A 288,358-nucleotide genomic window follows, 5' to 3' on the forward strand; every position below is an offset into this window, starting at 1 on the left:
TGCTGGAACAGGGGAAATAAAAAAAAATTTCTTGTTATAGCTTAAAGACTTGATGGTGAAATTTTGGGAACGAAAACCTCAAATGGAGGAAAGTATGTTAAAGTGATAATACTTATCCTTAATGTAATCCTATTATACAAAATTACACGACTGTTTTCAAAATGCTGATGACAGCTGATGTGGGTAGCTTTTATTAAATAATCTGTGCACAGACTTCTGCTGTGATAAAGTAAATGTATCTGATTTCTGTTCAGGTGACTTGCTGCTGTGATAAAGTAAATGTATCTGATTTCTGTTCAGGTGACTTGCAAGGTCACTTTTTTGCTTCCATTTAGTATGTACAATTCAATGGAAATACTGAAATTATAATGTAGCTTTGAAGATTGCATATGTTTCATTAACTGAATCTTCTCTTTTCTTGCATTATCATTTCAGTATTTGGGTTTATTTCTATATTTGGGGGTTTTACCATATTTAACTTTTTTACTGTGTCCCTATAATCTCTTTTCTTGGATGATTCTTGGATAATTTCAGTAATTGCAGTAGGAGGTCACCAATCACAGAACTATTGCTTGGAAGGGACCTCTGGGAGTTATCAACTCCAGGCCCCTGCTTGAGGCAGTACTATTAGAACTTGGTCCAGCCAGCCCTGGCCTTGTTTTGCTGAGTCCTGAATACCTCCAAGGCATTCTCACTGAGCAACCTGTCCCTGTGTGGCATTACCTTCCTTGAGAGAAGTTTTTTTCTGATGTCTATGTGACTCTCCTTCAACTTGTTTTTTGATTATTACTTTCATATTAAACTGGAGCTTTTGGAGGGGAAAAAAGTCTCTTGTTGCTTACATTTCAGTTCTGTTGCTGTTACCAAAAAGCTGAAAAAATTCCATTGCGGTGTTTTTTTTTTTTTCTTTCAGCGAATCTTGCAGTATAATCAGGGAAAAAAAAAATTAGTTACTTCTAAGAATTCTGTTCTTTTATACAGACTGCAAACTTTTTTAGGGGTAAACAGCAGAAAAAGGAAAATCAACAGATTTTCAGGCTCCTTTCTAAATGGAAAAAAAGCTTTTCTTTCCTTACATGCAAGGGACATTTATAGTCAAAACTTATATTCTGTGCTTTCAAGTAATAGATGCAATAACTAAATAGTTGCCAAAAATAACTTACAAATTGGTCTGAATAGCTATTTATCACTTTATAGTAAGATAGTTGAAAACGCTAATAGAGGAATCCCAGTGTAGTGGATAATCTAGTGCCAATTAGCTCTTTGAAATCTTTTTACATCTTCAAAGTGCAGTACATTAACAAATCCTAACTGCATCTCATGTGTGCAGTATTCTTACGGGAACTAATTACTGGTGGCCTAAGGACACCTCCTCACAGCATGTGTTCTTTCCCAAGAAGTACTTATGTACTTCAACAAAGGAGTGTATCTGGCTGACTTATTTCATGACAATGAATGCAAGTCTATTAAGGCATATGAATGACTTCAGAAACCCACTCCTCACCTGTCTTCACAACAAGGTAATCTCAATGACATTTATGGCTTTGAAAGGTACTCTGGGTTTAAAAAAAATGTCATTTGTTAGAATCCTGACAATCCAAACATGTAGTTTAAAAGAGTTTTTTTTCACAATTTCTCAATCATTCTATATCCATAAAAACAAATTAGGAGAAACTTCCAGTCAAGAACAAAATGGGCTTCACTAAGTGGTGGCAAACCACTTGGGTGCTTGTTTTGCAGTTCAGTTATAGAGTCTGTGTCCAGAAGTTCCTGTCTGGTTTACATCTTTTGTTGAAGCTGAGACCCGCTATGATCTGAGATCTCCTATGATCTTCCCACAAAGAGAACACAGTGGTTGTTAATCTGTAACTAATGTCAACTCTGTGTCCTCCAGGAAACACTGTACACAGTTGATTTCAGTATGTGAAAGCTGTAAAATCCTAATAACTGTTTACATGGTTGAATGACATATATTAAAACAAATCAGCTCCCCATCGAATAATAAGTGTTACTTCATTTTACTTCATTGTGAATACTCTAGTCAACTTTTGAGACATTAAGATATTCATGCAAGTAGCTTGGAAACTTGCAACCAAAGAGAATTTTGAGAACAGGTACATTGCAAGCTGTCTGCATGTATCGTATTTTCTGTATTTTCAGAGAGTTCTTATTTATCATAACAAATAAATTCTATTTGATTGTTGAAACAGAATGAGAAGTACAGGCCTGGATAATACATTGATCTAGTCTGTCAAGCTGAGGGCTGATTTGAGGGTCGGTCATGTGTCTTTTTTCCATGTATCTAGAAAATGATGACTATAATGATATGTGTGTAATCTAATTTAGGAAGTACAAAAAGGGTTTTCAGATTTCTGATTATAATCCTATTTGAGGTTTTAAAATAAATGTGGGGGTTTTTAATTGAAACAAAGTTTTATACATTAGCAACCTTGTACCTTTAGTCATTACAGCCAGCCCCATTTTTGCCTTAAGTGTAAATGCTGACAGAATCAGAGCAGAGCATGCTGTCCTGTACGAACTTTTTCCTGATTTGCTGAGATTACAAGGGTAGTGGAATGTCAGGTTGATGCTTTTCCTCTCTCCTCAGAGAGGAGAATAGGCCAAGACACTCAAGAGATGTAGCTCCAGTGCCAGTACTGGGATTAGCCATCGGTAACAGTCATTGGTCAGAGAATCTAAAAAGGCAGGTACATATAAGCATACATAGAAAAAACAGATTAGTTTAGCAGGGAGCAGTTTAGCAGAGTAGATTTGATTTCTGTAGTCCCAGCTTGGGCTCAAAACAGCAAATATGAATACTTGGGAATATATTTCTGGAAAAGGGGTGTGGAGGGGAGGGCGGGGAAGAGAGTTGAAAAGCTCTCACAGAGACAGCTGGTTCCAAAGCTGGCCATATAAAAAAAGTTAGGAAAGGGGTCTGTTAGTATTGGACACACAGACTGTAAGAGCTTAGTTACCATACGAGGACATTGATATATCATCTACTGGACAATGCTGCTTATTCACAAAATCACTATTTGTGGTTGTCGTATCCAGGACTAGTCTCTCTTGCTGGTTGGAAACTAGTTGTGATTTGATTCAGATGATGGATTGAGGCATTCTGAGTTTGGATAGCATCACTCTTGTTACTCTCAACTCTGTATCTGCCATCATCTCCATGTACAGATATGTGACTGCTATGCCAGTGAGAAATGAGTAATTTCTTCTAGCCTACCCACTGCTTATGCATGTTCTCATGAAGTTCACTTTGAGCATCTTATTAACTCCCCTGTGGCTAATGAGGAAGGAGAGTCAGCCATACAGAAAAGAAAGGAGTGCATACAGGCATCTATCCTTAATGAAGATGTTTCTTATCCTGCAGATATTTTTACTCTTAAATGTATTTCAGAGAAAATGAAAATGACAAGTGTTTCTAAAACACACCTGCATCCGATCTGATCTCAGCAGGTCCTTAGATTCCTCACGCCCATCTGCTGCTGCATGGTGACAAACCACTTTGCTTCCAAAAGAGCATTAACCTTATTCTTTATGCATAGACCCCATGAATTCATCATATACGAGAGCTAAGGAGCAAACCTAAGATGCCAATAAATGTTGATTCTTTAGTGAAGTGAGTAATATTCAGTCAAATTAACATACTTCCTTGAGTGTGTGTTTTTAAACTTAGTAAGCTTAGTGCTGTAAAAGGCAAAACTATCCTCTCCCATTCATACTCTTAGGCCTCAGTAGTTATATTTCTTCTATTACTAAAGGTTGGAAGCCAAGGACTGGTAATAAAAGAGGACTGTAATGTCAAAAGCAGCACCAGAAATGTTGAGCATAATAAGCACTGGGGACATTTTTAACGTACAGACTTTGTAATGCTGTATGGGATTAGTCTAGTCTAGGATCCTGAGTCCTCAATGATCAGCACAAGTTGATTCAGAGAATAAAGTCAGCAGCTGGTACTTATATGAGGCAGTATCTTCAAGAAAAGTTTTCCTTTTTAGGCACAGTAGCTAGAGATTGTAGAGGTGCTTCAAATGGCCTTGCGTTTAAAGGCTCTGTTGCATCTTTCCAAGAACTGAGTATCTTGAACATCTGCTAGATATTCAAAAGTGACTCAGATGTGATCTCTAAAGAGGAAAAGTAGCAAGATTTTGTAAATATGATCAGCTCCTACAATAATAACTGAACGTCAGTGCCAGCATTAAGGAGAAAACCAGAAGGTGTTAAAATGAGCTAGAAAGCTTTTAGGCCTATTAGTCTCTCTGCCAAATGAACAGCTTTAATACGCAAGCTTTTAGGATGCTCATGCAGTTAACCCAGTATGTTTTCTAATGCTTGTCTTGTCAGTGAAAGATAAGGATTTCATTGTAATAGAACCACTTTTAGTGAAAGTATCTGCTATTTCCTGATTGCTTAACCATTCTGATTTCTTCTGATTTTCAATCCCATAACAAGAATTACAAGTGAAGGAGGATTCCTATGCAGCTGCTTCAGAAATTGTTTGTCTGCAATGGCACATTTGTTTTCCATCTGAGTGTTTGCTTAAATTGCATTTCATCCCTCATTTATATTTCTCATCTACATGATAACATCGTGCACGCTGATGCAGTTTCTCTTGCTATCATCCACATAACTCTTTCTGATTTCATTTGACACTGTATTAAGGTAGACCACATTCTTGTTAACAGTAATAAGCACCAAGGTGGTTGAGTGCTACTTTGAATGAAGACAAATGAATGGAGGTAAATGTAATGACTGTACACACCGTGAAGAAAAAGGCTGTTTTAATGGACTGAAATCAGCTTCTGAGGATAAAATGACTTCACTAACATACAGTTGAGATGGACTTGACTGATTCAGCCAACAGCTTGCTTAAGGTACCATATTATTACCATATCACTAAGATCTACATTGTAAACGGTTCCCCAAGTCTGATAGCACTCATGCCTGTAAAACCTAATTTTACTCCTGGGTAGGTACTTAGTCTAATTTATTTCACTAACATATGCTTATTGCAGAGAATATATCTGGGCATAACATTTGTTTCTTAAGTACTTTGAAATAAAAAAACAAACAAACAAACAAAAAACAAAGCTACCAGAATGTCCTGTGAGAACAGATGTCACAAAGAAAGTGGCCAGTTCAGGGAATTGTTTTCAATGAAACTGGCTGTGAAATCACAGTAAGATTTTCTCTAGTGTAATCTTTATGCATTGCATAACTTAAACTGTCAGCTGCTAGATGGCACAATATACTTCCAGTTGCAACAAGCATTCATACAAACACTATATTATGCACAAAGAAAAAAATCATGATAATGATTTTTCATGGTTAATGGAGCAGTAGAGTTCAACATGGTGGTACAGCATGTCTGCAGGAAGGTTTTTGTTTTTTTAAACTTGCTAAGACAGTTAATTTGGAAGGAATACTAGTAGGAAATAAAGTTCAATACTTGAGAGATGGTTGAAATAAAAGTACTTTCAGTTCAAGGCAGCATTAAAAAAACAGTTGGGAGTCCTCTGATCTTTATTTTGTGCTTCTAATGCTAACGTACAAAACCATCACTGACTTTATATTTCCAGAGATTTCTTCTTATTGTAACATTACTTTTTGGGTCTTCTAGCAAGTGACATCACTGGGAGTAGATCTATTTATGTATATGGACAATTTTTTCCAATGTTTTTTCTCAAAAGTCTTGATAAGGTGAAGCATAAAAGAAGCAAGGATGTCTATTCCGTATGCCAAGAACTTTCTTTCTTATGGTTGGGACACCCATTTTCCAAGAACTCTGTGGAGAGACAGGACTTTGTCGTGACTTTCATTTTTGACAGGGAATTGTATGTGTTGGGCAAGCATTGATTCAACCAAGGAGCAGACTTGAAGAGAAGCCTGATCTTTTAGCAAGCATAAGAGATACTGAAAATTACTCCTTTGTGTATCTTTGAGGATGGGCAAATAATTCAAGGCAACAAGTCTATAGGAAATACTCTGGACCACTTTCTGTGGCACATTGACAGTACTTGCTATTCATTTTGAATGGCTTCTTGTATTATGTATAAAGTGCAAATATTAGAAGTGGTAAGACCCTTGTAACCATGACTGGAACTTTCCTTCAGTTTGGCAATGAACATGGAACATTATTCAGATCCTGAGAATGTCAATCATTCTAAACAAATGGCATTAAAGGTGTAACATGAACTCCTTTTTCATCCAGTCACAGATGGTACCTTCTAGGACGGATGCGGTAGTGAAGCTCAATGAAGTGGATACACACTGCCAGAATTCCTGGTACCTGTGACTAGCAGTAATGAGACCCTATTGGTTGAAGCAGCTTGTGTGTGCTATGTTTTATGCAAAGATAAAGCACATTAGTAAGAGAAGTACAATAACGGATCAACAGTACCGAACAAGGAACTCTTGCCTGGTCTGAAAATAAAGACATTGTATAAAAAGTAGAAGCACACTTGAGAAGGAGCAGAGATGAATGGCATTCACATGTGGCAACAGACCCTGGAAATATTAAGTCACAAGGTTAATTGCAACTGATTAGAACTTGAGGACAATGAGGTGGGATTTTTAGTAACTCCATTCAAAAGGAAAGAGGAGAACAGAAAATATAAATCTGATGCTGAATGTATAAAGAGAGGAATAGCAGCTAGCACAGAGTAGTCTCAAGCATTCAATGTATTTTTATATCATTCTTCATAAACGTTAATTATGAGGGGTTGATTTTTCATTTTATTTAACAAGAGAAAAGCAGACCAGAAGTGCAAAGAACCCTTTTGTCTGTTGGTTTGGTTTTGATACATAATCAGCATGCAGAAGATAATAACATTGTAAGGAACAGGCAACGCTGGCTTTACACGACTCTTGACAAGTCTAGCCAATCTTTTACTTCAGTGGTGCAGCTACCTCAGTGGATAGCCAAAGCAATGGCTGTTACCTCTTGACTGTGCTGAGGCTTTTAATACCATCCACTACGACTTTCTCATATGCAAACCATGGACCCTTGAACTCCAGGAAAATTCTGTAAGTGGGTGCACAGGGCCTGAAGGGTCCTACTTGAAACAGCTTTCAGTGGTTCATTCTCCAAGGGGCACAGTGAGGTACTGAGGTGAAGGCTAGCTGGGCCTTAGATTTTCTAGGCAAATTCCTAGTGCCATCTCCTACATTGTTAAATACTGCTTAGAGCCAGATTTATTGTGTGTGTGGGCACTGAGTCAGGAGAAGTAAGAAGACAGAAAGCTGGAGTTCAAAATCAGTCACAGAGGGGTGGATTTGGTCTGAAGTCTGTAAGAAAGAACTCAGCAATAAGTGCAAAAGTCCTACTTGTGGAAGAAGAAATTAAATGTGCATTGCAGGTGGTCTCACCATCCATGCATCAGCAATGCAGAAAAAGATTGGAGCTTATAATGAGGCATAGACTGAATATGGAGTTAGAATGCGAGACTTGCAAGAAAGAGACTATCATATTTAAAGCCTAGGAAGTAATTTTTCCTCTGCATTCAGTACAGGTGAGGTCTCAGCTAGCTAATTCTGGTACCACGTTATTTTTAAAGAGAGATGTGGAGTAATTAAAGAGAATCCAGAAGAGAACAATGAGAACTGTTACAAGATTAGAAACACTTCCTATGAGGAAATGCTGAGGTGATTTCAATTGGATTCAAATTGGTTTAGGAAAATGAAATCTCTGGATATTGCATAAGATAATACCGAGTTTAACACTTGCTGTGGTTGGATAGCATTTACTGAGACTGAAATATCCTCTTTGACATTAGTGGACATTCAAACCTCAGAGGAAAGAGAGCATCACTAGCTAATAGACACAAGTGTTTCTGAAAATGGAGAATTGCTGCAAGTTATAATAATGCCAATATGTAACAAGCATTAAAGAGAAAACCTGAACATGCATGTACAAGACACACACAGAGGGATTAAAAATTCTAGCCCTGCAAACGCCTTTTAATTGCTCTGTTCTTACTGTCAAAGTTTATACAGCAACATTCTCCATCTACAAAGGACAAATATGGTCTAAGCAAAGCTTTAAAAAAAAGATTTACTTGAAAAATGAAAATATGATGTTAGCTTCCATTGCAGAGAGAAAAATATATATGCAGCCTTAATCCTAGTAGAAAGCAGCTGGATCTGACATGTTGACAGAACAATGACCACAGATACAGCCTGTACTAACAAGTGAACACTCTGGTCACACTGCGAATAACAAATAAGCATAACAAGCTCTAAGCCACCAAGTGACTGTCACTGCGCTGCACAACATGGACAACAAACTCACAGAGGCAGCAGGAAAAGTGCTCATGTCCCCACCCCCACAAGGCTTTCACTGCTGTGGCACATGCTGCATTGGCACCCATGCTGGCAGTGTGTCAGCCCCTGCCCAAGGATGAGAAGGAAAATCTCTGGTTAAAGGCAGAGATGCAGGCAAGCAGGCCCTCTCAGCAAAGGCCCACAATACAATGACATAAATTCCTACCCTGCAAATTGCTATTAAGAAGGTATTTAAAGAACCTCTCTCTTCCCTCTCCACTATATCCTCAATAACACCCTTTGCTTACACCCTCACTACCAGAGAGGAGAACACACTAAATGTGTGGAGAAGAGAAGAAGGTCCCCTGCCTGCCAAAACGGACCTACTAAAGGACACAGGAATGTCTACAAAAGCAGCACTGCTATGTCCCAAAGTCAAGTCCCAGCAGCCTCTTCAGACCTGAGATTTTGGACTTCATCCATCTTTTTTTCTGACCTTCTGTACAGTTAATTTCGTCAGATTTTTGTCCCCATGTATTTTGAAGTATTGCCTAGTCCCCTTTCCAAGCTCTTTATGGAAATGAGAAAAGTAAGCTTGCATAGATGACATTTCCTTAGAATAATAAAAACGTGCATTCTTTTGGCTGTAAAATCAATCACAATGCTAATCAGAAAATCAGAATCTCTGGAAACGTTTACAAGTTTAATTCTCTGACAGATGGTAACTCATACAGACTAATTTATTGTAGCAACAATTATTGAAAAATATGTTCACCATTTCTATAGAGTTGTGTTCTAATTTTTATTGACCCTTAATTACATAAGTCTAGTAGAAAAGTTTCAGCCACCAATGAGGAAATTTTCATATGAAAATCTTGTTGTTTTTAATCAGAAGTAATAAACTGCTATATTTCATGGCTAACACCTTATATACTGCAACTTATTGATAAACCGATGCAAAAGAAAATCAATAGTAGCTAGATAGAGACATACAAGTTAATGAAGGGTTTGCATACATGCCAATAAATGGAAGACTTACATTCAGATTGGTTTTCTCACTGATGTAGATCTGAGATTAGGAAATCTCATTTGCACAATCAGTACTGGTTTGTGTCAGTAAAAATAAGAGTGAGCTTTGAAAAAAAGAAATTTCAAGTCTATTTTGATATTTTTGTTCTGTTTATTCATCACATACTGCTGAAAACGCATTAAAAAATGGCCCATGTAAGATATTACATCCAGAGTCTTATCGATAAAGTCATTGCCACTCTACTTCAACCTTTGCTAAATATTCCCCCGTTCCTGCTACTGATTCCAAGCAAGCATGCTGTTTTACTCAGAGAATAAATATCAGAGACCATAACTATGAATGCTGCTTTGCTGTTTATGATTTGGAACCATTTTTTTCCCTACAACCACAGTATTTGAGAATTATTCTTCTTAGTCTACTTCCAAATCCCTAAATAACACAGGCGAAGTGAGGAGCTGCCAGCTGATTCTCCTGTGGTGCATAGTATTCCTTCATGTGCTGAACACATCTGAAATGCTGACCTACTATTTTGAAATTTACTTTTTTTCAGCAGACTTCCTTCTCCAAAATCTTGGGCCAATAATGAGCAATCAATGGAGTAAATAAGTAGGTACTTGACTAGCCAGAAAGTACAGCTACTGGCCTGTTTGCTAGGGATGATTTTACATTTCCCAGCATGTGTCCATTCTGAAAGTTATTGAGGGGGATTTGGACTTCCAGGTCACTGCAGAATGATCACTGAGCAGTCATTTGCTCGAGACAATCACTATTATTATGGCCCTGACTCCACATCCTTTCAGGCATTGAAGGATTGGTATTGATCTTTGAGTAGCGTTTGTAAAGGGCCTGTGCACCTGACAGCAGCTGGACCATATCATTAGACTATCTAAGGGATTCTTCATCAAATATGTTTCTAAAGGTAACACTAATAGAAGAACTCTTAACCTCTGAATCAGAAGATGTATGTGTAAGAGGGTTAATATTTTAAAGGAAAGAACTTCAAGAAAACAGCTGCCAAAAGGCTGTTTGAAGTTATGGATCACAAGCTAATCATTGATTTATGAAGGCAGCACAGTAACAGTTTTCTAATTAATTGATCTGATTGTTCTCAAGGGTGTTGGATTCTTAATATTCACAGGAGTCAGTGAAGAGCAGAAACCTATTTCTTGGCTCCAAAACAAAGTGGAGTCTCAGAAAAAAGGATGTAACAGCTGCTTGGCCACACTCATTGCACCCGTGGCAGCTGATAATGCAGCATGTCAGGTCCCATGCTCATGGACTGACTCACCCAACCTTCTCCTCTGACATGGTCCTTCTTCTGTTGTGTCTGCATTTTAAAGCTCTGAAGCTCCCTGGCTCTGATAACATGGAGAACTCAGGGCCACAGGCAGAGTGAGGTACCCACTCCACAAGCAATGCTGCAGCTGGGGCTGTGTGTGTGACCCTTTCCCATCATGTAGTGTGAGAAACACTGTTTTGCATTAGGCTTTAGGTGAACACATCTGAACGTACTGCAGAACAACTTCTGGGATTTTGTAATAGGATTTTAGAATCAGCTAACTGAGATTTAGGTGAGATTACAGTAAATTTCACCTCTAGTTAGTTGAGCACTGATAGCAACTCAGCCAGAGAGTCTGACACTATTTTGCTAGCAAGAACAGATTTCCACCCCCAAGCTACAAATAAAATTTTAAAATGTTAACTTGGAAACAGTGGTATCTATATCTGCCAAGCAAAGACTAAAATGTATTTACTGCAATGAGCTAGAATTGAAAAAATCAAATTGACTTTCTAAATTTCTTGTTTTAAAAAATCAAATACAGAACTTGTTTTGTCTTTGCCTTTGTTTAATTTTAATCTCAGGTACTCATGCAACCTAAGTTACTGTTACAATAAATAGAATCTAAACAAGAATCCTAGTGTTTTGGAAAAAACCCCAAACATATTCCCAGGGTTCTACACTCAGAATCAAGTGAAAATATGAAAATAGTCTTCCGTTTTAGGACTTTCCTTTCTTACTACAGTCTGGTAGTTATCTTGACCACCATTTTAGCTATTAAATTTACCCAAATACCAGTCAGGTATTACTGTAATTATTACTGACTAAATGCTTATTCATAAATTCTCCAAAATTACAAAATTTATTAGCAAGTGAGAAATATGAACTTGAGAAAGCCAACAAATTTTTAGCTTTATGAGTCTGGAAATGTGCTTCTGAAGGACACAGAGCTTTCCCAGAAGTTTGGCTTTAAGAGTCAAAAAGCTTTTGAAAATATTTACTTAAAACACAAAACTTTGCTTGTGTTTTCCGTGTAAATAAAGGATAATGTAGTGCAGAAGCAGCTTATTTAAACTATGCATACAAATATGCATGAATGCCAATTGGATTCAATTTATCCTGACTTAATTTGAATTAACTTGATGGGTCTTTTGACACGAGCTGTACTGACTAATTGTTGCTTATTTGGGTGCACTATATCAGTGAGCATGGCAATCAAAAGCTCAGCCAGATGTTCATATTTTCTTTGATTGCCCACAGTCTTAGGTTTGAAGAAAAGTCAATCAGCAAAATTATTCTTCTTAGCATCTGTCAAGGTACTGATCACATTACTGTAACAGCAGTCAGAAAAGCAGAATGGCTCTGATTCCCCTTTCCCTTACCTTGGAATCAGCCTTCAGTAGCTCTCTGCAGTCTTGGTTTGATACCATCACAAAACATGGAAATGATGTGAAATGAGACCAAAAGTCTTTATAAGTAGTTGATATTACCACAGTGAAGAGTGAATGTATTTTTATCTTTGTAAGAACTTATATTTATGTGAGTCACTTCTTTAAAATACCTTTTGTATGTTTTATACTGGCACATGTTTATGATGAGTTATTGACTGAAGGGATATTTTTTCCAAACATCATCTAAAAGCTTTTAAGAAGCTGAAAAATGAAATGTATTGCACCCATGTGCAGGACTACTGAAACAGTTTCTTTGGATTTAGTTTAAAACTTTTGGAGACCTCTAAGATACATCAAGCTTTATATTTACTGCACAAGAAATGTTTTTCAATTCAATAGTGTTTTCAGGAAAGCATACAGAGAAAATTAAAGCTTTTTCTTTTTTTTTCTTTTTGTATATTTGTTTCAGATGTTCTGAAAGCATCTAATAGAGAATTTGCATTTATTTTCAGGAGGGATGCAGCTCAAAATGTCTTAACCTTTCTCTCCTTTCATCCCTAGGTGTTTGAAATGTGTCCTTGCATCTCCTGCATAACTGGATCCTAGCTCATTAAGGATAAGACTTTTTTTTTGCAAACCAGATAGGAACAGTGGTAACAAGGGAGAATGGACAGTTTACAACTGTGTTAATTTAAGAACTACCATGGTCTGGAGTTTGCTCCTGCTCAGGAGTGTTTTAACTTACAATCCCCACCTGCCTGTCTGGCAGCTGAATACTTTGAGCAAGAATTATCATTCGTTTCCCTAGGATACCCTCAGCCTAAGATAATTCATAGCTAAGGAGAACTGGGGGAAGAGAGCCCAGGCTAGACCACAACTGTTAATTTGCTGCTTGTCTATGTGTAGGACTGGTGCAGGTCTCTTACTTTGTTGTACATGTTCCATAGAAACATCTTAAAACTGTGAATGTAGAACAATCCTTGGCATGGTCCTTAAAGCTGATGGACTGTGGACAAGAGGATTCCTTATTTTCAACTGTATATCTTCAAAGTTGTGGTGAAATGTGCTTAGTATTTCATCAAGTGCAAAAGCAGACCTGTGGACAGTAACAGCACTGTGTGCTGCTTTCTCCCCTTTGAGTAATGAAGCTTGTACTTCTCTTTTACACTGTTTAATGTGTGTCATGTCAAAAAGATGAATTTAACCTGACAGATGAAGATAATAGGGGAAAGATTCTGGAAATATTATTATGGGTGATGAGCTCCAGCAGCAATTAATTCAGGAATGAGTTACTGAAGGAAGCTCCAAGGCTCAACCACAAAACCCTGCATGTGACTTAGTTTTCAATCAAAGCTTTCAGAGGAAGAGATTACATGAAAGACGAGCTACCACATCCACCACAAAGCTACTTAATATGACTCATGTCTCAATGGAACAGTTTTCAGTGTGAAAACTCTTTAAACAGTGTTTCAAAACTAATGCCATGTATCCTTAGTTTATCGAGTTGTTTAAATATTTTTAGTGTTTGCATACCCGCTGTCACAAGTCCCACACCTTACTCAGGTTTTGCAGAACTGTGCAGCCCTTCTACCACAGAAACACCTAGGTAAAGAAAATAAATAAACTTTTCCTTCCTTTACTCCTTAAAAAGGTTTCTCACCTTAGGTTGCATACATCCAGCTCTTCAGAGAATAATCCTCAGATCGGTGCTAACTGATGGGAAACGCTTGCATGGCACGGCAGGAGAAAACTCAGGTAGTGGGAGGTGGCACTGTCCTCTGTACACTACGGACATGCAATGCGTTCGTGTGTCTGAAGGACCTTACTCATGGCTCTGCAGAGGCAATAACTAAACTTGAATCCACCTCTTCCACATACAGAGACATAAAAATCTGTGGCTCTGTGACTGGTACATTTTTAGTGGGATGTTTTTAGGAGAAATGAGGGGAGAAAAAAACCAACAAAAAATGGCGGGATTTTTTGGCTAGAGAGAAGTGGAGGTCCATCTTTTACACACGTGCGCGGACTCTGAAGTTACCTTACAAGCGTTAATGCAGTCGCCCCTGAGCTGAGCTCAGCCCCCTGCCCCGAAGCGGCGGGAAAGGCGGCGGGCCCAGAGGCCTCACGGTCGCGCAGGCCGCGCCCGGCCGTAACGCTCCCGACGCTCGGTGACGGCTGCCGGGCCGCTGCCGGGGGGCGCTGCGGGGGCGCCCTGTGCAGGCGCTGCCCTGGCCCGCCCGCGGGGGCCGGGCGGCCGGCGGTGTCTGCGCGGGGTGTTCACCCACAGCGGGCGTGTCTCCGCGCTTGCTGCGCGCTGAGCGGGCTCTGCGCGCCCCCGAGCACCGCCTCATCGCGGGGCACAGCGCCTTGCGGGCGGCCTCGGCCCTGCCTCTCCCAGCCTGTCGGGCCCGCGCCAGGGCAGCGGCTGGTTGCCCCTCAACGAGCGCTTTCTGCCAGCTTCAACGCAAACTTCCTCCTTGGCAGAGGTTGAAAGTTTTGCTCGGAAAAACCACCCAGGTACTGTTAAAAGAGGGCTTAGGCTAAATATTTCCTCAGCTGTACTTGGTCAGCTTTCTCTTCCTTTGTAAATACGCTCTTGTCATGTTTTAGTGTTTGCAGGCCCGGGGCTTTACCCTTTTCTGCTTTTTGCCTTGTTACAGCCCTGTCTTCCGTGTGTGGGAGTTAGCCCACATTTATTTACAGAGATTTGAAAGCCTGCATCAAGATCTATATTCTTTCACTGTGTTCAAACATCAAATGTAAACTGCTATCTGGCTGTTGCTACTTATGTCATGAAAATACTCCAGTGTTGCAAGAGCAAGAGTGCCCTAAAGTATTTTGGTGCTTTTGCTTCCTCTGATTTAGGCGTCTCATTAGAGTTAAATGTGTCATTTCATACACCATCACAGCTGAGTTCCACTTGGGTAACGTGCATCCAAATTTTCTGTATATCTATATGAAGTATTTATTGTTGTGCATATTAAGAGGGTATTAACTAAGTGTGCTTGCATATGTTTCAGCCCTTAGTTGGCTTTTAAATTTGTGATTTCGCTTTCATCTTAGTTTTATAGTAGATAATTCTAACCTACTCATTAAATTTAATGAGTAATCACACTGGCTAGCTGCTGTTTCTACATGGTACACTTGCATATACAGTCATCAGAAAGATTATGCAAAACATGAGAAATGAATGCACACATGCAAAACTGCATAATGTCTTGAAATAGTCAAGAATCATTTAATCAGGAAATTTTTCAGGTATCATCAGTTCACGAGTACTGTCCCTTTTTTAGGTTTTTTTATTGCTTTCTCCAGGAAAATTGTCACGGAAAGATGTGACACTAGCTTAAATGTAGTTCTTCAAGATACTATGCCTTTATTTTGAGGTTAATGTGTTTAGAAAATGAAATAGACCAACTTTAATGTGCAGAGGGAGGTTTCTCGAGGTCATCAACATGAACTGATTTCCCTGTTGTTTTCATTTGACTTTTGTTGCAGAGACAGTCCTCGGGAGGACTGTAGTGCTGCCTGACCCATATGCTTCTCTGTGGTAGAAAAAGGACACAGAAACTGAGCAGCCCTTGTCATTGCCTGTTCCTAATCTGGGTGTCTGGATGGCCCAGACAGGCGTTATGTGAGTCTAGCAGCATGTTAGTGTGGCTGATTTGTGTATTGGTTTCCCAGCCTGCTCACCCTCCCGCATCGTCCTTTCTCTCGCCTTCAAGTACCTGACTTTAAAAGTTAAGCTTCTCACCCCCCTTTCAGAGGTCCTGTACTTTTCAGTGCCCCAATAAAATGTGGCTGAACCGTGAGACTAGAGCTCCTGAAGAGGATACAACTTCAGGAATGTCTGTTTAAGACTGAGGTACTCTTGGGAAGAGAGGGGAGGGAGAGTAAGGGACAGCTAAGCGGCTGCAGCCAGTATTAGTAGCGCCATGTTTCCCACAGGGGCCTGTGGTCTTTGCTACTCCATTTAGGTTTGATTTTTATAAACCAGTTTTGCTGCTGCCTCCTAACTAGGGGACTGGTGCACACCTCCACTTTGCAATGACTGTGAGAAACAGCTGCTGTACACCAGCAATCACATGGGATGCTCCCAGACTGGGCCATAAAGGTTGCTCACCGGAGAGGAGAGAGGAGGGAGCCACGTTTTGCTCCCATTGTCCTTTTCCCACGCATTGCCCCTCTGCTTCCTTATTTCCTTTTTTCCCCTACAGTTTTCTCCTTTCTGTTGTGTACACTGAGAAGTATTTCTGCTTGATTTTATTTTGCCTTTCTTTTATACAGATGCCTTTATTCTATTCAACTGTCAGTATTTGACTCAGCTCCTGTCCCCCAGTACACAGGGAAACAATCTCAACGTGGATACCAGTGGCCTTCCTCCTACCAGTCAAGTATTTTCAGTCAGTTTGAAGAAAACAACTTACAGTTTCAAATGGAAACATCGCAAACAGAAAAGGGGAGAGGTGGGCAGGTGAAACAGACTTTCTTCTGCTCAGAAATGGGAGTGCTGTGAAAATTTTTTACAAATTAAAATTCCATTTTTGGCCCTCTCTGACAGGAAACAGCTTTGATCTTAATATCTGCATTGAGCAAGTCTGCAGGCCTGGAGCAAAGTGGATATTTCTAAAATCCTTCTGAGGAATAACAAAGGGATAAGTCATCCTTACACATCCAAATCAGAAAGTTACTGAATTGTGAATGTTATGAAGATTATATATTTATGCATTCTCCAGAGCCAGAGCCTGAGCCTTCACATTGTGCTGTGTTATCTTGTGAGCCAATTTGGGCAACAGGACCACAAAGCAGAGCTACTTTCTCACCTGAGCTGCCATTGAGGTGATATTCTGATAAAAAAAGGCATAGGCTTGAGAGACTGTATGAATAGAATATAAAACCTTACCTTTTTCTTTTTGTTAATATTTGACAGAAATAGGCTTTTATGTCAGTAAAAATAACTTAATTCTAAATCTCGCCACTTCTCATTCACCTAACATACTTTACATGCTGTGATGAACCGTGGCTATTCTAGAAGTCATTCAGTCGGTGATAATACTCTAGCTGACTTCAGTGGGCTTTCTGTGTAAGATTCCAGGTAAACTAAGAAAGAACAAATCTCCGTTTCAGAAACACCAATTTTATTGGAATGTTGTTATTGTTATTTGTTAGTCACATCCTGAGTTCAGTTCACAATTTCAACATTTGGTTAATATTTTCCATTGAAAAACTCAGGTTTATGGCTCTGCTCTAGCTATGTTTACTTTTTACTTGTGCTAGGGAACTACAGAGCTTGCAGGCTGGGCCTCTGCAGGCCACACCACACTATGGCCTTATGTTGCTGCAGCACATGGTGTGCTGTGGCCATTTTCAAGATCTCTGGCTATGAGATGTTTCAGGGTGAGATGGCAACTGAATGAGAGGCATCTGTGTTCATTCCTGGTCATTAGGATGACCTTAGGACTCTGGGCAGCCTTGTTGTCACAGCCCTGTGGACTCAGAAAGTTCTTTAATTACCCATTACATCCTTACTATAGTGAAAACACAGCAGAAGTTCCAGTTTAGAGAACTTCTGGGGCTAGAGAAGAATTAATTTGGTTTTCTTCTTGCAGATAATTTTACTGACCACCATTTAAGGCATAAAGTGAAGGCCAGAGTGCAAAATTAGAAGATGGCTTTGCGAGCTGTTAAAGAACTCTGACAGGTACTTACATACAGTCGTCTTTAATGTACGCAGAAGAAGAAACGATAAATGTTCCATCAGCTATTCTCCTTACTGTGTTGTTTGGAAAGTGATTAATTTCCCATTTTCTTGTTATCTGTTGAGGACTTATTGATGCTGTTTGTGGCAGATGGTTTTTGTTTTAAAATCACGAAGGAGGTTGAGTGATTATCCTTGTTGAGCCTTATGTTGCTCTGAAAATACCAGCTGAGTATGAGAAAAAGCGGTAACGTTAGTCACTTGGGTGTTGAATGGCTGACAATCAGGAAATTGAAAACTACTGCTACTATTAGATTGTAACAGCTCATGAAATATATAGTAGACATTGAAAGGCAATCAAATAGTCAGCATCATCCACCAAAATGCAAATTACTAAATGATGATGAAAGGAAATCAGATAACAGGCTCAAGGTTTTTCCTGGAGAGTAAACTCTGGACTTGGAACAGAACTGGCACCATCAAGAAAAGGAAGACAGATGCATTGACTTCTTACTTGTGGATTTTATCATAAGCCACTGACTGGGCCCTTGATCATCTCCTATTTATATAAATTATATTTTAGTAGTGTATAATGTAATGGGAGCATATTGGATGGATTGAATTTTGATTTTCATCAGCATTTTAATCACTGCAAGCTGGGGTTTTTTTATACTTCAGCAAGATTTAGCTACAATGGCTTTTTGATGTTAAAAAAATAATTTCTCAGACCATATCAGGGAGCAGAGAAGACACTTAGATCCCATTCCCGCTGCTGAATTCTTAACAACTCCTGTCTGTCTTACTGAAGTTAGACGTGTTTAGACAGAGATCACTTCTCCACCCTTGTGAAACTGGAAACAAAGTCAAGGTCTGGCAAAGCTCCTGAGAGAACCTAGACAAAACATGTGCATGGTAGCATTGTAGGCTTTGACTCCATCCTCTCTCATTAGAACATAGCCTTTGTTCACATAGATGAGATAAAAAAAAGCCCAGTTTTGGCTAAAGCAGCATGTCTGAATATCTGTATGCTTGCAGCCTTCCTCACTGTAATAATCTTTGATGTCCTTATTGAAAACAAAATGAATAAATAGCTTTATAGCACTCTACCCGTTTGCAATAATCTTGGCATTGCTTTTTACTAAATTAACAATGAGCCTCTGACATGTGTCTAGAAAAGGAACACAAATAAGATGCCTTTCCAGGTAAATATAATAGACATGACATTTAATATCCTGTCTTTGTCATTTTCAAGTTATTTTTGGTGTGTGTACAATAGAGGTTCATTCACAGAAAAATGAGTGTGCTTGTAATAGAAAATCAATTGCTATTAAGGCATCTCCTACCAGTCATTAGCATGTGAAGCTTCATTTTAAAATTAACAAAGCTGTTCCCAAGGGGAAGAATCTTAAGCAAATAACTGTGCTTATTTTTTGAAACAAATGGTAGCTTTTTGTGTTACAAGGTGGCTGTTGATGTTAGTCATAATGACTGCCCACTTAGACTGACAAAAATGTCTTCATTACATTTTATGAAATTTTCCAAGAGATGTGCCAGTCGTGATGATTTGATATTGCCCTATCCTGGATTAGAAACAGGAAAGGGGAGAGGGGTGGGGGGTAGAAGAAACTACACCTATGCACAGGACAGTCTATACCTCTATGGTCATAGCTTGACATCTAGTGTACATCCATGTTATTCTGAACAAAACATTGCCTCAATGTGTAATATTTGTTGCCTTGTGTTTGCTGTGTGCCTACTTACTCCATTTCCATGCAACATGACAGCAACATCTGTATTTGCAGTGAAGAAGCCATATACCATTGCTAGTATGGCTTGTCTCTCTTTAGAGAGAGGCTCGGAGCAAACGTTCAAGAAAAACTGCACAGTCTGCTCTGAGGTAGGTAGGGTGAAACCTCAAGATCACAGAACAAACAGGTTCTGTTGTCAGTTTCTAGAAGTAAAATCCAGATGTCATACAGCAATTTTTTATTTTTTTTGTGTGTTTACAAAGGTTTTTAATTTGTGGTGTGAAGAATATTGATCTTTGTTTTCTCATGGGCTTGGTTAAGGAATTTAGCTTTCATAGTTTTGGAGTGGGTATTTTTTTTATAACGGCATATGATGAAGCTGAGGTTTTGTGTTTTTATGGCTAGTAGGATTTGACTACAGACTCTGAAGTTTATTTCATAGAAAGACTGAAGTGTGAGTTTTGATGTGGAATTTATTTCTGTTGGGAAGAGTGCTTTTTTTCAGGGAAAAATAAATAGCATAATTTTTCTTGAGGGCAAGACTATATAATAGTAATTTTTCCCCTTTAATCAGAAACTGGTAGAGAACAAGAACAGCATATTGAAACAGAGAATGGACAAAGAGGAGTTAGAATAACGAGCGGTGGTGAGATGTTTTCATGACAAGGATAAATTGTAAGGAAGGTACCTGGGTAAGGCCTTAAGAAGGGCTAAAGAATAAACCTGATGAGTCTTTGCCTGAGAGGTGTAGAAGACTCAAGTTCATTTCTTCCTTTGGGATGTTTTTAACATGAACTTTGGCAAGATACTTTGATTAATTCTGGAAAAGATCTGGGCTTCTTGCATACGTCACTGCAGTCTTAGAAACACCATTCTGCTACAGCCTAATCCTGACTCTGCCAAATCACAATCATCTTTAGTTTTTTTTACCCAAATCACCCTAAAGCACCTGACCTAAAGTGGTGGTTTTTTTTACATAGGGTTGAACAACTCAGCACCTAACTTAACCTAGCTCACTTGAGCAGCAAAAAGTAACTGCTCCTCTGCCAAACTTACTGGAGCTGCTTTCACAGCTCCCATGGACATGACCAGAGTTCATAAAGAACAGTAAGCAGCTTAAAAAAATATTTTGCTGGAGGCCCCAGGTGACACATCATGTCTCTAGCTTGGACCCATCACCAGTTTTGATTCCACTATCTAAAACAAGGTACTGGAAATTTTGTGTTCCAGTACTTTCTAGGTCTTGGTTTCTTGGTTCTTCTCGTCCATTTCCCATCAATAAATAGGGTCATTTGCCTACCTTATGGGATCCTACAAGGATAAGCATGAGATTGTGAAGCACTCAAGCGTTACAGTGTTGTAAGACAGTGGCTGGGGAAAGAATGTCAGGTTCTTATCTTGTGTTTGATAGTATCATGTGGACTGCTGCAGCTACAAATCCATATAAACGAAATGTGAAATTATCAGCGTTGCTGCATACTACCAATGGCCAGATCAGCATCTTTTCTATTAACACTTCTTTTACCCCTGCTGGTCCCAGTGCTTGCCAGGACATGTAGTAAGACGTGGGTTTTTTTGAGTCTGGATGTTATGGAAGCAGAGTGGTTACAGTAATAACAGTGGGTGACTTTTGGACATTGAAAAAAGAAAATGACCAACCCAGGTAGACAAGACTTGATTTTATTAATAAAATTTGTATTTTCCTCTTTGAGGTGACAGTTACAAACTTTGGTTCAAAAATAAAAGAAAATATGAACAGCAAGAAGTTGACTTTTGAAATCTCACTTTTACATGTATAAACGTGCATAAGAAAATACCAGTTGGAAATGAGCCAGCAGAAACTAGTACTATTTAATTTAACAATTTATAAGAAATAGAAACAAACATTTCTTTTCAAGTCTTACATATATTATGAAAAATAATTACAAAAGGATTTTTGTTGTAAAGCTAAAATGTAATTTCTACTTACAACTACCTGAATAAAATGTTCAGAGGGAAGGCCAAACCAACTTTTTTTTTGGTGAGATTTGAATAGCAAATTATAACAGTTTGGGTCAAAGACAGCTCTGTAGGAAGCAGTCCCCTCGTATGTTGCTTAGCAACTATGTAGAATCACATGACCTAGACATATTGCATCCCTGGCCTTCAGGTGAAATAACAGGAAAAAATAAATCATATTAATGGGATGGGCAAATATTGTATAGGACCATTCTGTGGAACTTTTAGTATCCAGTTCAGGAAGCAAACATCCATCATTGCTTACATAAAAATCTAAGTAAACACTGCAAAAACCCATAAATAACTGTTTAGAATCCAGTTTTAATATTTATGCAGACCAAATAAGCACAATGGAAACAAATTCAGATGATCTTAAAATAAAAAAGGAAAGCTATATGACTAATTTATTTCACACAGATTTTTAACAGATCTCTTACACAGAAGTTGTTTTTTTTTCTTACAAATTTTCCCCACCCAAAAATATAAACTTGTTTATTTTAGGTATATACAGGTATCTTATGAAATTATGGAATTAGAAAAGAAAATAAAAAGTCTGAGGTATAGCACCATGGAACACAGCACCTTTGAAGGTGCTTTCCTTATTGAAATTCAACATCAGAGAGTGATATCAGCAGAAAAGAGTTGTTTGAGTGTGCTGCTCAAGATTGTCCAGTTTTGCCACCTTAAGTTTTGCTGGCGACTTCAAATAACAAAGCTCTTCAACAACAATATATACAAAGGGATTTTATTATTAATCAGAAATGGAATTCGCTTCACTGGCAATTACAGCTTTATTTTTTCAGAATACATACACAGTATTGACAGTGTAGTTTTGTAATTATAAAATAAGAGCCAGATGCAATTCAGAGACACATGCAAGTTTTGGAAATGGACAGAGAAATAACAGTATAGTACTGTACATAGAATAATTACAGTTTATTAAACACTTTCTTAACACCTCTTTGTTGTAATGGAAGGAGCACCATGTCGTTCGTTTTTTTACAGCACCAAAGGAATCCAAAGGGGGGTGTTCCTAAAGTAAGCCCTATGTTGTCTGTCTGTGCCACAGCATCTTTGCAAAGTAAGTTTAAGTCATGTGATTCTGGCCCTACAAGGGCAACAATTACTTTCTAGATAAGACATACATACACAGCAAGACATATTTTCTATGCCATCCTTATTCAAAACTTGCATGTGGCATGAAGTGGGTTGGTAGCACCAAAGTGCAACGTTTTTGTTGATCTGATTTTGTCATAAGCTTAACCAAGGAAGCAGACAGGACCAACCTCAAATCCAAACTTCTGGTTCTGGTCACCAAAGTCATTGATCATCACATCAACTATAGGCACTTGGTCTATTTTGGGTGTGTTGATTTCAATCACTGTCTTTGCATAGCCCTTTCTTGACTGTTAAAAAAGAAGAAAAAAAAAAAAAAGCAAACATGGTTATATATCAGAGCAGTAGGCATGTGCTGTAGATCTTCATAGGTTATCTCTGAAGTGTAGAATTTGTAAATTATTGCCCCCTCATGCACCAGATATTACAAACTATGTTCTCTTAGGATTTTATTTTTAAAATGTGACATGGAATGTTTTTGATTTTAGAAAGAGATCAACCCATAGCTTTTTGACTTACTAAAATAGGCCTACAAATGAAAAATTATCTAAGACATTTAATGTTTCTTAGAGGATTCTAAGTTCACATCTATACTGTTTAATAAATAATAACAGTATTCTCATAACAGTGCACGTCTTCCCGGTGAAAAAAATCACTAATTAGTTCTGACAGATAGAAGAAAGATCCACTTCTGAGAAGAAAGACTGTAACCATCTCACAAAATATTACAGCAGCTTTTTGGACATGAAAGAAAGTAGTAGTCTGTCAGGACTGCCAACTGATGTGCTTAGAAACCAGGTTTGAAGGCACACCCTTACTTCCTAACAAAGGCTCTCTACCTCCTCTAAATATCATCCAGCCAAGTCATCCTGTTAGTTATCAGGACTGCACTTTGTTCAGATGGTTTCTTAAATCTTGCTGAGACCCCTTTCAGCTATGCCAGGGTCTTGGGCTTTAGATAAGCATCCAAATTGGTAGATCTGAGTGTTCTTAGTTTAGTGACAGAGTTACACCCTAAATCACTTCTAGCTCTCTCTCAAGCTGTGGATAACAAAAGCAAAATAAATATACAGGGCATACAGAAAGGCTGACGTGAAGCAGTTATGTATTAGACTCTCATTACTGAGGGGAGGAGACTCTGCATCTACCCGAGCTGCATCTCTGTCTCAGAGCCAGGTATGTATCCTGGCACTTTCAGGGCTCTGATTCTCTATCACTGACTTCTGAGGAACTGCCTTCAAAATGCTCCCATATCAAACCCCAAAATAATTAATGAAGCTTCAGCTGTCACTTGCTCCTTTGATGTCTTTTTTTCAAAGTGTTCAGTACAAACCATTCTGTTTCTGTAAAGAGGTAACAGTTGCTATGCCTACAAAGACCCTGCCGGAGAGGTGGTCAGAGAGCTGATGCATGTTTGTACAGCTCCAGGGATTTTAGCTGAGCTAAGAGAGGATTCTGAAAGGTACAATCCACAAACTTCACCTGGTTTTGACTACCAAAAAAATGAGAAAAGGAAATGCAAAGTCACATATCAAACTATGCAATTAATTCATTATGTTTGGGTACATCCATATGGCTTAGTTCATATATGTTTTTACTGTATTCACTAAATATTCTGTCTGCATAAGCCTTGATTCTGAGTATAAATATATTCTGCTGATGGGCTGCTTCACCTGATTATGCTTTTTCGCTTGTGTTCTTCTCTTATACTGTGCTCATACTAGCAGATAGTCTAGTTTCAGCACATTGGTGCTGACAGCCTGTATCCATTCCAGGTTTGTTCCATGTCTGTTGCTTGGCTTATGGTTTGGGGTTTTTTTGGTGTATATATGAAAATTAAATAAGGGACTAGTGTACTGTAGTTAAAAATGTACTAAATGGCAATCCATTAAAAATAAAGTGATTAGAAAGCTTTTCTCAGAAGAAAGCTGTGAAAAAAATGAATGTTTGATTTTTACTTTAATTGACAGGTTGGTTTCGTAAAGACTCTTCTGAACCTCTACTTACTGCACAGCCGTCGTGAAGAGCTTTGATGTAAGGATTGTTGTCATAAGACATTTCTTCATCATTCGATCCTAAGAACCTTAGCGCTCTGTCATAGCTGTCAGATGATGCATCATGCCAAGCTACAGACTGATGACAGTTGTAAGTGAAATTCTGTCTGGCAGAGGCACTCAGTAGTTTAAGGAATGTCATTTGGACCATATTAATGGAATTGCCTTCAACATCCAGATAGGAAAGCTGGAGAATATATGAGTTACATGAATATTTATCTATTTCCTTCATTAAAATGCAAAACAAAATTATTGACAAAAGAACCACATAACTGTCCTTAATAAAAAAAAATCAACTAACATATAACATTTTATGGAGTTTTACAGTTCAATAAAGATATGACTCAGTAAATAGATTTTCATGTTGTAGCAATATACTTAGCATGAAGAACTACATAATTTAGCTTCATTCTGATGGGGAAGACAGACAATTACTCCTACCATAAACGGCAGAATCTCCTTGGGAATCTGTTTTTAGTTAATTATAAAGTTACATCAGCTTGCAGTCTCATCTTTGCATACTCAGTATATTTCCAGTTACCTAGAATGGGGCAGGGGATCTATGCTCCACCTGCTTTACTAAGGTTCAGTGGTGATGTGTGGTCTGCCAGAAGCTAGATCCCGACCGTCAGCTGTGCAGGTGACCACTGGGATCATTGTGGGACAATACAGAGGAGGCTTCTGCTGTTCAGTGGCAAGAGGACATATAGATGCTCTGATATTTAGGGCAAAAAGGCTGGGGCTGAAAAGTCTTTTCATTATCTAAATATTTATAAATTTCCTTGGGATCTGTTGATCACTGATAACACGTACTTGATTTGTGAATAACTGTTACATTGCAGTGTCAACTTACAAGTTTGCCTCGCTTAAATTCACTAAACCAAGATCCTGGATTCTCCTTTGGCCATGATGAAATTCTAACCTGTGTGGTAAAACAACAGGGATAGAAGTATTTAAAATATATCTTAACAGATACGAAGGTTTTACATTACCTGGGACAAATTTCACATCAGATAGTAAAGAATGGTTATTCTTTCTGAGATCTCAGCCTCTTTAAAACTCTAAAATAGGGTATTTTTATTGCATAGAATGCCTTCAAATTAGTGACTTTAAATGGAATCTAAGGTGATAGCTTATAAAGAGCGCTAGTTCTATTTAAGAGAGACTGTTGTCATCTGTTAAGATTCAGGTAAACTGCTGGTATAAATTGTTCCTGTGAAGACTGTCTAAATTAGATTTTTCACTGGTGTTGATGCTGATAGATCTCTCTCATTTAGGCAAGCTTTTAGAAAGCCTTCCTCTACACCATATGCCCCACCAGAGGTAATTTATAACAATGAGTGAGGACGCTGTTAATACATAGTGTTTTACATCTACTTTGCATCAGTATAAATAAATAGATATAAATGAACCCACAAGAGAAGCACAGTAAGAGTTTAGCTTTTAGATGTCAAACGCTAGATTATGCACTTTAACTGGCTGCACAGCTATGTTGCATTCTGAAATGCAGTGAAAGGTTAGCAAGCAGGTGCGTAGGTTCCCTATCTAAGCAAAAGGGGGAAAATGCTGTTTGTTAAAAATATGTACCATTTTACCACTTCATTCAGATTTGTGCAAATTTTGATGTAATCAGAAAGACAGATATATGAAAATGTGACAATGTAATTATCCGGTTTAGTTCAACATCGCAACAGCATAATAGGATCTGTCAACAGCCAACTGAAAACACCGATTGGTACTTACTCCTTCAGATTTCTTATCTGGGTAGATGCAAGTTTCCCCACCTGCTGTAAAATTGCAGTATACTTTGAAGGAGTCTCCAGAACAGCCCTGGTTAGGATCAATCCAATATTCCCCTAAAACAAATGAGAAAATACTTGCTTTATATAGTGGAAATGGTATTTGGAAGATCTAGGTTTTACTGCTACTTAATGGCCCTCCAAACTTTGTAGCAAAGTTATTTTATCTGAATGAGGAGAAAGCAACCCTTTCTTTTCTGCCTTGTGATTTGTTGCTGTTGTTGTTTATGAAAGATAACACCAGGATCAAAGTCTATTTTTATGTTCTGGTTTCAGCTGGATAGAGTTATTTCTTCTTCTTAGTAGCTAGAACAGTGCTGTGTTTTGGATTTGGTGTGAGATTTGATATGAAAAGAGTGTTGACAATACACTGATGTTTTCAGTTGCTAAGAAAGCAAGGACTTTCCAACTCCCCATGTCCTGCCCGTGCACAGGTGTACAGGAAGTGGGAGGGAGCACGGCCAGAGCACCAGACCCAAATTGGCCAATGAACTATTCCATATCATGTAACGTCATGCTCAGTATATAGAGGACGGTTGGCCGGGAAGGGGGGACTCTCGCTTTTGGGATTGCATTTCAGGATCTTGATTTCTCTGGGATTGCTAGCTGGGAACAGGCTGGGTATCAGTCAGAGGGTGGTGAGCAACTGCATTGTGCATTACCCATTTGTACTTTCTATTAGTGTTATTATTATTTTAATTATTAAACTGTTTTTATGTCAACCTACGAGTCTCCCTACCTTTATCTCTCCAGTTCTTTCTGCCATCCCCTGGGCAGGGGAGTGTGAGTGAGTGGCTACGTGGTGTTTGGCTGCCAGCTGGGTTTAAACCATGACATTTTATCTGCATCCTTTTGTTTTTGTCTAATTTTACTTCAAACCATGACTCTATTGCAGGATACTGCTGAGGTTTTGGTGGAACTGCAGAGGCCTCAGTTTAGAGGAGGAGGGATATTATGTGTGAAGCATACATTGCAGGTCTCAACAATTTGGCCATTTCAGTATTTCAGCTACAAAGATAATTTGTACCTGTGGTAACAGCACTCTCAAAACCAGAGCAGAGGCAGCCTTAGGCAGAAATAAGTTATGGCTTATGTCAGAGAGTAAACTCTGGAGTCATTTGCATACCTACCTACATAACGAGGTGGCTGCATAGGGCTTGGTGAGGTTGTAGCTGGCACAAGTACCTAAAGCTTCCATTGAGAGATATACCTCAGGCAAAGATGGTTTCTACTACTGGGTTATGAAGCTGCAACACTAGTGAAACTTCAGGCTGCTTTAGTTGATAAAAACACCTTAACTAATGCTTGGTTAGGTGACATGGTAGGAAAGACAGTTAAAACTTGCATGAGGCTTCCCATAGTTTCAGCAGTCCTACTTGACTGGCACGATTGAGAAATTCAGGCCCTATAACGCTAGGGTGAATGAAGGCTGGGCATGAAAGAGAGCCACGGTCAAGCCAAGGTCCATTAAAAAGCAGGGCTGTTTAAAATCTACCATTCTAATTGTAATGATGATTTCTGTGATGTGGGTCCTTATCTCCAGCTAGTTTCACAGCAGGACAGCAAATGATTTTCTGACACTACTGCTCTAATCCAGTTTCAAGCAAATAGTGGAGGTTTCAAAGAGGAATGACAAACCCTTTCACCAGTTCTGTCTTCTGAACACAGAGCACAGACAAGGCATTTATGCTATTTTAAAATTCTATTGGTTCAGGCTGTATTTATTGAAAACAGTCTTTCCTACCTGTAAGTCTTGTCCCTGGAGAATTTTGTATTTTAATGAATGCATTTATTTTTACTTTAAACAAAATAAGATTACTTTTATAAGAAGAAAGCTCCAAATAATAAGCAAATACTGGTAAATGAAGAAGGTGAATGTGTTCTATAAAAAACATTCATTATTATGGAGGGTACTGAATTGTAAAATATGTACTTTTCATATAGCACATACACTGCTTAACTACTCCTCAAGGCAACCATCTGTTTTTATCTATCTAGAGTGAAGGCAATAAAATATTATTAAACTGTCAAAATTTATTTTTCCTCCTATTTAAAAACAGAAAAATATTGCTTAGAACTGGGAAAAATATCCATTGCAATCGAAAAAAATATGAAAGGATGAAAACTCTGTGAAAGCTGGCTTTCAAAAACCTTTCCAGAGGGGTAAACTCAGTTAGAAAAAAAGAAGAAAACAACACAGAATAATTACATCAAGATAGTTCTTCAGAACACAGTGTCTTGTTCATACTACTCTGCATTTTATTAAGCTAGTACTTAGTAGCATTAAACAGTATCAGATAAACTTGCATGTCTATTTGCTGAAAGATATAGAACAAGCAGTGGTCTTGCAGTAGAACAAATTATTGTTTCTAAGAGTCATAATCAATAATAAATCTCATATAATACCAATGCTATTTTATATTATTATGCTAAGCTAAAGTATACAGCTACTAAAATCGTGTTTCTTTTAAAAGAAGCTATTAGCTATCCCAGCATGTTGACATTTGTGATTTTACTTCCCACTGATCTAAATAGCATCAATCTTTCATCCCTCTCCTGTTTGGATAGTTCTGAAAAGGCAAGACCCACCTTTCAAAACAATAACTTTTTTATTTAGCACTTTAAAAAGTTTTAAATCTAAAACCAGATCAGGTTATGTATTTAAAGAATTTTGGCTTTTACCAAGAGAACATCTCCTACTTATATTTTATAAGCTTTTATACCTACGAAAATGGATTAATGAGACTATTTATTGAGCAACTATATTAACCATCTACCAACGATTAATCATTCTGCCAGAGTATCTTAACAGATCATAACTTCAGCCTTGTTTGCCTTTGTCATGCAATATTAACATACCATCTGGGAAGTCTGGGTGGCAAAGTTGCAAGTCTTTGCAAGTTCGGGCTGGGTTATTCTGAGTGCCCATTGGATACTTCATATGCTCAATGTCTTGCTTCAGTGAATTCAGTGAACCAAAGATCTCTTCCATGCCATCAGAATAATCCAGAATATTATCACCAGCATCAGATAACATGTAATCAGGAGATCTTCTTGTTTTTTTGGGTGACTGGATTGGCAGCGGCTGGATTACCTCACCCGGAGGACCCTGAGTGGAAAACAACGTATCTGGTTACCTTTTCTGTTTGTTTTTCAGCTGCATAAATACACAGATGAAGACCACAGAATGTGACTTGGAGATGATTTGATTAGGCTTTCTTCAAATTCTTTATTTCACTTATTTCCTTCACATTTATGCCTGTAAGCTTTGATTTACCTGCAGAAAAAGATGACTGTAGAAGGCCAAACCATTGTTTTGCTGTAAACTTTCAGATTGGGGAAGAGTGTGCTGCCCTCATATAAGTTAAGTGTGCAGAACTAACTTGCGATTGCCTTTTTATCCCTGGCAGTTCCCTCAAGCACAGGCATAGCCTCTGACAAATGAAAACTGTGGATGTTTCCTATGATAAAACTTTAAAATTCCACTTGGGGTCTACAAAGCAATATTTCATTTCAAGAAATTGAAACACTTCATTCAGATTTGGACTGTTTTCATTTCGGATTGTTATGATATGAAAAAGAAATAGCAGAAACTGGAAAGTATCAACAGGGGGATACCAATATCATTCAATTTTCTGTGCTTCAATATAACACATTAAATAATTATTGAGAGGGCGTTTTGTGTTTGTGGGGGGTTTTGTGGTTTTTTTTTTAAGTTTCTAATTTTTTTTCAGTGCAGACAATGTATTTCTGTGTCTGGTGGATTTGTGTTTCCTGAAAAATTAATTTTTAAACAATTGTTAATATTTTCCTTATCTGCAAATTCACCAATGCTGTTTTCTAGCCTTGTCAAAACAGGGTGGTCCTGTCAGTGTAATGTGCATGCATGTCAAATAAGAGTCTTACTTACTGGAGGACCAGGTGGACCAGGTAACCCACTGTCACCCTTTTGACCAGCAGGGCCCTATAAAGCAATGAAAGAAATGCAGTGTGGATTGTGCTACACAATGTTAAAAAAATAACACACACAAAAGTTAAGCAAAAGAACAAAAGACAGAGAGGAGAATTACTCACACTAGATCCTTTGGAACCTTTTGGACCTTGGGGACCCTGTGGGCAAGAAGATATAACTATAGTTGGAGTGTATTCCACACAACATGGGAGTGTTCTGAAGAGGAGGACTGGATAAAGTTACTTACAGGTAAACCAGGAGGACCAGGGGGTCCGAGTGGACCAGCAGGACCGGAAATTCCCTAAGAAAGAGTAAGAGAGTAAGTACAGAACTGAAGTATTTTACATACTGGACTGGATTAAAAAATGCATATCTATGAAAAAGGTAGTCCTACGAAGCATCCAACCCTGATGAGTTCTGATTTAGGCCATTTGCTAGGGTCCAAAATAGTTTGTAAGTTTAAAATATTACTGACAGTTTGAGCTGCTTGTAGTTGTTCCTACATGCAGTAATTACAGTCCCAACGGTGTTCCCCTTCAGATTGGCTTGGCAACCTCACTTTTTACATAGTGTCTTAAAACATAGCTTAATAATTCAGAGAAAGGAAGCTACTTCAGGTAGTGCAGTTGATAAAAATGATGAAATTGGTGCTCCTGGTTTTATCTCGTCCTTAACTTAGGTGTTACGTGCTTCCTTCATCTTCTGAAGCACTCTATGATCTCATTTTAAGCTGTTTAACTTCACTGTGTTTGTACAATATCTAGGAAAGTTTTAATGTCTAGCAGGAGGCTCTGGGTGTTAAATATTTATAGCAACTTTATGTCTCTCGAAAGACTGGAATATGTACCCTTTGCTTGCATGGAACTTGAATAAAAACACAAGTATGTTTTACTCACTGCATCACCCTTGGCTCCAGGAGATCCCTGTGGGCCAGGAAGACCCCTGTCACCCTTTTCACCCTGTTCTCCTGGAGGTCCAATCAGCCCAATCAAACCAGGATGTCCCTAAACAAGATAGAAGAAAATATAGTTAAAACTCAATATATATAAAAGCAAATGTGCTTTGCAAACACACAAATTAGAGCTTTCAGATGTCATCACTGTTGCTAGACAACAATTAACCCCAAACCAAATTATTCTGAAAGCGTATTCATTGTTGTTAATTGGCCTTTTAGGCTTGGGGATTATTTGCAAGTTGTGACTGCTTATTCAGTGAAAGAGATCTAAGTGCAACGTAGTCCTTACTGAAACTGATGCAGAAATAACAATACCTGTGGGTACAAATTTCATCCCAACTTTCGCATTTAGATGCTATAAGCATATTATAGTTGCACATTTGTTTCCACATGTAATATAGCTGTATAAACAGCTGATCCAAGCACGTAAACAAAAACTGAAATTCACAAGATATAATCATATTAGTATCCCTTTCTCTATACAGTTTTTCTCTGATACACAAGCAATCAATAAATTGCTGGGACTCCATTAGAAAATGCTATCCTGGATGTCTCAATCCATTACTTCAAAAGAAAGTATTATAGCTGTTAAATATTTACATTTTGTTGTCTTAAAATAAAAATATTTTTATTTCTACTTACTTTGTTTTTGTAAAACCAACAGTTCTCTTTACATCAATGTCTTTGGGATTTTCATTGCAAGGAAGAATCACATGGTCAATGGATTACCACACAGGCAGTAATCTTTTTCATTCTATATATCTCCAGGATATTAGATGTGGCTTAAAACTGCACAATTACTATAAAGGCTATGGGAAGCTGACAGACAGGGTAAGTTGTTTTGCTTTCTGATACAAAACCCCTAGTGTTTCTGCTATTTTTATACAGGCTTTTAGACTGGGTCAAACGTACAAACAATGAATAAAGTATACCTTCTCTCCTTTGGAACCTGGATCTCCTTTCAGGCCAGGCAAGCCAGGTGGACCCTAAATAAATCAAGGGAAGTAATGTTAGAATAAGTTTTAACACACTGCACAGATCATGTTTGCTTGAAATATTATTAAAGGTAGTGTCGGTCAAAGTACAGAGTCATTCAGTGGTTGATGGTTGTGATTGATGGCATGTGATTTAGGGCCCAAGATAAAGTTGAAATGTATTTTTAAAAAGGCATAATGATGCTACTGTAGCATTTAAATTACTTTATAATTAGAAATCTATAAAGGGTTGTATGATTAGAATCTAATCTAAGCAGCAGAGGGTCAACTGAATTCTTAAAAGAGCACTGAAAGCGTCCAGTGAAACAAGTGATATTTAAAAAAATATTCAAGCAATTTTTGTTGATTAACCTAATTTTGGTTGTGGTTACATTACATGTTTTCAATTATTACTTCCACTTTAATTGCTGTACCTTGTTTTAGTTGCTTATTTTAGTCCTTTCTTTCATAAGACAGTGGAAAGTATCCTCTTAATTTGTTTTCTCCCAGTTTACTACATCTCAGAAAGATTTTTGCAGAATATAAATCAGGTTGCTTATAACAGCTGCTCCTCAATATTGTTTTGTTGGAGAGCTACCTCATACTTTGTTTCAGCACTCGGAGCGTTGTCTCGGGATTATGGTTTCCTTGATTTGCCACCCGAAATCCCTGTATGACCATGAATAATGCATTTAAATCTATATTTTCTAAATATTCAAGTCTTTTCTACTTGACATTGCAGGCTTACTTAATGTGATCTAGGTGTGCTAGGTCCACTTGACATGTACAAGTTTATGGCTCTTTGTCACTTTTCTGAATGTGATTAGTTACACAAATTACTTAAGTTTTGCAATACTAGTCTGGGCAATCCTAAATGCTTTTAGGAACTGCCTTAGTCTGTTTGGGCCTCAACTGCTCGTTTGTTGGATAGGGATAATACCCCTACCTTACAGAGGTGTTAAACTGTTACCTTTATAGGTACTTACATGATTCACATCATATGAGCAGCTTACAATTTTTAGTTTTTATTTACAAGCCATCCTTTATGCAGCACAGTAAAGACACGTTACTTTATGAAAGTAAGAAATGCGCTTTATTCTAAATTTTATCTGCAGTTGTCCCTAAACATTACTCCATGTAGCTAGATTTCTGTAAACAGAAATATGCTGGGGCAGGAGACAGAGCTGCAAACAACCAACACAGGGTCAACAGAACCATTCTACCAGCCCTTCCACATTTCTGGGGTGGGTGTGGGGAGGGGACAACCCAAACCACTCATTTTTTTCAGGCGATTCCAATGTAAGCTGATGCTTAGAGAATCTATTGGAAAACTCCACTGCAGCTCTTGCTACCTGGGAAACCACCGCGAAGGATAAACACATTCACATGGATAGGTCTTACTTTCTGCACATCCCTTGCAAAAACCACTGAATAATCTTGTTCTTATAACTTGACACAAGCTTCTTTTCCCTGACAGTGCTCTTTTAATCTTTGCTGGGGTCATAAGAGCAATCCATGAAAGATACTATTTTACCAATAGTCAAAAATACAGCTGAATAGATGGCACAGAAGATTATGTATGAAACTTGTTAAAATCTCCTTGGTTTGTTTATTCTCCAGCTTTTTTTTTTTTTAATTTATTTTAATCCTTATTTATAATTTTAGAAGAATTTTGAGGGATTTGAGAAATCTTTTGAGGTTCATAAGAATGGCAATGCTGGTTTTGTGTAATTTGTGCAGAATAAGGTGAAAGATTCAGGCCATGCAGAGCGTATGCAAGCACAGAAAAGGCAGTCATTTCTCAGAGGCTATTAGTCTCATACTGAACATGTATGCATTAGGCGTAGAGCTGCTAGACTAAGTCAGTATCTCATCACTACCAGTCTCCTGCTGGCAGCGGACATCTGTGAAGTTATGATATGGATAGCAGTAATAAGTGACCTTTTCAACCTGGCACAGATTCAAAAGTGCCGTAACACTTCATGTACAAAATATTATTCAGTGCGTATCCTTTCCATCTCTACTTCAGGATATCATTAGATGCAAAAGCCTAGGCAAATACATAATTCATGAATGAAATTTTTAAGCTTCTGGAATACAGAATCAGACTTTTTCACCTGCAGTGTGTTGTGCTCTGCTGCAAATCTGCTTTCATATTCTTCTGATAGCAATCTACTATGGAGGGAGGGAGAGGAAGGAGGGAGACCTAATATCAGCAACTTCTACATACAAACTTCACTTTCTTAAAATCCAAAATAAAGTTTAAGTTGCAGCAATGCATCTAAAAAAAGTTCTGCTGAGCTGAAAAGAACCCTATGCATTTGGGAGTATATAGTTCATTAATACACTCAGCTTCAGATTTGAATTGAATATTTAAGCTCTCAAATGTTGGAAGAGAGATCTTTTGGTGATGTATTTGGAGGCTTCTGGTGACTGACATGTGGGAAAGGGATTGCTGAATAATTGACTTTTAGATTTCAGCACAGAATTGTAATTGAGGAGATCAGTTTTCCATTCTCTGATTTGTCTCCCATGCATTTTATTTGTAAATTGGGCACATAACTAAAAAACTATGGTGGTGATCCCATCATAAACTCTTTGGAGAGAAAACGTTTTTATTATGGGCTCAGCACAGGGGAGTCCTTTTCCTTGCAGCTTCTCATTCATTGTTTCCAACCTCTGACTTACAAGCAATATGTTATCCATGAGAGTTTAGACAAAATGCGAATGTTAAAATGAAGGGCAAAGAGCAATAGTGTAAGGTTTCCTCAGTACCTTATTTGCTCATTATTGTTTTCTAAGGGACAGAGAAAAATGAAATTATATGTAAGTGCCATTGTAATACCATACATAATTATATACAAGAAGTGATCAATAGATGGACCTATGCACTAGATCACTGTTCATCGGAAAAAAAACCCTTTCTAGTGTGTGGGGCATAAAAATAGATGTTCTGAAACTCTTTGCTTATAGGTTAAGTAGTTGCATGTTTGGAACATTTTTGGAAATGTAATCAGTTACCCAAACACTTTCACCCATGAAAGTGTTTCAGTCAATTAAAGAAAAGGCAATTGCTCCTGTTCACATATTCACATGAAAGAGAAAGACTGGTTTAGGGTAAACGTCTTGATTTATGCATTTCACTTTAAATTCCCCATTTTTTCCACTTTCATTTTTATATACTGGTAAAGTCTAATATGAAAATTTTATAGCTGATGTTCAGATTCTGAGTTCTCACTGGGGAGGCAGGAATGCTTTTGGAAAGATTTTGAATTCAGGTACATAGCTTAAGTGCAGAGAATAGTGACTTTCTGCTAAGAACTGACTTGTACATTCCGTTTTCTGTAAATGCACAGACATGCTAATGGTATGTTTTAAAAGGTGCTTTTTCTGTTTTGGCACTGAAAGGAAGGGTACTCACCAGAGGCCCAGGAGGGCCATCCTGACCTGGCGCTCCGGGTAGACCTTGTTCTCCCTAGAATAAAACAAAGTTTGCTTTACCAGAGGGTGTACAAGAAATGCAATATTTAAAATATTATTATAAACTTCGCTTACTTACCACAGGGCCAGGAATGCCCCGGAGACCCTCTGGGCCAGGTTTTCCTGCAGGCCCCTGTGGACCAACTGGACCTGTTTTTCCAGGAGCCCCTTCTGCACCAGGTTCACCCTAGGGAGAACATAAGCAACAGGTCAGAGAGGAAGAGCTGACTAAGCTTGGCAGTGTAAGGTTATACAAGCTGCAAAGTGAGAGCAAGATTTTCTTACTCCATTTTTTAAAAGCGATTCTAAAACAGCGTTCTGCAGAGGACAGTTTTCTGAACAAAATTTTGATAGCCTCATATAAAGATGTGGTGCCAGCAAAGCATGCTCATCTTTCTTTTCCACAGGGGTGAGCTAAGTTGGGCCTACACTGGTGAGAGTCCACCAGGTACTCCATTATGTATTGCTACTAATTCTGGGTCTTAATTTAGATTTTACAGTTTACCTATTACTACTTTGGTAAGTTTTACACTCAGTGCATGATAAGCAATTTACTTCTCACTAGTTTACATTTTCATTGTCCTAAAAAAAAAAAATCTTGAATGTATTACCTTTGCACCTTTTTCACCTTGTCTGCCTTCAGCACCAGTTGCTCCAGGAGGTCCCTGTAAGACATGGAGACTGAGCTCATAATCTCAGTTCTCTAATATATTACCAGTGGAAAGATTCTGAGAGTGCAATTTCCACTGTATTAATAAGTTGTACATGCTAACAAACGATCATTAAATTTCTTTCTTGACATTTTATTTACAGGATAAAAATCCCAATCTATCATATCATCTCTGTTTCCCTTTATAAAATTTTCTGGGTTTTTAGAATATCTGAAAGAATATGGATCACCTAACACCTCTGATATGCTGAGATTAAAAACAAAGAAATAGCCTGGAAAAAAATCAAAACACTATATAAAAGGAAAAGAACAGTACTAATTTACTTATACAATAACAGTTTTAAACTTGTTTTGCATTGGCTTCTACCTATTCACTGTAGTTTATCCACTGATTCCAAAAGGGCCTGTCATTCTACAGTGCACAGAATAGCATATACTTCTTTATTCTCCAAGTCGTGGATGGTCTCAGTAAGCCTTTTGATTACATTTGGACAGCCAGAATTTGATACATGCCTTAATATTATCCAGTAAATATGAACCGGAAAAAAAAAAATCATGACTAGAGGTTGTAAGGAATGAAACAAAGACACTGACTACAAATAGCTCTTGGTATCAGGTTTCCTGCCATTTCTCTACAAAATCTCTGTTTGACTAAGAAGATAGAACTCAGTACTGCAGGAGGATGTAGAGATGGGATAAGGTTCAGCTGAAGGCCACAAAACAGGAGTTCCAGTTGTACAGCAGCACTGTGACTACGTATTGCTGATTCCACCCATCTTTCATTTTCTTATGGTTTCAGTGAAAAATAAAAAGACATTTTTCTCCTCCCAAACATCAAGGGCTGATTTTTCAGGTCAGAGAATTAATATTCATAGCTTTAGTTATAAACAGAAGCAGTATCTAGAATCTAATGTACTCTTCTGAAAATGGTTCTCTTATATATACTTAGTTTAGAAGAGATGCACTCAAAGATAATGGACCAACTGTTTTCCTACAAGGTTAATTTTTAGCCTGGGAAATGTCTTTATTACAAGTAGCTATTTTGTGCCAACCAATGAGCAGCTTAAAGCAAAAGGAAAGAAAAGTGACCATGATCAAATACAAGGTGATTTTCTGAATCTACAAAGTTTACTTCCTGAGACTTCTCTGTTCATTAATGAAACAATCAGTTTGTTATGTAGAAAAAAAAAAGTGTTCTGAGGATCAGCAACAAGAAAAAATTATTTTATTTACTGTTTTTAACTTCATAACAACAGAAAAAAATGCAGGGCCCTAAAAGTAAAGCACTAAACCACATTCATTATTTATCCTATTCTGACTAACAGATAAGAACTGTTCTTCCAGTGAGGCATCTACCTGTATGCTTTGTGAGCTCATGGCTTTAGACCAGAGTTTGACCTAATAGCAATTTGTTATAGTAGAGCTGAATTTAGCCAAAAATTTTTATAGCCTGATGTATTTCACCACCCACTACTATTGGCACATACCTTGAGCAACTCCACCAGTTTTAATTTAATTCCTGGGAATTTATATTAATTTTATAACTATTTACATAGTATATTAAGATCATTCATTTGCTTCTGAAATTAAGCTTTCTCCAGGGTGGAACTGAACGTCTGCAGCACTGTATGAATCTTTTGGCCAACAGAGATAGCTCAGGCTTTCCATCAAAGGTAATGCAAAATGAATTGAATTACCCAACAGTGGTCTTTGGTCATTTGTTTTGGGTATCAACAGGTTGTTCTCTTTATTATTTTTAAGAGCTGTAAGTGGTAAAGGACTTAGGTTTACTTCTTCAAAATACAGAGAAGCTAAAAAGCCCTGGCTAGGGTGGTCCAACATCTGACTCTTTAAAACAGGAAGAAAAATTTAAATCACTACTGTTCCAGTAATAATCTCTGATGCTACACCCCTCTGTGTAGGTTGTAATCAGTTGGGTGGATCACAGTTTGCAGTGATAACAAGAAAAATTATCAGCAGGTATATAAGCAAACACAGGAACATATTAGGAACAGGACTTCCCCCCCCCCCCCCCCATACACGAATTAATTTACATGCCCATTGTCTTTACTGCTTGAAAATTCCTTGAACTCAAGTTCCCATATGGATTATAATCTACCCTACTTAAGAAACTGAAAAGAGTTGAGCATGGTAGTTTGTATTTGAGAAATATGGTCTCTGTATAATCTAGAAATGCAGCTGCAACATGAATTAGCAGGGGTAAAAACACTGTGATCGCTAAATTACAAATACAATGAATCATGATTGCTAAACAAAGGGGGTGCATTCATTATCAAACAATGCCAATGCTGCACCAAGCACAAAGCAGCTAAATGAACTGCTCTTTCTAACAGGCTGTGATTGCTGGCATGGCACAGATGGTGCTTCTACAGAGGAAGACTACTAATTATTATTTATCTTACCTTCCTACACTTGACTTGTTGGAGTGTCTGGTAAATTTTAACTGACAGAAAAGATCTCAATAACAATAATTTTAAATTAATGCATGGCTCTCCACCCTCACCACCCCAGCTGCCATAGTGATTTTTATGATCATTACACTTTAAGTTTGGACATATCGCCTGATACATTTTATGCAGAACTGAGAAGATAAAAGAACTCATACAGAAACAAACTTTTCCTCAGTTTTTGTTACGTGAACCTATTGGACATTTTTGTCTGCTCTTCCACATTTCATTATTTCATTCAAATAATTTAAACTGTTGTTTATTGCTGTCTGTCATCTGACTAAAAATATGATTTCCAACCCAGAAAACCATTACCACATTTCGTCAGTCTGTTCAGATAGAAACCTGGCCTGTTGTTAGGTGTTCTGTGCATTTGCAATCAAGAGAAAATCAGCTTAATTTTTAAGTGGTGTGTGCACCCTGCTGAGGCAGCATGATGCTGTAGCCAAAATGGAAAAAATCTCCTTCATAGAAAGACTTACTTTTTTTCTAGGTTATTTAAGATTGTATATAAAGGCAACTAACCAAATAAACTTCTGCTTCTCACAAATTTAGAGACTGGTTTTGCTGCAGTATTGACATCTGTTCTTTTATTGAAAGCATGCAGTATGCCTTCCAGTTGAGAACAAAAATGTATCTTAGTCTTGCACTTTAAATTCTAACATTTTTAGATTGATATACGGAGCCTTGTGTATATGTGATCTAGACGTCTAATTGACTCTAATAAAGAAAACAGCCAAACAGCAGAAAACACAGCTGAAGGGCCTAGCAGACTGAAAGCTTGAGAGGAACATAAGCAAGAAGTACTGTGTTGATTTTTGTTGACTGTATATATTGCTTTAAGAATGAATGTTTGATGTTGTCTTTTCCTTATGCTATTTTTAACATTTGTCAGATAGAAATCAATGAATTCAAACTAGAGATGTTACCCAGTACTCTACAGCAAAACAAAAAAGTCCCAAAAGTATGTGCAAAGAATTAAGTTTCAGAAAATAGTAACAACATAATTGTAGAGTGGTTCAGTCTTTGTAACAACATTTCTATATAAGCAGGCTTTGGATCAGGAGGCCTTTTGAGATGTTCCACTTCTCATTGATCACAACTCATTTATCTCCTACATTGGAAGGAGAAACTGGAAAACATTACACTTCTTCAGAAACACAGCCTTCACATAGTATGCAGTTGGTCACTGCTAACGCTATTATGAGCAACAAGAAAGCTGTATAGCTGAGAACTCTCACTGACAAGCCCATAGCAATTTGTCAACATCTTGGTTGTCTTAGATTGCTCCAACAATAATTAACTTCATAAAGCAGTTTTTGTCTTTCAGAATGTTAAAGAACACCTCAGAAACCTCATCCTTCTGTGAGGTTGGCAAATTTCATTTATCTCTTTTTTGCAGATAGAGAAATTCAGATGGCAATATTACAAATGTTTAACATGCATGGATTAGAAAAGGGGTTCCCAGTCTCAAAGCTGTACTAGACTGTTCAGCTTGGAATGTAATATACGTACATGCAATGCCTCAAGTTTTCTAGAGGATCTGGGCTGATTTCCATCAGTGGAGAACTTTTCAAGGGATTTGATGATGGAAAGCCCACAGTGAGAGGAAGATGTGCTGATGAAGAGCAGCCATTCTCAAATCAGACAGAACTGGTAAGGCTAGAGTTGGGTCCTGGATAGCTGAGAAGACAAGTCAGTGGCCTGCTGTGGACTGCCTTTACCAAAAAGCCTATTGTGTTGGATATTTTTATAAATGTAAAGTAAATATGACAGCTGATGAAGTGGTAGTCGTTGTGTCTAGTCTCTGAGGTCTTGATCTAGCAAGATGCTTAAACGGGCACTGAAATCTGCAAACTGAAACAAATGCACGTTTCCTACCAAGCTTGTATACTATGTTGAATCAGGAATACTAGGAAAGTTGATCAATTTTTCAAGTAGCTATAACAGATGTCTTTAAATAGTATAAGTTTACTTTAAAAGTTCTTTCTTTTTTGATGACTTAACAATAAATGGAATTTTTGGAAACACTCTATTTAACTGCTGGTGAGCGTTCTTCAGAAAGATGATATAAAACTGTTAGCACTGGTCGGTTAGAATGCTGACTTTAGCACTAAAATATTGTAGTTTAATTGCCCTTCTATAGTTATGAAAGAACATATGTATAAAACGTATATTATGCAGTTGTTAGCTTCATTTTCTGTTTGACTTCAATAACAGTTATGACATGCTTTTACTTCTACACTACTCATTCACATTCTGCTATCAGTATGCTGACTATGTAATCAGTAGCTGACTATTTCTGCCTAAGAAAGAGTAGCAAATGCTTCCGAGTACATTCCTTTTATTTTAGAACTATATCTTTAATGGGGGTTATCTCGTATAAGACAACTGTTTTAAATCGAGGGAAATGTGTTTTCCCTAAATACTTCCAGCATTTACTCCTATATTTTTGTTAATATCATCTCATTAAAAGTTATAAACCAAGATAGAAACCTATATTTTGTATATAGAAAATACTGAGCATAGTCTTTTACTTCATTGACAAGATACTCTTTTAAAGAATTACTATTTTTAAAATTTATTACAGGACATTTTATAATTGAATTTAAGAAAATAAGAGTTTAATCAATACTAAACTAGTTCCTGCAAGTCTGATCCAATGAATATGTATTTTTAAATTGGTGTTTTGGGCACTGATCCTCTCTTGCATTGAACTAGAGAATCTGACCTTCCATTTGTTAATGACAGAAGCACTTCAGCTCTATGTTTCCCTCGACATGTTTCATAGCTCTAATTTTCTAAACAGTATGTGCACAAATCCATGCTAGATTTGCACACACGATTACTATTGTTACTTGCACCATAACTACATAGAGGTATAAAGTGTTCTAAGCATGCCTTTATCTGATCTGGTACATGCACAGATCATTTCAGAAGTCAGGATCTGTAAAATATTAATTATAATTTAATGAAAGTTTTAAGAAAATTGTATCAGTTTGAGAGACTTTATCAATGACAATGTCAGAAGGTTTGCCCTTCATAGATTATGGTTTTTGCCTATTAATATATTTAATTTAGTCATTCATCTGACTATAGGACTTCATTCTGAAGATACACTGGTCTCTCCCTTATAAAACTGGAAGTATCTATGGTATTAGGACTTTATGAAAGGCAGTGGTGGAAATATTTTTTTGGAAGAGGAGTTGTTAAGTCTGAAAAATAATATATTAATTAGGGTACACATTTCGTGGATGCTCTAATGATCCATTTTTGTTTCATCCATAGATTTAACCTTTTGTTTTGATTTAGATGAGTCAAGTGGTCATCAGCATGCTAGTCAATTCTACCTCTTAAGAGTAGGAGTCTGGAACAGACTTATTGTTCTGACATGTACTTCCTAAGTGGTATTTCTTCAAAGAAATTCACCACAGTGCTTGTCCATGAGACCCTTGCTCAGTCTGCAAGGCTCTGGTACTTAGTGTCAAAGCCTTTAGAGCATCACAGTAGAACAGTTTTGGTATTTGCTTATCTCACCAGCTAGTAGTACTCTTACTACTGTTATCCATCAATAACTAGGAAAAATAGTTTTTTCTTGGCCTTCACTTGATAGTTGAATGTAACTGTAAGTATGTTTCTGTAGCTGAAGCCTCTTAGATACAATGGGAATTTATGTATTTATGTCCATGTCCTTCACTAGAATTTACCTCCCAGGGAAAGTTGGGGGAACCTCTTTGTAACCAGCAATACTAAACACAGATTGCTCAATCTGAAACCTGGTAATAAACACAATTTCAGAAGACCAAGCAGTGAAACTGAGTTCAGGTCAGTTCCAAAATAAAGGGACATGAAAATGAACAACAGAATAAATAAGGAGACTGTACAGTTGAGTTTGAGGGACTAGATTTAAAAGTATGAATCCTGAGCTCTGCCAGCTTGTTGTTTCAGAGACAAAAAAGAACAAAAAACAGGGTGGAATGTTGTTTGCTAGTAGTATAGCCAGAGCTGCACCTCCATAGATAGCAGTAAATTGATTCTACCATACAACTAATGGAAACTAATGAAGAGCATTTTTTGTGTTCATTCTGCCAGCAAAGTATGAAGCTTTCAATCCTTCATTGTTTCTCTCTGATATAATATCAGTACAATACAGACATTCTGGTACTCAACTAATGTAGAATCTGATTCTACAAAATGCTTTCTTCAGAATTTGTGAATGGGATTACTTGGCAATATTTAGCCACACTTTTTCCCTGAAGTGGAAACATGTCAAACCACTGGTGATGTGTTATTTGTGTTTCTAAAGTGTTTTTTGTCTAGGTACAATCAGATGCAATATATCCCATCTGTTAGGAATGAGCTACTGCCTTTCTGTATAATAAAGTCGGAAGTTCTAATTTGATGTCGAACAAACATACTAATTGCTAATATTCAGTCGAGCCATATTTCAGTTCTAGTGATAAGGTTGCTAATGCTACCATAATAATTTACAGTATTATAAGTGCTTTGCAAGTTGGTGGAGCAAATAGATTATTGGTGTAAAATGGATAAAACTAATTAGGCGTGTCAGTTCACTCAAGCCTATTAAATAGAGCAATTTAACACATTTTGTTAAATCGCTCTCAGCTTACATTCAATGATACCCCCTCCCTTGTTTTTTAAAGTGTAAAAACTGCATAAAGCAGACCTAGGGGTTGATGCATCTACTACAGTTCTGCAAGTGTAACATTATTTACTGGTTTTGATTAGCTATATTTGTAAAGCCTGTGAAGCTTCAAAGACTTCAGAAATAATGGAATGGCTTCGTAAGTTACAGAAATGTCTGCCTGTTATTTTGTATGCAGAAGGGATGACACAGGCCTGCACAAAAGCTGCATTGAAATTATTTTATTTCAGAGGCTAAAGACCCCAAAGCAGACACATTCTTCCTGCTCCCCGAGAGCAGCTATGTACCTAAGGATGATGTCTTGTATTAGTCTCATAATCACTCACTCCTATTAGCAGACTAATTCAGCAGACACTGAATTCTTACCCTAGAAGACACTGAATTCACTTGGGTGAAAAGAAAAAGCGCAGTTATAGATAAGAAATACATTCTTCCCTATGTATTTTTGTTCCCATGTTCCATGTAACCCATGTTAAAGGGTTTTCTGTGCTGTTTCTATTATTTTCATTTCTCCTATTACTTCAGAGAAACTTCAGATGTCATATATGAGTGTCACAACATGGAAAACAAGTAGCTGAAATTCTCTAGAACGTAGTGTCTCAGAAAGAGAAAATGAGAAATTACTTACTCTTTTTCCAGGTGGACCAGGTGGGCCAGCTTCACCTGAAGGACCTGGTGGACCCTGCAGTGAAAAGTAATAAGCTCAGTAGTAACAAAGGATAAAGTTATCTTTATTAAAGGCAACAAACATCTGCAATATGTGGCCCCTTTTGATGGACAGAAAGTAAGTACTGTAAATACACACAGAGAAGTATACCTGCTTATTCAACAAATACTTTCTTAGGGTGGTCTTTTGAAATTTGTAACAGCTTTTGTTACTATACAAAGTGCAATCATTCTTTTTTTCTCTTCCTGTTTGCAACAAAACATTTCTGACCAGATAGTGGCTGCACAGAAGTAACATACAGTCTTAGCCTACTGCCTAACTCCATCAAGAAGTTTCTTACTTTCTCAGGTGCTGAAATCATTACTTTTGCTAAAATTTTTCACTACCATCTGTGAGTTAGCTGCCTTCTCTTGAAAAATCTTTTGTGCACTGATAGCCATTTGGCTACTCCATCTTAGTAAACTGTGATACTCTTAAATTTTTCAGGGTTGCTGAACAGTTTGATAAGCTTTTCTTCAGGAACACAACACTAAAAGTACTTACTGTTAAATAAGACATACAGATACTAATTTCCTGAAGTTTTCAGGTAAACCCTAGTTTATAACTTACTTCCAACCATATGTTCAATGTAGTAGGAGTTTTTATTTTCAAACTGTACTGTATAGGATAATTCCGTGATAATCAGAACTTCCAGAATTCCAAAATGGAAACCCTATCTTTTTGCAATTAAAAAAAACCCCAAAACCACGTTTTAGTAAGGGAATCTACAGAAATATAAAGAACCTTGATGCTTAATATGGGTATTGCTCAGATACTTAACTAAGAAGCACCAAGATTTTGCTTCATTTCATGACATCCACTAACAAAGATTACTTGGCTGCAGCATTCCTTTCTTATGCTCAGAGTTGCTCTATTTTTAGTTCTCCTCAGCAGCTCCAGCACAAATCCTTAACACATCATTTGTTCCTACTTCTAATAGAAATTGAGCTCTTGTTTCTGATTGTTACTATAATATGGGCAGTTCTACCTCTACAAGGAAGTAAATAAGATATTTTTCAGTATAATAAAAGAAGCATCCACTTAGAAAATATTTTTAAGAGTATGAATGTATAGAAACCACTGATTCAGTAAAATATACTTTCTTAGCATAGGAGAGAACATGCAGCTGAAATAAAATGCCAGAAACAACTCACAGGTTGACCAGGATCACCATCTTCACCTTTCTCTCCACCAACACCATCCTGACCCTACAGAATTCATGGGAAAATAAGCAAAATACAGAATTCAGCTAAATTAAGTAAGTTAGTTTCATATACGAATATAAGAGCACTATTTTTCTACAAAGCAGTTTCCTAAGGATGCTAGTTTTCAAAACTCTAAAGATTTCTAAACTTTTTTTAAGTCTTAAGAAATATATGAATAGAAAAGCAAGAGATCTTACAGGCAAGACTTCACCCGTAGACAAGGAAGAGGCAGGGTTAACTAGAATTTAGTGCAAAGCAAGACTAGGACATAAAACTGTTTTTAAAGTATACTTACAGCTGGACCAGGTTCCCCAGGGGGACCAGGATCTCCAGGAAAACCAACTGGACCCTAGATAAATCAGGAAAAAACCAAGGAATGTATCATCCATTGACAAGAAGGTAGCAATTATCACAAATATTTTATGAAGCATACAATGAATTTAGTTCAAATGTAGAAAGTTATGTACAGTTCTATACGTAGCACAACTTCAGTAGTGCTTCACAGTGACTTGTGTTAAACTTATTAAGGCCACTTACTGGGTTACCCTTAGGCCCATCATCACCTGGAGGTCCTTTAGCACCTGGTGGTCCAGCTGCTCCAGGTGGACCAGCCTCACCTTTTTCTCCCCTTTCACCTTTTGGACCCTGTAGAAAACATATGAACACAAAAATTTCATCTGGAAACTGAATGGCTAAAAACTGATTACAATGGCAAAACTGTTTTTCAGACCTGGGCAATGTTACTCCTCAATAAATGCTGACATGTGAATGGGAAATTAGGACCTCAGCCTCAGACTGGGAAAACCTGTGAATCTCAGGTCAAGTGCCAACATCTGCACCCAGTTTGCATCAATGAACTGTCTTTAGAGAGAAAAACATGCATGTCAAAGTTAATACTTTCGGAAGAAAAAATAGGTACTCTTTTAGGAAGTCTTCAGCTTTGTTCTCTACCTCTTAGTACAAGATTGGGCTATAATTATACAGAAACAAATTGCATTTTAAAGGTAGAAGTTCCTCCCTGAAAATTTAAAGAAAACATACACAAGTACACAAATAACCCGATTAAATGCTTTCTAAAGTAAGCACTACCAGATACCTTAGTTCACCGTAATAAAGGTTAATAATAAGACAAAACCAAAATACTCACAGATGTTCCAGATTCTCCAGGAGGTCCAGGGTTACCAGCTTCTCCAGGTTCACCCTGTAAATGTGTGAGGATAATTTGATGAGTCATTAGGGAGATTATTTCTATGTATTTACTTCTGTTGCTACATATTCTTCTCATGCTTATTCATATGAACAGCTTACAGAACTGTCTTTTATTGGGTCTAACTAAAGGGGGTTGAGTTACATATGGTTTTGCAGAACTGGAATCTGAAAATTTAGAGAGAATATATCAAACTAAGCTTTTAGTGAGTCAGGGAGACTAATCTTCCCCTTGGGCTTTGGAAGATCTTCCCCTTTATTATCCCATATATTGCAAATTTCCTGTTTGTCATCTTTCTTTCTAGTCACAGAAAAACCAAATAAGTATATTGACTGTGTAAATTTATTTCTCTAGAAGATTCACTTTGCCTAGAAGCAAGTTTCTACAAATGAGAGAATACTAATTAGAAATGAATGTCAATGGAGTGAAGATATTATTGCTATAGCTACTGTTAGAATAAAAAATCATATGAAGAAAACAATAAGGATAAAATAATAGCATAACAGTTAGTAAAACTTTCACCACAGGCCACAAAGGTGTATTCTGTGTATTGACTCGTGATGGAAATTGTTTAGCAAAGCAGATGGCTTTGAGGATGACACCATACGAAGAAAATCTATGCAAGTCAAAGATTATACACCATTAAGTTAATGTTTAAGTTAATTCAGTCTCTTTTTGAACTCATACACAGTATTAACTCAAAGACTGTCATTGCAATTGTTCATTTTAAAGTTTAGTTATGACTGATTATTTTCTAGCTCAGTGGTCTGATAAATAAACCTTTATAGAAAACTACTCTGTTAATAGAATATTTAGCTATTAGCATCACAGACACACAAATCTGTGAAAGGATAACAGAATCTGCTTTGTGATTGTCATGGAGTGCTGAGATAAGAACTGTATATTTTTATTCCAAAGGATTTCTCGATGTAACTGCTAAAGGGTGATTTTTTTTTCCTGCCGTATATATTCTTTTTCCAAACCAAATGTACCTTGTCAATAATTATGCCTATAAACAAGAGTACTTCAGTGCTGAAAATGCATCTCACCGAATCCCCTTTACTGAACTCAAATCCAGATTTGGAATAAATTCTTGTATCCTTCATATCCTGTATGACCTGCACGCCCCTCTTCATTGTGTGCCATTTCTATTAATACAACATGCATGTCTGTCATTACCAGGTGGACAGTATAAAAGTATAAATCATAAAATGTGAATTTTAAACAAATCTTACTGTGTAGATACTGGACTTTTTTCATAGAATCTAATGGCAGCACAATGACCTCACTGGGACCAGAATTTGGCCCAATGTGATACTACATTAGATGAATGGAAGAAGATCTGAGTACCCAACTGAATTCCAGAATAGGATAGTTAACAGATAACCACAATTTTAGGAGCAATATTAAAATGTCCTTTAGAAAGGGCACTTTAAAGGGCTGAATTTGCCTTTAGAAACTGTGGTATGTTTTATTAGACGTACTTAAATTTGCAGTAATCTTAAAATTTAATGATCCTTTTTAGTACTTAACATTCATTTGCTTCTGTGATACAGCATTCATTATTTAAAAAAAAATCTAGTGGATACTTCACATCAATAAGCATTAAGGATGTTTTCTAGGAAAATTCATAATCTTCATTTCCTTATCCTTTGCATGGGGTTTACTGAATCTGCAGCATCATTAGCATTGCTTTTTCGTTCATGCCTACTGATCAATCAAATTAGAAACAGAGAATGAGGTCTGGAATTAGCAAATAAATTGATGTTATTCAAGTTAGTAGATATATTATGTCTAACAGAGTCCATAATATAGACCTTTTCAACAGGTGTTCCCATTGCAGGACTAGCTAACTGAGTGACAGAAGAGCGCTAATTATGCCAAGTCTTGCTTGACAAGCACTTGTGCCAGTATAATCCCCTTCTAAGCTTCTCTGAGAATAAGTTCTTTTTCTGCCTTTCTGCCAAATAATATTGTAATTTATGATGATTCACATTTGATTTGTAATCCACTCTTTACCCTTCTCATTGACAAACACATCTTCATTTTATGATATCATGCAACAAGAGAAAAGATGGGCTTTCTCTGACATATTGACCTATTTTGGGGGCCAACTGGGGAACACTGTGCTCCTGGGATCTCAAGAGATCCCTGCATGCATGTTGAAACTGGCAGATGCAGTCAGCCTATATGAGCTCTGTGCATAGTAACTCCCCAATAAGCAGCAGTGTGGAAGACAGCAAAATTGGAAGGGCTAGAAAATGTCAAGATGTTCCCCTTAAAGGGCATCTGTGAAAGATGAGACCAGTTAAAGTTTCATCTCACGTTAATACTTCTAAATCATTGCTCTATTAAAAAATGTGGTTCTTCCCTGTATGCAGTCCTTGTTTTTGCTGACACTGATTTTTATATTCCAAATATTAGGTACTATAAAAGGTTGTACTGGTTTTAGACAGCTGTTAAGGGAGTTAAACAATGTTTTGATAGAGATGATGATCAGAGTAGCTGATATGCATTTACAGAGTGCATTTTTATAGCTATGAGAATCTGCAATCTGTAGGTTACTGTTTGCCCTTGTCTTTCTTTGCATTTTTGGTAATGATGGTATTAATTCAGAATCTGATGCACCTTCTCTATGGGGAGTATTTCAGATTCTTCTTTCAGGAAATAGATTTTATGATCTAATGTTAAATTTTTTTCCTCTGGAATTTTTCCTCTATTCCTCTGGAATTTTTTTCATCTTTTGTTATCAAGTCAGATCTTTTAAAAGTTAGTGTGGTCTCTCTTAGGCAAAGCCCTCCTCTGACAGAATTTCAACAAGCAAAGACAGACATTCTAAACCTACAAAGTGTCTTACCATTTCATGGATATGTTTAATTCTGAAAACCTCTTTGGATTAAGCAAGCAGAATGATTTCTATCAGGCTAAGGACAGGACTTTAAAAGTCCTTTGTTTTCCTTATTATGGTCAGTTCTAGAGAACTGTTCATACTAAGCACAGCGACAGAGATAGTGGATGGAAGGCTGCCACCTTTTGGTTAAATTCTGGGATGTGGTGATTTATTTTGTAAGAATGAGAGGCAACTTTGCAGCTGTCTGGGTTGTGAAAAGGATTCAGTTACACTTTTGCTCCTTTTTGCCATCCTTACAAAACAGGAAAAAAAAGAGAAAAATTGTGACTCTAGAATCTAGACAATCCCTTTTCACATAGGTATGCATATGTGACTGTGTTATATATTGTGGCTCTATGGAGAGCTAAATTTAATCAAGAGATAAAATCTAAAGCTGTGCTATATTTTCTGGGAGGGCATGTTGGAGAGGTGGAGAAGGATGAGAAGAGGTCACAGTCAGTGAGTCATGTAAAGTTATTGAAAGTAATTTGTTAGGACATATATTCAGGTAGTGTAAACTGTCATAGACACATCTTGATTAAATACCTTAGCAATTGTCTGCACACAGGTGTGTGGAAAAATGATACACACACATAAATATGTCTGTGCAAACTTATCAAACATGTTTTTAAACTCAGGGCCAGAATACTCCATTGATTTTGTCCTCTCACTTCCATCTGCAGTATAAATCAATGACTGATTAAGCATGTAAACTATTGATTTCACTTGTTTGCTGTGTTGGACTCCTTATTAGTGTACTATTAAAAAAATTATTTTAGAAAGATATAATAGGAAGGAGTACAAACCCAGATGTGTAGTGGTTTTCTAACATCAGACTTTTTCATACAGTAAAACAGATCTAAACTCTGAGAGGCTACAGAAAGAATGCTTAGGTTCTGTGGATGTTCATTCTGCATTACTCATTGACTGCCAGTTTAACACACGCTGTGGAAGGGAGAAAGGGTAGACAGGCACAGTACTCAGTGCAGTTATCACAGATTAACCTAAATTAGAAGGCAAATTTATTTTATTAGGCTTTGTGGAAGGGAAGTGTGAGGTCAATGTTACTTCTTCTATTTCTTCTCTGCATTGTAAATTCTTATGTAGTGTAAAAACATCTAAGGCCCGGTTTTGAGAAGACCTGAGCAATTTACTGGGTATTTTGAATATCTGCATGTTAGGCCTTTGATATCAAACTAAGATAAGCATGTGTTGGTACATTTTGGTTTTCTGCTTTTTCTTAATTATAAGCACAATGAAGAGAATAAACTCTGGATGGATGCTGGATTTAAGTGGTTCTATCTGAGTGTCAAGAATTCTAGACTGCTCTGTGGAGCCTACAGACATTAATAACGCACGGCTACATGCACATTTGTACTGCTGATGTCTTTGAATGTTTAGGCCTTCGTGTGTACAGCAGAGGGAACAACAAGCTAGTTAAAAATACATGGCACTATGTGTGACAAAAATTGTTTATAATTTGCAAGAAGATAAGGGGGCTTTGAAACTCCAGTATTAATGACAAAATATCTCCTATCTAACCATTCAAATATGAAAGTGAGCAAATCTATTTCACTCCCCAACAATGACAGGGAGGATGCGGAAATGTTTTTCCACACTCTACAATCAGCACTGCATTGCATTTCCTGTAGTATGATATGTCTTTATGAAAGGGATGCAGAGGCCAAAGCATGCTGATGTAATAAGAAAAACGTTGGGGAAAAAAATATGTAGGGAGAAAAGGAGAAGAGAAAAAACATGTTTTGTTTAAAAGTGTGAACTGTCCTCCTATTGCTTAAATTCCTTCTGACAGAACAACTCTCTGTGATTTCTAAGCTTGCAGAATTCATTAAATGGAACTGAAATTAAGAAGGAAAGTATCCTAACTAGGAAAAAACCTGGCATGTAAGAAAACTTGAGGAGGAGAAAAGTAATAAACTTCCAAAATAATATACTTGGAAGCTTCTCTGTGTGAATGCAGAGAATATGGGAAATAAGCAAGAGGAAATAAAAATGACAACCAGTGATAAACAGTCTGAATTTCATGTTCTTGAATTAAATTTGGTGGGCTGATTATCACAAATAGGGATTCTAAATCACATAGAAGAGTCATAGGGAGAAACAAAGGAGCAAGGAGTTCAATACAAGTCAATGCTTTTACAAAACAATTGGAATAGAATTTGATTATGAAACAGTAAAAATCAAAGAGGTGATTGAAACCAATGACAAAATTCCTATTGACTTCAGTGGGCCACAATATTATATGAGGTGTTTTTTTTTCAAAGCAATGAATATAATGGGTGCTACCCTGGATGCAGTGTTCTCATAATAAACGTTTTTCTCGGTACCCTAGTGGTCACAGGAAGAATTTTTCTTCCCACAGTGCCCATTTTTTTTTCTGTATCCTGCTGACATACAGACTCTCTTTTTCCAATAATTTTTTTTGCCATCTCTACCAACTCTTACATTCAGACATGTGTTTGGTACTCTTCCCAGAGAGAAAAACACATCCTGCAGCTCTCTTTAAAATAGGCTGGAGGAACAATGTCACAAACTTGGGAGATTAGAGGGAATATCCTTGTTAATAATGCAGTCAAGCAGGAAGGCATCATGTTTTGTATGTCTTATACAATTTGGGGTAAAAAAGATTGAAGACACAAGAATGCCACTGCTACCAAGAGGCGAGTTGATGCTTAGAGCCACATCCTGAGAAACAGGGAATGCAATGAAGCACTGACACCTTAAACATGGCAGTGCTACCATGAAGAAAATACAGTATAAAGGTAGTATTTTCATCTGCTTGGGATCAATACCCTTTGATCTCAACAGACAAAGAAGGAAGATAAAGTAGGATATTTGTCCATCCAGCCATACGTTATATTCCATTATTCTAGTACTATCTTCACCACATCCCAGAGCACTGCTAAGTGATTTATTTGATGGGCATGTAGAAAAAAATCACGAAACATCCAAAGAGTCTATTAAAATAATAGTTTGGTCATACTGATAAGATGTTGGTGACTCCTTTTGACATGCCCTAAATAAGTGAAGGGTTATTTAAAGAAAGGCATTTTAGTGAAAAAAAACAGGCACATAACCAAAATTTTATGGTAGATGTCAACAATATTGAAGAACATCATAAGAAAGATCTTTTGTCATCACAGGGGAGCAAGAAGCTTTTGAGATACTGTAGGATGAACTGCAGATTTCCATTATTTTATTTTTTTTTTATTAGTCATACAAATGATCCTGGGAAAATAATGACAACTTCCTTATCTTGTGAAAAGAAAGAATACCTAAAAGCTTTGTGAAGCAGAATGACATGTTTTTGGGCAGTGATCAAGAAGAGGATCGTGACAAATAAGTAATTTTGATTGATCTGGTACTTGAGTCATTATTTGTGAATTCATAGTTCTGATGGATTTGTACCTAAAGGTACAATACTGGTACACTGTGTCAAAGAGAGTATGTGGATAAATGAAAGGGAGAAGAAGTTAAGATTTATCAAGTGCTGAAGTTCAGTAATGGTGTATGAGGAATTCGGGGGAAGAGGTACCTGTGCATTTAATTATCTGATGGGACAGGAAGAAAAGTGGAAAACTTGCTTCATATTCTGAAAAGTTATCAATACAGTGAGCTTTCTGAAAAACTACCACTACTGACATTCCTAGGGATGTCTTTTCTAGGATTCATTGACATCAGTGTTTCATTGGATACATATGATATTCTGTGGCAAATATTTAAATAAATCAAGAGCAATCTACAAAGTTTCTCGATGTTATTTATACAGTGGCCTGGAACATATTTATATTGTTTCCTTCACCTTATGGTCCTTTCAAAATCTTCTTCCCAAATCCAAAGTTAAAGAAAAAATTCATATTAAATCTGTAACATTACAGCAAAATGCTTTTACGCTTACACGCATGATATGTCTGAGGTCATCTAACTTGGTAAAATAAACATAAATAGGAATTTCAATAGACTCTTTTGACTTTTGTGTTTGCTCAGCATTTTATAATAGTTTACACTGGTGATTCAAATAAATCACACAAAAAAATCCATTATGTCTGTTGCATACAACACCTTTTCTTTAAGAAAAAGAAAGATATATCCAACATGTTCCTTGTGTAAGATATGAAATTAAAAAGAACCCCAAAACATCACCCCATATACTGGTAGGAAATTTTCTGAATAGAGAACTGAAAATAGCAATGAAAATAATTTCAATGAATGTCATATAGCATCAGCCTTAAGTTAGATTTTCAACTAGCACAAATCATCCTTGAACCTTTGACTTTATTGGAACTGTATCTATCTGTATGAGGAACAGATACATATTGATGCTTCAAATCTGATTCACCTCACAGATACTTTTACTACTGATGCATTAGATAACAGCTTATATTCTTAATGTTCCAGATAGATGGCTATATGATATTCTAAGTTACATCATAACCATAACCTTATTTTAATACTTCACCTGAAAACTCTCTTTTCTGCTCTGAAGCTCTTTCTTATGATTGTTAAATATTTTTGTGATGTAAAATGTGAAATAAAAAGACCAACCATGGTAAGTCAGCTATTAGAAGTATAGCTAGATCACTATTAACAACAACTAGGTCAATGAAGGATATTTGGGAACCGTAATATAACTATCCAGCTGAGAAAAATCAACATGCATATTCATATTCCTATTCTAATGTTTTCTCCTTCTAGAATGTTATTATCAACACTCACCTTTTCACCAACACCTCCAACAGAGCCGATTGAGCCTGGGGGGCCTTGAGGACCCTACAATGATAAAAGATGCTAGTTATCCCAAATATGGTGCTTGTTATTGAATTACTGAGAGGAAAAATTAGATTAATTCTTACATCAGCTCCATTAGGACCCTGGGGACCTCTTGGACCTGGAGGGCCAGGTGGACCCTGTATCAAAGAGACAATTTGATAGAGTTACAATCATAAAGAATAAGTCCAGTGGGGCTTTTTTGGACAATGAAAAGCAATATACTCAATCTGTAGAGGACTATTAATCTTCTCAGTGCTACAGAAACAGCAGGGCCAGATTGTTGCCCATTGCATGAGTTCACAAGGTGACAGGGGATCCAGGCTATGTTATACAGTACCTGAGCTGGAAGTGATCTGATGCTTAGGACTCCTGAGGATTGGTTTCCTGTATTGTATTTTCCCTGAAGGTTACCTGCACACCCATTCCACTGTGCAAAGACCCTGGAGTACCTTATATGTCTGGTAACAGCCATATGACAGTACTGCACCATGGTGCCTACAGATGGGCAATAATAAAGCATCCAGGCTTGGCATAGGGTGTTAGAGGCAAATGAATACTTTAGATAGCTTGCGTTTCAGGACCAGCCCAGAAGGCATTCTGTCAACAGTATGAACAGTTGGAAGATGCAGTCCCAAGATCACCCAGAGAAACAGACTAAACAAAGCCAAATAGTGTTTACCACCTTCTGGCCTGCAATTACCTGAAGCTAAGGTACAATGCCCTGAATTTCAGAAAAGCAACTCTAAACTCTCTGGTGCAGTGGTCTCTCCTTTTTCTCTTTCTTTCCTGAACCTGCATGCCACTGTCCTGTCTCAGCATCTGCTTTGCTACCTACTCTTCTGAGTATTTTCTTAAGTTACATAAACCTTGATATTAAAGATGAGGCGATAGATACAGGAAAGCAAAGTAAATCCCAGAGACCAGTTTATGTTACACAAAATGTTTCCTACTCAGGCACCAGATTCAGGAGTATCTTATCAAATTGTGAGCTACAGAGAAAAGACAATAATACATGTATGATATTTATGTCCTCCAGTGTGACCAATGGGGAAGAAGCCTTACCATTGGTCCCACATCACCATTTTCACCCTTTTCACCTGGTGGGCCAGGCAGACCCTAAGACACATGGAAGAGATAAGAAAACTATTAGTAGGGTACCTGGAATGATGAGTTATATATCAATAAGAAACAATATAAATCAGATCTACATGTGAAACTTGGGAACTTGGGGGGTGGGGGGGGAACAAGAAAGCAAAACCTATTTGCATTGAAACAAAGAAAAAAAGAAAAGGGTTTCTTTATATTACATCAAATGTATAGATAGCCCTATATGCCTAAACCAGGTGAGGCAGAAAATTTTTGAAAAAAAAAGGGACACAGAAATGCTAGGGTGGCTGATTTTAAAAACACTGCCATCGTTATCCAGACCACAGGTGGGCATCTGGATAATTTGATTTATGCTATACATAATATATGATTTATACATATATTTGTAAAGAAAACATAATCAGTGCAGCACAATGAAGTGGTATGCGAAGATGTCTAAGCTACCTGAGTATTGGAAGCTGTATAACTGCTTTAATAAGGTGTCCAGTGGTGGTGATAAATCCTGCTGAGAGGCATTGCATTGGGTTATACAAATGTATCCTTAGAAGCAAAGGTTTAAAGTAACACCAAGAGAAAGAAACTAGCTGATGCTAATACTGATATCTAGTAAAATGTTACCACAGCTAGAAGCACTATCAGTTTCACCTCCTGGGTTCTGCTACTTTCAAAGTATGTTATCGAACTATAGCTAACCAGATTGGAAAACACAATTTGTCATCTTTGCTACAAAGCTGTATAAAAAAGTATGAAGTATAAACTTAGCCAACACTATATCCATTCCTCAGCTGCCCTCCTATTTTGAAACAATCTGAACAATAGAAGTACTTCTCAAAATTCAGAGATGCACCTTTTCTAAAAATTATGTGTGTCTCTGTTGTCTACTACCATGAAAACTTGGCTGACCTGTCAGTGCACTGTGGTTGTTGTGAAAGCCTGTTTACTATTAGATAATCAGCACAAAAACAGCCAGCTGTGGCTCATGTGATGACACAGTGGCTTTTCTGTATAATTCTTGCTTATTTTAAAAAATACTAGACTGTGTTCTATTAAAATGAAAGTCCATAGCTGGTAATACTATCTTCAGTAGCATGTATTGATTATAGTACATGCTGAGAGTAATGCTAGGGTTATAACAACAGGTAGTTTTATTACTTTCTAACTTTCTTCATGTTTATTTTTTGTAATGTGGTAATAATTCAACAAATGAAATTTGAATTGACTTTAACTCTCCTTCACTATGAAAAGTATAATGTTTTAAATAACAATTTTGTATCTAAATGTTCTAAAGAGTGATTAGAGGAGAAACCTAGGTTTGGACTGGATGGCTAGTCTTTAGAAAGTTGATATTCAGAGAGAAGAGTCCCACCTCAAATAAACTAGATCTTCCAGTTGCCAACAGTCCACTCAGTTCTACCCCGTGAACATAAAAAGATATTTAGCTTAAAAAGTTGAATGCCTCATCCATTATGATTCATGGTCATGGTAAACCTAAACAGCTTATTCAACTGCTTGCAGAGGAGATATTTATAAAACTGTGAAGGCAATTAAACATTTACTTTATATTTCTGCCTATGAAAAGACTTTCCAAAGCCATTTGGTGCACTCCTATTTCAACACTGAAAAAATCTCATTGATTTCACTGAATCAATATTTCATGCATTATTGGACATGGTATTTTGGGAGTGCTTTCAGTTCCTTTTGGCAAGAAGTAATTGAGGTGTTTTGTCATTTAATATTTCAAAATTTAAGTAAAATTGCCATAAACTGACTATAAGATAAACTAGATAAGCCCATAGAGTTTTTCAGATTTTCTTTGCTTTCAACTCCTTTTGTTAGAAACCTCCTTATTTTTAAAAATACTATCAAAATTAAATAGCAAGGAAATTAACAATTAAAGTAATACATTTTCAAAATTACCAATGTTCACTTTTATGATCAAAAATACTTTTTACTTAATGGCCAATGTAAGAAATAATCAGTAGAATTTAACGTAAGTTAAAGTAAGTGTGATATAGGTACCACTGAATATAAGACACAGAAAGTTGTTACTCCCTAACAGTTCATAATAACCATAGAACTGCTTTACTGAATAAAAGAAACTCCTGATTTCTCAATGGTACTTCCAATACTATTAGCAAATATGGGATCTCAGTCCATGGACTAACATATTCAAATTAAAATCTTAATCAGAGAAATAAAATTCCGCATTTGAAATATTTCATTTGCATAAGTCCAATCTAATTGATTTTTATATTTATGCAGCTTAGTGCTCATTAAACTTAAAACGTTAAGGTGGACTTCACTGAAAAACATCAGTTGAAACAGTATCCTAGATCTGAGAAGAATAACAAGGATAATTTTATTTCACTCTCTTTAAAATAGTAAAAAACTTAATTCATAATAAAATTTAGGAATAATTTTTTTTGAGTTATGATTTCTGAAAATAAAGATTTTTCCATTTCAAAGGCAATATGAATCTACACAAGACATATGTGTTGGTGCAGCAAGGAACTGCTTAACTTCCGTGAAGGTTTGCAATATTTTATAAACTTTATTGTAATTTTTCTGAACTGTGTTATGTAATGGAATTTTAGAAATTATAGGTACAGGTTAAAGTTTGGCTTAGTGAGAGAGATGAGTCAGTTCATGCATGGTGGATAGAAAGGAGACATACTGTTTAATACATTCAAACACTATTATTATAATTTTCCATTTTTTAAAAGAGAGTGTATGTGATTCATATTACAGCTTAATGCATGGGTTAGAAATAGTTTCAAAGTGCTCTGTGCTCTAACGTTAATTACATGGAAAGGAATCAAAGGTCCTAAACGTCGTCTTCTTTGTTTTATTTAAGCAAAATACATTCTTGAAAAAGCAGGATTTTTTGACCGTAATCTTCTGGATGCAGCAGTGAGAAGCCTACATTTTACTGTATACTTGTTTTGGTTTTTTTTGACTCATGATATAACAATTTTAAGAGGAAGAAACATGACACTATAGGAAACTGCCAGTGATGGCAGCAGTGTATAAGCATCGTGGAGTTTTACTAATCTTTCAGAACACAAGTAGTGTCTGTGATGGTATCACCCAGAAACACACTGTGTTGCCAAAACCTATTCTGAAAATACAGTAAATGACTAGAACATTTTAAATAAGCCTCCAGGTGAATCTTTTCTTTAAAATGTGTATCTCCCATAAAAAGAAGTGCTCTTGTTGAAACAGAAGTCATTGGACTCTATAAATGACTGAATTACTGAATGAAATTCTAAAGTCTATGGTAGCCAGGAGTTCTGTTTCAGAGCATCCTACCAATCTCCTTCAGCATTAAATCTGGTATTTATGCACGACCTCTATGAATATGGGATCTTTCAGACCTTATTAACTGATGCTATCATTTATTTAATAAAGACAATACTCATGCAGTTTCTGACACAGAAATCAGGGTTCTTACAGGTGGGGGGTAAAATAGTAAAGGAACTTACCTGTAAACCAATAGGGCCTGGAGGGCCAGGGAAGCCTCGAGGACCTTCATCACCTTTTTGCCCAAACATCCCTTGCTGACCTCTTGGGCCTGGCTCCCCATCACCTCCCTATTTGGAAATAGAAAAAAGCAAAAATATCACAGGTCTGATAATAACAGAAAAAGCTCCATGTCAGTGACTGGAAAAAAACTACAAGAGGGCTCAGAATCACTCCTGATGTCTTTTGAAATGCATGTAGCCACCTTGATTGAATGAAATCTGTTACATAAATAGAATAGCGGCATATGCCCTGGTTTAATGTAGGTCAAATAATACTGCAGGTCTCAAAAATCTTCCCTGAATACCTCTTCTCTTTCACATCTGCATAAACATTCTAGCTGTTGAATATCTACATATTAGTAAATATGAGTAGCATATAGTTTTACCAATCCTCATGGTAGAAGAATTCAAAGCCTTCTAAACGAAAATACAAATCAATCCACCTGGTATAAGGTTGAACTCTTTCAAAAGGTGGTTACTCTTTTAAATGCATCTGGCACCGAGCTGATTTTACCACTGACTGTCATACGAACCATCAAACAAGTGTACTGAAAGGATGGGTCTCATTCACTATTTACACTATTTCATTTTTAATAATTCCTTCAAATTATTGCCCAGCTGTAAATATGCAATAAACTAACACCTATGCAAGCTTGTTTACAATAAACAACTGCATGTAAGAGGACAATGACAGAGCTGTCAATAGTGATTTGAAATATATTCCTGAGTAAGGAGCATGAGGTTCAAAGAAATTTTAAGTATCAGAGGAGTTATGGCAAGATTGGGGTTTGCTCTGAATAAGCTACTTACAGCTATACCAGGGGCACCAACAGGACCCTGGAGACCTGGTGGACCTGGAGGACCCTGTAACAAACAAACAAACATCCAATAGGAAAAGTTAGTGATTATGGCATCTGGATTGAGATGAAAAGCAAATATAGAGACAACCCTATTTGCATGATCAAGGTCTATTAAGCATTTCTTCATTTCTCCATAGAGAATGTAGCATTATTCACAAGTCTTTTCCATTCAGTACAATCATTTATCTCTCAAAAACTCAGATTTGAACATCTATAATAGACTTAATACCTGCATTTATTGAAAGCACATTTGTAATGTTTCAGAATATTTAGAATAGATTCCCATGCAAACATGAATCAAAATGAAAAACATTTTTTTTTCATTATTCAAAATATCAGACCTTGCCATGAGATTTGTGCAGAAAAACTCAACCTTTAAAGCATCATCTAACAATTTATCTTTAAATGGAATGCTTATTATTTGGATTAGTTTTTATGAAATTGCAAATGGTTTTTGCAACAGCACAAAGCTTATTTTGACCTCCAGCACACATGAAAAAGTCAAAGTCCTTGTTGCACACTGGGTGTCACATTCTCTTTGATACTAAGTCTCTCAGTCTCCTTACAGAATAATAACTTTCTAAATTATATTGCATGTAATTTAGAAGTCAGTTATGCAGGTGTGATGTAATGAAGATATCTAACAGAGTATGGGAATGCAAGATACAGGTTTATGATGGGGTTAAAATTATGTGGTAGGTTAAATCTGGTTTTTGCACTAGCTAGAGAGACTAGACTGATAAAGAGTGAAACTAAGAAAGCATAAAACCTTACACCTGGCAATAGCTGAATTCTAGTCTGCTATTTCAGGTGGCAGGGAAGTTGTCTGCAGTTTCTAGGCTGGAAATTCTAATTTACTGCAGAATAATGCCTGGGTTTAAAGACCTTGCTAGGGCTAAAATTAGATTATTCTTCCCTTTATAGGGAGATTACAAAAAGAAACTTCTAAAGTCTTACAGTCTATTTATTTATTTGGGTTCTATGTATATTTTAGAGTATCTTATTTGTAGGGAGTTTGAAGAGTCAAGCTATGTGTTTCTTCTCTTTTATAATTTTATTTTCCTCACATACCTGATGGTAATAGTTGAAGCAAAGCTTTTTAGCCTCTATGGTGAAATCTCTAAAAGAAGGGACTCCTAGGAATGCTCCTGTTGACTGGGGGTTACCATGAGAAAGGGAATTAGCATCCATGAATTTGAAAAAAAAATTGTAATGGAACAGATTGCTTTACAATCTGCAGGGTGCTTCTACCTGCTCCTTCATTTTGCAGGGCCCAGAACAAGATTTACACATTTTAAATCTCATTTAAATACTCATTTTGATATAAAGTAATGTTGGAAGGTACTTTGCAATTGATTAATGTGAAGTTATTTGGACACATGGCCAGATAATTTTTTCCATTGCTCTGGAGGGCAAAGGGAGAGAGACTGATCAGAATCATTGGGAGAGAATCTTCAGTTAATACAGGCAGCTGTGGTAGCCATGACGGGTTTGAGGCTCAAGAGAGGATGTACATCAACAATAAAATTGTGCTGTCCCTAGCTAGGATATGGCAACATAGTATTTTTTATTAGGCACAGAATAGTTAAACCCCCAAACATAAATCTTTGCTAGTTTCGATGGGAAATTGAAGATGTTTCCGGCTCTTCTTACACAGGAAAGAGGGATCAATTCTTCTTTGCTCAGGGCCCTTGCTGTGATTAGCCTCTAAATGCCCACTAAGGCTTCTGTGGGTGTCTAGGTATTGTGAATATCTATTCTTTATGTCCTGTGATTTCAGAAGTAGGTACTTACTTCCTCTTCAGAATCTTTCAGAGGTGACCAACAAGGCCTTCCCTCCCTGCCCCAATATACATCTGTCAGCATGTTGAAAGGAAAGCAGATTTGAAATAAACACATTCTGAAATCGTCAGGGTTGAATAACTGCAATTGAGGGCGAGTAGGATTCAATACACATGACTTCAAATGGGGTAACATTCACTTCAACTAAGCAGGCCTGAACACTGAAGGAATTTCAAGGTATTTCAAGAAAAACACAGTATATTCCCAAATGCCTTAAACCTTGAGACTGAAAGTACGGAGCACGTTCTCAAATGATTATGCTGCAGACACTTTATTTGTAAAGCAGGTCTGCTGGAACATGCCCAAATACATTAGTACTCACTATGGGAACTGTGGTCACAGTCTGATGCTCAGCATAACTAGCTATGCTAAAATGATCTGAAATAATAGAAAAGTGCAGCATGTGTTTTTTCTGAATTTCTCTGATGTAGAAGTATCTCTAATGAAGAGGCATGTCAAAGGGGAAAACAGGAAGATATGCATGTGATCACATGCAAACCCTGAAGTGGAACTGGACCATGACCTGCTTCATATTCTTCCTCTGCCCTTTCCTTTAAATACCAGATTTTTCTGTGTACGCAGCACCTGTACTGTTAAGAACCTCTTCAGGTGGACAAAGAGGAGCTGCATATATCTCTATGTATCTCACAGCTGCTTTACAACTACAACAGCAAATACATTAGGATTGATTTTCAGTCAACTGGGAACAAGTCCATAGTTTTGAAATGGACTTTTAAAAATGTTTTAATTTGATAAATCAATTTTACCAAGTTAACCAAAGCATTCCACTCAGATTATGCAGGAGTAATTTTAGTCTGAAGCAGAATTTGTTTACAACTTGGTTGCATGTATGTTTCTTGGAAAACTGGGTTTTGTAATAGAAGCCCTCTCTCATCCATATGTGTAATATTGCATTCCTTGTGTTAACAGGGCATTACAAGTTGTTTATTACAGCACCTGTGATTTGATCTAATAGTATAAGATTGTGAAAATTATGTGTTTTCTGCATTGGAAACTGCAGAAGTCTTTCTCACATAAATAAGTAAAAAGGACAAGCTTATCTTTAAAAACAAAACAAACCCTTGTCATTTTTTTGCACATTTTATCACCACATTTTTTTCTATGAAATTATCATAAAACTGTGATTTGTTCGAATTTTATGTATCCTCCTATAAAACATCATCTGATTATGTGTAAGCCATAAATTTGGAGTAATTTTTAGAAGCAATCCGCTTTTATGAAGCTCTATAAGTTGTTAATCATAATAAGCACATAGTGTTTTCAAGATAGCAAATATGCTTAGTTATGAATACTCCTGTGTTGAGTTCTGGGCTTTGCTGAATTGAATACTGATGCATGAAGTGAATATTGATGAATATAATAATATTAAAAATCTTTCTGCAATTACTTCTCCATTTTTTCTTAAGGAAAATTATTCAAATAAAATGCCAGCTTATCTTGAAATTGAACAGAAGCGAAAACAAACCTTTTGTAAATTTTTGGGAAAGAAACCAAAATCAAACAGAAAAAAAAATGCTAGTTTTATTCTTTCTAGCTTCAAATTTTACAGAAAAAGCTTATTTTTATATTTCTGACCTCAATCAAAAGAGGAAGTGCTTGATCTTTAGAAATAATTTTGAAGACAAAAACATTTCAAATTAAATCAGTAGAAGCCTGATTAGTCCTAAATTCACTAATAGGCCTAGTGATAATATTTGAAAACTCATATTCACCATTTCATCTGAGGTCTTCGCTGTTCTGAAATGCTGCTCTCAAGAATTAGATTCTTTAAAAATTTAAAATCTATATTAGTATGCTTCTCTACCAAGTCTTCATATTCTTCATCATTATGGCTAAGAAGCTAAAGCTGGGTATGTTCACACAATCCAGTCAGTGAAGTTAACTTAAACACAGCAAGAGAATGTATGTATGTTCTTGGTCTCTCCCATTTCAAATGTAGAATGGATGAATTAAAATGATAGAGGAAGGGTGCTAAGGAATGTAGTGTACCTATCTATTTTTTAAAGATTCTGTAAGCTCAAGGAATATAAGCAACACTAAATATATGCATGGCTCTATAAGTACAAACCTCTAGTGCTGCGTTAAAACTCAACATTATTTTGAAGAACCATTTTTGAAGTGTGTCTTTGTTTCTGTTCATTGATGTAGCAAGACTACCTGCATACTTCATGCATAAATACTTTTTATTTATGAAGAACGTAATGGACAAAGGATTTTGCTACTCACGTTTTCTCCCTTGTCGCCTTTACTACCTTTCTGACCTGGTTCACCAATTTCACCCTGTAATTGAAAGTTAAAAGTTAAACTTCTTGTTTAAAATGGTCTCCTTCACACTTAGCTGAAGTCAATATCACAGTATTTTTAAATGTCCCCTTTGATATTATTATTCTGTGTTTTATGCTGCTGCTTCAAGTGTGAAGGCCTGAAGGGGGCAATTCTGCATCGATCAATAGTATGTCGTATCAATCCAGATATTGATTGCTAAATTGCGAAGGGCAACAAGACCTGGCTTTGAAGTATAGAGCAACTGAGCTCTAAATAAAGGAAATTGTGTTCCTCATGTCACCTTCAATATGAACTTATAATGAAAGCACCCTGATTTACAGACTCATCTAACTGTATGTGACTGAACAACCACTTCTCACTGTAGAGTACAATATTTCAAAACTTCAAAATTATTCAAATCACCAGGAAACCGTGTCAGAAAAAAAATGTTTTCTTTATACAGTAATAAAAGACAATTAAATTAAATCACAGAAAATACTCTCTGTAGGATAAGTAATGCATCATAAAAACGAACTCCAAAGTCTTTACCTTTACCCTATGCTAACTAACAGAACAGTGCTAGATCAAGCAAACATGCAAGATGATCCTGAAGGGTGCTGTGTCCTAATTTCTGCCAGAAGTCAACAGAATATTTCTGCTGTGAACATAATATTTTGACACTCCCAGCCTACCAAGAGTGGTTCCAAATCACTATACATTACTGAGAACATTTTATCTTACTCATTCAGCAAACCAAGTTTCTAAAATAGGCAAAAATAAATTTTGACATTATCTGCCTTGATTTATTTTGCAACACTTTCATCCTTGTTTCTTTGCCACAATAAATGTTAGTCTACTAGTTCTTGAACACAAATCCCAATGCCCCGTGGCATCTGTCCCTCAGACATCTAAATATAGAAGGGTTTTTTATTTTTTTTGCAGTGGGTGGAGGGAGTTTGGGGGAAGCAAGTGTAAGAACGAAGTATGCTTCGTTGCCAAATTTGTTGTGAGGAAAGCTACAACCAGAGAAGTCTACTGACAGATCTTCTCACAGATGCACTAATACCAACTATAATGATTCACCTTGTCACCATCTTCTCCAGGAGAACCACTAGGACCAGCAGGACCAGGAAGTCCTACAGGACCCTGTACTCCATCACGTCCAGCTGGACCTTGAGGACCTTTTTCACCCTGGTTTTGAAGAAAAGGAAGTGATCCACATTATCACAGGAGACTAATGAAGATTTCAGTACAGGGAGTCACATTACCAATATAAAATTAAAAAAAACCCAAACTAACAAAATAAATCAGAAAGAAAACTATAAAGGGAAGAGAATGTATCAGAAAATTATAGTAAGTAATAGTGGAAGATGATGACAAATACACTTTTACTCTAATGCAGAGTGTCTGGGTACAAGTTTTAATGAAAGACCAATTTCACAAACTTTTTTATTATATTCACTCCCTGCTGTGATAATAACAGGTTTAACGTTTCTTGGGTGTTAGAGGGTGTGACAATAAATGTTTTACTATTTACTTAATTGTAAATGTAAAAGGAGTATGTCAGGTGTTCTGAGGATATGTTTAACAGGCAAATACTAGAGTGGGAAAAAGTAACATTCTGGAATTAAAAGTCTGTGCTGTGATAGTTTTATGTGACTGTGATTACTTACAGGAGCACCCTTCTCCCCTGCAGGGCCTGGAGGACCCTGAGGTCCAGGACGACCTGGTAGACCAATAGGGCCAGCGGTGCCTGCTGCTCCACGTTCCCCTGGTGAACCCTGGAAAGCAACAAAAAAGTATAAGAGAATTCTGATATAACCCTGATAACTGTTGGTGGTTTTCATGACCCAGGTTATTCAGTGAGGTTCCAGCTGGTAGAAGGGTACACATTCAGCATGAGTGCAAGTAAAGAAAAAGACTGAAAGAACTAACCTGAAGTTCATACTCAATAGTTCTTATTCAATACTAATGTTCACTTATTTTTAGATAAATACCCCTTCCTGTATTTGTTCATCATAATAGGAGTGTGCTTCAGCCTATTTTCAAGAACTTTTTTTCCCTCTGTGTTTCCTATATACATTAACATACTACTTTGATGAAAGAATATTCACCATATTAAAATACAGAACTAACCCACACCACAACCTAAAATTTTAGGCAAGGTTTTGCCGTACATTGCTGTGATGATCAGTATGTTTCTGCATTTCAATTCACCTGTGTAAAAATTTATTGAAGTATAATGACTAATTTGATTTGTCATTAGATGTCTTTAGATAAGCACAGAAAAAGTTAAAAATCTAATACTGCAAATTAAAGGGAAAAAGACAGTACTCTATGTGGAAAAAACACTGGAATTGTGTATGCTAGAATATATTTTTACAGAGAATAATAGCAGAGAGGAATAATTTTTACTCAATGTCAACAAGCCTCACTTTTAAATGAGTCATATCATTGTCATTACTGTATTCCTTTAATTGCCTAAATAAGTGTTTTGGTTTTTTTTCCTATCGGAAACTACCAAATCATCCATAACCGAAAATTAGTTTCTACCTTCCCCGTCAGTTCTTTCTTTTGAAGCAGTGTAGGGCTTATGGCTGTTTCATAAAAAGCCAACCTTTCTTTTAAATATGTCAATCTACCACAGAGCCAAGCTCCATAACCTTTCATAATTTGAGCTGTGCCTTTATGGTTTCTGCTGGATTGAGCTAACTAGACAAAATTGAGAGAATGGCTAGGTATGTAAAAATCTGCAGTGCTCTAAAAACAAAGAGGTACCTAAGGTGGACTAATTTTTCCTGTCTTATTTATTGCACTTTCTAAGAATACAGATGGCGTATACTTTTAAGTAGTTCTGAAGGGGAAGGAAAAGAAACAAAGTGTTCTAGTACTGAAAAACCTTCCTAAAAGGATACAAGGGAACAGATAACAGTATAGATCAGAACTTCTACTCAAATAAATGGAATTTCAGAATGAAAATGTTAAATTTTGGTCTGTCCATATTTGTTTATCATTTAGTTGAAAGCCACAATGTGGAGTACTGATTTTAAATCCTTTCTGTAAGCTGGGTTAATTTCCAAACAGTGATCTATAACGAAAATTCTCTGTAACTCATAAGCAAAGAAATGGACACTTGTTTGGAGGCACATCACAGCAAGAAAATGACAGGGAGCAAAAGACACTTACACTTGAATTCCTAATATCTCCTTGATCACACATGCAGATTCTGACCAGGTATTCTCTATTTGTGAAATGGATTAATGATAACACAGGAGAAAACTTCCTGTGTCTTGATAGAGAGGTTAACTGCCATCTAACCTGCTTCCTCCTGTCTGTCCACACAACTCAGCATGTGCAGGGAGACAGAAGCATAATGTTCTCCTGGGTACAGGCAGAGCACGGAGAATGGTGGAGCTTCTTTGTGCTTTTTTTGCACCATCACTGGCTGAGAACTCTGGCAGGAAATCCAGCTTTGCCAGACCTGATACTTCCTGAAGATTCAACATACTGTACATCATAGGGCAGCATAGGAACAAAGACAATGGAGAATTTTCTTCCACTATATTCCACATATAAGGTAGTCTTGTGCTTACAAGCCTAATGGGAAAAACTATTTCACTAATAGCAACACAGTTAACATTGAAATTTGTGGGCTCACTGAGAAGGAGAGCGAGCTGTTATCTTTCTCTAAATTCCTGTATTTTTGCACTTTTGTATCATCTTTGTTTTCTGTCTTTTAAATAATTTACAATTTTTCTATCAATAGAGCACTGTTAAAGGTTTGTTTGCTGTGCAGTAATATTTCCCCAGCTTTTCAGTTTGACACCTACAAGATTGTAATGCTTTAAAGTTATCGATAATTTCACTTTTCCAGCTGATATACTGGAAGTGGCATCATACATCATGGAATGGATAAGTAATAGGTATTATAGCATGAGGCTCTGAATAGCCAGGTTTTTTTCCATGTTTAAGCAATTTGCTGGCTCATGGAACATTGGAATTTTATGATGCTTTCACCTATGAGGGCCCAATGTTTTGCTTTTATTCATGACATAATTTTCTTGGACTGACCCCGTTAGCATAACTGGTACTAATTCCATAATAAGGTGATTTTTCCTCCAGATAAATCTGAAGAGAGTGCTGAATCGTTGCTCCAAATATTTTTGCGAATTGTCTCAGTAAGATCTAATTTGGCATGAATGTTCAAGAAAAGTATTTGTGCAGGAATCATAGATGACTTTATCCTTCCAGGTGTTGAGGGTTTTTTTAAGCCTGGGTGGATGCCTAAGTTTCAGTCCTGTTTCTGTTATTTTAGTTCCTAAGACTTCAGTGAATTCAACAAGAAAAATTCACTACCCTGCAGCCATACTACCATGGTCTCTGATCTTGTCAGCTTTCATAAGCTAAATGATTTTAGGTCATCTCATCAGTAGGATGCAAGAATAGAGAGGGGAAAAATACAAATAACGCATAGATCTTTCCTGTATCAGACAGCAGCCACTAACAGTGGCCATAATTTCTAGTATGTCTTTTTATTCAGCCAACTTTTCGTGTCTATCTTTGCATCATTTTTATTTGTTATACTTAAATTTTACATGACTTATGAACAGGAAGTACACCTTCTGTTTTCAAGGATCTTCTCATATCTCTGTGAGAATGGCCTCTGATCAAATTAGAACACATTAAATTATAGTCACAACTCAGAAAAGCATTTTAGGCAACTTAAGCCTGTTCTCACTTTCTATGTTTATTATCTTTTTTTTTTATCACTCTGTCCCACTATGAAACAATCCCCTTCTATTACTAAACTCCATGTTAACCTGTGGTCTTGCAGTGGCACTCACATCTTGGAATCTTTTTATTAATTGGGGGGGGGGGGGTGTTTAAAACTTTTCTACAGAATGAAGTTTCATGCTCTGTCTTGTATTTCTCTTATACAGACTATAAACTCATTAGTAACCTTATTGCACTTTCTGTGAAGAGATATGTAACAATAGCTATTGTATACATTATATGTAGTAGCAATACTTTTTACTGATGGTTAACAAAATGTTCAACAAGTGAAGATCCCTATGACTGAAAAATGTTATAAGATAGAGGAGGGTTACTCTAGATAGCTCAGTACTGATAACTGGGTAGCCTACAGCTGGCTTGTTCTGAGTCCAGTTTAAGCATCCTATTCCTAAATGAGCTAACGAAAAATGACTGCTTGACATTCCAAAGAGCTTTCTCTCATCAGCATTCAGCATTCCACACAGTAGTATGAGAAGGGAAGAAAACAAACAGAAGACAAAGATAGCAGATAAAAGAGAACTGTTAAAAAAAACCCCACCAAAAACCAACAAAACCCCAAAAAACCCACAACAAAAAACCCCAGGAAAAAGCCTTGCTCTGGAGTGCGTTCATGCATCTCTTTCTTTTGTCCAAATCCCTTTAAGCACAGTAATTGACATGCACATTGGTTTTGTTTGTTTGGTATGCTTGCAGATGTATGTACTAGCCACATAAAGCTTATAATTGACTATATATGCTAGTTAGAAGCAATTGGTATTGGCAGGGAACTGGAGGAAAACCATCCAGTGGCATGAATTTTCTTCCTATTGTAAATGGCAAATGAAGACTCCATTATAATTACACTTCTGTGTGTACCCTCTGTTGGCTAAAAATAGATGGGAAAATATTTTAAGACTATTTGATGCTCATGGTCTGCTATGAGCTACTGTGAAAAAAAGCAAGCTATTGTGCTTTAATTGTGCTCCTTGCAGATGCACAGAAACCCAGTATTAAGGGCATCTATGCATCTTTTTTCACTGAAAACCACTTTGAAGATAACAAGTTAGTAATTAAAGATGAAATAGAAAAAAAATCCCACTGAGGACTTCTGGAATACTCTCAGGGCAGCTTGGTGCTGTTTGTGCCTCAAGTGGCCTGCCTGCACTACAGTGAACTCAAAGTATATTTTAAAAAAAAGTTTACCCTTCAAACTCTCTTTCCACTCTGCTCATGATTCCTGCTAAAACTACATCTATTTCTCAAAGATCAGAAAAACAATACGCAAAAAATTCTGAGCTTCCTAAGTGATTCTTTCTATGACTATGTTTACCTTAGAAGGACGTGAGGCCCCAATGGGAATGGATTTATAAAGTGAAGAAGCAGTCGGTACTGTGCTACTGACACCCATACTCTGTGTATTCCTGGACACAATTATCTTTATGATAATTCTAGTCTGGCACTGAACTCCTATTAGCTGGCAGGTATTAGAAGTGCCTCTGGAATTTCTCTTCCAATTTAGTTTCATGTGAAAGGAATGCTGTTCATGAGCTCCAAGAGAGCTCCATGATTTGAACCAAAGGATGGTAAATGGGGGTGATTTCAACATTCCGCTCAAAAAGGCTCTGATGTTTTGAATTAAAGCACTAACATATACACAAAGCACTACCATATACACACAGAATTAGAAAAACATGGATCATCTGAATTTAAATTCAAACACATGTATTTCAGAATATGGACAACCATCACTAAACAAGATATGTGCTTTTGCCTCACAACCTTATGTGATGCATATTTATGAGAAACTATGATAGTAGTGTCACAGCTACTGTGTGGGCATGCTGTCTGGGAAAGTGAGGTGTGTTAAATGTCAGGTATGCTTGTGCTGTCTGATCTGTGAATGCTCAGAACAGTTCTGCTTCATTGCACCTGAACTAACGATCTGCTTGAGAGGTTAGTCCAGCCTTAGGGCCTCCTTTAACAAAAAATCAAGACATGACCTTTAGATTGAAGAGACTATTCTGGTCTGTGCTTTCTTGATTTTGATTAATCTTTTCTTCTAACAGTTCAGGTTCTTCAGATGGGGTAGGATGGTATGCCTTTTGACTCTCCATACTAGCTTCCATTCCATTCCCTGGTACCTTCTTTTGGTGCCTTTTGGGAATGTATACGGAACGCATGATGTTAAGAACTGTAAATCACAAATGCAAGTTCTCGATTTAAAGAACCAAGCTTAGAGGCATTAAGGATTCAATAATTAGGAATTCAAGTACCAAGTATTAAGAAATCAAGAAGCTTAAAAGGGTGCTACAGCAGATCTTTTCCAATAATGTAGAAATAATCCAAAACCAAGAACCTTTATAATATGTGGGATGTTCTCCCTCCTTGTTTAATGCATTCTAATCTCAATATGAATTGCAGGGACATAAGACAGCTTTATTGTTGAAATACAGAGAATTTCAGCTCCTCCATTACTTTTTTGTCTAACAGGAATAGCTGTGCTGACTTTTTTTTGTTTCAGTTGCACTGAATGAAAGAAGTAAGTTGACAAGATGACTGTCAAAATGTACACAATTCACATTTGGGAATAATTGAACCATGTTTTGAATACCAGTAGAATACTTGTAGAACCTCCTTGCATAAAAAATGACAACAGAGAATAGGTGACTTTAAGCATACCCTACTTCAAACACCTTTCAGTGGATAACTATCAGAAACTGAAATGAAAGAGGTAGGAAAGGTATAAATAGTAGATGTGCAAACACGAAACAAAAATCTAAATGTAAACAACTTCTGAGCACAGGACCATCTAGAAAAAGCCTAGTCACACTACTCAAGGGAGAATAATTTACTGCTTTTGAGGACTGAGTACTTATCACTGCTTTTCTATCATAATCATAAAGAAAAAAACAGCTACAGCAACACAAAAAGCTGGCAAATACATATTTATGCCCATGTTGAGTTTAAAATATTGAGAAGGAATATTACTGCATGACATGCTTTTACATAGCTGTTATTAGCCAAGCAAACATCATTTGTAACAGTTTCACTGATGCTGTCTATAGGCATGGACCACACAAGAAGTACAGTAAACATAAAGTCTTCAAAGCAATGGATGGGTTTGGTCATCTTATCTTCTAAAATTCTCAAGTAATTGTATAATGCATAATTTCTTTACATATTCGTAAAATGGTATTGTTAATAAGCCATTCTTATATTCTTGTATGATTTATTTTCCCATGGATTTGAATGGGAGATTGCAAGCTGCATGTTACTATTTTCCAAAATAAGATTCTGTTTTTACAGTGCTTATCATACTTCCTCAAAGTTCTTAAGCTTGCTCTGCAATTTTTCCCTTTTCCTACAGAATCTTAACTTTCATTGAAAAATATTGTTTTCAATGTAGATACTGTGGCAAAAAGTATGCCTGCTGCTGTATCACTCTCTGTATCAGTTTCAAAGCACTTCAAAACAGAGTTAAGATGTGTTCCCCTCTTTAACTATGTTGAGGTCTCCAAAATCTGAGTGAAAAAATCTCAATAGATTCTGAGATGACTGTCTTCAAATTTTTTTTTTTTTAAGATAGCAAATAAATTGTAAAATAATGGTGGAAAGAAATAGGCTATGTGACATTTCCCAACTATACAAAAATTACTGAAGATGAGTAGAATATTTATCAGTTCTATTCTTTATGTATGAAACATTCTGTTATCCCAATCTAAACAAAAAGAATCCGTTTATCAATGAGTTAAAAATTAATCAAAACTTACACATAGTCTAGTATATGGTTTAAAATATCAGATGCAGTAATAAAAATTTTTAACATTATGTGGGTCAACTGTATGAGTGAACTGCAGTTGTACAAAGGGAATAAAGCTGTATTGGATTTGAGTGGCAAGGTTTTGGTAGTGTGGGGGCTGTAGGGATGGCTTCTGTGAGAAGATGATGGAAGTTTGCCCTATCTTCAACAGAGCCAATGCCAGCCGGCTCCAACATGGACCCACCACTGGCCAAGGCTGAGCCCATCAGCATTGGTGGTAGCACCTTTGTTATAACATATTTAAGAAGGAGGAAAAAACTACTGCACAACAGTAGCTAGAGAGAGGAGTGAGAATATGTGAGAGCAACAACTCTGCAGACACCAAGGTCAGTGAAGAAGGAGGAGAGGAGGTGCTCCAGGTGCTGGAGCAGAGATTCCCTTGCAGACAGTGGTGCAGCCCATGGTGAGGCAGCTGTGCCCTGCACCCATGGAGGTTCACGGTGGAGCAGATCTCCACCTGCAGCCCAGGGAGGAGCCCACGCCAGAGCAGGTGGATGCTTGAAGGAGGCTGGGCCCCCATGGAACCATGCTGGAGCAGGCTCCTGGCAGGACCTGTGGCCCTGTGGAGAGAGAAGCCCATGCTGGAGCAGGTTCACTGGCAGGACTTGTGACCCCGTGGGGGACCCATACTGGAGCAGTCTGTTCCTGAAGGACTGCACCCCGTGGAAGGGACCCACACTGGAGCAGTTCATGAACTGCCTGTGGGAAGGACCCATGTTGGAGAAGTTCACGGAGGATTTACTCTTGTGGGTGGGACCCCATGCTGGAGCAGGAGAAGAGTGTGAGAAGAAAGGAGTGTCAGAGAGAACTGGCTGCAATCCCCATTCCCTGTTCCCCTGCGCCACTCGGGAGGAGGAGGTAGAGAATTTGTGAGTGAAGTTTAGCCCAGGAAGAATGGATGGTTGGGGGGAAGGTGTTTTAAGGTTTGTTTTTTATTTCTCATTATCCTACTCTGGTTTGATTGATAATAAATTAAATTAATTTCCCCAAGCTGAGTCTGTTTTGCCCGTAACAGTAATTGGTGAGTGATCTCTGTGTCCTTATCTCAACCCACAAGCCTTTCGTCATATTTTTTCTCCTTCTGTCCAGTTGAGGAGTGATAGAGCAGTTTGGTGGGCACCTGGCATCCAGCCAAGGTCAACACACCACCACAGCATAAGTCCACTATCCATAAATTTTCCACTATGGAAAACCTCTTTCATCTCAAGTATCGAGAAACAAGTAAATCTCATATCTACTAATAGAGAAGGCTTCAGGTATTCACAACCTTCACATTCCTTGAATGTTTATTAGTATGGAGAATTAGTAGAAAATAGTTATTGATCACTTTGAATGACATACATCTGTCTGCTCTTTTACAGACTGTGTTGATAAAAGCATCATAGCATGTAAAGAATAAAAAAGGTTACTGTGTAATACTGTTTATATTTCCATAAAATTATTATGTTTACTTACAACTGGGCCAGGTGGGCCTTGTGGGCCTTCCCCTCCTTTCAGACCAGCTGGACCCTAAAAAATAAAAAAAAAAAGCTTATCTCTTTATCTCTTACACTGGCAAGTTCAAGAGTTATTTTTGCAATACACGTGATAGGAAGAATGTAAAAATCCAAAGACAAAAAAACTCAATAAATTCCTTTTTGCTTGTATAGCCAATGATATTTAACAATGCTGGATGCTTGATATCTGCTCTCCTATTGCATTCATTTTTAAACACAGTAGAAGGCTCCATGAAATAAAAGAGTTAATCCATTGTTTTGTGTATTTAGAAACATCATGTCAATTGCAATAGTGCTTATATCATACCTGAGCACCTGGAAGGCCTCTCTCTCCAGGGAAACCACGAAGACCTGCTGGTCCATCTTTCCCAGGAATGCCCTGAGGGCCTGGGTCACCCTTGGAAACATATTACATTTTGATTAAAAAAAAAATATTTGAAATTCTTATGTTAGTCACTAAATAAGTGATGAAAATGAAATACCAGATTGTAGTTACACTAATGACAAAAAAGATTATGCTGCCACCTATTCACCCACTAGTTTTTTTAAGATTTTCAGTATAATAGTCTATCAATATGGTTAAATTTATAACAAGCTTTGACAAAATACAGTATTAGTTATAGAATATAAACAGCGAAAAACACAGCAAGCTATAAAAATATGTTTAAAGCTACAGTTGTTAAAAATTTACAATGCACATTTAAAATGGAAGATTGAATAGAATTACATAGCAACTAGATAAGCAATATTTTTCTTGTGCCCCAATGGTGGCCAAAAAGTAAGCAAAGAGTTAAATTTAGTCAGTGAAATTCTGCCTTTTATCCAGTACTACACATCCTATTTTAAATGCCAATGTACAATTTTCCACCTTGGTGTGAACATGCCATTACTATATTTCCATAGTGGATGTGTGGTATACATAAACAGTTTGGTTTTTTTTTTTTGTTACTACAAAAACACTAGTTATTGGCTCAAGAGAATTTTCATTATTTCAATGGAAGCAGACACAGCTCTAAAATTGAAATCTTCCAGTGTTCAAAATCCTTCTGGGTGAAATGTGCCAATCGTGATTTTATATTGTATGTTATGATTTTATTCTGCATGTTCTGCATGATGATTTGAAATGTGAGAGTGTCAGCAATTTATCTGTCCCTTTCAATTTGTTCCCTCAAGCCACATCATACCTTAGCACCTTCTTTTCCTGCAGCACCTGGGAGGCCTTGTTCACCTGGTGGACCAGGAGGACCTGGATGACCTCTTTCACCAATTGGGCCAGTCTCACCAGTAGGACCCTAAGCACAAAAGTAAAACTTCAGTCACCTCAAGGTATTTAATGTCTTGGGTGGTAGGGAGGAGGAGATTCTTAATACCCAGCTGTTATGAGTATTTGTTACAAAACAATATTACCATTGGTTAGCATACATTCCTCACCTTCCCCCCAGGCAAAGCTAACTTACAAAATATCTTTGTGCTATAAAATAAATCTTGCATTGCATTCTGCTTGCAGACACATCTGTACAGCTTCCAAAGTCTGAAATCCTGATCTTGCTCCTTAAGCAATGAAGTTTTAAAACACAGTATCCATGTATGGGAGGAGGTTACAAAAAGGACACAGGAGGGAAATCCATGAACTGTGCTTGTCTTGAAACACTATTTGTACTGTTGTTTTTCTGAATAATATGAATTGGAAGGTAGTAGAGTTGGAAGATACCTCTTCAGATTCACTAGCAGAAAATTTTCACTGAGGGAATTATCTAAAAAGCTCATGCAATCCAAATGCTTGATTTTGTTGCAAATAAGTAAGATTAGATCAAATTAAATATTGATAGTGAATCTCTCCACAATCTAAAAGTGATTGAAATTTGGCCTCTGTCAAGAAAGTCACCTGTTGTATTGTTCTTTCTAAACTATTTCATGGTAGAGAACTCTGCCTTCTTGACTTCTGTAAAACACCAATTTCATAATCACATGAAGAAAACACACAAAAAAGGAAGTGGAACGGCAACCTTGACATTTGCATATTTTGTGGAATCACTGATGATTACTAAGTATACCTTTCTAAAATTGTTATGTATTATTTGTTACAAAAGTTAATATAACAATCAATGTGGTCCTTTTAATACAACAAAAGCAACTGCCTTAGCCATAACATAACCATTAAACATTGGTCTTATGAAATTAACTATGAAATTAAATGATGTACCTGAGGGCCAACAACACCACCGGGACCAGGAGGACCAGTTTTTCCTTGAAAACCCTGTGAAATCATCATAGAATACTATGTAATGCAGGACAAGATATAGAAGAGCAAAATTCATATCTGTGCTGAAGAGGAGGAAGAGAAATTCCATGTCACACATTCCTTCTCTTCAGGAAATGAAAATGAGAAATTCTTTTTTCCTGTGTGTACTTAGAAGTGAAATACTGATTAATCTCTCTTATCTCTATCGGCTCCAATCTCTCTGAGGTGGTACAGTAGTAAAAATTCCAGTCAATTTTACAGATCTCTCTAGGTGAACTTGATTAGGTGAGTCTGAATGCATAAGTGATGCAGCTGAAAGCTGAAAATACATTTTTACATATATACATTATGAATCATAAAGCCAGACACACTTTTTAAAGAAAGACACAGATGGAGGATTAAGTTGGAGGGGCAGTAAAGGCGAGCTTAGACAGAAAGAAAATGGAAAGAAATAGCGATTCAGGTAAGATGAAGGTTATATGGGGATGGTAAAAAAGGCAGCATGAATGCCACACGAAGAATGAAGTTAATGAGAAATTGATATGATGACAAAAACTGGGAAGCAGAGAACAGAAAGGAAATGTTTTGGGGACAGTTTTTCAGAACACTGGCAAATTTTACAGAATTTTCATTTTCTAATCAGTGGCCCCAGACTTTCATTCAAAATTAGTCAGTAAGCTGAATGACAACCTCACTTTATAGTAGCACTGTTTAATATATCTTTGAAACGTACTAAATTATTTCTTTCAAATATTGGAAGTCTGTTGCTTCATGAAGTTAGGTGAGTGCATTCACTGCTGTATCACATCTAGGGTTCCACAGAGTATCCCCTGCCTAACAGCCTGTATCTGCCTCCTACTCTGATCACCTGTGTAGAAAAAAAAAAAAGTGTCATCTGGCCCATATTTCTTATAAATGTTGGGCCCTGCTCAGCATTCCTCTGGACACAGTCTCACTGACAGTTGCCCTGTTCCATCAGATCTGGTTTAAGCTTTTTTTTTCCTTCCTCAATCTGATTCTCTCCTTGCTAGCAGTCAGACATTATCATGGGTCAGTTTGGCCCGTAACTGTTTAGGCACTCTCTCTCAGACCTCTGAAATGATCCAGATTAAAAACAAATACAAAAGTACCCCTTTGCTCTAATGACTGAAAATCAGAACTGCTGCAGCTGGAATCATTCATGTGTCCCTTCCTTTACACAGTCTAAGCTTCTTCTGAAGCCTATTGTAAGCAAAGACAAAGTAATGTTGAATATTACCCATTTCCTGAAAGTATCTTGAGAAGACCTGTTATTCCCAGGTTTGCAGTATATTCAATGATTCTTGATGCTAATGATGGTTTTACTACTCTGCTTTTTCTCTTATATCACCAGCTTATCTATTCCTACAGATTCAGATTTGTAAAAGAATTAATAAGGAGATTTCAGCAGCAAATACTCAAGATGACCTGAACATCCCATGGGTTCATCTAAAATATTTAGTATTAAAAAATTTACACTAATGTCTCATGCATGTGTTTGTAAGTGCCTAATTAGCCTCCATTTTTTTTTATTTTCCGTGAAAGACAATTTAATAAAACTGAGTTTATTGTAGTGAGAAGAAGGCCCTTGATTAATCCTAATAAATGAAACATTCAGTATATTTCTATTTTATCCTTTCACAGGCAGGAACCCTAAATTCTTGTATAACAGCAATCTAACAATCTGCAGCTGCTGCCTCCTGTCAATCTGAGATTGGTATCACTGAAATTGATAATCACTGCTAAGGAGGATCCAGCTTAATATTGGTTTTCAGTATCTAGTTTATTCCTACAGTTATATTCCAAATTATTTATCATGATATTAGTGTTCCTATGTCAAGCATCTCAGCACAATGGCAGTTCTTCAAAGTGCATATGGCTTACTGGTGGAAAAAGCTGTAGCCTTTTCTCCACTAATACTTACCTCAGTTGCAGTCAACATATGTTTATTATTCCATAAGCAAGCTGCAGAGTGCAATCTGGGAATCTGGGTCTCTAATTTGTTAAGCTTCGGTATGTCTCTTAGCCTAATTCCCTAATTGCTATAATGCCCACATGCACCACTGAACTTTAATAAGATATACGCCTAAATAAGAAACAGAATTCTTAAGATCCTGATTTACCAGTAACTGCAATGAAAATTTTCTGATTTATACATTTTTAAAAAATTGGAAATGGAAATGTTCATCGGAAAAAAAAGTCCACTTTTTGTTTTTAAAAAAACCCTGTTTTTCTACAAAAACATATACATGAGAACCCATGGGGGAAAATATTTTTTAAATAATTCTGGCTCAAGTATACACATATGAAGGGCACAAAACAATGCTAATGAAAAGCTGCATTTACTCCTAAATTACTCAAGTTTTATATCTGTCTAACCCTGCTAAACCCAAAGGAGATACAAAATTAGAGAATCATAGTATTGATTGAACCCAGGGGGACCTGGTCCAAACGTCACACAGTAGCAGAGTCCACAGCTTCACTGTATTTTGCATCTTTCATTTCTAGTCATGAGCGAAACCAAGAAATCATAGAATCATAAAATGGTTGAGGTTGGAAGGGATCTCTGGAGGTCATTTGGTCCAACTGCCCTGCTCAAGCAGGGCCACTGAGAGTTGGTTTCCCAGGAATACGTTCAGATGGCTTTTGAATATCTCCAAGGATGGAGACTCTGCAACCTCTCTGGGTAATCCATTCCAGTGCTCGATCACCCTCACGGTGAAAAAGAGTTTACTGATGTTCAGATGGAACCTCCTGTATTTCAGTGGTGCCCATTGCCTCTTGTCCTGTCACTGGGCACCACTGAAAGGACCCTGGCTGCATCTTCTTTACACCCTCTCTTCATGTATTTATATACTTTGATAAGATTGAACCTGGGCCTTCTCTTCTCTAGGCTAAACAGTCCTAGCTCTATCAGTCTTTACTCATAGGGGAGATACTCCACCTTAATCATCTTAGTGGCCCTTTGGTGGCCCCTCTCCAGTAGCTCGCTCTCTCGTACTAAGGAGCCCAGAACTGGACACAATACTCCTGGCCTCAGAAGGGAAAGATCCACCTGCTGCAGCCCAGGATACTAGTAGCATTCTTTGAGGTAATGGCACATTACTGGCTCATGTTCAAATATATAAGAATAAAGGGAAAATAGGAACTGCTTTTTCTTATCAGACTAAAGAACAATTTTGAGCTTCCTGCATTCTAAACAATGATTAAAATTCATTCTTATGATACACAAGACTAATCTTTGCATCACTGCAAAGAAAAAGAACAAAGAAGTAGTCAATAACATTTCTCTTACACAAAAAAAAGCCACTGTCATTGAAAAGCATTACAATACTACAGTATTAGCAGAAGAAAACATAGTTTTTCAGAATGATGTGTTACTCCAAGCTCTGTGCTCCTCCTTCCAGCAGTGGAAGGGACTCAGCAGTCACTAACAGATTTCCAGGGAAGTTGGAACCCAAAACACATTCTAGATGCTGAGAAAATTTCTCTCTTAATTCATCTATGGCTTTCTCTAGCTCTGAAAAATCTGAGTAAGAATTTTATTTTATTTCAGTGGGATATGAGTAAGTTTTTGGAACTAGAGAAGCAGAGAGGGTTTTTTTAATAATTCCATTGAAACTGTTACATGTTAATTTTTTCATTTTGCTGTCAGAATTTACTCATTGCTATTCTTACAGGGATTACATAGGATATAGTTTCAAAATTTAAGTTTTTTTTCACAGGTTGAATCATGCCTGATCCTACTTTCCAAAGGTGTTGGCTTTTGAGTTTCCTAGCTGCTTACCATTAATGAGACTTTTTATTATGTTATTATTTATGTTACATGGCATTCAGTGAGGAAAGAACTATGTAGTAATTGCCTGACAAATATTTATTAAAATTGAGATCCAAGTATTAATTTCTTTTACTTCTATTGACTATTTAAGCTGATTGTGATGTTACTAACCGGGCATAGCAAAGAATAACCTTACTTTTGTAGCATGGAAACAAAATAAAGCTTTCTCATGCCTAACCCACCAACCATAAGAAAACTATGTAACCTTTTACACCCAGCCTCTTCCCCTTTTTTCTGTTGTCTCTGTTTCTTTAGTTTTGATCACACAGTCATGACCTTTGGAGGTTTACAACACTAACACAGTAGAGTACATTTACTTACAGTCTCGCCCCGCTGTCCTGGGTGCCCAGGCAAGCCATCTTTTCCAGGTGGCCCCTGAAATTGTAAAATAGATAAATCAAAACATTTCTCAGCCATTCTTAATTCTGAAAAGAAGTGTACAATTAGCTGTAAGAATCTCTGATCTCTTTGTTTTTTCTAGACTAGTCTTCAGTACAGCTTAACCGATCCTATATCAGCTATGATTTTAATAATACATTTTCTTTGTGTTCTCCCTGATGTGTGTTAGCAATTGCTTGGAGCATATCTGTTAGGTTGTCAAATGCATACATGCTCAAAATGGCTTTCTGTAAATTCAGAAATCATGGAAAGTCCCTATACTTCCCTTCCATTTTTCTTTATTTAATGACTCAGTTAACACAAAACTAAGCATTACAGGAGTATTTGATTAAATTTCAGGTTTTGGCATTGGAAATAAAATAAGAAAAGCATGCATGAAAAAAAATCACAGGTGTTTTGATGCTTTTGTACTTACTCCACATAAGCAGAAACACACAGGAAGAGCAGTATAACTAGCTCAGGCTGCAGCTCAAATGTGCTATTACTTCAATACATTTCTGCTACTAATGAATGTCTCCTTCCTCTTCATTTTTACCTCAACAAATCAATTGTTAGAAGAAAATATACACCAACAAAGTAATTTTTTGCCTAAACTTAGTCTGTCACCTAGGCATTGGCATCAACATACTAGAGGATTTGAAGTTTAGTATATTATGCTGAATGTCATATGAGCTGCACCAATTATCATTTTGAATGTGTGAGTTCTTGTCTTAGCCTTAAACTTCAATAAGCGTATTTGTACTCTATACATAAACCATCCCTTAAATAAATCTTCAAATATTTGCTTCAGAAACACTGTATGAAAAATAACATTCCTGTTGTTGCACATACTTGATTAGAAAGATACTTACTGGAGGTCCCTTTGGTCCAGGGAATCCAACAGGTCCCTGAGGCCCTTGTGGTCCCTAGTATAAAGTCAACAAACAAGTAAAGTTTTACTCTAGCTGCCATGACACTGGATTGAAAAGTTTGCTTCAATTATAAAAAATATTAACTTCAGTTATAAAATATATTAACTCTGTAGATAATGTCTGGTTATAAGTATAAAGCCTCAGCTCCACTGCCATAAATACTGGTAGCAACAATTCACATGCATAGACATTGTAGGGGATTTCCTGAAAGCAATACTGCCTGTGTAGGAATGTAGTAAGAAAAAAGAAAAACTACTTATATCTAATATGTCACCCCTGAAACTGTGCATAATAAAATAGGAATCAACTGTGAGTAAGAAACATTGTTTTCTATGTTGCATAAACCATGGGAATTAATTAAGAGTCTGGTGGTCTTTTTAACTTTCAGTCCACCATTCATCTTTGGCAGTTCCTCCACTCTGACAATATTTCAAGTACAACAGTACAAACTTCCAAATAAAATAAGCTTCCAGAGTTCCCAGGGACTAAATACAACATTCTTGCTATCACGAAAAATAGTTGAGATAGCTGAAAAAAAACCCATGATGCATGAACATTTTGTTTATATAGATTTGTATATACACATATATATGGAGAGAGAAAATTTTCATGCAGCATGGTTTTACAAAGTTACTTAAAGATGATCGTGTGAGTTAGTGCATTGTTTACGTACATGTACAAGTATATATATACACATATGTACATACATGTCCACATACATCTATACAGATAGATATTTACACAAAGTACTAGCTTACATGACTGTTTCTAAAATTGTCACCAGACAAAATGGAGGCCAGCTTTTAGAATTTATTGCTGATATGCTGAAAGGGACTATGTCAGCTTATTAAAAGAATTTTTCCTGGTTAGTTTTTAGTGTGTTAAGTTAAAGAGTAGCAACCTGAAAAACCTTATTTATTCTACATGGTCCCACAGTGGAGCCATGTACCCTGGTCAAATAGTGCAAGACTTTATCCTGTTCTACTTGGTATATGATGTGAGGTTTTTCTAAGACATCAGCTGTCAAAATATATTAGAATTGTTGATTTGATGCAAAAGGCGAAGCAGGAGGCCACATCTCCCAAATTATGCTACCCTTTTGCTCCTCTGATAAAGCGCCAAGTGTTTCTGAGTTCCATAAGGCTCATTCATTAGAGCCCAGGCTCACTTCCAGAGCATGGCTGCCTCCTGTGGTAGTTGAAGCAGTGTGCAAATGTAGCTGTGGGAGAGGATCCCTTGTGCCCAACCTGGGAGAATTTGCCCTTAAGTGAATATTATTCCAGGGTAGACCTTGATTATACTGTAATACTAAATCTGAGTCAACTAAGAAATGCTAGGCAAAGGAAGAAATCTTTGTGATCTTACTGCACTGTCCATCATTTTTTATTTTCTCTTCCAAAACAGGTGTAAAGTTGTTTCTGAAAGCTCCATAACACACGAATATGTTCCACATAAGGGTTTGGGGGTTTTTTCATTCTGCTGTCTCTGTGAACAAATGACCTTTCCTTAATTGCTTCTGGATATAACATAAAGCATAAAGTTTCAAAAAAAAAATGGGGGAGTTTTATAGAGTAAAACTATTAAAATTGACTCGGCTACTGTACAAAATATATGAAAGAAATTGGTCCCTCTTGGGAATTGGGTTATAAGAACACAGCTCAAAGTTTTACTGTTAGTTTCACCTTCTTTCTCATAAATTCCCACTGTACTTTCATCCTTACATCTTGAGACTTTTTAAGAAAAGGAGATTTGCATTTTTTTTTTTATTCACAGTACGGCTTGCAGATTTCAAGATGTTAGACTGATGGATTATGTGAGAAAAAGCACTAGAATACTAACAGCATGTTATCAAAACTACATTTTCTTTTTTGTCATTAAATTTCATTTTAACAGTAGCTACACAGTACAGATTATTTAATGTTTACATGTCTGGTACCTGAAATAGTCTCAGTGGAGTAGAAATGACAGTTTTATTTTTTGGCTGACATTCACCCCTATTGGGAAGCAAATAGATACCTCACACTTATATTACACAAGTGATATAAGATGTGGTGCTCTGCAATTCTTCATCTCTTTGCTCTAATCAATTTCTCTCCAGGGATGCCTTCATCTTGGATTGATCTGCTCATTGTTTTCAGTCCACCCACAGCTTCTCTTCCTTATAACCTCTTGGAGCTGTTAGCAAACTCCTTCGTGAGGCTCTGCTATTCACCTTCTGGTAGCCTGCCTTTGATAGTCCTCCTCAGTGTAAAACAACTTACAGTTCTTTTCTTGGACTATGCCTAGTTCTCTACATCCAACATCCTAGTTAACTCATTCCTCTCTTAAATCCCAGCTTCCTGCCCCTGTGTCTCTCTCTTACTTGCCACATCACTCCTATTTCACCCCAACTTTCCACTTACTCCTGTTGTCCATGTTCCACTTGGTACATTGTCTTTTGCTTGATATAGAGGTACTTTCAACTTCTTACTGCAGCCTCCCTTGGAGCATTGTCTTCCATATGTACTGGCTACAGTCTAGTCCTCCAGGCCTCAGCTTTCCTTGTATTCTATCCTACTTCTCCTCCTTACTGCAAGAACCACTATCCTGCTCACTAACTCTTGGACAGTTAATATTCTGCTTGTACAATAATATTCTGCTTCAGGAATGAAAGAGCTAAAATGAGTATGAAAGGTTTTTAGTAAACTAAAAATTTTGTTTCCAGTGTACTTGGTATTAATTTTTTTGGCATATGCTTTAATGGCTTTCAGTCAAAAGGAAAGGAATCCTTTCCTTAAGCAGAAAAATGTGACATTAGATCTGCAGACATTCCTTTACATGTGTATAGCAGACAGATGCTTATTAATACTCTACTTGCAACTTCTAAGGATAAACCAAACAAAATTAACCTTAATTGCTTTCTGCAGACACACAAACTTAAAATCTGAGATTTCTAGAACACACTTACACCATGCTCTTGTTTTCATTGCTTTTATGGATGTCCTTATCTCCAGTAATCAACTCAATCAAACCATGTGGTCTGATCCTATGGCCTTTTTCAGTTTGCTTAGTTATTCTAGCAAAAACAGTTTGCTGTTATTCTGCCAGTTTTGATACACCAAGTGTGCATGTATTCAGCAAGGAAATAGTGTAACAAAGTGATATTATGGGGCAGGGGAAAATGCACAAGGAGCTCCCTCCCGAGGAGTAAGATTCCTGGAGATCATTGGCACTTATGGGTGGATACCAGGAAATGATTTATAGATTCTCTACATGAAAAAGGTTAGCAGTTTAATGAAATATGACTATGAAAGAAAAGTTTCTTAAGCTTTGCAAAAATACTTTGGCAGAGAGCATGTCTACTTAAACTGAGTTGGTTTTCAAGTGCTGCTATTACAAATCTGATTTATTAATATTGTTTTTCTATATACTGCTGTGTAATGGGCTTACTGTATATTGGATTCGTGTATTGATTGGTAAGATAATAGCAAGCAGAAAATTTTATTTTAGCAAGCACAACAGGATTTCTCAAGCATGCAGAAAGTAGGTTGAAGCGAATTCTTAGCTGATCAGAACAAAAAAAATTGACTGCTTCAACAAAGAAGCTTCTGGAGGTGGCTGGAGTGATTTGCAAACCCCATAAACAAGCAGTAAGCTGCAGTAAATGGGGCATTCTTAAGAGCATAAGCTGATAGGTATAACTGTAATTTGCTTGGATATATACAAAGTGCTTGGATATAATACAAAGTGTGTATGTATTCTCTGTGTCCTATAGTACACAACTAAGCTACAGATGGAGGAAGCTTTCAGCAAACTTCAGCTACCCCATTCATAACTTCATGAAAAGCATCACTGGAACTGAGTTTTTGTTAGTTCTGGTTACTCTGGTTGAAGAAGGGCGAAGACATAAGAGGGAGAACTAAAAATAAAACAATACTCCAACCCTCAAATCACACTCCTACATAGTGGGAAAACCAACATGTACATAAATAGCTTTCACATACCCTTTCACCTGGTGGGCCAGGAGGACCATCATTGCCTGCAGTACCCTAGAAAGGAAAGACAATATGTTTAAAGATCAGACCTCTATTTTATTTGAAAGAAAGAGCCTGTAGACAATCTATACAGTATGCTTGACAATTACCTTTGGACCTGGTTTGCCAGTGGGACCTCTGGGACCTCTTGAGCCTCTTGGACCCTGTCAATTTAACACAGATGCACTTGATGATAATTATTGGCTATTACAATCAAATCAAAATAATTCTTCACAGTATGGTGGAGGAAATTCATAGAGGAAAGCCTCTAAATTGCAAAGCAAAAGTACATACTGTTGGTCCTCGCTGTCCTCTGGGGCCTGGTTTGCCATGTAGTCCCTGTACAGAAAAGTTCACAGAAATCATTTTAGCAGACACTGTATTTGTGAGATAAAGTTTTTTTACTGAAGTGGAGGCAGAGTGCAACTCCCTTAGGTTTAAATGTTATTTTATCTTTAAGTATCTACTTTTCATTTCAATTTGCAGAATCATGTTCCTTGGTAAAATTTATTATCTTCCTTAGTTCACTGGAACTTGTAGCTAAATGCACTAAATTTGACTCAAGAGTCAGATTCTGTCATATGCATTAGAACATTTTAAACTCTGTTAAAATAGTAGTGAAGATGTCACATAACAAGCAGAGTCTCTCTGCAGTAGTCTAAAGGACTTGGCATCATTTCCAATGTAATAACAGCCTTGAAGACAAAGTTCCCAGGTTCCCATGGACAGCTCCTCAGGTTAATAGGGAAAAGAAAGGGCAAGCCTCTCTTTTTCTAACTGAAATAGGTATTGTAATACCTACCAGGATTCCGCACACTTGCACAGAGACACAGAACTTGCCAGAATACTAGCCCTTAATTTTTTGCTTCAATATATCTCTTAATCATACCCAATAGATTTCTTTCTTTAGGTTCTGCATTAGTATTGCTGTGCACTCTAATGCAAAGAAGCTTAAAATTCAAGAGAGTAGTATTCTTTAGGCAGGAAAAGGAACCTCATGACCGGTACGTTCTAAGTTCTCTGAGGTAAACACAACAGCAACAGAAAATCAGCAAGGATGTTTTTGCTTTTATTGGAAACCAGTTAAATGCAGACACCTGTTTTCTTGAGGGTTTTCTTGTGGCTTTGTTTTGGGGTTTTTTAATATATTGATTTTATTTCACTTACCAAAGTAAAAACTATGTGTTGTTCTTAAAATGCTATACAGCTTATGAATTTCTCAGGGACAATGACTGTCTTTCCTAGTACCAGTATGCATGATAGCATAAAACACAATGATATCCCTTTAGGCAAGATTAATAATACCAGATTCAAATTACAAACCCAGCAGATACTGTCTTGTTGATGATTAGAATAATGCTTAAGTATACATGCAGTTTGATGGTATTATGTGGTTAGTACCCTAGCTAACCTGAAAGCTTTATGAAGGCCTGATAATGGATCAATATAATTAGATTTCCATAATTTTAATTCTGCTCTTTGATGTTACTGTTTTGCTTGTTTCTTTATTCTGATATCTTTAGTCATTTTTCTCAACAAGAATGAACTGAACATTGTTCTATTGCTTGTGTCTGTCCCTAACAACGTATCTTTATCTTAGCTAAAATAATACACAAACAATTTAACCCATACATAAGAAAAGCAAATGCAATTGGATTTCATAGATTCATCTTTAAATCATGAATTTCTGCTTGTTTTCATTCTGCAAATTAAAATGGATTCTTAAGAACACTGATATACAGTTTTACTTTGTTGCTACAATCTATGAATTCTGACTCATGCTCTTAATTTCATTGTCTTTCTAACAATATCTTCTGCTATGTTCAATCGAGCTTTAGAGACAACAGCACAGTGACCTTCTTTCTAACCGATATTTCATTTTTATAGTTTGAAGAATATGCATAACATTTTCCCTCACCTGCTTCAAGTAAAGAAAGCAGCAAAAGCTGTCATTTTACATCTATTTTTTAGTGTATGTAATAGTACATGTTCTTCATCTTGTCTGGTACATTTTGCATTTTCGAAGCTCAGCCTATAAAAAAGCTTGTGGAATATCAGAATACTTATGAAATACAAGTTGAATTTCCTTGAGGGTAAATTGCATGGTAGCAGGATAATTCATGGGATACAGGAAAATAGTCCTTGCCAACTCATTCAGCTATACCGTCAAAAAAGATACTTCAGAAAAGGTGATTTCTCTTTTTCAAATATATCCAATTATGGTAGCATACACAGTGAGAAAGTGAGTTCCTGTATATTTAGATTAATACCTTAAAGAATGAGAACTAGTGTCAGTATGGCCTGTTTTACATAACTGTAGGGGTTCATCTTAAGTGTGAAAAGCCTGTTTATATAGTTCTTTTCATAGTAGCTTGTATCCATAGATTTCAGTGACTTTCCATAGCACTGAGTTCCTAAAAGTTAATTAAGTGTCATGCAAACATGAATTATCATACCCTTGCACCTTTCTCTCCATTGGAACCTGGAAATCCTGGGAAACCAGTTGAGCCCTGTGTAAGAAATCAATAAAAATATCAGAGGATATCAATAGCAAAAGAGTAGTATAGCCAACATTCAATTTTTATGTAAAGCACACCTCCAAAGTCATGGACATTTTACACGTCAAACTTGCAAGTGTGACAGCTCTGATGAATAGCTGTAAATTAACTTACCATAATGCCTCAAGTCCAGAATGCATTAAAAAAATCAATGTAGAGAATGGACATTATTTGTCATCTTATTAGACAATAAAGTATTCATTAAATCTGCACCGTTTTTAAAAGTAGGAAAGAAATTATCAGTAACAGATGACTAGAAATAACTGTATCATAACAAAGAGGAACAAACAAGGCCTTGTTGCCTCACAGTATAATAATTCTTTTACAAAATTACTTCATTCAAAATAACTGCAAGGTGTTGCCACATCTGAACAGTGGTGTGGCCCTCTATTCACTTTACTGAGCTGTAAACTACTTGAAGTGCTTTACTCACTGTAAACTGACCACTGGCTAGTTTCATTTAACTGATTCATGCAATTTGTACATGTGCTTATATACTCATCTCATAAGCAAAATTTATGAGGAGACCATCTGACTTGAAACCACTTCCAGGCATTATTCCTGCTTCTTTTTTCTCCCCTTTCATTCTGCTAACTGCCCAGTCTAATCTGAACAGTACTATTTTCTTCTTTATTTCTGGTATACAGGTCCGGAGGGACAGCAGACTTGTTACCTGCCAAGGTGTTAATTTGTCATAAAGGACTTGGGGTAAAAGAGGTGGTAGACTTGATAAAATATACTTTTAAGTGACTGGAGATGCAAATCGAAGCAGTGTTTAGTTTGGTCAGCCACTAAAACTACTGGCCAGACTCCCTGCTGTAATAATGCATCTATATCTGTGCAGCTTGCTATTAGTATTTTAGGGGCAAATAAAATGCATATAACAAAAACTTAAAATAGAATTTCTTGGTGGTCTTCTTTGAAACATCAGTATTTTTTCCTTTTTTCTCTTTTTCTTACTTATGTTTTTCCTTTAATGAATCTTGTTTCACAAAATCATTCCAATTATCTATTAATGACTTATGGGCAGTACAACTTCACTGATGTTGATTTTAATTAAACCCTGACTGATATTCACTGGTGGGAGAAAAGTAAGAGGTTCACTTTTTCTTTTCTTTTCTTTTCTTTTCTTTTCTTTTCTTTTCTTTTCTTTTCTTTTCTTTTCTTTTCTTTTCTTTTCTTTTCTTTTCTTTTCTTTTCTTTTCTTTTCTTTTCTTTTCCTTTCCTTTCCTTTCCTTTCCTTTCCTTTCCTTTCCTTTCCTTTCCTTTCCTTTCCTTTCCTTTCCTTTCCTTTCCTTTCCTTTCCTTTCCTTTCCTTTCCTTTCCTTTCCTTTCCTTTCCTTTCCTTTCCTTTCCTCCTTAATTTTCTTTTCTTTTTTCTGTTTTTTTTTTTTTTTAAATACTTAATCAGTTATAACTTATAATGTGAATAAAACTGTGAAAATTCCGATCTGCAAAGCCCAAGAATGTTCTTTATAATTAAAAGGCCAGAGGAAAAAACAAACTCTAATGACTGGGCATTAATAGGCATGACTTGGTTGTAAATATATATGCTATTTTTTGCAATTGTGTTAATCAAGAGGGACTGGACAGGAAAAAAACCCATAGAGAAAATTACCAGATAATGGCAGTACTCTAAGAATAATTCTCCGAATAAAAATAATGAAAAGCAAGCAAGCAGCAACAAAAAGAATGGTGTGAACCTTCTTGACAATACCAGGACAAGATTTCTTATTTGCTTTACACAGCTGTTCTTCTGCTGCTGTTTTTTTTCTCTCTCCCTTATAACAATTTGAACTGGACTGTGAGTAACTTTCAAAACTAGTCTCTAGTGAGTTGATGTATTGTAGTTGTCATTACTCTTTCCTGGAAATTTGAGCAACAAATTAGAAGAGCGAACAGTGAACGCAGGTTGAGAACTATTTTCAATTTTAATGTGATAAAAATTTAAAGTAATGAAATTCTTGATCAAGTGTTTGCTGAAAGAAGAATCAATCAACTTTTATTTGAAGTGTTACATCATTTTTATTCTTAGAACTGAATAATGTAAAACCTCTTTGATCTTATACTTTTCAAAAGACGGTTCTAAAGCAGAACAAAAAGAAAGACTGAAATCTCAGATATTTGAGTTAAGAAACAGAAGCAAAAAACCATGTCTCTCAAGGTGAATAGTTTTCATTAATGTTTTCCATAGATGGTTTTGATATTTTTCACTAACACAGAATGTTCAATGAATAAGCATTCTTCAGATAGTTCATTCATCTGACTGAAGAGGGCTAAAGTATAGGCCAGAGTCAGAAAAACACTCTGCTTAGCCAGCCAGGAAGTTGTATTTCTTCCAAAAATCGTAATTTCAAATCTGAAATTAAAAATTGATCCCAAATTAGAGCAAAGTTGAGGATTTTACTGCAGGTTGATTGTTCAGTTGTGTAGAAGGGGTAAGGGATTCTTTTACTTGTGATACTTCCCATGATGAGTCATCTTCAAGACAGTCTGGAGATGCAATGTCTCTCTAATGGCCTCCTCTACACAGGGAGATGTCTGTAGAATTATGTTTTTATTCCATTTTTTCTTTCTTGCTAATATCAGAAGAGATCTTGCAATTAATTTAGCATGCCCATTTCCTAAAGCTGTGTTAGGATGACCTTTTTGAAAATATGTTTCATAAAAATGTTTTAAAAATATAAGCTTTCACTTAAAGCAGAAGCCACCCATATCGTTTTTTATTGCAATCAAAACATAAAAAATAGCTGAAGGATAGATGTGGGCACATAAATCAACTAAGGGTTGGGTTTTGTCATGTTTGTCTTAACAGAAGCAAAAGGAAAACATGATGAAAATTGTAAATTATATGTTTCAAAGAAATATGGTTTATTCTATGGAAGAAGCAGTAATGACACAAATGGAATGCTTGTACCACATGGAAAATTCTCATCACTATCAGCACCCATTTAGTGGTCAACATAGTCCTCATTCTCTTTCAAGCATATCATTTTCAAATTGTTTAATGCGCGCCTATCTGATGCTCTTACACAAATACAACTCATGAGAGGATAGCAAAGGTTTGAAGGCAGTATTGTTAAGAGGAAAGATAGGGCTCCTTAAAGAGCCTGCCTTAGGGAATCCAACATTTTTAAAGATTTCACTTCAGAATATGATTGTCAAGAAAGAAAATGTGAAAAATGGCCCTTGCTTTGATGCTCACACCATGCTTCCCCAAACGCACAAATAAAATAACTGCCATTGTGACTAATGTCAAAGCACAAGATATACAGCTCATTTACAGCTCACCTTTGGGCCTTGTCTTCCTGGATATCCTGGCAATCCGGGTACACCAAGCTTGCCCTGCAGTTAGAAGGCAGTGTTAAATTTTATTTTATTTTATCCTCCCTAGTGGTTCAGCAAACTTCTACAGAAAATATTTTTTCCACAACATAGAGTGATACTTTATGGAACATAATATTCAATTAAACCAATTTCTCATTTTTACTGTTAATCATCAGTGTGCTTAGTTCACCAAACTTAAATAAGTGCTGTGTAGTGATACGGGGCTGAGGTCATTATTAATATTCCCTAAGAAATCAGGGTGTTAATAGGTTTAATTGAGAAGAAGTCCTTTTTAATTTATAATGTGTGATGGCTGCTTTGTTTTCCACAGATTTTTCATGAATAGCCATTTGAAGAATCAGTTTGTTTCTTGAATAGTTCTAAACTCTTTGAGAATATGATAAATCATACCCCACTGACTATTTGCTGACAATAGATTTGTGAACAAATATTACCAACTTGCCATGTTCAGAAAGGGCAACAGGATGAGCAGTCTGATCAACACTGACGTTAACCTTTCTTAGAAATGAAACACAGTACCCTCCCCATTGAGTCTGTCTCTTCAGACCTCTAGAGGATGAGTGATGGTTTGTCACTTCCAAAGGCAAGGGAAAGCAGCTTCAGTCTTTGAAAGATGGCAGCTCTGGGGAAGAATTTGCCTATTTGCCTATGTTCCAAACTATCACATTTTGGAGAAGATCTCAATGGAAAAAATATGATTATACAATATAACATGGTACTCTGCAGTAAGATTAGATAATGAAAAAGAGGAAGGAGAAACCTGTATGGGAAAGCAAATTTGTCAAAATAAACATGTCTATTCATAAAAAATGCATCACATGAGTAAAGATGTTGTGTTTTATCATATTCATGTAAGTACATGTGTCTGGCCGAGACATTATTAAAGAAGAATTCTATGATTTATGAAAATATTCATAATGCTGCCAGTTATGTGCCACACTGAAACAGGCTGCATGCATGACAATGACTGAAATGTTTTGCAGCATGATGGTGCATCAAACTGTTGCCAAATTCAGTGAGTTTTGTCCCTGATTTTATGATTAAGCAAGCCCAGTTGGCTAGGTTTTGAGTATGGATATGGATTTTTTTTTATTATAAGCTCTTTTTTTATATGTTCCTCATTGTTCTGGCCCCATACTTGGCTCTTCCTTTACTAAACAAATCCAGCCCTAGACCTACTTGGAAAGAGAGTTTTCTTATCACAGGATCAGCTGAATGTAGAGAATAAGAGACTACTCTGCTATTTTCATTACTATGGCAGAATAGTACCTTTGAATTAAATAAGACATAGGAATGACAAGGAAATAGGACATTAATAACTGGTCTTTCAGGCACTTCCCTAATATTGTGGGGAGATCTAAGAGTTCATAAAGATTATTCTAGTCTTTGTGCTAGAACAGGTATCACAGGACCAACATCATCGAACTCTTCTCTGACACACTCCATTTTGGCCAAATACCCTCAGAATATCAACATAAGATGTTTGACTTTCAATGGGCAAGAAAAGGTATACATATTTGTAGAAAAGGGAAAAATTTTGGTCTAAAATTCCAAGCCCAGCTAACAGTATTATCAACACCAATAATTTTTTCAAATATGTTCTGATATTTAGGGATTCAGATTCTGGACTTGTGAGACTGTGAGAGTCCCATATATAGTGAAGAAGAAATGCTTGAAAACATGAATCTATATTCATACTGAGTAATTTGAATAAGAAGAATTAAAAATAACTGAAATTCTTATTTAAAAACTAACAACTATAAAACAAAGTTTATTTTGTCTTGGTTTGCTTTACTTTTTTTTTTTTTTTTTTTATTTAGATTATAAAGACTTGAGAAAGATGGACTGTTTTGTAGATGTCCTCAGTCAATTAATTATTCTGCAGATACCATGACAACAATACAAATTTTTGTAAGATTCCTAATATTCTTACATTTTTGTCAGGTCAGCAATACTAAAAACAACCACTGCCATGAAACATACAGTTCTCTGGAGACTACAAATATATTGTGGGTGAAGATAATATGACCCTTATTATACCGGATTGTTTTGCTGATCTAGTTAAAACTGACTATGCTGGCTTTCTGGTGTGAACTCAGCTTGCATTCATGTAGGAAAATAGTTCTGAGTTTCTTTTTTTATATTTTCTTTGATTCATGACCTAATGAATCAATTCAATGACCTAATAGCTGGTGAGATATCTTGCAAAATTGTGGAGAACATTAATCCATACATAATTCCCAATAGTTAAGTAAACCTGAGGATAAATCTTATTTGCAATGAGTGAACTGAGTTTTTGGATATATACTTTTCTAAGAGTTTATGAACAACATTATGCTCAAATTATAACCCTAACACCTTTCTGAAGTTCTACTAATGACATACTTGCAAAAAGTAGCAACTTTTGATGAAAAGAGTTTGTTCCCAAATTTGCTGAATACATTTTTTTCTTCCTGGCAAAACTCTTAGCTGTGAACCTTGTTACGTTTTTAGTAGTACCACATACCAAGATTTCAACGTATACTTTTGAAGACTGTATATAGATAAAAAGACAGAATAATTAATCATGATGTCAGATGGGATGTTTCTGGAAAATACTAACTGTTCTTATTTCAAAGACAGCGAGACTGAGAAAGAAATGTAAAATGCACTTCCTGTCTTATTCTTTTCAAGACAGAACTATCATTAAAGCCACAGTTAACCAAAAAAATTAAAGGGAAATATTTTCATCTGCATCTTCTCACTTTACTGAAATATAGTATATACATTTCTAAACCATCATTTCTGTTTTATTTTATCATTCTTTCCCAGTTATCCAAAATGCCACTGCTGAAATCATCTTTCTTTTCTGATGCCATCACCCAGTGAAATATGGTACCCACACACGCATTCCTCAGGCTCCTTTCCTCCTCTGTATCACTGAGGTCAGGATTCTACAGAGATTTGTACTTTGTGCTTGTGCTCTCCTGTATTTCATGTCACTATCCTTTTTTTCAGTCCTCTATTTTAACAGCCCCTTTTGCTTTTGCCAACCCTATTTTGGATTTTTATTCAGGATAGGTTTTCTGTTTAAAACAATCTTCACATCAGAATTTGTCATAATATGTCTGTGAAAATTAATTCACTCTCCAGCAGCACCTTTATCTTCCTTTGTGCCCAACTGTTTTCTTTGCAATGCATTTTCCTTTGTTGGCATGCTCTGTATGTAATTTGGGGTAAGAATTTAGCTGCCTCACATGCTGATAAAGTACTATAATGCCCTTTTGTATACTTACAAAATAAAGATTCCCAGTACTTGTTCAAATGTGAACTCCAGTGGTCTGCTATAGTAGTGGTGTCTCATAAAAACTATTGTTAGGTAGCTAAAGATTTTGCAGATCTGGAGGCTTGTTTTTTTAGTGATGAAGATCATCACTAAATGATGAAGATCATCACAGGCAGTGACATGTTTGTGTTGGTATCTGGCTACTGACCTTTTCCCCAGCTGGACCAGCAGCACCTGGGTCCCCAGATGGACCTGCTCGACCTTTTGGACCTTCTGGACCGTCTTCTCCTCGTGGACCTGGCTGGCCAATTTCTCCCTAAAATACACCACCTTATAAATATGAACAATTGCCTTTGTGCATATATTAGAGAGACTACCTATAATTACTTGAAAATGTTTTCAGTAAACGTAAATAGAGATTAGAATAATAGAACCATAGAATGGTTTGGGTTCAAGGGACCTTTAAAGGTCATCTAGTCTAAGACCCCTGCAACACGCAGGGACATCTTCAGCTAGATTAGGACACTGTTTATGTTCATTCTATAAATGCAAATACATATAAATTACGTGCTGAATATTACTTTCACAAGTGTAAGAGCCCAGTTGCCTTGCCTGAAGAGAGCTGCATTTGCAAACTGCGTATTCTTATTTTTCCTTCCCTAAATTCTTGTGAAGGCACTCTGACAGTCCATAGAAAGAAAAACATTTGTTTCTAGGTACTTATGTGGATACCATCTTCACAGTTATTTATTCATACAGACAACAGATACAGGCCAGAAGCCTCTTGTGAGTTTTTTTAGAACCCCCACAACACTTACTATTAAAGGAAGTAAGTGCCCATTGAACTAAATAAACAACATTTTGGCAGAGATCTGCAAGATGCTAGGTTGGAATCAAAATATCTTTATCCTGGATGGATTAATTTTCCTCAGGCAGATACTGGAGATCTTGGAATCTGGAAAAGGAGATTCCCTAGGAAGAAGCTTTGTGAAAAGGATATCTAAGACTGACATTCTCCTTCTCTTTAGAACTGTGCCATTGTTGATTCACAAGAACCTAATCTCTGGCTCAAATCTGTATATGCACAGGGAATAGAAATAATTTAAGCTACTAGGTTTTATTTTATTTTTGGTTTAAATTTATTGGTTTGCTTCAGTGATCCTTTCAAAATAATAACATTTAAACTTTTTAAGAACATATGGGCTGTGAACAAATACTTACCCGGTCACCTTTAAGGCCCATGTCACCTTTAAATCCTGGAAAACCGTCTTCACCCTAAAAAAGGCAGAAATGCATGCAACTACTTTTAATAATAGAGAGGATTTTTTTTTTTTCTGCAGACAGAATAAGAAAATACATTCACTACAGATTAAAATAATTTGCATAGATAAAGTGAGAACTTCAGACACCAGAAAATCTAACATGGTTGTTGATATTTTAGAGAAAGTATATCAGTGCACTACACAAAATGACTTTTTACTTTGAAAGTTCCTAATAACAGCTGTTTAAAGCTGTTTAAAATCTGTTTAGAGAAAATAGAATTCTACTGTTTTACTACGAATTATCTTGCAAAGTCCTTTCTGAACTCCTAAGCTTTTTTCGATTATCACTCTTTTTAATAAGGTCATCCATTCAATTAACTAAAAAATTGGTGGCAAATTATTCAGTGTTATTCTTTGTGATAGAAGAATTTCCCTTTAATTAATTTTTCTTTTAAACTAGTGTCTTAATAGTATCATGAAAGGAATCAAAACATTGGCTGGTTGTGACATCTTAACAATAAAAAAAAAGATATATACAAATGTTCATAATCTAAAAGAAAAAGTAGTCATCTCTATATAGTAGTTCGATGTCTGGCAGTACTCAGCCCTGCCTACTCTCATTGGCTGATGCAATTGAAAGAAAGTAGAAAAACCAATGGACATTAAGACTAAATCCATACACCGTGGCAAAACAGATGCACATTACTGTTATTCCTAGTGAGAACTAATTATTTACTGCCTAGAAAATTCTGGTAGAAAATTTACTCCAAGCATTTTAATAAGTCTCCATGGTGAAGTACAAGCAGACAGGACTCAGACAAGTTTCATTTACACCTGTATGAGTTCAGATACAAACAGAAATCTCCAGTTGTTCAGTGGAGTTCATGACTCGCTCTAGCACAACTGATCAGTTTCTGGTTCCCTCTTTCTTAGACTAACTCATCATATAACTACTGTTCTAATATTCAGACAACAAAGATTATTGACTGCATTTTTATCTAATGCTTATTTATATCCTGAGAGTGAAGGTCTTTGTGATGAATAAGCACATAGTAAAATGTTTTACTACGATGCTGGTTTTTTATATGCTGAAGTAATATTACTGACTTAGAAACTGAGTAATATTTGGACTGTCCATAAAGCCAGGAAAGAGTGATACTGTGCTCCATGTTACTGAAATAAAAAGAAAGGCTTTCTATTTCATCCTCACTTTGAAAAAGAAGTTTGCAATCTGAACTCCTGGGCCCGCAAAAGCTTTATCTTCTCCCAGATCAGCAACCGAGACAAACTGCAAGGCTAAAGCCATTTTGACTCTGTTCAGAAGTAGTCATACTGCATGAAACAAATAACCCTAGAAAGGGTGATAGAAATAGATTTTCTAGTGATGAACAGCTCAAAATAGGTGAGGAGACATTAAGATAAAAAAAAACCCAAGCAAATATATTTTCTTGATAGTATGTGTTCATGTAAAAAAAGATGAGGTAACCCATCGTGATTCATTGAAAATAATACCCTAAAAAACATTCTAAAAGCAGATTTCCCATTCCTTCTAGATGGTGAAACTAAGCTTTATATGGTCATCTTATATTGCATACATTAAAATTTCAATGTGGTCCTTCTTAAAATTTAGAGAAAGATGAAAAAGGTAGAGTGCAAATACATGAAAAAAGCTTTAATTGCAAAAGTTGCTCAGTTATGGACATGGGCAGTAATAATTATATGAGAACACTTTGCAACATATCACCAAGGACTGACCATGTGCCAACTAGTGACCAAATGGCTGCCAAATGAACTGAAACTCTCCTCCAGCTTTCACAGTGAGGTTCCAGCTATTGAGATCTAAAAAAGGCTGATTTTATTCCATGTAGGAGGAGAGAGCTGAATGCTCTATTTCCTCTTCTGCTGTTAACAAAAAATAAAATAGCTAAAGAGTTCTAGTCACATTTAATGGTCAGTACAGAGATGGACCTCTTCTGATATCCCTGGGACCATTCCAGATCTACAGAGGCTCTCCTGAATGATCAGTTTATTTATTTCTGTCTCTTACAGTGCTTTCCCCCATGTAATGGCATCTGAGTAATTTCAGCAAAAAAGGCCTGTGTAACAGACCTTTAAAGCACTGTGAGAACAATCTAAGAAATATCTCTGTGTGACCTTTTGAGGTATTTAGTAGAGATCAGTGTCTTACTGCAACTATGAGTTCAGTTTTTAGGACCACAGAAATATTGTAGAGATTATGCTAATCAGTATTCATTGATACACACATATATAGACACACATATATTAAGTTTATTTATATGTGAGTCCTGTATTTTGTCCTAGCTGGATATTAATCACTCAATAAGGCACAAGAAAAAGCTGGGTTTTTTAACTGTCCAGTCTCCACAGGTATTAAATACACTCTTTCTCAGCTTAGATTTAATGAGCAACTCTAAAATGAGTATGCAGACTAGACAAACTGTGGTTTAGGAAAGCTGAAGAATGTACAGCAGCTCTTGGCATCTGAGCCTGAAAGATAGATCTCTAGTGCTGAAATCAAGGCTTTTTTGGCAAGACTGAGTCTTCTGCTTTAGACATAGCTATAAATATACACACAGTAGCCACCAGAGCCACAAGGCTGAATTTGCCTGTGTGGTCAGGAGGTATGACCGATGGTGTTTGTTATCTGTCTCTCATTCCAAGTGCTGAGGAAAGTGGGAATTTAAACCAATACTGTCTGTAGTTGCAGTCACCGCAGACCATCAGAACTCAATAGAGATCGCAGTAGTTGGTGTTTGCTCTAGTAAGAGCTCTACATACAGAATTAATGGTATCAGGGGGACATAAAAGCTTTCTTCATATTCGTATATATGCATCTGACTGGAGCTGTCCATCACTTTGGCAAAAGTCCCCCAAACACCTGGGACAAAAATACCTGGAACCTAGAAAGCCATTGGAAGTTGTACATAAAAAAATACAAAATCTAGCCTACAGCTCTATCTAAACAGGTAAGATGGCACTATTGTCACCACAAATCTCTCTGATGCACAAGCTTCTCGGTATCCACTATAGAATCTATTAACAAGAGAGGGGATGTCTAATTCTCTACTTAAGAGCACCCTTAGAGAGAAGTTTCTTAAATGAGTGTGAAGAAGGTCCAAAAATATTCTAATAACTGAAGGTTTTATATTCACTTTGCACCAATGTAAATAACCATGGAGGTCAGTGTTTTGGGCTTGGTATGTCCTTAGGGTAAGGCAAAAATAAACCCACTGCTGTGTTCCTGAGCACACTGCTGTGAAGGACACAAAAGGCGTTGCAGTGAAATAAGGAACACAGAAAAAGGGAAAGAAATTAAATACCTTTTCACCTTTGGATCCCTTGAGACCACGGACACCATCAGCTCCCTAAAGAAAGAATATAAAGAATGACCCACATGCATATATTCAAAAAGGGGTGGGGGAGGAATCTAATAATTAAATCTTACCTTTACACCACGAGGACCTGGATAGCCAATTGGACCCTGAGGACCTGGAGGCCCCTAAAACATATTGGAGTAAAGAACCTTTGTTTGTACAGCACTTGGTTAGCAAGCAGTTTTCTTCTGAGTCTAATCCTTGTTCCTTCACTATAATACAGCACTCGTGTGTGAGACATCAAAATAACACTGGGCTGCCTGCCACTAAGAAAAGTCATGGCATCACAAAGCACCGTTCAATGTCACTACAAAACTATTAATAGAATTATGAACTTGGTTCTACTTGTATATTTGGGAAACGTCTATCCACAATACAAATTATCTGAAACAATGATAACTGGAAAATGTAACAAACAAACAAACAAAAACAAACAAAAAGATGCCTATTAGAAACCAGTGGTGTCTTACTGGGGAAAATTTATATGTTAATTATGATGATGACAAAAGTCAAAAGTAGATATCAAAATAATGATAATAATAAAAATCGTGGTCTTTAAAAAAAAGAGATTCCAAATCTGAAAGCTAAAAGGCTCATGGTGATATAAATACTGACTGGTGTCTGGATGCTGTTATTTACGGTTTGCTGAGCATTTTAATGATGCTTAACTTCAATACTATGCAATCCAATGGCAGTGTCTAAAGAAACTGTTCTGTAAACAGTGGAAGCAAAGAAGCCTGGAAATATACATATCTGTGTCTGAGGCTGAGCTGCTTTGTTGATTCTTCAATGTCTGAGATGGACAGATAACAAAATCTTTCCCCAAGGGGGCCACTGATAAGGTCTTTTTCCCCTTTCCAATTGTGTCTTTTCACAAAACCTTTAGACTAACATCTCTGAGAAATAAAATTTTCTATCAAATTTGGCTGAAACTGATCAGTAAATTCAAAAGACATAAGGAACAACTGACAGATGGTCACACACCTGTAATTTCAAAACATAAATGCTCTGCATAAGTTTTATTTTCTTAAGAAATCAGGACAAAATCTACAAGCCTCTAACAAATAACATTTTGGACAAACTGTAATACATTGGTAATATGTACCTTCTGCAATGTACTATTCATTCATTCATCCTATTTATCCAGAATACAGCCTTTTGGTATTGCCACTGAAATCAGTACTGCAACTGAAACTTATTTCAGGTGCAATAAAGGGTGTTATTCTGGATAAATAAGGGTCAATATTGAGCAAGCAGAATGCTTTAAAGAGCCCCAAGAAATAAAGAAATTACTTTTCACTGCCACTGACTTGAAAGTGACCTAAAAAAATACAATGTATATGCATGCATTTGTAAATCTTCAAAAATCAAAGTTGGGAAGAATCCTAGAGGGTACTCTACAATAGAACTGTAAACTCAAACTATTTGCAAGTTATTTATATGAAATGTATGCAACTTTTAATTGATTGTCAGTCAACTCCACAATCGGTTTTACTTTAAAAGAGTTATCTCTATATTATTTCAAATCTCTATAATATTTAGAATATAATAAATATGTTTGTCTGCACACAGATGCTTTGAATGTGTCATGGGTTTTCTATTATCTTCCTTGGTTCTTGGAGCAAAAAAATATGTCATAAAGCTGAAAAACTGCTAAAGGTTTTCTTGAAAGCTATGTAAATAAATGGAAATTTTTTAAAACTCACCAATGCACCTTTATCTCCGGACTGACCCTCTTTGCCAGGATGACCCTGATTTAAGAGAAATGTTTCTGAATTGGAAAATACTCGTTTTTTCAGTAGTGACATTTTATTATAAAAACACAGTTATTTAAACACTTGAATTTCAGGTCGTTAACCACCCTTCTTCTGTATTAGAACACACACACACAAAATTTTGAGGAAAGATTTTCCTCTCAATACCAATTTAGTTTATGTAACAAAAGAAAACCTGGACAATAGCTATGTTAATGTTTTCAGGAATATCCTGATCACTCCTTCTGTTTAGTTAACGTTTCAGCAGTAAGAGGTTTTTAATGCAAGACACTCTCAAATTTGATTTTGAAACAAGCAGGGTGATTAATGCTACAGCATGAAGACATTCCTAAAATTATGTAAAAGATTATGGAATTGCAGAAGCCAAGAGAAGGATGATTTAGTTTTAACGTTCTATGTCTTTGTTTCAAACTGTGACTTGCTTTTAAAACAAAATATGTTTATGTCTTAGTCTTTATTCTACATCACTGATGTTAATACTGCAGTGCTCAAAACATTTAACAATCAATTTTTTTTCTTTCTGAAAAAATGTACACTAAAATGATGCAAAATTTAAAGGCACTTTAATGAAACCAAAGGTTAATAGAATATTACTCTTTATGAGAATCAGTCAGGAATCCTTTTTCTACTTATGTTCATCAGTTTTATTAGAGGAACATAGTAAATGTCTAGTTTTGCCAAGCATGTGTTCCCACATAACATGTAGCCAGTAACTAAAACCATTCATGTTTTGGAGTCACTGACATCCCAAAATGTTTTCAGTGTGACAAACATGATATGACTTTGGTGTGGCTGTTAATCTCTTATGACAAACCTCTGGTGCTTATATTCAATTTTCTGGCCTTGGAAAACAGTCTAAAATATGTTCTTTATTAAAAGAATGATTAAAATAAAAAGTATTTGATACTTGCTTACCAGTGATAATTAATTTTCCTTTAAAGGGTTTGTCTTACTAACACTGAATATATGTTGTTTTTTAAAATGTATGTATGTCAGTTGTTTAATCCTAATCTCACAGAATATGCTTTCTTGTGCACAAAATTTTAAATCTCCATCCAGTATCAGAGGCCTCTATAACATTAAATGTCTTTAAAAATGCTGCTATTAAACAGCACATTTGTAAGCCTTTAGATTTCCATTAATTCGAGTATAATATACCGCTTTTAACAATGACTCACTTTCAAAATAGAACATTTCCTCACATAGAAGTAAAACAAAATAGCTAGCAAGAATTTTCCTGATCTCCTGAAAAAATGCTCTTGAGATTCCACTTGATCTTAACACAGATATCACAGGACCAGTTACAAAGCACATTGCAATCAGAAGGTACTGCTCATTGCCTTCAATCACTAGTGTAATTCTATGGTTGTAAATAGGTCATGTCAATTAGAATAGATTTAGTTTAACCTGCCTCTCCTGCCCTTTCTCTGAACAAAACTACTTGTGCATGAGGGAGATAATTTTGGGTAGGTGTATGGGGTCTGGCTGGGATGGAGCTAATTTTCTTCACAGCAGCCCATATGGTGCTGTGTTTTGGATTTGTGACTAAAACTGTGTTGATAACACACCAGTGTTTTGGCTGTTGCTGAGCAGTGCTTGTACAGCGTGGAGGTTTTCTCTTTGTTCCACTCTAACCCCTCAGAGAGTAGGCTAGGGGTGGGCAAGAAGCTGGGAGGCAACACAGCCAGGGTAGATGTCCCAAATTGACCAGAGGGATATTCCATGTCATATGATGTCTTACTCAGCAATAAAAGCTCAAAGAAAGGAGAAGGAAGGAGGGGACGTTCATGGTTATTGTGTTTGTTTTTCCAAGTAATCCTTATGTGTGCTGAAGCCCAAATTTCCAGCAAGTGGCTAGCCATCTGTCTGCAGATTGGAAGTAGTGAATGAATTCCTTATTTTGCTTTGCTTGTGTGTGTAGCTTTGTTCTACTTATTAAGCTGTTGTTACCTCAACCCATGAGATTTCTTGCTTTTGATCTTCTGATTCTCCCCCATTCTGCTGTGGGAGGAGTAAGCATGTGACTGGGTGGGTGCTTAGCTGCTGGCTGCAGTCAACCCACCACAGTAGGGATGTATACCAGGTACACACCTGATTATGTCTTACAGCACTTCCCCCTTGCTTTTAAGGTTTAACAATATGCAGAGTTTAAAATAATGCTTATGTTTGGAAATTAATATTGTTCCCAGCATGCAGAAAAGGATAAGGGGGAAAGTTCAAATGTTTACACAATGATTCAAGATACAGACTTCCAGCTGGACTGTCATTGCATATATAACATTCTCCATGAACATAGTACTTTGGTGGGTAAAAGAGGTGTGAGAGCTCTGGGTACAGTTCTGTATTTGTAATATAAGCATCTATGTAGTGAAACCCCTGCAGACAGTTCTGTTGTTCTTATCCTAGCAAAAGTCCTGCTGAGAGTCAGGTTTAAGACATGCAGATTTAACCTAAAAGAAAAAATGTAAGGGAAAATGGCATGGGGAGGAGAGACATGGTCTGAGAAGTCATTCTGACTGTCTAATGGCTCTTGGTGGTATAAAAAGATGATGATTTTGATGCAAGAAAACTAGTGTATATGCATGTCATTATGAACAATGATTCCATTTAAGTTTAATGTCTAAACTGCAAGCAATGCTACTCAGGTGGTTACACTGTGCTCATGTAAGTGAATGCATCCTCAGAGCTAAGATGAATTCCTTAGTGATCACAAGATTCTAAACTTTGGCTCAGGTCCATCCCAGAGTAGACAATGAAAGAAGCAGCCCAAACATGTAATATGCACCTTAGGTCAGGAAGCAGAGAAAGATCTACTCTATTCTATGTTTCCTCAGAGAACAAGTGGTGAGCATTTTTACAGATGATTTGCTTTGCCATACTGACATAGTAGGACTACAGTGAAACAGTATCTGGCCCTTTGTGTGTCAGTTAGGTTATTTACACATCCCTGCAGATGTTTCAGATGCATTTCATCATCTGGGAACACATTTTAAAGGCCCACAGACATTTTTAGCAGCTGCTTCAAAAATGTAATTCTCTTAGTTTTAACAGCTCAAATGATACAGGGGTGTTAGATGGATCTTATGTTGTTGACAGCTAGGACTACCAGTGCTTTTAATCTCTTTCTTTTTGCAACACAGGTATCCAGAAATATTTATTACTTGGTAAAAGTACTTAAACATTCAAGGGATGAAATATTTGGTTACTTACAGGAGGCCCATCAGAACCAGGAAGGCCAGGAAGGCCAGGTTTGCCTTGAGGTCCCTAAAGGCAGTAACAGAGACACATCTTAAGAACAATAGTGAACATTCTATCATTTGCTAGGATGACAGAGGATCATCGTTGTTGAGGACTGGTATGCGGTATGCCCTAAAGCAGCAAACTATCTTAAATCGTTTTAGTATTTTAAAACAACTGGTGAACCCATCGCAGGTGTAGAGTATAAGAAAAATAATAATAATAATTGAAAAAAAAAAAAAGGAAATAAAAAGGAAAAAAAACCCCACCCATATCCAATACATTTGACTCTACGAGCTAAGGATATAAATTAAATACCTAAATCCCTTGATATGGTTATCGGGGATAAACCAAAAATATAACAAAACAAAACTCAGAAAAATACTATCATACAATATATTAGCGCAAGGCCAGTTCTTACAATCTTTAATCAATACAAATCACCCATATTTTTCAGTGAGATGCTTGACTGAGAACAGGCTTCAGGAATTACTCTGTGAACGTGCACGTACCCAACACAAGATGGGGAAGAATTCTCCAGTGTACAAAATTATTATTTAGAATTTCAGGAATAAAAGGATTAACCATATGAAAGATACCAACAAGATCAAGAGGCAGAGTACAGGTTACAGAATTCCAGCGCTTATAGCTGAAAGGCATGGTACATCTTTGTGAAAGTGTCTTGAATGTGTATATTGTGGATCTAGCCCATTTTGCTAGAATAATACTTCTTAGGCACACAGGCAGGTAAAAAGCATGTATATTATTTCCTAAAATTTCCTTCAATTTCTCTTAAAGTATATACTAAATAGGGAAGAGGAGCAAAATCAAAGAAGAATCAATAGACCAGGAATTCAGCAAGAAGAGGAGAAAAGTAAAATTAGCATAAAATTCAAGTGACATTTTTAAAATTAACAGATGACATGTTTCACACCACCAGAACATGTACAAACAGATCGGAAAAAAACAAGTGACACTGCAGTATGCCAATTACACTGCAGTTATGTCAAAATATAATCCTTGAAAAAAGAGAAGAGAATAAGACTTGAGTAGGTAAAACTTTGATAAAAAAAAAGAGATTAATAAAAATAATTTTCACAGCTTGCAGTGAAATTAACTAACATACAAGTATACACTGTTTAGTATTGTAGATGTGATTCTGAAGCTAAGAAGAGAAAATTAATCCAGAATAAAGGGAGGAAACTATGCTTGTGAAAAAGTATATATGAAAGGAAAGCCAGGCCTCCATTGGTTATTCAATTTACTTGATGATTTCAGGAAGATCTGTTAATTTTTAGATCTTCGGTTACTATTCTGTAAAACACAGCAAAGCCCTTAAGCACATAAGCAAGGTTGTTGCACAGAACTGACTGTGAAATACCAGAATAATGCTGTAACTTACTTTTTCACCAGGAGGTCCAATAGGACCTTGCGGACCAGGAAGCCCCTATTAAAAAGAAACCAGTGTGAGAAACCAGGGAGAACAATATACATACATTCACCCTACTAAAGGTCCCTCATTAATCTGTTTAAACACACTGGCAAATATAAGTGGCTTTTTTTCCCCCTTACGAGTTAGATCAGGAGTTTTGTGTGAGCCTTTTGCACAAGCCACTATTCTGGCAGTAGGTCTGTAACAAGATCCTATTCAGAACCCTCCTCCAGGTGTGGCCATTCCTGCTGCATTCCAGGAACACTGAATGAGTCATTTTTCTCCTGAATGAAAAATCCCTCTGAAAGCTTACTTGAAAACTCTGCTCCCACTGCCCTCAGCACATTTGCAGCATTATTTACAAAATCCTTGAAGCTTTATCAGTTTTGCACATGAAAAGCTAACCTTTTAGTAATTTTCATTTATTAAACATTTGCTGCACATTACATCGTATTTCTTGAGAGTTATTTTACACTTACTTGTGGGCCTGGAATTCCTTGCTGACCAGGAGGTCCTGGTTCCCCTTGAGGACCCTACCATGGAAAAAAAATACCAGGGCATTAGGTTTGCATTTCTGCATTACAGATCTTCATTGTCAGGACTAAAAGGAATACAAACTCAACTTTGTTCCTCCCTCTTTAAAGTCTACCACCAGCTTTCTATCCAGTATGATATTTTTTCATGCTAATGAATATCATGGCCTTTTCTTTAATAGAGAATTTATCTCTCTTTAATAGAGAATAACAGCCCACACATAGGACCTTAGCACTGGAGTCCATGGTGCTAAAGGAGCTTGAGAGAGAAAGCATGGTTAGGCCTTTTGGCTGAAGACTAAATAATAGGAGGCTTCTCTTTTCTGTGTGAAATCATCATGAAACTGAGTATTTTGACATAAAAGTTTAATTAAATGGAAGGGATGGCATAGTGGCAGGGACAAGAGAATGTGGAAAGGATTCTTATAATCCACTCCCTTTTTAATTCCCAGCTTACTTACTCACCATGTTTCCTTTTGGGCCTGAAGGTCCATCAACACCTGCAATGCCCTACAACAAACAACATAAACATAAGCAACTTTCAGTGGACTTCCATTTTTCTTCTGGACATTGTGAATACAAAACAGTTCATACGTACTGGTTGTCCAGGCGGACCAGGTGTACCTCTGGGGCCCAGTAATCCCCGTGGACCCTGTAAGAGAACAAACACTTATTAACAACTGCATCATTTTTTCTGAACAGAGAGGCCCAGGAGCAGGACAGAGCAAGGAATGTCATAAGGAGTAGGAAGGATATGGGGAAGGCAGCATGGGAGTTGAAGGAGACAGACAGACAGACAGACAGATGGGAAGGAAGGAAGGAAGGAAGGAAGGAAGGAAGGAAGGAAGGAAGGAAGGAAGGAAGGAAGGAAGGAAGGAAGGAAGGAAGGAAGGAAGGAAGGAAGGAAGGAAGGAAGGAAGGAAGGAAGGAAGGAAGGAAGGAAGGAAGGAAGGAAGGAAGGAAGGAAGGAAGGAAGGAAGGAATACACTGATAACAGATTCTCCTGAAGGCCACCATATGTCTGAACAGGATGTCAGTGGCAGGGCAAGCTTTTATTTAGCTGCTGTATGGTCATTTCAGAGAAAAGTAGGAAATAACTATTTATATTTCCTGGTGCAGAACAGTGGCACAGCATCTTCCACTAAAGTTTCAGCTGTGTCTTGGCCTGAAGGTCTGACCTGAATAGTAGCATACATGTTTGTATTCATGCCTTTAGAAAACATGATGGTCTGTCATACTCTATACTACTATTTTAAGTGTATAACAGTGTTTTTATCTGTAGTAAAGACCCACTAAATAATTAAAAATTACTAATAATTTTATTATAATAAATGCAAGGTATTCTGTAAACCAAAATCAGATTTCTTCTTCCTACCCCTAAAAAATTTCACAAAGGACCCAGGACTATTCTCCTAATTAAGGTGAGCAAGATTTGGTCTATAACATAATCTTTTGGCTTTATACTATGTAAATGAATATTAGTTTTCATCATTTGTGTCATCACTCGTGTCATGTTGCTAAAGTAGGCAGAACTGAGTCTCCAGTCTCCTCATGTATGATATAGTCACAACTCACTAACACTGACTCTGTAGCACCTTCTTCCTACTTTGTGAGTAGGCAGCAGTATTTAGGGTAAAATTCCCCTTTTTGAGGCATGATTTCTTGCCTGCAATGCAGAACTCTGCTCTGCAGTGACAGCACCTGCAGAATTGCAACTGACAGTGGTGGAAATTCTGTATGTGAAACAATTGTAAAAATACACAATGAAGCACAGCAGTGTGAAGAAAGGGAAGAAGCCAGGCCTTATCTTCCAATAAGTAGATGTTTGGAAAACATTTTCAAAGCAACAAGGGCTTGGTTATATTGTCATGTATCAAAGACTTCAGTGACTGATTTTACACAATAGGATAAGAAATAGCCTTTGTGATTCTGAAAGTTCTGTATACTTGGCTGGATATATCCCTGACTTAATTCTAATCCTGTAAGTAGTGTTTCACCCCTAACAAAACTGTTCATTTGTTTGCTTTTCAGCCAGAATCAGTATTCTCTCTATATACACACACGCAGTAATTTTTATACCTGGAATTCAGAACAGTTCCACAGAAAGAAAAATATCTGAGAGTGACTTTTGTTTGTAACAGAAACAGAAGAATAAGAAAGCACTGCTTACAGCTTCACCTGGGAGACCTCTTGGTCCAACTTCCCCATCTTCTCCCTGTTTTTGTTCAAAGGGAATAGAAGTTTTAGAAAAAAAGAACATGTATCACAACCACATTCCCATTACATGAGGATTCACTCTAGATTTTACTGTGTAAATAGCAACTTACTCTTGATCCATCTTCACCAGGTAAGCCAGGAGGTCCCTGTGGGCCACGGTCTCCCTGTAGAATAAGGAAAGTCATTAAAGTAATACATCTGTTGTTGGAAACAACAATGGATGGGAAAGGAAATGAAACCAAATGTGTTAGCTGAAGTCTGATGTGTCAAAACATGTCTCGACACAATAACACAAATCCGTAGGTTATAGTACTCAGTAAAGTCTTTTATTACATTAGTATAAAACCAAATGAACAAGATTGAAACAATGAACTATTTGTGTTTGTAAAATTTCACTCTGCAACTACTCTTGGCCCCAGAACATACACAAAATACTGCTACAAAAGGCAGTGTTACCCACATTTTCCTTTGTCTCACTGGCACCTTCCCCCTCCCCCTACGCAATGTATTACTGCCAGTAAAATAAGGCATGTGTACATGGGTCAGAAGTTAATAAACCAATTGCTGGGCCCTGGAATATACATAGTGAAGTTCACTAACCACCTTTCAGAACCACGCTCCCTGGCACCAGTCATTGAGAGCCTTGGGACTGATTTGTCTGAGGCTTTGGAAGGCAGCCAGACTTCCACTTCCTCTCAGAGGTTAGGGCTTTTCAAGTCTATATATGCAGAGCCTCAGTAGATTCTGGACTATACTTTAAAGATTTATTTTTCTTTCCCCATTTGTAAAGAGAACTAGTGTGCTACATAGCTGAAACACCACTGACTGACCTCTTTTGGGCAGTGGATTTTTAGACTGTGACTTCCTTCTGGCATTGGACAACAACCAAGTATTCATGCTGTTTTTCTTAATTTTATCAGTGTCTCCAAGGAGCCTGACCATTGCTGTGGATCCTAGCAGAGGTATATGGAGTCACTCTTTAGCGGCTCCATTCTTCACCCTTTCAAACTTTCCTAGGGAATTTTATGTAACTTGCTGTCTTACCCCAGAGCTATCTAATATTAGGGATGTCAGGATTTTATTCTACTGCCTTTCTGTCCTCTATAAGTTGGAGTCAGCATGGGAGAGAAAATGAAATTCTATGATTTGCACTTTCATACCCATAAGATGAATTAATACAGCAGTTTCTATATTTTGCTAAGTTTTGGAACTACTCAGTGTGATTTTCTGGTAAAGCATGTGTTTTTCTACATGCTAAATGACACTCTTGAAAGTTGCCACATGAGACACATGATCTGTGCTCTGGCTTCCAATTAATATCCAGGTGAAGACTGACCTAAGCTTTCAAATATTGAAACAGTTCATCCCTTCAAGGGCTACCTTTCTTGTCTTGCAATCACATGACACTTAGAGTTAGATTAGGAGCTTGCATTCAGCGTCCTGGTATTGTCATTCAGTAAGAACAAAACTTCCCTTCATTATCAGCCTTCTCAGTTCTTCAATTCCCCAGTTCTTTCCTTCAAATGTTCTGTTAAAGATTGAATTTTTTTCCTTAGACCTTCTGTTCTAGTCTATCGTGTCTTGGTTTTATACTGGAGAAGGTTATGCATCTAGTAAATCTAAATAAGAAAAGTTCAAAGTCATAGATATTGAGGCTAAAAGGAATGTTACACCATGCAGTCTGATCTCCCCTGCACTGGAAGTCAGAGAATCTCATCCAGTAACTCCTGTCTGACAACTTGTGTTTGATAGAGGAATAACCTCAGAGAGACATCCAAATTGCAACTCATAGTTCAAATATGATTAATACTAAAAGCAGACCTAAAATTTCTGCTCTAAAGTTATGGATTTTCAACACCAATTCTCTTACAGCTGAAACATAACTACAACAGAAAAAGTGTTTCTCATGTCTTTCATTCTGTGCTCTTTATTGAAAGCCAAAGACAACTGAATATTTGCATTATATGCTGTCAGTATATATGAAGCTGAAGAGCTACAGCTATCTGTTCTGGCTTTGAAAAAAGCTGCTTTCAGAAAAATAATAGTTTGTACTTTTACAGAACATTTCCATAGAAACACGAGAATGCAGTGATTTTTAAATAGTGGGATGAAAGAAATGATGGAAAGAAGTCATTATTTTCATTACTATTTTGCAAATTTCAACGCAAATTTATTCTTCTATTTTTTTTTTGTTTGTTGAGGAATTATGAAACAAATAGAATATTTGCAAAAAAAATTAATTTCTTTATGACTTGGAAGGTCTCACAGACAGACAATTCTAGTATTCCAGGTTGGAAAACAGACAAATTCCCTGACTGAACCAATTTCTGATAAGCCTTCAGACTGAAGTAGTGGCAAGAGCTTAATGTCTATCCCCCTCTGCTGGTCACCTGCTGATCAAGCTGGATTTCAATTATGTGATGCGCTGATTGCTTTACATTCTTTAAGTTAAAGGGGATGGTGAAAGAGGATGAACACATTTCTGTATGACACTAGTTCTTTTCCCACTGCACACAGAACTCAAAAGAGTATTCTTTAGATGCTGTTACAAAGAACTACATTATGGGCCAGTAGCCAATGCAGCTGAGATTTTCTGGGAAGTGCAGCAACTGTGCTAACCTATTGAAGGGTGACAGCTATAATCATTCTTTGGTCATCAAGCTTTAGCACATATGGGAATGGTTCTGCAGACATTCCCACTCACTGTTTCTTTTATGGTGTGCTGCACTTACCAGGACAACAGTCAGGGAGGTACATTCAGTAGAGTATGTTGTTACTAACATCTACATTACAGGTATAATTTAAAGCAGAAATCCCCTGATGTGATTATTTCTACACTTTATAGGGAAAGATGCAGTCTCATCCTATAGACTGGTACGACACAAGGAGAAATTACATTAACTATTTTAAATATTACTTCAAGTTTTCCTAACTTATCTGACCCGACTCTGATCTTTCTTTAAACTTCAGTTGTTGGAATAAGCCACACTAAACAATTCACTTTGCAATTCAAATATTCAAATGCATTTTTTGAGCAAGCTTCTCAGCAGGCTAAAATTTGTCATGCTTCTGATACAGAAACTTCATGCTAATTTCCTTTTCCTATTATTGTTTCCTTTAACAATCACTTTAAATCCAACAGGCAAATTCCTTAAGTAAGAAAAATTAGAGCAAAACCTAGCTGAAGATATGATCTGAATTCTGAAATTATATTTAAATCATTGAGATATATATATATGAATCACTGTCTATTGACTGATATTACTAAATTGTTTCATGAGGAATACATTACCTGACAATATACATATTATTCTGTAGTGTGAAAAGTTGACATTCTTTTTTAACTTACTCAATAGTCCGTAGTGCTATTCTTAATGAACAGTGCATTATTTTTGTGACAGTATCAATTTGTTGTTGTATAAATATACATATTTTTCTTACCCTGTTACCTTTGTCACCAGGGAGACCAGGAAGACCATCAAATCCTCTGTCACCCTAGGAAAGAAGAAATCACAGCTTTAGTGAATGACTACTACATTCTGTATTACGCTGAATAAATTGTGCCTTCCCTCTAAAAGTTAATTTCTACCTTTGGTTATATGTACACTTTTGTTACTGAACGAAACACATGGAGGGGAGCACACAGATCAAACTCACAAGGTCTTCTTCTATGCACTAAAGCAAGAGAAGATGCCACACTAACTTTTTCACTGTGCTTTAATTATGCTATTTATAAAAAGAAGTCTACATTGAAATGGAAAGCTCAATTCTAGCTGCACTTTACAGTTGCAAAACTGACTTTACTATTACTGATACTCTGTAACTAGAAACTGATTCAGAAGGATAGGAATCAAGTCCCAAGAATCAAGTTACTTCAAGGTCAGACTACTAGCCATTACCATTAATTACCATATTTTAAATAGATGATTCATTCTCAGCTCTTGCATCTGACCAGCTATCTGAAACCTCAGTATTTTCTCTTGAGAGAAGAATTTTGGGTTAGCCTGGAAGAAACTGTGGTACCTACATAAAAACTGTCTAGCCCGTTCCAAGACTGAAATAAAGCCTCAGCTCTCATTATTATTTACCTTTGCACCAGGTTCTCCTGGCATTCCTCTAGCACCATCAGCTCCAGGACGTCCCTGCAAAAACCCAAAGGGGCAAACATTTGAAAAAGCAGTGGAATCAGTTAATATTCAAATATATTTACATAGAAACTATTTACCCAGAGCAAGGTTGATCCATACACTACCTACCCTTTTGCCAGCTTTTCCACTTGGACCAGGGGCACCTTGAACACCACGAGGACCCTGAATTTAAAGAGTGTAATTCTTAGAATCACATTCATGTCAGCAAAAAGCTAGTTAAACATCTCACCTCAAGAACAAGATAAGATTTTTTTATACACAAAGCTGCATTTTTTTTCGAGGAGATGGATTCTGGTTTCCAAATTACCATTAATTTTAACAGAATATGGGTATCCAAACTGGCCTTAGCACTACCAATTTTAACACTAGTTTTCATGAGATGGCACTATACATAGCATAATTGGGCCTTTTAACATAAAAGCTTTTTACATTCCTTTCATGGCTTTGAAGATACCAGTCCTGGTTTGAAAACTCTCTTCCTCTCATGCCAAAATTATTTTAGTCACATAGTAATTATTTCATGAAAACTAAATAGGGCTTATTTCATATCCCTAACTCATACACAGACATGAGTTATTCTGGTAAACAGCTCACATGCTGTCTTAGCTTTACATAGCACAGTTTTAACTAGAGGGACGCAAAATTACCACAGACTGAAAACCTAATTCTAATTTTCAAACATATGTTAACTTTCATTGACAACTGTGTGGGCATGTTTCTGTGTAAGCTTTCTCATTGCCCATCCAAATGCATCTTCTTCAGGTGAAAATAGCAATGGTAAGGACTAGTCATCCAAAAATACTGAATAGGAAGAGAAAAAATACTAAAACTGTAAGTAAGCAAACTGGAAGAAGGACCAGCTGTTCAGAGTGCCTTTTTGTTTAATTGCTTTCTTTTTCTTCTGCAAATATCAATGTGGAGTTTTAAGACAGGCACTTAAGAATGCAGCAAATCCACTTGAGATCTGGCAAAATCATTGTTTCAGAGACTCCTACCATGATTTCTTTAAGAACCCCCTATTACTCTTAGATTTAAGCTGAAAGATTTCAGTGTGTTCCACTGCTTTTTAACATCACTGCACAGGAGCTGATGTAATAGTAAGCTGAGAAGAAAAGTGGGCACTGATTCCTAAAGACTTATTCTCGCTATGTAACATCTTTCTTGAAAATATCCTGTTTAATAACCAACTAAATTCAGCCTCTCTCACCTTCTAAGATCTGATATGATCAGAGCCCAAGGTCATACAATTGCAGACTGAGATATGACTATTTAACAGAGAAGAGACTGAAATGACAGTGTTAAAACAGGTTTTCAAGTGATGACACTACATGTGAAAATTGCTCTTTGTTATATAAGGATTGTTACTTTCATATTTCAAAATGAACAGTCAAGCTATTGCATTTAATTAGGATAGTATTGTAAAAGTTGTTTTTCTTCAATTGCATGTGGAAAGTATATCATTCATTGATTTCTTCTATGTGGTATGAGTGCATTTTCCTAAAGATAAACAGGCTGAGACATAACAGGCAATATTATTGTACCTGGGGACCTGGCTCACCACTTTCACCCTTAGCACCTGCTGCTCCAGGTCCACCCTTGATGAAAAAAGGAAAACATTGATTAAATATACAAAAAACTCTTTAAATGAATAAGTTTCTTTCTGTTGCTATACGTTAATTACAAGGAGAAAAAACAAAAAAATCCCCTATGCATTAGGAGGTGTGACTTCACTATTTGAATCTGCAGATGTACCCTGTCATATGATTGTCTATATATGATTGTCTAGACACTGGGCCTAACTGAACCAAAAATCTTTCTATTACCAAAGAAAACTCCCATCAATATGAATGGGAACAAATGTTAACTCTTTGTTCTATATTAATATTTAAGAGCTAAATATAAGTACAGTAACAATGTAAGTAATGAAAACAGAAATGCATCTGCTGTAGGGAAGGCAACAGAAATGAAAGCCACCTCTTTTTACCTTTATCTATTTCTGTGTTGTACAGAAAATAACAGAGTCTCAGAGTTCAATCCAAAGATCACTACAATGAAAAGTACACTGGCTAATCTTGTCATGAACTTCAGTGATGTTTTAATTTTAGTGCATCTGGCCCCGAAGAAGTGGAAAATCTACATAACTGCATTTCTTTACTATCATTAAATGATGATACAGATTTTCAGAGTAAGTTTTACTCATAAACAGACCTAAATCAGATCTTCATCCAGGGTAAGATACTGTACATGGAATCTGGGGCAGAACTAGTCAAAGTAAATTTGTGTTTTCTTAATAGTGGTCTCACAGAACCAGACAAAACAAAACAAAAAATCTCCACATGCTCACACAGAATACAGGCTCAGAGAAGGAACATACTGGACTTTACTATTATGGGTAAAAGAATTTTTGCATTTCTGACCTCTGAAACAGGTCGTGACCAAATGTATGTATTTAATATGAAACTAATCTTGCAGACCTTGGAAAACTGATAATCCTCCTATATTCAACACAGTGACCATTCAAAGAAAGAAGTGGTCTCATGGCTTGGCTTAGTGTCAAGTCTAGCATCCTGGAGTGGGAAGATTCCCACTGACCTTGCAGGTATTGAATCAAGTCCTAAGCAAACTGAAAATCAGATCCTGGGCTGGTACTGGCAATGGAGAGAACAGTGGCTTTGGTAGGTGGTGACTGTCTGTTTGGGTTTCCCTGATGTAAGCTCTGCTTTTAATGAATATAATTGATTACATTTAATATCTGTAGGCAGAAATCTATTTTGTATGCTATGTTAATTAAACATGTGAATTCCAGACTCAGTTGAAACTAGACTGGGGCTTTCACACTGCTATGTTTAAGACTTTTAATAACTGATATGTTTCTAAGTGTATCTTAATGGATACTTTAACAAAATACAATTCATATTAAAAGTAAAAGCTCCAACTATTTCATTCTTAAAATAAACAGGGCACACAAACAATTGACAGACTAAGAATCTGTAGCTGCTTCTGGAACTGTAGGCCAAAAATGTTGCCAGATCAAAGAGTTGGATTTCTAGAGCCTCCTGGTGGCTTAAAAGCAAAACAAAATTCATGAAGGCTTTTAAAACATGAAAGCATGAGTATGAGGCCAGGTTATACCTCAGCTAAATGTATACAACCCACTGACAATATTATACCAGTCTTTACAAATCAATTCCTTGCTTACAGCAGTTCTACAGTTATTTTGTCTGTATAGACTGAATGTTATCCTGCATGTCTTGATTTAAATACACTGCTGGAAATAGTGTATTAGTTTGTTAAATAGACCTGACATGTTTGAATATAAGTATTGCATACCTAATCATGATCAGTCAGGAGTATGTAAGCCAAATTCTACTCTAGAAAAGAACTGGTCTTATACAGGTCTGCTTAAAAATATGTCAAATCCAGTGATTTCAGTTTCTGGGGACCAAGTGAGATTCTGGTGGTATATTTGGCTAAAATTTACCTGAAAACAGTAAATTTCACCTAGGTAAACAGACTGGGTTCATGAGACTGGCCAATTTGGAGCACAGCATAATCTGAAACAGATTTTTTGATGCTATTTGAAGGTGAGGCAAAGCACTACCAAGCCTACTGAGAATACAACTTACAACAGTTTTAGTATCACATAGCTTTCAAGAGTCACTGAAGAGAATGTTAAGCTGCTAGGATCAGGGAAGAACACGATTCAGAATATTTCTTATGCTCCCTAGAATATTTTTTCAACAGTATGTAATTACCTTATGTCCCCCTGGCTTTTCTCTGTTAATGGAAGTGGTCACTGGAGGGAGTAACAGTGAGAGCCACTGAGGCAACCTTTCAGTTGCATTGTGCTGCTACAATTATACACAATGAGATGGACAGTAAACTGGTCAGTATTTTCTGTTGGTAATAGTAGGATGCTATACTCAGGTTTGTCCATCTGCCTCTCCTGCTTTCAAACTAACAGACACTGTACATTAAGGAGGGTGAGGATGAGAGGGAAAAAGACGAGGTTGGAAAGGAAGGACTTGATTGTTACTGTTCAACTATGGGCTGTTGCTGAAGCATCACACTAAAGAAGGAAAGAAACACAAAAGAAGGCAAAGGAACCATATTTCTTATGCTACAGTCTCACCACTTCTAAATTATGACCACAACTCCACAACTGGGATGAGTGGAAAGAAACTACTTCAGAGGAAAATGCTATTGCATTCTGAGGCAAGGAGAAATCCAGGTGGCCTCCAGGAATGTCTGTTGCTGTCTTCTAGGTATGCTGCTATAGTTGTGATTGGCATAGCTCTGCAATCACTTTTTCTTCACACAATAAACCAATAGGAACTTGCTTCATCCTTTTCTCTTGGTTACCCAGTGAACACTTGTTTTCATTTCTCAATAGCACAATTGTATTCTTGTCTGTGTTTTAGAACTAGATGCTTGCCTGATCTAATAAAAAATGCTAACATTACTCTTTGTGTCCATCATCATAATGATAATATAAAAATTACATCGGACATAGATCAAAATTTAAGAGGTCAAATATTTGCCAACCTAGCTGTGCCATCACAGTAGACAGAATAACAGTTTCCAAATTAAGTGGATCTTTCAAATATGGATGCTGCACTAAGTGTAGAGAATTTCACTTCACATCAGAGGATAAATACAATCACCTGAGAGAAAGTTAGAAAAGACTAGTCTTCTACAAAGCTTATGATCTTGGCTGCAGCATTTGTTATTTTATATCATGGTACAGATGCTTTATAATAGCCTTTTGAAAGATGGTAAATGCTAAATTATGCCATTTAGCGGACTATTGAGTCTGAAAAGTATCCATTTCCTAAAAGAGGAAATTGCAGTTGCAAGATTGATCAGGTGACTTTGGCTTGCTGATCTTCCTACCTGGTTTTATTCTTTCATTGTATTGTCCTTTTAAAGTGTTTGTAGGGACTACAGAGGCAAACCTATTTGTGATCAAAAAGTTGTTTTGCATGTCATAAGAAATACTGTGTTGTTCCATGTGTAGACTTTGTACAAATATTAAGCTTTTTTAACATCCACAAGGCCATTTCCCAGATCCTTTAGTATTAGCAGTCAAGCCAAATTCAGGGATGAAGTAAAAAAGTAAAATTCTTCTAGAAATCTGTATGGCTTTTATTTGCTTATAGGAATGCCTTTTAAGAACTTTCAGGATTCATCTTAAATAGTGAGCCAAGGTCATTCTGCACACTCTTGCTTTAGCATCTCCTTCTGCAGAGTTTCATATTTACCACAAGAAATTTTATAAATATTATTACATAGATGACAGACTGTAGAGGCATATGTATTTATTTATGTAAAAATATTTGCTAGTTTTGTAAGTCTACCAGTGTGCTATATCCAAACACCCCAAAATCTACAATAAAAACTGATCTAGTATTCAGGTTGCATTGCAGACCTTGAATAAGAATACAAACTATGGCTTTAATTATATCAGTTTCTTTTCAAATAAAATAAGTACAAATACAGAGGTGTAGGCAAGGCCAGAATGAGATCCATGGACTTGCACTACTGTGTTCTTAAACCTGTGCCCCTGTTTTGTTTACATACCACAGGACCTGGTCTTCCAGTGAGTCCCATGGGACCAGGTGGACCTCTCATAGCAATCTGAGAAAACAAACAGAAAAAAACAACAGGTATCAAGAAAAGTCTTCCAGCCAGCATACAAATTCTATATTAATACAATTTCATAATGCTTTATCAAATAGACCCCATCATTATCTTAGTTGTCAATACTACTGTGATGAGATGATGCTTGGAGCTCTTTACTTCACATCCTGCATGATACAAAACAGATTTCTTTCTGGAGCTGTACCCTTGTGGTAGTTCTGTTTGCAGGCTCCTTGTGCTCACCCTAGCTTGCTGAAGAATGGCTTGTGCTTGAGCTTCCTGAGCTGAGATGGTTGGGCCCTTCTCACCATCTCCTCCAAAACGGAACTGCAAGTATCAAAACAAGAAAAGGATTCAGAATTTATCAAATTAAAACCATACTTGTTATTTGCTGCAATTGCGTAAACCACTTCAAAGATACAGGGTCTCAGTCTTTAGTTCATTCCACTAACTTCAGAAGACTGCTGCATTGAGACCACTGGATCCAGCATGAATATTAAGTCATTGGTAATAGTTTAGAACTGAAGTGCAAATCTAATCCCTTATGAGCAAACATTTTCTTGATGTCATAGGATTTTGGTTTTCATTTTATTTGCTTGTTTGTTTCAAAAAAGAGGCCAAAATAGACTGACTGCAAAACCTCATTAAAAATATATATCAGAATTAATTAATTCTCTGTACATTGGTAGCTACCCACAGAAAAATACGATTCAATTTAAGGCAGATTTCAATTTGAAAAATGTTTGGTATCTAAAATGAAACAGTTGTATGTCATTTCTGACAGTTTCAAAATAAATTACAGAATAACATTCCAGTACTCATTCCTGCACTCCTGGACTGTTACTGCTCACGAAACTGCTAGCAGGAGCTTTGCAAATGTTGCAGAGACACTAAGCTGCAACAAGAAGCACAGCTTTCCAAAGGTATGGCATAGACACACTGGATATCAGGGCCATGAATCTTTCATTGCCCACAACAGTTTGTCCAGTTTGTCTACGCCCAGAGTTGGCACTTTCTCCTGCAGTCATATCATTATCAGAATGGAAGGACTTTTTTTTGGAAAGTGATGGAAAACTTACCGCTTTAAGCCCCCACAAAGAAGCACCTGACTCAAGCCCCACTCATGATGATGAAGAGCCATACATCCCACAAAAGGTGTCTCACACATGTTACTTGGTGTTCTGAATGTATTTCTGACAAGACAGTCTGCCACGCTAGATTCAATTCCACCTGTTTACTCCTTTATACCAGGATGGCTCTCAAGCTAGTAAGGAGGTCATCTGTTATAAAAGGATAGTGGCTTCTCAGTGGGGTTTATAAATGTGGAAAAGAAGTTTGGATGGTGGTTAAACTTCTAGGCTGGAATCTGGAAGACCTGAGGCCAATTTCTTCCTTCCTGAGAAATTTCTGGTTTGACTTGATAAATCACTTGTGGTGAGACTTATTAACATGAAAAAATAAAGCTAGTGAGAATTTCCAAAGTTAAGTCCACATTTACTATGTTTAAAGGAGCAAAGTGATAAAAGATAAATTTTCCTCTGCTGGCACAGCAATTACAGATGGAAGAATGATTTGGGAATAATTCCCCTGAGGAGTAGTGGCATTTTTCCATCAACTAATTATTGATAAACAAATATTTCTGTTATACAGCCAGCTGTGATAACAGAACTTGATGCAAGCACAAGGTCAAAAACTTTAGCTTATTTTAATAAACTTCCATTGATTGTTTCATAAATAGAAAATAAACATTACAAAATCATCCTTTCCTCATTGATACTGATGGAGTCCTGCCTCCTGTATTAGAACTGCAGCAACTACAGTGCCGAGAATTTTTACTTACTTTGCTTTACTTACCAAAAATACTTCCCCTTCATTTACAGTTTGTTTGTAGTTGTTGATGGTAGTACTCATCAGATCTTTCACATACACACATACACTTAGGAATAATTAATTCCATGCACATAGTACTTTTCATACCACAAAGCTGCAAGATACTTTAACAGCTTTGGGCTTGTTCTTCCACCTGCTAAAACAGATGGTGTTTTGCTTTGACTCCAGTGGGAGCAGAGCTGGCTATGTGCATATATTTCTATTCAAAGGATGCACTGACTCTTCAAAGACGACACTGAAGTCCAATTTTAAGCATGGAATGCTTAAAATTCTCCATGTCAAAGAGACTTGAAAGCACACATGCCTGCTGGGAGTACATGCCCTTTGTACAACAGCAAACTCCTTGTTTAGGACATATAGTAGCAAATAATAGTTACTGTTGAAAATATGAGGATTTCAGTGAGTTTAATACGTTCATGTAGGTTCCAATCTGGCAGGCATGCAGGAGCTAAGCATATGTTTTGTTTGGGGTAAGAAAGGTACCATATGATCTCCAAATGATTACAGCATACAAGAAACTCTGTATCATCTCTCATTTCAAAGACAAAATCAGATGAAAAAAGAAAACACCTATACATTTCTTGAAACGCACTTCCTCTTTTTGGAGGCTGGTTTCCCTGTAATCATAACACAACTTACCGGCAACATTAACATGGTACCTGGGGGACCTGCTAAACCATCAGCACCAGGGAGACCAGGGCGACCAGGTGGACCCTAAGAGAACAACAGGAGGAGAGAAAAGGGGATGAGAACAAAAAGATAGCTGAATAAGATAAACCTTTTGACTCACTCACACATACTTACACTTGTATTCATAATGAGGCACTGGGAGGTTAAATATTCTCTTTGCAAATGATTTGGGAATGTTATTAATTATTAGTGAGGTAATTAAAGAACTGAGTTAGGGGAAGACATTCAGCAGTAGGGAAGAAAGCTATTCTCTTTAATTATTTTACTTACAAACAATATTAAAAGATGGAGTATGGAGTACCTAATTATGGAGGTTCTGCTCATGATTTCATAGGTTGGGTTGAGCTGAGGTTTGCATTGTGTTCCAGTGTTTATTTCATATAGAGAACTAACTAACACTGCTGATTCTCTTTAACCCCTTTGAGTAGGCTTGATTTTCAAAGGCTACATAAGTTCTGCAGCTATGACTTGAAATATATTTTTTATGAAATCTAATTCTCCCTGACAATTTAAAAAGAGTTTAACTTTTTGTGTAAGCTGGAGTTGAAGAAATGTACCAATGTGTGTACATGACACTCATGATTACTGATCCAACATGCTGCAAAGATAAATATTGCTGTTGTGACAACAGTTAGATTTATAATTGCACCTTTCCTCCCAGCAATTTGCATGCTGCATTTTTACTAGCTGAAGCTGTCAAGGGCAGGAGGAACCTGCATCAGGAGTGCTCACTTGCCTGCTGCATGTCTGCCAGACAAAGTACTCATTCACCAGAACGACTCTCTGCAGGGTTGCAATGACAGATCAACAAACACCAAACTGTCTTAACGGGTTCCTTCTGCTGCTCAGGAGTTGAACAAAACAATGGGAAAGTTGATCTGAAAAATTTTGGTCATTTTTCCCCTTTTCAAGAATTAAGATCAGTAGTCTATTGTTGAGTCTGTTTGAGATCTTCTTTCAAACAAGCCTGAAGCGTCAAAAAATAATTCCCTACTAATAACGCACTACAGATAAATCTTAAGTTGAGAATTATTACTAACTCAGATGTAAAATATTGAATAAAATGTTGTCATTGTTAAAAAGAATATAGTCAGGGAATTTTGAACTAAGGTTAAAAAATAGAAAAATAGAAAAATAATTAAATGCACTTGCAAGGTACCCAAAGAACCTTCACTCTGACCTGCAGTGACTTTATGCCATATGATCATGAGTCTTTGTGAAGGTTAGAACTAAAGATTAGATCAGAGATGAAGATTAGATTACTGGACATGAAATTGAAGATTAGATTAGTTTTTCACTTTCTTCTTCCATTGCACCATTTTATATGAGTGAAATTCATCCCTACAGTAAGTAAAAGTGGAACCACTTATGGTCCTCTCCAGCAGGGTATGTTCCTTCATTTCTCAGTTGTCTTATACCCATTATTAGGATTAGAATGATATAATAATTTAGTACAAAAGCTGAAGCACCATAGGTAACTACAAAAAGTGGTGGATTTCTCAACTAATTCTTCTGTAGTTCTGTGCTTAAACAATATTCTCAATTATTCTAAGTACTAATGCAGGATTTTTAAAATTAAGCAATGTGCTTTTCTTGACTGGTAATTTTCCAGAATGTTACTTTTCTAAATTTTTTATCTAAAATGAAAAGTAGTCAGAATAGTTATAGCAAGCAGAATAGTTATAGCCATTATTCATACACACTGATTGTCGTCTAAGTAAAAAACCAAACCTGTCCACATATGCTTAAAATTTAAAGTAAGACATGTTATTCCATTAGAATGGAATCTGACAGCAGAATCTGGTTGCAGAAATCTGTATTGTTCTGAGTTTGGTAACTCATTTCTACAATTATTTATTTATGTAATGTGCCCTTTTTTATATAAAGCATGAAGTGTGTTCCATGATAGGCACATGATCTGTTTAGTCAAGAATTTCCTTATGATGAATTAGTTAAAAAACTGAGTACTATCAGTAGCTATTCTATTACAATGTGTTAAAATTCCCATTTTATAAGTTTAAATTCCAAACTATGTTGTTTAGTTAATCTACAGGAAATAAATATGAAAGAAGTGTGGATACTGACTTACTATCAAGGTGAAGCACTGTTGGGATTTTAACATTATCTCATTATTCAGTGAAGTAATAGCATCTTCTCAACATGTTGCTTACACAAATACAGCATGACCATGCCAGACTTATCAGTAAACTATCACTCATAAAACTCAGAAAAGTTTTTTAAGTAGCATATTTTCCTCAAATAAATATATTTAGGTTGTTTTAAAATTGTGTTAGTTGTGACAGTAAGAAAAGGCTTGTGAGAATAATAATAAATAATATTAAATAATAGCTTAAATTTCAATTATATTCATGACTGGATAGGGTTCTCATACAGTATGTTATGTAATATGGCAAATAAATTCTGTGTAGATCATCTAAACATTATCCATAATTTTCAAAATTTCCATATGTATTTTGATTCTGCAGAGCTTGTTTTTCTCTGTATCTCTAAATGTTATAGCTGAGGACATACTGTTTTTTTAAAAATCTCATCCAAATCCATATGAAATGTCTTTATTATATTTTACAATAATTCACAACAAAACAGAAAAATATAGACAAATAGGAACTTAACTACATATTTCTACCACCAAGGAAACGTTTGTCCAGATTCTCAGTTGATTTGCTCAGCTGAGTGAATCAGCCTCAGTTCCACTGAAGTTTCTTAACCTATGGGTATATATTTCAGATCACGATCTAACCCACTTACTCTTGTAGCAATTAGTGCAAGATATACCATGAACACCCAGGATAATCTGTTTGTTGACTTACCCTTTCACCAGGGTCACCCGGAGGACCAACAGGACCTTGTAGACCTGGGGGACCTGTAAGACCCTATGGAAAATGAATATCATTATTATGTTGAATGCTTGCAGCATTTTTGAACTATTTTTTCTCTGTAAAGTTATGTTGAACACATATTTGGATAAAATAATTTATAAGGTGGCATACTTTTTTCTTACAAAGATTTATAGTCAACATTCAAGAGTTTGGTTTTCATGTGCACACAGCTTGTAGCATGCTGTCACTGAAAATGCTGGAGATAACCCTTTTTTACTCCCTTGTAAAAATGCTAAGTCTGATATACCATCTGGGAATTATGATAAAACCAATATTAATTGTGTTAACTTATGAATACCAAAGCACAGTGGATAAATCAAATGCAATAAAAGGAAATTGTGATTAATCTACTTACAGCAGGTCCTCTTGGTCCCGGTGGTCCTTCAATGAGCATACCCTAGGGGGGGGAATGAAACAAGATACTAAATTCATCATGTCTTGGAGAAAAATATAAAACTTCTTTTTAGCTGAACTATTAAAGCTAACATTTCCAGTATTTAGATAAACTTTTCTGGGGATCTTCTCTCCATAGTTACTAGAATTGGAATCTGAATTGTTGTGTGGCTTTAGAAGTGAGAAAGACTATTAGGCTGGAAGGGTCTCATAGTACTTGATTCAATATAACTTTTTTTTTTTTTTTAATGCTGTTAAAGAATTTGCTGTGAACAGCTCTGGTTATTTCTATATTGTGGTCTTATAGCACCTCCTAGTTCCTTTTATTTGAGTGCAGATGTTAGTCCAAATTCCAGGTCATGGTAATACCTATGAATATATGATCCTCACTTGCACTTGGCTTTCCACAGGAAGGAGGATTGGACAAACAAGCTTGAAGCTAGCTATAGTGAACTCCAACAGTGCTGGGGATTGGCAGTGGATATCTCTTCAGTATTACGGATATAAGCTAAATGTATCTTGCAACGGTTTTAAAAAGCCACGCATTTTATGAGCAAACACACTGAGCTTCTTCATAGATCGTGACTGAGAGGTCACAATCCTGACTTGTAACTTGTTTATTATGGTAGTCCTTTATCTTTGCTGAGCAGTAACTTAGCCACATGCTAATCCTGGGATAGGAATATAGAATTAAGAGGGAGCTTTTGGATCACAGAATCTAGATCTTTGATATTTAGGTAAGAATGACACATCATAGTATTTTATCAGAGTTCAATTTAAGCTATTTGTTACTCTTGATATTTCTGGACCTAATTTTCTATGAAATAAAAACCAGATTAAACTTTGATTTCTATTTGAGTCGAATACAGATTTGAAAGCAGTCCTTGAAAATTCTAGAAGAGTAAACCACACTGGCATTCAACTTCTGCTAGATATTACAAAATTATTATTTTTGTATAATCTATGTATTTTTTTAAAATTCAGGTACATTTTAGTTTCTAGCCATCAAACATGATGCTAAGTATAACTCTGTCCTACTTGTAAAAGCCACTTAGTTACTATACGACTATTTAAAGATGGGAGAAATTCTGTAAACTACTAATCCATTACTGTGCTTATGACCAAGGTGTAACCTCTGAAGAAAACATTTAATTAAACTTTTAGCAGTTTGATTGTACCAGCACAGGTTAAACATACAAGCATTTATTTAACCTCTCAGAGGGACTTCCTTGCCCTTGCTGAAACCTGTAGTTAGTGTTACCTGTGCCTAAGCTGGAAGCCATCTCTGTAGGTCTGTCCAAGCTGTACTTACTAAATGGCCTGAAGAGCAGATCTATGCTCTGTTTTCCTCTCCACAAGAAGATTCTCCTTGTTTTAAGGAACATATGGTTAGTCCTTTGTGTAACTAGAAGAGAAGGCTGAACAGTCTACTGTCTGTTACCACTTTTATATCATCCACATTGCAGGTCATTGTTTCAGAGACTATGGATAAAGTTACTGCCATCCTATCATGAACAACATGGTTTGATAATTATGTATCAACAGTGTACATATGTTATATAGTGCTAAAGAAAAACCCACATTTGTACTTACAGGTTCAATCACAGCTGGTTCTCCCTTTTGGCCTTTTTCTCCATAAGCCCCATGTCCAGTCACCTGGTCAGTAAAAACAGCCCCAAAAATGAAAATAAGTAGAAAGTCCAAGGACCTGGTACAATAAAGAACTGCAGCAAACTGTAACTGAAAGCTAAAGCTGGAACTGATCTGTGCTATGAAAAATACATCACAGGCACAAACCATATCAATCAAAAATATTTAATACTTGAGAAATGGAAAATGCAGAAACTGCATGCATACTTTTCAAATTACTGGATATTGTCAATTTGTAGTTTTCCAATGAGATGCAACAGTTTGCATCCCATAGTTTGCATTTGGACTTTGGACTTAGAATCTGAAGCTTCTATGTGCAAGTCACAAAGTTGTTTCTTTTCTTATTTGAATGGACATATTCTTGGCAATTAGCAATGATTCTTCATGGCTCTCTGAGTTAAGCAAGTCTAAAGTAAGCTGGAAAGAAAGATCCCTTGGTCCCATATGGACAATACCCTTCAAGCTCCTGATTTAATTTACTAAACATCCACAACATGTAAATTACTCTGAGAAGAGTCTGTGACTTCATAGCATAAATGGGAAAGGTGTTAAGTGGCATTTTAAACATTAAGTAATATCTGATGGCTAGCCAGTTATGCCTCCTAACTACATGAATCAGCATCAACTGCAAAATTCTTTTGGGATCAGCTTTACAGGAAGTTTTGGGTTCAGGATTAAGATAACAGGAGTATCTAAAAAAATAGGTAAATAACACATGCCAATGGCAGAACAAAGACGGATTCAAGTTTCAAACAAAGAAAAAGAAACTGACTTTTTTTTCAAACTGTGAGATATGTATTTTTCTTCAGAAGTACCTCTCTTGATTTCTAACATCCACTAGAAATTAAATTCAGCTTTGATCAGATGAAAATTTGAAATTTATTTTTTTTTATTTTAGTAGAGCGATTCCACATTTACACTAAAATAGCTGGGGATTTGAAAACGATAAGGATAATGTTACGGTATTTCAATATGAAATATTTTAGAAAGAAAAACAGAGATAAAGATTCATGGCTTGTGCATTTTGTGTTGATTTATAAAGGCACAGAGTTCACTAATAATGATGAAATAGTTCATAAAGATCAAGTAGCAAGAGGTATAGATAATTATGTTTAATTATATTAATGAAAATTGGTTGCAAAAAATGAGAGCATGTCTCCATCTTTGGAAATATTGCACCTTTTTTGAAAGTTTCCAGGTACTGAGTACTTTTCATCTTGCTTTTTTATAAAAGGTAGAACTTAATTTGTTCTAAATACATCCATATGTCAAAGGAAAATGATATGATATCTCTGGTTCAGCAGATGAGAGTTGTAATAAAGCTGGCACAGGTCAGAGCCTGGGTTCTAATTCAAGTTTCCAGACTCCTTCAGTTTTGTAGCAAGGCATTTTAAGTTGAAATTTACACCAGGGGATAGAGTCTACACAGTCATTTGCTTAATGCAGGCACAAATGGTGCCTCATAGGCTCTTTGCTTTGCAGATAATCTGACCTTTTCTGTGTCATTCTGCCACAGTGTCCCCATCTGGGCTAGAAGGAAAAAAGTAAGCTTGTATCACATTGCATAGATAAGGATCATTAAAAAATACAATGACCCCAACAGGGTTTAGAAAGGAGTGATAAATGAAATACAGAAGTATGGGTTTCAAGGTTGGCAGAGAAAAACAACCTCACAGCACTTGCTGTTATTTCTTGGATTCTTTGTAAACTGAAGTTTTGAGTTTGTGAGGAGAATATAAAGATAAGACTGAGAAAATACTGCAAACAAAATTCTCCTTTCCTACTACATTCAGGACTTCCCCAATTAAAAATCCAAATGGAAATTAATTTTTCTTCCAGTCTTAGTCATATTAGTTTTCTTTGCAGCTTCCACAGTCTGGTAAACTGGTAAATGAAGATCTTGGCACAACTAAAGGAAAATTAAAGCCTTGCTGTTAAATCAGAGGGAAAGAGAGAACTATAAAACACACAAAAAAGAGCATGATTCACAGGATCCACCATGTCATCCTATCTTCCTTTATAGATACTGAGCTGTTAAATCACTCCTGCAAGGTCATAAACCTTTCACTATTGACTAAACTCATTTTCATGAAAGGGTTCAGACCTTCACCTTCCCACTCATGAATTTTCTCCTCGGAAGCAGAAGCCATAGGATTCTAGACACTTATATGCATTTCAACTTCTGAGGGTGATCATATAAAAATATTAATTACAGTACTTGCATTTGCATTAGAACTTACATTCTTTCCAGCTTTAGCTCTAGTTTAGAAAGATTTTTAAAACTGTTCATTTTATCATTTATTTTTGGAATTCCACCTCTTCATTCCTTTCCCTCCCATCTTCAACCCTCCCTTACTCCCTTTACCAAAAGAGACAAAATCCTTGCATTGAATAAAAATAAAAAGTTCAGGTTTACTAAAACAAGGGATTGGCTTGATCCAAAGCCTGTCAAAAGTGAGAATATATATCCTATGTACAAGGAGCTCTGGATCAGGGTCTGTACAGTCCTGATTCTGTACAGCTATAAAAGAATTGCTAAATTAAATTAATCTGCATTATGCTTCCCATCAACTTACGCTTGTTTCTGTGATATCGGTCTCTGCAGGAACACCTGGACCAAACTCCTCATTAGTGGAATCAGTTGGTTTCTCTTCATATTCTTTATATTCATAAAAATCATATTCGCCTAAATCTCCATCTACCAGCAGATCAGATTCACTGAGGTCTACTCCTCTGCTTCCATATTCAGTTTCCTCAGTTTTTTTATCATAATCCTCTCCAGTTATGTATTCTTCAGCAAATACTTCTTCAACAGGATTTTGCTATTCATATCAGTAGCAAAGATTTGGGAATAGGAGGAATACGTGGGTTATTGTTAGTAAAGCAATGTAAGCATATGCTGATTGACCATGATGACTTGTCAAAAGAAGAAAGAATGGTAGAACTAGAGCACATTGTCTTTTAATTAGAGTCTGAAGGAATGGAAGTCCAGCCTTTCAGAGTAATTAAAAGATCTTTGCATAAGTAGCACAAAGTAATGCTTTCATACGCTTTTTTTTTTTTTTAATTTCTAAAACCATTGAATTCAATACATCCAGTACGCTAAGTATACTGCTTGCTTAATGTTACTTTAGTGTCAAATATAGCTAAATTTCCCTGCTTGGTTTCACACTTACAAGCATTCATGAATGAACATATGCACCACAATAAGCAGTGAATAAATTCAGACCTTTTTACAATAACAATGTACAGGAAGTGCAAGCATCACTTTAGTTAAGCCCAGCCTTCTTCACTGTTTTGTGTCTCTAAATACCAATGCTGAGATAAATGTTTCAACTTCTTTTCTCTTAATGATTTTGCAGTTTATTTATCACTATAAAAGCCATGGTTCATGTCTTTCATGGCAATTTACTTAGTTTTTGTCTAAGTCAAATTCCACCTGCAAAACTCAGATAAATTTTAACATTTCTGAAATCTAAGCTTTTATCTTCAAGTATGTAAACTGTCAAACCAAGCAACCAACTTACAAGCACTAAAGCAGTTTAACAGAATGCTATATCTGAGATGTACAAAACCATTTGTGAAAAAAAAGAAGATTGCTTTATTCTGTTACTGAGGTCTTTTGAAAGCATAATTTTGAAAAAATCAGCTTGTGAGAAGTAAAGATGAAATTTAACACCAAAGCAATTTACAGTAGAATGAGTAAAATATACCTTAATTCACCTTCACATAGAAGGAAACAAAAGAACAAATGGGGACTCTTTTTTTCTTTTCAAATGTTTGGGATGGCAGGGGGGCAGTTTTGTACATCTTTCAAGCAACATATATTCATTTTGAAAGGAAAATGTAAAAGAAAAATGAAAACAATATTTCTTATAATCAGCCATCATTTTTCTAAAATGAGCATTAATTAATATGCAGACATATTAATCAACACTGGCTTAGGTGTAGTAATCTTAATGTTTAGCCTTCTTGTGGCTTTCTGAAAACATGGATTCTAACCTAAGTCAAAATAATAATTTTATCTTTTTTGACAGTTCAAAATACAATGTTTCATTTAAATAGAACCTCAGTGAAAAGCAAGTAATTTGGTTCTGTTAGCTGAAGAACTATTAAAAGGAAATGATGGCTTCTGACTCAACTTCAATGTGCTGCTGTGGTTGCAGCCATTCTGTCTTGCGTTAGGCTCGTTTTATGCCGCATCTTAAGAATTACAGGAAAAATTAGAGACTTTACTTCCTATTAGATCAGGAGCTCCATTCACATCCACACTGAATACAACAACTCTGCATTCCCATAGCATATATCACTGAATGATGTCCAGAATCACGAACTCTGCAGTCTAAAGATTCAGCAGATCTCTACAGAATTAATGGGAGTTCTGCCCAAGAAAATAGTAGGTTCTCATATTGGCTGAAAAAGCATAAAATTGCATTAACTGTTGTTATAGATATTGTGTATATTTACACAGAAGAACATTCATCCTTTTAAAACGTGTTTGTGCTTTTTTAATCATTGACACCTGGTGGGCAAGCATTTTTGCCTATTGTTTTCTCAGGAGACTTTATTACCTCATTTGCTTCAGTAGTTCTGGAGGGAGCTTCTGTCTGGGGCCCATAGTCATTTTCAGCTATGCTATACTCTTGAAATCCATCAACAACGTTTGCCTAGTATTTAAAAAAAAAAAAAAATTATTAAAAAAATCCTGTAGGAAAAATTCAAGAGATCACTTTTATTCAGGTTATGGTATTAGCCAAATGTATCCATCTAGTGGGGTTAGGTATATTTTTTCTTATTATCAGAGATCTTCCAGTCTTGGCCTGGGAAAGATCTTGATTATTTCTTGGCTACCTTTACCCCTAGTTTGCCTTTTGCTGCTGCTTGATAACTTTTCTTCTTCTTGGATGCATATTTTTCAGATTTTTTTGTTGTGGCCTTTTGGGGTTTGTCCTTTGAGCTAGCGGCCACTGTCCTCTTCTTCTTTCTGACCATGGCTTTCTTTTTCTGCAAACGTTATGAAAGATGGAATGGGAAAACATAAATAAAATGAAAATTGAGAAAGCATGAGTGAAAGAAGGGTAACCAAATGTGAGATGAATGCTGTCAGCTGTGAGACCTTCCATCTCTAACTGAAAGCAAGTATTACAGCTACAGAGTAAAGAAATGAGTGAAAGGAAAACATTAAGCTCATATACAGAAGACACAAACTGACAAACCATGTGTTAGGGGACAGCTGGACACCACACAACAAACAGATCAGATTCTGTTACCTCTGTTTGTGCTACTGTCTCTTCGAACAGTGGGGGTCCCTCTGTTACAGAATCAGTTTCTTTATAATCTGCATCCCCATACTCATAGTCATATTCGATAAAATCTTCTGGTGTGTACTACATTGCAAATGGAAAAATATCAGGCATTCCCATGTTAGTGGTAGCAAACTAGATTAGCAATGCTGGAAAGCATCTTAACCTTTACTTAGGAGTAAAGCTTAAGAAAATTAAAGTAGTATGAACAATTCAATATAGTTATTCACTTGGGGGAAAAATACATTTTCTTATTTCTTTAAAAGCACAAAGAAAAGTAATAAAAAATCAAGTAGTAGTGCCAGGAAAAAACTCTCTTTCATTGGACTGCAGAAAAAATATCAACTATCATTTGGATTACTGGGAGCACCAACTGATCTTTGAGAAATCATGTATTTATTTAATCCTTAAATTGCAAATAATGCCACCTTTTACCTATACTATTTTACCTGTTTTTTTCAGGTGACCAGCAGAGCAGAGAGATGCCAATATCTGACATGAATAGGGTAAATAATTTCAGATACAGGAAAGAGGCTACAACTCACGAATAACCATGGCTATCCTTGTTTGCTGGAGAGTTCTCAAAACCAGGACAGCTTCACGGTACACATTGCCTGAGCAAATGCTTCACTGGTATAATTTCATTTAAAGGTCAAATCCTCAGCTGCTGTAAATTGCTCCATAGCTCTGTATCTATAATACTTAGTATCAAACAAAGATTTGGCCCACAAAATTTTACAAGAGAAAATGGGTTTAGAATTGGCTTGTGTAATGTTGTGAACACAATCTAGGGAGCCAGGAACTCCTGAGCTGTAATCTTGGCTGTGCCATGAAGGCACTCGTCTAGATATTCTGTGCAACAAGTACTACTCATCACGGCTGAGAAGAAAGGGCAGCTTTAAACTATCTTACCACTCCTGTCATGTTTGAAGCTACAGGAACTGGTTGGTCCTGTAAATTAAAGCAGTCTCATGGCTGCTATCAATTCTCTTTACATCCCCAGGGAGCCAAAGGAAGGTGGAATTGCGGCCAGAATCTGGCCAAGTGTCTGCTTTCCCTTGTTTAGGAAGAAATATTCTAACGTGACTCATGTGAGCTAGCCACTTCTGAAATCTCCTCCCTCCTGTTACAAGTCAGCATCATTGTCTGTAAAATGAAGACAGTATTTGTTTGTTTCATTAGATTGCTGAGAGTACATTACACTTCCAAATGACTCTGAGGATTCATAGAAGTCATAAATATCATCAGTATCAGAAAGAGATTGACATTTTAGAAGAAATTATAAATGAGATTAAAACAAATCTCCAAATTCCAAAATATATTCTATGTGACCAAATTACTGGTTTAACTGTTTTCTCTGGCAAAGCCTTTTGGCAAAATTCTTGTAATTATGATTTTAGTGTGCAGAAAATATGGAGAAGTTGATTTCCTCAGGAAGTGCGAGACTAACACTGAAAGGCCTTAATCACTTAAAAATCCCTTTACATGAGTTTCTGTTACTTCCCTCCTGTAACTCCTCAGAGTCCTACTATGACCAACAGCTTTTCTTAAAAAGAAGATACAGAATTTTTTAAGTTAGATGCTTTTTGTTTGATTGTCCTTTTAATTATTTCTACACCCATGCACATATAACTTGGTTAGTCATGAGATTTGATAAATATATAGAAAGAATGTAACATATTTTTGGTAATTGTCCAAAACTACATTGTACATTAATAAAAGAACTTCAAACTACACTTAAATAACAAAACATTTATCAGTTTAGGTGGAGAATATTCTCTCTGTGAAATATATTTGAGTTTTATATCTGCCTGTTATATAATGTAAGCAATGCTTTGATTTTATCAGTGCTATCATTGGCATTACAGAAGTTGATTCTATTTATACTTTTCAAAACCAGCCGCATTTTAGACTTAAATCTGGTAAGTAATATGTGATTATTCTCTCCCTGTTCAGTAAAGTAAGATTCAGTCCTAATCCCAGTGAAGTCAATGAAACATCTTTGAGTGTAAATGGTATTGTCCAAGGGCCTCATGGGACAGTGATTTTTACAGATGTGTAAATGTATAAACACATGTTTTCTGGCTTGTTCAGTTCTGGAAATGCAATTCAATATAACTTGTTTCTAACGAAGTATGCCATTGGCATCCAAAAAAGAAAACAGCGACGAGTTTCTAGGAGTCCATAATCAGCCACATAAAGTAAAGAAAAGAAATAACCACACGGGTAAAAACAGGTCTTTTGAAATATAGTTACACAATAGCATTGAAATTGGTGTATTTCTTTGGAAACTAAAAATGTGTGCAAATGCATAAAATCGGATTTGCTTATCTTCTGTCAAGTGATTTATGCAAACTAGGTTGGTCTACAAGAAAAAAAGTCTTTAGTGGAATATAGCTCTTCAAATTCAGTCATTCTGCCCTACCAGTGACAACCCATTAAATACTTTTAAATGCTTCCTCAGCCAAACGTGAATCAAACAGTCTGCTATGCAATTTTTATTGATACCAAAACAATAGACACTACCCGTATTAAATATTATCCAATATCTTAAGGGATAAGTGGAGGAACATTTTGGAGAGAATTACTGTGTCATTAGCTGGATTTAAACATACATTTAAATATGCTCTTTGGAGTTTGTTTTAATAACTTCCAGACATGTAGATTCCTTTTTAGTAAGCATTGTAGACCTATTCTGAAACTGGAAGCATTCATTCCAGCATTCATTCAGACCAATTAACAATTAAAATATAACTCTCTGTTGCTCAGTATTATAACTGTTTTTCAAATCTCAGTAGTATGGCATCCCTCAACGTAAGCTGAATGGCTGTGCTGAATTGTGCCAAGTAAGCAACTAATAAAATTGCAACAGTGGGTTACAAAAAGTTCTTCAGAGGCCATAAACTAAACAGAAATGTTGACTGGAAAAAAAAAAAGAAAGGAAAAATATCTGTGCCAAGTATGTTAGTATTAAAAAAGAAAGTGGTGAATAAATTGATATTTATGCTAAGATCTGCCAGAGACATAGTTTGGAAAGCCAGACATTTATGAATGAGAACTAGAAAACACTCACACAAAAAAGCATGAGTATGTGGAGAGATCTATTGCATCATGCATAATCACACAGAAAATACTTTACTTTTGGGTGTTGTGCTTCACTCATTTCTATTAAAGAAAAAGAAACTTTCTTGACATATGCAAAATATTATCACAAATACAGTGGTATATTTGGGTTGCAATGATATGCAGGCACACAGACAAAAAGAACAGGAATGGATGAGAAGTGGAGAATGCCAGTTTCCATGCTGGAATCAGATTACTGCCAAGCAAGTGAAGATCTTCTCCATGGCCTTTTTTTCTTCCTTTTTGAGAGCACAGTATCAGAGGGGTATTATGGAAATTCTTGAACCTACATGTGCCCACCATGCTGAAACCATACTCAAGTTGTTTCTAATTGGCACTACTTTGTAGTCCCCCTGGTACAAGGGGGGGATAAGTGGGAATATGAAGTAGCCCTAAACTTCCTACATAGAAAGACCTTATTCATAGCAATCCTTCCTTTCCAGATGTTTTTGAAAGACCAGCAACGCTAGTCTTTCACACCAGCCAGTAAACAGAGAGAATATGTTTTTTACTCTACTGCACAGGTCCTGTAGCAATTAGTGAAATATAGGTGCAAAATCTTCCAGGTGTATTTCCTGAGGCACAATCTGTCCAGATGGAGGAATGCATCTCTACACCCCTAACTCGTGTAAAGATATACTTTAGAAATATGGTTTACTCCACAGCAAGATTTTATCAACTCAACCTGATAAAGGCTATTCCCCGTTTTTAAGATGAGACAACAGGACTAGTGAAGGACTGGCCAGTTAAATGAGGACTAAATTTACAAACACCAGGAACAGATTTAATGGAGTGAATAATGGGGCTTTAGTCACCTGCTATGAGGCTGGCAACTCACACTTACCCTGCCATTAACAGTCAAGATTGGATATGTGGCACACAGCCCTTCTTTTTCTAGAGCTACACAACTACAAGGTCACCTTTATCAGATGATCAGAGTCAGCAATATGAACCACTCAGTTTGAGGCCTCAACAAACCTTGAGAAAAGTGCCCTCACATTTTGGATGCTAACATTGCTGAGCGGAAAAGCCATGCTATCTCAGTCCTTGCTATTAGTTCACAGAAGTCGTGGAGTTCACAGAAATCTGTCATGGTTGCACTGCTAATCAAAGAAAAGAAAGTAGACCCTTGAGAATATAGGAGAAAGCATCAGGAATTTCAAAATTAATTAATGAAAATGGAAAAGTATGTTCTGTCACTTTCTGAATTTACTCAAGAATACTAACTCTAGCAAGAAATCAAAGCAGGGAATAAAAGCAACAATGACAGAGATGAATATTGTAGTTCAAGAGAGCATCATTTGTTTTGTTAGCTATATACCAAAGGAAGATACTACTGGCCAGGAATGCAGCCAGAGAATCAAGAAGTTAGAATGGGATTTAAAGGGGCATTCAGCTTGTGGATCACTCTGATGATCCTTTTATGGGTACAGACTTAGCCAAGTGCAAAGCATACCTACCACAGCTGTGCAGCATTACTTCAATCATTTTCAAGAGATCTGTCTATGAAAGTTTACCTAAAACCTAATACTGCTAGAAAATGGGATGGTTACAGATCTGAGACAACAGAGATGAGATTCACCAAGCGCTCGTAGTAATAGCAAAATATATACAACTGTATTAACTTTCCCAGTGATTTCCCATGAATATCAGAAAGATTAACTCAAAATTCTATCTTCAACTTGGACAATAGCTGGAACTTAGAGGTTTCAGCTAAGAGACATCAGATAACACATACTTCAAAAATGATGCAATCGTCTGTTGTTTTTCTTTCTTCTCTTGTAAGACCACCAATACTTACAGAACAGCTATTCTTGTAATGAATATTGCATATGACTGTTTTCTTACAAATGAAAGGAAGAATAAAACCTGCTGCTTCTTGATGGGACAAAATCTTTCCACTATGACTTCATGCTTTCTTTACCAGAGTGATTATATTACACTACCAGATCATCATGCAATTCCAATTAAAGAGATGAACTGTTTTTTTCATCAGATGAATTTTAGAAGCAGAAGATCAGCAGCATGCAAGGCCTATTTCAACTGTGGAATGACTTAAGTCTAAAGACAGCCTTACTTTGAAAATGGATTCTTCTGCTATCCACACTCTAAAAACCTATCCCCCTATTCCAAGATGTAGATTTTAGCAATTTTTCCTTTACCTTTCCAAATACAAGGAACTAATAGTCTAAATCCTACACCAAAGAACTGTCATAAAATCAATCTTCCATTGCCTAAAGATTATGCTAAATCATCTAGCTGGGTGAAGAGGCAAAGATGACTTTGAAACATTCGAGGCCCACTAACACTTTACAAAATGCAGTAAAATAAAGGATGCCAAGCAAAATGAGTTTTAAAAATCAGATGCAGTAATACAAATAAATAAATGGTAGCAGATGTCAATCTTAGGGCAGAAGAAAAGTTAGAAGATGTAAAAGACAGCCTCTTCTACCACATAGTTCTTATATTGTTCATAAAAGCGATAAAAGCAAGGAGATAAAAGGAGATAAAAACAAAATCTTCAACTTTCAAAGACAGCCTCTGTCAAAAGGAGAACAAGACACTTAAGGTTCTTTATTACATTAATTGCTTAAAGAAAAAGTCTATATATCTATGCAAAGAAAAAGAGAGCTAGGAAGATCACCGTTTTTAACACCTGCTAAGTTAGCTAACTGCAGTTCTAAACATGACATTAAGCATGAAATCAAACAGGAAAATAATTATCTTTCTGTACTCTTCAGAAAACTAGTCTTTCTGATCAGACACCTGAGAGGACACTAAATTAACATGGTCTGAAAGGACACCTGAAGCCTCCAAGTCAACATACTTGGGGTCCATTTCCACCTTTACTTTACCAAGTTCATTTCATTAAAGGCAAACATTTCATTTCTTTAAGTAATCCATTAGAGTTTGGTATAGGTCCAAAATAAATGAAGTAGAGTTCCTTTGGGGAGTAATTTCTTCAGTAGGTCAGACAGTGTGATTTACTGGGTTCTTCCAAGAGAAGATTTGAAAGCCTGATAGATGGGTCCATTGAAAACTAAACCTGATGACACTCCAGAAAATATACTGCCCAACGTCAAGGAAGATGAAGGCTGGCTAGGTCTTTCCCTGCTCTAATTTCTGTGAGCTGGCCAAGCATATGTGATTGAACTGGAACGGAATTTAATACATTTCCATTTATAGTAGAAAGGGTTTTGAAAACAAGACAGAGGACAGACTATTCACAAGATATTTATAAAAGAATCATAGGTGTGTAACTTCCTTAGGAAAAGTAATCTTTATAATTTTAAAATATAATTTCATATCTATATTTGATCCTTAAAACCTATTTATACATTCAGCATGAAACAAACTTTAAGATTACTGAATTAATCTTAAAGCTCAGTACAAAAAAAATACTCTGAAAAAACCAGCAGAATAGAGCTTAAATGAAATAAAAAAAAAATAAAAGACCCTTTCCTCCCAAAGACTTTATTCAGCCATATGGCCATTTTGCCACTATGCTCATGAACCCTGCAATGTATCTGAATGGCTAGCACCAGTGCCTCCGTAGTAATTCATCCTATCATTTAATTCTAAGATTCAGTGAGTTACTATGGAGCCACTGGTGCTAGCCATTCAGAACCATTGCAGAATTCATAAAGATACCATATTGTTAATGATCAGATTCTGTTCTGTAAAATTCTAGAATGAAGGATAACAATCTAGCACAGTGAAGTCACATTTCTCATTCATTTCCTCTCCCTATTTTCTACCAGTTTACTTGTTTGCAGCTCTTTGCCCCTTAGTTTGTCTGCTTTCTCTATGTAAAAACCCTCCAAAATTTGCAGACCATAGGAAGATTTTGCATGGCCAAATGACTGTGATACTAGACTGAAACCATGCCAATGCACTATTCTAATTACTTTCTAAAGTTCTTGGCCTGTTTGTTCTCCGTTTAATTCTCTTTATCCAAAAGTTATTTAATTGCACCAAACATTCTGAACTCTCTAGCAACCCTCTTCCAACATAAGGCAATAATACACAACACTTAATATATTTCAGGATACAATACATTCTTTAAAACCTCCTTCCTGTTGGAAATCAAACACAGTGACTTTGCTTGGAATTTCTGAGAACTGAGTTGTGCTCATCAAGTAATAATTTGGTTTGGTCCATTTTGGAAGTACTCTCCCTTGCTGTATTAAAATTTGAACATTTTCTATAATCAGATACCCTTTCTTTTTCCTCCAGAAGCAACTACAGATTCAGGACAATTTTTTAAGCAACTTCTAAGCAACACCTTTTTGGTGTAGGGAAAACAGCTGAGGTCATCACTCTGTACTTGACAAGCTATGGAGATTCATACCTAGCTATTCACAAGCAAGAACAACTGATGCATACTTCAATTAAAGCATGTATTGAAGGTGGAATAAATGTTAATAACAGAGTAAAGTCTGCGGATGTTACTACTAATCTATTGCTTTCCCGTTTTCAAATTTCAGACTTAATGACACTTAGGTCTGATGAAGTTGGAACAAAACACAGAGGAATAAAAGCATTCTGTACAGGAATGTCACTCACATGCATCTATTCTCATGGCTTAGCCTGAACTGTCCACAGAAAGCCCCACAGTTCTGGCAAACAGCCAAGTTCAACAGATTTTTGCAGAGCCTGTGCACAAAAAGTAGTTAAAGGTTACCCAGTTAAACCTTGTTTAGACATATATCACAGTTACTTGGATCCAGAAAGGGACTGATAATTAAAACGGAAGTGGCAATGCATCCAGGTCCAAAGCTTTTATTTTGAAGTCCTTAGGTCTCTCCTACCTAATCCCCCATAGCAAGGGAGAGGTGATGGAAGAGGATGCAGGAGGGTGACCTTGGTTAGGTGGGAGAATGGCATGAGGTTCAGGATAGCACAGCTGAGTAAACCTGTAGAGAAGGGTAGAATTTAAGATATGTCCTCCCTTTGTAGGCTGGCTAGCTTTTGTGAATCCCATGTGAGATGCTTGATTCCTCCTGAGCTTTATTTAGGGTAACCTCAGCACTTAATTCAGGGATGAAGGGACCCTGCAAGTAAAAAGTAGGCATTGAAATCCTCTCTGTTGCATCACCCAAATTGCAATTTGAATCTGATGCTAAGGTTAAAAAAAAATGCAACAAGAAAAAGAAAATCTCAATGCACCACTTAAGGTATCATCAGTAAAGACACTTTGATTATAAATCAGCATCCAGTAAATATGAGAGCAAAGTCAAGGTCTCAAGGTTTTGAGACAAACCCAAACATTTTAAAAAGCAAATATCACAGAATCACAGAATCATCTAGGTTGGAAAGGACCTTGAAGATCATCTAATCCAACCGTTAAATATTGCACTGCTGATGTTGCAATGATGTGACGTGCATCCTCAGACTCATCTAATGGAAGATCACTACGATATATTCCATAATTTTTCCCATTTTAACGTTGGTAAATTATTTTTAGTCTAGATGAAGTCTCAGACCTTAGCCCCAGCAAATGCATAATTATACCAGCTGAACTGGAAAGATGGCATAAGGTGCAAATAAATACAGAAAAGGAAAGGATTCATTTAAGCCAGCACTGCTATTGGAAGAAATGCCAGAAAACCTATAATGTTGGTTATTTGATTGTTTGCTTTGTTGCAGAAGGAAACACTTCCTAGAGCAATGAGGATTACACTCAGTTAAGAAAAGTATTTTTGCCTTTAAACCTACATCATCTTAGCCAAATCTTTCTCTCTGGATGTTTCTTTAGTGGTCTAAAAATTATCAAACTTTTCAGCATAACTCCATTCCCAGACTGTGAACTTGCCAGGAGACTACAAAGGTGTGCGATGTCAAGAGAAATCCTATTCAGCTTCCTAGGTGCAACTCCACAAATGTAATTTACTATTTCACTGACAAAAGTCAACTACTTCCTTTGGGTTTTATAGTCAGTGCTGGAAACACACATTAAAGGGTTCTGCAATCACATCATTTGTCTCTTTCCTCTAAGACAAATATCAGTTTCTTATTCTGGCCTGCAATAATTCAAAGGCTCAGATATGTAAGGCCAGAAAGGACTATTGGATCACCTCGACTGTAATGCCTGTACACTTTCAGACTTCAAAACTTCTTACAGTCACCCTGTAACTGAGCCAACTAAAGTATAAATGACATTTCCCAAAACTACTAGAAAGGTATCTGTCCTTGGCTTGAAGATATCTAGAGGTACACCATTTTGGTAATTTGTTCTTTCATTCCTAAAAATTTTAGTAGATCTTTTCTTAACTGTAATTATCTCTCTTTCTTTTCTCCCCTCCCCTCGCCATTTGTCTGCAGCCAGGATTTTATTTTTGTGAAGGTTCTTTGTATATGCTAACTGAGCAACATTTCGAGCTCTTGTCATTACTGTGGACAAGCAAACACATTTAGTTTTCCAATTCCCAAAGTCACAACAATTATGTAGCTTTTACTTGAATCATTCCCATTTTTGCAGTATTTGTTTTAGTGACTAAACACCAAGACTGTAAATGATGTTCCAGTATATGTTTCAACCAACAGCATCTATAACAGTAATAACACATATGTATTTTTATTTCTTTGATTACAAACCAAGACATGCACTTCATTTTTTTGCCGGTTTTGCTTGGAGTGCTCATGTACAAACTGTTTTCCTGCCTTAATAACCAGTAATCTAATCAGTAGTCTTCTCATGTTGGCTTTCAGCTTGATTAGTATCCCAGTCTGGTAAATCACGTACCCCCAAAATCGCTTTCACTGATATAGCAGCAGATGAAACCCATCTATGGGGACAACGCTGAACACAAAAGGTTCTTTTCTTAACACAAGCAACCAGAGTGTATTACAGTGTATATTTCCTAGTTCTTTATGTTTGCCCTGCATTTCTTTCTTTTTCTTTTACGCATGTAACACTGCCTTTAGTTGTGTTATCATCATTGTTTACTGCTCTGCAATATCATGACTCTGACAAATTTTAATAGCATCTATCTTACACTCATTTCCATAGTGCTAGCCTAATTCCCAAGAAACTCCACTAAAAAGTTAATTCAGTGATAGCTCTCTGTTTATGGTAATTTCTGAAATAAGGCAGCCAGATTTGAATCTGTTTATCAGGCAATTTATCTTTACCATAAAATGCTGGGATTTTTTCATTCAAATATCATATGTTGACAAATCAGAAGCTTTATGAAGGTCTAAGTCTATAAATTCTATCAGATATCACTATCAAACTTGTTATCTCCTCAAAACATGACATCAGGCATTTTGAAATAATTGTTTTCCATATAGACTGGCAGTAATTATAGTTTTATCTTTTAATACCTTATTTAATTTTGCAATCAACAGTTTAAAAAAAATCAGCATTATTGTCTTCGTAACTTCTTCCTGGAACTAAATAAGACTTGTTTCATTTATTTCCTTAAAATGAATTATCTATGAGATTTGATAGGCTGCATCTTAAAAAATAACAAAGTTGCCTGCTTTAACAGACTGCTTTTTTATGATTTAGCAGATAAGTCTGTAATTCTGGGCAATTCAGTCAGTTATTTATTCTATTGTATATTCATCACACTGGTAGCATTGTTGATGTGATTATTTCAGTTTCCTATTACACAACATGTTAAAGAGATCCATTGACTTCACTGGGAACATTCACACAAAGTTTATGTGAGTTTCATATAAACTCATGGATAGCAACAAAGAAATTGTGTTTTAGCTCAGAAAACAAAATTTCAGTCACCACTGACAGCAATAAACGAAAGCAAACAGAAATGGCAGGTCTCCATTTTTTTAATCTTTTAGGTCTTTTCAGATTTTTTCAAATTAATTTTAAAATGTTACATTGCAAATTAAGATCTTTGATTTCACATTTTTCTCTGTAGGTACTCCCACAAACAATATGTGTTATCACAGGGCAAAAAAATAGGTCTTAGAAAAAACACATTAAAAAAACGCTAACCCCAAGAGTATTTTTACAATGGTTGCTGAATTTAACGATATTTGCTAACTCCAGTGGCAGTTGCATTAGGCTACAGATGATCTCTACTCTGGATGCTCAACGACATCAGTGCCAGTTACTTGATTTTATGGTTCCCTTTCTTTGGTGTCCACCGACTTTTTTCAATAGAAGTGTAGTATGTAACGAATTCTACATAATGAGCATATAACTTTATATGTGTACATAGTTTTTATAATTATGATGAAGCTTCTTTTCTTTTTGATCTACAAATGAGAACTCTCAATTGATGCTAGTGTTAAACAGCTTTTATATAGTATAAACATAATAACTGACAGCAGGAAATTTAGCTAGTCATTCATTATGGAGGGAATGTAATCCCTGGGCTATTTCATTCATATTCTACATCTTTAGAAACATTGATTTACACTCTAATAATTCACCATTAGTCATTGCTAATAATCAAGCACAAGTACTCATTCTTCTTCAACTTGAATAGATTTTGAATCTACAGTCTGATCCCAGCTAATTTCTATGGACTCCAAGCCTTATCCACATGCATTACACTAAAGGCCAGGAGCCATCATTGCCATCAAAGGTGGCTAAAGCAAGCAATTATTTGCAATCTCTATAAGCCATGTTAACTCCTGCTTAGGAGTTGATGTGAGTTTGGAGATGACAGTACTCCCAATTTAGTTAAAGCATTTTAAGCATTTAGATATATTCCTCTTCAGGAAAGAGACCAAGGGACGGTTTTAGCAACCTTTTCCCACAAAGATCAGTTTATTAGATTGACTACTCTTCAGTCTTATTTCAGTAGAAAAGTACTAGCCCATTCAAACCTTCCAGGCCTTCACACAGGAAATAGAAAAAGAATCAGAGTGCTAAATCACACAGCAGCGAAGCCCAGGAAAGTTCCCAAGCAAAATTTAAGATTTCTTTGAAATTTAGTAATGAGAAAAAAATTAATTTGATTTTGCTGTTAAATTATTCCCATAAAATATTAACAATACGCTTTCAGCCTGTTCTGCTTTGGAATACAGTGCATGGAGATCCACATAGCCAGGCACACAGAAAAAAGGTCCTACAGGGAAGAATGTAGTGACCAAGGCTTCTGTCTATGTGCAATTCACTTGACACATCTTGTACTGTACCTCTGAGGTAACGGATGTGGGAGTCCCTTTGAACTATGTTCTAGGGCCTACAGACCTTAGTCACTTGATGACCAGATTTTCAGTTAGGTAGAATAAATTGTAACAACAAATAAAATTATCATATATTTAGGAAAAGTTCTGTCTCAAAATGGATCAAAGCAGGCATCTGAGAATAATTCAGCAAGTTTTTAATGGTGATCTCTTCAGCAATCAGTAATAATAACGAGTCAGATCACACACAGCTGTGTGCATACTAACTGTCCAGAGCCAACTTCAATTAAGACCAATTACGTTTTGCAAAAGCTTTCCACTTTACACTGTTTGATGCAAGTATTTAGAATGTGTACAACAGTCTAATCTGAGGAACTATCTTGACCTCAGTGAATTATTCAGTTTATGGCTGTGAGAACTGTCTACAGTGACAAATGGTTTCTGTAAACATTTTTTGTGTTTCTGGGAAAAATTCCAACTCTGTTTTGTCTCTGTTGATATTTACCTGCTATGAGTGGAGCTGGTTGAAATAATTTTGTATGTACATGCATTTGTACACTGGACACAGCTCATTTCTAGAAGAAGTAGTTTACAACAGCAGAATACTCATAGCTCCCATGTCTTTCAAATGTGGCATTTGATGGCACTCAGAATCAGTGAAATCATAAACGTACACAGGAAGAACAAATAGGTACAACGAAACAAACTCATACTGCTATCATTTTTTAAGGATTTACAGTTTAACTTCATTGAGCATGCTGGTTATTGAAATACCAGTGTTATAGGTTCCTTCAAATGCTTGATATAAATGAGTAGATAGAAAAAATGAATGTACTCCTTCAACCTTCCTCCCTCATATCTAGAACAATGCATGCCATTTAGCTGTAAATGCTCCTTGGGTAACTTGCATCCAGCACAACCACTAATGTGCAATAAATTTAGTAATATGTGGCTGATTACTCACCTCATCAACTTGAGGATCTTGAGCCTGAGCAGCATTGGGCACTGGGGAATCACAGTCTGGGCTATAATGCTCACAATAGTCATATGCAGCTCTGGGGTCAGCTATAATCAACAGCTGCTGGATCTCACCCTGCAGGAAAGTATATGCAGATTAAATAACAAAAAAAAATATTGTCTACAGTTCATCAGAAGTACAGACTTTTAATTCAGAAAACAAAACTAGGCACATAATACTCAGATATTATATTAACATTTGTGATTACAGATAACATATCTACTTAATTTCTGCTGCTATACTGGAAACCACCTTAACTATTGTTCACATGGAAAAACAATGCAAATTAATACCGAATGGACTAGGTGCAAAATTCTGGCTTAAAATGCTGTCTGGTTTGGAAAGGAGAGGGCGGGAAGGTGTAACTCCTGCTCTGTCATTTTCATGCTGTTTGTTTACTTCTTCACTGGGAACTAGTCTAAATTCCTAAGATTTAATTCAGGGCACTTCCTATTACCAGCATGCAGCTCAGCATGCAAGTGATCAGCAGTATAATTCTGAGAGTTTGCATCACATCTGTACTCTCAAAGAAGGGAGAAAATAAAATAAAATAAAAAAGGCTGTACAGGAGACACAGTTATTGGAATAAAAAATAATTGAGTAAGCAGTGTGTAAATACACACTATAGAACGTGTTGAAATAAAAAATTTAACAGCTAACAAATGTTATTTTCATTTCTATTCCCATATATCATGCATAAAAACAACATCACAGTAAAGAGACCCACTATTCTGGATAATAAAAATGGCTCTGCAGAGGTCCCCTACAGAGACCTTGTATGTTTATCATTTTCCACAGAAAGCTGTCTGGTATCCAGTGTATTTCTTAACATAGTGGTACCATTTAAACAGCATTAGGTAAATTCCTGCCAACATTTCCACTATAAATTTCCTCATTCAGGAGCTTCGTATGCTGTCATAAAAATAAGGTTGTTGAAAATTGGCACATGTTCTCGGTCAAAACCCATTAACTTCAGTCTCTCACTATTTCCCCATTAAGGAGGATTTTTAAACTTTTATATACTTCTAATGTAATTTTATTTTGTTCTTACCAAAAATGGGGGTGAAGGGATAACTTTGTTAGTATCACCTCCCCTATGAGGACAGGCTGAGGGAGTTGGGGTTGTTCAGCCTGGAGAAGAGAAGGCTCCAGGGAAACCTTATAGCAGCTTTCCGGTACTTAAAGGGGGCTACAGGAGAGATGTGGAGGGGCTCTTTATCAGGGAGTGTAGGGATAGGACAAGGGGTAACAGTTTTAAACTGAAAGAGGGGAGATTTAGATTAGGAAGAAATTCTTCAGTATGAGGGTGGTGAGGCACTGGAGCAGGCTGCCCATAGAAGCTGTAGATTCCCTGGAAATGTTCAAGGCCAGGTTGGACGGGGCTTTGAGCAACCTGGTCTAGTGGAAGGTGTCCCTGCCCATGGCAGGGGGGGTGGAACTAGATAAGCTTTAAATGTCCCTTCCAACCCAAACAATTCTATGATTCTATACCTGTGCATGTTTTGTCTTTAAAGAGGAAATATCATAACTGATGGAAATGTACAGCTGGGAAAATTCACAATTATCTCAGTACTTCCAAAATGGCTTTACAATTCTCAGAACAGTAGCCCTTAACAAAATTAGAGAATATTTTAAAATAGTAAAGAATAATTTGTAACACTCCTTCCTTTCAAAAACAAAAATCACAGAAAGAAGCAAAAAACCCTCAAACTGAAAAAAAACCCCAACCTTCTGTAATTTTCCTAGTTCTACAATACTTTTTTACTAACTTATTTAACATAAAGTATGAAATACTCAGTTTCTTAGCGCATAATGTCTATACATTACAAATGTGTTTTTTACAATATTCTCAATTCATTTTTCTATATAGACTCATGTGTGTCTCAGATTAATTTAGAATTGGAATATATATTTTTTTTAAGCTTCCAGAAATACTACAAATGCAGCAGTTTGTTCCCCTGCCAGGGGGAAAGAAAATCTCTTTGATTTTCCTTAGCTCACTAATGCGTCCTGATTTGGACATCTTCCTAGAAAACCTGCTATACATACAGAGAAGTTACCCCTTTGATTCCTTACATGACTCCCTCAAGAGTTTGAGTGCTTTGAGAGGTTTTGTACAGTCATTGTCAGCCTGGGCTATGCAGCCCCTATCTCCAGCAAAGTGTTTCCAAACTGCTCTGCCTTTCCTCTTTCACCAGCCAAATTAAACTAAGTGAAGCAGAGGAATACGTTAGAGAGAATTAGCAACTGAAAGACAAAACAGGTAACTCTTTGGAGCAACCATTAGAGGTGGATGTGTAGAACCTGTCCTTACCCTGCAGAGCTCAGGTCACTGTCTTGCTATATACCCCGGAACATACATGACTTTCTGAGATGTCCATACAGAGCACCATGCATACAGTGTGCCAGCTAGTGTGAGTAATGCTGAAACTGCTCCTGAAACTATTACTGTTTAGTATGATATGCTAAGAGAACCCAGGTCGGGGAATATAGCCAGTATTCTGGAGCTTGCTTTGTGCTGATCTTGAATGCCATGGAATTTTGGCATGGGTTTTGTTGGATTGTGCGTTTGCAAGAAGCACTCAGCATGCTGTTACCTCTTGGCTCAGACGTCCGTAAATTGGTTAAAGCTGTTCCTGATCCATTGATTGTACTTCCCAGCTCTGCCTGTCTGTCTGTCATGGGTCCACATAGATGGAGGCCCTCAGAAGTCTTGCACAGTATACATAAATTGCTACTGGCTATTTATGTGCGAGAAGTTTACTGAGGAACTGATTGATTTTACATTTGGCATCTCAAATGTTAATTTTCCTCTTTTTCCTTCCACATCTGCTATAAGAATATTTCTGGTAAATTATTGCTTTTATTTTTCTATTTTTTGTTTTTATTTTTCTGTCTTTGCAAATTGAATGGCTTCTTTGAGTATTTGTATTGGCAGTGCTTTTTCACTAGTCAGTGAAGAGCTTTCATTTCAGATCAGGTCAATCATCTCAGCACATGAAATTCCACATACATTATTGGCAGATTTCATTATTGTGATTTCGTTATCATTCTAAGGTATTTGTTAGACAAATCTACACTCCCGCTCTTTCAGAATTTTTCACAGAACAACTTCAGTCTTCACAAACACATTCTTCAATTTTAACTGTCTAACTTTGTGAGACTGAAACAAAATTTTGTAAAGTCCATTGCAAATAAACTACAAATACTGAATCTGGCCATACTTCACGACCTGGAGTCATAGATTAGGCACTTAATGATCTACCTGCACAAGTCCCAAGAACTTTAAATGAAAATATGGATAAATGGAGTCATGGGTTATTAACAATTCTAATAGTTGGTGTCTAGAACAACACTGAGGTATCTAAACATATATGCATATCTGCATAATGTTATTCGTATATGAAAATTGCAGGAAAAAAGGAAGTCTCACAGGATAGAATGATGAATGCAAGAGAGAGAGAGCAAAGATGGGGAAGGAGACAGGAGAACAGAGTAAAATTTACAAATACACCTGAGCATCCTTGAAGTATTCTGAAAAGCGCAGAGATAAAAAGCCAAAACGTGCAAAAGGCAGCTGTCTATATAGATTAGTTCTACTTCCTTCTCTATGAAAGTGTCATGACCACCTTTGTGGGGAAAGACTGCTCAGGCAATTTCACAAAGTTGATAGATGATATAGTGTGTTATACAAGTGAAATGTTTGATGTCTCTGCTGAGCCAGTCTTCCACCATGATGTAATGTCAGAGATAAGTGGGATGACAGTAGAAGGCAGAGGCAGAGAACTTGTGGTGAGGTATCAGAGACACATATACAGCCACTTTTTCATCTTATTACTTGTAAGATGCTTAGCTTGCCCCCCGAAGTGCTAAAAGCCTATTTAGCCCTGAAGAAGACAATTTTGCCTTATATTGCCTTATATTGCCTGATATTGCCTGATATTGCCTTATAACAATTTTTTTATGCTGCATAACACTTAATACAATATATTTTAAACAGTGTTTATCAGATATTTAACAGTACTTGCATATTAGGGATGAGAAAGTTGAGAGCTAGGTCTCTGCCGTAGTTGCCCAGAGGTGAAGGGGAACATCCAGCAAGGTATTCAGACATGCCTAACATTAAGCATACAAGTACTGCTTGTAAGTAAAATGGATTATTTTGGAGTCTTAATATTTAGTTTGGAGCATAAATACTTTATTGAAATAGACACTAAATTGTTGTCAAAGCCAACACATAACTCACAAACTCAGTGCATAGTTGCGTAATTCATAACAACATGAAATAAAAATAGTTAAAGTCTATGAACATTTTAATTCCTCTCTATTTTGGGAATGTGCTCATAATTAAAATCAGAGGCTTCTGAATTAGCCTCATGGTTATATGAGAAAAGCTGCCTGAGAAACATAAAATATCTTGCCCACCAGTTATGCCTAGCATGAAAATATGGTACAGAAGGATTACTTATGTAGCATTGTCCTAAAAGATACTCTACCAAACAAGCTACTCTTTGCAGAATCCTCCAAGACTATTAAAAGGAGTTAATTAGATCTGAGGAAACATTCGCTTTTTTGTGGCGTGCCACAGCAAATGTGGAGAACATGCTCAAATCAGTTGAATGCCTGTTGGAACAGCTGCACATTCACTCAGTTTAACTGTTCTACAAGTAACAGCCCAGCTAAGAATGAGAAGTGTGTGGTGGATTCAGTCATTGAAAATTCCTCTGCGAATCTCACAGACATTCCACAGTGACATTCTAAAATAAGAAAGTTTATGTGCGTGTACACTTCCAGGATTTGTTGAAAAACACACCTCAAAGTAGTAATGTGCAAGTTGGGTTATCTGCACTGAAAATGTAGACTCAATATGAAAACCATTTGCAACACTGAAAAAATAGAGCACTGACTAACAAAAAAAGGTAACGGAGACCCAACTTGCAGAAAAGCAGTAGACTACCAAATTGTCTTTCCAATTTTACCGACTTTCTCTTGATGTAATTATTGCTTTAATTAGCCTCATGGTAGTAATTGCTATATTTGATTCCACCTTTTTAGAGCATTTTTTAGATTCCACAACAGAAATCAGAATAAGGAAAATCCCCAGTTAGATATGGTGTCAGATTTTCACAATGATGTGAGTCATTGAGAGACTGAGAAGTAAGGAATTAATTATTTAATAAGCAATAACTGTTAATGTCTGCTTATTATCTTAATTGTGACTTCATAAAAAAATGTAGATTATCTCTCTTCTTGAAACATTCTCTTTTCCTTTTAACTATGTAATCTTACTAATGCATTCTAAATGTGATGTATTAGAGAAGTACAACCACAAAGTAGTCCATTTATAGTCTATTTATCAGCTAAAAGTTTCTATCATTGATAAAAGACATCTCTGTTATCACCTGCCAGCATTGTTAAAAAGGCAAACATATGAATTCTTACAAGGCTGTAAGGGCACTATATGAAGGAATCAGTGCTGAAATTACTTTTTTTACCGGTATTTAAAATTTTATGGTCTAGTTTCCTAGCTCTACAAGAACCTCAAGCAGTTCAGTTGTAGATGGATTTTTGGGATATCTGTTTCACAAGAATCTTAATAAAACAATAACCCTGCCAGGTGAAAGTGACCTCTGTCCAGAGAATAGCATGTAAGTATTACTCTGCAGGACCCTCTCCACAGAAGCAAACTTAACAAATTATTTAAAACATTTAAAAAAAAAATATTTCTAAGAACAAGTGATCTTGGTAGTTGCACAACTAGGATGCTACATAACAGTGTGACTGAACCAGTGTTGAGAACTCAAGTTGTAGCTTCTTATTGATTAACAATGAGATTTTCTAGAATTACTCCATTAGGAGAAATCTTATTGCTTGTTTTCCAGCTCCACCAAAAAAAAAAAAAAAAGAGAAAAATAATGCAGCAATTACTTAAATGTCTAATTCATATATTAGAGGTTCAGAAAGACTTTCCACAACTAGAATGGGAGGGTTAGTATTAGCAAAATAATATCCTTCTGATTCATATTCTGGATGAAATGAGTGCCTCTTCTGTGCTTATAAGGATAACTAGATTTTAAAGATGGCTACCTAAAGGGTGATAAAAGCATAACAAAACCGGTGCTAGACACTATATCAACCCAGGAGAACATCAGTATCTTTCATTTTCATGTGATGGCTAAAGCCTGAGAATAACAAAGTAGACTCTTCAGTAAATCAGCAGAAACCCTAACCTGTATATATGTGCTGACTTTCTCTAATTGGTTATGTGACAGTACAACTATAGACTCCAAAGAACAGAAGTCTAGACAGCCTGGATATTATTACTATAGAATTTAGAAAAACCTGCTGCAGAATTCATTTAATCTTCCTGCAAAGATTTGAGGTATTGGAGAATTCCAGGGGCCTTTAATATAATATTCCATAACCCAGGCTCATTGCATAATATAGCTAGAGAAAGATATTTAGAGCCTGCCAGACTGAAGCACTGTAAAAGCAATAAATTGTGAAAGCAGAATTCTGTACAGGTCAAAGTTTCCACAGAAATCAATGTCTTCTTGATTCTTTGAAATTCCATGCTTATAGGAGGTATATATTCAGCTTGGTTAAGAAACAGGTTGATATACCATTTATAATTTTAAACTTCAGAAACATAGCTGTTCACAGACCAAAGTCTGTTGTAATTCTTAACTGAGAGATTAATTATAAGGCCCGTATATACAGAATGTGTACATAACACACACACACACACACACATATGTGACCAAGGACATCCTATTTTCTTGATAAGAGCTGCAAATCTGTTACATTGTCATTTATCTTTGAAACTTCATTTACAGCTGTTGTTTAAAACTTAAACATACTACAGGGAAGATTAACTGAAATGATAATAAGTCCTATCTGTAAAATTTGCTGGAGGTGATGTAACAGGCAGCATTTTTTGAGGTTGTTAACTTTAAATGTAATTACAAACAATGTACTTCAATGACCATTCCTTTGTTTCTTGGGACTATTCATTGAAAATGAACTTGAACTCCAAAAAATTACCAGAGCTTTGCTTTCTTTTTCTCTCCCCTTCCTGCTTTCAAAAATAAGGAGAGGAAACACAGAAAACGGAATTACTTACTTTTGTTCATCGAGCATAAATTTGGAAATACTGTAAAAAACCCCCCAAAAAACCCAAAACAGACACCAAATCACCATTCTTTCAGATAAAAAAAGAAGGCAGAATGAAACAAGCCAAATAGAAAGCTTCTGTAAAATTGCTGGGTTTTTATTAGGTGCCTCTCGAATGGAAAAATTGTTTGCTTTGCTTTCTTTTTTTGTGTTGTTGTTTTTTCCTCCCAATGCTGGAAGTTGGCCACTTCTCTGGTGTTGATAGCTAGAAGGTCGCTTCTAAATATTTTTGCCTGGAACCTATTGCATTTTTTGGTTTCTTTCCCTTTTATGTTAAACATTACTCTTTAGTCTGACTGACACTAAACATTGAGCAGGTCACTAGCAATTACTAAAGGTGACGCATAATGGGAATAATTTTGGGTATGTCTACATTAGCTAGTAGTGAAGCTCAGCAGGACAGTATGAAACAAGAGGATACTGATGACACGTCATTCACACTGCGTGCCTTTGGGGGAGTTTTACTTTGGGCTAGCCTCCCTATTCTGCTTTAGCCGTACAGCAGTTTTGGTCAGTAAGTAAAAGCTCTACCCATTCTGCTACTGCTACCTTCTTCAGGGAGTATGCACACAGATGAATGGTCTTTCTGCACTTGCACTTTCCATGTGATATGTGAGGGATGGTTACTCATCTGTCAAATATCGCTCTATCTTCAACTGCTCACTCAGGCTATTTAAAGGAATCTTATGTTGTACATCAGTGTATGAATGCTTTTTTCATGAAAACAGGTTAATGCGTAGCATCAAAATCTAAACCCTTTATTAACAAGGATTATTGCAAGGATTTAACCTCATAAACTGTGCGCAGTTAAAACTTTCAAAGGCTTTAAAGAAGAGTCTTATATACATCAGGTTTTGTCTTGTTATACTCACTTACAGTACAGCGCCTATAAATCATTGTATTGGTCTGACATGTGGGGAGTTTTGAAGGAAAAAAGTCTCTACAGGGAAATATCTGCATAAAGACTCTGTTAGTTATTAACTTATTATAAAATACTTGTTATAAAAAACTGTTGTATTGTTCACACCAACAGTACTAAATGAGGAGTGACAAATCCTTAAAGCTGGCAAAGAATAAAAAGATCCCTGCTATTTATCAAACATTTAAGCTACAAACATATTTCAATGGATACAATTCAAAATTTTTTCACTAGGTGCCATGCACCAGCATCTGACTAATTTATTTTATTTTTTTTAAATTCTTGTATGCTATTGCAGGAATTTTCTTCTTTGCAGCAAGCACTTACAAACCAGCCCTTCTTGCACTATCTATCTGAAAACACAGAAAAGATTAATTTCAAATGACACATGTAAAACTTTGAGGTATACTGTGTCAGTCTTTCATAAACAAGCATTTTCAAACTACTCCCACTGATATCAATAGATCCACTTCAGTGAGCAAGTGCTTAGCAGTGTAAATAAAGGTCTCATAATTTGGCAGTTAATAATAATACAGTTCCTAGACAGCATAATTTTATTATTTTAAGACACATTCACATCTTACAAATTGCTTCTCAATATAAGCATAATTTATGCTTAATGCTTATTTGTATTCAATATCTTGTTTGTGACATCATACTGATTTCCATATTAACTGAGCACGATGTCATGAAATCTCAGATTAGCACCAACATTCAGGAATGAGCAGCAGGCAACTCCAAATTAGACTTTCCTCATATAAAACAAACAGACCCTCCACAAGATTTGGAAAATACTTAAGATATTTTCTTCCTTGCTTTTAAAGCTAAACCAGAAGATCTTTCTGAGAGCACTACTAAAAAATGCCTCTTGGCTATAGCACCACTAGGTAAACTTATCAAGGAATATTATGTTTGTTGAATATACAAAAATAGAAAATTAGGCAGTCATTTATCATGCTCTTAGCAGACCAATCAGCCCTCTCCTTCTTTCAGTGGTGATCTACTTGATCTCTGGACACCCAGTATGTTTACTTCCTCAGGAATTATTGATCATCAGCATAGGAAAGTTACATGAAAGTAGTCATGTCAAACTGATTAAAATGTATGCATTTAAAATTTCCCAGTGTACTATAACATATTGTTGTGTTAGCAATTATTAGACTGCCAGAATCAGAACAAAGGTGGGAGAGCTGCCTAGAAAACAGAAGTTAATATGAGGAACAGAAAAAAGAAAGGGAAATAGCCGAGAATTTAATTTCATTAAATTTTGTGTATTATAAATTTTAAATAACACAGTTAGAAACAAAGAATAATATTTGATCCGCTGTGATGTAACACTGTTTTAAAATGTGTGAAATATTCCTCACAGGAGCAATATTTGTTCTGAGGATGCTAAATAAATGATCCATGCAAATATGTTAGAGCAATATGACTGAAGAAGTACTTCTTTTTCCAAAGATACGATCAAGTTGTTGGGAGGTCAGGATAATGTCACTTAGTCATATCTATTTCTGACTCATGAGTGTATGCAAGAATTCATAGAAGTTTAGATGTACTCTCTGAGGGAACAGGAACATATGACGTATCTAATTGTTTACAGTGCTGATTCTGACAGTGCTGAACTCTGCTTTCAATGGGAGTGAATTACCTTAACGATGCAACTGGGTTTTGTGCAGTTGTGTTTTGCTGTATGAATGGGTTCAGGACCAGAAGAAACCCTGGCATCTTCAACCAGTAGGTCACTGAAGCCTAGGATTTCATTATACTTATCTACAGGTTCATTATTTCCACATCTTGAATTTCCATTCAGTTTGAGGAGACTGGAGTGCTCCATCATTCCTGAGATCAAATCATTGGCTTATTATGACTAAAACCATCTTTATTACCCAAGATAAAACAGCCTTTGTGATGCATGGATCCAATATTAATCCTTCTGACACTGTGCTGTGAATTCCAACGGGTCACTATACACTTAGATATTTCTTTTTATGTGCTTCCTAGATGTGAGCCAATAAAGGCATCAAATGTCACATGGAAAGTGTGTCTTATACAGTTTTAAGTCTTATGAATCTAATGTCATGGCTAAATAAGTTCATTTCTGGAATTTCCTTCACATAGAATAAGACGCATTGTGTTACATGTTTCTTCAGTGCCTGTTGTGTCTCAATATACAGCAGGGTTCACAACACAGAAATACTACCAAGGAGAGCCATGGAACCACCAAACATCACTCTGGGCTACCATGAATGAGATAAACAGAACATTTAAGACACAACCAGGAGACTCTTAAACAGGAGACAAATTCCAGGGAACAGCCCCAAACTTTAGAAATTGTAGCAGCAGTAGCTAAGGGATGGATAAAGTCTTGCTAATGAAACAAAAAGAATGTTGTTTAGAGAGTAGAAAAACATGAGAGTAGAAAAACATGAGACAACCTCAAAAAAAACTAGATTATGTTTTGCTTGGCCAGATTTTGAAGGACACATATCATTAAAACTGTATATGGCACAGTACTTTGTTTAAACTTTGAGGGACATTCTAATTGCCTATTTTGAACACATACACATCTAACTAAAGATTCAAATAACTGAACATAGGTATAAATGTACCCATGGTGGCTGTACAGTAAAAGAGAAAGCAGAATAATATAACTGAATATAGGTATAACTGAATAACTGAACATAGGTATATGAATATGAAATATTCATATACATAACTGAACATAGGTATAAATGTACCCATGGTGGCTGTACAGCAAAAGAGAAAGCAGAAACCTATCCCAAAAGAAAAGACTGTAAGCTTCTAATTTAAGTAAGAGACTTCGGACTAAATATAAACCCCCAGCAATTACAAGAACAGTCTTACAAGAATGTAACTGATTTCTCTGAATAAAGCAAAGGAGTACAATCACTTAAGTAAGGAAACATAATCACTGAAGGAATACAGAAATGTACAGTGATGTTACATATGGTAGAAATGTTGCTGTTCTCAGTGCTGAATGTTAAGATTCAGCCTGTAAACTGACTTTACAGACATCTGCCTGATCTCTTTTGTGAATCCAGTCATCTTTCTTCTTAGTGGGTCTCAGCTGGAATTGAAGCACTGACTTGCCACGTCAGTGTAGGGAGATTATCAGTGAAAAATCTGACATTCCTTTTCATCCTTCAACACATGACAAAAACCCTCAGAGAAAAACATTTTTATTTAAGTCATTCTAGCAAATTCTGTTAAAATTATATCCTCGTGCCCATGTTGATTTCACATAAGTTGAAGTTCAAGAAAAATGTAGGGTCATTTTTGGGGTTTCTTCAGTTAATCCACTAATTCTGATTTTAAGTACCAATTGCAATTTGCTACATATGTCTTCATCCAACCTTACTGACTCTTCCAACAGCTGCTAACAAAAAATAATTGCATTCAACCACATCCCTTTCCATCTCTTTGTCCTCTATAGGGCTTCAAAGAGCAGAGGGAATTGTATACACAACTGCAAAAGGTACAGATAGAGGAAACTATTACCGAGGAGGAACTGCTACAGTAGGAATTATTCTGCCTTAAAATAATTACTCTTTGTCATGAGTCAAAGTTTCATTTTTCTTTCTGAGTGGCTAATAACTTTGGTGACATAAGAATGTAATAGCAGAAAATTTTCAGAACTATCATTTTATTTACCCCTTAGATAGCCTATGGTCCTTCTGTATTCCCACAGGAATGGTCTTAATCTCTCTTTAACAAATTTTTTTTTGGAGGATTTAATATTTAATACTGTTTAAAATAGAGAGGACAGATGTAATATCTTAATAGTAAACAACTTCAGAGACGAAAGGCCCCTAGCATGCTTCTCTTCTATTAAACGTGTTACTTAATGCAAATGATTAAAACAAATATCTCCCTTTATGCACATATCATCAACCACTGCACTTATTTTCAAACAGCTACTTACAATCATTTCAGCACCTCTGAAACTTCAGACAGGCCTTTTTATTTAGAAATTGTACTGAATAAAACAAACCAAACACCAATGTTTACTTATTATGCACTTCCCCCCTTGACGACTTTTAAAATAGTTACAAACTTTGCAAGAACAAGCCAGGGCCTGTTGCCTTAGTTTCTATTAGAATCTAAAACCACTTGTAAAACACTAAAAAAAATATCAGTTTATCTACTTTTGCATTTTTTTTTTTCTGAGTTCTTTTTACTTATGTATATTAACATTGCACATATTTTGGCAATTTATTGCCAAATACATACATTGTGGGACTTGTTTTCTGACCTAAGAAAGAAATACAAATGAAAATTGAAAGTAATTATCCCCTGTGCAGACCAAAACTCCTTGTCCCACCCCATATAAGGCATCTGTGGAATTCATCTCCAAATGGAAAATAATGTCCCTCAGATGTCCAAACTGTATTGGGGACCACAAATAAATTAGGCTGTCAATACCAATCCCATAAATTTCCCCATTGAAAAGCTCATGTTTCATCATGTCCATAGAAATGAAAGATAACAATGCCACAATGTTACACTCAAAATTCATATTTCCTCTCTTGATACCAATGCAGCTTCTCAAGCATATGCTTTACTTAAAGCTAGGATTACAACTCTGGACATTTATGGAGCACCAATGTATGAAGTGAACTACTGCTCTGTATTTTCTTATTTTTCAGTTTTCATTTAAATTTGACAGTTTTGACTGTTGTATAACAGTATTATAAAAGAAACTTAGTACTGTAGATTTAGAGAAGCTTCATTATTAGCCTGTAAAAATAATCGTTGACACAAGGATTCTACCTAGAAAGGCCTCATGATTGGCAGTCACATTCTTCCTTAGAGGCATTTTACCCTTCCTATATGTACTTCTTGGCCAGTAAGTGATGGAAACATATATGTCCTTATTGCCAAAGTATGTCCCAGTTACTGGAAAGAGTAATAAGTGGGATAAACAATATAATGGGTTCATATTACACAGAAAACTTTCCAGGTCCTTCTCCCCCTCTCTCAAATACATTAGCATGCACAAATATCTGTAAATGTTTAAGAGAGACAGAAATAAATTCAGTATAAAACTACTCAACTTTCCCAGATTAATTCTTAAAAATATCTCAAGTATCTCAATATTAGGCAGAAAGACAAAAAAAGCAAGCCCTTTCCAGATACAACATAATCTAAAGGACAGAAAAATGTGTCATATCTTCCAACAATAGAGACACTTCCCTGTTCTCTTTTATTTCAGCCTATCCTAACAGGTTCTATAACTCAAAGATTCTACATTATACCAGCTATTGCCCTAAAAAAATTATTCTGATTTGCATTAAGCACTTAACACAAAATCACTCAATTCCATTTGTTCAGTATTGATTTTTACCTCAAAAACTTCTTCATCCAGAATCCTGGTTCCAAAGACAGTGATGCCATTGGTGTCCACAACTGTTTTGTCACTTCTTTCAAGTGGTTTTGTAGTTTTTTTGTTACAGTCAACAATCATTGTAACACTTTTTTTCTCCACACTAATAGCTACTCGATGCCACCTATTAAAAAAAACCCAACACAAATCTACTGTAGTTTATGTTTTTAAAACTAGGTCATTGTGTTCTTATCTAGACAGTTTATTGCAGATTGTGCACCAATCAAATCACAGATAAAATTTTAAATGTCTCCATTTACTTCTTTCTTTCATACGTATAGAAATCTACACAATGTTTTGTCTATCTACTATGTAACTTCTGTCCCTTAGTACAAAGGAATCTCATCCATAGGTCATTATGGATATCCTATATAAGATAAAATTTAAGCTGACCTCTGAAACTTTACCCAGAGAACATTAGTAAACTCAAATTAGAAGCGTGTGCACTGTTTACATTTTAATAGATTGATCTGACAGCAAGTTTTATTTTTATGAATGTGTTTGATTTTCCAAATTACTTAAGGAATTACTTGTGCAAAGATATTTAATCCAGCATCTTATTCTTTATTTACATTTTACTATTTGTTCTCTGTGATCAATCACCAAAATTTTACCATGTTGTTTTGCTTATTTGAATGTATTGCATAGCTATAGATATTTTTCAAAGATGTACAACAGTTCCAACATAGATGCTTTTCTAGCAACTTACAAATGCTTGCCAATATTCCTGCAACAATAGCTTTGCCTGCATAAATATTCCCAAAAAGTGAATGAAGCAATTCAGAATACTGACAAATTATTCTATTTTAAAAACATTTGAGAATAAAGTTTTGTACAATTTGCCCAACTATACTATGTTCTTTATGAGAGTTTATTATCCTGGCAGACCACATTAACTTAGTTAGCCTCTCTGCTATGACAACTTGAATATCTAAGAGAAAGGCCACTCTGTAATCTAACACAGAGCAATACATCAAAGAATCTTTGGTAGACCAGGGCAAAAAATGTTGAAGTATGTCATATTAGTAACTGGTAAGAGGAAGGAGGGAATCAAATTATTTTAGTTGGCATTTGTGGCACTAAGATTGTCTAAATCAGAGAGACAGCTTAGATCATTGTTACAAAGAGCTTCTGTATATCAAAAGGAACACCTCGAAGCTAATGGAATCTGACTGCTAAACAGTATCACTGAGCCAGAACTCTAATTCCATGTTTTCTCTGGAACGTGGTTAAACATTATCATTATAAAAGCAAACTGTCCATGCATCCTTAGGCACATTACACTGTTTACACTTTTTTAATATATCTCATTTTGAGATGATGATTGTTGTCCCAGATCCTTCATAAAATAGCTGAGTCAAAAGAAAATTGTTGGTCTGTCTTTTGAAAGCATGTAGAAGATGAAAGCATGAAAACATAGCTCACTGTGGACAGCATTGTTTCCAGTTGATTTAGAAGTTGTATGGTCTCACTGCAGGAAATCATACCAAACCAAGCTCATTTTGATTTCTTAATTTTTATCATTTTCTCAACATTTTGGATGAAATACTGAAATCCATGTCAAAACTTGTTATTTAGAGGAAGTCAATGGAGAAAAAAAAGTTTGCTGCTTAGTTTTATCACTCCTTCTGCTAGGGAAATCCATCAGGCTTAGGCTTCATGGTATAATTCCTTTATCTGGTAATACAAGGGCTAGAAGACAATTACTTTTTTTCTTTTTTATCCTTTATTTCTTTATAAACATATTTCATTATAGTTGAATTTTTGCCCTTCCTTCTCTACTGATTTGTTTTCTTTCGCTTTAATAGAATTTCACTCTGTGTATCTCTGAAAACTGTGGCTGCTCTTCCTGGACTGCAGCACAATAAATAAAAAGCCTTTGAAAGAATGAATGTCCATTAACAAGCACTAGAAAGACATTCCCAGAGAATGATTGCTTGTCTACAAAGGGAAGTTAGGTATAAAAAATTAAAAACTGCATTAGTAATGCAATAGATGCTTGAGATTAATTGCCTTTGCTGAGGCTGCAGTATAAATCCTTGCAGCACTTCAGATTAATTGTCATAGAATTATAGAATGGTTTGGGTTGGAAGGGACCTTAAAGCTCATCTAGTTCCAACCCCCCTGCCATGGGCAGGGACACCTTCCACTAGACCAGGTTGCTCAAAGCCCCGTCCAACCTGGCCTTGAACACTGCCAGGGAGGGGGCAGCCACAGCTTCTCTGGGCAACCTGTGCCAGCATCCCACCACCCTCACAGTAAAGAGCTTCTTCCCTATATCTAATCTAAACCTATCCTCTTTCAGTTTCAGTCTTGTCCATCTTATTCTTCCTTGATTTCCTTATATATAGACATCTCAAACCATCTTATTTATTTGCTGTTTTGGTTCAGGATAAGAGAAATGTTATGCTACCTTGTCAACTTGTCTTCACTCTGCCTATCATCTTCAAATCTTCTAGTGAAACTATTCCTTGAGTCTTTTTGAAAACAGAGTTTTTTTCTATATTGCTCAGAAAGAATCTTCATACATTTAGTTTTTGTGGGTTTAACTTCTATGACTATTTGTTCACTCTTGATTTATAGAAATGGCAAATAAGAAGGGTGGTTTGGCTTTATTTGTGGCTGTATACACCATTTGAAGCTGGAACAGCTGCAAAGGTTCTCTGTTTTGTACCACAGCAGTCCAACTAGCTGGAAATTGTTACTGATTTATTTAAATATTTCAGATAACTGTTTGTAAAGACCATATCACCTATACAGTGGTCTGTGGTATTATTTGTCATCTTAAAATTTTACACTTACTTGCCATCAGCAATGTTGACTGTTCTGAAAAGAGGATAGTCTTCTGGGGCAGGTTTTCCATTTTGGTCTTCAAACAGGAAGACAGGGGATCTACCAACTTCAACACCTACTTGCTGAATTCCTTGCTCATTGTAGACAGACAGAAGGAAGGACTGGATACCTTTTTTAGGTTTTACTGTCATTAATATTGAAAAATCTTCTGGAAAATCTCCACCTGTAAGCAAAGTGATATATACAGTTACAAATTCAGAAAAGATTAAACCATTCTGACTCATCTACCTGAACTCGTGCAAAGCATTTGACACTGTTCTGCATGACATCCCTGTCTCTAAATTGGAGACACGTGGATTTGACGGATGCACCACTCAGTGAATTGGCTGGATGGTTGCACTCAAAGAGTTGCAGTCAACAGCTCGATGTCCAAGTAAAGCAGTGGCGAGTGGTGTTCCTCAGGGGTCGGTGTTGGGACCAGTGCTATTGAACATCTTTGTTGGAGACATGGACAGTGGGATTGTGTGCACCCTCAGTAAGTTTGCCAACACCACCAAGCTGTGTGGTGTAGTCAACGCGCTGGAGGGAAGGGATGGCATACAGAGGGACTTTGACATGCTTGAGAGGTGGGCCTGGGCAAACCTCATGAAGTTCAATAAGGCCAAGTGCAAGGTCCTGCACATCGGTCGGGGCAATCCCAAGCACAAATACAGGCTGGGTGAAGAGTGGATTGAGAGCAGCCCTGAAGAGAAGGACTTAGGAGAAGTAGTGGATGGAAAATTGACTATGAGCCACCAATGTACACTCACAGCGCAGAAACCTAAATGTATCCTGGGCTGCATCAAGAGAAGTGTGTTCAGCAGGTCGAAGGAGGGGATTCTCCCCCTCTACGCTGCTCTCGTGAGACCCCACCTGGAGTCCTGTGTCCAGCTCTGGGGCTCCCAGCATAAGAAGGACATGGAGCTGCTCAAGCAGGTCCAGAGGAGGCCACGAAGATGATCAGAGGGCTGGAGCACCTCCCTTATGAGGACAGGCTGAGGGAGTTGGGGTTGCTCAGCCTGGAGAAGAGAAAGCTCTGGGGAGACCTTATAGCAGCCTTCCAGTACTTAAAGAGGGCTACAGGAAAGCTGGGGATGGGCTCTTTATCAGGGAGCGTAGTGATAGGATGAGGGCTAACAATTTTAAACTGAAAGAGGGTAGATTTAGATTATATCTAAGGAAGAAATTCTTTACTGCGAGGGTGATGAGACACCGGAACAGGTTGCCCAGAGAAGCTGTGGCTGCCCCCTCCCTGGCAGTGTTCAAGGCCAGGTTGGACGGGGCTTTGAGCAACCTGGTCTAGTGGAAGGTGTCCCTGCCCATGGCAGGGGGGTGGAACTAGATGGTTTTTAAGGTCCCTTCCAACCGAAAACATTCTATGATTCTATGATTCTTTAAAGGTTTATGTTTTTCTGCAAGCATAGAGGATTCTGCATACAAACTGTTGGGGCTTTTTAATTCTCCAAAATGTATACATAAAAAATTACACGAAGATAATTTTTTATCTCTTTTTTTCTTTCTGGTCTCACTCAATTCCTTAAAGATATACCTTAATGGTTCTTAAATCATGATCTATATATCTACTGTAAATTTATATAATGATACAATATATGCAAGAACCATGATAATTTCACATGCAATATTTTTCTATTCATCATCTTTTTAGCAGTATTCTAATTTAAAAGCATGCACCACTATGTCACTCAACAAAACAAGTATCCATGTTATAGCAAATATGTTGCCAGGCACTTCATCTCCCTTGATAACCACTTGTTTTACTTTCTCAAAATTTATATTTGAGTCTTTCTAGAATATTATTGTCCATAAAATTGAAAAAATACATAACTAGTTTTATTTAATAGGAGCTTTAGTCAATATCAAAAACCATTTAATTTTCATTTATTCCCTGATGCTTTCTCTTTGAAGTAGAGATTATATATCAATCATTGTTTCAGTCTTTACAACTAAAAATAATCAAAATTAAAAGTGGATGTCACTTGTTTATAAATGGAGGACTGAGGTTTGTAGTCAGTACTGCTCCTGTTGAATCTGGTGGTAAATCTGCATTTCACTTGATGTGAAAGTCTGTTAGGCTTAATAACAAATGAAGTGTAAGACTGAGATTGCAAAATTTGGAATATACATTGGATCTGTGTGGCTTCAGCTGCGATTTGTCATGCAAGAAATAAAGGGATTAGAATCTAATCATAATGCTGGCAATGCATATAACTGCAACATTGTGTACATGAGAGTGGGTAAAATATTGTATTATATTATTGAAATGTTTTAGAACAAGTTTTAATAAAATCATATATTACATTTTTGTAATGAATAAAAGTATGTAAGACTAACATTGAAAGATGATTTAGGAATTGCTTCTTCAAATTGAGAAAATACAAGATTGTTTGCAAGACATGTCTTGTGGGAAAACTGTTTCAGGATTCTATTGAGTCTTCTGTGAAGGCAAGCTATGGATGGCATTAACCCTTTAGTTACAACAAGGAAACAAAATGCATAAAATCTTCATTGCTCTTTAAATGACATACTGCTCTTCTAAAACAGAAAATCCCTAGTTTTAACACTTAGTATATTGCCTGCTGCAATGTTATTTTATGTGCTTCCCACCATCATTTTAACATTTTTGTAGAAGGTTGTTGAAACACTGTAGTAATATAGACCACTTTAGAGCTTGTTTTGTCATGTTGTCTTGAAGGGATCAAAGCTCAATAAATAGGAAGCATTTCATTTACTCTGGTGAGCCTTTGGTCAAGCTTTTTAATGACAAAGCAAAGCTGCTAGTTTACAAATTAAATTAAATTTATGTTATATCTGTTAACATCAGAATAAACAGGTGACAAAAAAAGGAAAAGAAAGAGAAAAGATGACTGTCAACAAAGGCCAAAGAAATTACCTGAAAAGCACTGAACACTTGCCCTGTCTGCACTGTTAATCTGAAAGATATGTTGAAAACACTCAAGGCAGGTGACACTAGTTCACCTAGTCTGGGCATGTGGTCTTCAAACCAGTAACATCCTGTGAAAAAAAAAAAACCTAGGTGCTTTCTAAGAAAGGTGACTGAAAATGAGTCATGTGCCTCAATTCAGTAGTTTCTGTTATCACTGCTGTGACTTAATATTCCCAAATGGTTTATCTTGCACCTACATTGTGTAATTATAAGTAAATTTCCTCCAAACACAGTTTTGATTGAAAAGTCAAAAAATGAGTGACATTCTAACATGTAAAACTTTGTGTATTGTTATGTATATATAGTTCTTGGACACATATCTAGAATAGTTATCAAAGTCTTCTCAACAACTTTTAAATTTCTTGTTTACTGGTATGGTTCTATTTGAATAATAACCAAAAATAACAGTAACAGCTGCAGGGAAAATTGCTAGAAAAATCTTTGCATATGTATGGGTTGCCATTCCTGTTATTCCTATATGCTTTTGTAAAAGATAACTGAAAGCATATAAAGAAACAGTACAACAAAAATCTAAGCAGTTATCTTCACTATTATATAATGTCTTCCAGTCAGTGAAATCAATGCCTATTATATTCTAGGAAGTTGGCAAATATTATTAGATGCATTTTTAAAAGATGGCTATATTCATGCTCCCAGCTTTTGCCATTCATAGCTCCCGTTGAGCTATAGTAGCTAAAAAATATACTTCCTGATGAGTTATAGGAGTTAGATGAAAGCATGCATAGGATGCATTGCAACTTATATTGTTTAGCTAAAATGGTGTCTCACAACTCAGTCTTATCTTGGGTGTCTTCTGTAGTCTTTCCACTAGTATAGAGCACTAAGAAAAAGGGACATGATCACTCAAATATCTTTAAGAATAATCTCTGTACAAGACGGATTTCTTATGGTGGGGAGAGGATGCCTGTTCAAAAGGAACTAATTTCTATAATCACCTCCAAAAAATTGTTTCTAGGTTCTTTACTGAAGCAGAGGACAGCATGACATTTTCCTGTATTAAGCAAAGTTTTGTGGTGGCTTCTTTTTATACTGTGAGTGAGCAATGCTTTTTGTCTCCTGCACAAAGTGTTGCAACAGATTGGTAAAAATCAAGCAAACTCATTCCAGCTGAGTTTGTAAAGAAGAAACTGAAAGCATTAAGAAGAGTACCTAAATTAAAGCAGTCAAAGGCTACAGAAATTTAGATTTCAGCCAACAACATGAGGTACTTATTTGTTCTGGCACTCAAGAATCATATGAACAGTTATTACTACAGCTGCCAGATCTCCTCTTTAGGCTACGATTTGATTTATGAATAAGTGGAAGACAACCCAAACTCTCAGACTTCCAGCTCTAGACTCTCAGGCTTTGATTTAGCAGAAGGTGATTGTACTGTTCTAAACTTTCAAAAATATCAGTGATTCCAAGTCAGTTTAATCTTCTGTCCATTTGTATTTGAATGATCGTTTAAAGTCTTTTGTTGTACCACTTGGCTTCAATGACACATATCGTAAAACTCAGAATATAAAGGTGCCGACTTATTACACTGCGCAACTTGAGCAGTTTTTCAATACAGTGGATCATTTTAGCATTTTTTTAAAGAAAAAGCAGCCCATATTCTGCTAACCTTACTTAGGTGAAGTAATAATTAATTATACACAGTCACAGTAGTATCAGCAAGCATTGCAGACTGTAATGTGCCATTCAGTGAAAGATATTTTCAGCCAGATAGCTCTGTTAACTATATGCAACTTAGTTGAGAGGATATATTAAACACTGAAGAAATTTGTTAAAAAATAATATAAATATTATATCTGTAGAGAATTTTGCTTTGATCTTCCTCCATAAATAAAAAAGTAAATTGATGAGTTAAGTGAACATGTAACGCTTGAACTGTGTTTAGCTGTTTCCCATGTTGCTCTGGGAACACCTTATTACTACAAAATACTGTATGTTTCCCCTTTTTATAGATCTTGGATGATATCTATATGATTGCTACTTAGAAAGACAAAAAAGAAAGCATTTTTCTTTGCCAACATCCAATACATATGTTTATAGACAGATTTGTTCAAACTCTGCATTATGTATCAAAGTTGAAGAATTGAATGTTCCATAATTTTGGTTTTTAATATTCTTACTATCAATTTCCTCAACAGTTTGGGTCAAGTGACAAGTGACAGCAAAATAATGGAACAAAAGTCTCTCCTCAATATCCATAGAATCTCTTCCAAAATGTGATTATTTCATTTTAAGAGCAATTTGACAGAAGATGGAATCACATTACCTGTTATCCACAACTAGCTTTGTTTAGTCCCCAGATACTGAGGTAATTCTTAACAGATGATACTTCTGGGAATGATTTTGCAATGGCCAACCACAACTTATTTCTCCCACTGCAGCATTACTCCAGGAAGTATTGCTTTTAAATGGACTACTGAAACTGGAGGAAACTTGCCAAAGCCAACAAATAAGCTTTCCATCAGATAGCATCATGAAAGAACAGGTAATATCACTTACAGGCCAATTCTGCCAATGACACAGAATTTGATGAAGAGCTTTATAACTGAAGCCAATAAAAACTGACTCCTTCAGTGGATAAAGAGCATATCCTGTCATTCGTATGCAGGCCCAATTCTAGGGATAGCAGAAGTGGGTTGTGGTACTGATGATGGACTACATGCTGTGCATTAGATACCATAGAAACATAGGCAATAAGATAATTTATCAAAGTAATAGCTTTCTGACAATCTTACCTGGGTACAGCTGCTTTGTTGGGGCACTCAGCTGTGCAGTTTTTGAAACTCTGTAGGCGACATCCGATCCTTTTGAATCCCTTCTGTTTGTGCAAAATCCTGCTGTTCTTGATACCCCTTCTGGTGAATTGTGAAATTCTAATGCTTTTAGCACATCAATGGGTTCAGCTGACAATGAAAAAAAAAAAACAAAACAAAACAACGAAAGGAATTACTCATCTTGCATCTCTACAGTATGCAGTCTCTAAAAAGGATATTAATTTCATTGCAAAAGCATATGTGTCATCATAGCAGTAGCTGCATCCCATATGGATTTATTACAGATTACTCCTACACCAGAATATTAACAGGATCATTAATTTTTAAACACATAAGAGTTCATCCCATCCAACGTACTTGTTATGATCAGATTTTCCAACTACTTGACTACACACTGAAAATCACTGTTTCCCAAACGCAGAGAACCTTGGTGATTGAAACTTACAACACATTATTTTAATGAGTGATTTCTAAGAAGTGGAACTGATTTTAAAAGTTTGCACAAGTTTCAGAAGCATTAAGCTACTAATAATCTGCTATCAGAAACTCGCCTGTTGCTAATATTAAAATACGTTCCGATTACATACTTTCTCAGACACAAAGTGATAAAGAAGAAGCTAGTGTCATTTCTCATCCAGTTAGATATAGAAAAATGTATCTGCTTTGCCTGCAAGGAATGAATGGACTGAATCACAGGCTTTCGTTATTTCCAAGTTAAAATTCAAATGGACTTGTTTTGTACTTTAGAGCCCAAGTACAATCAGGTTGCATTTATGCTCAGTTTCTATTATTTAAAGTTGAAATCCAGAGCTGTTACCACACTGATATTGATACAAAATTTTTTATAGATAGATATATATATAAAGCCGACAACAAAGCCTTATTCTTTAAAAGTTCACGGTGACAAAAGGGCCAAGTACTGAATGGACAAGCACTTCAACAGAAGCAGTGAGAGAACATAGTTTGCCTACTGCATATCTTTTCTCTTAGAAAAAATTAAGATGTTCACTCTCATACTCCCTAGAGATCATGGTTTCAGATTTTTTTTTTTGAGTGGAAACAGAATTTCAACAGACCATTTTTTCACTGGGAGTATTCTGCAGTTTTTATGTTGGCAAACTCATAACCACTTTATCTAGAAAGACAAAGTTTTACATGACTTTCACTGATAAAACTAAGAAATGTGTTTGGTAAATATGACCCTTCTTCATGCCTCTGAACTACACTGTGGCATTAACTATAGAATTCATTCTCTGTTATTATTCATTTTCTGTGTCAACAAATATCAACTTAAGGCCCCAAATTCACTGTGTGTGAATATTCATCTATTTCAACAACAATTTACAAACAAGTGAAAGAGTGTAAAAACACAGGCAAAGTGATATTCTAGAGTCACTGATGAAAACACCTCTACATTCTTTTCTTATTATTTGCACAGTTCTAAGCAGTGTTACTACTTCTGTCACTGTAGTATCTCAGAAGTCACGTTGGTATATTCACTATCAATAACAGATATGAACAAAGTTAGGTTTAACTAGCTCATCCTATTAATCTCCTGGCATTGCCAAATATGAAGAACTCAGCTTTGTGGTTAAACCTATCTTTTAATAACACCGATAGTATATTCTTTAAAAATAAAATCTGAGGTTTTCTCAATCAGTCTAGAATGCACATAACTTATTCTGTCTTAAAATATATTCACAAGAAAATGCTTGTGAGCTTCTTAAATTTTTTTCACATGCAACTTCTCATTTCCTTTTTCCGTCAGATCATGTTATCACATCTAAACCCAATAGCCAATGTTTGTTGCAAGTTAATACATTTTGAATGAGTATAACAGTACACACCTGAGTTCATTTAAAATCTACATATCCTGCAGATTCAAGAAATTACGTTTAAAAATTCTAAAAATGAAAGTTTCAATAATGTGCGAATTCTGAAACATTAGTCTCACCTCTCTGTTAAGTACTGACTAAATAATTTTAATGGATATAATGTATGTTCTATAGGCATTCCACACAATTCTAAAGTAACTACCATACTGAAAGAACTGCCACACTTTCTTCTGGTAACCAATGGCTATTTTTGCAGTACCTCTAATAACTTGAACTAGTAAAGCAATGTAGAACCAATCACTGGAAATATTAGTAAAAATTGTAAGTCACTGTATAAGTCAACCACTACTACATTCCTTTTTCCTTTGCTCTTTCCCATAATTCGTACCAGATTCTTCATTATTTTTTAGAATAATGGCTGTTCTTTGCCTGGCTGACTGGCAGAGTATTCACCCATAAACAAGATTATTCATTACTCCCTGCTAGTTCTGAAGCTAAAAAACTTCCAGACAAGAAACAGAATAATAATAGAACAATCTTCAAACCACAAATACCAAATAATAAGAGCAAACATTTTGTTAATAGTCCATAGAAGAGACTTATTTCCACAAACTGTGATTCACAAAATGTAAGTAGCAAAAACACTAGTCAGTTTACAAGGATTTCTAGAAATGTAACTTGTCGTAGGAATGACAAGTTATATGAAGTAACTTACACAAAAAAGGTAATTAGTCTATCTCCAAAGATAATGTGGCTGACTTACTAGTTATAGATCACAAATAACAGAAACTGCTTCCCTAATTAATATAAAAAATTTCAGATAGCCACTTGGACCAACAGTTAAAAAGTAAAGTTCTTTAGAAGTCTTTACATAAACCAGGCAGGAAATTATAAGATTTAATATGCTGCTTTACAAAACTTTGCTTTTCATAGAAACCTACATATCATTCAGTCTGTGAAATAGACTGAGTTTGTGCCTCTTCCTCATAAATGCTTTTGCAACATTCTTATGCGTGTCATTATTTAACCTGGACTTGATTCTCATCAGATGCCCAGATCAGGATGCAAGGAATCCTGTATTTCAGCTGGGAGGTAGCAGGCCTGGAAGTCTCCTCACAGCTGTTATTGCCACCTCCCAGCTGAAAACAGGTCTCACTTTGTATAGTACTTCTTCCCTGCACTCCTCCTGCGTCACGCACAGGGCTACTACATACTGGGGTTTCTGCAGAAGCACCTTCTTTTTGCTAGGGAAAATTCTGTCTCAGTGAATTTTAGGATTTTTTTACATTTTCTGGAACTATGGCAACCTAGTTGGAGCAAGTGTTTAGTAGCACTGACCAAGCTGCCATGACATTAGTCTCAAAATTCTTGATGAGCTCACTGTGCATGTTCAGATGATCTGCTCAGTGCCTCTACAGAAAGCACTAGACACAGTTGTTCTCAGTATGCCACAGAGCACACACATGTAGGAATCCAGTCAAAAATAATCAGCTCCCGAAAAACGGCATAGCTTACATCCTAACTGATTAGAGGTAACTTGTTTGAAGTATAAAGGCCGATGAGAAGTCCTCACACAGCCAACACCGGTCTGTTTAGAAGACCAGGGTAGAGCAGTAGGAAGACAACTCACAGATCCAGGGAAGAGCATAGTCTGGAAGCTATCAGCTGAAATTGTGGCTTCTCTCTGCCAGTTTCTGTAGGTTCTGAAGTGCTCAGTGTCACTATCCTGGGAGCTTCAGCTCTTCCTGAAAACTGCCTCTTTAGCATTCTGCTCCCACACGTTTTCTGGGAATGGTAAGAAATAGCCAGAAACAGTACCAGTGCTAAGGCCATACAGGCCATGCCTGTTTGCATGGTCCACAAATTAAGATTACAGCTTGTATTTATATGGGGCAACATTAATGTAACCCATATATTGGCAGATCAAGGGTCTCTCACAAGAACTTCCTTACAGTGCATAAAGCAGCTTCCCTAAATGATTTTACCTTCTAGTCTAATTTCCTTGGGTAGTTTTCTCATAAGAGATGTAAAGAAAACTGTAAGTTCATGATATATGATGAAATGAGTTTGCATCCTTCCAATTTGGTGCTAAGATTTAAGATAGCAAGGAAACAACCAGCAAATAAGCATCATGCAGACCACTCTGTTCACCAGTTCTTGGGGTGCAGTTAATTCTCCTTATGAAAGTTAGACATCAGCTTTGAAAACTCAACTCTATTTGCCATGGCAAATTTGATAAAACGCAAGATCCAGACCCTGAAAGTGGGTCCCTTCATGCAGATGTTTACGGCCACACTGCACTGCTGCTTGAAGGCCACCTCCTGCAGGCAAGCCAGACAAAGCCTGTGTTCATCAGGGCAAGTCTGCATTTTTCAGATTAAGCTCTCCTGAGTTTCAAACCGCAATCAAAAAGAATATTTCCACTGTGCTACTTTTCCACTGACAGAGAACCAACGGCAGGGAATCATTCTTCTCACTAAATATTATAGTGCAAAGTTCAACAGCATACGTCCTTGATTCAAAAAAGTTCAGAGAGACATGTGCAAGTTTCACTGCCAATTAACAGACTATACAGTAGTAGCCAGAGGAGAAGGGTTTAAAAGCACTGGGATTTCTGCAATGAAAGGAGAATTCTTCAAAAATCCCTTCTTAGAAGACAAAATTGTGTGAGATGGGAACCTGAGTGTCCTGGTAAGTGTAGTAAGAACCTGAGTGTCCTAGTGTCCTTTCAAGGTATCAAACTGTGAAATCATTTAGCTCCAGAATAACTTTCTGGTTTTCAAAAATAATGACAGTGAAGCACAAAAACAAATTAGTGGTGTACCATCTCAAGACCTGATATAACTTGTAACTTGCAATATTTAAAATTGCAAAGCCAAATTCTGGTCTTCATTACTGTGGCATGACTGAAGTACATCCATTCACTCAATGAGCTTTCCATATTTATAGTGATATGGATAAGAACATTTGGTACGGAGCATTTCACATTAAATATAACCCCAAAGCCTTATTTAATCTTCCCTGGCTTTGCTTTTAGCTTTCTTTCACAGGGACTAAATAGGAACCTTAGGGGAAAAAAAAGATAGATTGACAGAAATATAGAATCTTCTAAGCTACTTTAAATGGTACTAAAATATGTGTAAAAGCATGTTAACTAAAAAGAAGAAACAAAAAAACCTTCTGTCAGCAGATCTCTGCTGGGAATTAAAAGGATTCAGTGGAGTTAAGCAGTTGTAAACTGGATGCTAGATCACACTTTTACACTGCCAGGTCAGGACAGAATATCAGGAATGAACTACATGAAGGAAATTTCATGTGTTTTCTGTTTGTTTGGAGAGGAGGAAAGTGCATATAAAAACTGTCTTCCAATTTTGGTTAGCATTTTCAAGCCTAGTCTTCCTGTATATACAACGGTACACTTATTTTAAAGGCTACTACAATGCATTCTATTCAATGAATTAATAATCACATCTTTTAAAAATGTAATGCAATTATAGATTGAAAAAGAACCTCTGTAAAAATCCAGGCTACATTTTGGTCATATATTCACAGTTGAAAATATCATAGCTTTCATTTCATTCCACAATCTCTAAAATGAAATAAAATCTGCATTATTCCTATTAATACTGATATTGATACTACACATATGGATCAAATTCTGATGCCTTTATATTGCATTATACCTAAAAACTACTGCCATTATTCACTGTGATTTCTTCTGGAGTTAAGTAGAAGCTGGTGAAAAATGCAGATTCATTTCTAATATGTTATAATGTCATAAATATAAACAGCACTCATTATACAAGTTCAGAGGACTTGCTTCCTTCACTTTGACTTCCTGATACATTTGAGCTGGAATCTATTACATAATAGGGCTCTCCCTTTCTTTTGGTGGAAACTGTCCATGGAGGGAGGTTCCCAGGTGCCATAACAACACAGGTGATGATATCAGAGAAACGAGGGACTGAGAAACTGCACAACAATGCAGAAACTGAAGTCCTTTGGCCACACAGTCTGTGCTGATGACTTAATCAATACGTGACATCAAGCCTCCTTGTCTTAAGGTTGACCTCAGTTTTCATTACAAATGCTTATCATTTCCACATCTCTTTATGGGAATGCTTCTCGTAAATGACCACATAACCCTGGGTAAAAGGATATACATTACAAGCAGGGATAAGTTATATCAGATGCCAGAAAATTTGCATTGGAATGGTCAGGTCTGGTTCATAACATTTGGATTTATTTAAATGCAGATGGTAATTAAATGAATGGTGTTTAATCATATTTTCTTAGTTTATAAAATATGTATCCTGTCTGTAACTGAGATTGTGGCAAACTTAGTATCTCAGTGATAGGCAACAAAATTTCTTGTTTGTGCTTCAGCAGCCACCATTAAAATTCTCCATTGTGATAAAGCTCATCTGACCCTGGAAAAGCAAACTGTACAGAACACAAAAAAGATGGATCAGCAGTGCATCTAACAGTGCAATGTCATCTTTGGAATTACACCAGCAGCAATCATTTTGGACAAAAAGGTAAAATCCATACATATTAACTTTCTAGCTATAATCATGTTGTAAAGTTAATTATCTTTATTTTAATGACTTTGCATTTATGAAAATGTTTTGATTTACAACAGTTGCTTTTCAGTTTTCTAGCTACTGATCAACTGCAGCGATGACCCAAAACCAAAGTAAGTTCTCCATATAGGCTTACTCAAATCAATCTAGCAGGTGACATTAATAGAAATGCTAAGTATGTAAATGTTAGGCCACTAACACACACTGAAAATAGAGCTGTATTGTTCCACATAAGTAGAATCACAGAATCACAGAATCAACTAGGTTGGAAAGGACCTTGAAGATCATCTAGTCCAACCATTAACCTAACACTGCCAGTTCCCATCTACACCATATCTCTCAGCGCTACGTCGACCCTACTCTTAAACACCTCCAGGGATGGGGACTCCACCACCTCCCTGGGCAATCCGTTCCACTGCCTAATAACCCGTTCTGTAAAGAAATACTTCCTAATACCCAGTCTAAACCTTCCCTGGCGCAACTCGAGGCCATTTCCTCTTGTCCTATCGCTTATTACTTGGTTAAAGAGACTCATCCCCAGCTCTCTGCAACCTCCTTTCAGACAGCTGTAGAGGGTGATGAGGTCTCCCCTCAGCCTCCTCCTCTCCAGACTAAACACCCCCAGTTCCCTCAGCCGCTCCTCGTATGACATGTGCTCCAGACCCTTCACCAGCTTCGTTGCCCTTTTCTGGACACGCTCGAGTAATTCAATGTCCTTTTTGTAGTGAGGGGCCCAAAACTGAACACAGTAATCGAGGGGCAGCCTCACCAGTGCCGAGTACAGGGGTAAGATCACTTCCCTGTCCCTGCTGGCCACGCTATTTCTGATGCAAGCCAGGATGCCATTGGCCTTCTTGGCCACCTGGGCACACTGCTGGCTCATGTTCAGCTGGCTGTCAATCAACACCCCCAGGTCTCTCTCTGACTGGCAGCTCTCCAGCCACTGCTCCCCAAGCCTGTAGCGCTGCTGGGGGTTGTTGTGACCCAAGTGCAGCACCCGGCATTTGGCCTTATGGAAGCTCATACAGTTGGCCTCAGCCCATCGCTCCAGCCTGTCCAGATCTCTCTGCAGAGCCTCCCTACCCTCAAGCAAACTTACTGAGGGTGCATTCGATCCCCTCGTCTAGATCATCAATAAAGATGTTAAACAAGAGTGGCCCCAAAACCGAGCCCTGGGGGACACCACTTGTGACCGGCCTCCAACTGGATTTAACTCTGTTCACCACAACTCTTTGGGCCCGGCCATCCAGCCAGTTTTTTACCCAGCAAAGAATGATCTGTCCGATATCACTCTAAGCAGCTAACATGTATGTGTCAATAAATTTACACTTAAACATATGAAATACTTGAGCTCCTGTTTCTTAGCATACATATCAGCTTCCACTCACAGTATCTTACTAGTAATTTAAGTCTGCTGCTGTCAAAATTTAATTGAAGAATTCTGTGTCAGATTTATTTCATTGATTGCAAATTACCTGGACACTCTATTAATAGAATCTTTGTTATTTACAAAATAAAAAATTTTCTGCATATTTGTATTTCCTCAGAAATTCTTTTTAACCTATATAGGCTAATTGGTTATCAGACAGGTTTCTAATCATCCTTTCCTACATACAGCTGTATTGAGAAACAGTTTATGGGTCAATTCCATGAGTAGCTGCAATTCCCAACTGAGCGTGGATCTCAGTATTTTGTCTTACTCAGATCTTAAGAGGTCAAATATCTAGAGTGATCCTATCACAGATGCAGGCAGTGGTCCTCAGTAGCCTGGGAATACATGCAGATTGAAAAGATATTATTCATTGAATTAAGAGTTCTTTGGAGTGAATTTAATTACTCCGTAAGAGATAACCAAGGAAGTCAGAATTGACAAGTGTCCTTCTTATCTACAAGGTCCCACACCTTGAGTTTTCTTCTATTCTACACAGAATATGCTGCAAGCCACTCAGAAGCTTCAGTGAAAAACGAATATAGCCTTGACCTTTTTAGGTAGGCTATACCAAACCCAACATCTGTTTTCTTTCCATGGGCTGTACAGCAAAGCATTTTTAGCTGCAGTTAAAGATGCTGGTGACTGAGAACCAAGCAGTTCAAAACAGACTTTCATTAAAGATAGGGTATACAGAGGAAACAATCACCTGTATTTTCAGAAGGAAGGACTTCGCTGTCAGTCCTCAAAGTGACTCCAGGACTGACAGGAGAGTGACTGTGGCGGCAGCTTCTGGCTACAAAATTCATTCCCATAAGAAATTGTTCAGGGGATGACTCAGACTAAAATATTTTTCCTTCTGTTCAAATGGCTAATAAAGCATAGAAACTGAGATCCTATTATATTTAGATTTTGGTTGGGTAACTCTTGGGTCTTAGCCTCTTAATTTTATGAGAGAGCTCAGGCACAATGATCCTTCCCTATTCAAAGGCTATGTTCACTTACATAATTTACAAGATGCTCCCAGATTGCATGCTGGGGGACATACTTTAAATGCAAATAATAAAAAACTCAAGGGAAAAAAAAAGAGCCTATTCTTTACTTTACAGATATACCTTAGCAAACTGAGTGTGCAACAGTTTGCTGTATTGTTAATAACTTGGGTAACTGTGGCTTTTCCTTTTTCAGATATAATAAACAGTATTTTTATAATAAACAGTATTTTATATTTTTTAGATATAACAGGTAACTTCAAGCTATCATAATTCTTCAGCAATGCCCTTCTTATAATTAATATGAAAGTGAAAATTTATCAGAGAAGACTCCACAAATAGCCTGTAAGAGTTACAATCAATAACTTGTAATTACTGAGATACAACCCTGAAGTAGGAAAGAGCTTAATTTGCCCCAGTGAAAAGAATTATCTGAGAAATTTAGGAATACTAATGTTTCTAAATTAATATTATTTTACTTCATATTTTTCCACGGAAATATGTTTCATTCTGCCAGTAATCTGTTCCAATGGAACCCCCGCAAAACTAAAACTCAAAAAGTGTTGAAACATTAATCTTCTATTATAAATGGAGTGGTTTTTTTAAAGTTTAGTCCAGTTTTATTTCACTGTGACAGATCATTTAAAGAGTAGAAGCTATAACCTGGTAGGCTAAAATATGCATACTTGGTGAGTTCTGATGAAGGGACTCCTTATATTTGTGGACAAGACTTTCAAAATAGGCTACCTATGGTTAGATTTTTAGGTATATATTTAGGAACTTAAATAGAAGGTACTGGCTGCTCCACAGTTTTTTGAAACTATGCTACCTAATAAAGGCATAATAGCCTACAGTTACTTAGTTTATTTACTTTTCTTAAAATTCTGAATCTTCATAACTATAAGTGCTCATTCTAAGGACTCTGCATGTATTCTATGGGTGCATAAAGGTAAAAAACTGCTAAGATGAAGGTTTCTAACTGACACTCATTAGACAGTCCAAGGCTTAATGAATGTAAGAGGTGAAAATATTTTCATGAACAAGAACAACTCATGTGAAGAGGTAACTAGTCTTTGGTTTCTGCTGTTGACCTCTCAGAACAGTGCTGTCAGGCAAGAAAAAGGGACAAATGTTTTTCTTTTAAAAACAGTCTTAAATACAGATTGTGTGAAAGTTCTTCTACATAGGTTTATTTTAGCTACCATTTGTCAAGCTGTTTCAGCAGTTCTCCTACTGTGAAACCTGATAACTTTTCCCCTCCTTACATTCCTTCTCCCAGATTATTAGTCCAGCTTCTGATTCTATCAACAATTAGCAAGCAGTTTAGTTTACCAGCTAGACCTAAATTTGCTAGAGCAGAAAGAGTAATAAGTCCTGCCACTTTGCCAAATTATCAATAAGGAAGTCTTCACTAGCAGCGCCAGAATATGGACTTGTTAAACTGTTAGTTTGTTGACCTTTAGGATACAATACAAGACCCATCTACTACTAGAAATCTGTGCTATTTCTAATGTGGTAGGAATATTTTTGTTCTTATTTTTATCTTTATACACTTTTACTTATTGTGGGCAGGTATGATGGGTATCTTTTAAAAACAGAAGTACATACAATTATTATTAGTGTTTACTAATTTACTGTGTTCTTCATCTGTTAAGCATTAATACAGGAGTAAACATCCAAGAGCAGGAATTCAAAAGCATGTTATGCCCAAAATGCTTCACTGAGTTTCCCAGTTCTTACGAAGGACTCTTATCACCTTCCCTCTGCAGGCTCTAGTCTCTGTATCTCAAGAAATGATTCCCTGCAGTTCTGCCATAGGTGTCTAAGCACCAGAAAAGGATCAGATACCCTCCTGTCCTCAGCATTTCCTACTGGCTAGCTCTGGGCACATATGGGCTTTCTCACAGGCTTTTGGGATTGGCAGTCTGAGAATCGCCTGCCTCCCAACTCTACTGAGAGCCCAGGCATGTAACAGGAGACTGTTCTGGGAGCAAGCATCAAAAGCATCAGTTCTGCAGTGCCCTTTATGAAGGTTCTAATACTTTTCATAGATGTTAACCAAAGGACTTTACAGAACTGGATAATATGAACTCTCTGCTTTGTGGGCTGCCAAACTGAGTTACAGAGCATCTTCCTCCAGGTACAAAAATGAAACCAATTAAGCTGCCTAAAGTAATGTTATTTAACATAGTGCTCCTGAAAATCAAGCTGTTTATGAGATTAACTGAATACATATTGCCCATGTATATATTTCTAGAGACATACTACAAGGTTGTTTTACCTGTTAAAATTTTTCCTACATGTTAGCATTAAGATGAATCATGTAATTGGGATCTTGGCTGGCGACATTTTTAGAAAAAGGTGCTATTGCAGTGCTTTCATATTTAATGATTACAAGAACTAGAGATTATCCAGATGCATACAGGAATGCTTTAAATGGCCTATGACTGACTAGTTCACCAACAGAGGGGTTGTGTGAAACTGCTCAGAACTGGCTACTGCTCTTTCCACACCAGTTATTTGGAAATTTTTTATTTACTTCCTATGTTGCAAAACCTACCAAATACATAATAGTATTTCAAAGACAATAAAGACAGTCTATGCATATGAGATGCATTTTGATAATCACCAGCTACTAACTATATCTATTTTTAAAGACCAATCTCTAATGCTCATAGAGTAAAAATCCAACCAACCAACAAACCACTTAAATGCCACGTTGAAACGAGTGGAAAACTTGCCTATATACAACTACACACTCAGGTCTTTCATAAGGTTAGCTTGCAGGCTTATTTATTTACCGGACACATTCAGCAAAAAATAAGAATATTTCTGGGTTTTGTTACATTGCACAATTCTGGAGTGTAGTCTAGATTTTGAGACTGATATTTCATACTTGCTTTATATATTTCACTACAAAACATGACTTTTTTTATTACTTAAAACCTTGTTTGAGACTAGATAGGTTGTACTTTTATCACATGTTCAGCAACACTGGCTACAATCAAGCGCTAAAGTCCTGACCCTGATTCCATAAAATGTTTCACTTGTTACCCACTACCCACTGGGCTAGTTCATCATCTGGTGCAGACCTGTATTGTTCCATCAGTTGACAATATTTTAACATCTGGCTCATTATTTCTGTAGAATTATTCCTATTTTACAGCACAGTAGATTATATCAGAACTGCAGTCCAAGTGTCTAACTATGTTGAGGCCTCTGCTAAAGATTAAGAAAGTTCTTTTTGTGCAGACAGTGGAGACAGTACTTCCACCTGTGAAAAATCAGCAAAACAAGTATTAACTTCTTGGAGTATCCCGCTTCTATTACCACATCAAAAAAATACACAGTCTAAAAATGGTCACTGCTACAGGAAGAGACACAGTGTTCCCTTAACAATTGAACATGAAAGAAATTGAGCCCACTTAAAAGCTTTGTCAATCAAGGTATTTATTTAAAAAATAATCCCAATAGACTTCCAAAATAGCTTCTAATATATGGAAGTTTCAAATTGTGGAACATTTGTACATTTATTTCAGCTATAAGCATAGGAAAAAAACAAAACACAGCTAAGGACAAGATTTACAAATGGTACCATTTAAAGTAACCCTATTTAATTTGACAAACAACTGAATGTTTTTTTTAAATTATACAACTAAAAAATTTCAAAGGTATTATGTCCCTTTGGAGAGCAATGCAAGGAAATCAGACCCAATTCTGTATCCTACTGATATTAGCAGGAATTCCACTTAAACATACAGCAAGGTTGTAAAATGTTGATTTTTATTTTTTTTTTCATAAACTATGAATGTTTGATAACCTATCAGATTACTACGATAATTTCAGTTAATACACATGTAAGGGAGAGGGTAGGTAAAATTTAGACTAGAGTAATACTTTAACAATGTGACCATAATTTGACTCAGAACTAACTTAATTCATATTATAGCCTGATTTTAGCTGCCAGTGACATTATTCATAGCAGGATCAGGATCTTCTGGGTTTTAATCATATTTTGTAATACATCTTTCAATTTGCTTTGGAGCAAACAGTTTGCTTCCATAATATCAGCTCTGTCAAATAACTTTTATTTCACATACTGTATGCATTAACTTTGACATACAGTGAAGTCCCAGACCTAGAATTTACAAAGGTTTTTACAACTTCTTATGCGTGATAATGTGCTAAAAAGAATTCAGATTCTGCCAGATTCTACTACTATTGTAATAACGGGGTCAACAATTAATCCTTACATTTACAGTCTCTAAACTTGCTATTTAATACTGAGTAGTACAGTTAGAAACCCTTGCAACAGGCATGTGTGTTCAACTAATTCCTTTTAAACCACTGCTCTCTATTGTGTCCATCCAGAGGGCAAATCTTTATCACTGCATGAGACTTCACATTCTTAGAACACTGGAGATTTCTCCCAAGCTCTGCTTAATTTATTCCCCCCTATTACCAACAAATACTCAGAACAACAATAAATTAACCAATGCTAGGAGGATTTCTTCTGAAAAGAAGCAGAGAGCTCTACAGAGAAAAGAAAAGCAACTTCTTAATCTTGCTGGCAGATGGAAACCCTACTGTTCACCACTGTACAAAACAAATCTGGGAGAGACATAATTGCTCCAGTGTGTTTTAGGTATAACTTCACTTCAGTAGTAATGGCATGACTCTTTTATCATGCTGCAACCTTGTTAGAATTAAGGGCCCTGTTTGGAGGAGACCAAATAACTTTGGGCAAGACAATTGTAAAACTGAGTACAACTCCTCTCCTACATTTTGCAACTGCTACAGACACCATTTTTGCCAACAATAGCACCAGGAAAGGTTTTATATCAAAGATTATTTTTCCTAGTGACATTCCAATAATTGGTACTAGGCACAGACATTATTTCAAGCCAAAAACACTGAATATTTGTGGGTATTCTATACGTACTTATATACAGTTACATTTGTTAAGATACACACAAAACTGAAGTTAAGAAACTTCTTTTCTGCAGAGCTAGTAAAAAGACACAGTTTCCTGCAGTCTGAATAGTCGTTTCTGAGACCCTTGTGAAGTCTCCCTCTAAATTAAATGCAAAAATTCACACTCTAGAGAACCTAAACCACCTATCAGTCATTTTTCTGTGTCAGATATCTGCTGCTTAAGTTGAAATAACTACTTTACCTTTGACATAATTTTTAAAAATCTAAATTATATAGCAAAACATACATATACATGCAGGTCTCTCTTGCTCTATACTGGGAAGACTGACCATTTCACCTGCAGATCCCTGGGACTCAGAAAAACTTCAGCTAGGACCACTGGCTGAATCTAGTGAAATTGCCATTTGATTTAATCACTTTTGCTCATTTTGTGAATATTTATCTGAGAAACCCATGTACATCCTCTGTTTCTGAAGGTTAAAGGCATTTTGTTAAACTAAAATTAACACACAAGTCTATTTCACTGTAAAATAAAGGAACAATGAAAATGTTTATATTCTTTTTCAACCATAAGAGTGAACTGATCAGTTAACACCAAAAAGTGCTTTATATCACTAACAGTTCTGAGAAGATATTAATACATTTCTAGTTTAAAACACCTTTTTGTACAGGCTTAGACTAGCCAGATACATTAGACAGTTTTCATTCACGAAACAGATCCGTATCTTCCCAGTGTAACTTACTAAGCAATTACAAATAAGTAACAGTGTTAAGTGTGCATCCACAAAGAAAACTCTCCTTTTGCCATCACTAGCAGGCCCAGTTCTGCATTCATTCCTTCTGCACCTAGAACTCCTACTAGTTTCCAAGCCTGTGTGTGGGAAGCACAAGGAACCTTTGTATTTCTGAAGATGACTGTAAAAAGTATCTATTCTATATTACAAACAAATCTGCTTGTCACTTACACAGAAGGTCCAAAGTGTATTTTCTATATATAGCTTCATAGCCTCATTTTCAGTAAGGATTCTTAAATCTTTTTGCACTCAGATTAAGAGCTGGATTTCCATTTGCTTGAAAAAGCTTGTAAATAATAAAAAGACTGATTTTTCATTTCTTGCCCATGAAACTTAAATCAGTATCACAACAGTGCATTGATGCCAGGCCCTTACAAAAAAATTTATAGTGTTGAAGCCATGCCATTTTGACTAAATGAGTTTATTCATTCCAAACACATTACCAACAGATTTAGTATTAAAGGTGAGGAAGGGGAAAGGAAATCAAAGGATGTCTTTTAAAATACTGTATTTTGTTTACTTTAGCCAAGTCATAAAGCAAAAATATTTTCTAAAAAGAGCTGCTTCAGAGCTGGTGGGCACTGAGCTGACCAAGTATGAGTCACTAGTTTTCCCATTCAGTTGCTTCTCACTTCTGTAACTTTTTCTCTCTAAAGAAGAAATAGCTCAAGAGCTCAATCAGATCTTCACACCCCCTTTCTTGGTACTATGAAAGACACCTCATACTTCTCTTTCTTTTTTGTGTTAAATAAAGAAACTTGAAAAAAAGTCAAGAATTTTAGGAATTTTTGAGGTTTCTCTACATGGAATGGATTCTGTTGTCTTAAAAAGAAGTCACTTTATACGAATATACCATGTGATTTTCTTTACATAGGGGTAGCTTATGAAAAGACAATTGAAGAATATAGGATTTAATTCAACAGCGTTTATAAGGGCAATGATTCATATCTTACCCAGCATTTTCATTTAGTCATATTGTTTACCCGCTGTAGTATGCTATTTTATTTTATTCCCTAGTATTTTCCTTCTCCTACTTTGAAATATGAATCATTAATGTCCTAATTTATCTTTTAACTACTTTAAATAAGATTAGAATCCATAAAAGACAATTCAGAAATATCTCACTTGTACTCCATTAGGGAAATTAGGTCAAATTCTATTGCCTCTGTAGTCAATGGAAAAACTCTTACTGACTTCAATAACAGATCAAGCCCTAAACACACAGCTCCCTGTAGTTTCTACGCAGATGGCATACTGTATTTCAGAAAAGTTCAAGAACTAAGTTCTTTTCAGAATGCTTCCACAAACACGAGAAGCCTGTAGTTTTATGTTTCTGAAATCTCCTTTATACAGAAGACCAGAGGAAAAGATTTTTAACGTAGCTTTGTAAATAGTTACCAAAACCGAAGTAGTCTGTCCAATGTTGCTGAATATATTTCAGTAAGTACCAGATAACTTCTGTTGATTTTTCCTGGGCTGCTTGGCTTTAGATTTTTGCCTAACTTTTCACATGCATCCAACCATTATGTAAAGATAATCAACATAAATCCTACTTAATCAAGTCAGTTCTACTGTGAATGGCCCCATGAAAAGTGGCCTAAGAAATCTACCATGCCTTTGCGGACAGTGTTGTTTCGACATAGTAATGAGGAGCCGAATCCTTGAAGCCCTGCGAGGTTAATTCACCCTGGGCGTAACTCCGCTGGAGTCCGTGGAATCGCAACAGGGATGAAATCTGACCCTTCCAGTCCCTGTCAGAAATGGGGCCAGCAGAGGGCAGAAGCCCTGACTGATCTGACACCGTCAAGGTTGTGCCCAGGTATGAAGGGCTTGAATGGCAAGCGATCACCTTACTGTGCTCCCTCTGGGACGCCTGCGGATTCAGAAAATGGGACTTCAGATCGAGAAGTACCTCCCTATGCATAAAAAATGAATAAAATTAATAGAAAATGCATAAAAATGAAACCTCTCTTGTCGGAGAGTTAAGCCCCTCCATGGATGTCAGACCCACCGAAAAATCAAAATCTCGATCCCAGCCAGACTGGCCCCCAGATGCGCCTGCGGGCTCCGGTGGGATGGAGAGGCGGAGGGAGGGAGGAAGAGGCAGCATTTCCACCCCCGGCAGGAGAGGAAAGGGCTCCCGCCACTGCAGCTCCGCGGCTGTGCGAGCACAGCTCAAAAACCCGGAGCGCCTCGGCGGGCGGCCGAGGGCTGAGTCGTGCCGGGGAGCGGTGCGGGGGAGAGCGGTGCGGCGGGGAGCGGTGCGGGGGGGACGAGGGGGTGGTGCGGGGGAGGGGGCAGCGATTCCCTCCTGCTGAAGCTGCCGCCTGGCTCGTGTTCCCACTGCAAGTCCCCCGCGGGCTGCACCCTGCCCACCAGGGCCACGGACACCTAAGGGACCACTCGATGCCCCCAGGGAGGCTGCAAAGAGGGAAGGAGTCTGGGGACGGCGCCCCGGTGCGGCCACCGCCTGTGTGGAGCCCAGCGACCGTCCGGCTGAGCCCCCCCGAGCCCCCCCGCCCCGCCGGGGCACCACCTGCGGGGCGCCGCTGCCGCCGGGAGCTGCTCTCCTCAGCGCCTGGCGAAGGGCCCCTCCAAATGTATTCTCTCCTCTCGTCCTGGAAAACTTTTTGCCCACTGAAACCCTCTGCAGAGGGAAAAAAGAAAAAAGCGGAGAACGGAGAAAATCAGAGGGGAGAGCCTCCACCCCCCAACTTTCCCTTTCCTCGCCCCTCCGAGGAGAAGGCAGATAGTTGTCGCTCCATTTCAGCCACAACTTGGTGAACTTGAGCGGAGCAACGACTCTGTAGGTTCCACAAAACCGAAAATCGTACGCACGCTCCACAAAACTGAGTTTAGTGCTGGAAAAGGTGAATTCACTCCGTTCAACAAGTATTCCTTTAATCTTCCCACCCCGCCAGTGCGTCCCTTTTACTGCATTAAAAGCACATTCGAAGTTAAACGCTGAGGCTGCCACCCCTCCGCGGCACCTGGGAGGGAGGTGCCCCGCCCGCGCTGCCAGGGGCTCCCGGCGGGTCCCCGCGCCCCGGGCCGGCCCCGGGCGCCTTCGTGCCCTGTCGCCTCCCCAGCATCGGGAGCCGCGCTGACAGGTTTCCCCTGAAACGCGGCCCCAGCCGTGCCCTGGGTCCTTCCCCCCGAGGGGGGAGAGAGGTGACTGTCCTCCGCGGCTCCCCTTGGCTTTCTTACCTCCTCTGACCTCTGCAGCCCGGAGAAGGATAGCGAAGGTGATGAGCACGGTTACGGCCGACTCCCAGGGCCACCTTCTCGTTTTCCACCTTGTGGACCATCTCTGCATCTCCATGCTGGGCACCCACAAGTGTGAATTAAACCCGGGCGCCTTCAGTTTATACCAGCTCCGTCCTCTCCACTATATTCCCAGGGACGATTATTTCTCCTATAGAGCCATACGTGGTATACCAAGAGGGGTTTTCTCTCTCTCACCCCCCTCCCTCCCTCTCTGCCCGGCCTTGCGCAGGCCCCTCCGACCCGTCCTCCCTAGTGCCCTGCCTTCAGACTGAAGGCAGATGAGGGGTTTTAATCAAAACGCGAAGAGCGCCGCATCCCCCTAAAGGCTTCATCCCGTCAGAGGGCTGGGCGAGAGCCTCCCAGGGCCACCCCTGGAGCCCAACTGACAAGCCAGCCGCCGGGCGGAGGCCAATCGCGCGGCTCCCCCGGCCGCCCACAGCACCGCCCTCCGCCTCGGCGGCGGCACACCGGCCGCTCCACGGCCGCCAGCCGCCCGCCGCACCGCCGGCACGGCGGAGAGCGGCCCCCCGGGAGGCGCTTAGGGAGCGGGGGGCGGCGGGGCGGGAGCCAGCCGGGGGACGCCGCCAGGCGGGGGGGTCCCGTCGCCGGGCCACCGCTGCCCCCCCCAGTGCCACCGCCGCCCCCCGCCCGCCCGGAGCATGCGCAGTGCCGGCCGCGGCTCCCCTCGGAGCGGAGGGGCGGGCGGCGCGAAACGGGGATGGGCGGGGGGGGCGACCCTGGGGACGAGCGGAAGGCAGAGGGAGGGGGGCGCCGGGTGGGGAGGGAGCGAGGCGGGGGATGTCTGAGGGGAGAAACGTGCGTGAGAGGAGCCGGGGCGCTGAGGTGAAGGCCTGCTGCGGGGTGGCCCTTCGGGCGCCCCGAAACTCTGCCCGCTGGCGCGGCGGCAGGTCCGGCCCCGGCGGCCCGTACCCCCTCACACCCGCTCCCAGGCGCTGCTGGTGGTCACACACACCCCTTTGGGGGACCTCCGGGGACTCCGCTTTAAGGGCGCTGTAAGAAAGGAGGGAGCGGGGTGATGAAGGAAAAGCCCGCCACCGAACAGCCATCCCCATTCCCCGCCTCACCACATCCTGGAAATCGGGGAGCGAGGTTTCACAGCTCCTCCCCGAGAAACCTCCCGTCCCCACCCGTGTCCTGCTGTCCCACTTGTGCAGCAATCGGTACCGGGCACCGACCTGTAGGTAGGTAGAGGAAACCTGTGCCTGAGCCGAGTCACGCAGCAGGTCCGGTCGAGATCGTCCGGAGGGATCACGCTCTGCCCGGCTCCTCTGGGAAAGGGGAGAAAACTATGGTCACATTTTAGTAGAAGTATATATCAGTTCTTCAAAATTTGCCTTGATTGAGATCTTTCTACTCTAACGCCTTACAGCAATTAATAAACCTATGGTTTATCCACAAAACACGTTGCTTTTATGTGTCAAATTTCAGAAATGTATTATCCTTTCCTGCAGTATCTTACGTTTTACTGCACTGTATTAATATAGCTATCTCCTTCCATCCTTGATTTGCTGAAATAGTTGGTATTACTGTCATTAGATTTAGAAATGAGGGGACCGAGGTGCATAGCACAGTTACATCTAAGCTCCCTTAAATGCTTCGGGTGCCATTCTGTGAAGAGATGCAAAGGTTTTTTCTGGCACTTCAAGGAGTTAGCCACAGTACAGCTGTGGAGCACCAAAATGCCATGTCTATCAGGCTTTTCTGTATCAAAGCTTACTCCTTCAGAACTGGTCTTACAATTGTCTGTCTTAAGCCCTAACCATGTACAGGTCCCCAGAAGTCAGGAACTGATTATTAGTTCTATTATTGTTGCCCTGCCAGTCTGTGGTGGTCTCAGTTGTTTACTAGATGCTTCCTAGAACAGATCAATTAATTCCTTGATGTTTCATCCTTCTTCATTACAATGTCAGGAGGCAGTCCTGATGGCAATTTATTCTTTGTACTTAATACTTTGTCATTGGAAAACCTCATATGCTATGAAGTTTCAAGTTTCCTCTTGATGCTTAGAAATTACACATCTTTCTGTCACCAGTATTCTTGCTGTTTCCAGTCTCTTATCACATGTTGCCTCTCTGACATTTTTTTTTTGAGCCTCCCTATTAGTGTAAATGAATCTAAACTGTATCCTAGTAAAAAGAAAAATTTCTGTCTCTGCCCAAGATAGGTAGTAAAAAACAGTTATTCTCACAGTGTGGGGAACAGTAATTTAACACAGTGCCTTTACAGTTATTTAAATTTTAGGAGATGTTGTTCAGCCCCCAAAGTATCAGTGAAAAGATACCCACTGATTTTTGTGGTCCTACAGCAACCCAAAGCAGAACAAATAGAACAAAATGCTGAGAATTTTAGATCCCCACAATGCTGTAGAAGGAAAATATATTAATCCATGTGAGACAGCATGCTTATATTAATACAAAATTCTGTATAAGTCTATATTAATTCCAGTACCAGAAACATTTTTTTAGAGCTAGCTCAGTTATTTTTGCATGCTGGCATATCAAGCCACACAGACATGTAATAAATTACCATCAGATTCTGCAGTTACAAGAGAAAAGTTACATGCTGTTTAGGTGAAGATCCGCATCTTGCAGCCCATCAAATTCAGTATTTAAGGACTACTGATTTTCATGTAACTGATTTTCTTAGTTTGTAATCTTCTTAATCACCGTGATAGTATTCTGGAGTGAAGTAATTGCAGCCTAGGTGCAATAAAAATATGTCAAAGAATAAATAACAATTTAGAGCATAGATAAGCTTATAAGCGCCATAAAAATATTCTTAAAAGATTTTGGTAGAAAATTTCAGCATTTAGATGTAATTTCAAGAGAAATAAGTTCTTTCTTGAATCTCAAAGAGGGTTAAAACATGAAAATGTTTTCACAGAAAAACAGAAGAGAATAATGTTATTTTTTAAATCAACTGTGATCCTCAGTGGTTTGTTCTTTCCGTTGTCTTTCTTGTTCCTCATTACTCTTCAAGACAGTTTTAGTGAAAAGAAAGACTAAGCACTGTGACATTCATTATGTTCTGTCCCTGATACATCAATGTTGGCAGATTAGTCCATGTTTAAATATTAGGAATTGCTTTCTTGTATGTGCACAGATGGGTCATTGTTGTATTTTGGGGCAGAGAGGGGGAGGGGTTAGGAACTATGGAGATGAGAATTTCCTTGGACCACTATAGCATACAAGAAACTCACAGCAGCAGCGTTTTCAGAGTCTTCAGACTATAGGCACTGTAGTGAAATGTAACTGTAAATGTGATGTTCTTTGGCTGTCTTGCTGTGTTTTTCCTAGCATATTCCTTGACATCACCAAAAGCAAGACACTTCTCTGTATATGAAGGGGTCATTTCACTGGGAATAACTAACGCGCTGTAAGGAAGAGTATGCTTTTATTGTTGGTTTCCACGTATTTCAGGGTCATTGACTTGGCTTAAAACTGTGTTTCTAGCTTCACACAGATGTTGATGCCTTCTAAAACTTGAACTTCTTTCTCCAATTCTGTTCACAGCACAGAAGTGAATACTGCAAAATAAATGGCTGTCTTAAAAGTAATCACCCACTGCCTTCTCTATGACTTTAATTATTTTGATTTATGCAGGTGGGTAGTTCATCCTTGTATCATTTGTGCTGCAGATCCATGTTTTCTAAGAGTTTTCTGTGGTGTGATTAATACCGGGAAGAAAAGTGAGTTATACTGCTTCAGGGAAGTGAACCCTTGGTAAGAAACAGATGTCTTACAAACGGAGATTAGTGGAATGATCTCTGCTAGGTGAAATGCTAATGGGCTTCTTTTTGTAGTTTTAAAGCAAGAGAAATATATGAACACATGCATATAGACAAAATAAATGACAGTATTTCTTTCCATGATTCCTTCTTCAAGAAGTGTAATGTAGCATTTGCTACTACCAGCAATAGCTTACAGCTTCACTGAACTCCCCCAGTTCCATTATCTAAGGTTTTGAAGGATGAAGCCAAGGCTTTCTTTGTGCCTCACCAAACTCTTTTGGCTAGGGAATGGCTCAGTGTCCACTGATTCTTTCAGATTCCCAAGAAGTAGAGAAAACAGATGATAGTAAAAGAAATTTGATACAAACCAGCATAGTTCAGTACTCATTAGCTCAGTACCAGAAGACTACAGAAACATTAGCAATACTGTTTTTTTTCTATTGAGAATGTAAAGAAGCCTCTTCAGTTGACATTGGCAAAGCTGGAGTGGCTGGATGCAGCTGCACTGTGCAACCTTACACAGCTCCAAAAGCAGGGCTGTGATGTGTCTGCAAATTGGATACATATTTGTTGCTGTATATATATTGAAGTTTGAATTTGTACAGTTTCTGGTGGAAAATTCCTTACATTTTTAAACTGAATGTGCACTAAATGGAGTTGCTACCAGAAACACCAACATGAGAGATTCTTCTAGGCCCGTGTAAGGAATAAAGTTAGTGTTAAGGATAGAGTTAGGGATTTAAAGGATTAAATGACATGACTACTCTTTGAAACAGATTGTCTGCTGATTTGGGAAGGGTGTTGTAGTTGGTAGGAGCTTATACCTCTCTTTTGCTGCAGGGTTTATCCCCTTTTTTCTTAATGTTGTTAATATTGAGTGTTAAAAATGTAAACCAGCAAAATTGCATCTTGTTCTTCAGGATCATGAAGATAAGAACAGGTTTGGATAAAAGCAAAACAATAACCTGTGTTGTGTTTTACTTTAGGGATGTTTCCTCAAATAAATAAGTATAATCCTTCTGCCAGAACTTGGTTGACAGAAAGAAGGAATATCTTTGTATTTAAGGGAGTTTGATAGTAAAACAAAGGCTCAAACCCTCACCTAGAAAACCAGGAAAATTAAACTCCTTTTGTGCTCTGAAAGTGAATTGCAGATGGGTACACAGAAGATAAACAGAATAATACGTGATACAAAATTCCTAACTATAACATTTTCACAGTCTTCTCCAGTGAGGCATATTCTAGGCCAGTTGATTGCTTCCTCCTTTTGCAGTAACATGTAGTTTACAATGTAGGGTTATCAAATCTTTGTGGATAGCAAGGCGAGATTCAAGCTGTCCCATTTGGAGCTGCTGCTTTTCTGGTAACTCCTTGTCTCTCTGCTCCCAGTAGCCATTCCTTCCTTTCCCATTGTGTGCTCCTACATCCTCCTCCCTTTCTGCTTCTGGCATCACTTCCTGCTCCCCTCTAGAGTTCTCTGGGAGAGAACATAAAAGTGTATGGTGTTTTTCTTCAGTTTTAGGAATCAGCTGCCAGGTTTCATAAAATTAGGGTTAGGATAGGGTTAAGTCAGGGTTTTGGAATATGAAGTGTAAAGGTACTAGTTTAGTGTAGGATGTTAAAATAAGAGAGAGTTTGGAAATGAAATTATCAAGAACTCTAATGTGGATCTGACAGTCCCCCCAGAAGCTTGAAGGGGCCTGAGTCATAAAACCTATTACTCCTTACAGTTTTATACTATAGTGATTATCCCTTGTCTTTCCATAATTTATATATGAGAGGTTATACATGGGGTTTGGTCACAGTCTGGGAAATTTTCTTTTGTTTTTGAATTTGGATTTTGTAGACTCTGCAGAGAGTGATGTTGATAGAAACCGATACCTGACAAAGTTTCTCCCTGTAGGCATTCACATCACTGTTAACAGTAAGAAAAGGGAAAAGATTTGGCACAGGGCTAGGGCTCATGATTTTGAAGTCTTAAGAAACCAGATTGTTCCTGGACCCTGCTGACCCTTGGAGATAGTAACTGTGTATCTGATAGAAACCTGTGCCTTGAGCTGCATGGGTCCTATAGGAACTAGCAGACTATCTGTTTAGGAGGTAGATATGACAGGTTTAGGCTGAAGGTTTTAGCAAAGAGCTCAGGGTATGATACCTTTCTAAAAGTTCCCCCAAAGTTAAGTATGCTGGTAGAAATCATTGACTAATATTGTCTTTAACTATGGGGGCTATTCCCTTATGTCCTAGTTAATTCAATTTATAGTTAGTGTTCAAGTAATAATGTTAGGGTTTGGGAATCGTAACTGTCCTAAACCCTGAGTAATGTTCAGCTATGCAAGACTGCCCAAGATGAGTAGCAGGGAGGTATTAATAGAATCTGATGCATTGTGTTGTGATTTCCTGTAGAAATTGGTGCCCTTCCTAAAAAATAAAACTATTACTAGAAATTAGTTTAACGCTGATACTTGTATTCTAAATCATCACAATTTCCACTTGCATTTTGAACCTATGGAAAACAAGGAGATAAGAAGGAGGTAGGTACTGACAGAAACCAGTGCTTTATAACAACTGACAGAAACCAATGCCTTAGTCTCCTGTAGGCTGAGAATAAGTCTAGTCTTAGGCAGAGGGTTTAAGACTTAGGAAAATAATGCATCAACAGGTAAATTCATTTCTCATAAATGCAAAAATCTTGCCAGCAAGCTTTGTGCTAATGTAGTTTGCAGCCAAAGCCTTTCGTCATTTTCTTCCTCAAGAGAAAATAATATTTCTACACCAGATGGAGAAATAAGCTAAGGGTCTATATTTTGTTTTACAGTTGGAATTCATTCTCTAGATATGAACAAGGCCTTTGTTACACTTCAGGCTAGGTTTTTTAATGCGATGTGTCTGCATCCCTGAGTACTGTTCTATTCTATAGGGTCCCCTGCAAGTAAGCATAGAAACAGTACAAATGAAAACCAGAGACTGATATTGTCTTATATTACATCAGTAGGTTCCTATGTATAAATTACAAATTAGTATTGGACTCTGCAGAGGCTACAGAGGTGAGAATTAGGCAGATAACTGCTAGAAGCCTTCACTGTCTTTTCTTCCATCAGTCTCTGTAGGAGTACTTGCCCTAGGAGAGTGTTGTTAGTGTTTAAAACAGGTTAAGGGTAGGGTTTTGGAAATGAACGACCGAAATATAAAGAGCATACCTTATGGTAGAATCTACAGTGTTCCCAGCAATAAGAATTAATAAGACTTAGCTCATATGAATAGAAGCCATTGGCTTTTCCTCTAGTAATTGATCCTGTAGTTACTATAATGCAAGAATTAGAATTGGAGGTATAGGAATTTAGGATTAATGTTTGGGAATCTTTAGACTGAATCTAGTAAATAAAATGGGCCAGGGACTGTTCTGTAGCCCTAAGGTGTCTGGTCTCCTGGGTAGGGTGGAGATTAGATTTACTATCTAGAATCCAATTTATTGCTAGTCTCTGGAAGGTTCTCAGGGGCAGGAAAGAAACCAGTGACGCTACAAGCTGATGACACTTGTTCTCTTTCAGTAACGATTTACTATCTTTCAGATTAAGATTAGGGGAGTGTCAAGATCCCAGTTCACCATCAGTTTTTACAGATCTGAAGAGTTAGGAAGGTTGCTATCAAGAGGAGGAGAGGCTTAGGTGAGGTGTCAATAGCATAATTAATAGGCAACCCAGTTGATTGGATCTAGAGATACAAAGTGGTCTGGTATCATCAAGATCCAGCACCTTATTTTCAGTTTGCTATCTTTTTTATCTGCCAAGTTTATATACTATTGGTCATTAAGGTTACACTACAAAAGATGACTTCAGGAGACTGGGTTATTGCTGGGGAATAGAAAGCAGATTATTGCTATCAGTGGCCAATGCCTTGTTTTTAGGACTCGGTATAGTGAATGTTAGGGATATGATTTGACTTGAAGATTAGGGCAGAAAAAAAATATTTTCAAGACCCACACTGATAGGCAGATTCTGCAAAGCTTGCAGGAATAGGATGTTGTATGGAATCGTCATGAGCTTATATTTATTCTGAAAACCATATGTATGCATATAAAATTAGGGGATGGGGTGGAGTTAGGAGGTATCATTTGGGAAATGAAAACTTGAGCATGCTGGATAATTGTTGGATTCTGCACAGCTCATTGAGATAAGAACAGCTCTGATGTTTTCATGGGCCATTGTCTTAGTTCAGATACGGTGTGTTGCCAAATGGACTACACCTAAGGTTACACCTTAGCACAGTTTGTACAGATCCATCACCTTGCCACAATGAAAGTAATGTTTAGGATTGGGGTTATGTTTAGTCCTTAAGGCAATAAAAATTCAAGAGTCCTGCTTTTCCCAGACACTGCAGAACTTGCTAATATTACAAGAATGCTTCATCTTTAGTTTTGTTATAAGCGCTGGTTACCTAGCTGTGTATTACACTTGGGTTTGAGAAGAATTCACTTGGAGAGCCTGAATTATCAGTTGATTTTGTGTGAGCCTCAGAGATAGTAATAGGAGTCAGTCTCTTAGTTTCATGTTTGCTGTGGCTATTGGTCTGATTATGGTTGTGATTTAGGAAAAAAGGATGAAGAACCCTCCCCATGTGGATTCTCTCTGTATCAAAGAGAGAGGAAAGTAACTGGTGTTATCAGAAGCTAATGCATTATTTTCATTTTTTTGTTGGTTTTGTTTACTTAGTCATAATTGAGATCAGAATTGTTTTGAAAAAACCAGTCTATTGCTTGATTCTGACCTGTCTGTGCAGACAAGATGAGGGCATGTGTTCTTTTCTTGAGCCTCCTACTCCCTTGCTACTTTGATGCACACCTCCATGTCACCACAGTTGCCTTCCTTCATGTGTCCTACTCTCCAAACCTCCTCTTTATCAGTGTGCATCTACATTGTTACATGAGAGAAGTAGCTGACTTCATTTACATAAAAACTTGCCACACTTAAGGAGCACAATTTTTTCGTTAACTTTCTTCTTTTCATTCAAAGATGTAGTCTGACAAATTTGTAATTCTCTGTGAAGTTCCTCCTTTCTTGCTTTTACATAGCCTTAATATACACAAAAGTAAGCACTGTTCTGGTGCTGATACAGATGACCTATTTGAGGAGTTACAGCACATGGTATGGCTGGGACGTTAGTTTCTCTGTGGATTGTGGATCCATAGGACCACAGATTTGTGAATGGAAGATTTTCTGATGGGAATTGTTCTGGAAATGTGCTGTGTGTTTGGTTAAAAGGTTAAAAGAGAATGTCTCTCTCAAACTACGAAGATCATTGAAGAAAAGCAGCAATCACTATCTTTCCTGGTCTCATTGATTTTGCTGGATCTTTATCATGACTGTCTTGTGGAATAGTCTGATTTTCTTGCACCTCCCTTGGTAGAGAGAAAAATATTCATGAAACAGTGTTTTACAGCATATAAACAGCACAACTTTTCCATCCTGTTCAGTGAGCAGCAGGAAGTATCAAGTATCATGCAACACTGCCAGCTCAATTTGGTAATTTGGTTGAAATTTTTGGGGCTTGAAATAGCCAAACTCCCTAATCTTTCAAGGTTCGCCTACTGATACTTTATAGCATAGCACAGTGTAATTGATACAACAACCCACCATTCCTTTTTCATTTGCATAAATTTCTTCTCAGGATCATAACCTGATGTAATCACAATTATACTTAATTCAAAAGAAGACAACATATGAGCAATTAGTGTAATATTTAATACATGTCCTAAAACATGACATATTAAGGATATCAGATTTTTTCCTCATTTAAGTCAACTGACATACATATTTGATATAGGGATTAGTTTCTCGGTTTCTGTCTAGTTTTTAGATGTTGCCATTACATACCAGAACTGTCAAAAATCTACATTTTGATTGCTGTTTCTGAATTTATTCAACAGCCAACTGAAACTTACCTTTAATTGTAAGTCTGCCATGGTTTTGCAACACAACACTTTGATATATTTGCCTTTAATTGCTGGTGTCTAATTGGTTCCTTTATTCATTTGTTTTTACTTTTTATCTGAGACTTTCTTTTGCTGCAGACCAGTTGAAACAGATACGTGGGCTGGGGGAACGAACAGGGGACAGTTTGAACAGGATCAGTTACTCTCATTGCCAACTGTTTATCTTGTCAGAGTCTCTATGATCAGTTCTGCTTTAATCAGTTTTGTTCTTGAAGCAGTGGGCCAATATCTGCATACCACAGTCCATTTTTAATTATGACAAATGACGAATGCAGATGTTTAAGTATAAAAGGCCTCTTACAGTCCCTGTTCTGCATTGTTTTGTGGATTGTCTTGTACTGGGTGAGTACTGGTGGCCTATCTAATACACAAGGAGGCAGTGCAGGCACAGACTAATGGTCTGCATGTGTCACACACTTGTAGCATGTTTATTAGTTTCTGGCAACAAAATGCTACCACCCTCACAGTTCCTTTTAACTGGTGGAAATTAAGACAGGGAGACAACTAAGAAGATGAATAGCTAACAACAAATTAATTTATGCCTAGTCATGACAGTCCTGTACTTTCTCTTCCTATGCATAGACACCTCACAACTGAAGAACTTGTTAAAGTACTTTGGAGTAGAATAAAAGTTTATCCTGTTCTATAAGAAAGAGCACTGAGAAAACAAAGGTAACCTTTCAGGGAGGTCTTCTGCCTCAGGTAGCTCCCCGTCTCATCCCTGCCCTCCCATTTGCCCAAGTTTGAGAAGAGAAGGACCAAAACATAATGTGTATATGAATAAATAAAAATAAAAGAAAAAATACGTTAGTAGTTTATCATTCAATAAATATTTAAGTTGCATTATATTTATCTGATATTCCTCCAGAATAACACATCCTGTCAAAGGACTTGCAGGGGTTGTCAAAGGATGACTGCCTTGGAATATGAGAGTGCTGGCAGACTTGTTCAAATATTTCTCATTATCCACCTCAGTTCATAAAATAATGGCCATTTTAATAGTACTAGCTGATGAAAACTGAATCCCATGCATTATCATGCCATGTAATAATTCATTGTTAGACATAATTCTGTATTTATCCCAGAAAAAAAAAAAAAGAAATCCCTCTGAGGAAAGTGGTTGAGTTATATGTAGTAGCTTTAAAATTAAGACATGGCAAAGCTTTTAATTTGATTGGGTGCCTTTTAATTGTTTAAGATTTGAAAACTCTGTTTAGGGCTGACCATGCCCTTTTGAAATGTGAGGCAGCCTTCAGTACACAAGCCCTATCAAAGTCTTGGGGACCAGTCCCAGGAGGCCAGTGGGCTGTGTGTGTTAACAGCAGTTCCCAGAAGGCATTGAGCAGTTCATGTGACAGGGAATAATGAAACAAGGATTGCACTAAAACTGCCAAATTGCCTTGAGCTTCCTGTCCATGGGCATGGATTTCTGCAGAGCACATAATTCCTCTCTCAAAGGCAGTGTATTTACATGTTGTTTGTGCATTTGTATGGATTTTCAAAAGGCGAGTCTCTTGAAAATACTATTTTAATCATTGCTTAATATAATAAAATGTGAATATTTGCATCTGATATAAGGATAAACAGAAGACAATATAGCAGATCTGTGAGAATCACAAAAGAATAAGTAAATGCAGGACCAGCAGAACATCTTGACATACATTTTGTCCTATTTGATGATATCTTGAAATTGTGGTTCACTTTTTTCTCTATAATTTGTATTACACTAAATGATCAATATATTGATTGCTACTTCATTCACTCCTAGTGGTATTCATCTCCTCTTAACACTTTAAAAAACTTATCAAACAGGTGCTCACAATGTTTCAGTATCTCTGTTGCAGTCTGTAATAATCTCAACTGCCCATATTTTGATTTTTTTTCAACAAAGTGATTATTTTGTAGTCAATACCATGAAAATTATTAACTTTATCAGAAAAATGTCAAGTTTTTCTTTCAACGTGTATCTTCAAAGCACCAGTGGGTGTCCAAGCCCTGCTGTCTGCCAGGCACGTTGCCCAAACTATAAAATAATTAGATTCATTTGTAGCCAGTCTAGACTGAAGCAAAAATTAATGAGGTCTAGTTGCATAGTGATAGTTGAGGAAGATGAAAGCAGTAAATGGAAAAAGTACAAAATGTTAAACTCTAGATTAAAATCTATCTTAATTTATTAATATTAAGTTCATGAGATACTATAAAACAGGCAATAAAAATATAGGAAAATAAAATTTCACATTTGGATTAAAGAAATGCAAGTTCCATTACATTGTTTCTTCTACTACTATATTATTTTATGAGTTATGTGATCCGGACACTCACGATTAAAGTACCAGGCTACTGATTATTAAGTTATCACAGTAATAAGTAAATTTTATACTAGATAACAATCTTCAGTAGATGCTAGGGGGTCCAGAATTCAATTATTTCAATATTAAATTTGTTCTGGTAATTTTCATATAGATTGTGAGAATGTAAATATTTTGCTTATTTATATACTGAAAGTTCTACAGGTATAATGAAAAAAAATTCATTAATTTATATATAATGCCTTGAGATTAGATTGTTAAAGCAAAACATCAATCAGAATAAAATCTGAACATTCCAAAATGTAGTATTGTCAAATGTCTATAAAACAAGATGCAGAATTTCTGAAATACACTGGGCAAAATAATGAAAGTTGACATATACTTATTTGTTTGTACTGTTGTCAGACATTGAAACCAGAGATCACTTCTCTGTGCCAGGTGCAGTACTAGTGTAAATTCTCAATGTTCAGAGAAATCAAGATTCAGATATGCTTAAAGCATCTACAATGTATGTTTGCAGATTCTAAGTGTAGGAGGCAATGTTTACTCTATTTTATACTAAGGATTAATTTATTGTATCCAGATTGATTCCAGGTGATGACTGCAATAATTTTCCAAAATTTATTATATGGTTTAGTTTTCTAATTCTCTACCAAACTATAATCAGATATGAGAGCGAGACAGAAAAGGAGAGAAAAAAATGAGAAAAAAATATATTTGATTCCAAATATTTATTATTTAGCTACTTTGCTATCATCCCTAGATTGCTCAGAATCCTTCAGTCCTCTTAAAGATAGAGCTGAAGGATCATCACATTTGCAGACAATAGCCTTTTCAAAATTGAGCTTTGTTACACCAATAGGATTTTGTACATCTGTTTTTATTTTTAGGTATGTAAAAAGCTCAAAATTCATCCCAGATGATATATAGCAATCTTGTCTTTTACTTTTCCCTAGGTAAGAACATCCAACCTATCTTAACCATAAATACTGTTTCTATTCTTTATTTGTTCCCACATCTGCAAGTCAGCTATGACTCTGATCCTTCTACTATTTTGGCAGATGCCTAATTTTTAAGTATGTAAATGTATATTTGTACCCTATTAAGGTGTGTATATATATATATGTATCTTTTTCTCCCCAGGACTAGTTCCAACTACTACAAGGTAGTTAGACATTTCTAAAATCATCATATGTAAGTGGTATTTTTTATATATGAAAAGTAGAATCAATATATATTTCTTGGGCATCTGTATGGTGGCTAAGACAAAGATAAACTGGAATGATGTTACTATTATTTTGAATTGGAGGAGAGTTGAAGTGGATGAAAAAAAGAAAAAAAATGGATTAGTTCACTGTAAATACTCTTCTGTTGGACCCAAAATGATTATGGTGTTGAAAAACCTGGAAAGACCTATAGGAAAATGAGAGTGAGAAATACTTATTTGCAATGCTCTGCTTTGGGAGAGAACCACTAAATGAAAATGGACATTCAGTCTCCACCATTCAGTGATGCCTGTGCTGCTAATGCCCAGGGAAAGAGACTGATGAAATAGTGATGCTAAAACCCAGTAGAACAATCTCAGATAGTATCTAACACAAGGTCCAGTCTTACAGTTTTAACTTTTGGAATAATCCCTTAAATTCCTAGAAACTCATGGTAAATTGCACCTAATTGAATAGGATCAGAATTTCCCACATTTTAAGATATTGAGACAAATTTCTTCATGAATATAAGCAAGCATAACTATTGACTTCAGTAGACTCATGTCAGATCATTAGAGCTCTGAATTTGGCCTGTTTGCCTTTGGAGCCTGAAGTGAATGTTTTGTGAATGACAGTGTCACAAGAAAGATGCATTTTGACAGGAATGAGAATAATGAACAGGCAGCTGGAAATACCTGGGCATGTTATGCTTCTTGGCAGACTTCACAAGCAGTAGAGCTGCTGACTTCAGAGTTGCCTGTGGGTCTGTCACTTTGTTCATCTCTGTCAGGGTTGATCTTTCAGAACCACTTTGTCTCCAAGGCATCATTTCCCCGATGGCTTACCTTAGCCTGTAAGGAATTTACATGTTATTATCTGTGAATATGTCTTAAATTCCCAAGAAAGCTCTGGAGCTGTTTCTTTATTATAAAAAGTAATGGGAAAGAGAGGGTAGCTTGTCATCCCGTTATTTGTTTAGAAACATAATTTGTGATAGCATATCTTTATGATATGTTTCTGTAACTCACTGGACTTACTGTTTTTGAGAAAAAATAATTTAGAAAGACCCACGAAATTACCCTACAAAATGAAGCTGCTAATTTATTTAATATTAGTTGCCCTTACACTGTTAGTCACATTGTGAAATTTAATCTAATACTGCATTGAGAAAGAGGAACACAAACAATGTTTTAAAAATTGTGGTGGTTGAGAGAGCAATAGTACACTGTCACAGCAGATATTCATAAAATTTCAAACACCTACATCAATCAAACAATAAAAAATGGAATGAAAGAATGCACAGTTTGATTTCAAACATGTCAAGCTAGTACAATCTACTAACTTTGAAACCTGACCACAAGTTTGCATTACCCACTTTTTCTGTTTAATTTCCAGCTGTGGGAGCCACAGGAATGGGCTGCAGGCATGGGAATGCTGCTGCTGTCCCTTCAACAGGGAGTTTCCCTGTTCCTGACTTCCCCTCCCCAAAGGCAAAATGGTCTGGCTTGTAAAACAGTGGCTTCTTTCTATGCAGAACACAGCAGGAAGAAATGCAGGAATTATTTTTTTTTCTGAAAAATTCCCCTTAAAAATAGACGTTCAGTGCTTTGCTTCCTCTCTCACTTGTTAGGTCTCTCACTTTAAAAAAATGTGTTCATCCTCATTTCTTAAAAACGTGCTGCTGCTTTTATTTAATCAAATTAAACTGTGTATTCTGAGGGTCATAATTTGGTAGATAACTCAGATCCAAGGTTTTCAATAATTTGTTTGGAGAAGAGTTGTTAAGTGCCAAGAGTTAGTAAAAATTAAAGCCCATACCAGCCTTCCATAGGTCTATGCCAAACCTCTGAGGAGTTTTAAAAAACTCAACAACAAAACAGCAAACTCTCTTAACATCAGTAAATGCTGTTTCATGGGAAAAGGTGACCTGTCTCAAAAAAAACCCCTCTGCCCTGCTGTTCCTTCTCCATTAAAGCATTGTTGTCTGCAACAGAAATATGCTCTTATATCCATCCAGCAAATATTTGAGCATGAAATTAAAAGGTCACATTTTAAGTGAAAAGAACAGAGATCAGTGAGCTCTGCTTGATTAAGCACATGTTGAAGAAAAGCCTTGTAGAGTTCCACATATGAGAACTTCTAAGGATTCTCCACTGTTGTGGTACTGCCAGGAAGCACAACCAGGGAGGGCTCCATGGTACATAACATCCTGCCACACTGTAAAATTCAGCAGTCACATAATTTTTAAGTTAACAATTAACAGTTAAGCACTGTCTTTCATCCATGGTGTGATGAACGGTGTATTGTGTCACTTGTTTGATCACAGCTTATTGTGTGCTACGCTTTATAAAAAGGTGAAAATAGGCCTGATGAGGGATTTATTTAGTTCAGGTGCACCCTTCCAAAGGGAAGGGGTGGTGGGGCTTCCCTGGAATTAGTTTCTGAGTGTTACTGGCCATGGTCAGCTGGCAAAGCTTCCCCACCTCAGTGCAAGCAGCTGGGGAGTTCACAGAGGACCTGGGAAATTCCTGCAAGAGGCAGGGAGCAGCTATATAGCTACATGTGAAGGGACAGGGAAAGTCTCCTTAGGCTTTAAAAAGGAATGCTGAGTTTGTAGCAGTCCAAGAATTGAAAACTGCTGGACCTAGGAGCAGGATTTGGGCGTATAGGCACCAAGGGTAGGAAGGAGATTGTTTACAAAATGTTGTATTTGAACCTGTCTCTTTCAACAGATTTGTATTTTATCTATTTGGAAAGCTACCTTTTTCCAGTTTGGGTTCTGCTAAAATCTAGTTTAACAATTAAAAACCTCCAACTGCTTTTGAAGTGCTAATTCTAAGGAAGGTGCAGACAGTTCTACTTTAAAGTCCTGGCTTTCTTACTGCCTTGTCACACAGGGTCATAAAAGCAGTCTCTTCTAAGGCAAATATGTTGATTCTTGTAGTGAAGCTAAGATAGAATTGTCACCTTGCCTGCTTGTTAGCATATAGCTGTTTGTATCCCTGCAATGAATTATGGGGTCATATGATAAACTTCATTTAACATGCATCTTTGATTTCACCTGCATTTGCCTTTTCAGCAGCTTCCCACAACATGCCTTTAACATTCCAAACCTTTGAGCAGTCTCAGTCAGGTGACCTTTTCTTTCTTTAAATAAACTGCCCCAAAAATATACCTTTTCCCATCTTCCCTGTGCCAGCTATGGAGTTTCCCCTTGCAGTTATGCTAACCTGAAGCCCAGAAGGGCAATATTCCATTTTTGACTTATGTTGAATTGCTTTGAGATGGTCTGTTAGAGCAAGAAACAAGCAGTGAGAGCTAGAACTAGGAGACTGATGTCATTAAAAAGGGGAAATTACACTGAGTTAATGAGTCCTGAGATGCCAGAACTTAAAGCCTAACATTCCTATGTAAAATAAAAAGGATTTGGTTCCTTTTAAAAGCAACCAATAAATACAATTTCTCAGTTATACTATTTCTCTTCTTCCAAAATGGCACTCATCAGACTGTTTTGCGATCACAGGCATTTAAAAATATAACTCAAATGTTTTAAGTTGAGGAAAATACCTAAAAATGTTATATGCTTGCTCTAAAATAATATATATTTGTGTAGTTTACCATGGAGTTTTCAGCACTCATCATTGGGCCGTAACTCACATAATTTGGCTGTAAATCCTGCTGTAGTAAATAATACAGACTTTACTTCCTTTCCACTCTGTGTATCTAGATATATACTGTATAATAAGTATCCAGAAATTGATGGTAAAGAAGATAGGTAATGACAAGCTTGAGTTCTCAAACACAAATATCTCTAAGAGAATTTTAATTCAGTCTGTGCAGAGCATAATCTCATCCTCATACCAGTTTTAAGTGGTTGATTAAATAGACAGGTCCATATAAGTCATCAATAAATGATATCAGAAGCACATGATGTGATGTACATTAACTGAGGTTATGATACTCATTTTCTCATTATAAATCTAAGAAAATCAATGTATCTGAAGTATTGGGTTTTTTGCATATATCCTTACCAGATTACTATAACCATATTATGAAATTTTGTGTTCGTTGCCAGTGTGTTACTAGGAGTTATTTGCCTATTGTTTTTTGACAGGTGCAAAAATGTATCCTTGTTTATTGCCTCAGTATAGTATTACTCAACAACGGCCTTAAGAGGTAAGTGAATTCTGTATGTTTATATTCCATATTTTCAGTTGCATTTTCTTAAACTTACTGGTTTTGTAATTTCTATAGAACACTGCCTTTTTACACTGGTCAGTGTAGTGGCAAGAGGCAGGCAAATTCTTCATAATTTTCTAGAATTTCAAGTCTACTTTTTCACAAGGAGAAAACAAACAAAAATATGAATGATATATAATGTTTATCACCATTTTCCCAAAATTATATAAAAAAAAAAAAGATTTGGTGAGAAAATAAGTTGTTCCTGGGTTCTTCTCTATTTTTGGTTGTGTTGTTTTTCCAATTTCTCACTTGAAAAATGGTTAGTGGTGGAGGAAGGGAAAAGGAAACAAAAAAATTAAAAATCTCTACTGAAATAATATGTAGGCAAAGATGCTATTTCTATTCCAAAAGGCTTTCAGTGTAGAACTTCCATTTAGATTTATGAGTGTCAGTGTCCCTCTTTTCTAGCGTTCTTCAGTTACTAACACTGAATTGCATGTTAAATGATAATTTTTTAATTTATCTGTAAAATGACAGAGGAAAAAGGAGTTCAGATTTATTAAAGATACAAGTTAAACATTAATCAAAAAATCTTATTCCTAGAAAATGCTCTCATTCAGAATTAAACTGTGTGCATAACTCTAATGTGTTTTAGAAGGAAAGTGAGTTAAATGACACCTAATTATGAAGGCTAATTCTGAATAAATTTGTCTACTCAGCCTTTTGATATGATGTTTGCAATGTGACTTTGAAATTTAGTTTGGATTGTTTTCCCAAGTGACCCTGCAAAGATTGACTTAGATGTAGTCCTTAATCACCAGTTTATTCCTATTACTTGGGTAGTATGGAAAATTGACTTTCTCTATGAACTATCCACAGTACAATCTGTAATTTTTTTATTCTGCAAATAAAAGGTTCAATTTCATGTCTGAAAATAACTAAGATAGTGGTGTTAATAATCCTATATAATATGAGATTGTTAAATGATTTGAAACATTAGGAAAATAAATTCACAGTAACAAATGTACAATTTGATTATATTAGCTGGTAGTATGGGTTTGATGAACAAACAGCAAAGGTATTATCACAACATTGTTTATTCCTGTAATGCTATAATATTGGAAGAGAGGTAAGCAAATGCTTGCTGTAACAGTAGTACCCTGTTATAATTACACATGAAAATATATAAAATAACTAATCCAGAAGAACTTTCCAAGTATTTTAGAACTTTAACTTTTTGCTGTCATGTCTGTGGAAAGAAAAGGGTGGGGAAAGCTGAGAAGAGGTTTGAAATGTATAGATGAAGGAACTCTAGTAAACCATATAACCATAGACTGATATTGTGAATATTTTCTAGGATGAGTTTAGTAGTCTGCATTTGATGAGTTATTCCCTGTAGATATTTACAGTAGTATGATAAGGAATAAAATAGTAGATTCTTGCCTTGTTCAGTAGTGGTGAAAGCAAGTAAGACTGGGTAGTGGAGCTCACGAGGCTTTCATTCAAAGCACTAAAGTGAGGGTTACAAACTTGTATTTTAGTAAAATGCCAAATAACCTGATTTATAAACAGATAAAATCAAGATTGTGGATTGTTGGAAAATCTGCCTATCAAACTGGACAAATTATTTAGTCCCTTTTCTAAATCTTAACTGGATTTCCTTCTCAGGGCTGAAAAATGTTTCAGCCACCATGCTGCATGTAAATCGTGTCAGGATCTGCACCCCTTTGTGACTTCTTGCCTGGTAGTTCTATTCACCTGTGCAGGATTTGAAGACTGACTTGCACTGTGATTGCCTAGAAAGCAGAGCACATCTCTCCCTTGGGAGTGTATAAAATACAAGTCACAATTGTGTCCGTCAGTACAAATAAAATTTATTTTATTTGCTGTCAGGCAGGCATCTATATAACCATATTTTTAGGTCCCAGTTACAGTTGTCAGTATCGATAGGTAAAGCTTCCCAGCCCTTCCTGGTGGCGTGGAGAACCTGAAGACATGGCTGATTTGAAAGCATTTTAAATAAAATAGATGCAGCTTGCTGCTTTCTGTCTTTCTTCTGTTCTGGAGCAATGTTCTTAAGTAATTATTATAAATCATAAATTCAGGCTATAAAACTGAATTAGCTGAATGCTTCAAGCATTGTGCTATTTCATCTCCAAGGTAATGATTTCACAAATGTTATTTTTGTGGAACACACCGCCTGAAGTTTGAATGTACAAAGGACTGTTTCTATAACCTTTCCTCACACTGAATTGTACTTCCACATTCAACTAGTTATATTTATCCCCAGGGTGGGTATATATTTAAGTTGGAAATTGCCTTAAAATAATAGTAACAACCTGAGATGGGAAGCTTGGATTGTATAAAGTAGTTTAGTCTGTGAAAGAAGATTAAAATGGCGATGGGAGAAGGAAAATGTTGGTAACTGAAATATGGAATTAAGAATGGGTCATAGAGAGTATGACCTATTTACCAGCAAGAAAGAAGGAAAACCCATGATGAATTGCTTTAGAATGGGGTAGACCAGCCATTTTGTGAGAGCTATTATGATAGTAGATTTGTCTTCTGGATGACTAGAAATGTGTTTTTATGGCACAGTTGTTTTTTAGATATTTTAAAGAGAAGGCTTGGGTTTATTTTATATTTTTAGTGTAGGATAATACACAGACAACCACACCATACTGCATAAGGTACATGGGTATAACAATACACATCTGGAAGTCTTGGTAAACATGCTATCCAACCTACACATAGGTGATTCATTTAAGAATTGGTTACTGGCCTAAATGTAGAGTCTCCAGCTTCTGAAACAAAAGCTCTGTTATGAAGCAAAAGAAACAGCTCCCTGAGCTCAGGCCAGCTGAGTTTGTTATATTCAATCCAGACTGCTTTACAACCAATAATTCTTCTAGTTTATATACAGTACCCTGCTATTTCCAGAGGGATGGTTTTATTTGACTATCCATTCACCTAGGATACAAGTTTAACTTAAACTTGATGGTGCCAAGTATGGCAAGTTGGTCTTATACCACTTTGATATCTCACTTTGCAAAGCCAAAACAAGCATTACCAAGCTCTACAATTGTGGTTCACCAGACTTACCATTAAATGCAGCATTTTAAAACTTACTGTGGCATATCAAAGGAATGTGATCATTGAGATGCACAAGACCAAAATTACAGTGCCAGAATCATATCATTATGTACCATTTCCTGCATTTTCTTTACACTGCCATGAAACATAAAATGGATGATACAAAACTTAGATTAACCAAGAAAAACATTAAAACATTAGGGGAGTATTCCTGAACTTGAGAGATTAAGAAATTTGTAAAATCTCAAGAAAAATTTAACTTTCATAGATATTTTCAACATTTTTTTTTTTCTCTAAAATGCTAATTTCTATTTGTGGAATGAGAATTAAACAAGGTTAACCTATACTAAATTAAATATATATAATGCCTGGCATGAAAGCAACTTTACACAACAGTTGTAACTAAGATAGGTTACTACTGATTCCCTGTATTTCCCATTCTAGCTGAGGACATGGGAGCAGATGACACTTCAGTGCTAGCAGAAAGGCTTAGATACTCTTCCACACTGGCATGTGTTCTTCTTAATCACACAATAGGGCCATTTTCCATTCTTTCCCCCTTTTTATCTATTTTGATATAGCCCTATCCCACAGAAGCGTGATGTGAGAGAAAGAGTATGACAGCTATACACAGAGAGTCCCACATAGCAACTTTTCTCTTGTTAAAGGAACCAAATGAGATGCAGTGTGGTTTTCATAGGCTGCGTTTTGAGCTGGTGTCACATGAGGGAAACTGGTGTGTGGAAACACGAGGGGGCAAAAACTCCATCTCCCCTCACCATGCTACGAAAGGATCTAATTGTCAAGTTGTGTCAAATCTGGGACAACCATCAACAACTACAGAATAGCCCTCTTACTGTCCTTCCATTTTTGGAGAGAACAGTTTCCTCCAGCTGCTATAGGCATCTCTGTAGTAGTGTGAGGTGTGAAGTAGTGTTGACATTTAGGTCTGCACAGTTAAAATATTTTATAAAGTGACTTTTTCCTCTGTTCTTTTTTAAAAGTACATGCAGTTATTAGCTAGCTCTAGTACAGTCAAGTCCTTTGCTCAAAGAACAACCAGCTTCACAAAGCAAGCTGAATGTTTGAATGCACAGGGATCAGAAGAATGTGGAAATAAAGCCACAGGATTATGGGAAAGGACTTCCCAAACTCGACTCCTCTGGTATTTCAGGCAACTCCTAAATTCATAAAAGAGATTGTATTTTATCAAGCCTCATCTCAGATGAGTTCAGTTGTTTCTGTAACTGAAAGATTGTTCTAGAAGTCCGCCCCCGATGTAAAAAAAAAAAAAAAAAAAAAAAATCTGATTTGCTGACTAGATTTATTCATGGCTAAGTTATACCTATGTTTTTGTGCAAATGCATGATTACTCTTCTTCCCTCCAGCCACTCATTCAACTGGTGTATGGATGGAAAGTTATCATATTATTCTCTGTTAACATCAGCTTTGGTAGACTGAATCAGGTTGTATTTTTAGTCATTTCTTGTAAAAAGAGCACTCGTTTTCCCTGATACTTCTTTACATCCATTCCATTTTGAATGCATCTTTTAAAAGAAATGCTTAGGGTCTTTAGGTGAAAGCCTTTACCTGGAATACTTGTGATTTATAGATAGTTTGATAATATATACTGCTTGTGGAGTTTTTCTTCTCTTTATGTGTTATTTTTGTTATGAAACATCCTTCAGAATGCATTAAAAAAATCACAGCCTACTGTAGCATCTGGTTTCAAAAGAAGTGAATTGTCTTCATCCAAATTTCCTGGTGCAATGCAAGTCTTGGATACTTTTGCTGCCCTCACCAGATTATTTTGTCAGTTGACAAAGTATACCAGAGTCAACAGTTTGGTCCCATGTATCATCTTCTGAACCTTTCAGGTATGAAAGAGGAAGCTATGAAACAGGTTCCCAAAATATGTATTATTCCATATTTACCAAGATTTGCTCCCAATTTGCACTATACTTTACAAATGCATAGATGATAAAACTCTAATCCCATTGGGTTTACACTCCAGCTTCATTAAAATGCAGAAATTAATTAAAATGTGAAGAAAAAGAGGTACGAGAAATTGAACCAAGCTTCTAAAAGGCCCAAATATATCTGGACATAATAATAAACTAGAGCTAAAACTCCTTGTTTTAAGCTAAAATATCATTAATTCCTTTCACTAAAAAGTACATATTTGAAAAAGAGGATTTTTTTAGGAAATTTCCTGATATAAGTATGCTTGCTTTGCTGTGTTAAGTCAAAGAATTATACAGATCTGTTCTACTTTCAATTATTATTTACAGGTGCAGCTGGGAAGACATTTATTTATTATGTATTAAGTCTGAATATGAAAACACTGAATTGTTGATACTTTAAAGGGGGGAGAGGGAAACCCTTTGTGCATGTCATTTCCAAGCTACCCCAGCTGACAGTATGAGACACCTGAGAGAAACCAAGTGCAAAGACAGGTGAAAAAATGACAGATGGTAAAAATCTACAAATCTATCTAATTATTCTGTCAGTCCTGTTGTATGCTACAGACTTAATTTTTTGAATCATGGGCTGACTGTGTCAGACAAGGTCCGATAAATTTATTACTGAACTGTTCTTTTTAACATCAAAGACTAATTATTTTTAACCTCTAGCTTCACCCACGCTATTCTTCAATACTTATTCTGGTAAAATAATGACGAGGGATCAACTATGTAGTGGACATGCTACAGTGATATTTGAAGAGGAAATATTTCTGATTTATCAAAAAGTATGTAAATTTTAAGAATAGTAAGTTATTGCCTCTTTGCTATGTTGTCTCAACTTAGTCAAATATCATAAGACAGGCTATCTTTAAAGTGTCACACGAATTTAAAATAAACATACTACATTGGCATGTGGATTTGAAGAATCTGCGAGAATAATTTCTATGAGAAGCATTGATTATTAAATATACATTGTGTATTATATAAAGGAGAAGGAGATACTATAGAAAAATAAATTTGTACAAGTAAAATTTCTAGAAGAGGCAGACATGGGTAAAAGTAAAGGGCTAGATGATAGATACAGAACCAGAAATAAGCCATTTTGGGCATTCTTTGACTTCTTTTCCTTACTGGGATGCAAAAAAGACATGAAAGCAAAGTATAATATCTGTTTGTAGTGTCAGTACTGATGCAAGATAAATACCCTGTGGCGCCTTTCAAGGAGTGGAGGAGATACTTGCTTTATGTAGCCAACCTTTTTCAACAGAAAAGATACTAGTTTTTTAATTGTTTCTGAGCCAACTGATGATTGTACAATAGGAGTTTTGCATAACTACTGCATCATTAGTATTTAACTTAGTAATTCATAATGCGCATGATGCAATTGTTTTCTTAAATGTAGAGCGTTTCTGTAGGGTTTTCAAAGTTGATTTAAAAACTGCAAATACTATTTTCTTCAGGATTTTTACAATATTTCTTCAGGGTTTTTTTGTGAATAGCTACAGCTTCTTTAGTCTTTGTGCCAGCTCCTCTTGAATTACTGAACTTCCTTAATATAAATCAAGGCTTTATCACCTCAACGGGGCAATTTTTCTTGGCCTAAAAAATCTGAAACCACAGCAGACACATAGATTCTGCAGACACTAACCTGTTGTGAATAACTTCCTTTGTCCTTGAACAATTGGCTAGAACCATAGCTGGCTAGAATTGAGCTGGACAAATGACAAGTCACTTCAAATACTCCCAATATTAAAATAAATTAATTCTTTCTATTAATAATCTAAAAATTTCATGCACTTTTGTATTAAAAGGTGACTGAATTATTTAACCCACTGATTTACTGGTATGGATTTAGTCTCCTCATGCAAAGAAAAATATTTTATGTCAAATCACAGCATCAATTGTAATCTTACTTAGAGAACAGAACAATTCTATAAAACAATGAGCCATTTGATTCTCTTTCCATATTAAAGCTAGATCCATCTCAGGTATTTCTCTTTATAAAAATTAAATTGATGCAGGCAGTCAACTTGCTCTCTTAAGGAGTTAGATTAAAGATATAAAATGCAATAGTGTCTAATTTTGTACCTATATCATCATTTTTTCTCCTGCTTTATTCATGGTAAATGATCATGTCTCTTGTGAGTCTAAATGACTTTGTGAGCCTTGCCTTCTTTAGCAGTTTGTATTGTACTGTCTTTTCTAGTTGTACATTCAAAGGAAGACACCCCTTGCTTTAATATAACATGTCTTCATAGAAGACATTCTGGGTTTACCTGTTTCTGTTGCTTTCATATTTGGTAGAACTTCAGTAAATGGGAAATGTAAAACACTGCACTTCCTTTTTGTTCAGTTAATATATTGCTTTATTCATTAGTACTATTTGCTAAACACTGTGACTTCATCCTTTAGAAAACATTTTAACTGATACCTGCCTTTCATACTTGATTGCCTTGCATGTACATATCTTCTATACATCTGTGATTTTTCTGTGGTTTCTGTTACTACTGTATTTGCGTCACCTAATTTAAAACAGACATTCTGCTGTTTTCAACTATAATGGGTTTGTGGCTTAGTATGCGAAATAGAATTGACTGCACAAAATGTGAAATTCTGATGCTAGACATTCCGGCTAGGTCTTTACAGACAGGAATGTGCATTTGTCTGGGCAAGCATTATAGTCCTAGGGGTGCTTAGCTTTTTTAGTGACAGCCTGAATATGTTGAAGTCATTCGATTTAAAAAAAAAAAAAAAAAAAAAAAACCAAAAAACCCAACCAAAAAAACCCCAACACACACCCCCCCACCCCCCCCAAAGATAGAAGCATTCATTTTAAAGAAAAGAAGAAACTGCCTTGGCACAGCTCTAGCATTTGCAGTGTAAATCTCACACAATATGAACTGTAGAAAAATTTGTGAAAGAAACATTGAAAGGAGAATAAATATCTTAAGAATATAAAGCCCCAAATACTAAGTAAACTGTACAATTTAGGAGAAATGTTTACTATCAGGAGCAAGTTGTACTAAAAGAATCTCTGAAGCGTAGACAGCTCCTAACTATCATCTACTTCTGATATTTTATGGTATCTGCAAAAGAATGCAAGTACATTAATCCACAAATCCTCTAAAGGTTTTTTTAGATTTTAAAACATGAGATGGCTCATCCCATTTTCCAGTCCGACCTCCAGTTTTTGGAGAAAGCAAATACTTCATGTTGCTCTGGTAGTGATGAGCAGAAGTCACTAGAACAGCCACAAGAAGCTCATAGACAGAGAGAAAGCTGTTAAACTGAAATTGCCCCTGTGGGAAAGGGTTAGTGTCTCCAGACAAGGTTAGGAGAGAATGAAGAATGAGGGAGGAGAAACTCCCACTCCTAGGATAGGAGAGAGAGATGAGAAGGAGGGGTTTGAACTCTTCTCTAACAGAAGTTTCTCAGGGTGGGCTGATGGGAGTCATGACTATTGAAAGTCCAAGTCTTTTTTTTATTAATTTAAGTTCAGGTTTCAGAATATAGAAAACATTTTTCCTTTAACCAGCTGCTAAGAAGCACCTCCTGTTATGGCTTTGCATTCTAGAGCTGCCTATAAAACCTTCAGTCATCCTTCCCAGAGACGGGAGCAATTGAGCAAAACCCATCTGATGGACACACAGATATGTAGCATGACTACGTAGTCTGTCCATAGGAAATCAGTTGAAAAATACTGCATTCCTGATTCCTGGCCCAGGCAGTGCCAGGGACTTATAATGTCAGCTCCCTTTCTGTTCCCCAGCAGCCTGCCTATCTGAATTGGTAGGACTCCTCCTAGCAACACCCAAGTCCCAGGCCACTAGCAGGATTTTTCTTAGAGGCTCTCTGCAGCTATGCTGATGGCTCTGGCCGTCTCCTGGAGCAGCAGGAACAGTGCATGAGATGGGAGAGAACAGGCTATAGACTGAAATTCCAGTTTAGAAATAACTAATTTCTGTCAGTTTCTGTAACATCAGTTTTACATGTCGGACTCTGTGGTTAAAAGAAGTAATGGGCCATTCGTGCTACTAGTTCTTTTAAATAACGTAATGGAATGAAAAAATAACACGTGGTTTGGATCCATTTGTATCACTGGCATAAAACTCACTTCCAAAGTCATGTGTTAACTTCATTTTAATTGGATTTTTTTATGAATAAGGAGACCAATTTTACTATGAACTGAAATGAGAATTCTAAGAGAAAACAGAGTTCATGTTTATATTGTATTATACAGCAAGGCACGAGGCTCCTGAAAGACAGGAAACGGATTATTTGAATTGGTAATTCTCAGTTTTTTCCATTCTGAAACTCTATCTACTCCCAGGACCCTTCTTGTGTCTACTCAGGAACTAGAGAAGATTTCCTGTCTATTGAGGAAGCATACAGTAGCCAGAGGCAGAACAACTTAAGTTAAAGACTTACAATTTAAATACCGTATGATTGTTGAAACAGCTGGATCATGCAAATTCATTTTGTAGTATCTATAGAAAGCACTAGGATGCTTTCGTAGCATTCACATGCAGTTATAAGCATGGCTACACTGTGTCAGATCCAAGGTCCATCTAACCCAGGATCCTGTCGCAGAGAGAGGCCAGGAGTGGAAGCTTACAGGAGTGTAAGAACGTGTCCCAGTGCGCTGTCCCACTTTCTATGGATCTACTATTAAAGATGTTCTAAAGTGGAAGAATCTTCACCATCAAGTCTGAAAGCTAGTGACAAACCTATTTTACACCAATTTGCTTAATTGTTTTTTGAATCTATTTATACATTTGGCATTCAAACTATTGCACCTACAGATGCTACCATTTTGAGATGTAATATGTGAAAAAGTATTTCTTCTCTTTAACTTTAAATCTACTGACTGATAACTTCAAGTGACTCTCAGTTTTTTTGAATGATAAGAAACAGTAAGAAATAATTCTTGACTACTTTTTCTATTATAATTTCTAATTTTTTATGTCTAGAGCAACTCATATCAAAGCTGAAGAGTCTCGATCTTTTAAATCTATCCTTGTCCAGAAACCATTCCATAATTCTGCTTAAACTTGTTGCCTTGGATCTACTAGTGTGATACTGAAACATCCTTTTGTGAAAGGTGATCACTACTAGCAGTGCTCAGATGTGTGTTCTAGGGATCCAGTCAGTGTTTAACAATTTTTCTCATTTGTTATCTCATTCCTGTTAATTTTTAACTTTGTCTTTTTGTCAGCATCTGAGTACTGAAATATAGTTTTCAGAAAATTATCTAGATTAATTCTAAGATATCTTAATTTTTTGGTAATAGTTTACATCCCAACATGTTATGTGCATATTTATAGTAGTATGTTCAGTCTGAGAAATAGAAGTCTCTTTACAAAGGCTTAAGTGTTCTGCCACATTTACACAGTGAAATCACACCATAACTCTGTGTGTGTGTAGCAGGGGAGGGTTGGTATTTAACACAGAGCAGATCTCACAGGTCACAGTTCTTGTGAGCTATGCAGAATTTGGATTGCAAATGGAACTATGCTTTTCTAGATGAACAGTTTGAAACCCCTCATAGTGACCGCAGATTTACTACGACTGCTTTCTAGTTTTGATTAGCCATGGAAAAGATGTATTGGTGTAATATGCAGTTAAGAAATGTAATACTCCTCCCAGGTTATCTAAAATATTTCAGTATATATAACAGAATTTTTGTATGCCTTTGTGTGAGAGAAAGCTGTTGAGAAATCAGTTTGGAAGCTTTCTGTCAAAACATTTACTATGAACTGATACATGCTTATAAAGTCTGCTTTCTTCAAGAGCTTGTTAGGTGTTGCTATCTTAAAAGTAATATGATATTACATCATTTTTTCCATATTTGTCATGTAAGAAAGAGCCTATTTTTAGAAAAAATGAAGATGTAAATGAATACCTAGTTCATGAACACATATCAAAACTGAATCCTAGTCTAAACATTTCATGCATACATACTACAGTTAGTGAATTGGTCTCCTGGTGTCAGTAACAAAGAAATATGTATTATTGTAATCCTTAATACTTAGTGTTTACCAGTAGCCGACTTTATGATCTAACTGCTAATTCCTAAATTATAAGCTTTACAATAATTCTCCTTTTTTTCAAGCCAAAGTTACTATGCTTAACTAGTAAGTTTCTAGCCACATTTTCCACTGTGTTAGCTACATGAAAATAAGGCTTTTTTGTAAGGTTACATATTTAGAGAAAATGCTACAAAATTGCCCCTGTATTAATAGAATCCAGAGCATTCCTTGGTGGTGGCTCAGCACATTACCATCTGAGTCGCCTGCCCTTCAAAAGGCATAATTTGATCTTAACAGTTTTCCTGAATTCTCTGGTAGTTACAGAGAACAAGTGACCACAGTTCAGCTCCTCAAGCTGAAAGCTGAGTTTAGAACCACAGTGGTGCTGACTTATACGTTTCTGAATTTCAACAAGAGAAGGAAAATTCTTTCTTGCAACTGAGTCTTTCTGATTCTAGTGAAGAGCTGGAAAACTGAAAATAGCAAAGTGGTCCCAGATGGAGATTTTTTTCCTTTTTTAACTAAAGGCTTTTCAGTGGTGGAGGTCTCTGTTAGCTTCAGTAGATATAGAATTATAGAATGGTTTAGGTTGGAAGGGACCTTAAAGATCATCTAGTTCCAACCCCCCTGCCATGGGCAGGGACACCTTCCACTAGACCAGGTTGCTCAAAGCCCCGTCCAACCTGGCCTTGAACACTGCCGGAGAGGGGGCAGCCACAGCTTCTCTGGGCAATCTGTTCTAGTGTCTCACCACTCTCACAGTAAAGAATTTCTTCCTTATATCTTATCTAAATCTACCCTCTTTCAGTTTAAAACCATTACCCCTCGTCCTATCCCTACACTCCCTGATAAAGAGCCCATCCCCAGCTTTCCTGTAGCCCCCTTTAAGTACTGGAAGACTGCTCTAATGTCTACCTGGAGCCTTCTCTTCTCCAGGCTGAACAACCCCAACTCCCTCAGCCTGTCCTCACAGGTGAGGTGGTCCATGCCCCGATCATCTTTGTGGCCTCCTCTGGACCCGCTCGAGCAGCTCCATGTCCTTGTGTTGGGGGCCCCAGAGCTGGACACAGGACTCCAGGTGGGGTCTCATGAGAGCGGAGCAGAGGGGGAGAATCCCCTCCTTTGACCTGCTGGCCACACTTCTCTTGATGCAGCCCAGGATACAGTTGGGTTTCTGGGCTGTGAGTGCACATTGCTGGCTCATAGTCAGTTTTCCATCCACTACTTCTCCCAAGTCCTTCTCTGCAGGGCTGCTCTCAATCTGTTCTTTGTCCAGCCCATATTTGTGCTTGGAATTGCCCCAAGCCCTGTGCAGGACCTTGCACGTGGCCTTGTTGAACTTCATGAGGTTTTCAAGGACCCACCTCTCCAGCCTGTCCAGGTCCCTCTGAAAGACATCCCTTCCCTCGAGCATGTTGATTGCACCACACAGCTTGGTGTCATCAGTGAACTTGCTGAGGGTGCACTCAATCCCACTGTCCATGTTGCCAACAAAGATGTTAAACATCACTGGTCCCGATGAGGGACTGGCTCCTGAGGAACACCACTCGCTATGGCTCTCCACTGGGACATTGAGCCGTTGACCACAATCCTTTGAGTGTGACCATCGAGCTAATTCCTTATCCACCGAGTGGTCCATCTGTCAAATCCATGTCTCTCCAATTTAGAGACAAGGATGTGATGCAAAACAGTGTCAAATGCTTTGCACAAGTGCAGGTAGATGATGTCAGTTTGCTCTTTCCTTATCCACGAACACTGTAACCTCATTGTAGACGGCCACCAAATTCACTGGGCATGATTTGTCCTTAGTGAAGCCATGCTGGCTCTCACCAATCACCTCCTTATTTTCCATGTGCCCTCGCATATTATCCAGGAGGATCCACTCCATGATCTTGCTGAGCCCAGAGGCGAGACTGACTCACCTGTAGTTCCCTGGATCTTCTTTTTTTTTTTTTTCTTTCCCTTTTTAAAAATCAGGGTTATGTTTCTCCTTTTCCAGTCACGGGGGACTTCATTGGACTGCCACGACTGTCTCTGTGTAAGGTAAAAGGCTGGATAGTGCTGTGCCAGACCCAACAGGACTGTCAGGCAAACATTAGAAAGGGCAACATTTGTACTCTTGATCATATAAAAATTAAACAGTTAAATACATTCAGAATTGTTTCAGCAGATTGCTTATTTCCCTTGCTCAATATAAATCTTAATTACCAAGGAAAGAAGTAATAGTAACTTAAGTGAGATCCAAGGAATAAATTTCCCCAAAAGACAAAAGAGTTAATAGAAGATTGGAAAGCTTATAGTGAAATAACTACATACTTTCTATCAGCTGCTTTTAAGCAAGAGAATGGAGTTCAAAGGCCACATGCTGATCTTGGCTACAGCAGGGCAAATCCAGAGCAGCTATCTGTGAAAACAGTAGAATCGCTGAAGAGCCACATCAGCATGATTAAAACTAAAATTTGGCCATTAGAAACTTCATTACAAGGGAGTGTATATACTGCTAGGTTTATTTCATGGGGTTTTTTAATATCAGAACATTGGCAAATTCTATTTGTAGCTATTTCTGCAGGTTTCTTAAACTGATTTTTTTTTCTTAACTTGCTTTTGTGTCTAGCAGCATAAGGGTGGTATGCTATTGGGTTTTGACTGTGTTTTATTTAAGTAATGATGGTTTTTGGCCTGGTGAGGTGAAGTGGTATTATTAATGGACATTGACCAGTAATGAAACAGAGCTGCATAGGCAGATCTCTAGTTGGAATAGTAAGGCAAAAGTTGGAAGCCTGCCTGGAGCAGGGGAGTGAGTCTCACCAGGGCACAGCACATAAAATGTCTCTGGCAAGCGCATACAAGTAGCAGCTGAGAGGATTTCACAGACAAGCATAGCTGGCAGATACCATATTTCCCACAACGATAAACAGAATGCCAAACAGATAAACATAAAGATATGCCGCTTTAAGTTGAAGGAGAGCTAATGCAGATCATTTCTACAAGGTTGCTATACACATGTGCCTATTTCTTTATTATCTGCCATGAAGCTAACTCTTCAGTGAACAGATATTACATAGAGTTCAGAAGATAAAAATGTAATAACTTCTAAGCAAAGAGCATAGGACAGAGATCTCAGTTTAATTTCTAGTGAAACCTGTTACTTTTACACTGAAATGAATAGCCTATGTTTGGAACCATATAGAAAGATTGGTTATGTCTCCAGCAGAGGAGGTGTATGATGTATGGACCCAACTCCTTTATGCTCACTTTCTGCTTCATTAAGAATTAACATTAGCAATAAACAGTTTCTAATGATTTAATTCAAAATGGGTAAATTGAAAACATTATATGTAATCATATGTAACATTTTCAGCAGGAATCCTAGTGAGCTATCATTAAAAAAACATTAATGGGGAGCTTCTTAACTTTCCAATCACAGCTCAAATCTTTGTTTAAACACCATACAGATGTCAAACATAGGAAAAAGAAAAAAATGGCAGTTCATCCCAGTCTCTACAATAAAAATTAAACATCAGTTCTAGGTGAGATAACTAGTGTCAAGACAGTGTTATTGTACAGTCAGCTATCCATGAGAAAAGCAGCAAAAAACTTATGTAGAGGCATACCATGTGGAAACTCCTGTAAATATAATTTCCATTGAGGTGGTGAATTGTATGGCTTGGTACATAAACTTGTTAAACAGCTGTGAATATTACAGTTTGCTTGCATACATGCAGCTGTGCAGAGAGTCAGAATTTGGGTTTAAAAACCAATGTTATCACATTATATTTTGACTGTACTTGCAACAAACTGGTATTTTGCAGTAAATTATGCTTTCAAATGGCACTGAAAAAGAAAACTTCTTTAGAAGTCTAATCTTCAACTGAAAGAATGCTTTATATTTAGAAAAATAAACATATAAAACACTAACCTGATTAATTATTAGTTATGGAAACAATAGATATCAAGGTACTCGCAGGCAAGCTTCTTTACGACATACTGACCTTTAATTCTCATGAGACTTTCAGATGGTTTTGCTGTTTACACAACAGTAGACTAACGGTTTTGGACACCTGTTATTCACTTTGACACATCTGAAAAAAATGGTTGTGGTTTACTTGTGGTCTAGCTAAAAAATGTGCTATAATTGGACTGGCTAGTTATTCACCTCATAACATTACATCACAATCATGATGGTGTTAACATTTTATCTCATGAAAGAAAGATAACATTAACTTAAAAGGAAAATGCAATGGGAAATTGTATTTTATGTATAGTTCAGATTATGGAAATGCCATTAGTCAATCTGTTGTTCGAAAAGACATTTATAGATTTACTTTTTAACTGTTAGTAATTGGATTCAATCTCTATATTGAAAATGAATTTTCTGGGTTTTTTTAATGAAGAATATAACAATTTATACTGACAAAAGATTTATGTGTGATCCTTTTCTGAAAGTTTGCTCTAAAAAGGAAAGTTTTCCTTTTTTGTGTGTTCCTTGGCTGGATAATCAGTTACCACAAGCTCCAAACTTCATGCGTTTGTGTGAGCACACACACAGATGCATGCACACAGTAATATCTGCAAGGGAAGCCATATTTGAAATGTCAGAATTAAATTTATAATTTATTTCTCCCAGGCATATCAAAATGCTGACAGCACTACCCACAGAGGAGATGAGTAAGAGTGGATGGTACATGAGAGGGAGACTGAGGTTCAGGTTATAAGAGAAATGTGCGCAGGGGACAGGGCCTGGTGTGCAGGAATTTTTAGTGCTGGAGATTTACATGGATGGAGGTGGAAACAGAGCTCTAGGGCAGTCTGCCAAAGGCCAGTGCTTTAGTAAAGAGGCAGGTGGTTTCTCTGATATTGCCACCTTAGCACTTTGCAGGGATGCTGGCAAAGACCATCTGATGTTTTCTTCCTAATGCAGTGCCTGAAAAGACTCAAATATCCAACTGCACAGCTGAGGGGTCCTCCCTGCACTGCAAGGAAATACCTGCTGTGGTGCCTGGAGTATCTCCTCCTCCCTGTCCTTCTTCTTGGGGGTCGCAGGGCTGTTTTTCACACTATTTCCTCACTCCTTACCACTTTTGTGGTGTTTTGCCCTTTCTTAAATGTGCTTTCATAGAGGTGCTACCAGTTTGGCTGAGGGGCTCAGCTGTCCCCTGCTATGCGGCTGTTGCGGAACCGGCCAGAACTGGCTGTGTCCAGTCCCGGCGGCTCCTCACAGAGGCTGCTCCTACAGCCACCCACTGCCAGCACCCTGCCACAGGCACCTGCTACAAATGTCAACTTTGAACTTTCCTAGGAACATTTTTAATTCCCGCTAATAAAATTCTCCTAAGAGCTAAACAGAACTTGTGGATATGAATGGAGAAGGGAATGGATGAGACAGGCAATGGAAACTGCTTTCTCTATTCATCCTAATCGTACAAAAAAAGAAGCAAGTCTCAGAGAATATCTGTGAGTAACTTTCAGCAAGACTCCCCCTATAACCAAAAATAAACCAAACCCTAGCAGCTTACGATATCTCCTGTCCTTTTGCATATTGATGATTCAGTTCCTTTAATGAACCTGGAGACCTACCTCAAGTTGTCTTAGCAGAGCAGGCGAGGCTGCTGGGGAGGATGGGGAGGAGGAGGAGGTGGCAGGCTGCTGGCAGTCGAGACAGGCAGCAGTGGAGCTGGAGCAGAGGAGGCCCTCTTGAACAGGACTGCCTGAGCCCCTGCAGGACAGTGAGAGCAGCTGTACCAACTTGCCACAGCTCTGGCAGGCATGAGATAGCTGTGGGCAGCCATAGCTGTCTTTGGTTAGGCCTGGGCCTGGACTCTGCACCCTGGACTAGCATCACCTGCCCTTTTGTATCTTTGAGGGTTTCTTAGGTAGAACTCATTAACAGATTTAAGAATTAATGTTGAAAATGTGGTGGTATGAATTGACTTCAGATCTGCAGGATGTGCTGTCTGGTGGGGTAAACAATTTCCTTTGGAATATACTTCGCAGCAAAACAGATATAACTTGAAAATATACCCCAAGTATGTAAATTCTTTCTTTCTGTGCCTAATATAATTACAAACACTTGCATAAGGTGTGGTGGATACTGATTTTATGTTTTTTCTTCTACTCTTGCCACTGCTTGCACAAATTAGTGTGACAGAAAAAAGAATGGAGGCAAATAAATGCTTCCACTAGCAGGCTGCTCTGTCATCTATCTACTGTTTTTATTACTTGTTGCCTTTGGTTTAATTTCTTTTTCATTATAATAGAGGCAGAGGTTCATAAGAAGCTGAGTATGCCTATGCCATTAAGTGAACATAGATTTGTTCTAGATTCTGGAATTCATTTCTGGCATTTTGCTTGGTCAAGGATTATCTTAGTCTGGTTTTAATTTTGCTAACATATACGTTGACATACAGAAGGCAAATAGTGGTCAATGCCATATGCTTCAGAATTAAGTGGGGAAACATGCCTCATGCTTCTAATTACATCTTAAGTAAAGCATATATGTTGGAAAAGGGACTTCTACGTAAGAACTGAAATTAGAATTACTACCATTATGATATGAGGAGGAAAATGGTGATGGTATTATGGTATTGTTTCTCTTTAGTGTGGCTTATAAGTACAATTCTAAAAAGACAAAAGAAGGACAAACAGACTGGGTCAGAGTTACCTAAAAGGGGAAAAAAGGAAATGGGAGGAGTAATCAGCAAATTATATAGCTTATGCACACATGCTTGACTCATTCTGAGTAACACAATTCATGAGTATTAAGTGAAGCCAAAATGAGAGCTTTGTAGACAAGTTCCTGGAAGTTACAGCATGTACAGGACTCAAAACCTGACATGTGAAGTTGGGATATGGTCATTATGTAGGGGTTAATATGAAACTGGAGTTTGGGGGTACCCACAACAACTTATTTCTGCATTTTGTAGAATCTGTGTTCTACTGGTGGTACTTCTGAGTGAACTTTCTTGCATGCGCTCACATCTTTTGAAGCACATGAAATCACAAAGATTTGAGATGGTTTATGGACACTACAGAATATGAGGGAATTTGGCCACTTACCCAAAGTGGTTTTACTTGAATTATAAGATGTTAAAACAGTCACTAACATGATGTGCCTTAAATATATAGGATAGAATATAATTTTCAAAAATATCCAGCTAACTAACTTGAGTCACATCTTCAAACCTGATTAAGGCACCTACATTCCTTAGACACTTTGAATATTTTGCCTCTGAGGCAACTTGTGAAATATTTTGCAGAGATCATGATAAATTCAGAATGCAAAAAATGTTAATTTGTAACCGTAAAATACCTATTTCAGAATATTACTGTATATTTTCTCTTTATTTCATATTATTATTATGTTCTTCACAGTAAGTAGAAGGATTTTTTTTCTCTTACAGCCTCTGGCATACAGTAGTTATTCAGCTAACTATTGGTATATGTTCTTGAAATAGTTGCCCAGAAGATGACCTGTAGACTAAACAAAATCTGTGGAATCTGTTGCTCTACTTAGGCAAACCAAACAACTGGTACTTAAAAAAGCAACAGGTAACACTATAGTAAGAAGTTATCTTAGCCTTATTTCTTACTTGGCTGAGAGGAAAAATTGTTGAATGATTTTCATATGGGCCACATAATTCTCAGTCCCTGATTTGGAAGGTAATCCAAAACCACTCTTTCATCTTCTAGTGATGTTTAATTTTGGCAGCAAAGTGCTTCATGACTATAGTAGTCACAGTGCTGCAACTATTTAACCACTTGACTATATTGCAAAATTTAGGTGAGGCATATGTTTAAATTGCAGGTATAACATAAAATGTGCTTGCAAAAAGTACAGGCCGTCTAAAAATATTTAACATCTTGCCTAGGATTAGTGTTGACATTTCAAGTAGGTGGGATAAATGGGAAAAGGATCAAGTCAGAAATATTCCAGAATTCAATATTTCAATTATTAATTCTGGTAAATTGATTATTTTTGTTTGTTTCAATATTGCAATAACAAAGATGAATAGAATATTTTTTATAATTTCCTTTTGTGGAGGTGATACAGATATATAAACTCTGTAATCTTAGAAATGCTATCTAGTGTAACATTTACTAACTCACTTCCTTGGTGGGGCAAAGAGCACTCTACATTGGAAGGCTGGAAGTTTGCCATCAGATGTATGTAATCCAAGTGAGAAGATGCAGTTTGGAACACTGTCTAATAGAAGCAGAGGTGAACAGAGAATTTAGCATGTTGAGTTTTGGTTTTTGTTTCTTCAGAAAACTTCGGTCATGTTTAGAAATTTAGAATGAGATTTGAACCCAGTAGGGCATGCTAAAATCTAGCTAACTCATTGGAACAGACAGGAGGCTTTGGCTGAAATTTTCTTAAACAATACTAAGTAGTTTGACAGATGTTTCTGTTCCTTTAGCTGAGAGACCTCAGAAAGGAAATAGGCAATAGGGGTGGCTTAATAGGAGAAAGTAATGGGTAATGTTAGGGATAAGTGATCAGCAGAGTTGCCTGAGACCTGCAAGCCAGATAACAGTGAATGTCATCCAACTTCTAGGTACAGTCAAGGCAAGTCTCATGACATCTGTCCTTCCATGATTCCCACCAGTCTAACACCAGCATTGCCTAATGGGCAAGCAAGAGTGGACCAGCTGGTACCCTTCTACTGGGCTTGTTTTCCTCCAGAAGAACTGTGAAGTAGCAGAAAGTAAACAAGAGATTTTTAATTCACAACAGTTTAAAGAAATAAGTCCGAATATCATTTGCAGAACCATTCCTTGAAGACAAAATATTCTTAATTTTTGTAGGACACTGCTCATATGTATACCAAAGTGAACTGTTTATCTAAAATCTTGGCTCCCATGTATCATTTACAATCTATGAAATCCAAAAGGTCTTTAGAAATATGATGTCTTGCTTGAGTGAAGAAAGAAAGAAACAAATCTCTGCAAATGCAGAAGTATTCTGTGCCACAAAGGAAATGAAACAAGTAAAGTAGATTCTTCCAAGAATTTAGACAAAGCCCACAACACTTAGGTGTAAAGATAATAGATATTTACTGTTGGAATCTTAAAGAAGTTCTAATTCTGTCTTAAAATCAGACCTATCAAAGGAGAATTACTTCTGAGGTTCAAGAAAGGTCCTACAACTCACTCAGAAGGAGACTTTGTGTAGCATTGGGGAAAAACTGTGGAGTCATGTGTGAATGTCTTCAGCTACACATTCTTGGATGTCCAATCTTATTCTTTTTTGAATTAGAAAATAAGAGGGTTTACATTTTTGTCTCTCCTTCAATATCTAGGAGCTTTTCTTCCTTTTCCTAATTTTTTCAATTTCCTTTGTTCCCCCATTTATATTTAAAACTTGCTTTGTGGGCCATTTGGCCTTCTAGCTCTGGAATCTCAAAAACTATCATGAGTTTTGTTTGATTCAAACCTTTATTTTCCCAAGGAAATACTGCAGCTGAAAATATTTGCCTAGTGATGATGTTGTAACTGACTTGAAAATATTCTGAAAGCACTGTTTTTTTTCTCCTTTTGTTTACTCATTTTTATTATGTGATTGGAGCATATGCAGGCTGTTGACTCCCCTTGTAATGTCCAGCTAAAGTGCCAGAAATAACACAGAGGGGAGGACTGACTTCAGGTGAGGTCTAAGTAGATACCTACCTCAGACGAAACACCCATGTCTAGTCCAGATTCCTGCAAAGCCATGCTCATTGCTGCTGAAGGTAAAGGGTGTAAAGGTGTGTAATGCAGTAGCTGTTGCAATAAGAATTTCTTCTTACAGCAATATCTCACTCTACCTCATCCACTGGCAAGATCACCTCTGGCTCATTCACAGGGAAGCAAAATCTTATTTTCACTACATCTGTGCAATGCCTTTAGCTACTTGTGACAAAGGAACATTATGCCAGCTGTAGATCAGAGATCTACAGACTGGACTCTGGGGGACAGAAAACTAAAAAAGGCCTAGGAGGAAGTGGTGGTTCTTCCTTATGGGATGTTCAGAGGTTTCACAAAATGTGATGCCACTTGCTCAGTTCAGATTTTAAATTCATGACCAAATACAAATCATTATTTTCTTATTCTGTGCACTGTTGTCTGCATGACTGCTTTTCCAGTGGGGCTTTATGGTGGAAGAAGAGAGAAAGAGAGATTGGGAACATGTATGGAAAATCTCTAGGTTTGTGGGTTTTTTCATTTTCAATACTGTTTTGAATGAAGCATTTGGGTCCAATAAAGATGTTTAAAGTTCACTTTTTTCAAGGAACACCATGTGGATTGCTTGATAGTTTTCTCAGATGTGAGGAGGGATTTTGGAGTTGGGATAGGTTAAAAATAAAGTCTTTCCACTTGGTTCACACTTTTGGGGAAAGGAGATCCAGGATTCTGGTTATAAAAAGGGAAGCTTCCCAAAAACACTCAGAGTGCTAGTAGATCTGTTAAGTTTAATTATTAGTGAGAATGGAGTTTTTCAGAATATCATGCCTTAGTTTCATACATAAAGACCTCAAGGTACTTTGAGTTTGTGGAAAATCCTAAAGAAAGAATTGCAAAAGTAAACTTTGTGTATGAAAAATGATAGCTAGAAGAATATCCACCTCATTTGTTTCAAAGTCACTATGAGCATCCAACTGTGCCTAGATCTCTTAATTAAATTGTAGATATCAGTATTGCAGTGCAAGACAGGAGAGCTAGAAGTTGCCTGTGGTGAGGATGGTACCTGGAGAGCTAACTGAAATGTGGAAGAGAGGGAGAAGACTGAAGGAAGGAGTCTGGGAAGAACAAATTATTTTCTCTGGCATTTGTTGGAAAGAATTAGATTTTTTTAGAGACTTTAAAAGAAAAACAGAACAACAAACAATCTTTCCAAGCTTTTTAAGTTTCTTCTTCAGAAAGATTCACCTTTTAATGGAGAGTGAAATAAATGCCTAGTGTAAAAGTTCCTTGGCAGAGCACGAGTCTTTTGGAGGTATTAACTGTTTTGCTGGAGCTATGTCTCTGAGCACCAGCATGATCCCGGGCTGACTTGCTTTGGGGCTGTGCCAGCTGTGGCAGCAGCTGTGTGAGCCAGGCCCTGGGCTGCAGGAGGGCTGTGTTCCCTGGGCCCTCACTGTCCCCCACAGCCTGACCCTGCCTGGTGGTGTGGCACAGTGCCCATGCTCCCTGTGGTCCCAGTAACACTGTAGTTCTGGCTTACTACAGGTGAAGACACAGCATTAAAGTATTCAAGAACTGGATCATTTGTGTACAAGATCACTTGAATAATATATTTTGCCAGTTTTACGCCATTACTTTACTCCCTGCATTGCAATACTGGCTTTTCTTATTTTTTTTTTTTTCCACAAAAATTAAATGTAGCTTAAGAGTTCCTCCTAAAAATGAGATATACTTATTACATTAAATGTGTTTATATTGCATCTTATGCCTGGGATTTATATGGCATTCTAAGTGCTATTATTTTGGACAAACAGGGTGAAGCTTTTTTCTTTACCAAATATAAGTAAAGGGAGGGAGATTATTTTCACCTTAGTCTGAGAGACTGCAATTGATCCTATCTCCCTATATTTAGAACAGCTGGAGGTTTAATTTAAACTAATGGTCAAAAATATGGATGAATGTGTATTGATCAATACATAGTTGCCTTCTAAATTAATTTTGAAAGTATATTTTAACTAAGCCACTAGACCAGGCCTGACTAAAATAGTCTGATTTATCCGTATTTACTGAGAAGAAACATAAAGGGGTGGACTGGATATATGTAGAAGTTCTTTATTCACTTTTCATCATTCCAGCATCTTGTCCCCTTAGTAAACTAAGGGTAGGATGTGATGCCTTGTATCTTGTACAGGAGGAATCTCCTGAAAGACATCTCTGAGGTGTTTTGTCTAGAAAAAAAAAAGCTGAAGCAAGATTACAAGAACATATTTATTTTTAACTTGAAAGGATAGAGGAGAGGGGACAAATTCATTTCTTGAAGAAATGTAAGCAAGGAATACCAATTATCCTAATGTTATCAATTGCTGATGATATACTTTCCTTTCTATTTTTCCCTCTAAGTTTAGATGTAATACAGTAAAGAACCCTGATACAAATACTGAGCCCATGAAAACATAATTGGTTTTAAATACTAGCAAAGTTGGAATACTAAATTTGATCGACATGATTAACAAATATTCATGAGTCAAAAGCATTTGTGAAGTTCTGCCATAAAGCAAGGTGTCTTAAAACTTTAGGATTCGTGGTTTTCTTCCACCCAACACTGCTTTTTTTCTGTTGGAGATGTAGATATCTTGGCTTCCTTTCTACCAGATACATATCACTTAAATTTTTCACTATTTTAATATTTGTACAGAGGTAACTACTTGATGAAAACTTGTGAACAATTTATTATTAACACTTTTTTATAAATACCCTTTCATTTAATTTAATTTTTATTTCATAATAAAATTGGCTCTAATGCCTTTATTGTTAAGTTTTTATTTAATTGGATTTCTGATAAAGTCATTGCAGAGGACAGCTTTTTTGTCTTTGGTGAATAGTCACAACCTATAGTTTAGAAACGTCTGCATTTCACGGATGTTTCTTCTTTGGTAGGAAAAATTAGAGCTTTTGGTGATATTACCGTTGAAGAAAGTACTTTTATTTTTTGAAGGGTCTTCAGTAAAAAGTAAATCATGCCACTTTTGACAAAACCTGATTCATATTCATTTACAATTTCTAATAAAGAGGTCACAATTTCTGTGGAAAATTTTAAATTTCAATTAAAATTAATTTGGTATTATTATTTTTAACTTTGATGTCTGAGAGGGACTTTTTTCCAAATAAATCTATTGCCTGCTTAGACTTCTTTAAGCATGATGTAACAGCAGATGAAACTTAAAAATTTTAAAGGTTGATGTGGAAGATTCAAGTGTTGCTGGTTAACTTTCTTTTATGTAATATTCTAGGTCTATAGACTTAGATATATGATAGATTGCATTTTTTGATAACTGTTACCATGCACTGAACCTGAGCATTTTGTTGTGGATTTATTTGCATTTTATATGTGTCATGGAAGTCTGATTACCCAAGTTTATGAATCAGTCTTCCTCTCTGATTCAAACATCTGTGATTTCAATAGACTATGGTCAGGCTGCTTTTTTTTTACCTTCATATTTCATACAGTTAATTAGATCATCACATAATTGTTTACACTGACATTATTCTAATTTTCTCAAGCTTTTCCATGTTACTTGTTAAATTATCCACTGGGACATATTTTGAAAACGGAGCGGTACTTTCTGTGATCAGTACAACTGTCGAAAACTTCATTGGGTTTTTTCACATTAAATAAAATCGGGATTTCCCTCCAGTTCCTGCCCTGAATTTCTTAGATGTATTCCTTATACAAACTTCTACTAAGTCTTTGTGGATCATTTGTTTATAATCTTGAATTTCACATTGATCCAATATTTAAGTTTGAATACTACACCACCTTCCCTTAGAAATGGTGATTCTTCCTTGCTCCGCTATCAAATATTAGATTGTTCTGGCTGCTAAACATGCTGCTTCTGCTATTTCTGATATATGCCTTCCTCAGAAATCACTTTTTAAACCCCATATTGTCAATTTTTGGAAAAAATGTAAAAAAACCCCCAAACAAACAAACCAACTTCTGGAGTCTGAATTTACCTGCTCATTATAAATTCTCACTTTGTCACAGTAAAAAATGGATCGATTTTGCATTAGCAACTATGTGGAAAATAAAATGGAAGCATGTTACAGAGTCTTCTTTAAATGTCTTCATAGGAACAAAAAATAAATGTAACCCAGAAAGTATTTCTGTCAAGAACCAATGGCATATAATTAGCAGACATAGTGTAGAAGAGGTTTCCCCTGATATATATCTAGCTGTAAAGTACTGACTTCTGTCTGGAAATTCCATTTTATTATGTAATATATTTTGGAGCAAATCAGCAACTATTGAGCCAAGACACAAGTGCTATAAGAAGTGGAATTTTCATTACTGCAAAACCACTGCTGTATCTTTCAACTGTTTTAAATAAATCACTAAAAGAAAAATGTATGAACAAAATCTGGTACTTAAAAATCAATTTTCATAGTTTGCTGCATGGCTTTTTCAAGTACATCTAGGAGTCTAGCGTACCTCATTGCAACAAGCACTAAGCTAGACATTTTAGGAAGACAAAGCTATGACCTTAATTGTTCTTCATTTTTCTCTTTAGAACATGATTAAGATTTAAGAATTTCAGGAATGAAGTTTATTTAGTTCCTTCATGTATGCCCCTGTCACTTCCCACCTGTGAGAAACCGGGAGAATGCCTACTTTCCCTTTTAGAATGGTGCTATAATGCATTTGGTACAGAATAAAGTTAGTGACAAAATCTTATCAGGACTTAACTTTTTAAAAATTTTACTTTACTTATGAGTATATTGGTCCCTAAAGTTGTCAGACAGCAAAGTCGGTGTATATTTTACAAAATACTTACTTTTACCTTTACAGGATTCTACTTTTTTATTTCTATAGTTAGGAATATGGCTGGACACAGGCAAGTGATGGTTATGGATATCACTAGTTATAGAATATCCAGGCTGTACTTGTGCATGGGCAGGAGGTGTGAAATATGTTAACCAGGCAAAGAAATTGGGTATGTGTCATTCTAACTCAGCCCTCTTAACTTCTGATAATAAATCACAGATGCATACACAGGAAACTTATTATGATCATCTTAAACAATCAAGCAGAAGTTTCAGATGTGAGATTTGGAAACAAAGCTGAATTTTGTTTCACAAATTCTCTGATTGTGCAGTATAAAATCTTAGATTTACAATTCCCAGACTTTACCAATTTCATGCCAGACTCTGACTGGAAGTTGGATTGCATCTTTCATGTAGTGTTTAAGGATTCCATAATCCAATTTGGGGGTAATTGTATTTTTCTAATAAATCATAATAAACAGTACCCAAATAGACCTGACAAATGCTGAGGAAAATAAAGGTATTTAGTATGTGAGAGAATATCCAATTGCTTCTAGAACACTTTAACATTGACTAATAAATGTATTAAACCCAATATTTTTTAGAAAAACTAAACTTGCAAAACCCAGGAATGCTTAACATATGATTCTTACTACAGAGCAATCTTGGTCATACCCATTGAAACACTCATTTATGAATAATTCATCAAGCATCTGCAGTTTTTATTGTAATAATATTATAATGGGCCTAGTAAAACTACCTTGTTAGCACTGTTACTACATTTAGTGATGGCTTTTTTGCACATCTGTTCATATTCAGTCTTAAATCCCCTAAAGATAAGTTTAAGAATATATACATATACTGGTTTTAACCTCTCTCAAAGTAAGAAAAGCAGGTGAAATTCATTAAAAGCTCTATAATAGTTAAAGGTCTAGCCCCAACTTAGATATAGAAACAGTGGAGCTAGACTCTTCTCAGAGGTGCACAGTGATAGGATGAGAGGCTATGAGCACAAGTTAAATATTAAGCAAAAAGTTTTTACTATGAGGGTGGTTAAATACTGGAATATGCTGCTCAGAGTGGTGGCAGGATCTCTATCTTTGGAGCTAGTCAAGACCCAACTGTATGAGGCCTTGAGCAACCTGATCTAATTAGACCTGGTTTGAGCATGGGGTTGGACTAAATGATCTCTGGAGGTCCCTCCCAAACTAAATTGTGCTATTATCCTAGTCTTAAGGGAGTACAGATCTAAAAGTGGAGTAATACACTCTTACTGAGTAACATTCAAGGAGTGGGTAAGTTAGCAACTACTACAATAGTGTTGTAGTGTGCTGAGCCACTGTGAGCTTGTTTTACTCTGTCTTAAACTGATGAAGCCCTACTTAGGTGTGACCTGTAAGCCACATTCTGTGAAGAAGTAACTATTGATATACTAGCTTTGTGATTGTTGATTCCTGTTCAAGAGAATACTTTCCATATCTGCATACACAGCTTTATTTATATATGTTATCTAAGGCTAACACACATTTGAGTCCAATCTTGTTTTATTATGAGGTCTGTGACAAATAAGGCTCAAGGGACCTAGAATGTTGTAGCTTGTCTCTCTGTCCCAAGGGAGGAAAACTACAAGTTCTGAAGGTACCATACAATCTTCTTTTTTGTCAGTGACATTGGCTTTACAGCTAGGAACTTCCCTTGCTGCAGATTAAAAATGACCTATCTGGTCTTATTGTGGACATAAAGAGCAACTTCCTTGTTTTTTCAGCATGTTTTAGAGTGCGTTATTGCACCTTTTCCTTGGTCTTCTCTTTAGAGAATAAATCCAGTTCTTTCAAGCTTTCTGCAAGCCTGAAAAGCTTGTACTTTTTCTCCTTTCTGGATTCTCTCCACACATCTTACGTGAAGTGGGATGCCCAGACTGCGATGTGACTTTCTGGTGAAGTCTTTACCTGTGCTTTGTAGAAGAATTTCATTTTGTGTTATGTCCAGCATCCCTGTCTATACTCCAAATAGGATATGTCTTCTTTGAATAAAACTTTCTCAAACTCTGTGATTTAGGTTCAATCTGTGATTTTTAGTGTAATTGTTGTTTTGAAAGCCCCCCTCTGAGCTCAGTTCAAGTTGTTGCTTATCTGCATCTACATGTAGCACTTTACCCATTTAATTGTAAATACAGTTTGAAGCTGTTTCTTAGGATTAATCTCTGCTAATTTTCAAGGCACAGAAAGCTGGCATTTTCAGCTGTGCAAGATAAAAAAGCATTATATTTGTGTTCAGAGCTATAATAAACATGTCATTTCTAATTCCCCAGGCGGCTTGGGTATTGGAGCTGGTTTTGTATGCCATCAGTGAAGGACTTGCTCTCCTGGCAGCTCACTAAAATTTCACTCAAATCAGAATAAATCATGTCTGCAACAGAGAATTGGCATAATGTAATAATGTGTGTTGCCTTAAAATACCTCTTAATGATGGACCTGTCTATAAATAGAAGATCATTTTCACTGAACTTAGCTTAAAAATCATACTTTAGTTAAAACAATACACATATGCATGTGAGTCATCTGTAGGATTTTGTTTTGACTGTTTTTACTATGAGCTAGTAGTACTGAACTTTTATCTGCTAGCTTGCACTAGTTTAGAGCTGCATTCAGGATATAATGAAGTAAATGAAGATTTTTTTTTTTTTTCCTTGGGTTTAAGTGACCTGAATGGAGACATTAAATAAAAACATTTATTTTGGGGTTCTAGCTACTTTATCTGTTGATCTTGTGGAAGGTGTCCATGCCCATGGCAGGGGAGGTTAGAACTAGATGATCTTTAAGGTCTCTTTCAACCCAAACCATTCTATGATTCTATAAAATGACTAGAGAGGATTTTTAGCAGTAAAACTTCACTTTAAGTATGAGACTTGTTAGGCCCTAAGAAATCCAGGCATTCAAATAAAAGATTAAAAAGCATCCTGTAAGCCTTGCATATTTTTCTATAAAGGTTGTCAGTCTGAAATTTGTCATGTTTCTTCTGATTAACTTTTGCGCGGAGGATCCAGAGTTCGTTTCTTCTGATAATTCAATAGACACAACTAAAATAGCTATGCTTGCAAACAAAGATTTCACTTTGGAATGACAACAGTCATTGTAATTTATAGTTTGAATTTAAGATTACTAGTTTCCCAAAACAATGAACTGTATCCCAGAAGGATGTTGTTATCAGGTCCTTGTTAGTAAATGGCCTTACCGTATGTAAGTACTCACATTCTCTTTTTAGGAATGTTTGTAAGTAGTTTTACAATGATGTCAAATAACATTTCATAACACTTATGTGACAGAATTATTAACTCGTATATTGTAGTAACATTATGCATTTAATATACAACTTTAGAAAAACAGTATATGTGGAATAATCACAGAAATAATTTCCTTTCTGATAGTGAATAATGTCAATAGCCCCATTTGTTGTCCTATTTATAGTAGCAAGTTGAAAGGAAGTCTTCCAACCTACTGCATAATTAGTACATATTTTCTTCTTTTTTTTTTTTTTTTTTTCTCCTGGCCTGCTATCCAGTTCTTAGAGGAATAAAGAAAATGAGTGAGAGACCTAACAGCACAAACTTCCAAATCTGCTACAAGAAAGTAAAATAAATATGAAAAATTAATCCCTTTGGGCCCTGGAGTCCAATTTTCCAGACACAAGCTCCACTGGAATTCACTGGTACCACTGCCAAGGAGTTAAGTTCCCTTGATATATTTTGTTTACTTATCCAACTCACTTTGACTTTTTGGTCTAGTGTGTTTGATTTCCCGCCTACTGAAAACATATCAACCTATTTCATTTCTAAAGACAAACCAAAATAAGCACCCTAGCTGCATGGGCAGGAGAAAATCAACTTAAAGCACTGCCCTCTGCTACTCTTTTATGCTTTTATTTTTGAAAACAGTAAATCATCCAGCCAGGTAGAATGCTGTGGGAGCTGTCTGATGCATGACCCCAGTTATCATCAGTCTCTATCTGGTCAGAAGTACCATGCCATGACAAATCTTCATATCCTCTCAAGCACTTCTTGAACTTTTCTTGGGGCAGGGATGTGGTAGATGTGAAAGGTTGTCTTAGATATTAAGAAAATGAGAAAGACTGTAGTTCCTAGTATATACAACTCCCTATGGTGATGCAACTGTTTTCTTGACTTTTGAAAATACTGTTCCCCATGCCAAAAAAAACCCCAGCAAAACAACCAACAGAACCCCCAAAACCAAAACAACCAACCAGTCAACCAACAAACAAAAAAAGAATACTTAGCAAGTATTTGTGAAAGAGCCATATTTGGCTCCACAGCTGTAAACTGCTGACCTCTTTCTTGATGTGACAGAGCTTCCCACTGGCAGGAGAGCTCATGTTTTTTCAGCTTTACCTTCTCAAGAAGTAAAAATTGTGGTGAAGAAATCAGATGTTAAGAGGGAAAGATATTCTCAAATTCTACCTGAGCAATGCAACACTACCTGTGTTTGTAATAACAAATTGAATAATGATGCTCACTTTCAGCAGCTACATTATCTGAATTAATTTTTTTCAAGTGCTTGGAAAAGCAAATTCTGTGCATTTTTCTAGTGAGCTAAATTGTAATACTGCTTGGAAACTAACTTTATGGTGTTCAAAATTAATGTTTGCCCTTAGGGAAAAGAAAACATCAGTTGTTAAAAGGAGGTGTGAAATGTATTTGACATCATAGTGGCCTTCCACTGGAAGGAACAATTTTTTTGTTTAAGTGCAAATCAGTGGTACGTAGGATAACTTTTTGAATAACCAAACTGGATACACTTACAGTAAAAAATGTACCTTTTCAAGTTAATTTTAAAAAATCTAGCATATCACACCTTAAATTTAAAATGTCAAGTGATTTTAATAAGCCACTTGTGAATGCTGAGGAGGGTTCATTTTAGATGTGTATGTCACACTGAATTCATATTTAGTCATATGTAAGGGAAGCTGGAAATTGCAGTGATCTAAATAGTTATGATTTTTTGTGAGCTGCACATGAATGGTTCTTCCATGAAGAACAGACCCACAGACTCTAGGATAAAAACTAGGAAGAAGTTTTGTTTTATAAGAACAATTCTTATTGACAAGAGAGACAAACTGTCTCTGAGCTCACTGCAAGATTGCTGGTTCTAGTGCAAACAGGGACTGCTTTCTTCCCAGTGAACACTCTCTGAAAAGCAGCCTGGTATCCACAAGCAAGATGAAGCCCTTTCTCAGCATTTTATTCCTCTAATACACCAAGTAGCTTGAATTAAGTTCATCCATAGGAAGTATAGCTTGAATGAATTTTGTCTGGAATAGATTGCCCAAATAATCAATACAGTAAAAGACCTCAAATAAAAGTAGTTGTAAAATGGCTACTGAAATAAATGCAATAATGAGAGTAAAGCTTGGGGCGCTGCTAAATGAGCAGTGTTGTGTTGTCTAGATTTCACTTCTGTATTGGGCTGCACTGACTGACATAAAACTGGCTAGCAGTTGGTATTGTGCTGTTCTCTTTATTGATATGGTTTCTTGTACAGTGATGAAATATACTTTTTATTAGATGAATGATATATACCTGGTAAGTGATGTGAGGTCAGCAGACAATTCCTCGTACTATAACTGGCTAGTCGTTTGTCCGTTGGGTCCAAAGAAATATTCTCCCACTGAACTAACAATAGCTTAGTTTAGGGGTTGATTGGAAGATGGAACCCAGCTGCTTGAAATTTGAATAGTCAAAACCAATCTTGCTTAAACTACAGCTTGTGGAGTCTTTGTGGGTCAGTGGGATAATTCCTGGGATCCGTGATACACTAACAGTGATGCTTTTTCCTGGGAAGCCAGCAGTCCTCTTCTGTCAAGTACTGGCTGCAGGTCTGGCTTTATGGAGGAGGCAGTCTGGCCAGGAGGCAGTCATGGAGCTCTGGGGAATGACAGCTGTTGGGAGCTGGCCATGTTTAATTGCCCTGGCTCTTGCAGCCCATTTTCAGCCTCTGTCACTGTTGGGCCAAAGAGTCTTGTGCGTGGGCTGAAAGCAGACTCTGGACAAATCTGTTGCACATTGATTATACTTCCCACAGACCAGCATGTCACACACACTAGTGTCATACTGGGGTTATAGCCCCCATACTAATAATATGAATATGTCCTGCCTACCCTACCAGAGAGATTAGTCACCACTGTTAAAGTGCAAAGTCTATAGCTTTGACTTAATTATTTACCTCAGTTGTATTTTTTCCAGTTAGTATGATAATAACACAATTGCTAATTTGTGATTCAGTGGACACTCATTGCTGTAAGACTGAATTGGAAGTCATCTAATTAACCCCTTGAATATTTTGGAGTGCGTTCATGCATAGAAGCTCTAGTATGGGTGGAGTAATCAAAATTCCTGCAGCCCTTTATTCTGGGATGGAGAGTAGCTTAGATGTTAAGTTACCATGTATCTTTGCCTTGCAACGTTTTGTTCTTTATTAGCAGAGAATAACATTTTTATCCCAGAGTATAACTGTGTTCCCAAGGTTCAGGTCATTCAGATCAGTCCAAATAGAAGAAAGCTGGCCAAGAGTACATCTGGAAACAATGTTAAATGCAGACAATTTCTGTATGCTGAGCTATTTGGAAGATCTGAAAGTTGAACAGAAAGGGCTCACACCTCTGATGTTCCAGTAGAGTAGCAAAATGTTTGAGTTACTTCTGTAATAATACCTACCTTTTGGACTGCTCTGAACAGCTGGATATTTATGTTCTTTTTTGTTATTAAACTTTTAATCACAGAGTACCCTTCTAATTAGAGTAATTGATCTCTTGCATGTCTGTATAACCTGACCCTGTTCATTTTGGGAGATACAAATGCAGTGAGCCAATTTATGAAAGTAACACCCATAAAAAAAAAAAAAAAAAAAAAAGGTTTCTTGATATGCCCTTACAGCAGCCAATTGAACCCATTCCATCCTTAGCTTTAGTGTAACAAGAGAGTATTTTTCTAGCACACTGCTAGGCTCACAAATCCCAAGCACTTCAGTTATATCGTTACAAGATCCTCGCTTTCATACATGATTATATATAGCTTTTTGTTGCTGTGTTTAATTTTCCCCTGGCTTTTCTAAAAGTTAATCTGGCAGGCTCCCCTCTTGCTACCTCTGCAGCAGATACCTTTTTTTTTTTTTTTTTTTCTGCTGGACTTCACGGCAGAATATGCTGATCTAGGGTAGCTGAACTGTCTAAAGCCTGAGCATGGCAATTGTGTGATGTGTTCAGCCAGTGCCACGCTGGTGCCCAAAACTTGACATTGGTCTCTGACTTTGGGTCATTGCACTCATAAAACAAGGCAAGAGAATTTTGTAGTACCATACTTCCTTTAATTGCAGACTTGCTCATTCTCACATGCCATCCTCTCTATTCCTAAATTTTTGTGTGATGTTTTTTAGTATACTTAACAGCTGCCTCTCTCAGGCAGAAGCACCTGTCTTTTTAATGCCTAGTTTCAATAACTTCAGATTCTTCAATGCATTCTTCAAATGCATCAAACGTTTTTGTGCTTATCAGGAACCCAGTTAAAACCTTTGCACTGGAGGAAGGGTAATAAAAGTAGAAAAAAATGGCTGCACTTTCTTTAGTTGACTGGAGAGTAAGACTGTAGATCTAAATCTTATATTTTTCTCTCAATATTACACCCATTTACCTTTGGGATCTTAATTTCCTTCCTGCTTCCTTTGCTTTCAGTCCTGCATCAGGGCTTTATTCAGTTCAGTATTATATTTCTAACAGGAAGAAAGTAAATAATTCCACAGATTAAATGCTCCAAAGAAAAATATTTTCATACCCCTCATGTTACCATGTTTATAGATATTATTGTAAATAGTTTTTCATTTTTTTTTAAACTATCCTAAACTGGATCTGCATAATTATTATTATAGGTGCTTGAATAATTTTAGGTCATTACTCTTTTCAGGATATAAGTAACTCTTCTGCAGTTTTATAGAGCATACACTGATGTATTTTATTGTTTTTTTTGTTATTGTACTGCCATTATTAAAAGTTCACTGTGGGATATCCACAGCTTCACATTGTCTTTTCTAGATCACTTCAGAGTTTTTCAAATTCACTGTTCAATCCAGTGAACATGACTTGTTAGCTTGGCTTTACTGAAGTTTAACCTGAAATCAGATTTCAAAATACTGATAATGATTGGCCACTGTCCTGACTGGAGGCCTGGCTAGCCACTTCTGACATGGCTACTGCAGGTGCCTTTCCCTCTTGACTACTTTTTCTGGCAGACAGACTGTTCTGCATCAGCCCTTCCCATTTTGCTTTTTTGCCTGTTTAAATCCTTAACCTACATTCCCTATTGGGCTGTAACACTTCATTATTTCTGCGTTGTCCCAACACTGCACACTTGGCTGTTATGCTTTGCCCAGATCAGACTGCTGAGAGAAGTACAAAAGTAACAGTTCAACAGTCTGTACCAAAAATTACACACTCGGCCACTGTATTTAGCACTGCTTATTTCCAGCTCTTCTGTTTTGACATATTTTACTTCTCTTAATGTTTCATAAAGGAAGTGATAGAAGGGTTTTAAAATTTTTCTACCTGAGAAGTTATCCGTTTTCATCTAATGCCTGAGTCCAAGCTGACCACTATTTTTCTCATAAAAACTTACTCCAGAGTCAGATTCTCTCTTGGCAGAAAACATCCCACACTAGTCCCCGGTTTTCTCATTTAAAAAAAAAAACCCAAACAAACAAACAAAAAACCAAACAAAAAACCCCAAAAAACCCCACAACACAAACAAACAAACAAAAAAACCCCAACCTAAATTAATCAACATGAAACATTTCACGTAAATTGTCACACACTTCAGGAATCACCATAACATTTCTTGGACTGCACTATGGCAAAATGGTTGAAGGAGCTTTTATACCAGAGAGAGACAGAAACCAGTAAAAGTAGATAAGAAGAGGTGAATGATGAGGTTCAAAAACTCTGGAGGGATCATTCTGAGGAAAAGTGAACTGCCAAAAAGATATTTTGCACACAATTATTTCCACGCATTGGATATTTGACTACAAAACTGACCTGATTAGAAGTAAGGAACACTAGTACCAGGAGGACCTGAGAAGTGGACTATGCTAGTGATCATGTCCAAAACTTACTTAGTACTTCTGCTTGCTTCAGTCTTCTGTGCATCGTGGTGGTTCATGATATTTTTTCCTGTTTAGTGCAAATACTAACATTGGTTGTATTGTCTTTTTGCTCCTGGGAAGACAGCAATGTGTCAGGTACAGGCATGTTACAAGTAGAGCTGCCTGACAGGTGATAACAAGATATTTGATTCCTTTTTAACTTTTTCTCATATTCTGAACTCCATCTCAGCTGAGCTTTCTCCCTAAAAGTTTGTGGTATCTTTTAAGTGCCTCTATTGGCTACCTTCTGAGTTTTGTTTGTTTGTTTTTCCGTAGCAAACTCTCTGCTTGGAGATCCTAGCTTTTTCCATTCCAGTTACAGTGTGGATGAAGCCCTAGCAAGTTGGGTTTGGCAGATGACCAGTATTTGTTATAAAGTCAGGAGAGTGTGCATCCAGAGTCTGGACTAGTCATGCTGGAAACATCACCCAGTCTATGAGAATAAAATGATTGTAGAGAGTCCAAGAAACATTTTAGGATGTAACTAAATAACAGCACTGAACTTTGTTCCTTTTGTAATTTAGAAGGACTCTAGCAGAAAGAATCATTAAATGCTTTTCAGTGTTTGATGTCAGTCATTAAATAGTGAAATTCTGTTGGATTTCACAATTAGAGTAATCTAACAGGTAAATGAGTAGAACACATGTAAATAAAATATAATTGCTTTTTCCCTACTTAGGGAAAATCATGATAAATTATTATATGGTTCAGTTAGCTAATGTGAATAGTTCAGATAAGAGTTTAAAAGCCCACAAAACTGAACAGTACTGTATTAAAGAATTTTACCTTTTAACCATGCTACTTTGACTTCCTTCATACTGGCAGATTCATTGGCATAATTAAATGTGCTTTTTTATGTCTGGTACAAAACAGTTTTCCTTGGTTAAGTGGCAAAATACAGCTGTTTAAATTTCTCTCTACTTCTAATTGGACCCCCTGAGCTTTGCAAAACTAAGGACTGTGACTGAACGGATCTCATTTCCTTTTAAAAAAGGTATCGGCCAACAGGATACAAAATAAAAGAAGTTCAGTAAAAGAAGTCTTCCTTTATTAACAGAGATTAAATCCTTCCTATGGCAGTCAAGAGTGAGACTCCCCTTAACTTCCAGAGAGGGCAGGATTTCATGTGAAGTGAAAGTAGGAAGTGAAACTTAAATTTCCCATTGGCTTTTGTCCAATCTGTGTCTCACCGGAGGTAGGCACCTTGCAGTTCTTTAACAGAATATGGTGATATTGCCAGCCCCAAATTAGACAGTATCCAGACTAAAATGAATTTAAATTATACTGAAATTTTAACTGTTTTGACACAATTTTGTGGCACTCAGATGCTTTGATTAGTGTAGAGTCTGAGGATTGTATAGTTTGGTAGGATGGTTCTCAGGCTCTATTGAAGATCATTCTGCCTCTGTAAAAAATACCAGCTCCAAGGTACAACTTAGTGTTTATTACTTCCTGATGAAACTACTATATTGTTAACTGGGTGAATCACATTTTTCATTGTTAGATTCATTCATATTAACTATGTAAATGAGTTCACAAACATTGTAATGGTGTATTTTTACATGTTTTAAAGACTAATTTTAGTAAATTTGAGAGATTTCTGATACAGGCAATACTTCAGATGCAACTCAGATAAGTAGTAGTCAGCAGTTTTGATAGTTAAGGCACAGAGAGACTCAGACATGGAACTCTTGCACTGAATTCTGTAACAATATTTTCCCTTCACAACCCTTATTATCTGGCATCCCATGTTGATGCTGGTGGGAAATAAAATAAATCTACATAGATATGTAGCACACTGACAATAAATGTTTCCGATCTGTAAGAATTTCTAATTTACCTGCTGCAGGATATTTCTTATGTCCAAATGCAATGTTTTATGTGTTAAAGTGATTGCTTTAGCAGAAAATGTCAATCCATGGAATTACTATTGTGCATTACTGGGGTTATTCTTTCCAGTCTCTAGAGTGTCATGAGAGAGACCCAGACATGTTCATTTTGGCGTTGGACCTAACAGTTTACATTTAATTATTTATTTACTTATTATTTATTATTATAAAGTGTATTTACTCCCCTAAACAAAACTGTACTCATTGTAAAACCTATTTGTCAATAAGAAGGTATGTACCTCGCTTTTCCCTTATGCTAGAACTTTCATTAGCATAAATCTTTTAGTAGTTCTTTTCTGTGAAGTTCATACATTTAATTAAAGTGTATACCAAGTAAGAAATATGAGAGAAGAGAAAAGAAGAGACTGTGTTGTGGTCAGGCAGCACTGATCTGTGCAAACTCATCTACAGACTGGGATCTTGCAAGTAGCTAAAACAGGGCAGGTTTTATCTAAGCACCTTTCAAAGGCTAACTAATATCTACCAGCAACTTTTGGAGCCAAATAAATGTGTAACATTAAAAAAAAAAATCCCATTTGCCTTTCCAAATGTTAGACCTCTCAAATTAGACCTCACTGCACATGGTCTTAATTTTTAAGTCCCTACCTGAAACACACTTTTTACCTCCAAATTCCTCCAGCCCATCTTGAAAAGTAAACATTGCATTCATAAAATGGTTAATAATTATAACCCAGACATAAAATGTGTGTAAAAGGTAGAGCAAAACTGAATGACAAATGGTTTTTTTGTTATATCCATGCCTGTGTGTTGTCTCCTTTAACTGCAAATATATGGTGGCAGGATCCCTGCCATTACCATGACCCACTCAATTGCTTAAAATCCTTTCACTACTGCTGAAGGATATGACATGGTCATTACCATCAGAGTATATACTTGATAATAACCTTATGTGAAGTGGGTGAACAAGAAATAGCTTTTTAAAGCAAAGAAGAAAAAAGATTCCTAGACAGAGAAATACAGTCTTGTTTCTCACTCCTTTTATTTAGAAAAGGATAGTAGGAGACCTAAAGGACAAAGTATACATAATCCAATTTTGAGTACCAGTACTGATGTTGATGGATGTGCTGTCTACTGACTTTATTTGCTGGCACTAGTATTTCATACGCCTTTCAAACTGAATTTACTTGTCACCTTAGACATTAAGGCAAAGATATGTGAGCCATAATCTGGAGATATTTAATACTGGCAACATCCAAAAAGATTATTCAATCATTATGCACTTCTATAGATGGAAACTGCTTGCTCCTTGACCTTTAAAATAATTCATTGTGGCAAGCTAGCTGAATCTAGCTGAGTGTGAAAGCAAACATATATCTGTATTTAATAAGAGGATTCCATCAGCATTCACAGAACATCTTCTCCAAAAATTATATTTTTTCTGAAAGAATTTATTGCTCTTAAAAGTAATTTTCTCTACTTGAATTGTAAAGTAGGGAATTTTCAGGTGGTGCAACTGGTAGCCCTCAATGAATTTTTAGTAATGAAGACATCATTTTATGTATCCAAGAACAAGTTGAATAGTAGTATTTAGTTACAGAAACTGTAATTTTGGTGGGCAAAAAGGAAGACTAGAACTGGACTTACACAGCATATCGTGACTAGCTGGCCCATAACATCAATTACATCTAGAGCATGTTTCTCTCTTTTTCTTCCCTCAAAGCCATTTAATTTGAGTATGTTAAAAGGACAATAGATAGATGAAGTAACTTTTTTTTTTTTTCCTCCTTCAGGTAAATGTTGTATTTTCATGTCTGAGAATCTATTTATTGATTATGTTGATACTGGCAACAGCAAAGCCATTTAAAAAAATCTTTAGTATGTCTATATATCACAATTAGTACATGAACTGAGTCCAATCCATTTCTAGCATTATTTATGTCTCCTCTTATGGGAAAATGAGTAAATAAATGTAGACATGGGAAAAACTTGTGATAATGAACTTCTTATGAATGCACACTGGCTTTAAAATAATGAAATAAAGCTATCAAGGCAAACAGGAAAAGTAGGAAAGAATATAAAGAAATTCCTGTTCTTGTATTCCTATATAGACACAAATGTCTGAGAAGGTGAGGCCTTACAGCAGTAGTTGCAAGGCAGGAGTAGTATCCTCACTCTTTATTTCCAGCTCCCTCAAATAAATCCCTAAAATTATTCAATTCATCACACTTTTTAATAGGAATATATTGCTTTTGGAGAATAAGTGTTTATCTCTGCAAATTTGGAGGGGATTGTTGACCAAGTGATGTGGATGGCTGTTTTGTCCTTTTTATAGCCAACCTTTAGTATGAACATGCACAGAGTGACCTGCTTCATTGTACCTGAGCACTAGGGTAAGAGTGGCAGGGACAGGGAAGAATAGGCTTTCTCCTAGCTGCTACTTATTGCTTGCATGCCGTAGGAAATTGTACTGGTGAGTTACTGACTCAGAACTAAGGAATGAGGCCAATATGTGAATTGCAGTTTGCCTAGTGAGAGAGCAAGCAGAAATTCTTCTAGTTTGCAGTCATGCTCAAACCAGAATTGACCCCATGCTATTCTTTTAATTTTGCTTCCTTTACAGTTTCATGTGTGGTTTTTTACATGTATGCAGGTCTACTTTGTGACAGAAAGCTAGGGCTGTAAACTCTAAGACCAACTTTTTGTTCTGTGTTTGCACAGGGACAAACCCTGTGAGGTCCTTCTTGTTCATGACTTTATGTGAAGTCTGGTTCTGAAAAACAAAAGGATGAATAATTTTTTTTCACTTTTACTCACACAAGCAAACTTTAACAGTGAAGGTTCTCCCACAAAAGGTAGCAGAGTCCTATACATGATAAGGAAGATTTGTAAGGTGAGTCCCTTGAAGGTAGCACTTTCACAACACAAACTTCTGCAACTTGCTTGCACAACCGATGAATGAAGGAATTTACTAATACGTGTTTTCCATAGTATGCACACAGTATGTATTTACCCGTTTGGAACAAGTCCGGTTTTGCCACCCTTACTGTATGTCGAACTGTACTTCTGAAATACTCAGTATTTCAGTATTTCTGTATTTCTGTATTTCAGTATTTCTGAAATACTCTCACTAATTTCAGGACTTCCTCCTTACAAAGAAGGGATCAAGTCAGTGAAAAAGGTGTTAGGAAATGAGACACTGATAGGCTCTATTATTATTATTATTATTATTATTATTTTATCACGAAGTAACCCTGGAATAACTAGACTTAATTCTTAAAAGCTGCCAATATTTCTCTTTTGGAGAGTTAGGCAGAGATTTTTCTCCTGAGGCTGTCATGTAGCCCAGCTCTGCTAGGTGTGTTGGAAATTGTTGTGATAAGTATGGAATATAAGTGGAAGTAAATCTACTCTTTTATTGTGATTTTTTTTTTCTTCAGACTAATCCAAAATCTATATCTATTCCAAATAGAGCTTACAAATATTGAAACATGGAAAAAAAGTATCATTCCTACCTAATGATAATTCAGAATTGAATACTTGTCCCTTTCCCCCTGTTCCTCCAGTCCTTCCATTAACTATGAGATTAGGAAACTCCTTATATACAGCTGAGTAAACTTAGGAAATGTTTCACTGGTTTAGCTCTCAATACTGTAGTGAGAGGTATTGATTCAGAATCCTTAGCTATAGCACAATATACGTATTTTGAACTGTTCAGGAGCTTCTAATAAAATATATTTCTATTTAAAAATGCCTGTTTATTGAGATCACATCTCACGAATGTTTCATTCAAAAAGAGACTGTTGTGACAGTATCTCAGTTTGGAAAAAAAGATGATTTTTTTTTTCCTCAGTTCAAATCAATGTTCTTTTCACAGTTTAATCTATTCTTAGTAAACAGACCTTTTTCTGAATTGGAAACAAAAGCATACTCTTTGATCATGTAGAAGAGCACATAGATTGCTGCAGAAGTCATCTCCTCTTGTGAATAATTAGATTTTTCAAAGCAACCAGTTTCAGAGCTTTTTGGCCAGGGAACCCTTCTTTGCTGTTCATAGCATGCTCCATACCAGTATTAAATGTGTAAAAGGAAATACTAAGAATAAAAGAATACTGAGAATACTGAAGTAATTCTAGAGCAAGGTTTGGGTGAGTCCCTGTGATTCAGATGAGCTAATCTTTGTTCACATCTATTCCCTGAGCCTGGCCTGTCTTCCTCTCAGAGGTAATGGGGGGGGGGGGGGGGGGGGGGGGGCGGGCAGGGGGGCAGTAGAGATCTGTAGTGTAGTTCGTAGATACAGACTAGAAATGAGGACTATTCCCCACTTGCTGTGGAATCAAACCATGGTGCACCCCTGGAGAACTGTATCTTAAGGTACAGCATTGCCTATACTCTGGAAAAATATTCTAAGAGCTTTTTCTGTGATTACTGCTCCATAGTCTGCCACAAAGTGATTCTTTAATTAGTAATAAATACTTAATCATGGAGATGATATTGAGAGAATACTGAGGTGGGAGTAAGATTAGCTAAAGAATATTCGTCTAGGCAGAGTTAAAAGGTAAAGGAATTATTTAACGTGAGCAAGAGTACAATTGTCTCTAAGGCACTCGCACATATGTCTAACTTCAAGTATCTCTGCAATTTCTTGTGTGATTATTAATACATTTCAGAATCAGTTCAAAAGCTCATTATTAGATTCGATCAAATAACATGCTCTAAAAATCTATTCATTTTCTTTTTTTAAAAAAAAAAAAATTATGGTAGCCACATTTAGGATTAAGAGTCTGTTCTTGCTATTTTTCATTATGCCCAAAGCCACAAATGTTCCTTCCCTCAGGATTCTGATTTAGATATGGGTTCTGGAGGCATATACTGGCTCTAAATACATCACTGACAATTTCTAGTGGTAGCAGCGTTCAGATGAATAGCCCTATTGGTCAGTGGTATTTTTCACTAGAGTTAGAATCATAGATTTCTTTTGTAAATGTGCATTATATCTCAATTTTTAGGTTTAAAGATTATTTTTTCCAACTGAAATCTATGAATGTTTTACCTGAATTAGCCCAGTGTGCAGCTGCTTGGAGTTAGGTCACAACAAATGCAGAAGGCAGATACAAATCTTAATTCCTGGTTTGCACACTCAGAGATGCCAGGAGTGATTTGGGATTTTATAATCCAGAGCTAGGCCATTCAAACATAAGTACCTTGCAATATCCTCATGTCTAGTTCCTTTTTGCAGATAGGCAAAATGTTAATAGTACTCACCTAGGAAATGAGTGCTTTTCCCCTCTTTTCCTGACTTCATTTGCCTCCTTGTCTGCCTTGCAGGGGATGCACTGCCAGTCCATAACCTATTCTGCGCTGGTGCAAACAAAATGCACTCTACTTTTTCCCTCTCCAGATGGTTTTCTGAATTTTAACCTATGTCTGTTTAATGGAAAATTGTCATGACACCTGGTCATGACAATGGGCTCCAACATACCCGTCTCGCACTTGGGAACATACATTTGAATCCTGTCAAGCTGAAGAACTACCTGGTTGGACATTCATGGGCAAATAACCTATCATTAGGTAGTAAAAGAGAGGAACAACTTTTCTTCCTTTTTTCGCTTTGCAGATGACATTTGAAAAGAAGGTGGGGTGGGGATGGCTTTTACTGCAGCTTGGCAATTTTCAAAACTCTTGTAATGCAATGGTTGAAATAAGTTATAAAGCAGCTACCTGCATCTTGTGAACATTTTCATCTCTTTTAGGTCATTCTGTAACCCAAAAGCCTCAAGTTGAGTAGCTGGGAAACTAGGATCCATATATAGGAAAAGTGTCTGTGTGTCTGTTTTGATTTTGTTGTTTGGTTTTGTTTGTTTTTCCTTAGGCAGGGCTTTCAGGGGTGGGAAAGCTGTTGGACTTCACTTCAAATAGGTGAACATCTGCTGTGACTCTCAAAATGGATGTATATATTTCTGTTATATATTTCTGTGTCTGGTTTTGTGCAGTAAATATATGATTATGTTGTACTTCGTATTGTAATCATCTGTCTCCCTCTCTACTTGCAAGAGAATGCCTTTCTCTCTTTTTTAACGTTTGTTCTTTCATAAACCCACAAATGACAACCTAAAGAATAACTAAATATTCACTCTGGCAAACCCAGTGCTCTTCTCATGAATGTCGTGCCTTTTGCATTAGAACATCACATGGTAAAATGGCTTTATGCTGAAGGACTGATGCATGTCTAATTGGTAGAGGCAGCATTTTATACAATGTCTCAACTAGAAATGGTTGGAAATTCCATGTGACAATACATTCTTAATCAATAATGCAGTTTCTACAAACTAGACTTTTTAAGGGATGTTAATTTTTTTAAGGGTTTTTTTTTTTTCAGAAGAGGAAATTAAAAATGAATTCAAATCTCTAAAATCTGCTTGACCCAGATCAGAACTTACTCTTTCTTATTTGAATTAAACTGTGAATTCAAAATATTCTAATAAACTACATAAATGTGTTGCTCTCTCAGTATATTGAGTCTGTATCATCTTAAATAGGACTCCCCAGTGGTCTATAATTCCCATAATTTATATAAGATTTGCAAGATCTGGAGCTGCAGTAGTACTGCAGATATAATGATGCAGTATTAATTTATTAATTTAAAAATCAGTTTAATAAAACCAAAACATTTCAGGACACCTTTGAAAAAACCCACCATTCAGTTCTAGGAATATCACAAAAATAACATGAAATGACTAATATTTTGAAGTTGATTTTTTCAGAATTGCCATTTTGAAACTATTTTCTTCTATCATCTATATCAAGATGGGGCAATTTAGGTGTTGAAATGCTGGAATTTCTCAGGTGATCAAGATTCTTTGGCTCCAGTTTTTGAATATTGTTGTTAATATGCGAGATCTCAAAAAATCAGTTAAAAAGAAAATGCAAATTGCATCAATCATTATGATGGAATCTGTATGGGATATGCTCATAAACTGACAGAAGAAGGAGTTTATTAGAATAAAAGAAATACTTAAGGAAATAAATTTGAGCATTCAGCATAGCAATTACTTAAGAAAATCCAGCATGTGGTAAGGGATAGAAATGCGTCCTACTAATCCTTCCATGAATGTTAATAGTTGTGTATTCTGAAAAAAGACTTTCAGTATTTTTTCTTCCAAATCTGTTCTTTTTCTCACGTTTTATTTTCACTTCACTAGGTAAACCTGAATATAAATACATACCCAAATGATATGTCAGTCTGAAGAGATTATCCATTAGATACAGACTGTATAATTATTTAAAAAAATATGTTGACCTACAGTGTTTCTAGCAACGTAATCAAATTCTTGTACTTTAAAAGATCTGAAAAAAGGTGCCGAAAATTTTTACTTTTGGGTAAAAATATTTTTCTGATAAAAAAATATTCCTTACAGAGAGAAAAGTGGCTCTGTCCAGTTTTCATACTGGAAGTTGATTATACAGTAGATACAAAGAAAGGTTTTCAGTAGAGTCCAACAGAAAACAAGCATACAACTGCTTTTCAAGTGATGATGGGATATTCTGCTACCTTTTTGTGTTATTGAGAATGCTTCCTCTGACTTATTCAAATGTTCAATACTCTCTCACAGAACTAGTTTCTATGCTGCTCTTAGTTTTCTGAACTTTCCAAGCTAAGAAAATAGCTGCTAACAGATGCCAGTGCTTGTTCTAAATTTTATAAGGCTTGACTTATATTACTGATGAACCTGTTTAAATAGTTTTCCATGGACATTTAATCGGATAAAAAGAAACAAACTGTTAAAACCATATAAAAATTCAAAATCTGTGGGGAACTGAGAAATTATTTTTTTTTTCCAAAGACCCACTCCAAATCAAACAAATTAATGGAAAGATTCCCTGTTATTGCTATATATTGAAGTTTTTGACAGTAGGAGCTCAAATAGAAGCACATCATGAATGCTTCTCAATTCCTCATACCGCCATGAACAATATTTTTAACAAGAATTATTCTGAAATAAATTAAGCCTCAAGAATACTAATCTACTTCACAGACATACCTATTCCTCTAGCTCCTCTGACGCCTGCTGAAGGTGTTATGCAGATATATGTTGCAGCAGATGGTGCACAGTTCAAGTAATTGCAAGGTTCTATTTGATTTTCTAGAAGCAGAAGAATAGAAAACCATTTGTTTGTAGTTTAGTGGATTCAGCTTAGAATAAATATAGAACTACACCTTTCAAATCTACAATTTTTACTGACTAACCTTAGCTAAATATAAAGGACCACTTCCTTTTTCAAGTTTAATATTTAGTAACCAATAATTTAATGTCTAAAATGCTTTACTAACTAGAAATACAACTCTATACTTGCATTTGGCAAGAGAGATTTAATACCAGAAAATAACTTGAAGGAATTCAAGGTCCTGTGGGCCTCTCAAATGAGCTTTCCAAATAACAGCATGCAGACATGTAGTTTTATGAAAAAAAAAAAAACCAAAACCAAAACACAACACAAAACCAAACAACACCACACCTCCGCCCCCCACCCCAGTTTTCAAACAAACAAATAAAAAGACTCACTTATAAAAGAGGAATTTGTCATAGTTATACCTAAAACTTGGTTACAGTTGTCATTAAGACCAAAATATATGGCCTTTATCCAGGCTGGAATTATAACTTTGTATAGCTTTGGCACATATTATGGAATTAGGCTAGCTGAAAGATTATTTCATACCAGTCTTCTACTACGCATCTTATTATATCTTTAGAAAATTAAAAATGTAGTGTTTGGAAAGAATGGAGTAATCAAAGTATTCTATCTAAACAGAAACCTGGCAAAGAATGAGAATGGGGGTTGCAATTTTTCTATCACTTAGGAAAGCCACACAAAATGATGTTGTGAGAAAGGTATAACATACCTACTAAAAATGGTCCACAGAGGAGAACATTAATCATGATGGTATAGAACTGCAGGGTAAAACAAATATTTGAATTTGAAGAGTTAGTGGATGGGCTAATAAGGGAATGGAAGTGGAATTTGAATAGTGACAGTCCTACTGCAATCCTTTCCTTTGTATTTGTCCTTCTGACAGGGAATTACAATTCCGTTTGTGTTCTGTCATTATTTCTGCAACACAGGAATGTGAATTTTAAAGGGTATCTTCAAATAGTGGTTTGCAATTGAAGAGTTAAAAAAACATTTAATTAAGAAAGATGAACTGATCATAAACAAGTGATAAATGCTCAGCAGAGAATAGATTTGTTTGTAATAAAACCAACACATTAAAATGGTTGTGTAAAGCACAGCGTGCATATAGCAAAGCAACCATTTACAAAAACGTGCTGTAAACATGATGAACTGTGAAATCCAGAACTACACTAAAAAACATCCTAAGCAGTGTTAATCGGTGCTACTGCTAATAAAATGTCTGAGTTCTTTACTGGTTTCTACAAATTAAAATAATATTCAAATGAAGCAAGACTGATAGAAAAACCTTGATAGAGTCAAAGTGACTTGCAGCCATACTGTTTTGAAAATTAAATACCATAAAGAAATAGACACAATAGATTTGAACTGAATGGGTATATTTTACAGAGCAGAAGGCTGTGCATAGGCTGGAGTGTAACAGATGGAAATGCATGTGATGATGTAGGTATGCAAGTGGAGGTGTATGGAGCAGGTTGTCAAACACTGCTAATTACTTTATAGAAATATTTAAAAGATGGGATAGCAAGGAGAAAGTATGTCATACTGATGGAGATACTAGTCTATCATTAATGAACATGCAACTGTTGGCAATAATAAATTGAGTTTATCTGTGTACAAAAAACATCAATCAGACTTTCCATAGGAGAACATTAGAAGATGCTGAGGAAAAATGTATTGAGTGGGCACAGTTGAAAATGTGATCATGTGTTGGCAAAGTCAAAATTATTAAAGGCTTGTGAAAAACAACATCAAATGTTATGTTACAGTGAGAGACTCTCTAATGTACAAAAGTTTGTTAGAGAGCTGATCCTCTATGGCCTTTGACTACAAAATCATAAGAACAATACTCTTTAATTTACAACAGGAATATTTAGCTTATATTTCAGGAAAACTAAGTAGGAAGTATCCATTAAGAAAGCTATTAAGAATACCTTAATGGGAAATAAACACTGCACCAGTCTACCTTTCAAGGCTATGCAATCCTTCATGTTTGGGGATAAGGCCAGATAAAACCTCATTCTATGTGTAGCTGATAATGTTTTGTTGCACTAAGGGGTCAGTTCCACAAGGACAATCTCTTACAGTTGTGTATTTCTGTGATATGACAAGCACTGAGCACAGCGTGTCTTGAATGCTGTAAACTTTAACTGTCTTTGTGGTAGGTTTATATTTCAGTGGTTTCTGTGCAATATTACTTCAACAGTTAAGTAATGTATGCTTATATATGTTACACCTAATATTTTAGAGATGCTGGATAGATTGGAAGCAGTAACGGATGATCTCCAGCTTGCTTCTGAAATTATCAGAAACAAAAGAATATTCTAATATATGACAAAGAAAATAACCTAAAGGTACCCCATGTTTCACATTGTTGTACCTTGAATAGTACCTAAGCAGTTTGCTTATAAAATCAAGAGCAAACAAGAGCATCCAATTCCATACAGATTTCAGGATGTGTCAGGTGTCAGCTTTCTTTTGGTTTTAGGATATAATTTGATTACAGTATTTTTAAATATTGCTTACTAGATTGTGGCAAAATACTGGCTTTGTATAAAGGTATTCAGCCAGAACCAAACAGGGTTAAAAGCTAATATACGAAGGAGTATCCTAGAACATGGAGACCTTTCCAGCCTGTCAGAGAGCTGAACAAACTCATTCTCACTTTGTCTAAAATAAATCTCATTCAAACTTTCTTTGAGCACAGGGCAGAATGGCAATGGGAAGACTGGCAAGGTCTGAGAGGGGCATTCAGCAGAGAGTCCAGAGTACTGACGAGTGCAGAAAGCCTGTCTAAGATGCAAACTTACACACAATTGAATCAAATGTGAGAATTACGTTTAGAGTGTGCAAAAAGTCATGGAAGTGTGATTGAGGGAGATGTCACATGAAGGAGAAAAGCTTTTTTTTTGTCTGGGATTTTAAGATTATACTGTCAGTGAAAAGATGTGGTGATCTAGCTGAACCCCGTGCCTTTCTTGTGTTGAGATAACTTTTTGTCTTAGCAATTATACCCCTGTGTCTCAAATCAGAGAGCATCCTGAAGAAAAGGATGTGATAACAATTGCAACTGTAGATGGTATAAACCTGTAGGATAGTGCAAGGTGGGATTAGTTGTGAAGGTGGAAAGAAGAGTAGAGTTGACTGAGGAGCAGGGCACAGGAGAAAATAACTCAGGAAATGCTGCATTAATCTGTCAACCCACATGCTGCTCTCTCTTGAGTCATGTTTCTCTTGTTTCTTTGTGTCTTCTCTATATGTAGCTAATCAGTCAGCTTCTCTGCTTGGACCATTTATCCTGGTCAGCAGCCAAAAGAGCTCTGAGCACCCGCTCAGTAATATCCCAACTAATATTTTCACAGTTGGATAAACTGTGCTGCATGAAAACCTTCATCGTCCCTTTCATAAACACTTGGTATTTTCTGTCTTAACCAGGTACTGCTTGTTCCTTCACTCTGTCCTGGATGCCTGTGGCTTATAAATTATGCAGACATTTACCAGTACATGGGCAAAGAGGACTATTGATTAAATCTGTCTTTGAAGATGAGGGGAATGTAGACTAAGTGTCAAAGGCTAAGAGGAATTTATCTAAAATTTTCTGTTCTGCAATTTATTTAGATTTTAATTTTTTTTTAAAAGGCACAAATATAAGGCTTCTTTTTCTCATAAAGACCTTGTTCTACCTTCATGAAAACAGATAGAACATCCCTACTGCTCTCAGTCTTGAGTAGAGTGACAAAATGAAATCCATATATCCTCATGACAAGAAAGACAGAACAGCTACTACATTGAGAAAGTATGTGTTAACCACACTACCATCTGAACTAGCTTCTCCTGGCATTGCTTAATGAGGAAGACAGAGGCGTTTCTTAAAAGGCAAATCACCTTTGAGGATCTGATCTAATTAATCTCTTGTGCTTACTTTATCATACAGTGATCTCATACCACTCTTGGCTGACTGGATACCTATCCATTACTGTGCTGCACTGCCACGGGACTACCATTATATTTATATCTCTGTCTCAAACATGGCTGATGATGTAAGACCAACATCACCAAATCTGACATCCTTTCACTTTTCAAATGCCCAGGATCTTTAATGGGAATTTGTTGCAGAAAGAAAAAGGCCAAGAAAAGCTCAGCCAAGATCAGCTGAGTCAGAACCAACAAAATTTCTGACCTGCCTTCTATTTGCATTTTAATCTATTATTTTCAGTTATCTGTCAACACAGTTGATACTGTTTAAACACATGATTGTGCCCAGAAATTAGATATATTTTCCTGCAACTCAGAAACTTATGGAATCAGATACCAACAGAATGCATCTCTATCTGATGAGCTTTCTGATACTGGAAGATAAATACATTTATGGTCCTATGTCACTCAACCAGTTTCATAAATCTTCTTCCTTTATTTCACTTATACGTGTGAACACTGTGCTTCTAGACTTGGTTCCATAATTCAGCTGGAATTAGAAATAATAATCACAAAAACGGGTGCCATACTTTTGTACAGACCTCCATTGCTTCTTTTCATCTCAAGAAAAGAGATTGACCCAAAACACATTCTGTGATCTGAATGATTTTACCGGTAGACAGGAAACCAGAGTTTCCAGTAGCCAGTCTTTAATGGGATGGGAATTACAGGGCCAGGTCAATCCTGCCTCTATCTTCTTTACACCAACATATAAAACAGACACTGATTTCATTTTGGCAGGAATCAGCTTCAAAGAGAAGGCAGTACGTTGAAAACTTTTAAACAAAAAATCTATTAATCTTTAATGAAGCGGTACATGAAGGAAGACATTGCTATTGCAAAATCTTGTCCATCGTGTTGCTGCATGCTCTTTATATATGGAATTTTATACTGCTTAAATGTAACATTGAACTGAATTTATTCAAAATACTGAAGCAAAATTCAGGCCTGTTGTTTGAAGAAGAGATTTTTTGATAAGAAAGCATTATGGAATACTCTAGCCTGAATAGATGCATCAAGGTTGGTTTATGGTAATACAAGTTGAAAAAATATTAGGATGAAATGTAGGCAGCTGTTTACAGTTAAACTCTGTGAAAAAAAGAATACAGATTAACAAATGAACTGGTATTATGCTACATGAAAAAGCATAACTTGATATTTATCCTAGGTTTGTTCATTGATATTCATGTTTATTCAAGCACTTGCTTGAGTAAGCAATAATAATACAAGCACCCTGGTCAAAGAAAAATGTATGCATTTTTCCTCTAAAAAGATCATTGTCAAGACCAAGAAAATTAAATCTTCCCTACTTTCTTGCATTGTGCCTATCAAATGCAAATTTTATTTTCTTACTGAGGTGAAATCTGTCTTTAAACAAATCTGTCATAACCAAGGCAATAGGTTCCCTCAGGGAAAAATGGGGTGAGTAGATACAAATTTCATAAGAAAGAAAAGTTCATGCCATAAATATTAGCAGGGGTAATTTTTGCTGGAAGAGACACTGGGTATCTTCTCCATTGTTGCTATGTTCTGCTTTTGGTTCCATGCCACAATGGATTTAGAATGTTACTGATTTTAATTTCCATTCTGTTTTTACCTGGAATCCCCACCTAGTGGAATGTGGTTGCATAAATGAAAGAAAATTTTCTGATTTTCTTAAACTCTTTCTCAAAGAATATATTGTTTTTCTCGAACCATTAATGTATAATGCTATGTAGGTACCCAAGCATCCTGTTAAACTACTTTCCTAAGGCTTATTTCTAATTTTCCTATATCCTGCCATGATTTGAAGCACACGTAATTTTAAATGAAGATTTTGCAAAAAAAATTACCACTGCTTTATTAAATCAATGTATGGTGTATATATAAGCAGATACATTAACAAATACCACTGTGATGACCTAGACTACAGCAGGAACTCAGCACTGTGTAAGGGATAATAGTAAGTGACAAGGAAGTATAACACATACCATGAAATAAATGCCTAATAAGAGGTCTCTAATCTTAGCTGGCAGAAGCATGACAAATCCCAATGCAATCCCAATCCAGAGACAATGGAGCTTGATAAACTTCATAGCGCTGAGGATTCACATTTAGAGCAGCTTAGAGAGGAAATATCTGTATGGGCAGGACATAAATGGTCACAGGTTGGCCAGACCTTACTTAGGTAATTGCATTAATTTAAGACTTGCCTACTAATCCTTTCTTCAAAACAAAGCCAATCAGGTACTATCAAGTTCTTTAAATTACCTATTTTTTAACCCCTACAGAAATACCAACCTGTTTACTTGAAATAATAGAATTCATAGAAAGTGATCTTAAAAGGTTTAATAACAACATAGAAATGTTTTGTCCAAAATAACTGTTTGGAGATTTTATACAGTTAGGATCATAAAAACAAACTGTAATTTCTGGGATCCACATGATAGCATAGGCATGTTTTTGTGGTTGGGACATAACTGAAGATTTCAATTTAAAAAGGCTAAGCATGGTGTTTTGGGTTTTTAGAAATGACAAATTACAAAACTGCAGGTATTATATTTCCATCCAAATCTTTTTATATATCTGTAAGCTCTTTCATTCAGGATTGGCAATACCATAACAAAAAGGAAAAAAGACAACAAAGTTGTATATTCTGCACAAAAGAAGGGAGCTGAGCCAATGCCTTTTGTTGTTTCTATATACCCATGCATGACATTCAATGGTAATTTCTGATTGCATTAATCACAGGATGATGAAAGAGGTGTGATTCTCTCCATGTTAGTGGAAGAAAGATCCCTCTCTTCACAAACTGTTTTATGTTAAAGTTTTCTAATGGAAGTTGTGTCACCCTTCTATTATTCCTGTCCCATTCTCTGAAACTTCTAGTTATTTTTAGTTGAGACCCAAAGGGCTGGAACATTCTTATAAATCCAGTCCCGAACGGAGGTCTGAAATCAAGTGTGTTAATGCAGAGAGGCCCTGGGGATACTGAGTGAAGCTGTTGTAACTCCTAGGGTCCCATTCTGCTTCTCAGTTCCTTCTGGAGAATCTGCTCAGGCTGCACATAAGGCAAAACACATGCTTCTGCAAGCTGCCCTTCTTCCTAGGGCACAGGACAGAAAGACTAAGCAAATGCTCCACAGGAGCCATTATATGAAGAAAATTTTCTCTAGCTTAAAACACTTCATCGTCATGAACAGGGAGCACACATCCAACTGACATAAGTAACAGCTTGATATAAAAAGGCTGATTAAAACAGTGTTATCACTAAAGGAAGAAATGGTCATGTTTGAAAGATAAAAGCCAGTCTTGCGCTGCCTATGCTGTCATGACAGCACAGATACCATCTCAGGCTAATATCCAATTATCTGACTAGCTTTTTATGTAGATTCTTGAGTTTTGCCATGGCTACATAGCCAGTTATGCCCAGGTCAGTGTGGCTGTGCTTCTGCCTGCCTCTCATCTTCTGTAACATACTGTTCTTCTCAGATGACTTCCAGAAAGAGAGAAATGGTAGCACAGATATTAGCAGGAATGCACCATGCTGAAAAACGTTGTTTTGTAATAAAAGCATTGGAGTCCTGTACTCATTAAAGAATTTGTGCTGACTCTGCTACTGTGGCAATAGCTGGAATAAAAATACTCATTTTTGCACAAATAGGAGAAAAGGGATAGTGACAGATGGAAATAGTAGAGCATTGTGTAGAAAAATGTGAGGTTTGGGAAATTTTCTTATCCTTCCAAATGACCTGGCCAAGGAGTGAAGGAAATACCCTGCACTAAAAAAACCAATTGACCTAGGGCATCTTTGCATCCCTAATTTCCTGAATACTGTAGCTTGACAGGGGATGATATGGCTGCAGTGTGTCAGTGCTGCTGGATAGACCTGCTGCAGTTCCTCTGCCATGTGAAAGGAGCACATGTGCTACAAAATTGAGTATTGCTCAGGCAATCTACCTCCCTAAGCAAATTGATGCCTGCCTGCCCTTGAAATGCCTGGTTTTGTTTTGTTAAAGGAACAGAAGCCAAGAGTTATAGTTGGCATTCTCTAAAATCTTTCCCCTGTTTGTCCACAAAAGTGGGATTTTGCTTTTTATTTCAGTTTCATAGCACAGTAACACTTATTTTCAGCTTCACTACTTTCTCACAGTAACAGTAGATATATAAACTGGTTTTCAGTGGATTGGTAGATAAAACAAGGCTCTTTTTTAATAATGTATGATTAATGGCAGGCAATTGCTCAGCTTGAAGTACTTCTGTTGGTGGAACATCTGTGCTCAGTGCAACAGCTCTAACATGTACATCATCAGTGTACAGTAGAATAGTACAGGCTCATGAAGAATTATTTGTAAAGCCTGTTCACCAAATATATCACCCTGAGTGAGGTCCTTTGTCAAAAAATGCTTCCAGCTACTATAAGAGTAGTCAAATAAAATAAAATTCTTTTATGTGTCAGGGAAATATCTGGACCCCATCCATGAATGGCTGGAAAGAGTGAACAGTATATTACCAGTGTCGAATATCAAGGATCCAACATTAAGTAAATGCTCTTTCTATGTACAGAAGAGTCCAAGCTTTATAGAAGAGTTAAATATTTAAAACGTTGATCCTACTACCTTTATGGGGGTGTTAAATATACTTGATAGCGTCAGAAAAATTGCATATCACATGTTGTGGAATAAATAGAAGAATGAGCTAGTATTTTTCTGACTCAAAATACGAAACCAGATTCCAGGGCAGATTATGACTTTTAAAAGGAGGTTCACTCTGAATGGAAGAAAAGGAGTCATGCCAGAGCAGGGTTCCCAGGAGAACTGTAGCTGAGTCAAGTTTCTTCTTCTAGAGACTGTAGAGTTAAGAGGGTGAATAGAGGAGCACAAGATCTGATCACCCCTCCACCCTAACACATTGCACTATGCACAAATTTTCCTCTGTCCTTGGTTTCAGTTTGAGCTAATTACCCAAATTATCCCTCTGTGTAGTTCATTTTAGTGCAAGGCATAAGGAATTTATAAATACTAGATGTGATATTCATTGTTTTAATAAAAGTTTCAAGTGGAGATAAAAGTTCTGTTTGCTTTGGAAAGCCGCCACAAGCAAAGTTTATTTTCTACTTCAGTGCCAAGTCGAACTACAAATACAGACAGCGATTCTCTTTATCATGACCGCAAAGCACATAAACCTTTGAGCCAGCTAAGAGAAGTCCCTATTTGTGAAAATTAATGCGAACATTTCAATTTATGCAGTCTATACACATTTTCTTGTGTTTGTAATATAGAGCTCTCCTCCAGGATTTTAGAAATATATCAATATCATGAAACTGCAACCCTGGCTATATATATAAAAAGGTCTAAAGGTTGGAACGTGACTAAAAGCTGGTGACAAAGGTGTCACTAGTATCTGCAGCTTTGACATATGGTTCTTTATAGCCTTGAATATAACTGTCATTGTCAGTTAGTGTTTCCATTCGTTCTGTGGTCTGACACAGGACCACTGTGCTGCTGTACCCCAGCGAGTTTAGATTTGAAGAAAGGGTAAGTCAGAGGTAGGAAACAGGGGGTTGGGGTTTTTTAGTGTGTTGATAACCACTTATGACCATTCTCTCTCATCTTTCTGTGATGAAAAGGACAGTGGTACAGCCCAGCTTGTGTCCTCTCAGGCAGCTCATTTCTATGCATGATTTTAATATGCTGTGAAAAATACTTAGTGTGCTCTCTCTGTATTTAATTATTTTGATCCTGCAAATCTTTGATTTCCCCTGATGCATGCTTTTATGAATCTTTCATCAGCTTCATTTTTCAAGAAAGCTTCTTACTCTCTGACATGGACATGTGCTTCCAGTGTTGGTAACAGCACAGTCTTTGTAAATGTAATATCCAGCCTTTGGCTTACAAGCAAATCTATTTTTGCCAAAAACATAAACCTATATGCAAATACATCATTCACTATATTTAATAGCAGTGGTAAAGGTATACAATGTTTAACACAAACACATAATGTTCAGCTTGTATAGAGTTTATCTGACGTTTGGGACTTTTTCTTGTTGCATGTAGTTTCAGTGTCACTTCTAGAAACACCAATATCTTCCAGAATAACTTTAGCTTTTGGGAAAAGTGGTGTATTTTATTTATAAATAAATTCTGTTTTCATCTGCAAAACTATAAATGAGAGTATACGTAAGCATAAAGGAATGTTTTTATCTACTGGTAAATGTCTCCCTACCATCAGCATTTATCTTCCATTAAGGCTTTCCTTAAAAGATTATGCATCTGCCTAGAAAGATTGTAGAGATCTTTCCAGTTCCTACCCAGTTATTGGAAACAAGATATTTTCTTGCTTAAGGGTCCCTAAAGCAACGTATAATGAAGGAAAACTCAAAGCGCTCTCTCACATGGGAAATGCCATGACAGCTGTGATGTCTGAGGGGCCCTTTGGTAGAAGACTTTGCATGAGCACCTCTTCATATGTCACTGCAGAGAGAGGTTTCACAGCATGTTTCAGTGATATCATATTCCTTTTAAACTCCTTTCTTCTGGATTCACACAATACCTGCCTGCAAAATCCTACAGTATAATAGTAGGTAATATATTGGGCAAGAAGAATTTCAAATTATTATTTGTCAAAATAAAATAATTATGATGTTGATATTAGAAAGTGCCTTGAGGAATGTTACATGCTTGATAAGAGAAATATCTGTATTAATTTTCTTACACTAATCCACAAATTACCAAGTATGTAATCTAGAATTTTACCACTGAAAATCTTTCTGAAATGTATTTTGCCCTGCAGTGTCTGGTCTGTGGCTAGAAATTTTTGCCTTATTTTGAGTCCCAATCCTTCTCACCCTGACTTCAGTGGTGCAGACCATACTTCAGTGTAAGCAACCAGTTACTGATTGTGAAGCAGTTTATCTGGGATATTTCTCCAGATTTTTGAGGTTTCCTTTCCTAAACATTAAGACAAGCTTTAACTTTGGAAAAGGTCCATAAACCAATAGACTGAAAGAGTTTACAGATGAATGTAAAGGACTTCTGAATTTGTACTATTTCAACCTCGTTGTTTCTTTGATGTTTTGTTTTTTATGCATTTGTGGGGTTTTTTTTTCCTAAAATAATGACTTGGTATGTCAAAAGAAGTGTTTGAAGGCACCTGTCATTATTTTTGAAATTCCATAGGATTCTTTACCAAAATTAAAAGTCACAGAGACATGCCTGTTCTTATGAGCGCTTTCATTATCCACAAGCTGGTGTTTTCCAATAAAAAAATGCTTTTTGCAGAAGATTCTGTATGCCCTCTCAGTGTGAGATGCACCATCTTCTCCACTGGTCCTTACCACTTGTTAGCAAAATCAACTGTAGCCATAGTAAAGACTGTGTTAAAGATAAAAGTTGAAATTACTTGCACTTTATATTGCATTTTATGATTCCCATTTTTATTCTTTATCAGCTGTTACATTTTCTTGAGTATGCCAGCACACAGGCTTTTATTTAATGTTTCCAATAAATGGCATGGGCTTCTGCTTCTTAAGATTGAATAGGAAATATTTCGAAAGTCCTTCCTGTCTTGCTGAGTGTGAGGTTGTGCAGCTGTACGGAAAGCCAGAAAAGGTTTAATTCATAACATTTGTGCATTTTTTCATAGAATTTTGCAGATGTTCCTTTCTGGTGTGGCTTTTTTATTTGGCTTTGCCTCTGCTTTGTTCTCATATTTCAGATTTCAGTATGAAGTAATAAATGACTGTGGTATACAGAGAATTTACAGATGGATCATGATTTCTCTTTTCTTTTTCCATACTGTTTTGGAAAAGTCATATTCCATTTAACTTCTGACAAAATTCTTTAAAAATACCAAGATCATTAAGACTTTATTGGTACACTTTCCACAAAAGCTGAAGTGAAAAATATAGACCACTGATAATAAGAAAAATCGGTGTTTTTTTCAAAGAGTTGGGAGCACTGAAAATGGCTAGTGAATTACTAAAGTAAAAACTGATGAGCAGAGTGCCTTAGGGGGCAATGTTATATCAAAACATTGAGTTACATTGTGCTTCCCATTGTCTCTGTTCAAAGTATTATATACTTCACAGGTTTTCTAAAATGAGACTTTCACTGGGATTAGGTAGTCAGAGACTGCTAAATTCTCTGGCCCCCTCTGCAGGCATGCAGAGCCCAAGAAACAATGCAAATGTCATGCTGTGACTACACTGGGACAAAATGGGGGAAAAAAGAGCCTCCACGCAGGCACATAAACCCACCTCCATTCTCCATGTCACAAAACCGTGAAGCCTATTAACTTGGAGCTGATGTGTAGGAGGAGGGAATGAGACTGCAGATTTCCTGGCAACAAACCCTCTCAGGCAAATGGGAGCAAGTGCAGCAGCTGTGACAAACTGGAATCCCTACCGATGACTATCCTGCATGGTCAGTACAGGGTGCCCGGGGGGTGTACTATTTAACCTATAAAGGGATCTCACCTGCATATTTTCCAGGCAGTAATCGAGACCAAATGTGACTGACATGTTGACAGCATGAGCTTCCTTTGTGAGGGTGGCTAAATACTAAATAAAATAGGGTACCATCCACTCCTGATTTTATGTCAGACCTGCAGACACCTACAGATGTAAGATGACTTCAGTATTCTTCAAATAAATTTGATTTTCTCTTAAAGCCATACAAAAGATCTCTCTTGTCTTCTCTCTTCCTCACACACATACAACTATGCTGCTTCTTTCTTCCTCTGGAGTGATACCAGGAGACAGTTTAAAGCAATTTCCAGTATTTGGAATAAACAGGGCTTGCACAGATAATGAGATAATACTAGCACAACATAAGATTTGGTAATGTTGAGTTCTGAAAAGAATAAATTTTGTATTAAAGAGGAAAAATATGATGAAGAGTTAAAAGCACTACATAATAGTGTCAGTTACTGAGCTGTTGATTTTTCCTGCAGAAAGTCTATCCCATAGGAATGTGTCATACGGTTATAAAGATGTACAGAGCACGTAGTGTTTTTTAAAATTCTAGTTGGCTATTTTTTCTCTTGGAGAAATTTTGCCTTGCTGGGTATGAGCGCCACAGGTTCTTACCAAGATCCCCCTCTTTTTCCAGAAAGTGGACTGTGTTGACTAGTATTAACAAGTACCCCTTTATACCTTTCCTTCAGAGAGCACAAGGATTCTTTTGAGCTCTGTAACGAAGGTTTGTTCTTCCTGAAATTTACACATTGGGCTAAGCTTTGCCCTGGCTTGCAGCACTGCGACCCAATTGAGCAAGTTCAGTGGGGTTATGTGGGGATAACTGAAGCTGACCTCCTGACTGTCATTATAATAAACAGAAAAAGAATTTTCTTTCCTTACTTGGTTTATAAAGGTCCATTTTCATTGATGTTTTTTAAAGCTACATCTTAGGAACTTCATATTCTGAGCATACCAGTAGACAATCTTAAAAGCATGTTGTTGATATAAAGCAATTATATTTTATCAGATATTCTGGAGTACCCCAGCAATAAATCACTTTTCCCTCAGTAATATGGGAATGGTACTGCAACAGAGTCCAGAAAAGCCTGTAGCACTCACACTTCTTCATGTGTACCCTGTGAGCTGGCTCTGGCCTCTCACTAGGAACTATAGATATTTCCTGTTTTGTAAGATGTTCTTGAGCCAGCAAGAGAGTGAGGAAATTTGAAAGTACGAACTTCAGGCAAAATGCATCCCTAAAAGATACAAGTTAATTTTTTTTATAACAAGACTGTTCTGTTTTTTTTCAGTACATTTTCTGTAAATACCTATATCTTCTCCAGTACATGCGGCTGTGTATGAAAGTATATGTACACACCCAAAGAGGCATTCACTGGGAGGTGTGTCAGACAAAACATGACCTGCTCACCTGCGGGGAAGATGGATATTTTGTGTCATCAGCTTTGTGCTGCAGCACATTTTTTGAAATAACTGGTGCCTTTCTGAGTCATTTTGCACAACAGGAGGTGTTATATTTCAAAATGCTTTTTTAAACCCAAATCGTACTCTGTCCCTTGCTTCCCTCTCTCTCCCCCTCCCCCTTCAACCTCATGCTACTGAGTAGTTTCAGCTTTCACAGGTTTCAATTTATGATTTATTAAAGCTATTGCTATTTCCTGAATATCTCTAAATTCCTTTCAGAGGAAAGTTCTGATGAGTCCTTACAAAGACTGCTGGAAGCTACTTAAACCTGCTCCATTAAAATCCAGCTATAAATAAAATGCATCATTTCTCACTGCAAACAGGTAGCTTTCTATAATGGAAAGACATGGTCACATACAGTACCCATGTAACCAACGTCTAGTAAGAAAACAAATTATTTATTTTTGCTATTTCCATGCAGATATCAAATTGTGTGCTCTGTGGGTCTTAAATGCACCTCCTTAGGGGGCACTTAAGTATCAGGGGAATTATTCTTATGCAAAGGAATAGCTCAAGAACTGTAGTAATTCCAAAATGTGCTCTTAATGCTTTTCTCTGATATGGTCAGCAACGTATTAGGAACTACACAGACAGAAGGGAAACTGTGGGATTACAGAAAGAAAACCAGATTAATTCAACATGTAAGTTGTATGATTAAGCAGGCATTGACCTTGCTATGATTTGTTATGGACTTTTTTTTTCAATTGAAAATTTATTCCTTGTTTGTCTCTCTACTTCTTCACAAATTATCAACTTTGCTGAAGGGTATGTCAGGGAGGAACTATCTTCATGGATAACTCCTAAGAATTGGGAGCCGCATAGAAGGAAAACCAAAACCCCCTAGCTAGCATGCGTTGAAGTGGCAAACATTGTCTAGAGGCTGCCAAAAGAGATGGGACCAGAAAAGGACAAAATGAATAGAGACAGTGATGGATAGATGAGAGGGAGTTATTCATGGCTCTGAAAGCACAACAAAATCTTAACTAGATGGGAGACAGGCAGAGCTTGTGAGGAGAAAGCCATTAGACAAATAAATGTCATAAATTTACAGGTGTCCTGTGTTCCACTGCATGAGCTAGTCCTGTTAATCCTTGGCATGTCTTTTCAGGTAGTAAAGAGTATTTCATCAAATCCTGCTTATAGCTGATACTGAGGTTGTGGAAATAAAGTGCATATGGTGGCAAAAGACTTAGAACTTTCAATTTGAGTGTGCATCTGAGGGTGTGTAAGCACTTAGTTTTATAGTTTTTGTTGTTTTAGTGAAGACTGCATTGAATGTTTATTGATGGACTTCCTTAAGTTCATTTTCTTTCTTGACATCAACATTTAGAAGTCATGTGCCTCTTGCCATCTATGTCAATACTGTTGTACATTGGCCTAGGCAAAGGAAGATCAATTCTCCTTTGATTCTTTTTTCTAATCTATTAAAAGTATTCAATTATTTGGTCTGGCAAATCATTTCATTTGTTTTATTCTTTATAGTGGGTGATCTCTACTGAACCACTTTATATAGCTCTGAGGCCATCCCGATTAGTATTACAGGCTGTCTAATGCTTGGGATTCTACAAACATTTGCTACCTGGAGCTGTGTGAGTTGCTCAGACAGCTTTCCAGACCCACACAGACAAAAGTTCCATTGAAATGAATAGCTCTATTCATTTGCAAAAAGGAGGGAAAGGACCGAGCAAAATTTTTAAAGAGGTCTCAGTGCATTTATATAGCTCCTACAGAAGTCACCAGCTTCAGTTATAGAACAAACCTTGCTATCCTAATTGTTACAGTGCTTTGGTCATTTCTTAATTGCTCCCTTTGGACTTCTTTACCTCCTGTCCAGGATCTTTTTTAAGTGTCTCCCTTACTAAAACACTGCCAGCACATGGCAGGAAAAGTGAAGAACAGGTCCAGGCTTCTAAACTCCTACATACATGAGGAATTTTAGTAACAGAAATCATCTCAGAAAAGTAAATGGGATTCACTATGCAAGTAAATTACCTACATGCATGTTTGTAGGATTAGACCTAAGACATTTATTATTAGCTAAAAGGTTTTATAGTTTTTGCTTCTTGCAGGCTTTGAATTTTTAGCCGGAAGGGCTGATTTGGCACCTCTGGAACCACAGTGACTAAAATAAGAAAAGAACTATGGGTGACAGCAACAGTTGTTCTAACCTACTACATTACAAAAAAATGTAATGTTGTCACTAGCATTCCTCAGTTTCAACCAAGTGAAACTTCATTGGTTTTTTTGCAAACTGAGATTTTGTTCTAAATATGATGACATTTCATTCCTTTGAACAAATAGCAAACCTATATGTATCTGTCCTATTAGAAATTTATCCACTAACTGAAAAAATATACACTTTTCCAGTTCTTTGTTTCCATTTTCACCAAGTGTTGAGGCACAACTGAAAGGGGATTTTTTTTTCTTTTATAAAAGCATAAATCAGGGTTTTACTAAAGAATAACGTCTTTTGCCCTGACATAGATCCACAGTAGACACAGAAGCCAAAGGATACATCCCAGTAAAGTAGACTCAAATCTGGCCAGTGTGATGGGTTTCTGGAGACTTAGTCTTATTACTCTTTAGATTTCCTGTGCTATTGCTTCATCCTCATCATCTCCTTGACAACTCTTGCCTTCCCCTGGCTAGGCTCTTTCCTGTTCCAGTCTAAGGTATTGCTGCCAAAATCATGACCATAATCTTCTATTCGAAATACTTTTTCTTTCAGCATCTTGAACCCATTCATTGACTTCCCACCTACTCCCCACATCGTTCTTGTTTTTACCTTCAAGATGCTGCACAAAACAGAATTTGCTTTGGCCTACACCCTCTTTTTCTTCCGTTTCCTTTTCTTAATATCTCATTACTGCTCCCTTTGCCTACCTCTCCCTGGCTTAGATTTGTTGCTTACCATCCCTGATTCTTGGAAATTCAATGAAATACAGAGGGAAGAAAACACAATTTTTTGCCAGTATACAGTTGTCTCTTTTGTTTTTAATTCTTTTTTGCAATCTTCCTAAGGAAAGCTAATGTTGTCACTCTTCACCCTCTAGTAACTAAATTTCCCATTTTTTGTCTGGCCTGCATGAACTCAGTTGTAGGATCTTTGGGACCTTTGCTTTAATGTTCTGAATAGCTCTGTGAGTATTTATGATACCACAGGGATACTGGAAGCATAGGCAGTGAATGTGAGATGACAGACTAAAGAGAAATATCGGTGTTAAAGTTCAGCAGGTCATCTTGATCTCATTTCCCAAGCCATTGCTGCAAAGTAACAGTGAGCCTGGCCTGCCTTCCTTTGTATCAGGCAGATTTCCAGTAAGATGACTAAAGGGATGCTGGGGATGCTGGTTAGGGGAAAGGTGGTCTGTGGTCGTACCACCTGTTCCAGGCACAGATGATCTTGGAGGAGAGTTTACACCCTGTCACTGCTCCTTGCCCCCTGCTAGCTGAGATCACCACCCTTCCAGCAAGTGGTCTGCTGTGTGTTTAACCAGTTCGGTCTGGGCTTGGTGTGCAACCCCTTTCATGATTTTTTTGTGTCAGCAGAACCGGATGTGACTACATCTTTGATATAATACCTTGGAGATCTGTTACTTTTGTCAGTATTTCACTGTTTAATCTTATATTTCAAGGGGAGAGGTTAGCCTTTTGTGTACAGTAATCACAAGAAGCCAATTTCATTTAACTTGTTGAGCAAGCTTGACAAGATAGAAAATACATACAGCAAATTTTTAATATCTATTTTTCCCTGTGTCAGAACAACTTCATGATTCTTTATTTCTGAAGTAAACAGTAATTAGCAGCAGGGCCATATCTTGTACAGAGACAGAATTTCCATGCATAAAAAGATCTGTTCTGGGAAATTTAAACCTTTGGTAACACTATCCTGATTAGTAGAAGCCTTTAGCAGAAGGTGATAAAGCATAGCTTGGACTGACTGAATATTGCTCTCTTCAGCCAACAGCTGTTTATAGAATATCCTACAGCTACCGTTATATAGGTAGCTCCTGTTTTGGATTGGTTCTTGTAAGCATAGTGTAGCCATGTGTGACTGTTCAGGAGACCAGTGATACCTTTAAATGATTCAAATAAATATTTGCTGATGTGTTTAAGTCAGCAAATTACCTCCCTTTTTACAAACCTACACACTTTGGTGTAAGACCATATAAAGAACCTTAATTTTACCAAGATGACAATTTTTGGCAAACTTTATTGTATTATCAGTGTTATCAATATTATCAATTTTCAGTATTATCAATATAGCTAAATGACAAATGACCAAATAATGTAATGTCATGCACAAGCCATTGTTGTTTTATTGATGAAGGCTTATGTGTTTCTAGGCTATATTTATAACAAGATGTAAGGATTTTTGCTAAATTCTTCAGAACACACAGAATGAAATTTGTTGGAATTAGACACAGTGCCTTTAGTGAGGCCAAGACATTACCATAGTAGGCAATGTAATTGAAGTCATTGCCAGATTAAGTATAACTATCACTTTTTTGCACAAGATTTATTTCATTTATAGTATGTATACTTTCATTGTAGTTTAATGATTGCCATTTCAGAGCAAGGATGTTAGACTAATGCTAGGTATCTTGAAGCAGAATCATATTTTAAAATACTGGTTTTAATGGATTATTGATTTAAGTGTCTCAGCATGTGTGCAACATACTCTTCAATGTTACAAAAGCAATTTTTACCTGGTTTGTGGATCATAGCTTTTTAATATGTAGTAAATTCCTTTAATAAGCTCTTCCAAGTTCTGCCTCTTCAAACCAACAAACATAGGTTTGAAATGCATGTTATGTCATTTTAAAAGGGTTTTAGAATAAATCTTTAAGAAAATAACTTTTATCTGTCCTTTGAATTTCTCTTGTGTAGAGACCAGTCCAGGAAAGGCAATCCTGCATAATGGAATTTTAAGAAATTTAAAAAGCCTCTATGTAACGTTGTTTGAGTATCAAGTGTCAGCAATATATATTTCTGTGACTCGCTTTGCTAAAAAATAAATAGATGTCTAAAGCTAGGCAGATGAGATGAATAATGTGGTTCAAAGGCATTATCAGTCATGGGGTTTTTTTCAGTGGACTTAATATAACTTTAAAATGTCCAGCTAACTAAGTATAGCTGGTGAGGCAGTACAATATGTGAAAGATATGAAAAGGCACACAATAAAAATCAATATATGGAACTTTGGTTGAAGGTATTCTTTCCCCATATATTTGGGTGCTTATGTATTGCACTTTATAATTTTCTCTTATGTGTATGCCACTTGTTTGACAAAAGGTCTGGAAGGTTAATTTGCAGAATCTTCTTATTGTTAGTATTAGTATTTTGACATAGCTCTTAGAAACATCCTACAAATCCTATCTTTATGGTACTGAGTCTCGGAAAAGAGAGGAAAGATACAACTTTAGTTTGCTAGTAGGCAAATTTACCAAAGACTCAAAGTGATAATATTGTCCGGTGCTTAGGCTCAACAACAAAAATTATAGAGTACTGATGACCAAAAAAAATCGGTGTTACCAAAAGACTTGATTCAGATTACCAGTGCATTAAGAAGAATGATAGAGAAAGAAAATAATCAAATCTTGAATACTAAGTATGAGTTGTTTGACTTTGTGCTTCCTCTCTTGAAAACAGTTCTTTGCTAGTCTACATTCCAGTCCTCCATGAGGAGACTTCCCCTTTTTAAATGTCTTTTTATTTTTTCCTTTCTTTTCCTTTCTTTCCATAAGTATCTTAAAAGCACAGCTACTAAATATGGCCACATTTGTAGAATGTATTTTACATTTGATCAGATCCTCTAAGCTGCAGAGAATGGGAGACTGCTTTTCAAAGTCTGTTTCCACTCAAGGATTCCAGTCTCTAGTTTTGCAAAGCCTTCTGGGAATACCTTTTCCCGGTCTGCATTCCAGTAGCTTTTTATTTCCTGTAGCTGTGTCAAAAGTAGTAATAGTAAGTCTAAAGAATGGAACAGGTTACTTTATAATATATGTACCATATGTCTTTGCAGCCTTCTTTCTTCATTTGTTTGGAAATGATTGCAGAGGATAATAGTGACTCTGTTCACTAATTGGTGTCCTACATGCCATATTCATCTATTTGAACTGGGCTCTCAATGAAGAATTTATGTTTTCTCTTCAAATTTTCACTTAGATCATTATATGACCAAAGGATGTTAATTACAATTTTTCAGAAAACACTGGCTTCAACAGCAATGTCTTTTGGAGCATCAAGTCCATATGGTATATATGAACTTTGCATTATTTATTGTTTTATATTCAAGTCTGATTTTCTATAGAAAGAAATGTTGGTTTTTGCACTCACCTATTTCTCAGCATCATGTGGAGCTCTAGCATCTCCAAATTAACCAGGAGAAGGCGATAATTTACAGAAGCTGCAAATTATCTTCATCAAGATAACAGCATCAGAGCTGCAAACCATAGTGGGATAACATTGTTTATGATATATTTCAACCACAATCTTTATAAGCTCAGATTTCATTTATGAAAAAAAACCCCAATATTAATCGATATTGCATTTCCCCAGAATGTTGCTCATCTTTAATTTAAAAGCAAAACAAATAATATTTTACTCCCAGGTAACTTTACTGCAAGCACCATTATAAAATCTTATTGTATGCATTTTTTAAAAAGCATAATTAGAAGACAGTAATGTAAATGCTGAAATTATGAGAGGCTCCCTTGATATTAAAGTACTGTCTGTACTTGAGCTTTATCAATTATTTTATTTATTAATTATTTTGGTAACAAATTTACACAGAGTGTCCTACAGTGTAATAAATAGCTTTAATCCTACATATTGCATAAAAGTTCACTGTTGTCACTACATTCAGTGATTTTTTATTTCTTGCTCCTTTTTCCTATCATTGTGTGATATAAATTACACTGGGGTATTAGTGCTAGCAGAAAGTTGTGTGCATTTCTGAGCTTTTGGCTTTACCTAGCTAATTCATCTGAGGTGCAGCTGGGATTGGGGGGTATCAGGGGGGAAAGAAGGCTTCTTGAACATTTTTCAAGTCCTGAACAGCAAGACAATAGAAAGATTGTCCATGCACAACTGTTAATAACTGCACAAAAAAAACCAAGAACAGTAACAGAGACAACAGTCAGAAGAGTCTTTTTTTTTTTTTTTTTTTTTTTCCCCTCAGTGGAGTATAAAACTGAACAATGAACTAGGTGAAAGAGAGAGGGTGAAATAAAAGACACTGAACAGCTAAAGGAGTTGTCTGGACTAATCTTGTACTTACTGTTTTATTTAGTTTACAAGTCATCAGTGCTGAAAGGAGAAGTCAGGGATGTTGATGGAGAAGGGTAGAAAGGACAAAAGAATCCTGGCTAAAGAAGCTTGTCTTTTAACTTCAGTGTCCATCTTGGATAATATAGCACCAGGATGGACTCCTGAAACAAAATGAAATGGGGCATTTATAACATGTCTTTAATTATGACACTTTTGAACGAAACTTATGACCACTGACATGTAACAACTCTGGAAAAGAACAAGGCTGCCTTGTGGCGCCAGCACACTATTAATCAGCCAGGGTGGGAAACTGTATGCAGTAAGTGGTGGGATGAGGTGAAGTGATTCCTTGGCTGCATAGACTCCCTGTCAGTGGTCTAACATACAGCCTGGCAGAGATTTCCTATGTGTAACTGCAAAATGGTAAAGTAAACTTTCCACTTAAGCTCTCCAAGATCTTCCTCATTTAAACCAAAGGAGAACCTTCTGATCCCATCATAGGACAGCCATGAGATAGTGACAGTCTCAGAGCGGTTGTTTCATTGGAGAGAAGTCAAGGATGTCTTACACTAGAACAGCAATAATTCTGTTTATGCCTATAGTATTCCTAAAATGTGCCAGCTATAAAACAAACACCCTGAAGCACTCAAATTCGCATGGGCAGCCAAGGCAGAAAGGAATATGAAGAAAAAAGACAGCTATTTAATTTTACAGTGGGCTTTTTCACACTATCCAATTACAGTTTGCTGTTTTATCATTAGTAATTCGGAATTAAGTGCTTCAGGAAACTTTTAGATGTTCTCCATAATATATTTCCTTTTGGGGTTCAATTCTCACTTCTCTGAAATTCCATGTGTCGGTAAAAGACTTGAATGAAGACTGAGTAGTAGGACGTTTTTCTTTAGTTTCTGCTTGTTGACCACTGTATGTAATTGTCACACTTTCTATCCTTTTAAGAAGGAGGACAGGTAGACAGAAGGACAGAAAGGAAACACTTGCCTGTTTGTCAGGCAGCCGAAAAGCTAAAGACGCATATTACCCAAGGTCTTCTGGTGGCACAAATGAATCAGATCACCAGATGGGAAGAACAGAAAACAGTAGCCAAAATGTGAAAATAGTGGGGTAGCTAGGAGTAGGGAGTAGCTACAGTAGGATAATGTGAGGTTTGGTCTGAGGAAATAGCTATGTGATAATAACCTTTTTTACATGACTTGATTTTCTTTGCACTCTTTAACAGAGACACGAGGGAGCTATAAAGTATTTTTAATCCACAGCACTCTGAGGCACTGTGTTCCAACTGGTTATGGATTTTGTGAAGAATTGTTTTTTTATTTGGTCTGATCCTATTGCCTTGTTTGATGCTCCTTGTATCTTGTACTAGAAGAGACTGAGAATATAAATTTCTTATATACCTTCTCCATGCCATTATTCATTTTATGACTTTAATCCTTCTCATTTTCCTCTTTTCAGGGTGTAGTTCTAATTCATTCCTGTATGGAGACAGTCCTGTGTCAGCATCCTTGCTATCTTATATACCTTTGTCTGTACATGTTTATTCTGTGATGAGGAACCAGAAGTATGCAAGTTATTCAAGACGTGTGCCTCATGGATTAAACAATGTCATTATAATGCCTCTAAGGTTTCATTCTCAGTTCCTTTCCTAATACCTAAGAATATAACTGTTATTTCTGTATAGTACTATGCACAGAACTGGTTATGAAAATACACATTGTGTTTTATGCTATCCCTTCTTGTAAGGAGCCATTGCTATAAACTACTGGAATAGGTAACTGACATATTCCACATACACTGAGCCTACGTACCACCTCATCTCTGCATGGCTTCAGTCATTAATCCATACAATGGCTCTATGTAACCTCCATTAGTTCCAGTAATAAGCGTGATAGCTAAGTTGAAGTGCCTGCTGCTTGATGAAACCCGTCTCAAGCTGATCCAGGAATTCTCTGTGAATCAGTAATCCCTAAAGTTGATCATCTGGGTTAAGATTTACCCTTAAGACATGCTCTTCAGTATCCTCTTCACATGGAGTCCAGAAAGGACATGCTAGAGAACATGCAGCCAGGACATCTGGCAACGCTTTTGTGAAGACAAGAGTTAAAAAGCAGGATACAACTCAGTGGTACCTGTTAGCTCTGCAGAAAGCCTATCTGAAGTTGTAGAATTAGAAGCAAAAGTTAAAATGAGGTCTTGAGTTAAAATGAGTCTAATTAGATGAAATCTACCCTTAACTGAGGAAACACTTTAAACTCCGTTTGAATATAGAAACATTTGTTTCTAGACTCTCCTGCTTACCTTATTAAGAGCTGTACTTTATCTCTGCCCTGGAGGGGAATGGAATCCAAAGGCTATGTCTACTTCCTGCACTTTTGCTTTGTCCAGAAGAAGAGGCTTGTTTAGAGGTCATATTTCTTTACAGGACGCCTTTTCCTTTTTGTTGTTAAAAGAAGAAAGCTGTGTTTCTTCTGAGTCCATCTGACAACTTTTTTCCTGATTTGTCCAAAGGTAAAAGGGAGAGAAGGAGTTGTCATTATCAAGACAAGAGAGTTTGAGGAATAAATCCAGCTGTTGGTATAACTTGAGGGATGAAACATCACAATACAAAGTAGATGACAGTTTATCCTTCTGCAGTTTGACTAAGTGAAATAAGATCTAAGCTAGGATGGTAATTTCCCACCAGTCTTCTAAAATCTCCGTTAAGAAGAATAGGAAACTATTGTTCAGACTCATCAATATACAACATTGCTGCTATTTTACAACATTTGCACAAAAAATTAATATTATCCCTTGATACTTCATGTGAGTAAACAGATCCAGTGTCTACCATACTGCCTCAATAAGTATAATACAGTGGTTGTACTAAAACAAGTCCCTTGGCTCAAGGAGGAATCCTTTTTCATTAATATGTTCAGCCTAACTTATTCCTAACAGGGAAAATGAGGATTCCCTAGGGTAAACTGTAGACAGCATGAAGTTAGTTTATGCCAGCCGTTATTCTCATTGCTTATCCACTGCAAAAGGCATTTGGGAACTTAGACTGAAGGGGGAGAAAAGATTCAGGCCAGAATATATATTGCATTACTGAAAGAGTTCAAGTTGATCCAAGGTACAGCAGCCCTGAAACACTGTTGTCTGTGCTACCACTTAGCTATGCTGATTAAGAGCCTGGCAGATCTGAGCTTGAAGCCCAGGTTCTGGACAGTCAGTATAATTGTCTCAATTTCAGAAGTGTTTGCAATAGGGAAGACCAGTGCTCAATAAGGAACTGGCCTGGCAGTTACTTAGATATTTGGTATATGGCATTTCTATTTCCAGTTGCCAAGGTATGTCTGAAATGTATTTTCTGTGTCATTTTGTGGTAGGAAGGAGAGCATATTCATAGCCCAAGCATCCATACCTTGTTATCCACTCACATACAGAACTTCTGACTAAGATTACATGTGTAAATTAACAATTTCAATCAGGTCATTTCAGTTGAAGATCCTACGTGCATAACTGTGCTAGACATCTTTCAGCAGACTGTTTCTTAAGCATCTCTAGTATAAGTGAATTTTGCAGTGTCTGCAGTTGGGTAGACAGCCCAGCAACATGGGTTGTAAAATATGAATTCAACATGTTATTTGTTAATGCAAAATTTCACAGATTTTTCTTTCCATATGTTGCTCTTCCACTTATCTGCTGATCCCTTCCTCAGTTGTTTTTTGGTTTGTTTTTTTTTTTTTTTTTTTTTTTTGTGTGTGTTTTTTTTTTTTTTTGTGGTTGACAAAGTATTCTGTTCTAATGTACAAGATGAAATGGAGGCAATGTCTGTGGTTTGAAAGAGTAGCTCATGAGAACTAGTGTGGTAGAACAGACTGTTGCTGTTTGCAACAAACATACTATAGAACTTCTACAAAAACAGTGCTTGGATTTAAATTTTGTTTTAAAGTTTCTCCAGAAAGACAGAATGAAACTTGGCATGTGTATCTCAGCTATGATACCACTTGGAATGGTGAACGGAGAGGTGATGCAAGTCCCATTTCCCCGTGCTGATGTTTAGCCCAGTATTGGGAGACTCCTTCATGGGTGTCACTGTGAAAGTGCCTCCTGCTCCCAGCCCTCCCATCATAGGCAGTGCAGGCACAGTACAGCAGAGAGAAAAGTGAAGATACCAGGCTGTTTCATAGCTACTCTCATTGACAGACTGTCTTCTGGGAACTCTTGCCAGCTGGCAGAGGTTAGAGCAGTCCACAGGTTGCACTAACATGTCCAAAACTGGGAACAGAAAAGTAGGGAGCACAGCCAGCTCCCTGATGGTCTCCTCTTTCTGCTTCACTGAAGCAGATAATGTAACGCTCAGCGCTTGTGTCAGACGTAGTCTGAAAGGATGGCTCCTGGTGCTGCCGTTGTTTCATTACTGTTCCTCTCAATAATAACAGAGACCGTGATCCCAAGAGCAGCAGAGTGCCATGAAGTGCCATGGAAGAGCTGATAAGCCCCATCTAAGTTTTCACATGGAGTTAAGAGTTAGTTGTTGGCTTCACAGGAAATAAAATGCTGTTACTACATCACCACCAGCTAAAGGTAATGTGCTGAAAACCTGTCAGACCTATCGGTCAGACTTAACTGCCAGAGTTCTTGTTTTATACAGGAGTTTTTAAATTAATTCAAGGCGATTCTAACTGCTCTTCAAACAAATTTAATATCTAAATACCAGACAGATAGCATATCATACTTCCTTATGGTTCAGAAGCAAAGGGAGTTCAGCCTAAAATTCATTTGCAGACATCTGTAAAACACATTGCTATGGAATGACAATAGAGGTGATCCATAACTTGAAGTGGGCACTTGTTCTTTATTATGAAATACAGATATAGTGACACAAAACATTGCTTTCAACTAACTGTGCTCAATGCAGGCTAAAAACACAATATAACTGCATGCCAGACATTGATTTTCTGTTGCCAGTGAACATCTGCTTGATATACACAGACATCTTGTGATTAGGCTCTGCTCGGTAGCTAGACCAGCAAATGAAAGGGGTGGAGGGGAGGAGGATGAACAAGCTTTCTTTCTGCAAGTAATAAACAAACCATAAATGTGTTTATTTCCATAAAGAGTGGAAATAAAGATTCAGAGTTCAAAAGGTATTCACTTTCAGCACATTTCTTCATTGGAGCTGGCTGTTTACTTTTCATTGGCAGTCATCTATAACCGAGTGTATTTTCTGGAGGAAAGAGATTTTCATCTGCTGAATTTAAAGACCTAATGAATAAGGAAACAACATGCATGTTAATTTATTATATGCATGAATGACAAACAAGCTGACTTATTAAACTAATTATCCAAAGGAGTACAGAATAAAAATGTTGTAATCCATTGTTCTTAAGAAATGTTACATCTCACCAGGGTTTTTTAAATCCTCTAATTCCTGTGGGTTGTAATTTCCAGTTTCAGAAACATCTCCGTCAGCTCTGTACGTCATTGCAATAAAATCCAGTTGGGGCCAGATCTTACCATGATCCCAGTTAATGTTCCTGAGGGACAAGTATCAGTGCTGCTAAGCAAACTGGACACCGTCTCCATTTTGCAGGTCCAAAACAATGTATTTCAGGAACTATAATAATGAAAAGAAGTGTCTACTGTGATCTGCTAGCTAATTTATACATCTTATACTTGCAAAAACATATTAGCTAGCTTATTTTCCCTTTGGGTTTGTTTACTATGCATTTTGGAAAGAGGACAGAAAATCTCCAGTTAAGGCATTGGTTAAAATTAGGAAGTAGGGGTTCAGTTCAGAGATCTGCTGAAGATTCCTAACCGCAGTTTATAGGTACATCAATTTCCTCAGTTAAATAACTGAAAAACTCTTTTGCTAGTCTCATTTCTGCCTGGAGCATTTTTGCCACTTGAGAGGATGTTACATTCTATAAAGCCACAAGGGAGTCTTTCATTTATCTAGTATGTCTTGCCATATAAAAAGGCCAAAAGAGCTCCCTGAATTAATTGCTGTAAGAAAAACATTTTATTTTTTAGAAATTCTATAAGCACCTACATGAAGAAGAAGAAGGGAAGATCATTCTGTGCTAATGACTGGCCTTTTCACTATTCTCAGTGTTTGCTTTCCCTCTAGTCTCAATGTGGAAGTTTACCATATGGCTGGAAGAATCCAAAAGAGATTGAATATATGTTTATTTCATTGCTGAAGAATGCCCATCTAACTGATTCCTTATGGTGGAAATCTGATATTTCTTATGATTTGAATGCTTTTACCCAATATCTAACCAAAATCTTCCTTTCTGCACACTGAAACCAAGTAGTCATTATCTATCTTTTTGTCCTTTTCTGGTAAAAGTGTTTAAGTCAATATCAGAATGGATACCTTAGCAGATAGCATTACCTGGTTTAGTAAGAACCTATACCCTTCATAAGTAGGTAAATTCTATTGAATATTTTTGCATTTCTAGTAAACAGACATACCTTTTTCAGAAGAGGTTTTAAATATTAAAGATCTAGCCTCAGAGTATGTATTTTTGTCATTTCAGTGTCATCTCTTGCAAAATGTGTGCTACAAAACACTGTTCCACTTCTCATTAATACATTCTTCTAGGTTACTTTATATCACAGCAATGATAGATTTTTTTTATTTATAGAAATCAAGGAAATTTTATGCTACATCATCAGAAATAAAATGACACATAAAATTACCTCACTGTATATCAATTACTTGACTGTTTCCAAAAGACTAGGAATGAACAGGAGAGGATTTTATTTTTCTTCTAGGCAGTCTCAAGGAGATACTGAGTCTCAAAGAACATTTGTTGTCTCATAAAAAATACAGCAGGTACTTTTGCCATACATAGCCTTGTGGAATACCATAGACTGATAGAATGGTTTGGGTTGGAAGGGACCTTAAAGATCATCTAGTTCCACCCCCCCTGCCATGGGCAGGGACACCTTCCACTAGACCAGGTTACTCAAAGCCCCGTCCAACCTGGCCTTGAACACTGCCAGGGAGGGGGCAGCCACAGCTTCTCTGGGCAACCTGTTCCAGTGCCTCACCACCCTCACAGGGAAGAATTTCTTCCTTAGATATAATCTAAATCTACCCTCTTTCAGTTTAAAATTGTTAGCCCTCGTCCTATCCCTACACTCCCTGATAAAGAGCCCATCCCCAGCTTTCCTGTAGCCCCCTTTAAGTACTGGAAGGCTGCTATAAGGTCTACCCGGAGCCTTCTCTTCTCCAGGCTGAACAACCCCAACTCCCTCAGCCTGTCCTCACAGGGGAGGTGCTTCAGCCCCCTGATCATCTTTGTGGCCTCCTCTGGACCCGCTCGAGCAGCTCCATGTCCTTCTTATGTTGGGGGCCCCAGAGCTGGACACAGGACTCCAGGTGGGGTCTCATGAGAGCGGAGCAGAGGGAGAGAGTCCCCTCCCTCGACCTGCTGGCCACACTTCTCTTGATGCAGCCCAGGATGCAGTTGGCTTTCTGGGCTGTGAGTACACATTGTTGACTTATAGCTAGTTTTCCATCCACTAGTACCCCCAAGTCCTTCTCCACAGGGATGCTCTCAATCCAGTCTTCCCCCAGCCTGTGTTTATGCTTGGGAGTGCCCCAACCCATGTGCAGGACCTTGCACGTGGCCTTGTTGAACTTCATGAGGTTTGCAGGGACCCACTTCTCAAGCCTGTCAAGATTCCGATATCTCTGTATTATTCTACAAATGAATGCTTGGAATAAAATGAAAGATGCCAGAACTTTATACATGGTGTCCAGAAAATAAAGTTTTAACAACTTGTTAGAGCATACTGCAGTGCATTTAAAAAAATCTTAGATTTACTATTAAACACTCATCAACCTACGTAGTATTAGTCTAAAAACAACCCATAAGAACAATCGCATGTTTTAAATATATTGCTAATGTTTAATGAAATTACAAACCAATCAGTGAGCATGTATGATAATTATATCTAGGTATGGAGTTTTGAATTTTTCAAACTTTTGGCTTTAGCCATATCTGCACTTTTTCATGGAACACGAATAAAAATTATGCACATTCAGGCACACAAAAATTGCTCTGAAAAACATTTCTAAAAGATTTCATACTTAGCAAAACAGCACTGCTAGAGACTTACATAGCATTCTTTTTGTTTTTAAAGGCCTAATCCAAAATCTATTTAAAGTTGATGAGAATGTTTTTATTGAATTCCATGTGCTCAGAACTGTGCTGTAAATGCAAAAAAATTGCTTCCAACTGGGAAGAGAAATATTAAATATACAAACATTAACTTACATGTAGAAATATATATCAAGATTTTTTTAAGAAACTCAGAGTCTTTTAATAGACTATTTTATAGTAGCATTCTAACATTCAATTTCTCCTCACAAATTTCTTAAACAGTATGATTTCCTCAGAAGAGCAGAATATAATATAATGGATACAATAGATAGATTACTGTTGTTAGGTCTCAGAACATACAAATTACACTTCTCTGAAATGAGATTCATTGTCTGTTATGTTTGCTTATAAGGAATACATTCAGTAGAATCAATATCTTTTTTTTTTTTTAATTTACAAATGTTGTCCTTGAGAAATTCCCATCACTACTGCACTAGTATTTGAATATGTATTATGAGTATGAATATGTGAGTCTGTACACTTATGAAAGATATTCATACCACCTGTTAGATATCTATTCAGTTATTTTGAATACCCTTCTGATGAGTCTCTTTTCTTCCATTGACATAGAAGTCTAATATAACCCTAAACTTGATAGCTGTGTGTGTAGGGAGAAAAAAAAAACCAAACCAAAAAACACAACTGCTTAGAAAATATGTCCAGTAATTAAGAGTCATAGGACTTATGGCAAGACATATCTTGACAAGACACCTACATGAAAAAGGCATCTACATGAAATAATTGTTTCTCCCTTTGTGAGAAATATTGGAAGTGATGGACTGTAGCCCGTTTTGTATTTTTTTCCTTGATATGCTGGATAAGCATATATGTAAATCTACTGTTATCTCCTTGCTTCTTATTCCACCCTCCATCCAAGCTGTTCTATTCACTGTAAGGTTACAGCATAGCTTCAATGCACAAGAGATCTCAGAGGTTAACTTTTGCTCCATCTCCAGGCTCTCATTCATCCTTGCCAGTTTAAAGCTCCTCATATTAATGTATCCTGAACATAGTTGGCTTTCAAAACATTTGTTAAAAATACTACTAGACAACACAGTTTCCTTCTAACAATGTGGGATAAACAGATATTCTCTATGAAAGAATCACTCGTATAACATAAAGAATACATATATTCATTATATCTTTTGTAGAATAAAGAAGCAAAACCAAAAAAAAATAACACAGCAGCGAACTGAGGGAAAAAAATGATTCATTCTGAACTGGGAAGGGGGCTTACTAATTCCTGAGTTCAGACTAACTTCAATCCAACTTTTTACTAAATAATAAATCAGAGAGTCTTTAAAGGCTAAGTAAATCGAGGAATTGCTTTTTTCAAGTCCCATTTTTCTAAGAGTACTGCACTTTTTGTTTTCTTAATGCAAACCAATAGGCTGAAGTAAAAGCCTTTGTGCATAGGTATAATAGAGGCTCTTCTCACAGAATAGAAAAAAAAGAAGATGAAAATGTTGATTCTGGCAATTGAGAATATGCATTTAATCTATGATCTTTCAGGCAGTCATCTTTTCACATTCAAAAGTACATTTGTTGCCCAGTCAGAAGAGACTGTGCAGAGTTCTCTGAGGTCCTTCATCTTTGGAGGCCTTTATCATGAAGACTGTTTTATTTTTCTTCTCTTCCTAACAAAAATTTATTTTATTATAAAACAATAAAACAATGCATGTTAGAAAGGGCATCAAAACTTTATGTTATTGTTCCATGATTGAACAACTCTCGATCCCAAGGAATCTGCCTAAACTTAAAAATCTTAAATTGAAACAAATAGGGACACTAACATCTCTGAGACAAAAGACATTATGAGAAAAAGAAAATATTTTCATAGAAACATCTCTGAACCAGAAGACTTACTATAGTTTTGCAGGAGTGCTAAAAAGACCATGCATTCTTAGATACATGAATTTGGGGTGAGAAAGTCAGAAAAATAAGTAGTGTGAAGCAAAGGAAGATGCTAATAGGGATGGGTCAAACATGAGGATAAATTCTGAGTACCAGGTTTCTTTTACAAATATCTTCTGACTGACTCTGAATGCTGCTGCAACAGAAAAAGGCTACTTGGGTGTTTTTTGAGGTGATCACTTCAAGGATGGGGAGAGGAAATTCGACTTCAAGACTCTGGCCGTCTCAGGAACTCATCTGAGTAGCTATGAGATTTGCTCAGACTTAAGTACAGTAAATTATAAATTCTAACCTAATGGAAATAAAGTGTCCTGCAAGCTTATTATGCAAATAACATTTAATATGAAGTTAATATCCACTTAGTGGTCATTGACTGTAAATATCTAAACCTGGAAACAGCACAGTGCCAAAGTACTGTATTATAAGACTGACCTCTGAATTTATCAGCACAAAGATTTAACTGGTCCTGTTGACCTATTCATACAACTTGTATTACATCCAGGTTTTTGCATGACACAAAACATAAAAATGATGACCCCCAAACTGACAAAGTTAACTAGCACCAAATTTTACATTAATCAAGGAAAATTAACTGTCTGTGGTGGATTAGATTCACAAACTGTGCATCTGAACATCATAGTGTTTCTTGACCTAGAAGCAGTTCACATATCAAAAAATTAACTGGAATCCCTGTTTATCTGTAAAGGGTGTTGGTCACTGGCAGGAATATTTGGATTACAACTACTTGCAGTGATACATGTCTTTATCCTGGTTTTAATTTAAATTAGATGCCACTTATAACAAAGATTTACTTCACTGTGTCCAGAAAACTGTCTGTATACTTTACACCACTACACCATTCTTCAAGCTGTGCTGAAATCAATGGAAGAATGCACTATTGGAAAACAACAGATCGCGGCACTTGTAAATGCCAATGTGTGTTCCGTGTTGAAGTGTGTTATTCATGCCTTACACACTGAAATAAGGAATCACGTACCCTATACAGATTTTGCAATACATACACTGACTCTCAAAGTCCCCGTAAATTAGGATATGGTACCCTATGTCATTCTTAGAAGACTAGAGTATACTCTGCATTTCTAGATTCTAAACTGCTAAGCAGATATCAAGAGAGAAAGTATTACCTCATTTCAGCAACAAGGGAAGCAGAGGAAAGATAATGTGTAGGCTTGAGCAACCAAAAAACAACATGACTGAGACTGGACTTTAATAAACTTGAATGAAATATTTATATAAGAAAATTTCAACATCTCTGTCTCGCTGAATTCACACATTATTCAACAACTTGAGCACAGGTAGACCAAAGGAAGCAGAAATTCGTGGCTTGTACTTGACTTGACTTGCTTGTAGCCAAGTTGTTCAGTGGACTGTGAGTACTACCATTGGTGGGGCTGAGACTGATTCTCTCCAGTCAGAGGGAAGGACCTTTTGCTATTGGTAATAGTTTTTGCACTCTTAGTGTCAACTGAAAGAAATAGATGTGGCAGTAGCTAATGGCAGGTATATTGCTCTCTACTAGGGCACAGGCAAAAGCCTGTTACCGTTTATTGCCCGTTTTCATCCAAATGTGTCAAGGGCTTTCACCCCGGCTGAGCATTGATGAGAGTAATGCTGGTTTTGCACTTGAACTGGGAAGAAGTTCCCTATAAAGACAGGCAACAAATAGGAAATAGTGACTATCCAGGAAGAGAGGGCCATGCGACTTCTCTGCAGAAAGAGAGTCCTCTTTTCTTTGAACTAGTGTTCAAATATGCATTTAGCTTTTTGTTGCTATCCAGTCACACAAAATGTGTATGTAGCCTTTTTCTGCTTCTCAAATTTACTTTGCAGATTTACAGGTTGTTTCCTCACAGTGATACTCGTCTGTAGAAAGCATTTTGGACAATACAGGTAGTGAGACCGACAATTAAAATTACCCAGTGTTTTCCATTATAATTCCCTGTTACCACTACAGATTTTAGCTTTATTATATTTCTGTGGATTGTATGGAGGTTATTTATGGGGAGTATCAACAAAACTAGAAGCGGTACAGTCTCTTGGATTGATGTTAGAAATCTAAGTGATGCTATTGGTGATAAAAGTTTATCCCTTTTATTGGTTCAGTTTCTTATTTGGAATCTTTTGGATACCTCAAGGTAATAAGAATTGAATAAAAGTGCAATAGGTACTTATATATTAGTCCACTGGCAGGAACTGTGAGGTGCCTCATGGAAAAAATGTACTCAGCAACTGTGGAAACTAAAGCTTCTTTTTTTTTGCTGATGGCAGCAAAACTGAATCAACTAATTGACTCCGTCTATATTTTTACAGTTGGCTTCTAACATATTCTGAAGTTGGGTTTTACACTGCCTTTTTGAATTTCTGTTTCTGATTCAAGAATGCACTGCCTTTGAAAATGGTCTGATCACCGTCGTGCTACATGTAATAATCAATTTATGGTAGGATAGAAACACAAACAGAGTCTAAATATACTCTACAGAAATATGGAAGTTCTTTAACCTGGACAGTTTCTCTTCATGGAACTGAGGAATAACACACAAAAAGGAAACTGCAAACAGATGGTATTTGGCATGCCTTTAAATATAAAGATGGAGTAAACACAAATTATTCATGTGTAAAACCAGTGTGAAACTGGGAGATTTGACTTTTACAAAATACTATCTTTGAAATTAGGGTGGTTTTTACTTCTTACATTTTAAGTATTTTTGGTTCAAAACAACGGAAAACAAATTTAATGGCATGCCAGATTTTTATTTTTTCAGAGCATTAAAATGACTCCTCAGAGATTCCAGGAAATTATTTATTCACAATAAATTAGAGCTGCTGAAACTGCCAGCCAGACTGTCTGCAGCAAAACTTACAAATGTTTTATTGTCTAACATCATTGAAGTCTGCCAATAAAATTGGGCTTCATTCTACAGTCAGTGAAATATTGTACTCCCTCTCTATAGGGCTGTTTATTTAGTATCCACTCACATCGTGTGTGTTTATGCATGTGTGTGCATGTGCGCTGACAAATGTGTGTTATCTTATAAAGAGGAAAATTAAAACAGACATAGCTGAAGACAGAGTACAAAGACCTTGTATTAACCTATTTTCATTCTGAATCTTGTTCAGACACCCAGTAATATACATTCTTTTCTAGCATTTATGGTTTACAAACATATATAGAGTCTTTACAAAGGTATAGTGGGCTAGTAAGCTGTACAAATGAACTTTTGTTGAAGTCTTTTAGTGTTGCTGTATTTTTAGGTCTGCATTTAAATCATGAAAAAGTTATTTAGAAAAATAATTTGGAGAGTTCACAGATTAACAAAGAGTGACACCCACGGTATGCCCCCACATATTCTTTGGACAGAAGGGCAGGCCTGATCTAGATGGTGTTTGCTTCAATATTTGTCTGGAAATATTACTTACAAATTGAGAGAAAGAGGTTTGCTCAGTCTTTAAAATAAAAAAGATTGACAAGGCATGGAAATTCTAATAGCAGGTACTTAACGAGCACACAAATCAACGTTTATGCGATGTGCCTATCTTTCAGCTAGGAAGCAGAATGGAATCTTTTGACTGGCCACATCAAAGTAAGTTTTGGATCAGGCATCCATACTATTCCAATAATGGGCCCATACAGACACAGAGCACAGAAGGAAAAGGTCCATGCAGTGTCCTCTACTGTACAACTATTTCTCATGAATTGCTTTCCTTTTAGACATTTCTTTTTACCACGATATTCTCCGAAATCTTGGTAGCTTTTTCTCTGGGAAGTTTAGCTAAAGAAGTGCACTAATTTCACTTTTTAATCCTAACAGTAAAAACAGGTGAATCTACAAGGCTAAGTTACAGATTTACCATCTCTGTTAGTAAAGTTGCATTTTCATCTCCCTACTCCATGCAGAGACAAGTAGATCATCAGCAGTGCATTCATGGCACTTGCGAATAAAAGTAAGGTTTTTGCTCAACTAAGCCATTTATTACACTACACAGTGAAATCTGTGGTTTCTTTAATTTAGGCTTATGATTTTGATAAACTGAATTAAGTGGAGGAGGGGACGAAGGTGGAAGGGAGCCTATAACATTTTAAAATGTATTTAAGGGAGTGTTCTTATCCTGTCTATGTCGATCAACACTCCTGTCTCCCAGGTACCAGAATTTGGTGCAGCTTTGCTGCACTGTTATCACAGAATCCTCTAAAAGCCCAGCTGTGAACTTGTTAGAGGAAAAGGAGTCTAAATTCTTCTACAACTCGGGCTGCCCACAGAGTGCTCCCCATAGGGAATTCCATAATTAATGGGATACATCATAAAGTAATACTTCCCAAGGAATTTGCTCTATTTTCCCGTACAAGTTTGAAGAAGACTGAATCTAGAGAAGCTTATTTCATTTCTCATTTCAGTGGACCTTTGAGAAAGGTTTCTGAAGGGGCTTTGCAAGACCTGGGTCCTGTCATAATTCTAGACAAGTAGGTTTTAGCTTCCCCTCCTGGGATGGGAGGCTACTATACACCAGTGAAGAAAAGGAGAGAAAGGGAATGAATAATAAGCTACCCAAATTCCTGTAGTCCTCACTCAAGTGAAACCTATTGCCTGATATTTGTTGCTGAATTTCATACTTCGAAGGATTTGAGTCAACAACCCCACTTGTTTCAGAGGTCAAACAGAGTTCCAGTTGCTTTCCTTTGCCCATGCTGCTTCTTCTTTTTTTTAAGTTGGACATTATTGCCTTTGTGAATTTTCAAAGTGAGTAAGATCCAAGCTTTTAGGCATATGTTCTTCTGCAGTTTTCAACGGCTCTTAAGGTGATGCCAAAACATAAACTGAAAAGTCCCATAACTTTAAGAATAAAATACCATGTTTTCTGAGGTACAAAAGTGAGATGGAGGCTTAAAATACCTCTTTCAGAGAGTAGTATAGGATAGTTAAAATAATAACACAGGAAAATAGCAATAAAGGTGCGTTATTCCTGTTTCCAGTTCCACGCTAGCTGCATAGTTCCAATTCTACTGACAGCATGTTTTCAATAGAGTAATTACAGTTTTTTACTAGTGACAGTGGACAGAAATGTGATCATAACATTAGAAGGATGATATGTTTTCTTTCAAGTGTTGAAACCTCTCTATTTCCTTTTTGTTAAAAGGTATGCATCATTTCAGTTTTTACTTGCTATGCCCTAAGATATGCAGTTCTTTGCCACTCTCATAGTTGGAATTATCTGGTAGTGCATGTAATCCATCCTGTATGGACTTCTTGACATGAGTCAAAAGGAGGGCCCCAATGACATGGCAAATTTTGGATTAGGATCTTTCTAAAAACTTGCTTTGTACATACATCTTTGGAAATCAGTCACCATACTTCATTAATACAGATGATGCACGTTGAGGGAGAATGTAATCAAAATGGGATTGATGTGAGTCAGAAGAAACTCCAAGCCTTATTTTGCATTCCTGATCTGTAGAATGTCAGAAGACACATTCCAGAGTCGCACTACCTGTCCACCCCTCAACACAATGTTTCCTTTAAAAGGTGTCATTCATGACTAGATAATTATAGCAACCTTCCAATACAGTTTTAACATAATAATTATTCAAGAGCAGTGTTAATTGTTTATTCGTAGCTGATGTCCTAAATTTCACATCCTGCATCATATAAAACGTAGCTGAAATTCCATGAAGAGAATGATAATTATAGAAAAGTCAGGGAAAAAATATAATACATAGAAAAACCTTTATCTGAACATTCTGATTACATTTTGCTTCATTTTCAGGAGAAGATCAAAAACAATTGCAACCCCCAATCTCTTACTAAAGCATGACAACATCTACTATCTTACCAAAATCTACTATTTTACCCCATTATCTTACTAATGCAGCAAAAAAAGTTATTATTTAACCATAAATTTAAATGAGAACATTGCATAAAAACTTTGGTTTTTATTTGTCACTCTTTAATAAGTCTTCACACTCCAAAATTATTAATCTGGGATGTTACATGGAGCCCAGTTAACCCACATCACAAATTTATTTAAGGAAACAGATTATAATAAACTCCATAACATATGACTTGCATAATGACTTTGCACAAATTTGAATTAGGTAAAACTCTGCTAAATTCTGTGGAATTACTTCTATTTTGCAAAGCATAAATGAAGGAGATGCCTTCCATAGCAATTAAAATATGGTTGCATGTTTCTTAATTCTTTACTTTTCAACCTTGAAAGACTTCAGCTTTAACAAAGGATTACTTTTTTGTTTTCAACAAAAAAAATAATTGATGTTAGGATTGTATTTGACTATTAGCATGATGGGAATTACAGATCTCTATAATTCAGTTCTGGACTGCTCATAATGTGAGATCCCATTAAACTGTACAATAATGTACCTTTGCCATTCTTTGGAAAATATACTACTTGTTCTATGAAGCTAGCAAGAAATGTATTTGACTGTCATTTGCTAAGCCATTACCAGTATATTCCTACTAAAAACATGACTGATGGTATAATAAGAAATCTAAATTGTTATTTTCTTGGACAGTAATGCAACTTTCCTTGTAGTTTCATTATAATTAAATTTTATACTAGCTCTTTTGAAAAGAGAGAGGCTCCAATACTTAACTAATTATGAGGCAGTTTCTGCTGTTGACAAAGAATGAAGTTCAGTCAAAATGTCCTCGGGCTTTTCTAATAAAGTGAGACTGTTTTACATCTTAAATTGATTCAGAGATTGTTTATGTATTTCATGCCTGCAGAGGAAAATGAGGATTTTAGTCTGATGTTGTTTGCTTGGAACTGATGAAAATTGCTCTGTGTATCAGCTGCATCCTACTAGTTCTTTCTAGGCCTATTGTTTGGGCAGGGTGTATTTGCAATGTACATCCTCTAACAGATTTCCTTGGGTTACCAACAGCTCAGAATTAACAAATACTTTTTCTCCTTCTTTTCTTTCCATTTTTCTCCTTCTTTTCTTTCCATTTTGTTGTTTTCTGAGCGGGTTGTTTTTGCAAGGCTTTGTATCTAACCCTGACCTATGAGATACAAATCCACTTATTAGGTACCAGTGCAAATCTGAATGGGAATCAGTCAACAAAGAAAAATACTCCTGATGAAATGCAGTCATTAAAAGCAAACCTGTAGGTGCTACATGACATCTACACTGGTTCTCTGCTGAGAGTGTGACAGGAAGGAAGCATTACCCTTTCCTTCTCCATTCCATGTTAATGAGGACTTCACTTGATTCCTTTAGCGTTCACTCAATGAGACAACATACATTTTCTTACATGTCCCGCCCATTACCATACAGGGTTACAATCATAGAATCTTCTGAGGAGGGTACTAATATTATTTGCCACCCAAAATATTTTTTGAACCAGAGCAATTACTCTTGCCAACAACTCTGAAAGAGTACCTCCAATCCTGTGTTTTTTGCTACAGATCATCTAGAACCCAGTTTTGTAAAAGCTGAAGATATCCAGCAAAATTGGTAAACATTAATAGGAGCATAATTACTATGCTTCCTTGCCCTATCATCAGCACTGATTTCTTGCATGGCTTCCAACGAGGAAAGGACGGAAAGAATGGGGAGAGGAAAAGGGAAAAATAGAAAGGTACTTTAAGTTTTAAAGCATCTCAGTAGGAAGAGAGCAGGTCTTGTGAGCAGAACACTTTGCTGTTTGCTTATGGCCAAAATGTTATACCAGCCCCAACAAACCCACATGTGAGTTGAATAATGGGCTTTGGTTGATATAATCTTAGACTAGACAGTTCTGCAGGACAGTGTTACTAAAATATTTAATGTTGTTCACGTTAAGCCTAGCTCTGCCTACATAAACATGCAGGCAGACACTATCCCATGATCCAAAGAGCTTTTAGAGTAATACATTAAATAATACACAAAGAGAAAGAGAGAGGCACAATTAAAGTGCAGTGTACTGATGGAATATATAGTGCTATGTTTGAAAAAAGCCTATGTATGTTTAAGCTCTAAAATATGATTGGAGACATCTAATGGCAACTAGGTCCAATGGGAGTTTTACCACTGTCTTTAAGCATCATGGAAGGATAAAAAGTAATATACAGTAAAAAGGATGCCAGCTTGCACATGCAGGATGTAGCTTTTTCATCATTAGTATCATGGTTAGCACTGTAGGAGGTATCATTACATACTGGGAGTTTTTTATAACTTTCAAAATTATTTCTCTGTCTCTGTTGTATGAATGGTCCTATTTACTCCTCCAAGAGTTGGGGAGAGCTGGGGCGGGAGGTGGGGAAGAGAGAGCACATTTCAGCTCTGAGCAGCAAACATTCAGCCCTGGCGTTTTGAGGTTCTGTGTGGGTCAGGTTTCATGTGGCTATTTTGGTACTCTTTACAGGTAATGGGTACTACAAATTTAGCCCATCTCCAGTGGTTGGCACTCAAAAATGAGAATAGCTGCTTTTGGGTAGCCCAGTGAAGGAAAGTATCCAAAGCATCTGCTAACAGACAGGCACTGTGTGTCTCACCAAGAACACTAATACACAGCACGTTCTGCCACAGTTAGTACTGATATAATTGATAATATTTGTCTTACTCTTCCTAGTTGTAATTCCTACAAAACCTTGAACATAGCCTTTTTAGTGTTTAAAACTATTTTTCCTTCTTTTAAGGAAAAAAATCCCCACTCTTTTCCATTACTTTAAAGGAAGGAAAAGGAAAAGGAAAAGGATACCTGCTTGCAGTAAACTGCTTTCTAAAATCCTGAGGATTTCATTCTCTAATTGATGAGCCTTACAGAAACACATAGTGTTAAAGCAAAATATATAATCAATGCCATGTTTCTGAAGTAGTGGGAACTTGTGAAAACAATAAAAATAGAGAGATAAATAGGTTTCTTTAAGCAAAGCTTAGCATAATCTTTCTGGTTAGGCTTCCCTGTAAGAAGGAGTCATTTAGGTTTTAGTTGCTAATCAGAAAGATGTATCATGGGATTTTTTTTAAGCATCCTATGATGTTTATTTTCCCTGAAAAGAGTAGACTACAGTGAACCTTCTATTTCTGTTTCATCAGTTTCTGGACCTACGTATGTTCTAATAAAAAGTATAATGCTGCCAACTCAAACAGCAGTGTGGTGAAACATAAACGAGCAAAAGCCAACTTCCACACATACAAATAGAGGAGCTGAATGGGACTAATGATACCCCAAATAGCAAGGTACTCCTCCTCCTCCTTTCTTCAGAGTCACAAGCCATCAACCGTTCAAACTCAGTACTAGAAGGGAGACTTGCAGAAAAACTGAAAAGGAACTCCAAGATGTGACAATAATTGAAAGATCTTCAGGATTTCTTGTGGTAAAGTAAGACCAAGGCTGCCAAAAGAACTACTCAGGTCATTCTAAAGTCCTTTGCTGTACCCAATATCGTAGTTATTAAACTCAATTCTATAACAAAAAAAAAAAAAAAATTAGTATTCTAACACCATTCTTTGCCTCACATACCTCCGCAAGTGCTTCCAGCCTTTTCAGTCAGACTTGCTCCAAGGAGAGCTGACCACCAACTAGTCCTTCCCTGTGCCAATAAGCCCTGTTTCTCTGCCAGTATGGGTGGAGCGCCTGTGTAAAACAATCTTCTCTCTGCGGGAGATTGTACCAGTCTTTGTGAGGGTGGCATGACTGACCCACTTTCTTTGGAAAGCACCTCAGCACAAGTTCTGTGAGCACATTCCAGAGCTCCCTTGTTCCCTGCTCACCCAAGAAGCAATTCCTTGGCAGCTTCCCCCACTGCTTCACTCTGCATGCACAGACTGTCTCTCTCAGGGCTTCCTTCTGACTATGCTACTGCTAAGCTTAATGATGTGGAGACAGCTGTCAATAATGGGGAAAGAAACCCAGGGTGTGATTTTCAGCTCTTTGGTGTCCGAGAAATCAGGCAGGAAGCTAGATGTATTTTTCCAGTAATGGCAAAGTATGCTGGGATGAGCTCAAGGAATACAAGACCAAATATAATAATTGTCCAGGTATTCATCAACGGTAATGTAAGCACTACTGTATCCTCACAACAGCAAAACTAACTGCTGAGAATTTGCAGCATAGGCCTAGCAATATTCTAACCTGTACTATCACACCTGAAGTAGGGCGGTATGCCCGCATCATGTTTACTGAAAAGTATATTCTTTACATAGTAATGAGCACCAATCAACATATCTGCCCCTGTGATTTTGACTAAAGGAATCAAAAAAGACCATATACATGTATGTGAGAGAAGACAAAATGAAGGATGGAAAGAGGAAGCTATAGATGTTTTACTTCTCTTCAGAAATTCTTCTTAGTGATTACAGTCCATTTTGTCTTTAACATCTCAGTGAAATGGCTATAAATAGCTATGCTGTGAAACCAAGATGGACTTAAAATGGAATCCTCCTCATGTTAAATACAAAACTGCTCATAATTCCTATAGGTTACACAAGGTAATGGCTTCTTATCTTAGGCACATGAACCACCTCAAATTTTCTCTTTCACTATTCCTTGATCAGCTTACCTATGAACTTGACTTTTTCCTGAGGATAAAAGGGAATTAATTCTGTTAATGACATGGA

General features: G+C 36.8%; 1 protein-coding gene and 1 long non-coding RNA gene across 5 annotated transcripts; one reads left to right on the forward strand and one right to left on the reverse strand.

Moving 5' to 3' along the window:
- The first annotated feature begins 16,260 nt into the window (after positions 1-16,260).
- Positions 16,261-24,627, forward strand: LOC141946596 (uncharacterized). The gene is made up of 3 exons (XR_012629884.1): positions 16,261-16,440; positions 17,584-17,675; positions 24,505-24,627. It is a non-coding gene; the product is annotated as an uncharacterized LOC141946596 (long non-coding RNA).
- On the reverse strand, positions 21,085-185,564 carry COL11A1 (collagen type XI alpha 1 chain). 4 transcript variants are annotated; one of them, XM_074876657.1, is made up of 68 exons: positions 184,220-184,429; positions 166,406-166,573; positions 160,658-160,871; positions 157,817-157,979; positions 144,306-144,434; positions 131,081-131,197; positions 130,668-130,814; positions 130,382-130,477; positions 128,387-128,632; positions 125,754-125,816; positions 124,123-124,164; positions 123,699-123,761; positions 120,817-120,891; positions 118,531-118,614; positions 118,228-118,284; positions 114,189-114,242; positions 112,756-112,809; positions 112,588-112,641; positions 111,941-111,994; positions 108,610-108,663; positions 108,453-108,497; positions 106,881-106,934; positions 106,748-106,792; positions 106,229-106,282; positions 105,720-105,764; positions 104,291-104,344; positions 101,012-101,056; positions 99,377-99,430; positions 99,252-99,296; positions 95,870-95,923; positions 94,857-94,964; positions 91,327-91,380; positions 87,934-87,987; positions 85,772-85,816; positions 85,588-85,641; positions 85,448-85,492; positions 81,405-81,458; positions 80,476-80,529; positions 76,260-76,313; positions 75,241-75,348; positions 74,364-74,453; positions 74,016-74,069; positions 65,641-65,748; positions 65,051-65,158; positions 63,929-63,982; positions 59,790-59,843; positions 58,941-59,048; positions 55,414-55,467; positions 54,435-54,488; positions 54,298-54,351; positions 46,611-46,664; positions 46,001-46,108; positions 45,759-45,812; positions 45,413-45,466; positions 44,181-44,234; positions 36,360-36,413; positions 35,828-35,935; positions 35,690-35,743; positions 32,227-32,280; positions 31,236-31,343; positions 30,587-30,640; positions 30,462-30,497; positions 30,298-30,351; positions 29,247-29,496; positions 26,332-26,444; positions 25,442-25,510; positions 24,542-24,775; positions 21,085-22,824 (listed from the first exon to the last, which is right to left on the reverse strand). In XM_074876657.1, exons 1-68 carry the CDS (start codon positions 184,332-184,334, stop codon positions 22,678-22,680), a joined length of 5,571 nt encoding a protein of 1,856 aa, XP_074732758.1. In that variant the 5' UTR covers positions 184,335-184,429; the 3' UTR covers positions 21,085-22,677. The 4 variants fall into 4 exon arrangements, with proteins under 4 accessions (XP_074732758.1, XP_074732757.1, XP_074732755.1 ...); XM_074876656.1 differs by lacking the exons at positions 130,668-130,814; positions 184,220-184,429 and adding an exon at positions 185,476-185,564; XM_074876654.1 differs by lacking the exon at positions 130,668-130,814.
- Positions 185,565-288,358: the final 102,794 nt, after the last annotated feature.

The sequence above is a fragment of the Strix uralensis genome, chromosome 8 (assembly GCF_047716275.1).
Source record: "Strix uralensis isolate ZFMK-TIS-50842 chromosome 8, bStrUra1, whole genome shotgun sequence".
Taxonomy (NCBI): Eukaryota; Metazoa; Chordata; class Aves; order Strigiformes; family Strigidae; genus Strix; species Strix uralensis.

Coding starts and splice junctions, on each gene's coding strand:
- COL11A1 (XM_074876657.1), bottom strand. CDS start 184,334: ATGGAGATGCAGAGATGGTCCACAAGGTGGAAAACGAGAAGGTGGCCC. Junction 120,892..123,698: donor CGGGTGACCCTGGTGAAAGG/GTAAGTCAACAA, acceptor TTGTTCTCTTAG/GGTCCACCTGGTCGCCCTGG. Junction 112,810..114,188: donor GTGGTGAGCCAGGTCCCCAG/GTACAATAATAT, acceptor CTTTAAATTCAG/GGTCCTCGTGGTGTTCAAGG.